This window comes from Lissotriton helveticus, chromosome 7, assembly GCF_964261635.1.
Source record: "Lissotriton helveticus chromosome 7, aLisHel1.1, whole genome shotgun sequence".
NCBI lineage: Eukaryota > Metazoa > Chordata > Amphibia > Caudata > Salamandridae > Lissotriton > Lissotriton helveticus.
This window is the reverse complement of record NC_136068.1, coordinates 1,262,725,603-1,262,935,803: the sequence shown is the minus strand read 5'-3', so window position 1 is coordinate 1,262,935,803 and position 210,201 is coordinate 1,262,725,603. Positions and strand designations below refer to the sequence as shown.

At 45.5% G+C, this 210,201-nt stretch overlaps 1 protein-coding gene across 3 annotated transcripts; it reads left to right on the top strand.

The window, feature by feature from the left end:
- Positions 1–6,153: 6,153 nt before the first annotated feature.
- RSAD1 (radical S-adenosyl methionine domain containing 1) lies at positions 6,154–157,429 on the top strand. Of its 3 annotated transcripts, none has more exons than XM_078654455.1 (9): positions 6,154–6,370; positions 69,019–69,152; positions 78,149–78,353; positions 87,946–88,311; positions 89,306–89,369; positions 110,061–110,208; positions 113,767–113,821; positions 114,448–114,551; positions 156,330–157,429. In XM_078654455.1, the coding sequence occupies exons 1-9, from the start codon at positions 6,215–6,217 to the stop codon at positions 156,436–156,438; spliced, it is 1,341 nt and encodes a 446-aa protein (XP_078510581.1). In that variant the 5' UTR covers positions 6,154–6,214; the 3' UTR covers positions 156,439–157,429. The 3 variants fall into 3 exon arrangements, with proteins under 3 accessions (XP_078510581.1, XP_078510580.1, XP_078510582.1); XM_078654454.1 differs by lacking the exon at positions 156,330–157,429 and adding an exon at positions 148,114–148,251; XM_078654456.1 differs by lacking the exon at positions 69,019–69,152 and having other exon boundaries at positions 6,207–6,370; positions 156,330–156,582.
- The last annotated feature ends 52,772 nt before the right edge of the window (positions 157,430–210,201 follow it).

The following is a 210,201-nucleotide window of genomic DNA, read 5'->3' as shown; positions in this document are numbered from 1 at the left end:
AAGTCAAAAGGAATGGTAGCAAAAGTAAACAAGCTCTCGGCATTGCTGTAGCGGGGGCGGGGCGGGAGCGCATTCCTTTGAAGTCTGATGCCGAGGCTCAGACAAATAAGATTTGCACATCACACGCGATGCTCTGCAGAAAACACTTAAACACTCAGGGTCATTATGATTTTGACCTTCGAGCAGAGCTTAACCACAGCCATCCGTAGCAAGTATTTTACCAGGTAAGCTATTTTCACAATATTATAGCATGATATTTGCTGACTACAAGCTCACTTTGCAGGCTGCTACGTTAGGCCCGCTGCACTACCCTTAAATAGCGGTGTCGTCTGGTTTGGAACGATTAGAAAGAAAAACAGCACAACTTTACTATGACCTTTCTCCTTGATCTCAAACTCTTCGGGAGTAGAGTTTTCTTTAATACTGATATGTAACCTAAAGCTTGGCGCCCGGGAGAGAGAGGGGGCGCACACAGGCTGCAGGCGCCATTGTTAAGCATGCACCGTGCTAATTTAAATAAATAAAAAAGACAACTATGAGGTGCACAACAAAGGAAAGGTGCGAGTGCGCCATTATAAAGTGAAAGCAAAATACTGAAATATTTGGCTGTACTTGTAAGAGCAGCATCTGGGGCGGGAGGGGGCTGCAGGAGGCAGGCGCCATTGTCGAGCGTTCAGTGTTGTTAATTTAAATAGCCTGCAGTGTTGTTAATTTAAATATAAAAAAAACATGTTTGGGTGCCGAGTGCACAACAGAAAGGTGCAAGTGCGCCATAATAAAATGAAAGAACGTAGTGAAAGCAAAAATAAACAAGCACTGACGAGGGACTTTGAAAGTCAAAAGAAATGGTGGCAAAAGTAAACAACCTCTCGGCATTGCTGTGGTGGGGCGGGGGGGGGAGCGTATTCCTTTGAAGTCTGATGCCGAGGCTCAGACAAATAGTGGTGTGCGAGCGGCTTCCTTTCAAGTCTGATGGGGGGGGAAGCAAATGGCAAGTGCGCGCCCGGCGCACATGCACTGTCCATAATCCGCATTCCAAAGCCCTCTTGGTAAGCTTTCCTGGAGCACCTCTATATTTCTCGCATAGCGATGGCTTACGCAATAGTTAGGCGAGACCTAAAAAACATCAAAACAAACTACCAACAGCCACTTAAGCATGTGCATTAAAAATGTAATGTTATTTTGACTAATCACTTCACATGTTCCGCTCTTATCTACTTGCATTTATATCAGAATCCAGCTAGTATGGTAGTTGTAGTTCTATTTGAATTATATATGCATATAACATAGACTGTTTCTGTGGTGAATTGCTTTTGGCAACGCAATTGATATGTAAAAACGTATCATTATAACACATGTTTTCTGCCCGTAGCCCTCACTCTGAAGTAATCCTGAAAGAAACACTGATATGTGCTGTCCAAAGAGAAACCCATCTGGTGGCTAATTGTACACTACGTAGCAGAAGGTCTGGTAGCAGTCACAGCTCCCTTGTTCGACCAAATCGCGTCAACCTGGGCAAGGCTGTGTTTCATGTGTCTTCTTATGTCCCTTGTTACGTGAACTTTCAAAAGCTTGGGATCAGGAAATGTACACGGGTCTAAGAACCTCTGTTTGGATTTAATGGCCTACAATGTTGTGCTACATAGGATGGAAGGCCCGGTTAGTTACCGGTAAACATAATTACTCCGTCTACTACAGGTCTTCCTCGTTTCAGTCCTTACTGCATGAGCAGTCCTCTGTTCCCACAGAAATTGATTACCTTAACCAACTAGAATATTACACCCAATATGGCCACCCTTATCCCAGCATGCCATATAACCGTAAGCCCTACCTAACTCTTAAATCTTAATCCTGTGACATCGGATTCCAATCCTGCATCAAGCGGAGGACCAGAGGAAACACATGTAAACAGCTCCAAGAGATGATTGCCAGATTCAAAGTCATATCCCTCTGACTCTGCAACCAAGTTCTCACAGGAACCAAGTCTTGGGCCAGACGAAACTCCAAATGAGACATCAATCTCCATCTCTGCTCTTCTGACAACCGTACTTGCCCCAGAGCCATCGGAAACACTGCCCCAATGAACTGGAGCCAACGTGAAGGGGACAAATGGGACTTTTCCAAGTTGAGGAGAACCCCATGTTTCTCCAGGACCGCACACATATGCTGAATATTTTCTTGTGCCTTAAAGGAAGAAGGAGAAGCAATGAGCCACAGAGAACAGTGTTAATCCCATAAGTGGTTGATTGCTCCTCAACTGAACCTGTCCAACGAATTTCAAAGCAAATGACAGTGAAAATAGTAAAGCATATTAGACTTAATAATGGAAACTAGACAAGAATTTAAGATGAAACCATAAAGAGTTATTTAAGGATTCAGATCATTACAGAAGACAAATGTTTTGAATCAGTCAATTAAACATTTAAATAAGATCGGATGATGCTCAGAATAAAATGGCGGAAATGAACAAGTAGAACTAGATATAGTTCAGCTCTAAGGAATTAATCAAAGTAAATTTTTTAGAGGTCAGGCCGCGTAGTGTTGACTCTTAAAATCCAAAGGAGCCCACAAACCTCAAGAATGCCCTTCTTTTATAATGCAAAATAAAATAAACACCATACATGAATATGATTACTTTAAAATCACATAAATTGGACCAATCAGGTTAAAGAAAGAACAATGTAGTTTCTGAAATCCCACTATATAGCACTATCCCACAGATTCATATATTGCAATTATCCCAGTTTCCCTTCAAACACCGAAGTACAAATATTGCAATCTGTACATAATTTAAAAGGACAAGAATCACCGTGTTCCCAATAGGCGAGGCCTTGAAACAATTCACTCTCAAAAGTTCACTGTGCTACAGAGTAATAAGGAAAGAATCCGCATTCTGTACCTGGGAAAGTGACCTTAAGTATTTTAAGCAGTGTTTTCAAAGTTGCTCATGCATGAATAGCCTGTGTGACAGAGACTAAAGATAACATGTTAAAAAGGTAGCTGCATGCAGCACCAAGCATTTTGAAATCAAGGCCTACATTTGGAAAACGTTAAAAGTAAATGCAATCACCTTCACACACATTTTATCTATTGTCGTGTTAATACTATTGGATAAAACATACTTGGAATAATAACGACAATAATGTTGCCCCTAGAGCGACATACTTACCGTCTCTAAACATTGTAAATAACAAGGGTTACTAAAAGAGTATGCATGTATTATTTCTGTAATTTAAGAGATGTATTTCAAATGCATTAACATGTAATAATAATTATGATCTTTTATTAAAAGATGACTTAATATTTGTTTACACAAATTAGTATTATTTTGAAACCAGTTCATATCATTATGTGGAGATGGGCTTCTAGGGCTTCTTTCTACAGAATGTTGCGCCTACTTTCAGTTTGAGATAAGCAATGCACAGCTGCATTCATGTTTCTGTAGGTTGACTCTGCGCCGTTCTTTCCATGTCCCTGAGATGTGGCTGCCTGGGAAAGGCCCTGCTCTCCCCCGGGATTCCGAGATGCTCAGTGGCGTGGTACGGTGGACAGAAGAGCATGGATGGGGATGAAAAGAAGAGGCTAGCGCTGAAGCAACATGAGTCTGCAGCCGCATATGTGCACGTGAGTGAGCGAAAGCAGTCAAACAGATAACTTTGTGACTGCGGGAGGGGCATGCGAAGAAGCGGCATGGGCGAAGGGCATGTGCATTTAAGTGTGGAGGGAGTTGTAAATACGGCCTTTTATGAGCCCGGCGCACATGCACTGTCCATAATCCGCATTCCAAAGCCCTCTTGGTAAGCTTTCCTGGAGCACCTCTATATTTCTCGCATAGCGATGGCTTACGCAATAGTTAGGCGAGACCTAAACAACATCAAAACAAACTACCAACAGCCACTTAAGCATGTGCATTAAAAATGTAATGTTATTTTGACTAATCACTTCACATGTTCCGCTCTTATCTACTTGCATTTATATCAGAATCCAGCTAGTATGGTAGTTGTAGTTCTATTTGAATTATATATGCATATAACATAGACTGTTTCTGTGGTGAATTGCTTTTGGCAACGCAATTGATATGTAAAAACGTATCATTATAACACATGTTTTCTGCCCGTAGCCCTCACTCTGAAGTAATCCTGAAAGAAACACTGATATGTGCTGTCCAAAGAGAAACCCATCTGGTGGCTAATTGTACACTACGTAGCAGAAGGTCTGGTAGCAGTCACAGCTCCCTTGTTCGACCAAATCGCGTCAACCTGGGCAAGGCTGTGTTTCATGTGTCTTCTTATGTCCCTTGTTACGTGAACTTTCAAAAGCTTGGGATCAGGATGTGCACGGGTCTAAGAACCTCTGTTTGGATTTAATGGCCTACAATGTTGTGCTACATAGGATGGAAGGCCCGGTTAGTTACCGGTAAACATAATTACTCCGTCTACTACAGGTCTTCCTCGTTTCAGTCCTTACTGCATGAGCAGTCCTCTGTTCCCACAGAAATTGATTACCTTAACCAACTAGAATATTACACCCAATATGGCCACCCTTATCCCAGCATGCCATATAACCGTAAGCCCTACCTAACTCTTAAATCTTAATCCTGTGACATCGGATTCCAATCCTGCATCAAGCGGAGGACCAGAGGAAACACATGTAAACAGCTCCAAGAGATGATTGCCAGATTCAAAGTCATATCCTTCTGACTCTGCAACCAAGTTCTCACAGGAACCAAGTCTTGGGCCAGACGAAACTCCAAATGAGACATCAATCTCCATCTCTGCTCTTCTGACAACCGTACTTGCCCCAGAGCCATCGGAAACACTGCCCCAATGAACTGGAGCCAACGTGAAGGGGACAAATGGGACTTTTCCAAGTTGAGGAGAACCCCATGTTTCTCCAGGACCGCACACATTTGCTGAATATTTTCTTGTGCCTTAAAGGAAGAAGGGGAAGCAATGAGCCACAGAGAACAGTGTTAATCCCATAAGTGGTTGATTGCTCCTCAACTGAACCTGTCCAACGAATTTCAAAGCAAATGACAGTGAAAATAGTAAAGCATATTAGACTTAATAATGGAAACTAGACAAGAATTTAAGATGAAACCATAAAGAGTTATTTAAGGATTCAGATCATTACAGAAGACAAATGTTTTGAATCAGTCAATTAAACATTTAAATAAGATCGGATGATGCTCAGAATAAAATGGCGGAAATGAACAAGTAGAACTAGATATAGTTCAGCTCTAAGGAATTAATCAAAGTAAATTTTTTAGAGGTCAGGCCGCGTAGTGTTGACTCTTAAAATCCAAAGGAGCCCACAAACCTCAAGAATGCCCTTCTTTTATAATGCAAAATAAAATAAACACCATACATGAATATGATTACTTTAAAATCACATAAATTGGACCAATCAGGTTAAAGAAAGAACAATGTAGTTTCTGAAATCCCACTATATAGCACTATGCCACAGATTCATATATTGCAATTATCCCAGTTTCCCTTCAAACACCGAAGTACAAATATTGCAATCTGTACATAATTTAAAAGGACAAGAATCACCGTGTTCCCAATAGGCGAGGCCTTGAAACAATTCACTCTCAAAAGTTCACTGTGCTACAGAGTAATAAGGAAAGAATCCGCATTCTGTACCTGGGAAAGTGACCTTAAGTATTTTAAGCAGTGTTTTCAAAGTTGCTCATGCATGAATAGCCTGTGTGACAGAGACTAAAGATAACATGTTAAAAAGGTAGCTGCATGCAGCACCAAGCATTTTGAAATCAAGGCCTACATTTGGAAAACGTTAAAAGTAAATGCAATCACCTTCACACACATTTTATCTATTGTCGTGTTAATACTATTGGATAAAACATACTTGGAATAATAACGACAATAATGTTGCCCCTAGAGCGACATACTTACCGTCTCTAAACATTGTAAATAACAAGGGTTACTAAAAGAGTATGCATGTATTATTTCTGTAATTTAAGAGATGTATTTCAAATGCATTAACATGTAATAATAATTATGATCTTTTATTAAAAGATGACTTAATATTTGTTTACACAAATTAGTATTATTTTGAAACCAGTTCATATCATTATGTGGAGATGGGCTTCTAGGGCTTCTTTCTACAGAATGTTGCGCCTACTTTCAGTTTGAGATAAGCAATGCACAGCTGCATTCATGTTTCTGTAGGTTGACTCTGCGCCGTTCTTCCCATGTCCCTGAGATGTGGCTGCCTGGGAAAGGCCCTGCTCTCCCCCGGGATTCCGAGATGCTCAGTGGCGTGGTACGGTGGACAGAAGAGCATGGATGGGGATGAAAAGAAGAGGCTAGCGCTGAAGCAACATGAGTCTGCAGCCGCATATGTGCACGTGAGTGAGCGAAAGCAGTCAAACAGATAACTTTGTGACTGCGGGAGGGGCATGCGAAGAAGCGGCATGGGCAAAGGGCATGTGCATTTAAGTGTGGAGGGAGTTGTAAATACGGCCTTTTATGAGCTAGGGTTGTGTGGTGCGCGGGGAGAGGGTACTAACAAGAGAACTATTGCAGAGTCGCATGAGGGGCAAGTAAGTTTAAGGAAGGGAACCTCGTTGTGCCTCGATGGAAGGTATCTTCTAAATAGTGTTTACCTGCACACTTGGGGAGTAGGGAATACCAGCTCAACTTGCAAAGTCGTATAATTGTTCCCTGACACCGAATTGATGGTCCAACTTCGACTTTCTATTTAAATGCATTGCATGAATATTTTGAGCGTTTAATGCGGAAACAGACTATTTTGAGCGAACATGAGTTTAAATCACTACTTTAAATAGGATGAAAATGGTGTGGTGGGCTCTAAAAGGGTCATGGCCAAAGATCAATAACTTAGAATCCTTTCAAAAGGCGTGGCATAAAACGTGAATTAAAATCCTGTGGTTCAAACCGCATGGCTTTTGAAGACTATTTGAGCTCTTGTGAGGTTTCTTTTATCGAATCTAGACCCAACACACAACCAAGCGCAAACCCTTAATTCAAGCCTGACCTATTGACTTTACCAATGCATTTTGGCAGTATAGATAAATTAGTAACAACAATAATTTTGTTTGGAATAATTAGAATTGAAAATGTTTCAACTCTGAGAATATTAGACTGTGAATTAAACATTATTATGCAGTGGCGGCTCCTACGCTAAGACTGGAGATAGTGGAGCACAATGTCCTGACAAGGGTAAAAGTCACAGTTGATCTTAGGTAGAATAGCCAGTGAGAGTGACACATCCAGATTTTCAGGAAGAAATCGAAGATGGGTCTTGTTTAGGGGGCGCCCAGCACATCAATAAGTTAATAAAAAGAAGTGATGCAAGAGAGGTTGGAGGCTGGCCTTCATGACAGATTTGCCTCGGGCATTTTGCTGAACGACAGAAATAGTTTTATACTGTTAGAAAACCTACTATATTGTGTGAAAATCTGATCTCACTAACTCAGAAGTCAGTTCTGTTTTTTATATTTCCTCATTGTGCGGTTTTGTATATTACTCAATCTGGGAGACTTATTCCTACTTAGAAAGGGGACATGAACTAAAAAGGATGTAATAAATTGCTGATGTTTGCTATTGTGTTTGTTGCCCTTCATCTACATGATCTTGGGCATAAAAAACTGTTCAGAGTTGTGATATGCCGCAAATTCCCATTGATGTCTATTGGTTGAGTCAGTAAAAGTGTATTTTGTTGACCATTATTCTTATTCCGTTATTTGATTCAGGGTTTTTAGCAAGGGTTTTCAGAAAGAAATAGTGCTGCTTTCTTCGTGTGGTTGTTATGTAAATAAAAATACTTTTGGACAGTTTCCTTGTAAGTCTGGCTTTAGCCAAGACCCATTTCTTTTCAATATTTGCTTAAATAGAATGGGGATTTGGGGGGGCGGCCGAACAGCGGGAGGCCTGTGCCCCCCCGGGTAGTTTTGGGGCGGTAGGGGGGAGGGGGGTGCTGGGGAACAGCAAAAGGTTCTTTGGGCTGCTTGGGCTGGTGGGAGGTCTGTTGGGCTGCTTTTGGGCTTGGTTTGGGCTGGGTGGGTATTTGACCGGACATTTTGTGTCACTGCCCACCATTTTGGTGTGCAGTGACACAACAGCTGGCTAGGCAGTTGGGGGTACGAGCTTTTTTCCCTCCCTCCCTCCCTATCTTAGTGGGATTTCTTGGGATAGTTGTGGAATTTTGGTTGGTTTGAAGGGGTTTTTGTTGGAAGAGGGTGCACCAGTGGTTTTGTTGGTCAAGGGGGAAGTTTGTTGTGTCGCTGGAACAGGTGCCTGTGCTGGTCTCGTGGTAGCGCTTCTCCTAGTTAAGGGATGGAGGTATTTGCAGGATGCCTGGACTGTTTTGGTAGGTGGTGGGGGGCACTGAGGTCACTTACAGTTGGTAGGTAGGGGGGATGTTACAGATGGGTTGTTGTATGATGTTGCAAGGTTGGGGATCCGCTTTAGGGGTGGGGCCTGGGGGGTTGTCAGGCATTTGTTTATTTTGTGAGGTATATGTTGTATGCCTCCTTACATGCCAGTGTGGTTGTTAAGCTGTTCCCTGCATACGAGATTAAAGTCTATTCCTGATACAAGACATCTGGTGTTTGGACCCTTCATCATTTTTACTACAGTATAGTTTTGTGCGGCACAGGCCAAGGAAGGAAATCTATAGGGTGCACCTGATTCCAATACAGCGGCCTTTATCACACCATTCCTTTGTCTGTGGTCGATGCTTCCCCCCCCCCCCTACTGGTGGGCCCCAATGTACACATGACGTGGGCCTTGGGTCAGACTCCATAAAAATGTTGGCGTCCTGGACAGGACCATTAGTTTGGGACCTTGTCAATCAATTCTTGGATGAGCCCATAGGGGTACTTAAGTATCCTCTTTCGGTTGGCTGTTTCGTTGAATATTTCTCCTTCTGTTAGAATGCATGTTTGTCTATTCTGCATCAGTAAAAAAGGCCAGTTGACGCACGTTCTATATTTTTTCGAAAAACGCAGTCACTCGTCACCTATTCAGTTCTTCAATGGTACTCTCTCCTAACCCCGGCCAATGCTACTGAAAAAAAAAAAAGAAACCGTTTTTGGGCACATGTTAACAGACGTTTTTACATAATAAAACAAGCTTTGCCAAAGCCAGTATGTATTGCACTATCTGCCAGCCTTTTGGCCCTGTCAGTGCTGGTTTTGTTATGTCATTGGTTTTGTTAAACTTAATTGGTGGGGGAGCTGCCGGTCCCCTCACCAACATTAAACAAGCATTGACAAAGCCAGTAGATGTCGACCTTTTGACCTATTGTCTGTGCCAAAGTTTACCAATGCTATGCAGCATTGCCAAAAAGAAATACTTTTTGCCAACATAAGAAAGGAGCAATGGCAAGGTCTTGCCTGTGTGAGAGCTATTGGTTTTTCCAATGTCTTTAAGCCCTGTGGTACAGCAGCATGGCTGAAACTTAGTGGCATCGAGGAGACTGGAGTAGAGTGGTGTGCAGTAGAGTGGTGTGCAGTGGCATTGAGTGGAGTGGGGTTGACTAGAGTAGAGTGGTGTAGAGATGATGGCGTAGAGTGGAGTGCTGTAGAGTGGCATTCTGTGGAGTGTTATAGATTTGACTAGAGTGGCATATGGTATAGAGGCATGAAGAGGAGTGCCATAGAGTGACATAGATTGGGATGCAGTGAAGTGGTGTGAAGTAGAGTGCCATGGAGTGTAATGGCAAGGAAGGGATTTTGTGGAGTCGAGTAGAGTGGCGTACTACGGCATTGAGAGGCATAAAGTATAGTGGGGTGGCGTGGCATAGAGTAGAGCGGTGCACTGTAGAGTGGCATTCTGTGGAGTTATTTAGAGCAGAGTGGCATTATGTGGCGTAGACTGAAATGGCATGGCGCAGAGCAGTGGTGTAGAGTGGAGTGGAGTGGCGTAGAGTGGACTTGTATGGAGTGGACATAGTGCGTTGCAAAAAGGCGGAGAAGAACAAGGACGAGTAAGTACACATACTTGTTTCATGCTTCAGAGAAGAGCTAACACAAGAAAGGAAGGGAAGCCCACAGGAGTTAAGCAATCAAACGATTGGAAATAAATTAATGGTATGCTGTGTTAGGGTTTTAAGCCCACTGGATTTAAAACAATGCCTCTCGCAGCACAGTGTATGTGCTGCATAGACAAGACCTCAAAATGGCACAGTGATGTGTACGTGCATGTACGTATGATGCTATAGCAGTGTGCCTTGATGACATGCGCATGCATACACCGCTACACACACGGCATGAAGCAGCTGACATTTATTTCATATTAGCTATCCAAGGTGGCACATACGACTTGGAGCTGTAAATAAAACATTTTTTAAAACTACTCAAACTTGTGCAGAAGCACATTTCACAAATGAAGCAGCCTGGGATGGGAAGGGTGGGTTTGGGAGAAGCACTGGATAAGGTGAAGAAGGGAGCAACTTGATGTGCACAGGATAGGGGAGGTATTTGATGGAGCATCAGTACACGAAATGGAGAGCAGGACTGCAACCATGAAGTGCTTAAAGAAAAAAAATTCCCTGAATGTGAGCAGTCAATCGGGTCAAACGAATGGAAAAGAAGCTATGCTCTAGAGGACAAACAAACACAGTACGAGAAAGAAAAAACATTGAATAAGAAGCAAGCACTGAGAGAGACGAGAAAATCAGCCAAGGCTAAACTGTTCGCTGGCTATTCAGCTACTGTACGTTTTTAGGTTGAGGCTACCGTCGCACTGCGTAAGTGTGTAGTATGGGGGCCTGAACACGCCCCTCTTCTCCATTGGCTGGCCTCGTAAATGCTGGCCAGCCATTGGAGGAGAGGAGTGTCACTCAGTTCAGGGCCCGCCTTGATGCGATTCGGGGGCGTTTCCGAGTGTTTTTTTAAGTACCGCCCCTTTTAGCGTCATGGCATTCTGTGCCCTCACACCGGGTGACAGCGGCTCTCTCTGCCCAGGGCCCCCTCCTCCTCTGGAGACCTCCCCCCTCCCAGCTTGTTTTCAAAATGAGACTTCCATCTTGAAAAGGTGTCGTAGTGAGTGACATAAACGGCCCATTAGGATAAAACAAACGCCTTATACACCGTGCTGAAATAAAATAGTCTCTAGCCAAGAAGTAAAGAATGCCGCCTACAGCGATTCTACCGACGAACAATTTCCGCCAAATATTTTAAAATGTGATCGATTTCATAGAACATTCAGGAAATGTACAGTAATGGACAGCGCTGGTGACGTCATTCCCCGGGCCGCGCTGTGATTGGCTGCCGGACCGGGACCCTGACTTGTTCAATATTCTATTTTGCTGTTGCGCTCACAGTTTATTTTGTGTTTTGTTTCGGAGATAGAAGGCTGCATGATTTTGCTGCGTCACTGGATATTTTCTTCATACAAAATGCCCGATAGAATTCACTTGTAAACATAGTCGCCAAGTGATCCTATTGTAGGGCCTGTTTATGCTACGGAAGAGACAGCGGGTCATCCTTCTTGGCCAACTCTGCCGGGCCTGAACATCCATTGGTTTAGGCAGAGGGTTTTCCTAAACAAGCACGTTGCACCTTTCCTGCCAAGATTGCGCTGAGCTAGGACTATCGATTTGTTCTAAAGAAAACGCTGAAGATTTCAAATGGATGTCCACTAACTTGTAACGTGTCCCGTGATAGAAATTCAGACACGGTCTAAGTACATGTCAGATGACATCTAATGTGGCAGATAAACGAGGAACTGCAGGGTACCGCAAACCGCTGATCTTGTAAACATGCCGATAGAGTGAATGCTAAGAAATAAGGACCTGTTCACACAAGGGTTCTTCAAGGAACACGAATAGTCGTAACAGAGACCCAAAGGACACCAGCAAGCGATAGCATGTCAGAGTGCGCTTTGGAACACGGTAATTAAAAGAGACGGACTTGGCTTTCGAAAATATGACATCTAATTAGAGTACTAAGGATTGTTCAAACGTTACAAGACAGCCAAAATGCATGAAAAAACGTTAATATAGTGTGCACATTTGCGGACTGTGCTAGTCAATGGGAATGTGTTGTAACGGAACAAAGGGGTGCTAATGTTTCAGGACTGGGTCAAAGGACGCACATTTATTGTAATAACGGGCCCAAGTATTTTACTTGCTATAGAAGGATGTTATGGTGTCACACACTAGCACCTTACCTTACCTTACAACCACTAATTGTCTCCAGCTTTTCGTACAAGAAGGATAACTGGTACCAGTACTAACAGAATTGCCAATGGACGTTAACATATTACAAGAGAATATCAAGTGACTTCAGCTTATTTTCAGAAAGCAGCACGTGCAGCAGTTTTGTCGAAGAGCACTTGCAAGAGAGGAAAAGTGTGTTGCAGGTTAATTATGTGTTAAAAGAAGGGGTCAAGAAAATAGCATTAAGTCACAGGTGAATATAAAATAAATGACTGTTTCCCATTTGTAAAATGAAGCTAAGAAGGCGCCATTTTATGATAAATGAGTGTCATGGCGAGGACATTGAAGACGAACAAAGGGTCCAGCCAGCATTTTTCAAGGGTCTCCCGACAATTCATAAGAGAAAACCAACAGCATGTTACGGTGTCGTAGAAGGGCTACACATGTTTTGTAATTGGGATCAACTGTCATGAAGCTGTGTCATGAAGTCAAAACTGTCATAGAAGAAAGCCAAGGAACCATCACAGTGACAAAGAGTCAAGTTAATAATTTCTGTGTTGCAAAAGTGGCAGATTGGTGTAAGCAAAAGTTAATGCAAGATTGCACAAAAAGTCTGCGATGTACCACTCAAGTGTTTCAACTGGCATCAGTTTCTCGGGAGGGACCCATGTTATGAAGTCCACAATAGGTTGCTGAGCAGAGACGCATGAATATTATTCTGTGCAGGACACCTTAGAAATAAACTTGAGCAAAAGCAGATCCGTTTAAAGAATAATTCAAAAAAGAAAAGCTTGAAGGTACAAACTAAAATGGACCATGCAATTGGAGCTCATTTAGGATGTCCTAAGGAATACATGTAATTGTCAATTATATTCTTTTCTTCTAATGTTCACCTACACTTGAAGAACTGTGTGTTCCTGTTTAGGGGACATAGTTATTTTCTGCAGCCAGCTTTTCTTCCTGACCTTGGCAGCATTTTTTATCCTGGCCATCAGGAGACGCAGACTAGCTGAATTGGAGTATAATTTGGCAACTGAACGTAAACGTAGACGAGGTGAAAGGGTCTTCCGAAACCGTATAACAATTTTTAACATGTCTGAGGAGGACATTGTCAAGCGCTATCACCTGTGTAGTAAAATAATCATAGATCTATTGCAGGAGCTGAAGCCTGATCTGGAACCTGCCACCTCAAGAACACATGCTGTGCCAGTCCATGTGAAATTATTGTGCTCCTTGCATTTCTTAGCCTCTGGGTCGTACCAGAGCACTGTAGCAGCAGCAGGAGGCATTTCACAGCCAACATTTTGCCGTGTTCTGAAGCAGGTTCTTTGTGCTCTGGTAAAAAGAGCAGGGAATGTCATTTATTTCCCCAATACAAAGATGGAGATGAGCAACTTGAAGGCTGACATTTACAAATTGGCATGCTTTCCCAATGTCATCGGTGTGGTGGACTGCACCCACATTGCCATTGCTCCCCCTAGTGAGTCGGAACATATTTTCAGAAACAGTAAAATGTTTCATTCCATTAATGTACAAATCATTTGTGATGCAGACAACATCATCACCAATGCCGTAGTGAAGTACCCTGGATCCACACAAGATGCATTCATATTTCAACAAAATTTGATCTGTTCAAAGCTAAAAGAAAATGTGTTTGGTGATGGATGGCTCTTGGGTGAGTAGTTACTTGTCCTTGCTTATTTTCTCTTAGGAGTTAGTCTGTGCGTTTGTGTAGTTTTAAATATTTCACATCCTTACCAGTACTCTTCAAAATTCTAGTCCTTAACAGGGCCGTACTGGCTACCTGGCAGTTGTGTGTGCTGCTGAGCTAGGGGCTAATTTCTCTGTTGTGGGGGCTTATTTCGTTGATGGGGACCTGCGTGCGATTTGAACATGACACATTCATTTGTAGCAAGCAAGGGGGAAGTAAGTAATTTGGCCGGAATCACAGGGTATTCAGCCTACGCCCAAGGTCTGGAGCCGGCATATCTGGCCGTTAAGCCACATCCTATCTAGATTCAGTAATGCGAGGCAGAGCAGAGAGCACGCCCGCGTCAATTATCAGAAATATTTAAATGTGATCAAAGTGTTTAACTATGAGCACGGGCCCTGATGTAATTTAGTTTCCGCCCTTTCTTACACTTCAAAAGATCTGAGTGTGTTATTTTGCAAAAACATCCTGCGGCCGCGGCATTTATCAGCACAACTTTTTTCATGACACATTCATTTGTAGCAAGCAAGGGGAGGAGTAAGTGATTTGCCCAGAATCACAGGATGTTCAGCCTACGCCCAAGGTCCGGAGCCGGAAAATCTGTCTGTTAAGCCACATCCTATCTTGGTTCTGTAATGCCAGGCAGAGCAGAGAGCACGGCCGCGTCAATTATCAGAAATACTTTAATGTGATCAAAGTGTTTACCTGTGAGCACTGGCACTTATGTCATTTTGCTTCCGCTGTGTCTTACACTTCAAAAGAACTGAAAGTGTGTTATTTTGCATAAACTTCCTGCTGCCGCGACATTTATCAGCACAACTTTTTTCATGACACATTCATTTGTAGCAAGCAAGGGGGGGAGAAAGTTACTTGCCCTGAATCACAGGATGTTCAGCCTACGCCCAAGGTCCGGAGCCGGCAAATCTGGCCGTTAAGCCACATCCTATCTTAGTTCTGTAATGCCAGGCAGAGCAGAGAGCGAGAGAGGGGGCTTGTACCTGGCTTAGATGCTTGCTATGTTGGGCCGGTCAGTGTTTTAGGGTATAACTTACGGAGACACGTCCTTAGCCGTGGGCTGCATGCAGGATGCTGCTAAGCTACCAGCTCCTGTTTAACAGGCGCATGCCCACGCACTAGACCGCTGTTGGTGGTCGGAGGCAGTGTACTAGCTGAAATTAAGATTTTTTTGCTTAAGCATGTGTGGGTCTCTCTGTGTGTGTGTGTGTGTGTGTGTGGCTCTGTGTGTGTGTGTGGCTCTGTGTGTGTGTGTGGCTCTGTGTGTGTGTGTGGCTCTGTGTGTGTGTGTGGCTCTGTGTGTGTGGCTCTGTGTGTGTGTGGCTCTGTGTGGATAGCTTTTTTTGTAGGTAGCTCTGTGTGGGTGGCTCTGTCTGTGTGAGGGTGGCTCTGTGTGTGGGTGGCTCTATATGAATGACTGTGTGGGTGGCTCTCTATGTGTGTGGCTCTGTGTGGGTGTAAATGCAATAGGTCATGCATATGCGAGCGATTAAGCTATTGACATTGTAAATGACAATGCCATTTATTTAACGATTAAGTTATTGGCAATGTAAATGACAATGCTATTTATTTATGATTTAAAAATCAAAAAAATGTCATGAGCAATGCCAATAGCTCTACCTTTAATAATGCCGAGACCATTGCATTGTAAATGCTTGTTTGTTATGGCCACAAGAGAAATACTTTTTTGGTCTCAGAATATACGCCTTTCCATTCTGGTTCCTGCAAGAAACAATTTATTTTTAGTTGTCGTCTCTGAGAAAGAGCAGAATGCTGTCTCTCACAGTGAATATATCCACTTGTTGAAGCAAACTGTCCTTCTGCCCCATGCTGTAGAGGGCGGAACACCCTATGAAAAAAAAATATATATATGATGTGATCAAGGGCACAGCGTGCGTGAAACTCGTCAACAGAGGGAAAGGTTGAAGAAATGAACATCTCCCTGCCTGAACCGCTGGGTCAGTTTCTCTCATTTCGTCAGTGTGGAAGTAGTGAGAGTTTGATATTGAGATATATACATATATATATATATAGATATAGATATAGATATAGATATAGATATAGTCTTAGTGTAGTCTTGCCTCCTGGGAGAATGACTTTACGTGGCAAGTAATTGACACTCTACGTCCACAACACAGATCATCAACAGTTTTGAGTGCAAATGGATTTTCAGTTGCCACTCTATCAATCATGGCTTAAATACTTTGGAAGAATGGCATGCTATCCTTTGTTTTTTTTGCATGCCCTTCAGCATATGGACTTACTTACTGCTACTTAATCATTAGAGCACACTACTCGCTCTTTTCCACCTAATCATATTCCAGCATTTGTTTATTATTTTTTGTGTCTTAATCGTTAATTTATATGATATTATTATCCTCTTTCCAAATGTAAATATTTTGTACATTCGGTAACACATGTTTTTTCGTTTTCAATTCCCCCCTCTCCTTGTCTAATCCTTCTCTGGGCATGGTAGACACTGGCCAGTATTAAGGGAATGTAGACTAGTTAATTACCCCCCTACCTGCCACATTACGCATGTGCACAAATCACGCTGTTTAGTCGTTTTCACTTCTCCAAGCCGGTCCCTTTAACTTCCTGTCTCCACCTTCCTTCAGTAGAGAACCGACTCAACTGGCACGAGACGGAGAGACTGCCTGTCTCTGTGCCCTGACCGACTGATGCGGGCATAATTAAGTAGTACCTTGCAAACTTCAGATATTGACTCTATCTTGGCCCCCGTGCCATCTACCCTGATTCTACTCCCCCCCCCCCTTTTCTCTCTTAGCTCCAATCGCTCACACCAGCTACACTTTGTCTGATATGCAGTAATCGCTGAGACCGCTGCTGCGGCCTGGGCGACTCGGATTCACGAGCCCCCGCTCGCCCTAAGATGCATCAATTATTCGGTTCTTGGAGGCCCATGAAATTATACGAGTGCACCCCAAGAAAGTGCTGTGCAAATTGTCTTTGAACAACACCCTCTTAAGCCCCTTGCCCTACCTACTCACGTTAATTTACTCGACAGGACAGGCTCTCGGGATCACATTCCCTGACTCCCTGCCCCCACAGCAACAATGTGTCCTTTACAGTGCTTCCTCCAGAATGCCTAGTAAGTTGTTGGGCACAATTCAGTTGATCAGGACTATACCGCAGACTCGCGCACGCCTTGCTGAATTCTATTACAGGACCGGAGGCTTCGTATTATGCTTCTCTTTCTTTTATTTGCTACTCACAGCAGCCAATGAAAAACGTTTTGAATGCAAATAAAACTACATTTACCATGATGCTTGTCCCTACATCACATCCTGTACAGCCCTATAATAGCCACTCTGTTCTGTTTCTCTTCCTCTTTCTTTGCTGCTCACGCAGGAAGTTAAGTGCTCGAGAACTATAATATATTGTTTGCCTTCTTTGATTGTTAATTGATGATTATGTCTTTAACTTTGCATATTGCTCTGCTTACACGTAGATGGTGCTACGTTTAAAACTCTTCTGTTTTGCGTTTGTAAGAGCGCCTTGCGCTGTTTGCTAAGTTCTTCTGATTCAGCCACGCTACTACGGCAAGCTTCGGTCGCAGTACTATCCACTAATACTGCCTTTACACTAGCGCAGCTCGCGCTGGGTTTAAACTTTTCTGATGTTGGGCGCATGCATCCCGCTTTCCCGCTGGACGTCTGCTATTTTCAGGCTTGCCGAAATGCTCCAGCCGGAGCGATGATTTAAGGCGGCTCTCGCTGAGAGCGCAACTCAGGCGTCATGCGGGCGGCTTCCCGGGCTCATATTTTTCACCAGTGGAACTGGTATGCGCCGTGTCAGAGGTGCTACCGCTCTTCATTGTTATCTCTTAATGCTTAAAATTCCTTTGATGGCTGTGCCGAATTGCTTGACACGCGAGCGCGCGTTGGCCCTTCTCCCGCCTCCGGCGGGCGCTACGGAGTTTTTCGGACTTCCAGCCTCCGAGCATATTGGACAGCCTCACGTGACGATAGTATTGCGCTGTCTTTGGCGGCAGGTTTCGGTTTCGAGTGTTCCTTGTGTCGACGCCCGCTAGGGGGCTCCGTATTCTCCCACTGCGGCCCACGCGGCCGTCTGTCGGACTTCCGTTGCAAGCACGTGATATAGCGGATAGCGCTGCCTCTTTTGGAATTGGATGTACAGCGCGTCTGGTGTCGAGTCTCTGCTATTCATATTACGGCGCTGGCTCAACCCTATATCCTCTTTGATGCCTTACTCTACTGTTCACATGTATTCAATGTATTATGCCTTTTTCCAACAAAGACCTGACGGATCTCTGTGTTATATATATTCATGTGTATTTCCGCCTGTTATGGTAAGGACCTTGCAGCCTTCTGTGTTATTTACTGCTTCACGCCTCTTAAGCGTTCCCGCCAGGAATTGTTTTCGCCTGCTGGCGAGATAATGGAAATGTTCCCTGACCAGTTGGGTTCTTTAGCAATGTGCGCACCAAGTTGCACTGCCTTTGTAAGTTGCGTTATACGCTTCATGCCTCAAATGCCTAGTGGATGAATGTGTCTTAACACGAAACAGCTAGCCCATTTGGTCACACAGCCTTGTGACGCTCCAGTGGGAGTGGAGATGGCATGCTCTCATCTTGTATGTTGACTCTGCATATATTGACCCAACTGGTTACGGAATCCAGACGCGACCTGAAGAGCAAGGCCCCGCGTGGGGGGGTTCCAGCGTTACTACTATGCCACTTCAGTTAGTGGTCAGGTATCTAACTAATATCAAGCGTTACGTGTTTACTGCAGGTATGTACTAGGTTTATTCCAAATTATAACTTCACAATGTACATCCATGGGTATATCGGGGAGTATTCCTGTCATGGCGCAGTTTCGCGCTTATCCGCCACAGGCCTTCCCTAGTGGTCGAGTGCGGATTAGAGCCGATGGCGCTCCGGGGGGCGTAACCCAATCCGGTTCAATTTATATCAGTTTGGATTACGCCCTTCGCACGCGTTCCCCAATTGCTCCTAATGCCTCAGGTTCCGACAGAGCAATTTTGACTTACGCCTTCCCGGCTGTAACAACAGGAGGGCCCTCGGAGTCAATCAATCAATCATGCCATTTGTATAGCGCACTACTCACCCGGGAGGGTCTCAAGGCGCTTGGGGGGAGGGGTATGCTACTGCTCGAACAGCCAGGTCTTGAGTTGTTTCCTGAAGGCGAGATGGTCCTGGGTCAGCCGAAGGTGGATGGGGAGGGAGTTCCAAGTCTTGGCAGCCAGGTAAGAGAAGGATCTTCCTCCGGCGGTGGCTCTTCGGATGCGTGGTACGGCTGCAAGGGCGAGGCTGGTGGACCGTAGCTGGCGGGTGGGCGTGTAGAAGGTCAGGCGGTCGTTGAGGTACTTGAGGCCCAGGTCGTGGAGAGACTTGTGTGCGTGGGTGAGGAGCCGGAACGTGATCCTCTTGTCGACAGGGAGCCAGTGCAGGTTCCTCAGGTGGCTGGAGATGTGGCTGCGTCGGGGGACATCCAGGATGAGTCGGGCGCAGGCGTTCTGGATGCGCTGGAGTCTTTTCTGTAGCTTGGCTGTGGTTCCGGCGTAGAGGGCGTTTCCGTAGTCCAATCGGCTGGTGACGAGTGCCTGGGTGACTCTTCCTGGTCTCGGTCGGGATCCAGCGGAAGATCATGCGAAGTATACGCAGGGTGTTGAAGCACGATGAGGAGACGGTGTTGTCTTGTCTGGTCATCGAGAGGGAGGGGTCCAGGATGAAGCCCAGGTTGCGTGCGTGGTCGGTTGGCTTGGGTGCGGTGCCCAGGGCTGGGGGCCACCAGGAGTCGTCCCAGGCGGAGGGCGAAGATCCCAGGATGAGGACTTCCGTCTTGTCCGAGTTCAGTTTCAGGCGGCTGTCTTTCATCCACTCGGCGACCTCTTTCATCCCTTCGTGTAGGCAGGTTCTGGCGGTGTCGGGGTCTCTGGTGAGGGAGAGGATCAGCTGGGTGTCGTCGGCGTAAGAGATGATGTTGAGGTTGTGCTGGCGTGCGATGGCTGCGAGAGGTTTCATGTAGATGTTGAAGAGGGTGGGGCTGAGTGAAGATCCTTGTGGGACGCCACAGATGACTTTGGTGGCCTCGGAGCGAAACTGGGGGAGGCGGACTCTTTGTGTTCTTCCGGCGAGGAACAAGATGATCCACTCCAGTGCCTTCTCTTGGATACCGATGTTGCTGAGGCGCTGGACAAGGGTGCGGTGGCAGACCGCGTCGAACGCAGCGGAGAGGTCCAGGAGGGTGAGGGCCACTGTTTCCCCCTTGTCGAGCAGGGTCCGGATGTCGTCGGTGGCTGCGATGAGGGCGGTCTCGGTGCTGTGGTTGGCTCTGAAGCCGGACTGCGAGGGGTCGAGGGATCCGTTCGTCTCGAGGAAGGCGGTCAGCTGTCTGTTGACGATCTTCTCGATGACTTTAGCAGGAAAAGGGAGGAGCGAGATGGGGCGGATGTTTTTGAGATCGGTGGGGTCCGCTGTAGGTTTCTTCAGGAGGGCGCTGATCTTGGCGTGCTTCCAGCTCTCCGGGAAGGTGGGGGTGTTGAAGGAGGCGTTGATGATGTTCCGGAGTTGGGGTGCGATGGTGGAGTCGGCCTTGTTGAAGATGTGGTTTGGGCAGGGGTCGGTCGGTGATCCGGAGTGGATGGTGTTCATCGTGCGGGCTGTGTCTTCGGTGGTCACCGTGGTCCAGGTGCGAAGGGTGGCGGTGGGGAGCGTTGGTTCGACGGTTGGGTGCGTGGGTGGGGCGCCGAAGCTGTTGTGGATGTCGGCGATCTTGCGGTGGAAGAACGAGGCGAGGGAGTCGCAGAGGTCTTGTGACGGAGTGATGTCGTTGGTGCCGGTGCTGGGGTTGGAGAACTCCTTGACGATAGTGAAGAGCTCTTTGCTGTCGTGGGCGTTGTTGTCCAGTCGTTCCTTCAGGGATTTCTTCTTGGTGGTGCGGATGAGCTGGTGGTGCTTGCGGGTAGCGTGTTTGAGGGCGGGCATGTTGTCGGTGGTCCGGTCGAGGAGCCAGGCTTTCTCGAGGGTGCGGCAGGTCTTCTTGGAGTCCTTGAGGTCGTCGGTGAACCAGGATGCCTTCTTGCTTCTGGGTCTGCTGGGAGGGTTCTTTAGTGGCGCGAGGTCGTCGGCGCAGGCGGTCAGCCACTGTGTGAAGTTGCGGGCTGCTTCGTTGGGGTCCGTTGTGTTGGCGGGTGGGCTCTGGCTGAGGGAGGTGGTGAGCTGGTCTGCGGTGATCTTGCTCCAATTCCTGTGAGGTACCTGTTGCGGGTGGTGGTGGGTTGTGGATCTTTTGAAGCTGAAGTGGACGCAGCTGTGGTCGGTCCAGTGGAGTCCGGTGGTGTGGCTGAAGGTGATGTACTTGCTGGAAGAGAAGACGGGATCAAGCGTGTGGCCGGCGTAGTGGGTGGGGGTATTGACCAGTTGCTGAGTCCGAGGTTGGCGAGGTTTTCCAGCAGGGCGGTGGTGTTGCGGTCCTTGTTGTTCTCCAGGTGGAAGTTGAGGTCCCCGAGGAGGATGTAGTCAGTGGAGGGGAGGGCGTGCGGGATGGAGTGCGCACACGCTCCTTATAACTTGACATGGCTCTTACGCCCTGATGGGCTGGAATGATTTGGACTACAGCTTTGCTGAGGAGTCGGATATTTTATTATTTTTCCTTCTAGTGTGCAAAGGGTTGGCTCCCCCTCTTACTCCTCCGTGATTGGTGCTTTGCACTACAATATTGCATTTAGACACACTTGCACAGGCAGGGTGGGATACAAGGAGGGTGCTACGTACATTAAAGGAGCATTTGCCCCAGAATGAACTCGGTGCCAAGGGGGATATTTCCGTCCCAGCGTCGGTCACCAGGGCCCCAGGTATACAGTCCCCAGCACAGGGTAGTATGCCCCATGACCGCCCGTCATTATTATTTTCGCATCCTTTGGGCGTTGTTATTTGTCTTGTTTCTTGTCTTGTTTTCTTTGTCCCTTTTCTTTTTCCTTTTTTCCTTTTTTCCTTTTTTCCTTTTTTTCTAACGTCAAGGTCGGTCTTCTTCCTACCGTTGACATCTACTCCCTCCTGATTCTAGATCTTAATAGGAAGGATTTTTCCAGAACTGTCGTGCTAGATAGCTCAGTCTCTCTGGTGGTTCCGCGGGTTGCAGTGAACGCTATACGTTTTTTCGGGTACATCTTTACCACATCTCCTTCAAGAGTTGTAAATCCTTTTTCGGGAAAATGGCTAATTATCCATGTCAAATGGGTCATTCATCATTAGCTTTGTTGCACGGTATCGAGAGTATATGGGCATGTTTAGCCTTCCCTTAGATTTCCAAGGATACGTCATAATAACAGTCCTTACATTTGTATTTTCTTATGGCCATTTTCGACTAGAATCCCTTATGCTTCAGGGTTTCAGCTTCCGGTCCCCTTTCGGGAATACACAATTTCATGGCCGGTTCTGGTTACACTTCAGTTCCCCTATGCCTCGGGGGGTTCGTCCTCCATATGGTACCTCGTTCTCTGGCACTCGTTGATGGTGCAATCCTTCACATATTCCCTTGAAGCTCAATCTGGAGCTCGCCGTGCAAGAATTCCTTCGGGCACTTAATGGTGTATTGGTTTTTTATTACCTTCGTTCCCATTAGTGTCTCTGACACTTTACGAGATTTTTGTACCGGAGCTATCACCTAATTAGAAGGTTCCTGATCTCCCTACTACTGGAGGGGTCAACTCCTACTCCCTCAGACACCCTTCCAATACCTTATATTGGCAAGGGGTGTGGCGTCGAGGCGACTGACGCTGGAATCTGGGGATCAAGGTTCGATCCTCGGCGCCAGATTAGCCCAGCACCATGTGACTCGGGCGCTAGCTTGCTTGTTCTTCCTGACGTCTCCTACATCTCAAGACCCTTACCAAGTAGCTGTACTCAAGGTAAGTCTTGTACCTTTGGTGGTGCCCACCCTCAGAGGCCAGGCTTCGAATCCTGCCAATACTGTAAAAGTAGCCCCAGGTGGTATTTTACGGGTGATCGTTCGCACTTTACAGATGTGAATTATTATTACTACACTTTCACTGTCAGCAGCACCAGATCCTAGCATTTCTGATGTAGGAAGACCTCTATACCGACTTCAGCACCCATGGCAAGGGTTGTGTCCTGCTCGGGGTGCTTTGTATCCTTTCACAGGACTTCTCGCATGTCCGCCGTCAAGTAAGCAATCACCCTTTTGGGTTCAAGGTTCCCGATAACAACGGAAACTTGCCAGACGCTTAACTGCGTTGCTGGCGCTCCCTTATAACTCCAGGTTCTTCAGCCCATCACACATGACTCTACTGTGAGGTTGATTTTCCCCACAGGACGGACGCTCTTCTACCTATAAATGTGTGCATATTGTTTTTCGCTCGGCCTTACAACGGCCGTTGGACCGTTTTTTCGGCTAGTTTTTTCCGACAGTGGGTGGATGGATGGGCTTGCGCCAATATTTCTCGTCAGATATTCCTTTCATTCCCTCCCAGATCAGAATATTCCTAAGGGGACCCCCCGTTTTTCTCTAGTTTCCCTTATTGATAATGACCTATTCATACGTACTACCCAGAGTTAGATTCCAGTTTATGCGGTGATGTTAGGTCTTCATAACTGTCGCAGTTCCTACAGCGAGTAACACTACACTGGATTTTTACAGGTACGGTAGTCTCTTCAAACAAGGTTTTTTCATTTCGCTTTATACCAGGATCAGAGCTTATCAGGATCTACTACATTCCATACTTTCCAGTTACAAATTATGGGTTACTGTTTTAAAATTTACAAGAGGTCCTAGTTACAACCTCTAACTGCGGTCTCGATAGCCTCTGGCTCAAGTCTGCTATAAAGGCAGCAGGGATACCTACTCAAAATGTTTGGGGCACATTCTGTTCCAGTTACTTCAGTATCCAAGATATAATTCTTTTAACGTGTGCCAGCGACTATACTAACCACATGGTTGAGGGCGATTAGGCCAGGGAATGATTTCATACCAAACGTTCAATCACAGTCTGTTCATGATGCCAGGGTTCGTAATGTTTTTTTTATTTTTATAAAAAGTTCATCACAGTGAGGAGCCCCGCGACTTCCTCATGTAAGAAAACATATTACAGTTACACGTCATCACACGGCCTTTCAGCCCGCAACCCTGAGGTCGGCGGCAAATCTCAGTTCTAGTCAGACGGCACTTTCACAGTAGTCAGTGTACACCGGCAAAACACTCGAAATTTTCTGCTGTTTTCTTTTTTGTTGTCCTCTTTTGGTTTCCAACTTTTAACCCCTAACCCTCCCTCCCCCCCAACTGTACACTTTTAACATACACCCGTGCCTGTGTCCCGGAAGCGGGCAGTTCACACATTTCGGGCTGCAATCGCAGAAGGTAGTCCACATACTTTGGCCTGACAGTACGGAATTTCCCCACCTCACCACCCCCCAACATGCAGCAATATGACACAATACCCGGTCTCCCCACTCTACGCCCGAAACCCTCCATACCCACATTCATGGCTTCGTGTTATCAGCAGTACACTAGTCAAGGCACACTTGCAGTCTCGCTCCTCTCTGCCCCATTTGGAATCTCCTCTTGCATTCCTCCCTCCAGTCCATGGTATTGCCTCCATTTGGCCCACACTCTGCGGAACTATTTGGGACAGCCCCTAGCTTTATAGGTCACCCTTTCGGCAGCCATGTAGAGGTCTAACCCCCTTCTCCATTCCTCAATGTCAGGTGTCTCTGCGGCTCCCCAGTACTTTGCAATATCCCTCTTAGCTACCACCAATGCTAGCACCAAGAAAATGAGCTGTGGTCGTGGTAGGTCCACCTCATTCGTCATGCCCAGGAGGGCCAGCTTAGGATCTAGTGGCAGTTCCGTCTCCAGCACCGCCCCCAGTTCAGTAAAAATGTGCGTCCAGTAGGTGTGTATCTGAGCACAGGCCCAAATAGTGTGAAAGAAGTCCCCCTGTTGCTGGCGGCACCGCAGGCATGCCGGGTCATTTATCTTCCCCATTTTAAGAAGCCGTATTCTATCAAAGTACGTTCTATGAAGCACGTTCAGCTGTATGAGGCGTAGCCTCGATTTTATTGCGACTTCCCGTGGGTGCATGAGGACGATCTCCCAGTCCAGATCTTCCATCGCTCCCACCTCTGCCTCCCATATACCCCTTAACTTGGTCAAGTCACCCAGCATGTTATTGGTGAGGGTTTTATAGGTAAGGGATACCGCCTGGGTACATATCTGCTCCTGGAGGAGTCTGCCTTCCAGTGGCGCGTATTCCGATATCTCTGCAAGCGCGATGTTCTGGGCCTTCCATGCATGTTTGAGCTGTGTGTATTTAAACATCGGTGTGTGGTGCAATCCATACTCAGTCTGAAGTACCTGGAATGTTTTCAGTTCTCCCCGGGAGATCACATCCCCTATGGTAGAAATGCCAATGTCATCCCATCTTTGGAAGCCCCTTAACTTACAAATTTCCGCTAACCATTGGCAATGCCACAACGGCGTCAGTCTAGTGGGTGTGCCCCCCCATCCCATGCGTTTTGTGGCTTTGGACCAGGCCCTCAGTGTGAGTTTTGTTGCTGGCAGTAACGACTTCCTTAGCCCCCCACCGTAGAGGTAGTATAGTATAGTTTTGGGTGACATATTGTGCCGTTCGAGTGCATACGTCGGGTGATCTGCCGGAGCGTGGATCCATTCATTTATAGGGGTCAAGTGTTCCGCCCAGTAATATGCTTCTATGTTGGGTAGCGAAATCCCTCCACTATATTTGTGGCGTTGGAGTGTCTGTAGGGCTATACGTGGCTGCTTTCCCAACCACAGGAAGGAGCGCAGGTCTGCATGTATCTTCGGTATGGTAGCACTCGGGAGCGGGTAGTATTCATTTTGGAGTACATAGAGGAATTTTGGGAGTATGATCATTTTATACATAGCCGCCCGGCCCAGAAGAGTAAGCGGCAATTGTTTCCATCTAGTCATATCCGCCACTGCCTCCCCCATGATCCGTGCTATGTTCCTATTGAATGAGAGCGTCTCATCTAGGGTAATGTAAATGCCCAGGTACTGAAATCCTACCGTGGTTGTCACCAATGTGTCGGGCAGGGTCCCCCACTCCCCCTTCCCATGTGGATCATACAGTACCGACTTATGCCAGTTGATCTTGTGCCCCGCTCTCGCCCCATAACCGTCCAATTCCTCAAATAACACCGGTACCGTAGTGTCAGGTTGGGTGATGTATAGTAGTACGTCGTCCGCATACAGGGATATTTTTTCTTGCACGGCATCCGAGGCTCCCCCAAGGAAGCCATGAATATCCGGGTTCTGCCGTATCTTTGCGGCCAGGATTTCGATCGTTAGTGTAAATAGGAGAGGCGAGAGCGGGCACCCTTGGCGCGTACCCCTTTCAATCCTGAATTCACAAGATAGTCTCCCATTTACCCGTACTCGCAGGGTTCGTAATGTTATATGATTATTTCTGATTGTTCAACCACCTCAAGTCTGAATTTCTGTTTCACCAAGTATTACAGATTTGGTGGGTGATATAAATGTTGTTGTGTATTATAAGCGTTAAACTAGCATAATACAAAGCCTCCGCTCCTGTAATAGAATAAAAAATTAGCTAGCAATCGCGCCAAGAATTTTCAATTCTATTAAGGACACGGAGGCGAGGATTATCCCACCCGGTTTATTACTAAATTGGTAATGATTACCCACCCGCAGATATTTGATATGCTGCTTAAGCAAAAGTTACGGGTTTTTCCTGTCTCATTCCTTTCAGGTTCAAGAAAGAAGATGGAGCTGGTGCGCTTCTGGTTTGAGAGACGTAAACTTCTCAGTCGGATTGTGGTTTTTCCACGTTGGAGGATGGTTGTTGGGATTCCTTCTCCTTGTTTTGGACTACAATTACTAATGTTATTGACTGTTACGGTTCGAGCAAAGAAAGAGGAAGAGAAACAGGATACAGTGGCTCTTATAGGGCTGTACAGGATGTGATGTAGGGACAAGCATCATGGGAAATGTAGTTTTATTTGCATACAAAACGTTCTTCATTGGCTGCTGTGAGTAGCAAATAAGAGAAGCATAATCCTCGCCTCCGTGTCCTTAATAGAATTGAAAATTCTTGGCGCGATAGCTAGCTAATTTTTTATTCCTCTCTATAATCTCGGTTACAGAAAAAACTGTTCATTGTCGGGAGCACAACGCATGAATTTATATTTTTTATTTTTAATTATTCCGGGACAGCTTTTTCAAAATATGTATCGTATATACTTGTTTTATAGATTATTTATGCTCACAGATTTTGTCCTGATGATTATCTCAAATCACTGAGATCGAAACGCCGTTGACCTTTTGTACAACCAAAAACTTCTTCACTGTTTAAAAATTATTGTTAGGAGTTTTTGCCTATGTTGTCAATGCAATGTATGCTTTTAAATGTCACGTTCACTCGCCACAGCACGCTCTTTTTCACATTTTGTGAGTACAGGAACTATATTCTAAAAAGATTTTATATAATACTAATAACTGATAGATTTTTTGTTTGATCTTTTTATTGAGTTTTGTATGATACATAAAACAATCACATACAATATGTACAGGACCAGTAAACATTTACAATGATGAATTTGTTTTCGGGGCCACGAGACTCGCTATCCAAGGAGTCTCGTATGTGGAGCTGCGTGATGGATGAGGACAGGAGTGATGTTTGGGGCTCATGGTAGAGCCTTGGAACGAGCAGTAATTTGAGAGTGCATCCATCCAGGATATATGGACTACATCTCCCACAAGCACAATATGTGTTTTCATACAGGGAGATGGTAGACGTCATGCACTTTACTGCTGGCCCCTGATGAGGAAAATAAATTTCCGAAACGCGTCGGGCCTATTTCAAACACGCAACTGCCCATACCAACTAACGCTTTGGGGAAGGCGCACGCAGGCTCGGGTGCTACCCGCTACTTGGACAACCCCATGGAGCGTTATATATATGTGTATATATATATATATATATATATATCTGTATATATATATATATATATATATCTGTGTATATATATATATATATATGTATATATATATATATATATATATATGTGTATATATATAGATAGATATATATATATATATATATATATATATATATATATATATATATATATATATATATATATATATTCACTGAAAAAACCATAGGTTATACACCATATATAGTTAGGAATTAGCATTTAAAAAACCTTATTTTACTCACACAAAACCATTGAAATTCCATATATAGTTAGTTGCACTAACTATATATCGCGCACCCGCAATCCACTGCTGATCATGTCACATATTACATCATTCATGACATGGTCAGTGACATCACTGATGACATCACTGATGACATCTCAAATGACATCACTGATGAGATCACTGATGACATCTCATTTGACATCAATGACCACATCACTGATGATATCATTCATGTGACAATACAATGCATCTCCTCACGTTTTAATATAACCTCTGTTTCACCCAGTGTTAAATACAGAGTATAATTTTTGAAACCATTGACACACCAATACTAGTTACTACATACGTACTCACTGATTCCTACGTCTACACACACATTCACTCATTCACCCATACAATCATTCATACATACAATCACTCATCTTTACAACACTATCATATGCACTCATACACCTATACAGACACTTACACTCTGCCACTCATCCATGGAGTTACTCACACACCTAGTCAGTCCTGTAAAGAATCAATCACACTTCCATTTTCTTGTCTATACAGTTAAACATAGAGCACCTTACATTTTCAAACATATACTAACACATACTTACTTTCTTATACAATCATTGATACAAGTACACATTGATCTGCACAGAGTCACACACCTCCCAGCCAGCCACACACACACTCAGTCTCCTATACAAATACTTGGACAATCAATCAATAACCCATATAGTTAATCATATAGCTACTGATCAACACATGCAGCAGTTTACAGAACAACAGACATAATGATGCACAAATTAAGACAGTTTAGTCACTAACCCATGCACTCAGTGAGACACATTTAATCACTCACTCATACATTCAGTCATGCACCTACTAAATCCTTCGTCCAGACACTTATACATCTACTCATTCTTCAATATGTAAAACATATTTAAACTTTACAGAAACACACAGTCACTGGATGATGTCATCAGTGATCTCATCAGTGATGTCATTTGAGATGTCATCAGTGATGTCATCAGTGATGTCACTGACCATGTCATGAATGATGTAATATGTGACATGATCAGCAGTGGATTGCGGGTGCGCGATATATAGTTAGTGCAACTAACTATATATGGAATTTCAATGGTTTTGTGTGAGTAAAATAAGGTTTTTTAAATGCTAATTCCTAACTATATATGGTGTATAACCTATGGTTTTTTCAGTGAATTTTCAAGGTTTTGTAAATGCTAATTCCTAACTATATATGGTCTATAACCTATGGTTTTTTCAGTGAATTTCAATGGTTTTTTAATAGCAAATATCATAAGCTGTCGAATGTCAAGTACGTGGTAAGTAAAAACATTTTCGTGTTTATGCACACTGATCTGCTTTGAATGCTGCCCCTCATTTCTATTAGGAATACTCTCTCTTTGCAGATAGTGAAGGGTAGTTAACGCAGCCCTTTGCCCCCTTTGTAATCCGTCGTGCCTGCTTCTCTCTCCATTTGATTGATTGTTCTCTTTGGTTCATTCTCTATTTACAAACAAGCACAGAGTCGCAATACTCTATTTAGTCTTTGCAGATAGCGAAAAATCGTGTAAAAAAACAAAAGGAATCGAGCAAAATCAGTAGGCCACTAATGGGATCTCTTTTTGACCTCGCTAAAATAGAAACATTAGGAACAACCTGTTGAAAATAGCAATGCGTATGTACATAAGCGGCGTTCATTTGTGTTCACAGTACCCCTTGTTGATTGTTTCAATCGAGCATTGAATTGTTCGAAGTTAATTCTCTTAAGGATCTTCTCTACCTGCAAACGAGGAAGAATAGGAATATTCTCTCTCCCTTTGCAGATAGTGAAGGGTAGGTAACGCAAGCCTTTAACACGTCGTACCTATTTCATTCCTCATTGATTGATTGATTGTCCGAACATTGACTGTTTGGGAATTAGTTCTTTTTGGAGGTATTCCCTGTTTGCAAATAAACGTAGGAAAATCTTTGCAAGTAGTGAAAGGGTACGTAATGCGGACCTTTCTCCCCCGTTGTAATCTGTCATGCCTATCTACTCCCCACTGATTGATGCACCTTTTTCACCCGGACCATTTACTAGAGATACGTCATCTGGCCCGACCAGAGAGCACCCCTAGTGAAAAGGACATATGCAATAATAACAAAGTGATCACTGTATCCTGTTAACAGAAACTTTACCATGAAACAACCTGGAAAGAAAAAAATAGGAAAACGAAAATCAGTAGGCCACTGATGAACATGAACTTTTATTAAACAACGAACAAAGAAACGATAACATAACGTAATGATAAAACCTATTAATGTCCTAGAAACAAGAAAACGTAAAAATATGCCAGTGGTGAGAGACCAGAAAAACAGTAAGAGAAACCAAATCACCCCTCGCTGTCCCACCGCCTGCCACGCCAAAAAAATCGATAGACTAGGGAAAATGCAAGTCAGTAGAACATCCGCCCCCACTCTGGAAACTTCCAAGGTGGGGCAGGGTTCCGGCTACGCCCAGCCGGGAGCAGCCCATATAAGGCAGGTCCTGCTGCCACGCCTCGGCCAGGAGATCCTAACGTAGGGTGTAGCCGGAGGAGAGGCCGAGGCCAGCGGGACCCGGCCAGGGGATTGCCTTTACAACGCTGAACAGTTGCAGGGGGGGGGAATGTCTCCTCGACCCTCCCCTCTCTCTCCCAGTCCGGCCGCGGTGGCCCTTGAGAGTTGCAGGTAGTCCCGCCACATGCTCTTCCGGTCCGGCCACCAACGGTCGGGGGGCCGAGGCCGACGGGATCCGGCTGCAGCCGATAAACCAAGAAACCCGTTCATGGGGCCAGAGCCAGGGGCGTCCGGCCGACATCCACCGGAAGCCCGGCCCGAAGACGGACGGGACACTTCTTTCTTTTATAATGGCTGCGACAACACTGGGGGGGGGATGTCTTGCACATGCCTCCGACCCCCCCCCCCCCCCCACCCCCCTCGTCCTCATCGCCTGGTCCGGCCATAACAAATCTCAAGCGAGACGCCGTGGGGTGCACTGGGAGGGAGAGACGGTGCGAACAGGCCTCTCCCGCCTCCCCAGGTGGAGGCTTCCCAGCTGCACCCTCAGCGCTCCAGGCGCCCGGAAAAGGGTTCTTCCACTGTGGCCATGCTGCAACGTCTCGCCCGGCAGGGTGGAGCCCGTCCGCTCATGTGACCCCGCGATCGCCGGTAGCTGCCGAACTCTCAAAATGGCGGTCGACCTGGCAAGAGCGGGCCCAGCATAAAGAAATGGCCCGGTCACTGGTTGACTCCACCACCGTAGTCCTCCACGACCTTGAAGATTCTAGAGGAGCCGCGGGAGTCTCCGACCCCCGATGGGGAATGACTGCCATGATCGCCCGTGGAGTGACGAAACTGTATCCGCGGGACGTCGGCGCTCCCATGCCGGCGCCAGCCTCACTTTGAATTACTAGAATCCTGCAGACCTCACTTCCGGTGAAAGCACAGTGTGACCCGGTAGGAAAAATTATTGCACCCCCTCCCCTTTTTGACTGATAGTTCAAACCACCGATCCTTTCCTTTGCCCTTTTAACGGAACTTTGGACTGCCTCCCCCTCTTTTACATTTTCTAGAGAAAACAAAACATTAACCACTACATTAGCATAGCAGTTGACACCAGAACTGTTTTCAAATTGAAAACCAACAACATCTTCAACAGAATCCTTTTTGTTTCTGCTGTGACCCTGCTACAGCACAGGCATTGTCCCCAGCAGTAATTCTGCAATGCCGGTAAGAATAACTGTGGTGCCTACTGGACTCACTCACCCCCGCGGCGCCCCACGCCGTTTTTTGCTGGGCGGCAACTTACTAGACATCACTTTCGTGCCATCTAGATTTCAGCGCGTTCTGCTGCCTTGGAACTATTCGCACAACAGACCGCTACTGACAAGAATATTTCATTATTGGTGCTGTCAATTTCAATAAATCTATTGGATAATTCAAAAGAAATTGCCACGGTCTCTTCGTTGTTTAAATGTTTTTACTGTTTTTGTTTTCTTGTATATATTTATATGTTATTAAAGTTTTATATTCCTACTACTTTGTTGGAGTGCTATATATTTTTAATGTGACACATAATTGAAAAAACTTTGATGTACAAAGAGTCATTCCTGGAATCTTCCGCTTCAGGCTCGGTCCCCTCCCCAATCACAATACAGGATGGTTTTCAGATAGTAGGAACACGTGTGGTGTGACGGATCTCATCGGGTGTGGGCCTTGATCTACTATAACTCCTTTGAAGAGGGGTGATTCTTTACAGCTGGGGCCATAAACTACATCTGCAGGGCTAGCTGATAGCCTGGACAATCGGACACAGAGAAAGAGGAGTGTCAGAGGGTGCGGTAGTGAATAGGGCGAAAGGGAGGTGTCGGGCGGGCACAGAGTGTGATTCTCAGGGAAGAGCAGCGCAGATGGGGGGAGGTTTATTGCCCATGCATAAGACCGAGAGCGGTGGTGACCAGTGCCTAGGGAAGATGCTTGCGTGGGTGAGGAGCCATGCTACGAATCGACAGCGTGCAGAGAGTGGGTCTGGTCAAGACATCTAAAATGGCTGCCGTGCACGACAAAAGTGTGGCATTTCAAAAAAGGCAAGATGGCGCAGACAATGTTTTTCAACACTTCCTCATTTCCTTCGAATCGAACGTTAACAGACGTTGGGGCATATTACCAAAGTTAAGCGATATTTATCGCTAACGATGCTTACCAACCAATTTTTTACCACTAAGCATCGTCAGAAATTATCGAAGATAAACCTTGCTATTATCAAGGTTTATCGCAAATGCGATAATAAACGGCCGCAATGCATGAATATCGCTAAAAACTCAGCGATATTCATGCATTACCGAGCTAATGCTCTTAGCCATGTTATCCACCTCCCATTGGATAACATGGCTAAGAACTGCTCAGGGCAGGTGTTACTATTTGGAGATATTCGCGCTTAGCGCGAATATCTCCAAAAGTTGGTAATAGGAGATAGATATCTTGCATGTTGTAATGCAAGTTATTGTGGTATATGGAACTCATACCATAATCTCTCAGGAAAGCAGAAACTGATCCTTTTGGGACCGCCTAAAAAGGCCTAGGGGGTGAGGAGTACTCTACTTTGCCCCCTTTTCACGTTCCGAACTATTTTATTTTACTCTCTTCTGTAATTACACAAAATAGCAGCGATAAGATGCATCGGAGACACACAGTGAGAGAAAGGAGGCCGGAGATGAAGAAGAGATGTCAAATACACATTGGAGATAATATAGTGGCAGAAGGGAAGTAAATATGAGTAAACTTACCATGTAACATAAAAAAGTTGCACTCTATACTATAAGTCTCATTTTATACTACAATCACTTCGCTACAACCTCATAAATTAAAAATAAAAATGAATAATGTCTCAAACAATTTTTGATTTCTAAATATAAATTTATTCTTCAGAATTTTCTAAATTTGAAAGAACTAGTAACATGTCCTCATCAGCAATGTCCTCATTAAAAGTCTCCAATGATGATTCTTGTAACTCTATGGTCTCCAAACACTCGATAAATTCGCCATCAAGAGATTGATCAAAAAAATCATTCAAGTCATCTCCTCCTTGTGACAATATTTCATTATTGGTGCTGTCAATTTCAATCAATGTAGTGGAATCATTCAAGTCATCTCCTCGTGACAATATTTCATTATTGGTGCTCTCAATTTCAATCAATGTAGTGGAATCATTCAAGTCATCTCCTCCTTGTGACAATATTTCATTATTGGTGCTGTCCATTTCAATCAATCTAATGGAATCATACAAGTCATGTCCTCCTTGTGACAATATTTCATTATTGGTGCTCTCAATTTCAATCAATGTAGTGGACAATTCAAAAGAAATTGCCACGGTCTCTTCATTGTGAGCCATTTTATTTTGAAATTGCTTGCTGTAAATTGCAGAAAAAAATAATCACTTTCATTTATCGTTTTTAGTAATACATAATATAAAACTAACTTTATCAAGTATTTAGTTTAACAGAAGGACTGCAAATAAATAACAGAAAACATTTTTCAAATTATCTTCAAGTGTACAACATAGTTCCCCTTACAAATTAACAACTCACCTTTTTAAAAGTAGCAGAAGTGTTAGTACTGTGTAAATCAAACACCAGAAATTCACCACCAAAAATTCCTCACAAATGTACCTCAGACAGTAGTATCACAAAATGGCTGTGGTTTCCTCTCATTTGACATATATACATAACCAATTAACTTTCATCACACACAAATACAAAACCAAAGTAACATTTTAATTGGTTCTAAATTTCAACACTTTCAAATGTGTTTTCCCCATGCAATTTTCCATAGGACATTTACATACGTCTACAGCCTGAATGGCTGAACGGAATGACACCAAACTTGACAAAATGGTACATCAAACCTAAGAGGTCAGGAAGGATCTACTATGCCCCCTTATGGTCATTTCCCCCTTCGCTTTGGCCTCCTCTTGTCTCTCAATCCTACCGAGAGACAAGATGGCGGCCGCTACGGACTGTTTGGAATGTTGACAGACGCCGGAGAACCAATCAGCTTCGCAAAGCTCCGTAACGCGAAAAGTACGCGAAGCGGAGCGCTGTTACAGATATATATCTTTTTTTGAACGTTAATTTCTCAAAATCCACTGGAGCACATATATTGAGACCTAGCAAAGGCACATCGGGCTACCAGTCCCTAATATTTTGCCAAGTTTCGTGCAAATCCATTCAGCCGTTCGATTATTATTATTTTGTTTTGTTTTTTGCCCCGCGGGGCCCTTTTAAAACCTCCACATCAAACGTAGGGGGTCAGCGAGGATCTACTATTCCCCCTTATGGTCATTTGCCCCTTCGCTTTGGCCTCCTCTTGTCTCTCGATCCTACCGAGAGACAAGATGGCGGCCGCTACGGACTGTTTGGAATGTTGACAGACGCCGGAGAACCAATCAGCTTCGCTTCACAAAGCTCCGTTGCGCGAAAAGTACGCGTCCTGGAGCGCTGCCCGGTCCGCTGTTACAGATATATATCTTTTTTTAAACGTTAATTTCTCAAAATCCACTGGAGCACATATATTGAGACCTACAAAAGGCACATCGGGCTACCAGTCCCTACAATTTTGCCAAGTTTCGTGCAAATCCATTCAGCCGTTCGGGCTAAAAGTGAGGCCAACCGCCCTATGGAAAACTCAATGTTAAAAACACGTTTTGGGACCCCCCTTTTTTCTCGCCCCCCCCCCTTGACAAACCCCCCCCAAATTTTCAGGGGCTGCTCAGAAACAATATGTTCCATTTTCCTGAAAATTTCAGCCAATTCCGTCCACAAACGCCAAAGTTATTAGACATAGAGTTTTCAAAAATCCCATAGAGAAAAAATCCTAACTATATATACCTACTGGCGACCGCCAGTAGGTAATCTATATCCTATATATATATATATCTATATCCTATATATATTACCTACTGGCGGTCGCCAGTAGGTATATATAGTTAGAATTTTCAAAAATCCCATAGAGAAAAAATCCTAACTATATATACCTACTGGCGACCGCCAGTAGGTAATATATATAGGATATAGATATATATATATAGGATATAGATTACCTACTGGCGGTCGCCAGTAGGTATATATAGTTAGGATTTTTTCTCTATGGGATTTTTGAAAATTCTATGTCTAATAACTTTGGCGTTTGTGGACGGAATTGGCTGAAATTTTCAGGAAAATGGCACATTTTGTTTCTGAGCAGCCCTTGAAAATTTGGGGGGGGGTTCGTCAAGGGGGGGCAGAGAAAAAAGGGGGGTCCCAAAACGTGTTTTTAACATTGAGTTTTCCATAGGGCGGTTGGCCTCACTTTTAGCCCGAACGGCTGAATGGATTTGCACGAAACTTGGCAAAATTGTAGGGACTGGTAGCCCGATGTGCCTTTTGTAGGTCTCAATATATGTGCTCCAGTGGATTTTGAGAAATTAACGTTTAAAAAAAGATATATATCTGTAACAGCGGACCTGGACGCGTACTTTACGCGCAACGGAGTTTTGTGAAGCGAAGCTGATTGGTTCTCCGGCGTCTGTCAACATTCCAAAAAGTCCGTAGCGGCCGCCATCTTGTCTCTCGGTAGGATCGAGAGACAAGAGGAGGTCAAAACCAAGGGGGAAATAACTATAAGGGGGCATAGTAGATCCTTCCTGACCTCTTAGGTTTGATGTACCATTTTGCCAAGTTTGGTGTAATTCCGTTCAGCCATTCAGGCTGTAGACGTATGTAAATGTCCTATGGAAAATTGCATGGGGAAAACACATTTGAAAGTGTTGAAATTTAGAACCAATTAAAATGTTACTTTGGTTTTGTATTTGTGTGTGATGAAAGTTAATTGGTTATGTATATATGTCAAATGAGAGGAAACCACAGCCATTTTGTGATACTACTGTCTGAGGTACATTTGTGAGGAATTTTTGGTGGTGAATTTCTGGTGTTTGATTTACACAGTACTAACACTTCTGCTACTTTTAAAAAGGTGAGTTGTTAATTTGTAAGGGGAACTATGTTGTACACTTGAAGATAATTTGAAAAATGTTTTCTGTTATTTATTTGCAGTCCTTCTGTTATACTAAATACTTGATAAAGTTAGTTTTATATTATGTATTACTAAAAACGATAAATGAAAGTGATTATTTTTTTCTGCAATTTACAGCAAGCAATTTCAAAATAAAATGGCTCACAATGAAGAGACCGTGGCAATTTCTTTTGAATTGTCCAACACATTGATTGAAATTGAGAGCACCAATAATGAAATATTGTCACAAGGAGGACATGACTTGTATGATTCCATTAGATTGATTGAAATGGACAGCACCAAGAATGAAATATTGTCACAAGGAGATGACTTGAATGATTCCACTACATTGATTGAAATTGAGAGCACCAATAATGAAATATTGTCACAAGGAGGAGATGACTTGTATGATTCCATTAGATTGATTGAAATGGACAGCACCAATAATGAAATATTGTCACAAGGAGGAGATTACTTGAATGATTCCACTACATTGATTGAAATTGAGAGCACCAATAATGAAATATTGTCACGAGGAGATGACTTGAATGATTCCACTACATTGATTGAAATTGACAGCACCAATAATGAAATATTGTCACAAGGAGGAGATGACTTGAATGATTTTTTTGATCAATCTCTTGATGGCGAATTTATCGAGTGTTTGGAGACCATAGAGTTACAAGAATCATCATTGGAGACTTTTAATGAGGACATTGCTGATGAGGACATGTTACTAGTTCTTTCAAATTTAGAAAATTCTGAAGAATAAATTTATATTTAGAAATCAAAAATTGTTTGAGACATTATTCATTTTTATTTTTAATTTATGAGGTTGTAGCGAAGTGATTGTAGTATAAAATGAGACTTATAGTATAGAGTGCAACATTTTTATGTTACATGGTAAGTTTACTCATATTTACTTCCCTTCTGCCACTATATTATCTCCAATGTGTATTTGACATCTCTTCTTCATCTCCGGCCTCCTTTCTCTCACTGTGTGTCTCCGATGCATCTTATCGCTGCTATTTTGTGTAATTACAGAAGAGAGTAAAATAAAATAGTTCGGAACGTGAAAAGGGGGCAAAGTAGAGTACTCCTCACCCCCTAGGCCTTTTTAGGCGGTCCCAAAAGGATCAGTTTCTGCTTTCCTGAGAGATTATGGTATGAGTTCCATATACCACAATAACTTGCATTACAACATGCAAGATATCTATCTCCTATTACCAACTTTTGGAGATATTCGCGCTAAGCGCGAATATCTCCAAAAAGTAACACCTGCCCTGAGCAGTTCTTAGCCATGTTATCCAATGGGAGGTGGATAACATGGCTAAGAGCATTAGCGCGGTAATGCATGAATATCGCTGAGTTTTTAGCGATATTCATGCATTGCGGCCGTTTATTATCGCATTTGCGATAAACCTTGATAATAGCAAGGTTTATCTTCGATAATTTCTGACGATGCTTAGTGGTAAAAAATTGGTTGGTAAGCATCGTTAGCGATAAATATCGCTTAACTTTGGTAATATGCCCCAACGTCTGTTAACGTTCGATTCGAAGGAAATGAGGAAGTGTTGAAAAACATTGTCTGCGCCATCTTGCCTTTTTTGAAATGCCACACTTTTGTCGTGCACGGCAGCCATTTTAGATGTGTTGACCAGACCCACTCTCTGCACGCTGTCGATTCGTAGCATGGCTCCTCACCCACGCAAGCATCTTCCCTAGGCACTGGTCACCACCGCTCTCTGTCTTATGCATGGGCAATAAACCTCCCCCCATCTGCGCTGCTCTTCCCTGAGAATCACACTCTGTGCCCGCCCGACACCTCCCTTTCGCCCTATTCACTACCGCACCCTCTGACACTCCTCTTTCTCTGTGTCCGATTGTCCAGGCTATCAGCTAGCCCTGCAGATGTAGTTTATGGCCCCAGCTGTAAAGAATCACCCCTCTTCAAAGGAGTTATAGTAGATCAAGGCCCACACCCGATGAGATCCGTCACACCACACGTGTTCCTACTATCTGAAAACCATCCTGTATTGTGATTGGGGAGGGGACCGAGCCTGAAGCGGAAGATTCCAGGAATGACTCTTTGTACATCAAAGTTTTTACAATTATGTGTCACATTAAAAATATATAGCACTCCAACAAAGTAGTAGGAATATAAAACTTTAATAACATATAAATATATACAAGAAAACAAAAACAGTAAAAACATTTAAACAACGAAGAGACCGTGGCAATTTCTTTTGAATTATCCAATAGATTTATTGAAATTGACAGCACCAATAATGAAATATTCTTGTCAGTAGCGGTCTGTTGTGCGAATAGTTCCAAGGCAGCAGAACGCGCTGAAATCTAGATGGCACGAAAGTGATGTCTAGTAAGTTGCCGCCCAGCAAAAAACGGCGTGGGGCGCCGCGGGGGTGAGTGAGTCCAGTAGGCACCACAGCTATTCTTACCGGCATTGCAGAATTACTGCTGGGGACAATGCCTGTGCTGTAGCAGGGTCACAGCAGAAACAAAAAGGATTCTGTTGAAGATGTTGTTGGTTTTCAATTTGAAAACAGTTCTGGTGTCAACTGCTATGCTAATGTAGTGGTTAATGTTTTGTTTTCTCTAGAAAATGTAAAAGAGGGGGAGGCAGTCCAAAGTTCCGTTAAAAGGGCAAAGGAAAGGATCGGTGGTTTGAACTATCAGTCAAAAAGGGGAGGGGGTGCAATAATTTTTCCTACCGGGTCACACTGTGCTTTCACCGGAAGTGAGGTCTGCAGGATTCTAGTAATTCAAAGTGAGGCTGGCGCCAGCATGGGAGCGCCGACGTCCCGCGGATACAGTTTCGTCACTCCACGGGCGATCATGGCAGTCATTCCCCATCGGGGGTCGGAGACTCCCGCGGCTCCTCTAGAATCTTCAAGGTCGTGGAGGACTACGGTGGTGGAGTCAACCAGTGACCGGGCCATTTCTTTATGCTGGGCCCGCTCTTGCCAGGTCGACCGCCATTTTGAGAGTTCGGCAGCTACCGGCGATCGCGGGGTCACATGAGCGGACGGGCTCCACCCTGCCGGGCGAGACGTTGCAGCATGGCCACAGTGGAAGAACCCTTTTCCGGGCGCCTGGAGCGCTGAGGGTGCAGCTGGGAAGCCTCCACCTGGGGAGGCGGGAGAGGCCTGTTCGCACCGTCTCTCCCTCCCAGTGCACCCCACGGCGTCTCGCTTGAGATTTGTTATGGCCGGACCAGGCGATGAGGACGAGGGGGGGGGGGGGGTCGGAGGCATGTGCAAGACATCCCCCCCCCAGTGTTGTCGCAGCCATTATAAAAGAAAGAAGTGTCCCGTCCGTCTTCGGGCCGGGCTTCCGGTGGATGTCGGCCGGACGCCCCTGGCTCTGGCCCCATGAACGGGTTTCTTGGTTTATCGGCTGCAGCCGGATCCCGTCGGCCTCGGCCCCCCGACCGTTGGTGGTCGGACCGGAAGAGCATGTGGCGGGACTACCTGCAACTCTCAAGGGCCACCGCGGCCGGACTGGGAGAGAGAGGGGAGGGTCGAGGAGACATTCCCCCCCCCTGCAACTGTTCAGCGTTGTAAAGGCAATCCCCTGGCCGGGTCCCGCTGGCCTCGGCCTCTCCTCCGGCTACACCCTACGTTAGGATCTCCTGGCCGAGGCGTGGCAGCAGGACCTGCCTTATATGGGCTGCTCCCGGCTGGGCGTAGCCGGAACCCTGCCCCACCTTGGAAGTTTCCAGAGTGGGGGTGGATGTTCTACTGACTTGCATTTTCCCTAGTCTATCGATTTTTTTGGCGTGGCAGGCGGTGGGACAGCGAGGGGTGATTTGGTTTCTCTTACTGTTTTTCTGGTCTCTCACCACTGGCATATTTTAACGTTTTCTTGTTTCTAGGACATTAATAGGTTTTATCATTACATTATGTTATCGTTTCTTTGTTCGTTGTTTAATAAAAGTTCATGTTCATCAGTGGCCTACTGATTTTCGTTTTCCTATTTTTTTCTTTCCAGGTTGTTTCATGGTAAAGTTTCTGTTAACAGGATACAGTGATCACTTCGTTATTATTGCATATGTCCTTTTCACTAGGGGTGCTCTCTGGTCGGGCCAGATGACGTATCTCTAGTAAATGGTCCGGGTGAAAAAGGTGCATCAATCAGTGGGGAGTAGATAGGCATGACAGATTACAACGGGGGAGAACGGTCCGCATTACGTACCCTTTCACTACTTGCAAAGATGTTCCTACGTTTATTTGCAAACAGGGAATACCTCCAAAAAGAACTAATTCCCAAACAGTCAATGTTCGGACAATCAATCAATCAATGAGGAATGAAATAGGTACGACGTGTTAAAGGCTTGCGTTACCTACCCTTCACTATCTGCAAAGGGAGAGAGAATATTCCTATTCTTCCTCGTTTGCAGGTAGAGAAGATCCTTAAGAGAATTAACTTCGAACAATTCAATGCTCGATTGAAACAATCAACAAGGGGTACTGTGAACACAAATGAACGCCGCTTATATACATACGCATTGCTATTTTCAACAGGTTGTTCCTAATGTTTCTATTTTAGCGAGGTCAAAAAGAGATCCCATTAGTGGCCTACTGATTTTGCTCGATTCCTTTTGTTTTTTTACACGATTTTTCGCTATCTGCAAAGACTAAACAGAGTATTGCGACTCTGTGCTTGTTTGTAAATAGAGAATGAACCAAAGAGAACAATCAATCAAATGGAGAGAGAAGCAGGCACGACGGATTACAAAGGGGGCAAAGGGCTGCGTTAACTACCCTTCACTATCTGCAAAGAGAGAGTATTCCTAATAGAAATGAGGGGCAGCATTCAAAGCAGATCAGTGTGCATAAACACGAAAATGTTTTTACTTACCACGTACTTGACATTCGACAGCTTATGATATTTGCTATTAAAAAACCATTGAAATTCACTGAAAAAACCATAGGTTATAGACCATATATAGTTAGGAATTAGCATTTACAAAACCTTGAAAATTCACTGAAAAAACCATAGGTTATACACCATATATAGTTAGGAATTAGCATTTAAAAAACCTTATTTTACTCACACAAAACCATTGAAATTCCATATATAGTTAGTTGCACTAACTATATATCGCGCACCCGCAATCCACTGCTGATGATGTCACATATTACATCATTCATGACATGGTCAGTGACATCACTGATGACATCACTGATGACATCTCAAATGACATCACTGATGACATCACTGATGACCTCTCATTTGACATCAATGACCACATCACTGATGATATCATTCATGTGACAATACAATGCATCTCCTCACACTTTAATATAACCTCTGTTACACCCAGTGTTAAATACAGAGTATAATTTTTGAAACCATTGACACACCAATACTAGTTACTACATACGCACTCAGTGATTCCTATGTTTACACACACATTCACTCATTTACCCATACAATCATTCATACATACAATCACTCATCTTTACAACACTATCATATGCACTCATACACCTATACAGACTCTCACACTCTGTCACTCATCCATGGAGTTACTCACACACCTAGTCAGTCCTGTAAAGAATCAATCACACTTCCATTTTCTAATCTATACAGTTAAACATAGAGCACCTTACATTTTGAAACATATACTAACACATAATTACTCTCTTATACAATCATTGATACAAGTACACATTGATCTGCACAGAGTCACACACCTCCCAGCCAGCCACACACACACTCAGTCTCCCATACAAATACTTGGGCAATCAATCAATAACCCATATAGTTACTCATATAGCTACTGATCAACACATGCAGCAGTTTACAGAACAACAGACATAATGATGCACAAATTAAGACAGTTTAGTCACTAACCCATGCACTCAGTGAGACACATTTAATCACTCACTCATACAGTCAGTCACGCACCTACTAAATCCTTCATCCAGACACTTCTACATCTACTCATTCTTCAATATGTAAAACATATTTAAACTTTACAGAAACACACAGTCACTGGATGATGTCATCAGTGATGTCATTTGAGATGTCATCAGTGATGTCATCAGTGATGTCACTGACCATGTCATGAATGATGTAATATGTGACATCATCAGCAGTGGATTGCGGGTGCGCGATATATAGTTAGTGCAACTAACTATATATGGAATTTCAATGGTTTTGTGTGAGTAAAATAAGGTTTTTTAAATGCTAATTCCTAACTATATATGGTCTATAACCTATGGTTTTTTCAGTGAATTTTCAAGGTTTTGTAAATGCTAATTCCTAACTATATATGGTCTATAACCTATGGTTTTTTCAGTGAATTTTCAAGGTTTTGTAAATGCTAATTCCTAACTATATATGGTCTATAACCTATGGTTTTTTTCAGTGAATATATATATATATATATATATCCTATATATATATATGGCGGTCGCCAGTAGGTAGTTATAGTTAGGATCGTTTTCCATAGGAAATCCAAAACATTCTATTGGGAATAACTTTGGCGCCGAATGAGGGATCTGCCTGTAATTTTCCTTAACTTTGCCTGGTTGCGCTCCGCTCCTTCCCTGAAAGTTTCGGGGGGATCCGTCAAGCGGGGGCCGAGATAAAAGGGGAGTCCCAAAACGTGTTTTCCCCATGTTAATTTCCATACGGCGGTCTACCAAACTTGGCAAAATTGTAGGGACTGGTACCCCGATGTGCCTTTGCTATGTCTCAAGATATATGCTCCAGTGGTTTTTACGAAAATTAACTTTGAAAAAATATATATTGGGCTACATTGGGCTATATATATATGTTAGAGCCCAAATGTAGCCCAAAGATGGCCACCAGAGACAAAAAAAAACAAATGTTGCCCAAATATCAGCCAGATGTAGCCCAACTATAGCCCAATGACAGAATGTCCCAGAGTGTTCTAAATGGATTGTATCCAGGCTTTGAGTGGTGGGGGATATTCAGCTTTCCATTGCCGCGTGACAAGCCGCTTGGCCATGGCCAGTCCCCAGCCCCCAGCCCAAGAAACCAGAAGATGCCCTATGTTTCTTATCTGTCAGAAATATTCCTACGATACAAGCTTCCATGCGTGTGTAAGTACCCCATCCATGCTTGTGCGCAGCAGCTGAGTCACACCATGCCAGTATCCCCGCAGCCTGGGGCATGACCAATTTGCAGTGTTTACAACAAGTGTCTATTCTGTTATAGTACCTATTAATTTTATCTGGGGTCAAATATGCACTGTGTATTATGTAAAATTGGATCAACCTAAACCATGCGTTTCTGGGAATATTTTTAGGGCTCTCGAGCAGTGTATCTCACTCTTTCTGCATACAATGTCTTGACAAGTCTGCCTCCCATTTATTACGCATTTGTGTTAGATTAATTATGGTATGTTCACGATTTGCTTCTGCGAACCATTTTATAAGGTGTCTCCCCATGCCCATCACATGTATATACTGTATCAAAAGATCTGTCGCGAGCTCTTGTGACATATTACCCCAATGATGCCCCAGCGTGGCCATCCAAGTGGCATCACTCAAACTGTCCCGGTCGAACACCCTCTTCTTCAATCGGAAAGAGAAAGGGCCGTAATGCAGCTCCCTCGTATAAATCTCCTAGCATGCATATGCACTGTGGGCCAAACTGCTGTGGTGTTACACATTACCCTGAAAAGTCTACGAATATTCGGCGTAGTGTTACGGGCCATGACAAAACCATTTTGGTCTTGATAGTTCCAGGTGCGGGGTGAGAGGGGCCAATCGACCTGCTAAAACACCTGCTAACACCTTATAGTCCCAGTTTAACAGTGCCAATGGTCAATAGGCACTTGTATACATGGAGTCTTTGTCCCGTTTTGGAAGCGTGATCAACGTCTCTTCTGACAGGGAAGCCTGGAGAGAAGCACTTTCCAAGGCTTCCATATATACCTTTAGGAGATGGGGCTCAAAAAATCGGCAAATTACTTCTAAAATTCATGGGGGAAGCCATCTCTCGTTGTACCTCCTACTTCTCCCAATGCAATCCGGGTATCCAACTCCCTTCGCTGTTCAGCAGTGAGGGTGGGAAAGGTAAGGCCATCTAAAAAAGAATGTACTACTGTCTCTGGGGCATTCAGGGCCAATTTATAAAGTTTTGTAAAGTGTTGTCAGCTCACTATGAATTTCGTGCTGCGTGTACTTCAGTACACCTTCCGGCGATCGAAGTGCAGTGATGGGACCCTTGGCTCTGTCCTGTTTGGTCATCCAGGCTAGCAAAGGCCCAGATCTATCAGCTTTGGCGTGTGCAGCCGCTGTTTGCACTGCAAAATTCAAGCATCTTTGATGTTTGATAGCTCCGTATGTCTTTTACGCACCTCTAAAAGCTGGGCAGAGTCTAGTACGCCTGCCACTACTTGTTATTCTAACGCCAATAGTTTCCTTTTCAGTCCCACTCATTCCGATTCTCTTTGCTTCTTCAAGCCGCTACCCAATGCCAAACACTTCCCCCGTATTGTGGTTTTCACGACATCCCACTCTACCATAGTGGATGAGGCAGTCCCCTAGTTAAGAGTAAAGTAGTCGCCTATAGCTTCCCCTATGTAGTCCCGAAAAAACGGATCTTCTAACATCACTGGTTGTAATCTCCACATGGGGATAGCAGGCGTCCCGCTCTCCCATGCCAGTGTAATATAGTGTGAGTTGTGGTCAGAATGCGTACAACCCCAGTAGTCCAAGTCTTTCATGTAGGGAAGCAGGGGGGTTGAACCCTGAAACCTGTCTAGTCGTACATGCAACTTATGGGGTGCCAAATACAATGAATACATTCTTCCTGTAGGATTCCGATGCCTCCAGATGTCCACTAGATCCCAACCCTGCACCCAAGTACCCAACACCAAAGAATTGGTTGAGGCATTCGTTCACCTCACGGGGAGAAAAAAATCAATTGAGACTCATGTCTAGAACGCTATTAAAATCCCCTACAATCAGCCAAGGAATATCGCACCATTTTCCCAGCACTACAGATAGCGCGCTAAGAAAATGCCCCTGGTCCATATAAGGGGCATACACATTACCCAACAACACGTAGCGCCCGTCCAGTCGACCTTTCAGAAAAACATATCTGCCGTCCTTGTCGACAAGACCCTCTTCTGCCGCAAAGGGTGTGCCTAGGCTGATCCAGATTAGGGCCCCACGTGCAAACACTGAGTAGTCAGTGGCGTATACCCTCCCTCTCCATTTTCTTTGCAGTCAGGCCGTTTCAACTTTGTTTAAATGTGTGTCCTGTAACAGGGCAATACGTACGGTCTGTCGCTTTAGGTAAGAATAGACCGGATATCTGCGAGATGGTGTACGAAGACCCCTTGAATTCCAAGTAAGTATAGTTTGGTCAGTCATAACAATGCTTTAAGTGAGTACAGAATGTGACCTGGCTCATGGATGCAGCTGAGCGATTAGATTGGCAAAACATATCACTACCGGTCCTCCCTGAAACCTACTATTACAAAAGGAAAATGAATAAGCCTATCCCGCAACCAACCGCATTAGAGCGGGCCACAAAAAAACTGGAGGTACTACCCAAACCCTGACGGAAAACGAACCTTCAGTACAATTAACTGTTTCCCTTTAGTAAGGAAGGTCTGATGGGCTGAGAGGCCACACAGGACAAACCACAGTGAAATCCCCAGTTAGTTCCTGTCCTAGCATCCTACCGCACATTTCCTCAAGGGCGGCCCAAAAATATAGGGGTCGATTATGATGGCGGACGGACCTGCATCCGTCCGCCACCCCCCGAGGTGGAGGGACTGTCCGCAGGGGCATCGGCGTTCCCTCCATTGGAATTAGGATGTGACCACCACCCTGGCGGTCACATCCCGTATATTTAACATTGCGGCGGGTGCTGCTTTAAGCAGCACCCTCCGCAAAGTTAAAAATGCATGCTGTGCATTTGCATGCACAAAGCGGCAGGCACTGCTCGTGCCTGCCCCATTGTGCATGCAACTGCAGGGGGGTACCATAGGTACCCCCCATGTGCACCCCCCCCACCACTCCCTTCACCCTGGGGGCCCGCAACGGGCCCCCAATGCAAGGACCGTATGCCTTTTCGTGGAGGCATTGCCGCCACGGAAAGGCATAACCCCAAGCACATCCTAATATGGCTGGCGATGTCTGATAGACACCGCCACCATATTAGAGCTTTTCTGCCGACGGTCGTCCCATCTGCCACGGTCGCCCCCGCCATTGTAATATGGCGGGGGGGAAATAGGTGGCGGACGGGCAAGGATGGCGGACGGATCGCCACCGCCATGCAGGCGGTGGCGATCCGTCCGCCATCCTAATTGACCCCTTAATTTGGAGATGTACGTGTTTCTGCCATCATACTGCCCCCAAAGTACATTAAACAATACAAGGATATAAAAATGGCATTGGGCTACAGTTCTACATCCAGTTCATGGCAGCAGTTTCAGGACCCCAGCTGTTGTACAATACCATCAGAGGTATGCGGCGTCACATCCGGCATCTGCAGTGACACACCATCCGACAAACCAGACACCGATGGACCATCATCTTCCAATGAGTGAACCGGAGTCCCCTCTTTGCTGTTGGGTACTGCGGTTTCCGCAATTCTCTCTGCTACTCGGACCGCCGCCTGTTGTACCTGCCTAATCAGCTCCAGGTCGGGTGCCACCAACAGAGCCCGTGCCGCTGCCTGGATCCTCGATGGTGACCTCTCATTCCGCCTTCCTTATTCCTGCCACCTGGGATGCCTGTAGGTCTGGATCCCGAGAACCGACCCGTCATCTCCAGCCAGTCCCACTAGTCTAGAGGCGTTTCAAAAAACCTCGGCTTTCCTTCAGTGACCACACGGAGCCATGCTGGGTAGAACAAGGAATAGGTAATGTCTAGTTGTGTGAGTTTCTGTTTACGATGGAAAAAGGATCCTCTTTGATGCTGGACCCTTATAGTGTAGTCATGGAAAAGGACCTTCGCATTTTCGAATTTAATCCCCGGCATATTCCTGGTCTCCCGCAGGATCATGTCCTGATCCTTAAAGTGTAGCAATCTGAATATAAGTGAACGCGCCCCCCTGCCTGGCGCCTGCCTTCGATCTGCTCGCTCTATGGTGAAAAAGGAAGAAAAGGCAGGGGAGGGCAGTAATTATTTAAGCCAGCACTCCAGAAAGGCCACGGCGTGCTGACCCTCCGCTCCATCAGGCAGCCCAATTAGGCAAACATTTTTCCTCCTGGAGCGGCCCTCTGCAACTCCACTCGTTCCTCCAATTGCTTATCCTGGCCTCATGTGCATTTTGCTTTTTTTCCAGAAACTCAGTGGCAGGCTTCAATTATTCTGTAACATCTTGTTCAACAGTAGCAATTCTATCCTTCAACTTCTGATGAGTTGCGTGCAGCAATGTAAGGTCTAACGCAACTTTGTCTATTTTGGATTCTACAGATTCTCTAGAGCGCTCTATGACGGCCTGGATGGCATCAAGACAATTCTTCCGGGGGTCCTGTTGAGGTAGTGGATGTGTTTGATCCATTTCTGTTGGTCCGGTATGCTGCGAGGAGGCCCTCGATCCCGCTCTCCAGGTGCGACCCATCTGTCCTGCGAAAACCTCCATTTCGGTCCAGTTGCCTCAACTCACCAGTAGGGTAGCACCAGGTGTCCAGCAAGGCCAAACTGCTCGCCAAGTGGCACAAGTGCGAGAAGCCCACACCTAACCTCCTGCCTGGGTGCTCAGCGAGAGTGTTCTGGACCTATCATTCAGCTTCCTTATGATCCCAGATCATCAGCCCTTGTTTGTGGCCCAATGCTCCTCTCCTTCAGCTGTAAGCACACCAGGATCACATTCATCTGACTTACTCTCGTGCCGGGCTCAGGTCACAGTAGGTGTCCCACACTGCAGCAGTCATCGACGATCACTGTCCTTTATATACATGTTTCTGCGGTCCCTTGTGGTGACCTTCTCTCCTGTAAGTGTAATCCTATGCCGGGCGGGGTACAGACCACACACCAAATTGCTGCAGTCTCCTCAATGAGCTGCTGGCCCTCTGCCACCAACTCGCCATCATGCATAGGGTCTCTCTTGCTTTTCAGTGCGCTCCTGCTGCGGGCTCTAGTCCTGCCCACGACCTGCTTTCAGCTTATAAGGGCTCGGGGACTCGGACATAAGCCCCTTTTGCAGGCCATACCTCTGCGTTGTCGTAAACAGGGGAGTGCCTCATCAGCCACCTCAGACTCTGCCGTTGGCCTGCCTCCATCTAAATGAGGCTCCGTTATCGTCCTCACAGATGTACGTTCCAGGGCTCTCCCATAGACATCATGCCCCCGGCTTCTCGCAGAACGCACCTCATCAGGCTGCTGCCTCAATCTCCTGTCTAATCGGACCACAAGTGATCCCCAGCAGTAAGCCAAGTGAGTTGCAGTCTTGGTCTGCGGATGAACGCGCTGCCAACACTATCCACGGCGGGCAGACGACGCATATGTTCGTTTCCTTCGTTCCCTGTCCCACTTAGAGCAGGCTGGGCTCCCGCTGATTCTGCAGCAATTCTAGGGCGGGTCTACGTCCAAGCTACCCGCAGGACCTCAGTGACCCTTTTTGAGTGAAGCCACACTCTCCAGTCCTAGCCGGACAGCTCTTTGCACGTCCCCAAGCTCCGTGGCCGCGCGGCGGGGGGGGGGGGGGCAAGCGGGAGCAATTCACTCCTCTGCCCCTGCTCCTAGTCGCTGCCGCGTCCCTGCACCAACTAAGCCGCAGGCCCAAAGTCATACTTGGCCGGGGCTCAACACATGGCAGCAGCTCCCTCACGGCATTAATTTCACCGGTGACAACGCACCGCCAGCGTCTAGGAGGCACACCCTGTGTTCTGCCATAGCATTTCGTTGCTGGTTCTAGGCATGGGCGGAGAACTGTATCGGATTATGGGGATTTGTGGCGGAGCAGTCTCAAAGCACGTGCCCACACTTGCCACGCCCCCTAATAAATGATTTATCATGTCAATGTCCACGTGTGTCCCTTCCTACAATTGGAATTGTCTACTTTTGCTCCCTTTGGCTCTTATTTAATAATATGCCCTATGCCTTTGGCTAAGTGATTAACACTTTATTAAATCAAAAGCCTTGGTTTTTCCAGCACCTTGTTGGCCTTTTGTGAACTATTGTTACCCTACAATATCATGTGTATGAAGAGTGTCAAGTGCAGAACACCAAAATATAAAAACTGGGTCTATTGGCTTTATGAAAGGGTCAGAATATCAACATATACAAAGCACATGTATTGTTTTTATCTGAATATGACTATTAATTATAATGAAATGTATATCATTCATTAACAAAGGCCAATATGTAATAAAACTATCATAAAAAATGTAAGTTTTATTCAATCAAAACCATCAGCCCATCTTGATTCTTTAAATACATTTCAGGTTACAAAGTGCAGCCGCACAACTGACCACAAGGAGGCTCTGCACTGTAGCTGAAAAGCATAAAGCTCCAGCCAGGAGTGCCTTACAAATATGGTAAGCTTTCCTGGGATCATGAATTTAATGACCTAGGAGGCATCCAGTTTTTTTTATGTTGCTGGGCAGGTGCCCCATTCCCTAAAGCCATCCACAACATTAAAAGGAGCCTTTTACAATTGTTCAGTGGCATAACAGGACCAACTGAGAACTTACTGGAAGTCTGCTAGCCTCGCCATTTCCTGTGCCTTCCCCTTGCAGCCGCTGCACTTGGGACCTGTGCGCGGCCGCTGTGCAGGGAAAAACTACACTTCCCAGCATCCTCGGCACCAGGAAGCCGATCGTGACCACGCCCACAACGCGCCTGGTGGCGCTTAAAACTCTGAGTTCTCCCGCGTCGCGGGACGCGCGCAGGCGACGCCTGGCTAGGGCCGGGCCAAGGGCGGGACTGTTTAAGCCCGTTCAAGCACGGACAATGTCGGGACGGGCCACCGCTCTAACATCTGTGTTTTTTTTGGGGTTTGTGTTGTTTTTTTTTTTTTTGTCTAACTGAGCTGGATATCAATATTTTTCTCTACACCGTACTATACTTGCCGCAATCACTATGGCCACTGACCCCTCCACTGGAGGGAATATCGGGAAAAGTACTGGTGGATCTCTAATGGGCACTTTGGATAACTTCCTCATCCGAGTATCAACAGCTTTGGCCAAAGATATTGAACTTACTGAAACAAGACTATCTCTTGACCCCCTGTTTGACAAGAGGTCTTCAATGGGAAGTCTAGCAAAGGCTAGGTCACCCACGGCTAATGAGGTTGACCTCCAGGATTCATTGTCCTCGCTGGGGGGGAATGAGGGATGCACGGAGGGCCCCAGCTCCCCAGGTCCCCTGTGGTCTTGCCGGCCCCTCTCCCAGCACCCATCCCGGATGCCCGAGGGAGCTGGCAATTTTTCGGGTCTTTTTGTTTACATTTTGGGAGGGGGTGTGTGCCTCCCCCTCCAGGCCCCAGGGACCCACCCCCTGGGGCCTAATGTAGGTACCCATTTGGGACACCCACAAGTCACCTTTTGATGGGAAGGCCACGGAGGCCTGTAAAGGCCTTAGGTAGAGCAGGAGCCAGAACTGAAGGTATTTCGCCCACAAATTGAGACCACTCGCTTTCTCATAGCAGAAAAGGCCACTTTATTCAGGATATGTAATTCATAAATTTCCCAACAGATCATCAAACATGTAAATTTGGCATTTGAACCGAAACCATTTCTTTATTTATTTATTTCCTTTCATTATAAATTTAGACTTTATACCGAAACCATCAAATAATCTCTTTTCTTGTATTGAACTCATCATAACTTCCCCAACATTTTCTTTCCATTTTTTCCCCTCCATTGTTCTGTATAATTCCCCCTATCTAACTAATAACTGGAGGAGCCCGCTCTAGACTCCTCCTCCCTGGGGATTTTACGCCAGCCAGGAAAACCAAAGAGTTTTCCTGGCCCCACCCCAAGAAAACAGACCTCTTTTATAATTTTGAACTGCACCAAAGATTCACTTGTAGTTCTTGTGCTAGCATGTCTCTGATTTCAACTAAATAGTAGGCCATGCCTAACTGAGACAAGTGGACTCCGTCATCTCGAAAAAGATGACTCTCGCTACTCGAGATGTTGTCATGCTGTAAAACCCCAATCTTCATCACTTTACAAAATACCCTCATAGCTTTATTTAGTTTCCGCCTGGCCTTCTCCACTGCTGCATGTGACCTGGCCTGTCGCCAAGATTGTCTGTATATGAACTCAGTCCAAAACAAGCGAGTGGTCGACCAATTCGTCCTCAGCACCGTCAAATCAAGTTGCATGCGTTTGATGAGCGCTAGTCCTGACATCCTAACTAAATCATTCTCACCTACATGTGCGATAAGGTGGTCCGGACTACCTCGCATGTGAAACATTTGCGTTAATGTTGGAATTAAATCTTCCCACTGCATGCCTCCTTTACCCTTCCAGACTACTTCGTGCTGCGCACTAGGAATACCCAGTGATCGTCCATAAATCTGCTCTTCTGCGGACAGGGCTGCCCACTTTACAAACGAATGGCCTACTATCCAGGTCTGCCGTTTAAACTTCGAATTTGCACCCTGCACAGTACCTGAAATGAAAGAAAAATTAGACCACGGACCCCCATCCAGATACTCAAACAACAAGCTTATTTGCGCACATAACATTTGTAACTGTTGGACTTCCACCTACCAATGCGTTTTAGCATGTCCAAACCCAATCCCAATCTTCCCGCCTCTGTAGCAGCCCCTATACGAAAAGAGTGTGTGGCAAACGATTTTGGACTTTCCCCCAAGCATGTCAGAGCCCTTCTCAATACTGCTAAAAATTGGGAACTTGTAATTTTCTCACCAGTTTTATGAATGAAAATGTGGCCTGTTGTCATCTGTTCCCTAGAAACAAAACGAACCCACTCCTGCACCGGGCAGCAGTCAGCCATCCCACTACTATTTAGAAAAACCCACGTGCCTCGGCCTAGTTGATCTGTTTTAGACTTCCTCACCCATACCCCCAGCCTATTTTCTCTTAATGCAATCTCTGCACTGGACAGACCTCTATCACTTCCAACACCCAAAACCTCAGAAACCCTAAAAGCCCCAAAAAACATCCAAATCATAGCTAACCTAAAACGCCCAATCTCCCAAAGATCATAACAAAACAAACCTAATTGTCCTAACAACTTCTGCAACAACTCAAACGTAATGGGAGCTCTTGGCCACAGTAAACCAATTGACCCCCTCAAACCAATTGACCCCCTCTGTAAACCCCTCAACATTTTCTTTACCAGCTGATCATCCACCGGGTCAAAACCCCACAACAATTGACCATAAAAGGATAAACCAGACAATTTACCTGCAATTGTGGTGTGCGACAAACCTTTATCTATTAAAGTCAGCACGAAATCTCAAATACCACCTGTAACTTTCCCCACTGACTCAGCTCCTCCCAAACTCTGTTTGTAATGTAAAAACTCCTGCCATGCTTGCACATAACTTCTTCTAGTCGAAGGGGCAATGGACTGCTCGACTAGCTGAACGATCCTCACTCCCCTAGGGCCCAAAGGTTGTGTGGCACTTCTGTTTTGTAGAGATCCGCCCCTGGCGCCAATTCGCGGAACTTCTGCCACTGAAATCGGGAAAGAGCATCAGCAATGCAATTATTAACCCCTGGGACATGTCGAGCTTTGAACATCATGTTGAATCGTAAACTTAAAAGCATGAACATTCTCAGTAATTGTAAAACTCTAACATCTTTCGCTTTCTGGTTGTTAATCAGGTTCACAACTGTCATGTTATCAACATGAAATAACACCGACCTGTTCTGAAATTCTTGGCCCCACACTAGTAATGCTACAATCAGCGGAAAAAGGAAAACACAACCACACTCGTAAATCTTCTTTGATGTTTTTTGTCACACGAACTCTGTGGTATGGGAGATATGCACCAGATAAAGCCATGCCTAGACGTCTACAAAACGTCCTTCCCGCCCTCACCACTCGACAAGCGAAGTTTAAATAACCCAACAAGCGCTGCACCTGTCTCACCTCAATCTTAGTTGTGTTTAAAACTGTGAGGATAAAAGCCTTAATCTCGCGAATCTTATTTTGAGGAAGGCGTGCTGTCATATGCGTGGTGTCTAGTTCAATGCCCCAAAAAGTTATTACTGTGACCGGGCCTTCGGTCTTGTCTGGTGCTAAAGGGACCCCCAGAGCCTCAGCAAGCGTCTGGAAACGCGTCAGCGCTTCTTTACAGTGTCCCGTGTTTGCCTTTCCTATGAAAAGGAAATCATCCAAGTAATGACAACAGACACCCATTGTACACGTCTGAGAGAAAATCCATTGTATGAACGTGCTGAACATTTCAAAAAGCGCACAAGAGGCCGCACAGCCCATTGGCAATACCCTGTCCACAAAATAGTGCCCTTGGAAGAACATCCCCAATAAATCAAAGTCAGTAGGGTGAATTGGCATTAACCGAAAAGCAGACTGAATATCACATTTCGCCTCCTTTTCCCATCTTTGTCACTAGTTCCATTGCCTCATCCACTGTTGTGTAAGATACTGAAGTGTCTAATTCAGATATAAAATCATTTATAGATCCCCCTTCTGGCCAGGATAGATGCTGAATCATACGATATTCACCAGCAGTTTTCTTGGGAATGACCCCAATAGGGGACACGATCAAGTTCGGCAAAGGGCAATACCTGAAAGGGCCCGCTATTCTACCCGCTCCAATTTCCGTGTTCAGTTTTTTACTTACTACCTGCGGCATCTCTTTAGCCGAACGCAGATTGTCAGCCCACCTCTGTTGTCTAGGCCCTTGATACCCTAATTTGAAACCTTCCCGAAACCCCCAGAACAAACGGGATGCTGCCTCAGTATCGTGATATCTATTCAACCAAGGCACTAAGCTATTCAATCTAATGGGAGTAGGCGCCTTTTGGGAAAGGAGGGAAAGGGGCGCCTCTACCTCTCGCTGCCCAACCACTCTGTTCTGGAAACCGCTGTTGGTCACTGCCTCTATGCCCACTGAAACCTCCCGCTGGAGCATTACATTGCGTGAGCGGATGACGCCCCCCGCAATGGGAACAGTCGTGTTTAAAACGGCACAATGGTCTGTTGCACATTCCTCTGTTATAATTCCAACAGGCTCCTGTACCTGATGAAACACCTCTTCCCCATGTACCCGCTCCAGATTGAGCGGGGCGCCATAGAAAGGGCCGGTAGGGAACTGGCAAGCCGCTTGCAGTGTGTGTCGTAGCCGGTGGATGTGATGTGGACATCCATTGAAGCCAAAGCACCGAGTCTACGTCACCCCAAGGCTTCTCTACGCAAATACTAATACGGGCTCGAAACTCCTCATCGTAATTAAGCCAGGAGTATCCCCCAAAGTGTAACTGAGCCTTCCGTACTATGTCCATGTATTTGTAAAGAGCGACGGACCTTTCGGGGTACCGTTCACAATAGATGCTCGCGTAGATCAAGAATGCTGAGGTCCAGTTCTCAATCGTACGAGGCACCCTGGGACGTCGCGCTAACTCCCATTCCTCCTCTTTGGAACCCTCTTTGGCCTGTAAGTGTCATGAATTGAGCGCCAATAGCGCTGACAACGTGAACATTACATTACACTGTGTTATGAACTACAGTAACCAGAATGCTGTGAAGGGCAGGAAGCGTTTTCATCTATATAGGACACCACCAGAGGGGGCGCTGTGTACGTGATTTTGGTTCCAGTGTGCTGGTGATTGAACCTGTGTTTGCCCGCGTTTGGTCGTCTTGCCAAGCGGAGTTCCCTAACGAGGAAAGCGGCGTGAGGCTTCCGCCGTGTGTTTGATTCAGTCTTTCGTGATCCCCCTTCGTTCTCCGTCCCGGCTGGGGCTGGAGTCAGCGTTTCAGAAGCTCTTCACTATCAGAGCGGGTGACGCGGCTGTTCCAGGCGGCTGCCTGGAAAGACTATTATTCCCTCGGCTGAGGGAATACAACTGCAGGGAGCAAAGACTTCCTGACCTGGCGTGCAGCAGCTGTTGCACGCGGTTCATACACCGGCTGGTGTGTGTACACCGAGGATCTCCGTGAGTAAAGTGTCCGCTGTGAGGCGCTTTCAAGTACTTTTCACATTGGATTTTGGGTTCTGTGAACACTATTCGTTTTTTGTCTTCTTTTTGGAATACCGGATTTCTGTGAAAGCCTTACAAGACTTGGTTCTGAATACGCTTACTTTGTTTTGAGATTATTGGATATACCTCTGCTGTTCAAGGGGATTTCTCTAAGGACCTTTAATTTTAGTTGATCCCAGGAAGGCTGGAAGGTACGCATGGAGGGCGTATAATTGGTTGAGTGCAAGAGGTGTGGAGCCGCCTTGTGGATTACTGAATTGTTGTTATCTGTGTTACAGATATGATTTTGTAGAAGGAAGTGATTCCGTTCGCTACCTACCAAGAGGGAGAAGAAGCCTTATAGTTAGCAACTGTGGTAGGTGGTGTTTCTAGCGAGAATTACCGAGAGTAGCCAGCATTGTGTGCATATTAACATCTGTGTGTTCTGCTTTTTCTCTCGTTTCAGCCTCCCTTCCCGTTCCAGTCCCTTCCTGACCCTTTCCCTCGCCTGATTTCCTTTAAGCTCTGTGGGTTTCTATTCAGAGCTTAGGGCAGTCTGGAGGTGGACCCCTTACAGCATCACCCTGATCCCGAGGATACGAATCGTGACAGTAAGTCTCGATGCAGCAATTTGAATATGTCCACAAACTCGTGATTCCATATCCGCTGCTTAGTTTTTTCTGACAAATGCGACCCCAGCGGCATCGCCAAACCCATATAAGGCAGCCGCTGCCTAACATAGAGAACCTGTTCCGATGCTGCATCTCGAGCCTTCCCTCCTGTTATAACGGGCAACTCTTGAGGTAAAACTCCTGCCTGTAATGCTTGCCTCGGAAGCAAAGTACCAGCAACTGCCAAATCACCTGACCCAACCTTCCTCCCGCCTTCCCTTCCCCCAACAACTTGCACCACAGGTAACTCTCGGACAGTCCCCCTGTCATCTCTACCCTCCTCCCACACTGTCCACCACTGATGCTTACCGCATGGTAGCTGTCCTGCCCGCTGCTGCAATTCATTCGGAGACATCCGCTGTTGATAGTCTCGCGGGGCCACATTCGCCACAGAAAAATCCGCACTTGACTTCTGAAACAACAAAGAAGAATTTGTTGCCCCCCCCAACCCTGACTTCTTTACCCACCATACCCCTTACACTCTGTTTAGAATGTATACTCTTTCTGCCCTTCTTTGCGCGTCCCACCTGACCCTCTGTTGATTGACAAAACTCACCCCTCACCTGACACCCACCACTAGAATCTGGGCAAGCTCCATCCCCCACTCCCCCGTCAAAATTCGACCAAAACAGATCAGCGCTCCGCTCCTGAGACCTGTCTGCTCGCAAAAAATCCGCTCTAGATTCGCTGGCGCATACTTTACCAAGCTCCGCAGTATACCGTGACACGGTAGGGGCAGCCGCCTGAACAGATGGCGCATTCCTGACACCAACCATCTGCGCTTCAACCATGTCGCGTGGTACTCGTGAGGTATGAACAACCTCCATGGGAGCCTGAACTCTAGCTGGAATTTCAGTGCACATGGGGCGCTCAACCCAATGCGACTGACTGTCCCCACTTTCAACTTGTCTACTCCTCTCGTGTGGTGCATCATATGGTGAAGGGCGGGCACGCGGAAAGATATATTGAGTGTCCCACCGCCTGCCTTCCTGTTCTGCACGCAATGTTTCCTGTCCTTGCTCCTGTTCGAAGTCCTCGTCCGTGTCCGAACCCACAGAACACTCCTCCTCCACCTCAGACTCACTGACCTCCTGTGTCCCCTGTAACGTTGCGTCATGCTTAAACACTGGAGGACCCACTACTAAAGCCATGGGAAACTTCGAAGTATTCTGAGGTAGCTGTATCTGAATCTTTTGACTATGGGGGGCCTGCGGGGGTTGTGAATCATAAACCACTTCGTCATCCTCACTGTCACTCGAATATGCCACCAACGACCCCGACCCCCCTCTCATAATGAACCTCCGACTTGCGTTATTCTGTCCATTATCAAGCCCCGTTGCCTCACTGACAGGAATACAATTCAAGGGGTGAGGAGATAATGTCAAACACTGCGCCCCCAAACCATCCTGCGTAAGGGCTACCTTCTTTACCGTCTTTTCTTTCCCTTTTCTCTTCAGGGAAACCTGCGCACTACTCATAGCAGCTCTCAAAGGGGGTCCCGCCACCAGCATATTCGCCTCAGGTCCGCTTTTTCTGTTATCTAAGGCACTCACTGTCTTCTGGCGTGTGAGGGACGACGCTCTTCTTGCTGTCACAATCTGACTCCTCTCGCCAGGACGCAAAGCCACCTCCGCCCCAGCACTCAAAGAACGAGCACGCCCTTTTTGTTTCCTGACAGAAGCCGGTTGACAGGCTTCAATGGCGTACCTCACTCCTTTTGCCGCTTGCCTCTGTGGTGGGCGTTTTGGAGGCATCATTTTGTCGAGCGCTGCCTGTGTCAGCATGTCTTCCCTGCCCTCCTGCTGTATCACTCTCAGCGCTGCTATAAGCTGGTCACTCATTTCCATCTCAAAAATACACGTACACTGACTAACTATCCTCCGCTATTATAGCACCAAACTATTAAATTGCCTGATTCTGCTAAGAAAAACTAAACGCCCTCTCTAAACTCCCTGCGCCTAATCTCCTCAGCAAGCTACGCAATGCTAACTTCCCTGACGCTCCCTCTAACGCGCTCCTGGACCCTACCATTATGCGCGAAATCCGCAGGGGGAGACGTCTCGCGCCGCTCACCCCTGCGGAGCCATTGCTATGCTCATACCAGGTGGAAGCAATCTGTTTCGCTGCCCCCAAGAGCGCAAGCAGGGGAAAAAATGTGTGCTAACAACTGGTGGGAGCATTTTTTGTAGCTGGGAGTAGGGGAGTTTACATTTTGTCCCTGACTGCTCTCTTGCTGGTAGGGAAACTTTGCACTGTGTACATCTTGTGAGCCGGCCCCGGGGCATGGAGTCCCTGGTGCCTTTGATGGCCAAGAAGGGGCTGTGCCTCCCCCTGCGCTTTTAGAAATAGCAGCCTTGGGAATAGGGTCTACGGGGGGCCTTTGCAGGCACACGGAGGGGAGCAGCGCGCCCCCTCCCCTATAATTGTGAATCAGGGTATATTTACCTTATCTTTTTTCTACCTTTATTTCAGGACTCTGGACTGAGTCTGTAATTCTAAAATAGCTACTGATACATCGTTGTTGACATGGTGGCAGCCAATCAGATCTCAAGGTTCCGCTGTTGAAATATGTATAAATTGTGAGACCTAATTCCGACTACTGAATGGATTTACTCGAGATAAAATTTTCTAAACCAAGGTTTGCTTTCTGACAAATTTTGTGTAAGCCTGTTCAGCATTGTTCGTGAAATTACGCCAGAGTTATTAGCAAACCAAAAAATGATTTTCCTTTAGAAACCTGGGGCCATATGTATCGAGCACTAATGCGTTCGCAAACGCCAAAATTCGCAGAATTTCGGCATTTGCGAACGCATCAGTGCAAAATGGTATGTATCAGAGAAATCTGCGTGCAAAATAAGGAATCGCAAAATTTGCGATTCCTTATTTTGCGATAGCATTTAAGGAACCGCAAATTTTGCGATTCCTTAAATGCAATGTATGAAGCATAAAAAAAATGCAAATTGGCCTTAAGGAATCGCAAATTACCACCAACTTAAAGTTGGTGGTAATTTGCAAATTCCTTGAAAAATGCAGTTTTTTGCATTTTTTCAAAGTGCAATGTGAGGCACATACATGTGCACCCATGCTGATTTCAGGGGTGCAACGGGGTGTCCTTTGGACACCCCTGCACCCTTGAAATTATTCTCAATTTGCGATTCTCAAATTGCGAATCGCAAATTGAGAATAACTTCCCATTCATTCCTATGGGCCTCCTGGCCCATAGAAATGAAAGGGAAAGTATTCCTTAATTGCGATTCGCAATTTGCGAATCGCAATTAAGGAATACTAAGAAATTGCAAAAAATTGCGATTTTGTACATACATCCCTATTTGCGATTCTCAAATAGCGATTTCTAAAAAATCGCTATTTGAGATTCGCAAATCAGGTTGATGATACATATGGAAAGTCAAAGGACGATCCCTGGACAAGTTAATATAAGAGAATCCTATAACACTCACTAGCAGTATATAATTAAAATAATATCGGGATCACTGATCACAGACTAGTTTGTAACGTTCACAGTTTTTTTATTAAAAAACATATTTATTAAATAAAATTTCAGTATGAAATCAATTATACTGAAAACATAAAATATACAAAAGGAATTCTTTTATATACACCAACACACCACACTATGCAATGAAATTAAAAACAAAAGGACATTATCATGTTAAACTATACAGCACAATAATTGAACAAATACACATTTTCTAAATAGGCAACACACTTTTCATCTTTGAAGAAAAAGATAGATGAAGAAAAGGAGAAAACCCCACATGCAGGAAAAATACCTAATATTTTAACAGATAATTCAATTCAACCGCCTTACAAGTGATCTACTAAGATTTCTGGTATTACAATATGCAAGATATCCAGAATCCCAGAGGCTTGAATTTCATATAAGGAAAAAAGCGTCGACGCGTTTCGGTGTATCAAACCGTAGATATGGTTACACCTTCATCAGGACAGTTTCATTTAGGGTCATCTCATTCAGTCAACAGATATCCTTGCTTAGACTAAGGAAGCTCGTTATATTTGGCAGTGTAGGTCAATTTTTTCACACCGCCTCGAGTGGGATGGGAACAGTTCAACCTTCACTCTGGTCCGATCGTTTTTAAAGAAAGGTTTAGTGGAATATTTCTTCCTTCTCTTATTTGCTCGAACTCTCGGTTCCCTGGTAATGGATTATTTCCTCAATTTTGGTGCAAGCGGGAACCCTTAGATTATCAAAGGTGTCACCTTCCCCGTGGTTCGCTTTGTATTTCAGACTCGTATCTTGCTTCGTGATAAGGATTTGTAGATGTTCACGTATGTCTTTTAGTTCTTCATGGAGCGCTCGCCACGGGTACATCCGTTCTAGTATTTTCCGTTTGGTCCATGATGATACATATGGCCCTGATCCTAAAAATAGCTACCCAGTTGTAACCGCCACTGGGAGATATATATATATATATTTTACAGGGGTGTGTGTGTATACTGGAAAAAACAAAGGTTATGTGGAGTTGTTCGTAGGTATTTTAATTTAAAAAACAAAAGTTCATGAACAAAAACACTGAAATTCACCAGTTACACAGTTACTGACCCATAAATAATCTGCACCGCTAAAGATTTCAGACACCATCAGTGAAGTAAACTGTGAGGTCATAAGCAGTGCTAGGTTTACTTGGGTCATTTACATATAACTGCTGAATTTCCTAGTTTTTTTTCTGTTTTTAAACATTCTTTTTTTTATTATCATTAGATGATCTATGTATCAACTCCATTTATCATATTTTTGTTCCAGTGAATTTCTAAGATTTACTTTTTAACTGAAGTAAAAAATCTTACTACTTTACTCACGTACAACTCCAATTTAACATTTTGTTTTTTTCATTGAATTTCAAGTTTTTTTAAATGTAAAGTAAGATTCTACGTCCATATGTCTAGGGCCAACCAATCCCCCTCCCCCGCAAGCATCCAGCCTCCCTCTCCCATTGCTCATGGCCTTTGTTCGAGCGCAGCGTGTGATTGATCAGAGGGCCTGGCCTGTGGCCACGCCCTAAACCCAACCCCCACTGCCAGCCAACCGGCCACAGAACCCACCATACGTATAGCCCTTTTTAATTTTTTTTCCGATTTCACGCGAGCCCAGGGCTCCCGTGCTGGCTCCTGTTAGTGTCCCGCATGACCACATGGGGCTTTGCTGGGTCTCACAGGACTCGCCGAGGAGCTGTCAAAGACTCCCATAAGAATATCTTGGGGCTGGCACGCCGAAAAAAAAGAATTTGGGGTCCAGGGTGGGTCCCTATGCTACAAAGGCTTTGGGGGTCAGGGTCCCCCTACCCAGCTCTCCTATATATATTTTTTTTAAACTACTCCAGGACGGAGCTTCCGTGTCCTGTAATGGTAGCCACAAACATTTTTTATTCATGATATGACAGCCAGTCAGACAGCTGACGGGGTTAAAAAAAAAAAGGCCCTCCTGACCATACTGATCACTCTGTACCAACCCTCTGGATATGTTTTTTTATTTTTTTATTTTCTCTAAAGCAATGGAATTAATTTACAACTGATCACAGAAAGCATACTTTCTGGGTGCATATCTAGCTTTCTGCCAAATTTGATGAAATGTTGTACAGCCGTTTATTTGTATTGCTTTCTGAAATTCCCTATTTAAATTTCATGGGGACAAACTATTTTAAACTCACTTTTTCTCAGCCCCCACTTGATAGATCACCCTGAAACTTTACCTGTAAGGAGTTGAGGTGGATAAACTTTTTATGTTGGAAAGTTTTGTAAAAATTCATCCTATGATGGCAAAGTTATTAGCAAAACAAAATTATTTTTCCTATGGAAAATGTTATATATATTTTTATGTATATTTTCGCGCCAAGCCAGGAGCGCTTACGGATGGCCCTGCTGACAAGAAGACACGAACGAGACTGGCACCGCGCTGCTTGCAGTGCAGTTTTTTGCTCGAGGGATCGAGATAGTTTGTTGTCCACCAAAGCAACAGGAGAAGGAGTGCAAAAGGTGGTACTTACCCCGGGACGCTGTGTGCTTACACTGCTGTCCTCGCATAGCCAGAATCTCTCTGTGATTTGGTCCAGCAGTCCGAGGGGACTTGAGGAGGAACTTTGGGACACGGAGGTTTCATTTATAAGTCCCACCATACGAGGCTGTAAAGGACATTGGAGCGGACATTGATAGACTGTCTGCACCCACACCACCGGCCCAGCTGCAAGACCATGTTGCATGCTGGGAGTTGAAGTCTCTACATACCCACGTGACTTCCAACAGGTGAGCCAACGCTTAAGGGGAGGAGTACAATGTCGACTGCAGCACTCGCAAAACAGCCTTGATGGAGATATGCGTGACTTTGTGTTGGGGCGTAAGCACTGAGGAAGGCTTGTGTTAAGCCGAAATGCATTTGCTGCTGCCAACTGATACCACCGAGAAATAAAGGGCTTCCACATGACCCCCCTCTGGCCTCCGCGCTTCTCTTTTTAAGGGAAGTGGTTTGTGTATATTTTCGCGCCAAGCCAGGAGCGCTTACGGATGGCCCTGCTGACAAGAAGACACGAACGAGACTGGCACCGCGCTGCTTGCAGTGCAGTTTTTTGCTCGAGGGATCGAGATAGTTTGTTGTCCACCAAAGCAACAGGAGAAGGAGTGCAAAAGGTGGTACTTACCCCGGGACGCTGTGTGCTTACACTGCTGTCCTCGCATAGCCAGAATCTCTCTGTGATTTGGTCCAGCAGTCCGAGGGGACTTGAGGAGGAACTTTGGGACACGGAGGTTTCATTTATAAGTCCCACCATACGAGGCTGTAAAGGACATTGGAGCGGACATTGATAGACTGTCTGCACCCACACCACCGGCCCAGCTGCAAGACCATGTTGCATGCTGGGAGTTGAAGTCTCTACATACCCACGTGACTTCCAACAGGTGAGCCAACGCTTAAGGGGAGGAGTACAATGTCGACTGCAGCACTCGCAAAACAGCCTTGATGGAGATATGCGTGACTTTGTGTTGGGGCGTAAGCACTGAGGAAGGCTTGTGTTAAGCCGAAATGCATTTGCTGCTGCCAACTGATACCACCGAGAAATAAAGGGCTTCCACATGACCCCCCTCTGGCCTCCGCGCTTCTCTTTTTAAGGGAAGTGGTTTGTGTATATTTTCGCGCCAAGCCAGGAGCGCTTACGGATGGCCCTGCTGACAAGAAGACACGAACGAGACTGGCACCGCGCTGCTTGCAGTGCAGTTTTTTGCTCGAGGGATCGAGATAGTTTGTTGTCCACCAAAGCAACAGGAGAAGGAGTGCAAAAGGTGGTACTTACCCCGGGACGCTGTGTGCTTACACTGCTGTCCTCGCATAGCCAGAATCTCTCTGTGATTTGGTCCAGCAGTCCGAGGGGACTTGAGGAGGAACTTTGGGACACGGAGGTTTCATTTATAAGTCCCACCATACGAGGCTGTAAAGGACATTGGAGCGGACATTGATAGACTGTCTGCACCCACACCACCGGCCCAGCTGCAAGACCATGTTGCATGCTGGGAGTTGAAGTCTCTACATACCCACGTGACTTCCAACAGGTGAGCCAACGCTTAAGGGGAGGAGTACAATGTCGACTGCAGCACTCGCAAAACAGCCTTGATGGAGATATGCGTGACTTTGTGTTGGGGCGTAAGCACTGAGGAAGGCTTGTGTTAAGCCGAAATGCATTTGCTGCTGCCAACTGATACCACCGAGAAATAAAGGGCTTCCACATGACCCCCCTCTGGCCTCCGCGCTTCTCTTTTTAAGGGAAGTGGTTTGTGTATATTTTCGCGCCAAGCCAGGAGCGCTTACGGATGGCCCTGCTGACAAGAAGACACGAACGAGACTGGCACCGCGCTGCTTGCAGTGCAGTTTTTTGCTCGAGGGATCGAGATAGTTTGTTGTCCACCAAAGCAACAGGAGAAGGAGTGCAAAAGGTGGTACTTACCCCGGGACGCTGTGTGCTTACACTGCTGTCCTCGCATAGCCAGAATCTCTCTGTGATTTGGTCCAGCAGTCCGAGGGGACTTGAGGAGGAACTTTGGGACACGGAGGTTTCATTTATAAGTCCCACCATACGAGGCTGTAAAGGACATTGGAGCGGACATTGATAGACTGTCTGCACCCACACCACCGGCCCAGCTGCAAGACCATGTTGCATGCTGGGAGTTGAAGTCTCTACATACCCACGTGACTTCCAACAGGTGAGCCAACGCTTAAGGGGAGGAGTACAATGTCGACTGCAGCACTCGCAAAACAGCCTTGATGGAGATATGCGTGACTTTGTGTTGGGGCGTAAGCACTGAGGAAGGCTTGTGTTAAGCCGAAATGCATTTGCTGCCGCCAACTGATACCACCGAGAAATAAAGGGCTTCCACATGACCCCCCTCTGGCCTCCGCGCTTCTCTTTTTAAGGGAAGTGGTTTGTGTATATTTTCGCGCCAAGCCAGGAGCGCTTACGGATGGCCCTGCTGACAAGAAGACACGAACGAGACTGGCACCGCGCTGCTTGCAGTGCAGTTTTTTGCTCGAGGGATCGAGATAGTTTGTTGTCCACCAAAGCAACAGGAGAAGGAGTGCAAAAGGTGGTACTTACCCCGGGACGCTGTGTGCTTACACTGCTGTCCTCGCATAGCCAGAATCTCTCTGTGATTTGGTCCAGCAGTCCGAGGGGACTTGAGGAGGAACTTTGGGACACGGAGGTTTCATTTATAAGTCCCACCATACGAGGCTGTAAAGGACATTGGAGCGGACATTGATAGACTGTCTGCACCCACACCACCGGCCCAGCTGCAAGACCATGTTGCATGCTGGGAGTTGAAGTCTCTACATACCCACGTGACTTCCAACAGGTGAGCCAACGCTTAAGGGGAGGAGTACAATGTCGACTGCAGCACTCGCAAAACAGCCTTGATGGAGATATGCGTGACTTTGTGTTGGGGCGTAAGCACTGAGGAAGGCTTGTGTTAAGCCGAAATGCATTTGCTGCTGCCAACTGATACCACCGAGAAATAAAGGGCTTCCACATGACCCCCCTCTGGCCTCCGCGCTTCTCTTTTTAAGGGAAGTGGTTTGTGTATATTTTCGCGCCAAGCCAGGAGCGCTTACGGATGGCCCTGCTGACAAGAAGACACGAACGAGACTGGCACCGCGCTGCTTGCAGTGCAGTTTTTTGCTCGAGGGATCGAGATAGTTTGTTGTCCACCAAAGCAACAGGAGAAGGAGTGCAAAAGGTGGTACTTACCCCGGGACGCTGTGTGCTTACACTGCTGTCCTCGCATAGCCAGAATCTCTCTGTGATTTGGTCCAGCAGTCCGAGGGGACTTGAGGAGGAACTTTGGGACACGGAGGTTTCATTTATAAGTCCCACCATACGAGGCTGTAAAGGACATTGGAGCGGACATTGATAGACTGTCTGCACCCACACCACCGGCCCAGCTGCAAGACCATGTTGCATGCTGGGAGTTGAAGTCTCTACATACCCACGTGACTTCCAACAGGTGAGCCAACGCTTAAGGGGAGGAGTACAATGTCGACTGCAGCACTCGCAAAACAGCCTTGATGGAGATATGCGTGACTTTGTGTTGGGGCGTAAGCACTGAGGAAGGCTTGTGTTAAGCCGAAATGCATTTGCTGCTGCCAACTGATACCACCGAGAAATAAAGGGCTTCCACATGACCCCCCTCTGGCCTCCGCGCTTCTCTTTTTAAGGGAAGTGGTTTGTGTATATATATATTCAGTCTGTGACTTCACGGGAGGTGAGCATGATTTCAGTTCACCTCACAGCCCGGTTTGGTTTTGCTTTGAGGCTCGGGCGTAGGGGACTGGAGGGAGCCACTTCAACACTTTTAAAAACATCCTTACCTGCTGCTACACGGCTCCTTCTTTGCGAAGCACACTTCAGCAATGATCCAGCTGCCGCATTCACTTGAACAGATGCACACTGGGAACTGTAGGCTCACATTTGACTACAGGATTTTCTCGCAGCTGGGTGACCTGATCTCCCACCAATGGGAGCGCTTGAGGAATTACAAAGGAGGGAGAAGGATAGGATGCAGTAACAGCGGCGTCTGAAGAAGGCGGATACGCCGAAATGCATCATGCCAAGCTGTACTTGTGAATAAAGGTGTCTCCTGAAATGATCCCCGCTGTGTCCTCGCAACTTACTTTCCAGTAAAGTGGTTCTTCTTTCATATATATATATATATATATATATATATATATATATATATATATATATATATATATATATATATATATATATATTTTTTTTTTTTTGCAATGTTGTCTTCCTACAGGATCGCACTCCAGCGGGTGCCGGCGTTGGGCCAGACCAATGGCCAAAAACAATTTTTATGACAAAAGACGCTGCACTCAGCAACTCCAGTTCATAGATTGCTAACACCTGCAGTTTGTGAAGCAGATAAAGCAGCACTTATTTTGTTACAATTTAATTTGTGTTCATCATTAACATGCCTTCTAACTTGCATCTCCCTTATCTTGATTTGACCTTGGTCCATTGTGTCAGCACTTTTGCCAATCCTTTGTTGATTTGTCATCTTTTCTGGTAAGTTTAATATTTTGCTAATTTATGGCCTACTCTGTCATGTTCCTTTTTTCATTCGTATTGGGCGTGCTATTGGCCTAATCCAGTCAATGTCTCTTCGCTAGGAAGATACCTTTTACGACAAACTAATTATTCATTTTATTATCATTTTTCTGTTGGAGAATTCCTAATGGACACTGCCTGATACTAATGTCTGGTTTGTTCCTGTTCCCTGAAGGAGCCCTTCTATTAATGAGCCCCAGAATATTGGGATTGTTGTAAAATTCCATACCCTATGTATAACTGTAGCCAGCCTAGTGACCTCCCTGGGTATATTTGTGCCCTTTTTGGCATCTGCTTCCTTTCTGCATGCCTGGCCGTTCTGCTTTTATCTCCTCCTGGTGATCCAGAATTCCTATTGGCGGCAACTAGGATATAACTTTGGGGGTTAAGGACCACAGGTTTTCATGTTTATTTTGTCCACTGGACATGTAGGCCTAGTCCCCTGCAGCAAAAGCGGTTTGTCTGCTACTAAATCAAGATTTGTAAAATATGGATACATTTTAAAATAAATTATACCTTAACACAAATAGTGATAATCAATATATGAAAAATAGGCCCAAGCCTAAATCCCTGTTGCTTGATCAGCTCTATCCAAGGAGTCCACTCGTACTCCGGTTGTTATGCCTGTTGATGCATGTAGGGTTGAACATCACTGACACTGTATCCATGTGACAATCTGCTCCTTATTTTATCATTCAGTATAACCTGGTAGGTTTGCTTGTGACACACTTCTGCTGCACAATTATTTTACAATGATTTTACGTAGCTCACCAACGGAGTGCTAGATTCTTTTGGTTGAGAGCGAAACACCTCACAGTGATGTTCGTTTGACATGGGATGGCTCCCACCTCCATGATACTGCTTACAGTTGGTGGCAGCTGTTAATTTTGGGACTGACTTTTCCTAGTGTAGTCAAGCCTTCTCTTCACCCATATTGCGTGAAAGGTTGGCTACCCTTGGTCTAGGTGGCCCTGGATATAGGTAGCATCTACTGTTATCCAAGAGATGTACTTGTAGTCCGTGTTGCTGTTTTCTCTTTTGTCGGGAATTCACATCTGTGCTGCTCCTCTGATTCTTCCCTCTTCATTGGGGAAACCGTGTGTATGAGTCTGGCTTCGGGTACACCACGAGTGAATGAAGCCGGGAGGATCTGATGTTACTTTATTAACCTGGGCATAGCCTGTTAAAGCAATTCAGCTTGTGGCCTAATAAGAGCAACACTTGAAGAGTTTCATGTTTTAAACACATTTTTATTCATTAATATGTTTCAATATGGGCGATAACTAGCTTGCACATTCAGTAGCCTCTTTATAGAAATATGTTTGTGGAAGTGGTGCACCCATTATCTCCTAAATATCTCCATTTTAATTGTTAAAAGGGCAATAGCTGAAATTTTACAAAGATGGTAGATAACTCGTAGAAGAAGAAGTAATCAGTAGGCGGATCATCCGAGGAAGTACATTTGGAGGCTGGGTGAATTTGACCCAGTGGTGGAGCTGGTAGGGCAGAGTTCAAGTGGGTGGTGACATGAAAGAGATGAGGCAAGGACAAAGGAGAGGGAGTGCCACCAGCAGAAAATATAGGGCTTAAGGGTGTGGGAAGATTTGGCATGTCAAATTATGGTCACAGATTATGCATGAATATTAGGGAATGGGGCACTTTATGGTGTGTGTGCAGAAGACAGCAGGTGGTAGCTCCATAGTAATGGGAGCATAGTAAAGACAAGGACCAAGATATAGACCTAAGATGAATGCCAGGGGAAGGGACCGATCTCTTGGAGAGCAAGTTAAACCTACATATCAGGTAAGCTTGAGCATCATGGGAGTGGGCTTTACAGGGGCACAAGCTCTAAGAAGGCTGAATGACCGAGGCTTTGACACCTATTTTTTGGGTGAGAAGACTGGCACTGATTGTTTCTTGTGTCACCCTATTTATTTCCTAGTGGCCTTATTGTGAGAAGCGCTGCAGCTACTGTAACTTCAATAAGTACATCCCTCGTGTGGTGGATGAGGCAGCCATGGGGCGTTGTCTCAGGCAAGAGGCAGCATACCTGATACAGCTCAGCCAAGTCCGGAGGTAGGTGACTGTTTACAGTGATCGTAGATTGGGGTTGTCTGCAATTCCATAGTGCTTATCCCAGGAAATTCTGAGAAGACCCTGGCTTCATGGATGCATTCTGATATATATCTGCACTGATGGAGAGACCTAAGCTGTTGGCTTAGTTTGTGGAAGAGTGTAGAGAATCCATACAGTGACAAAATAGACAATTTGGGGAACCTATTGCGAGTAGCCTAAATATGCAACAGTGGCTGCATATGCAGTATAGTATAGCTATTCAGCTTGTGAATTCTCTTAAGAACATAACACTAGTTCTCCAGAGTACGCATTGAACACTAGTGACTGCTAATGTTCATATCAAGGTAGTGTATGCAGATGTATACTTTGTCCAGATTATACTTTGGTGTATGCTGAAGCAACATGTCTTTTTAACATGTCCGTGTCTCCATTCCGAGTCCTTTAGCTTTTAATCTCTCGAGGGAGAAGGTAATAAACTTACTTAGCACTAAGCATCAATAAAAAGAGCTTTGGGGCTCTAGAAGCAGAGCAAATCTGCTAAAGGAGTGTTAAAAGAACAGAAGACGTTAATTTGGGATGACGTGCTGAGATTACTTTCACCGTGGTCACCATGCCTTTGATAGATTTGTTCAAGGGCGAGTTGGTTGATAGGGAAGAGAAACTCGTAGTTGGTGCTGGAAGGAGGATCTATCTTTACAGGTCTTCAGTTTAACAGTCATTTACCAATTCATAATTTGTGAGTCCTTGTATTATACAGATTTACATTGGTCTTGTGGGCTACAGGTCAAATGTGCACCAGGTTGAAACAGTCCAGAGAGGGACCAGAAGAGCTGGACCTTCCATTCTAGTCAACAGCGTGCCAGAGTCCTTGTGGTTGCATGCTGTGCATCCAGAAGAGTTTGAGGATATCTTTGTTTTTATATTTGAGGATGACTTGCTAAAGTCTAATGAGGCCAGCTCAATTTCTATGCTTAAGTCTGAAAGAGTATGGTGTCTAAGACCTTACATCAAGTCCGGGAGTTGAGTAACTACTTCCTTTTCTAACTTTTTGAGAGCCAAGGAAAGTAGTGAAAGATATATGGTTAACCAGAGTAGAGAGGGAGATGCTGGAAGTCCAAGAGAGCTTAAGAGCTAGGAAAACAAACTGATACAAAGATGAATATTAAGAGATGGAAATGGGAAGATTGAGACAGGCAGAGGGAGGAGTGATTGGAGTAAGAAAGTGTCAGTTCCCATTTGGTGGGGAAAACAGGGTATACAGAGCGGGACTATTGGGCCCCAACTCTGGTGGTCGAGGGTGTTTGCCACTGGTGTCCTGGGGCCTGTCCTACTGCGGCTCTGCAGTCTGGTCCAAGAACACTCTTTTTGCAGTTGACTCTTAGGGCAGTGAAGTTGAGCAGCCAAAGAATTCTAAGGGGGGTAGTGAGAAAGGCAAGAGCTCAGAACTCAACAGCCAAACAATCAAAATAATGTCCAGCCCAGTGCTTATCTTAGTAATTAGAAAGTACTTTAAAAACACAACAAAACATTATACCACACAGTTCAAAGTGTCTCCACTGTGGAACTGTAATTCCAGCTACGATTGATAGATGAGTCTTTACACTCTCTATGGCACCCTTTCTCCAATCTAGGTGTTTCTCTAGTGTCTATGGACTCTGACTCAAGCAGAAGTGTTGACTGGTCACAGGTGCAGTTCATTACATTTCCTCTCATGGAACATTTTGTGTCTCTGTTCAGAGGTTTGCACCCAAAATGATATTGTGTATATAAGACCGTGTTCCTGCTGCAGAGCATGGTTTACAAGTCTATCTCAGTCTTTCATTTTTTAGGCCACTATTGTATAAAAATCCACAAGACGATGCATTAAATAATATCTTCTTTATTCCGCACAGGAAACATGTGTGTCTTGTCCAGCAGCAGTAACAGTACTGACTGGAACAAGCGCAGAACATAGAATACTTTACCAACAACATTCTACATTCCCATATATCACTAAACTCTAAGAAGAGCTAAGAATACAACACATCCCCCTCTTTATAATAAAACAAAAAGGATACAATGAACATACTATGTAAAAAATATATAGCAATCTACCACCAGTTACTTACTACACAAAAAAAAGAAGAAGAAGAATCATCCAACAACAAAATCCTTCAACCAAGAAGGTAAATTATTCTTTCTTCCACACCCCCGTCCACTACATTAGTGCATTCCCTATTAACATCACTAGTAACTTCAGGTACAATAATATTTTGGTAATTGGGTTCCCAAATATCAGTAGACCACAGGGGATCTGTAACTGAATCCGTTTTACATTTCACTCCTAATTGACTCTTTTTGCATAACACAACTCTTTTCAAATTCCATACTTTACCGTTCTCTAAACGAACAGCATTCTTTAAAATTTCAATAACTTTTTCTGGCTCATAAAATCTACTGACACCTTTTGCAACCGTTGTTGGTTTTTTGATTCTTACCCAATCACCAACTTTAACACAAACATTTCTAACATTCATATGAAGGTCATAATATTCCTTGCTCTTTGTTTGATTTTCCATTAGTCTTTTTTTAACTATTTCAGGGGACCACCCTAAAACAGAACTTTCATTCAGCCAAACAGGATTAAACTTGCTTCTTGGAGATCTACCGCTCATCATTATGAAAGGTGAAAGTCCTGCTACATCATTTTTATTTTTTCTGCATGCCCACACTGCTTTTTTGACTGCGAATCTCCAATCAGTTCCATCTGAAACGGCACCTTGTATTGTTCCTTTCCACACATAGTGAAACCTCTCAACTGTGCCATTTTCGCTAGGATCATAAAGTGCTGTGGTTTTGTGTTTTAAACCAACCCTAGTGAAATACGTTTTGCCTGCTAAAGAAGTAAATTGTACACCATTATCACTCAAAAGAGTAATAGGAATGCCCTCAGATAAAAAAAACTTGATCTAAAAATTCCAAAACAGTATTAGTGTCTGCTTTACTTATAATATCTATAATTGGACATTTAGTAAATAAATCCATTAAAACAATAATGTATTCATGTGACTCACCAATGGGACCTATAAGCTCAATGGCAACATTTTCCCAAGGTTGATGAGGAATATTAACATCCGCCATAGGGGTCTTAATGTGTGGAAGATTTTATCTGAAGAGGAACAAACAGTACAATCGTTAAAAAATGTTTCAACCACTTTATCAATAGAAGTCCACCAGAAAGATTCCTTAACAACATTTTTCGTCCTTGCAACACCAAAATGTCCTTCATGACATAAACTCAAATTCCAATTCCTCATGCTAGCAGGAGGAATCACCCTACAACCTCTAAAAACAATGTCATTTTCTAAAGACAGCTCAGATCTAACATCCCAGATGGCTTTACACTCCTTTGACAGCACCTCTTTCTTTGGCCACCCTTCTGACATGTACCTGACAATCGCTAGTAAAACTTTGTGTTCTGAATGTTTTTCCATCCAAATTTTATGTTCAATAGCAGAAGAGACTGAATCATGCACAAAAGCAACTTTATAGTCATTCCATGGATCATCCTCCCATTCCGTTTCCCATTTCGAGTCATATTTCTAATTATGTTCAGGTTTCCGCGAACTAACTTTGCATACATATGACCCATCTTTGTCTGGTTGTTGTAGTTCATTTGCACATCTTCCAGACATTTCTGCTTTAACCGCATGCGTGCGGGCGGAATTCCGCTCGCACGCTGAGATTTTTTAAAACGCACTTTACATGACGAGCTGGGCTCGTCATGAGCGTGCGAGGAGGCTACCTCATGACGAGCCCAGCTCGTCATGAGCGTGGAAGGGGTTAAGTACAATGTTGACCACTTCAACTAAGGGGTGAATCTCCATTAATCCATAACCGTTCCTGAATAGTATTATTGTTGCTATGCATGACTAATTGATCTCTTAAGAAATCACCATGGTTGACACCAAACTTGCAATTGATAGCTAACTTCTTAAGTTCAGCAACATAGTCATCAACAGCTTCACCTTAGAGTTGTTTGCGTTGAAAGAATGTATACCTTGTAATTCCAATACAAACTTTTGGTGTGAAGTATTTATCTAAATCCTGTAAGGATGCTAAAAAGGCATTTGCCTCTCCACTAACCACACTTTTAGGCATTCTATTATACGTTTTTGACCCAACTGGACCTAAAGATAGTAAAATAATTATTTTTTCTGTTCTGCTGACATATTTTTATTTTCATCAATTGCTGCAATGTAATTGTCAAAATACTCTTTCCACTCAGAACACCTTATAGTGGGTTCACGACCAGTTACCCAAAAACTATGGGGAGGATTAATTTTTTGTTGAGCCAACTCTTTCTTTTAATTCAATTATATCCTAAATGAATTTTGCAGCAAAGTACTTTTCCTTTTCCTGTCACTCAATTTGTATATTATACTTCAAAGGCAAACCATGTAAATTCATAAAACTCCCACCTATTTCTGTGTTTTCGTTAATAATACTTGTAATTTTATCTCTTAATCGGGAGCTCTTTGTGTCACGTTGTTATAGAAACTGATATCCACGTAGATGTGAAACAAAATGGCCCCTCTCTCGGGTCACGTTGCGTGACCCCGACGTAATCACACCTCACGTTGCGTTGTAATTATGCTTCACGTTGCGTACACTCCAACTGGAACACTCTGTGTTCAGCGCACGGTCAGTCGTGGGTCATTGCATTGTCGAGCTTCGAATGCAAGACCCAAGAGTCATTTCAAACGTCGCGCTTCTCCGTTTGAAAGATGCGATGTCTTAGAAGCGTTTCCAAACTGCAACACGATTGTGTAAACAAAACGGACCAATTGTCCCATGCTGTGTTCATGGTAAAAATAAAATTCCCATTTAGATAAAAATATCATTTAGAACGAGTGCTCCTCCAATTGTTTGTAATCCGTATAAAATCCTTGTTACCAATGTGGATCAAAAATCAATAAAACATTGCTCCAGATGGAAAAAGAAAATAGACTTGAAATGAATAAAAGGTTCATCCGCCAGCTCATCTCCAATAAATTGTTGTATAAAAATCCACAAGAAGATGCATTAAATAATATCTTCTTTATTCTTCACAGGAAACAGGTGTGTCTTGTCTAGCAGCCATAACAGTACTGACTGAAACAAGCACAGAACATAGAATACTTTACCAACAACATTCTACATTCCAATACATCACTAAACTCTAAGAAGAGATATGAATACAACAGCCACGTTACTTGCTCACATTGCAGTTGTCCAGGCAGGTGGGCATTCTCTTTGCCTGCACTTTCTGTCATGACTCATCTGACACAGAACTATGTCAGCAGGTGGGCAGCACAGCAGACCTGCTTGGCATGTGCCTGTCCTGGCAGATGTAGCCTCTGGGCTGTTATGCTCATTGTGGGCAGTTGCAGCTTCTGGGTCCAGATCACACAGGATACTCATCCAGCAGATGCGGCCTCCAGGCTGTGATCAAGTTTCTGCTTCAGCAGTGACCCATGATACTACTCCTTCTTTGGTTGGAATCAGTCTGTGGCAGCACCCGGGCCTTGAGTGTTGTTGGGCTACTGGACAGCATGTGGTAAGAATCCACTACTGAAAACGTGATGGAGACCCTGCACCACACGGATCGACTCTGGCTATGCTCCCAAGGGCAGTCCGCAACTTCCGGGATTTCTTCATACCTGGAACAGACCGGCTCTCTTCGCTAACACTCTTTCCCCCTGCTAACTCGACCGGCCTCCTTCCCTCTGGGTAGCCAGGGAAGGTTCTAGGCACTGGGAAACCTTAATCTTCGCCAGCAGAAAGTGTAGACTGCAGGTTAAGGTCCCTCACCTCTCAGAGATTACCTGTCCTACAGACCCAAGCAGTAGTTACACAGAAACTCTTTGAGTACTCTTCTGAGTCCTTGATCAACAAGAACTATGAACTGGAAACACTGGTGGCGATTTGGACCCCACTTATATACACATATGCCCCACTGGGTATATGGAGCCATGATCTAGGACTTCAGAACTGGTTTGGGTTCGTTCTGTTTCAAATGTCATTTTCTGGTTCTTGCTCAGACACAGCCTTTGAGCTAGCTAATGACTTTCACAGCAGATAGCAGTGGGGCTGGCTCCAAGCAACAATATCCGTAACAAGGGTGCAATATAGTTGTGCAATCAATCAATCTTTATTGTGTGATTACTTAAAACCATTGCAACTATAAAACATCATATCAAATTATTTCATGTAAAAAACATTTTAAAATAGGCTTTGATAAGACGATGATAGCTGAGTTATTCGAATTTCAAGCCCTTTTTTGTGTGGGAACAAGTTCTGTCCCATGAGTCTTAGCTTTTACAAGCAATCTGTTAAAAAAGGATCATTTGAAAATGTTAAAAGAGTTTTGCGTTGTGGAGGTACAGGTAATCCTGCGGCTTTTCCATTTTTCCTCCTACATCAACAATTCGGGCGCCGCATAGCTCCAGGTAGCTGAGACGAGTAGGTACTGATTCTGTTGGGCGCTCGTATTGCGGTAGATGAGTCTTAAGTACATTGTCGGCTGGCCCAACCAGTTGTCTGCAGGTTGGAGTTTGGCATTTTTTCTTGTCTAAAAATTGGGACCAGGCAGAAGACTAGTCGAAGATCCCCACCTTCCAAGCATGCCTTAACTGCCTGCCTGCATGTTCTTATTCCCATTTATTTCAATGCAGATTTTAATATGTATCTTCATTCCTTATCTACTCTCCTGCATATGCATAGTAGATGTATCATATCCCCTTTTAAATCTCTGCATAGTCGGCAGCTAGTTGTTGTTTGTAGGGGTTTCCACGGGGCAGATGAAACAATGATGGGAGAATGTCCAACCGTAGATGAAGGTATTTCTCGTTTGTTGACTGCGTGAAGACTGTGCCTAAGTAGGTTTGTCCTCCACTAGAGATTATAATGTTTACTGTTTTATTTACCAGCCCTTTGAAGTTTTTATGGGATCCAGCGCTCTCCCAGAGGTTTCGTAGTGCCAGGCTGTCTATTGAATTTTGTTGATAGGTCATTGCTGTGTACCTTTTCTTTTATTCAAGCTCATTCCAGAGGTGGGTGTTCAGGGTCACAAGACCCGCTCCCTTTATTTTGTGCCATCATTTGACATAAGCACCCTTCCGCGCTATTTGTTGATTTTGTAAGCCCAATTCCAGTCTTATTTGTGCCAGGGATGTATATGTAGGAGGATTGAATATAATTCTCATTGCCCTAGCTACTGTGCTGTCCAAGATCTGCGCAGCACCTCCTCGGAGACACTCTCCTCTGTAGGTGATGGTGGGTATGAGTTTCGCTTGGATCAACTGTAGCAAAGGGGTGACACTTGGTCCCACCGTTTTGAGTTTGAAGAATGCAGTTGTGACTTCTCTGCACTTTATAGATATCAGCCTCTCAGAAGCAGCAATCAGGATTAGACAAAAAGGCAGGCCCGCCCTAGAAACTTCCTAACCTTGAAGAACAGAAATTGTTGATCAACACATTACCCCAACCATTTGCCAAATGAAAGTGCTCTGGAAGAACTAATCAGCAGCACTTTGCTAACACTGTCCTCATTAAACTTCTAGGGAATCCCTTGCTCCATCATATTTCACTTCAGTGTCTGGGTCTCCTCCCCACAGCCACCGGAATGCAGAATTTGACTTGACTGGAGAAAGTTTCCTCATCCTCCATCTTGTGCCACACTAAACTAAGGGGCATCCAAAATGGATCCCACAGACTCATACTACTCATCAATTCCTACTGCTGTACATGTTCTACACACTCACTACTCATACACACACTCAACATGCATGAGGAATGTAATCACAAGTTTCTCGAGGGTGGGGGTCATATAATAGCGGAACTTTATAAGAAATGGGTCAGCATCCCGCACTCTGTCTGACTCTGAGAAAAAGGTCGGGCTATCCTAAAGTTTCACAAAGCACGTTACGCTGAAACCACCACTTTACCTGTCTATGCCGGAAATGGACAGTAGTCCTATGACCACCACTTTCTGTGCTTCACAAGGTGGCAGAACAGGTTCTGGACCTTGCGTTGCTATTGATAGGCCTAGGCCTCTGCACAAACACTAGATTAATGTGAAGCTGGGGACAACCAAAAAGTCAGTGTACTAGTTTCATATCTAGTCGGGCACTGGGGCTGGAGTTCACGGCCATAACAGGTGACCTTTCCGTCCCAACAGAAAGAATTAGAGGGAACACATTATTATGACTGCACTTTGAGCAGAAAGTGGCAGCGTGTTGAGGACAAGGGTAGAAAGACAGACATTAAAGAAACAGACACAGGAAGACAGAAGGAGAAAAGACGGGACAGAAACAGGTACAGAGGGACAGACCGAGACACACACACACAGAGATACCAGTATAGAAGTACTGTTTGACTGCGACAGACCAAGATTGGGCAGTGGAAAGCAAAGAGACAGGATGTGGCGTACTGACCGCGTGGAACAGAATAGAGGGAAAGAGAGATGAAAATAGCCTTAGACGGAGTGAAGGGGCATAGATACAGAGAATGACAAAGAGTGTTATAATATAAAAGTATATCATTGAAGGAGTATATGCTGAATAGTGAGTTTTTTTAAAAAGCATGTCCCCATAATATCCTCTGTGTACCAATGTGATTATTCGGCTCTGAGCTTTATCAACTGCATGTAAGCGTTTTGGTGAACACCTTTATTTTGGAGCGTTCTCCTATCTATCATATTTTATTGAAATTGATTTCCTCATTCACACATCATGGTTAATAGAAAAAATTGCTCTATTCTAAATGTGGGTGCTGTGAGTAATTTGTAGTGTTCCAGTTGTAATTCTGTTACACCATTCCAATTTGTCATTAATGAAGTTCGGGTGATGTTTTGAATAATTATCCATCTTGGTTATTTCCTTACGTTTTAAAATCCATTGTTCTCCCTTTTCTGTCCCCTCCATTTGTCTCACGCCTTGCAGTTCAAATTATGCTTTTCTCTTGTGCCTCTGCAGGATCTCCTCTGTGTTCTTTGGTGGTGGCACCCCTAGCCTGGCCAGCGCTTCTACCATTGCATCTGTCCTGGAAGCCATCTCTGCCAATGCTGAGCTGCCAGTTAATGCTGAAATTACTTTGGAAGCAAACCCAATGTCAGTGGGTGCCTCCCGCCTGGCTGAATTCCAGGCAGCTGGTGTGAACCGCATGTCCATTGGCGTTCAGGTAAGGCATGTTACCAGGCATATCCTGCTTCTTCACATCTCTTATTCTCCCCAGTTCATGCCCATGTCTATCGATACAGCTCACAGCTCCTCCCTAATACTCCACATCGCAAATGACCCAACCGATCTCATGTGGCAGCATGTATGTCTGATGCCTCCAACCAACCAAATCTGTCATGACCCACCACAGTTGTCCATCTTCCTGACATTCCCTCATAAGTCTCCTGCCCATTCTCATTCACTTCTCATGTTCTTTCTCTCTCTGTCTCTTCAATAAACCCACTCCTCTTACCTCCAGTTGCATCGTTCCTAACTCTCCCCTTGCTCATCTTTTCTGTGGGAGTTGTCGCTAGCCGTGCAATTCTTGTTTATGTACTGGAGGTGGCACATTCTCTCTGATCTGGGAAGGTATTTCTTTCTTTCCGCAGTTTTTTCCTGCATACAAGAACTGCTTAAATGCTGTCCCACTCTCCCATTAATTGCTAGCTAATAACCTCCCACTCTTTCTTACAAGCCTTCCTACTTTGTCTCTAGCATTCTTGTGACATTGAAATGATTGATGAAAACACCGCTACATCTCTAACTGTCTAAAAGCAATACCCATGGAAATCGACGAGAGACCATGCAAAGCTCACAATACTGGATCTCTATTTTTCAGCTTCTACATTGCAATGACCTTCCTTGATATGTGATATCTTCACTGTACCGCTAGTATTATTAGGGCCTGCTTGATGCACTGATAGTGATAGAGCGCGTACTCCCTACACTCACTGGCTTGAGATTGTCATGCTTGTACATGGAATCTGGGACATGCACTGTTCGAGGCATGTGGGCTGCTGAATTCACATCTATGCATAGATCGCCGCCTAGTGTTGGGTCCGGATGATTGCACATTGTTGTCCTGGAAGAGTCTTCGAAGTATCACGAGATAGGTGACTCCTCCCCTGGACTACAGTGCGCATGGGCATCGACTCCATCCTCAGATTGTTTTTTTCCGCCATTGGGTTCGGATGTATATTTGCTTACTCAAGTTCGGAATCGATAGAAACTTTCTTTGGCCAAAAGGCCTATAGGTATCGTCGGTATTGTCTTGCGATCGGTGCCCAGTACTCGACGTTCAAAATGGAACGGAGCCCGTTCAAAAGATGTCCAGTCTGCAACTCCAAGTACCCTCATACGGTCCATCTGGTGTGCAACAAGTGCCTGTCTCCGGATCACGATGAGGCCAGCTGTATGGCCTGTTCTCGGTTCCGGTCCAAGAAAACACTTCGCCTTCGACACGCGGCGCGACAGGAGGCCCAGCACACAACGCCTGACCCGGTCAACATCTTCGACGCTGAAGACGACGAAGGGGTCGAGCATGAAGTTCAGGAGCACCAGTCGGATCCTGCGTCGGAGGTTGACTCCAACTATGACGCAGTAAATGAAGAATTGGTCCAGGATATCGAAGTAGTCGACGAGGTAGGAGACGGCGATGAGCCCTATGGGCCGTAGACGATAGCTCCAGTGAAGAGCTAGGCCCGACCGCTGGTTCGGAGGCCTGCGACGAGACACTCGATAAGGCTCAGGTCGAGGGATCGCCTCAAGGCCTTACCCAAGATCAAACAAGTAGTTCTACAGCCTCGCTTCAAAGCCCGGCTACAGACATTTCTAAAGAGCCGTCTGTTGATTGACCAAAATCGAAACCAACAACATCAGTGTCCACAAAACCGAAAGCACCGGAAACAAAATCGAAAGTGCAAGTAACTTTCCTCGTATCGAAGGCTTCTGAGCCGCCTGCTTCGACGACGCCACAGGGTGCGATCGGGCCGGATAAGCCACCCAAAAGGGTCGAGCCGAAATCCGGGGCGCCGAAGAAAAAGGTCGTGGACATCGACCCAAAGACGTCGGCGCCGAAAACCGTTGCTGCCGCTAAAGGAGCCAAAGCGCAGGACGCTATTGATCCGAAGCGTCGACTCGACAATCCTAAAGTCGGCAAGGACATCGGTCGCACAAAACAACGTGGCTCTAAAGATCCCGTCGAGTCAATACGGCCATCCGCCTCTTTTTCGAAGCAAGTGTCGGACTCGCTGCAGCGTATAAAGGATAAAGCCCTGGTTGTCGGACCAAAGGCCGCTCCACCCCCAAAATCGGTCGTCACCGCTCCAAAGGCGTCGGCGCCGATAAAGTTTATACTGCCGCCACCGGTGCCACCTAAAGCGTTCGCGCCACTTACGGGCGTCGAGCCAGCAAAGAAGGTGTCCATGGGGAAAAAGTCTACAACAACTGAAGTGGCCACAAAGCATCGACCGCCTCTCCAGGAAGACCAGCCGAGGCAATTAATCGACGCTGAAACTGGTAGACTTTCCATTCACAAGCGGAAATTCGTCCCAGAACAGCCAATGGAGTCCTACAAGATTCCATTAAAGAAAAAGAGGGATTCAGCAACTTCACCTCTTCTGTCAGAACCTCTGCACCCATGTGGCCAAGAACAAGAATTTACTTCGCCCACACATTCAGATGCAGATGCGGAGGAGGCTTACAATTTGGAGTACAATTATCCTATAGACTCTGATCCAGACGAACACAATGAACCCTGGGTGGACGCTGTTGACCCAGAGGAACCACGTCCTAACACTGACAGCAATGTCTATACTGTTAAAACATCACCAACAGTAGACACAGCTGCGTTCAATGCACTTATTGAGAGGGCGGCAAAAAATCACGATGTCCAACTCCATACTGACCCTATTGAGGAGGATTTCTTGTTTAACACCTTCTCCACTTCTGAGAGAACTGTCAAAATTCTGCCTATGCTAAAAGGTGTCCTGAGACACGCTGGAGACCTTTTTAAGGACACCACGAGGGCCAGAGTAATAAACCCCAGGATTGAGAAAAAATACAAACCTGCAACTGGCGACCCTACATATATCAAGGGACAGTTACCACTGGACTCTATCGTTGTTTCCAATGCTCGTAAACGAGCAAATTCACAAGCCACGGGTGATGTTCCTCCCCCTGACAAGGACTCAAAAGTGCTCGAAGCCTCAGGAAAAAGGGTGGCAGCTCAAGCGGCCAATGTCTGGCGAATCTCCAACACACAGGCGTTCCTAGCCAGATGGGACAGGGCTCACTATGATACACTTGAAACCCTGTTACAACACTTGCCAGATGAGTACAAAGAGGCAGCTGAAATGCTAATTCAGGAAGGAAAACTTATTTCTAATGCGTCCATTAAGTGTGCACTGGACGCAGCTGACACTGCAGCCAGGGCAATTAACACCAGCGTTATGTTACGTAGGCACGCCTGGCTGAGAATCTCTGGTTTCAAGTCTGAAATACAAACCACCATTCTCAATCAACCAGTTAACCCTGATCACTTATTTGGCCCGGAAGTGGACACCACCTTAGAGAAAATCAAAACGGACACTGAGACTGCAAAGTCTATGGGAGCACTTCAGTCCCAGCAATTCAGAGGTGGTTCTTTTCGTCGCTCCAACAATAGAGGAGCTTCCAGAGGACAGGTGTCCCAGCAGGCACAATACAATAAAGGGGCCACGCAAACCACCTACGGCAAAGGCAATAGGGGGCGGCTATCGTGGAAACAGCGCCAAAGGCAGAGGTCGTGGAAACAACAGCTCCCGATCCTCCGCCACAAACAAACAGTGACGTTTTGTCGTTGCCCCCCGACCACATAACACCGGTCGGGGGGAGACTACAATAGTTCCTGCCAGTCTGGAAATCCATCACCACAGACAGGTGGGTAAGACAGCTTATCCAGCACGGTTATTGTCTGGAGTTAACATCCACTCCACCCAACATACCCCCAAAACACCGTCCTATGTCCGCAGAGCATATGCAATTATTGCAGCAGGAGGTTGTCAGCATGCTGCAAAAAGGAGCCATAGAGCTCGTACCTGTGGAACAAATAGGTACAGAGGTGTACTCGCTGTACTTCTTAATCCCAAAAAAGGACGGGTCCCTCAGGCCCATATTAGACCTCAGGCCCCTAAACATGTACATCCTTTCAGAACACTTCCATATGCTCATGTTACAGCAGGTCCTACCGTTGCTCAGTCAGGGAGATTTCCTCGCAACACTAGATCTCAAGGATGCATATTTCCATATACCGGTACACCCGTCACACAGAAAATACCTCAGATTTACCATTCAAAATCAACATTATCAGTTCAAAGTTCTCCCCTTCGGAGTCACGACAGCACCCAGGGTGTTTACCAAATGCCTAGCGACAGTGGCTGCACACCTGCGGAGACAAAGTGCCCACGTCTACCCTTACCTGGACGACTGGCTTGTCCAAGCAAAGTCGGCCCAGCAATGTCCCACCCACATGTCCCACACCATTCACCTACTTCACTGCCTGGGATTTTCACTAAATTATCCAAAGTCCCACCTTCAGCCCGCACACGTACGGCAGTACTTGGGCGCTACAATAAACACTCTGGCAGCCAAAGCACAGCCGAATTCAGTGAGAGTCAACAGCATTCAATTGCTGATACAAAAATTCAGACCCCAACACTCGCTTCCAGCACGAGTGTTCATGCAGTTGATAGGCATGATGGCCTCCTGCATCTTCATAGTCCCGCACGCGAGACTACATATGTGTCCGCTTCAGGAGTGCTTAGCACGTCAGTGGAACCAGGCTCACGGACAGTTGAAAGACCTAGTGTTGGTGACCGGTCGTGCGTACAACTCTCTGCATTGGTGGAATCCACAAAACCTTTGCAAGGGCCGACCGTTCCAAGAGCCTGTGCCACAGATTATTCTGACAACGGACGCATCTTCCAGGGATGGGGAGCTCATGTACTCCACTACACACTGCAGGGACTATGGTCGGTACAGCAAAGGAAGATGCACATCAACCTTCTGGAACTGATGGCAATCTCCTGGCAATGAAGGCTTTCAAGGTACACTTGTGCAACAAAGTGGTGTTGATCAGAACGGACAACATGACGGCCATGTACTACATACAGAAGCAGGGAGGTACACACTCTCCACAGTTGTCTCATCTAGCTCGGAGCATGTGGAAGTGGGCCATTCAGAGAAACATCTTCCTCATGGCAGAACACCTCCCAAGCAAGGACAATCGGATGGCGGACCTGCTCAGCAGGCACAGCCACCAGATGCACGAGTGGGAGATACATCCATCGGTACTCCACCCGTACTTCCAGCAGTGGGGTCATCCAGAGATAGACCTATTCGCCACAAAGGAAAACGCAAAATGCCAAAGCTTTGCCGCCAGGTTCCCACATCCACAGTCGCAGAGAAATGCGATATGGATGAACTGGTCAGGCAAACTTGCGTACGCTTTTCCACCAGCACCTCTAATACCGCTGGTGGCACGCAAACTGAGGCAACACTCGATGACTCTCATCCTGGTTGCTCCAACGTGGGCACGCCAACCATGGTACACCACGTTTCTAGAACTCTCCGTGGTACCGCATCAAAGACTGCGCCTCTCACCCACACTCTTGACGCAGAGCCATGGCGACATTCAGCATCCAGATCCGCTACAGCTCAACCTGGCGATCTGGCTCCTGAAGTCTTAGAATTTGGCTACCTCAACCTGCCTCCTGACTGTATGGATATCATAAAGGAGGCACGGAGGCCCACAACTAGAGCATGCTATGCAGCCAAGTGGAAGCGTTTCGTCATTTATTGTGCCAATAATGACATTAATCCGCTAGATGCATCTACTCAAAACATCATCTGTTATCTATTGCATCTATACAAGTGCAATCTAGCCTACGCTTCCATTCGTGTACATTTATCCGCAATGGCAGCTTATCTCCAAAATAGGCGGCATCTCTCGCTTTTCAGAGTGCCTGCCATCAAAGCCTTCCTGGAAGGACTCAAATGAGTTATTCCGCCCAGGCACCCACCAGCACCTGTATGGAACCTAAATTTAGTCCTTACCAGACTGATGGGTCCACCTTTTGAGCCTCTCCACTCATGCGAGATACAATTCTTAACGTGGAAAGTAGCTTTCCTTATAGCAATCACATCGCTAAGACGTGTTTGTGAACTTCAAGCACTAACTATCCAGGAGCCTTTCCTCCAAATTCACTCCAACAGGGTAGTACTACGCACTAACCCTAAGTTTCTGCCCAAGGTGGTTTCACAGTTCCATATGAATCAAACAATAGAACTACCAGTGTTCTTCCAAAACCCAGATTCAGTGGCAGAGAGAATGCTTCACACACTAGATGTGAAAAGAGCTCTCATGTACTACATTGATAGAACAAAAGACTTCAGAAAAACCAAACAACGGTTTGTTGCCTTCTCACCGCAACACAAAGGCAACCCCATTTCTAAAGCAGGTATAGCCAGATGGATCGTTCAGTGCATCCAAATTTGCTATCAAAAGGCTAAGCGCACTTTAACGATTCCCTCAAGGGCCCACTCCACACGGAAGTTAGGGGCATCCATGGCTTTCCTAGGGAGCATTCCCTTATAAGAAATATGTAAAGCAGCCACATGGTCTACCGTACACACATTTACTAAACACTACTGCGTAGATGTGCACTCCAAACAGCAAGCAGCTGTAGGCCAGGCTGTTCTCAAAACATTTTTTCAGACTGCTGCAGCTGGCACAGGCAGCCGCCGCTGATGGAGGGACTGCTATGTATTATATGCATAGACGTGAATTCAGCAGCCCACATGCCTCGAACCGAATATGCTACTTACCAGTATGCATCTGTTCTTGGCATGTAGGGCTGCTGACATTCACATCGCCCGCCCTCCTCCCCGGCGCCTGTCGCGGCTGCAGCACTCGGAATTACTCTTAGCATGGTCATCACTTACTGTAATACATTCCATCTCTGACACAATGGCGAAAAACAATCTGAGGATGGAGTCGATGCCCATGCGCACTGTAGTCCAGGGGAGGAGCCACCTATCTCGTGATACTTCGAAGACTCTTCCAGGACAACAATGTGCAATCATCTGGACCCAACACTAGGCGGCGATCTATGCATAGATGTGAATGTCAGCAGCCCTACATGCCAAGAACAGATGCATACTGGTAAGTAGCATATTCGTTTCACGTTTTTCATTTCCTTAATTTACTTCCTACAGGACAAAACTGCAGTATCATGTCCTTGATATGCGAGTTCACTTGGAGCACTGACCCGCACATGGCCTCCTCCTCATATTGCACTACACGTGTTGTGGATCACCTCACAGTGCCTACTGCCCTTACTGTGCTGCTCATGGGGTTGGGTCCCGCACTGCACTGTGCTGAAGTGGAATGCTTTCACTGCAGTGTCTGTTTCAGCTAGAAAGTCTCAAAGATGCTTGCCTTTTGTCAGACAGAAAGTACACAACTCTAATGGTGCTTTATCATCCTGTCCTGCTTGGATTGAGGGGTTATAATACCCCAGATCCAGTGAAGCTCTAGAAGCAACATATACATATCAACCTCCTATGCATCATGTATTTATCATTATTTCTAAGTGACATGATCTTTTACTCAAATACTCAAAGATTGACCGTCGTATGTACAAATGTAAATGGTAGTGAAGAGATCTGTGGACACCCTTCTTCATATGGCCAGTTGCTTTACAGGGGACCACCTTGACTTAAATGATAAAAGTCGCCTCTTGCCTGACTCTTCCTTTCAGAATCAGTAGGTGTGGCAAGGCCAAAAGGCACTTTAAACACATTCCCACATAACACGCAAGTGTAATATAGCAAAATACTTTTGTATTCAAATGAATAGTCATCTGAATGGTGTGTCCTAGCATTAGGCTGTAAAACGTTCTTAAATATATTCAAACTATTGCACTTTGTAGGTGGCAATCCCTGAGTTGTAGATGAGGATTTTTAAGTCTGAAATAACGGCAGCTTTAGTGTCAACAGTCACATACATATATATCCATATACATACCATCCAGAACACAGCTGCAGGACTCCTACCCAACCTCCCATGCCACACCCACATCACACCTCACCTCAGGAAGCTTCACTAGCTCCTTATTCACAAGCGCAGCCAAGTCAAACTTCTCACACACACATACAAAGCCCTGCACAACACAGGACCAAAATACATGAACACCCCCATACAGTTTCATCAACCCACCAGACACCTATGCTCTGACTCACTCACACAATTTTCCTACGTCGCACCCAAGACTTTGGACGACCTCCCTCAACACATCAGAGCCTCCTTCTCACTTCTTGAGTTACGTAAGAAGCTGAAGACCTGGCTCTTCGTATAAGCATCTTGAGAACCAACAAACCTACACACCTGCCCAAGCGCCTCGATACCCTCATGTGTGATTAGTGTGATGTACAAATCAATGTAACATATGTTTCACACACAGACATACTCTGGGTTGCCCTCTTTATCCACTGGTCTGTTCATCTATCATTCACATTTTCCTTCTACCCTCCACGGCACACTGCAGGGGGCAGAGGGTCATCCAGTTGCAGGCTTTGGCTCTTTTTTCACCGTGAATGACAACATTTTGCATGATAAGAAACGCACATCACTTCTGTGCAGGGGCTGGTGACCAATAATTTACTTTGCCTAGGGTTTTCCCCCATTGTTTTACTTTTGTTTTTTGTCTCTCTTGTGTGTTCAAGCTATATTTAAGTTTGCAGTAATGAAAGCTGATAGTATTCTTTCTTTGCTCTAACAAGAATAATAATTTCCTCTGATGTGCTTTAGACATATAAGGTTTTTTATACCTGTTTAAAGAACGTCTGTCTGCTAAGAAGCACCCATAATGTTCTATTAAAATGATTTCTAATGGTTAAATAAAAACTTTTTAAATTACAAACATCTGACAACCATGTTTGTGTAGGCGTGTTTTCTTTTTCATGTTTTTTCATATTTGTAGCATATATTTGAGAGAGAAAAAGCGAATGAACTATCAAACCAGTTTGCCTGGGCCAGCAGACCTATTGGCTATGCCTGTATTAGTTTCTCAGCATGCAGGTCGAATTGGGATACGTTAAGACTGTTCACGAAGGGGAAGAGGGAGAAGGGTTCTCCATGCATGGTGTTTTGGCCACCTCCATCTACATGCTGTGGGGATCAATTACAGTCAGCTTTTACAATGCTCCTCATTGTAGCTTGGCTGGGTGCTTTGCTCCTAGGTTCTGGGCCGTCTTGCAGACCTATAATTCAATAAAAAAGCAAACTATTGTTTACTGTACCTCTATGCCACTGGCAAAGGTCACCCATGCTTTAATATATATCGTCGATAGAGATTCTTGTTGTCTTCGCTGTTCAGCACTGTCTGATGATAGTTATACAGTATGGGCCATTGTGCACATGCTGGTACTGCTCCTTGCCTAGATAAAATCATGGATGGCCATGTGACATGCACAGAATGTCTGTTTGCTGGATAGAACCTTATCAACAAGGATCTCAAGCTTTAAAACTGTGTTTAATGGACAGTTTCTGGGTAATACTGATTCAAGTCTGTTACTCCATATTTCTTGGACAGCCTCTGGGTGATACCGAACAGTAGTCATAGTTTGTATTTGCTGCACAGACTCTAGACAATAAAGACGCATGGCTCTTAAACTGTGGTATTTGGGCATTATTTGAGCAATATTACTTGAGGCTCTAAATTGTTTTTGTACAGTCCCTGGATGACACCCACCTGAAAGTCCTGGGGCGGACCCACACAGCTGACCAGGCGCTGAAGACTCTGCAGGAAGCAAAGCTGCTTTTCCCTGGTAGGACTTCAGTGGACCTTATCTTTGGACTGCCCGGACAGACTGTTACTTCATGGATGCAGAGCCTGAAGGACTTCTTGGCACTGTCCGATGACCATGTTTCCCTCTACCAGTTGACTCTGGAGAGGGGCACGTTGCTCTTCCGTCAGGTTCAAGACGGGTTCCTGAAGATGCCTGAGCCAGAGGAGACTGCTGATATGTATGAGGTTGCACGATGCATACTAAAAGATGCTGGGTTCCGGCACTACGAAGTGTCCAACTTTGCCAGGAATGTAAGTCTGCAGGCGCCTCTCCTATGTTTCCCCCCTTGCCCTCCCCCCCCCCCTCCCCTCCCCCCTTTGACACTCATTATCTTCGCTCACTGCATTCTCTTCCACCAATCGCCCTTGGAAATCTTCCTGCCCTGTGCTTTGGTTTTGGGTATGCCACAGGCCTGCAACTTTTTCTCTGTGACTGTTATGATTGATATTATTTGGTTCGGTTTTCAATTGTGCGGAGAGTAATGATACTGTATGAGCAGTGACTCTTGGGTGGCTTCTATTGAGGGATCTGGATTTTAACTTTGCTTTCTTTCCCTAAGATAATAGCGCCTCTGATGGTTATTGATGCTTTCCTCATATGATACTCAAACCTATCAGTGGATCGCTGCCTTCACCATAATGTAAAGTCACAATCATCCTAAAAGTGAAGGGCTCCCCCTTTCACGTTCTTTAATCTAAGGAGATAGTGACCGCGAGTCCCCATTATCCAAGGAGATCATAGAAGGCTGTGCTCTCCCCCCTTCAATCTGAACTTCTAAACTATTGGTGTTGAAAGAAGTGCATTGTTATCAAAGGTGATGGTAATCAAAGTAGTTCAGCACTTCCCCCTCCACATTAGGTGATGGCTGTGAAAGGATTGCAGTGTCGTCTCTTCAATGATAGTGATCAAAGGCAGGAGGGGGGCATAAAGCACAGCCCTCCTCGCTACCCCTTTGCTGAGGTTTTGATGGTCAGAGGAGAGCAGCAAAGACCCACCTATTTTGAGATGATTATGATTACATTAGTGCATGACTGTCCCCTTAATATGAAATTATCACAGGGAAGGAGACTGCCCCCTTTTTTCGAGGTGATTCAGATTGTAATAAAATAATGCAGTGCTGCTCCACAACTCCAATCGCTACCACCGTTTCCTCTGCTGCCCGGACCCGCTCCTCTATACAAGGGTCCACCTGTGACTGTTGATTCATGACTGTCTTTCTGATTGTGTTTTTTCTCTCACCTGCAGGGAGCACTGAGCACCCACAATTTGGCATACTGGCTGGGGAGGCAATACATCGGGATTGGACCAGGTGAGATCTTAAATTGGTAGAGAGTGGATACCTGCACATTAGACACCTGTTCTAGTCTTGTTCGCGCTCATGAACATGGCCTATGCAAAAACAACAGTTGATGGACAGAATGCAGAACAATGTCAGACATTCTTACCAATACAGAGATCCGGGCCTAAATATATCGTTTTATTGCTCACCATGCCATTCCAGTTTGAACCCCACCATATGCAAATCAGTCTTGACCCTGGGCCTCATGGGAACAGTCCAGCCGAACTGCCAATCCTGGTCCTCAATGTAATGGAAACAAGCATCCTAGGACCGGTTTCAGGATTTCACCCCTCTTCAGCCTGTATAGCTTGATTCCAGTGGCCTGGAGAGCATGAACAAGGCCTGGCACACTTGGAACTACATACAGAGCAAGACACTCGCATTACTGGGGTCAAAGAACTAAGGATCCCAAACCCATGCTAGGTAACATCAGTGTCTCCACCTGACACTCCATGCCCAGAAAACATAAATACCACGCAAACAGTGGAATATTTGCAGCAATTAATGGCTCTTGCTAACTGGTATTAGAGGATTTCACTTCAGTGTCCCCCCAAAAATTCTCATATTTTCCTACATTTGCAATTGGTAAACCGTGATGCTGATACTGGTTTGTCCAATGTTCAGGGTAAGGCACGCTATCTGGACACAGATGTGGGGCCACACCTATGCACGCTCACACTTCCCTTGGTTTGTGGTCATGAGTTGGTTACCTGCCCTGTGCCACATCCTTACAGCCTCACTGTAGAGCAGTAGATCTGGGTTCTGGTTGGTATCTCTTCCTCTCCTGCTTCTTCCTATGATGCAGAAATGGAGATCAGACGGAACCTCCACACCCCTCCCATGGTTTCCACATGCCTAGAACCGCCCTGTCCAGCCATTGGGAGGCTTGAGGGTTGTGTCTGGGCGTATGGGTCAGGAGGATGCCTTTTTGGGCTCAGCTGAACCGCACCAATAGGTTCCACCTTCTCGGGTTGTTTGCTTCTGGACAGTATCTCCAATGGAGCAAGACCTCTGACCTTCTGGCCGGAGTCACTGCCCTCCCCCTAACAGTTTCACCTTTGTGGGACTGCCCTTAGCGCTGCTCGAGCTCCTTGCCAGGTAGGTGTACGAGGCCCTCCTCCACTTGCAGGCTCCTGCCTGTGCCTCATCCCTGGTGGTCTAGTGGAAGAGCTTGCTCTTCTGCTAGTCCGCTCTGTGTGTGTGTCTTCTTTTCTCTGTTTTCTTACAGTTACCTCCTTTTTTTTTTTTTTCTGTTTTGCCTCTTTTTTTCTGTTTGCCTTTCTTGTTTTCTTTTCCTCTGCTTCTCCTCTTCTTTTTTCCTTCCCTTTCCGTTGCCTCCTTTATCCTTGCACTCCCTGCCGCTGCTGCCCCCTCGGCCCCTCAATCCCCAGCGTGCCGCTCCTGCTTCCCAGCTGCTCACCATCCCCTGACCCCTACTTAATGGCGGATGTACCCAAAACGCGCACCAAAGGCAATCCTGTCTATGCCTTTCCGTGACCAGCGCCTGGGACCCTGGTATCGCTACCCCCGCCAGTATGACACCAGCACTCTCCATGCACTCAACCCCGGACGCAACAACAACTGCCAGCTCTCAACGCCCAGCAACACTGTCGCGGGGCCGCCTCCATGCAGGATTCAATGAAATTAAAGGGGACAGAGTCGGAGGAGACTCACCTATTGAAACCCTTTATGTCTCCGCAGCCCGAAGAATCACCGTGCTTCAGACGGAGTGAGCAGGAAGACACGGTATATTTTGAACAGGGCCCCTTTAACTGGAAGGAGGAATCCGGAAGGGAAGAACGTCAGGATGACGTCGGTGAATGCTGGCCAATAGAAGGACGCTTAGAGGAGGAAGACGCGGGACCAGGAAGCATAGACGGAAGCTGGAACTGCGAGAGGCCGAAGGAGCAGAGGAGCCCGATATGGAGCGATCGAACCTCCGTACAAGCACTGTGCGCGAAAGTGGCACCGGCAAGAGAGGCAGGAGGCCTCGAGGAAGGTGCTGCGCCCAGCCACGCTCCAGGAGGAGCGTGGCTACTTCAGGTACGGATGCTCGTTGCGGGGTGGGTCGGGAGGAAGCCTGCAGTGTAGAACTCTCCCAATATCCCAAATAAAACCCAGAGACCCTGCACTAACACCTCTCTTAGAGAGTGTGTGTATTAGCACCAGTGGTCCCACACTCCTTGCCCTAAAGACCTGATTGAATATCAAAATCCTCACAAACGCCATATTTTGTTTGTTTCTTTTAATTTTTTTACCGACCCGAGTATCAAGACCTTCAAGCGCTATCAACCAGACCCACGAGAACGAAACCGAAGACCAAAAGGGGTTCCTGAAGACAAAATGAAGAAAGAGCATAAAGGAAGAAGCTAACCCCTAGCAAAGACTCACTACCCTACCAGAACCGAAATAAAACAAAAACAAAGAAGTAATACCATTGCCTTACAAATCACCCTAAGATATAAAGGGAAATCTCTTAGTATAATAAAGTTCCCCTTTGAATAACCTACTGTCTACTCCGCTCATTACCCGCTTTTTTACATCTTGGTGGAGAATGCGGGCACACCTCCATTGAAAGAATAATGGAGAACCTTATCCAGCATATTATAGCAGGACAAGAGAAATTAGGATGGGCCATAGAACAGCAAATGAAGTCGGCCCAGGACGACCGAGACACCTTTAGAGAGAGTATGGCCGCACAATTAGATGAACTAAAGAAGCTAGCAGCCGAGCACTCTTCACAAAGATCCCAGGAGGCGAGACCTCTAACCAACCCCAACCTATCGGGAGTGGCATTACAGAAGTACATACCGGGGCAAGACCCGCATGCGTTTGTGCTTAATTTCGAGAGGGTATCCAAGGCCTGTGCATGGCCTGTGGAGAAGTGGCCCTTCTTTTTAGCACCACTGTTAACCGGAGAGGCGCAGGCAGCCTTTGAGGTTGCCAACAGTGATGGGAATACGCCATATGAAGAAATAAAAACAATAATCCTAGACCATTTAGATCTAGATGCAGAGGCATTCTGAATACGTTTCAGGAAAGAGAGAGGCCGCCCGGGAGAAACCCAAAAACTCTCTTCTTTCGGTTGAAATCCGCTGATAAATGGTTAAAACCCCATGAAAGCAGTAAAGAAGAGATTATGGTTCGTATTTATTTGGAACAATTCTTAGAGGCACTCCAGTACAATACCCAGACGTGGCTTAAACAGCACTCACACCTGACAACCGCACAGGCAGTAGATATGGCGGTCACCTTCTCGCGGGCACAGCCAAGGGTGTTGTCTTCAGAACCAGAGAAACAACAGCGTCTTTCATTTCACAAAACAGAGAAAAGTCACCATAAACTTCACCCAGAACACGTAAAACCTAGCCCTACAAAACCCGAAGCCTTGTCTTTCAAAAGACCACAATGTTTTGAATGCGGAGAGTGGGTACATATCGCTCGGGTATGCCCCAGGAAAAAGCCACAAGAAGAGCCCATGGAAGTCTGATATATCCCACAATCCATCCTGTTTTCTGCCGAAATGGGAACAGCCTTCTATGTAAGTGTTAAAGTAGAAGGGAGGATGGTGAAGGCATTGTTGGATTCGGGCTGCAGGCAGTCCGTGATCCAGCAAGGTCTCATAAATCAAGCCCATGTGAGGAAAGGTAGTTTAGCATATATACGATATGTACATGGAGACACAAAGCCTTACCCTATAGCGGTAATCACCATCACGCCACAAGGGTGTGTTCCGTACCAAATCAGGGTGGGGGTTTTACCGGAATTACCAGAAGAACTTGTAATTGGTACTGACAACCCAGACTTTCTCTATGTTTCTCTCAACAGTGCAACAAACCAATAGCGGAGTAACTAGGGATAGAACCCCAGAGATCCAATATCCATCCCTTATAACATCAGAACCCTGGATCGTGGACAGGAAATTCAAATTCACTCAAGCGAACGATCCCACTCTTCAGGAAGCTTGGAAAGCCGCCCAGACAACAAACAGGAGTACCCCAATTTCTGATAAGAAATTAACTACTGTATAGGAAAGCAGATAAAGAGAAGGAACCACAACTACTTGTTCCCTGTGCTTTTAGAGAGCAAATTCTATTCTTTTCTCATACACATCTCACTGCCGGACACGTCGGAGTAGAAAAGGTGACTCAAAACGTGCTATGGTATTTCTATTGGCCAGGAGTCTAGGCTGACATAAAACGCTATTGATAAGAATGTGAGACATGTCAAAAGCACACCTCCTATCGCCCTCGTCCCATACCATTACAGCCTTTACCCATCCTGGGAACCCCTTTGAGCGAGTTGGCATGGATCTCATTGGCCCCTTACCCAAAACTCGAAGAGGGCATCTCTACGCTCTAGTTCTCGTAGACTATACTACGAGATACCCTGAAGCTTTCCCCCTAAGGGCCCCCACCACTACTAATATTGCAGAGAAATTAGTTTCTCTAGAGTAGGGTTTCCACGAGAAATATTAACTGACCAGGGAACCCCGTTTACCTCACGCCTTATGAAAGAGGTCTGTAGGACACTTAATATCAAACATACTAGGACCTCGGTATACCATCCCCAGACTGACTGTGTGGTGGAGCGGTATATTGGAACTCTAAAACAAACATTGAAGATGTTGAGTAGTGATGGACCAGAATGGGACCGTTTACTACCCCTAGCCTTGTATGTGATCAGGGGGCAAGTACAGAGCAGCTTAGGCTGCTCATCGTTTGAAATTCTCTACTGGAGACAACCCCGATCTCTCCAGAAAATGACACAGGAGGCATGGGAGAAGGAGGAAGCAGATGAGGGAAGGGGTTTTCTGGAATACACCTCCGCTCTAAAAACCCAGATAGGGAAGCTGAGACCTTGCCCATTCCCACCTAAAACTGAAACAACAAAAACAGAAATCAGTATGATAAAGGGAAGAAATGGAGGAGCTTGTCTGAGGGCGATTGGGTACTTGTTTTATTACCCTCTTCCTCGAACAAGTTCAAAGCAGAATGGTAGGGCCCCTATAAAGTAGTTGCTAAGGTGGGGAAAACCAGCTATAAGATACACGTGAGTCCATCACGAATACAAACATACCATATTAACCTTTTAAAAAGATGGCTTGGCCCTCCTCCACGAATCACCAACGTTGTAATACCCCTCCCTAATAAAGACACCTCTTGTACACTAGAACAGTTACCCATAAACAACGAATTAGCCGGTCCTGAGAAACAAGCACTGAAGGAGTTGTTATTCTCCTTCTCAGAACTCTTCTCCGATAGCCCAGGAAAGACCTCACTCATATCCACTCGATAACAACCCTCCCAGGAAAAATAGTAAAACAACGACCTTATCGTATCCCAGCTGCCCGGAGGGAGGCGGTTAGACAAGAAATTAGGAACATGTTAGAAATGGGTGTCATACACCCCTCCAACAGTGAATGGGCATCCCCCCTATAGTGTTAGTCCCAAAGCCTGACGGATCCATACGCTTTTATATGGATTTCAGAAATCTAAATACAATTTCGAGATTCGATTCCTATCCGATACCCAGAATTGATGAGTTGGTGGAGAAGATAGGGACTTCTCAGTATATCACCACAATTGATCTAACTAAAGAATATGGGCAAGTTCCGCTTCAAGAGAAAGACAAAGAGAAGTCCGCTTTTTCAACTCCGGACGGGTTGTATGAATTCAATGTTCTCCCCTTTGGACTACATGGAGCACCCGCAACTTTCCAACGCCTGATGAACACAGTGCTCCGGGAACATCAGACCTTTTCATCTGCATATTTGGATGATATTGTGGAGTTCAGTCCAACCTGGGAAGAACATTTGAGGCATCTCCAATTAGTTCTACAGTCCCTCCGGGACCCAGGACTCCATATCAATTCCAAAAAGTCCAGGGTGGGGTTCCATTTCGTTAACTATCTTGGGTACGTCTTAGGAGAAGGGATGATAGCTCCCCAAAAAGAAAAAGTAAAAGCCATATGTGACGCTCTATTTCCCAAAACAAAAAAAGAAGTAAAGGCCTTCCTCGGGCTCCTAGGATATTACCCACGGTTCATTCTTACAATAGTCTGAGATAGCGACCCCACTTACAAATGCGCTACGGAAAAACGTAAGGTCTCGGAACCTAACATAACCCTCAAAGGAAATGGTACAGGCATTTACCCGACTAAAAGAAGCCATCACCACCGGTCCTGTTTTGGCATCTCCTGACTTTAGTAAACCCTTTATCCTACACACAGCTGCATCAGAGGTGGGGATAGGAGCAGTTTTATCCCAATTAACATCCTCCGGTATGGAACATCCTCTTCTCTTTATCAGTAGAAGGCTGTTTCCTCGGGAAGAAAAATACCCCACCATAGAAAAAGAATGTTTAGCAGTAAATTGGGCGATTGATAAACTCAAATATTATCTGGACGGTGCCCCCTTCACGCTCTATACAGACCATGCCCCGCTCCAACGGATGAGCCAGAACAAAGGCAATAATCCCTGCATCCTACGCTGGTTCCTATCCCTCCAACCATACATCTTTGAGGTAAAACATCAAAGGGGTTTTGTTAATGGAAATGCAGACTTCTTATCCAGAATATTGCCTCTCCCCAAACGGGAGAAGCCTGGGGAGAGGGTGTGTCGCGGGGCCGCCTCCATGCACGATTCAATAAAATTAAAGGGGGCAGAGTCGGAGGAGACTCACCTATTGAAACCCTTTATGTCTCCGCAGCCCGAAGAATCACCATTCTTCAGATGGAGTCAGCAGGAAGACACAGTAGATTTTGAACAGGGCCCCTTTAACTGGAAGGAGGAATCCAGAAGGGAAGAACTTCAGGATGACGTCTGGGAACGCCGGGCAATAGAAGGACGCTTAGAGGAGGAAGACGTGGGACCAGGAAGCATAGGCGGAAGCCGGAGCTGCGAGAGGCCGAAGGAGCAGAGGAGCCCGATACGGAGCGATTGAACCTCCGTACTGTGCACGAAAGCGGTACCGGCGAGAGAGGCAGGAGGCCTCAAGGAAGGTGCTGCGCCCAGCCACGCTCCAGGAGGAGTGTGGCTACTTCAGGTATGGAAGCGTGTTGCGGGGTGGGTCGGGAGGAAGCCTGCAGCGTAGAACTCTCCCAATATCCCGAATAAAACCCCAGAGACCCTGCACCAACACCTCCCTTAGAGAGTGTGTGTATTAGCACCGGTAGTCCCTCACTCCTTGTCCTAAAGACCTGATTGAATATCAAAATCCTCACGGACGCCATATTTTGTTTCTTTTAATTTTTTTACCGGCCCGAGTATCAAGACCTTCAAGCGCTATCAACCAGACCCAAGAGAACGAAACCGAAGACCAAAAGGGGTTCCTGAAGACGACATAAAGAAAGAGCATAAAGGAAGAAGCTAACCCCTAGCAAAGACTCACTCCCCTACCAGACTCGAAATTAAACAAGAACAAGAATTAATACCATTGCCTTACAAATCACCCTAAGATATAAAGGGAAATCTCTTAGTATAATAAAGTTCCCCTTTGAATAACCTCCTGTCTCCTCAGCTCATTACCTGCTTTTTTACAAACACCCAAGGTCCAATCTCCTGCAACCGCACCTTCGCCCACCTCTAGACCCAGGCAGCTACCCCTAACGCACCGGACGCCACTGCACACAAGCCACTGTGCTACATCCTCCTCGACGTACGCTCCCTGCACAGACACACCTTAGAAATCTTGGACCTCCTCAACACTCATGAGCTTGATGTTGCCTTCCTCACAGAGACGTGGACAATGCCAACTCTGCACCCGACATCGCAACTGTCATCCCTGACAGATACAAGATCTTGAGGAAAGACCACCCAGGAGGAGGCCTTGCCATCATCCACAAGAGCTCCCTCCGACTCAGAACCACCAATTCAGACGAAACTTTGCTCCCCCCATGGAACACATCCGCTTCCACTTCCAGATCCAGCCCAAACCCAGAACGAAGCTCTGTGGAAAACTCAACTACAGACCTCCTGGAACCCGCAACCCCTTTACCAACGTCATCTCAGACCACATCGCAACCCACTCCCTCGCCTTGATGGCCTACATACTTCTTGGAGAACTGAACTTCCACCTGGACAACCACAGCGATCCCAACACCACTGCCTTCCTAGAAATCCTCACCAACATAGGATTGAAGCATTTTGTCTCTACTCCCACCCACACAGCAGGCGCACACTCGACCCCATCTTCGCTGGTGGAATTCGCTTCAGCCACACCACAGAACTGCTCTGGACAGACCACCACTGCATTCGCTTCTCCTTCATGAAACCAACCGCTCACAAGCGCACGCTCTGCCCTCCACACAAAAGCTGAAACACAGTCTTTGAAGAACACCTCACCTCTGCCCTCAACTGCACTCCCCAATACCCCCCTACAACGACAAACGTCAACACAGCAGCAAGCAACCTCCACCAATGGATCACCAACTGCGCCAACATCCCCGCCCATCTTCAGAACACTACGAGACAACACAACAAGAAAGCCAGCTGGCTCACCACAGGTCTCTGCGAATCAAAGCGCTCTTGCTGACAACTGGAGAAGTGGAAAAACAGCAAAACCACGGAAGCACACACCGACTACAAAGCGGCCATCACAGCACATGACCAACTCATCAAATCAACAAAGAAAAACTTCATCCAATACAGAATCCTCTCTAGTTCCCACAACTCCAAGGAACTCTTCGCCATCATACAGTAATTTGCAAAACAACCAACGTCCCTCGAGACCGCCACATTCCTCGACGACTGGAAACACGCTCAAGTCACCCCCTCCTAAAGTACCCCTCCGCATACCCGACTGGTCTTCAGAACTTCAGGCCCATCTCTGTGCTCCCCTTCACTGACCAAGTCATTGAAAAGGCAGTCAACACCAAGCTAGCACACTTCATAGAAACCAACAGCATCCTAGACACCTCTCAATCCGATTTCCACAGCACCGAGACCACTCATCTCCACCACCGACAGCATCCGCGCCTTCCTTGACCAAGGCCACACGGCATCCCTCATCCTTCTGGACCTATCAGCAGCCTTCGACACTGCCTACCACCACACACTAGCCACCAGGCACCACAACACCGACATCCGAGGAATAGCATTAGACTAGATACGATCTTTCCTCTGAGGCAGAACATAGAGAATAAGACTCCAACCCTTGCTCTCAGAACCGACAGAGATCAGATGCGGAGTACCCAAAGGATCCTCCCTCAGCCCCACACTCTATAACTTCTACATGGCCCCCTCGCCACCATCGTCAGAAACCATGGACTCAACATAGTCTCCTACGCCAATGACACCCAGCTCATTTTCTCCCTCACCAAAGAACCCGACATCACCAGGCGCAATTTCCAAGAAGAGATGAAAGCCATGGCTACCTGGTTGTACCACAGCTGCCTCAAGCTCAATGCGGACAAAACGGAAGTCCTCATACTTGGCTCCAACCCCTCCGCATGGGACAACACCTGGTGGCCCCCGCCTTTGGAAACCCACCCACCCCAACGAATAACCCACGCAACCTCTGAATCCTACTCGACTCCTCACTCTCAATGAATCACCAGATCAAGCCTTATCCTCCGCATGCTTCAACACCCTCCGCATACTTCGCAAGACGTTTAAGTGGACCCCCCTTCCCAACCCCAGGAAAACCGTCACCCATGCACTCATCGTCCGCAGACTGGAATGGACTATGGAAACACTCTCTATGCCAGAGTAAAAAAAAACTCCTCCACAAACTCCAGACCTTCCAGAACGCTACAGCCAGACTCATCTTCGACATCCCATTACATGACCAAATCACCCAACACCTCCGCGACCTCATCTGGCTCCCTGTCGAAAGAAGAGTAACCTTCAAACTGCTCACACATGCCTACAAAGCACTTGACAACACCGGACCCCAAAAGAATCATCCTGTCAGCCGATTTCGCCTTAGCCACATCTTTCTTTTGTAGAGGACCAGAGCAGGTGGAAGATCCTTCTCCTACCTCGCAGCCAAGACCTGGAACGAACTCCCCCCTTCACCTCTGATGAAGCCCGACACTGCGCCAATTCATAAAGGACCTCAAGTCCTGGCTCTTTGGATGACCCCTACAGAGCAGCTCACATCCTCCTCCAGCTATCTTGAGACCCTCACAGCTCTACAAAATCCTGATTGAATGTGGTATGTCTATGGCTTTTGTGTTTAGTGTTTTCCAAAATAATGTGGGTGTCAGTGGTTCCTGGGTTAACCTTGTGCTTCCTGTGTTTTTGTGTGTGTATACATCATTATTTCACATTTCTCAAGGTTTCCGATTACCTTTTGCCTGTCAATCCATCATCTCCTTAGTCTTTAATTTTGTGTCTGACTTTTGATTATTTTTCTTCTTACCTCGGGTCTCTTTGTGGGTCTTAGGATCCCCAGCTACCTTTGTAGCTCGGATTGGTGTGCAAGTTTATGGCTGGTGTTCCCTCTGCTACTCCTCTCCATCTAGGAATGTAAGGAGGCATTTTCTATGCCTTTTGTGCTTTTTGCTGAAGGGGGATCTTTTTGTTGGAGACACTCCCTGACTTCGACTGTTTTCTGCTGGCTGGTGAAGTGATCAATAGATGAGACCGGGCTTTGCACCCTGTCATTGAGAGGAATGGGGTTTGGCAGGAGGAACCATGCTTTAATTTTCCCCTCTCTTCATTTTCCCAAATATTTAACATCTTCTAAGCTCTAGTCCAAATGTTATGCCAGCCTTCATGGATCTCAATTCTAGCCACTAAAAACAAAGCAAGAAATTAATCTTTATTGCTGGAAGTGCTACCATCTAACTCCATGATCCCACAAACTCTTGCACCTGCTTCTCTTCTTAGAACATCATGTCAGCTGGCCTCCTTCAAATGGCCTAAGAACTCTACACTGGCTACCGGTCAGGGACAGGGTAAAGTTTAAGGCTCTATGCATCGCCCACCAGACTCTCTGGAAAATGGGCCCAGAAATCAACTGTGCCCTGATCTCTCCCTACGTACCCACAAGGCACTCTGTTCCTCAACTGCCTCACTAGCCAAAATCCCCAGAATCCTTAGAGCCAGAGCAGGAGGACGCTCTTTCTCGTATAATGTTTCCAAACTTTGGAACACCCTCCCTCGACAGATGCGAGAAAACCCCAATCTAACCAGCTTCCGGAAACAACTTAAAACTTTCCTCTTTAGCAAACAGTAACCTCTTGAGGGTACCTTCTGTTTCAGTGTTAGCGCCTGGACGCCTCAGGGCAACTGATGCGCTTTATAAATATTATTTTCATTTCATTTCATTTCATTATTTCTCCTGCATACTAGAGGTTTTCTTACTAGTTGGGGCACTTTCTCCACCCTTCATCATGTTTAGAATGTGGAGAGACCACTTATGGATGTCAACCATAGCCTCACTGCCGGCTGAGTGCTTGGGAGGGGAACATGGTGGCAGCAGGCTAGCTGCCGCGGTACTCCGCTCTGAGCCCTAGCGGAGCGTTATGCTTCTGACTACCATGAGAGAACGAGGACTCCGGCGTGAGAATTCTGAGTAACTCCGCCACTCCGCTTACTCCGTTTGGCTCCGTCCTGCTGTTTCGGGAGTTTCAGAAAAATTACTGAAGCTTGTTTATCACGGACCAGACCGCGACCGCGGTCTTTTTTCCCTATCTATGTGTTTGGAGAGGGGCGTGATCCAGCTTGGTTGGGCGACCCTCCGAATCCCGGCAATTCAGGTGCTTTGTTCGACAGAGCCGACATTGCCGCTGCCGTCAGGTCTGAGGCCGTGGCATCAGGCCGCCCTGGAGCTCCGCCGAGGGAGACGCCTGCGGTGTCTCCGTAGAGACCTTCGGCCCAGTGTGCTCGTGAGCAAGGAGGGGCCGCTGGCTGAGACTGAGGTGGCCGACACAGCAGCAGTTGCCCCCGCCTCTACAGCAGCCATAGCAGCAGATTCTGCGACATCTGTGACTTCAACAAAGGAGGTGAAGGGGAAGCTAGGAGGGGGGGTCAGCTGATAGCAAGCTGTTCGAGACGCCTGTAGAGGGGCTGATTGACTCAGGACCGGGTTCCAGCGCAGAGCAGGGGGGGTGTAGTATATTAATCACCCCACGAGCAACCACCCTCAGAAGCTCCAGCCTTTATCCAATTGAAATCCCCTCTAACCTACAGCCGGTGATAGCTAGCAGGGGTCGTAGAGGCAATAGAGGCAGCAAAAATCAAAGCAAGGGGGGTAAATCCAGTAAGAAGGAGGACAGGAGTGGACCCCCCGGTTTGGGAGTACAGACACTACTTAGGCTGGAGTCTGGGGAAACGACCCAGGGCAGTGCTGAAGGGGTTTACGAGCTGACCAAAGCGACAAATACCACTAAAACGCCCTCTAAAACACTTTCTAAGTCACCCCTTAAAACTTCTTCATATCTTTCTACTGAAGTGAAAGCTAAACGCGCAAAAAAGACTATAAAATTAGCTAAGTCAGCTAAGTCGATCCTTGATTCCAGCTCTAGGATAACGCCATCTCTGCGCTCTTATTTCAAGGTTATTCCTCAGGTGTTGGATTTGGTTCAGAGCTATCCCCCTTCAGTGTCTGCCTATCCACGATTACGGTTCAGTCTGGCTGTTTGGACTCGGTTGATTCTACATCTGTTAAAATGGGGAGGCTTGCAACGAACTTCAACCTGGGGCGGGGCGTACATCCACTAGCCCTCCTCCGATAAATGTCAATTCTACCTTGAATATTACTTCACCTACTAAACCATTTATAGAATCAAGTGTCGATATTAATATCAGTGTTAGTGGTTCGCCTGCGGCATCTCCTTCGGAGTTTAGTACGGCAACAAGGGGTGAGGCAGCAATTTCTGGCACACCAAGCAGTTCCGTTGAAGTAGAGGAGCGCAGTCATCTGGGTGAGCATGTATGCCATGAAGAAGACACGGACCCTGAGCCAGACGATTTGGGATGTCAGTCAAAGTCTAGAGGGGCACTCAAATGTAAATCTAAATATCCCGCAGCAAACTGTTTCCAATTCCTCTTCCACCTGCGATACCTCTTCTACCCCCTCTGCCTCCACCGCTAGCATGCCTCCAGATCTCTGTCTCTTCATTATTGCTTTTGTTCTCCAATTTGTCAGCTGACCTTAAACGGGGGTTTGAAGAGTCAACGATAATCCAGAGAGAGAGATCAGATCTTATTGTGAGTCTTTAGACAGTAAGATAGACGGTCTTTTTTTCCTATTTCCAAAAACTTTATTCGACAATTAAGTCATAAAAGCATCACAATACATAGTTTTGAAATAAAACATTTTTTTTTAAAACCATTACAATAAATATTTAAAAAACTTAAGAATTAATTAAACTAGACAAGACTAATGTTGAATATTTAAAATTAGGAAATATAAGATACATTTACAATGGATATTAGTATCATATTTTTCCCTAGTCATTTACTCAATACAAACTCAATCGGTCTTTTTTCAATAACTGGAGTGCTGGAAGAAACAGTTGCGGGGATGTCTCTTGAATTGGATAATGCTAAGGAGGAAATTGTCAAATTAAAAAGGGAAGACACTGCTCTGGCGGACAGAATGAAGATCTTGGAAAACAATGCGAGGAGAAAGAATATTCGCATTTTGAACGTGCCAGAAGGCAGTGAAGGTTCAGACATCAAGGCTTACATCATTCAGCTTCTAAAGAAGTCTCTCAATTTAGATCACTCTGAAGAGGATTTAGCTATTGACATCCAGCGGATACATAGGGACCCCTTTAGGCGGAGCCCACAGAGGACTAAGCTACGAAAGATCCTAGTGAACTTTCACACCTATTCATTAAAGGACCACATCCTTAACCTAGCTCTCAAGCAAAAATCCCTATCAGGAGTAGGCTTCACTTTTCAAATAAGATCTGATCTATCAAGGGCTACTTTAGATAGGCAATGGGAATTGGGCAGGAGGATGGAGGCTTTTAGGAAACTAGGTGCGACAGTGCAGCTGAGTTTTCCTGCAGCTCTGAAGATTATGTTTAACAATAAAATATTTAACATTCGCTCAGTTCAGGCTGCAGACGAGCTACTGATGACCTTTGGTGGGGCCGAGGGGGGGTTCTGGCTGAGAGCATGAGAGCATGAATTTTTTTTACGGTAAAGAGGTTAGGGTTCTACAATCTTTGACTTTCCCAGTTGCTCCGTCTCCTTCCTCCTTCCTGTCCTTTCCCTTTCTTCTTTCATATGGTGATATGTAAAATGTTTAAATAAAAAAAAAGGTAAAAAAAAACGAATAATAAAAAAAAAACGTAACAAACGTGTATATATATAAAAAAAAATTAAGCAGATGAATAATAAAACAAACAAGTAAGAGGGAAGGAGCTTCTCGCAAAAAAATAAATAAATAAATAAAGGGGAGGGTGAATATCCGAAGGAAAAAAAAATAGAGGTGAAGATCACAATGGTAGCTACCTTGTAGATCGAGGGATCTGATCAGATTTCGTGTGGGGTTACAGCAGATAAAACTATAATGGTAATATTATCTAGTTCTCAACTTTATAGTTAAAACGCTTTGTAGGGGCTCAGAATGGGTCAGGGGTACCACAAACCGGACATGTTCCGGTTAGATAGTACAAGGGTTCCTCAAGGGTGGGGGGGCGGGGTTCTCTGAAAAAAAGCATAAAATGTTCCTCATTTCCGATCTGGTTGATGACTATCTTATTTCCATTTCTAAAGTTTGGACAAGGATCGTATTTCAGATAGTGGTTAAGGGCTGCATGCCTTCAGTATCCAGCCGTACCAGTCATACTAGCCATGAGTAATCTTAGGATTCTCTCCTGGAATATTAATGGCCTGCGCACCAAACCTAGAGCAAATAGGATTTTACAATACTTACGGGATTCTGATGCGCAGGTCATTATACTTCAGGAGACACATCTAGTTGAGGCTGAGCTGCTTGATCTGGTAAAAAAAAAAACAGATGGATAGATCTGTCTGTTTCTACCTCCCAATCAATCACTACTAGGGGAGTGACTATTCTTTTTAAAAAAAAACAATCACCACAAGACTCATTACGCAGAAGGTAGACTCCGCAGGCAGGTGGGCAATTGCCACCGTGGTTATAGGTGGCTCACGTTTAACTATAGCTGGATATTATGGGCCTAATCGGGAAGATCCCTCTGCCTTAGAATCACTATTTTCCGAACTTTTGCACTTCTCAGAACCAGTCATAATAGCAGGGGATTTTAACATCGTGCTTGACCCCTTGCTAGATAAGACTCCGTCTAGTCGACAATAAACGTTGTCTAAGTCCAGAGCTTTCCTACTTAAATGTATGTGTCGATACGGATTTATAGACATCTGGAGAGTAAGAGCGGGTCAGAAAACCGTTTTTTCTTTCCGGAATTAAGTATCACCACCGATCCAGGATTGATTTTTTTCGAATAAGTAGAGCTTTGCTCGATTCGGTAAAAAATGTCACTTACTTGCCATCGCACCTGTCGGACCACTCCGCAGCTTCTTTAGATCTTGTCGGTTTGATCCAATCCCCGGCCAGGTCATGGTCTTTTGATCGGTCCCTTCTTACATCGTCGGATGATCTCTTATGTATTAGATCAGAAGCACAAGAATTTTTGCGAATCAATATCGGCTCTGCGGGTTCTAGTACTGTATGGGACGCCTTTAAGTGTTCCCTGCGAGGGGTCATCAAGAATAAAACTGTATTCTGCAGGAGGCAGTACACTCAATTCGGCGTGGGTGGGGCTCCTATACCATAATCCATCCGCATCTGTCTTGGTTAACGGGGGTCTGTCCGAACAATTTACTATTACAAGGGGTACACGGCAGGGTTTCCCTTTATCCCCTCTGCTTTTCGATCTTTATATAGAGCCGTTTGCTCAAAAAATTCGGGAGGACAACAACATCAAGCCTTTTAAATACAGAGATTGGGAAAAAAGGGTGTCCCTGTATGCAGACGACATCATGATCATGACGTCAGAGATCAGCACCGCGTTCCCGACAGCTATAAACCTAGCCCTGGAATTTGGGAAAATCTCAGGGTACGAGGTAAATGCCTCCAAAACTGAAATTATGGCATGGAATAGCGATGTAACCGGTTTTAACGAGCAACTAAGTAGGAATTTGAGATATCTTGGTTGAAGAATCGTTAAAGATATCAACCTGATTGCTCCCACCAACTTTGCTATAGTTGCTAAAGATTGCCGGAAGTTAATGGGGTCTTGGGGACATCTCCCTCTGACAGTTCTGGGTCGTGCAAAATTAGTGAAAATGTCCATTCTACCTAAGTTGACTTTTATTTTTAATACCATACCACTTTATTTTGACACATCACTGATGGCGAAGTTGCAGAGTGACATCTCTTCATTCATTTGGAAAAACAAAAGCGTAAGAATAGCTTTGAAGAAAATAAGGCGGCGTAGGGAGAAAGGCGGTTTGGCTGGTCCTGACCTTCAGATATATGTGTGGGCTTTTCAGATGACACACGCACGATTGTTGCTAAAAATCCCATCAGACCAAGGCATAGGGACGATGTTTTCGGCTTTACTACAGGGTGAAGGAGTTGGGCAGTCGGGTTTTCTTTTCAAGTTTGGTGACCCTAAATTTTTCAAAAAGGTTACATTGAAGGTGCTGCAGGGCCTAGCAAGAACTTGGTTCAATCTCAGAGCTGCAACCAAACTAGGATACTACTCGAATAGATCTCCTATATGGGATCTCCCTGCTGCTCCTGGTTGGGTAAACGATGTACTGGTAATCCCACTAAAAGACGCCGGAATTTCAACATGGGGTGACCTGTTTGTGGAAGGGACTATGCTTTCTTGGGAACATCTAGCGAGCAAGGTGGGCCCTAACTTCTCCAGATTGAAGTATCTACAAATATCAAGTTGGGCTCAATCATAGTCAGCTAGAACCCCCCGTTGTTATAACACGCCTCTAGGAGGAGGCAGCCAACTGGAATCTTTTTTGCTTGATAAACCATCAGTATCTAAGGAAGTTTCCCTATGGTACAGCCTAATCTTGGAAGAGATCGATGGGGAATTCCATCTCCCAGACTTACTGTGGGGTTCCTTGTTGCCTTCCCTGAATTTGAACGATCTATGGCTAATGTCCTGTAATGTCTTGTGGGATCTAGTCAAACCAGCCTGGCTCCGTAGGAACCACCTTTTTACCCTCCACAGGGCTTACTACTCTCCTCAGAGGTTGTCTAAATTTTCAACAGGGGACCCGGTGGCATGCGCCCGGTGTGGTCTAGTGGCGGCCTCTGATGCGCACATGTTCTACGATTGTCCACACCTGACATCTTTCTGGGATTTAATTAGCAACAAACTTACATCTTCCATTGGCTTTACAGTGGTTATAGACCTTCGGCTAGTAATCTTCGGTGTAATGGATCAGAAGTGAAGTCCTGCCAAAAACCTATTGTTTTACTCTATCTTGGTGGCCCGTAGAGAAATCTGCAAGCGATGGAAAGAGGCTTCTCCTCCTTTACATGACTGGTGTAGATCTCGCAAGGGCTGCGAAACCAGATAAAAGAGCTTTTTGGCATCTACTTGATTGGTCCCACTAGTCGTACTGGGTTTTTTTTTCCCCCAGGTCCGATGATTACGAAGCCATGATATATTCTCCCTGCTAAACAATTTCGCCTTTTTCTCTTGGCATACCGGTGGATATAAGCAATGGTGTGGTAATTGGCTTATGGTTAGTATCTGTCTAATAAGTAACAAGGTGTCAGGATCGGCATGGCGAATGACATAGCTGTAGGGTCATGGCAGCTCCATTCACCGTTTGTACCCTTACCAGTCTTTAACTGAGTCAGCATGCCAGCACCACGATATGCCTTCCTTCCTTGTTCAGAGGTTTAGCAGATTACAACCATGGTGGAGATGAGGACCAAAAGCAAAAAGAAAAAAAAACATAGCCTCACTGCCTTGTCCTCATCATCAAGTTGGTCTATCCCGTCAACCTCATACCTCAAAGATGTGAGGCTGCATTTGCAAAAAAACTCCTGATCTTATTGCTGTTTGACTTTCCTCTCACTGGAATTTCCTCAGTGCTGCTATCCTGGAATCTTTGTAAACTTCATCATCTGATCGGTGAAGAAAAGAGTTAAGTAGACACTTGTTTTCTATAGACATCTTCCTCCTCCTCCTCAGCTTATTAGGTTGAAAAACACATACACACCCCACCTAACTATACTCGCCCAAAAATGTTATACTCTTCTTATTGAATGCAAAAATTGCAGGCAAAATTGTCAAAGCCACAAACTGGCTAAATGTACTCACTAGAATAGTAGCAAAACTGAAAAGCCCTAGAAATGTGTTCAGATTTGGGGTAGTTGGAATATGCATAGGGCACAGGTGTGTGCCCCAGTGACCCAGAGATATAGAATGACCTTTGGGAGGACCATAAGAGAGGGAAGTACTGAAGGCCTGTAATGACGTGCTTTACTGAATAACCCATGAATGCGAATGCAAAATATAAACTGTGTGTTGTATTGCTGTGTCATTATTTGCTGTCATCACCTGACTGTGTATTTGACTAATACAAATAAAAAAGAGATTTAAAACAAAACTGAAAAAGCCCTTCATGCCTCTCCAGTCCCATCACACCTTCTAAAATATATAATATATGGTATTGAACTACATATCTTTTTTGTTGGAAATATTGTTAAGATTATGACTTTTATCCCTACAGGACACGGCTTTCCCCTACAGGAAATGTATCCTCCCCATTTTGTTGTTGCCTCTATCCCCCCAGTTACTTTCTAATAAGAGTAAAAAAAAAAACACAAAGTACTTTTCAATTACTTTAAGTTGGAAGAAGCAGGCTGAAGTTACAATATTGATATGAGATTGCATCGAATGATTGGGACTCAAAAATAGACACCCATTGGTTTGACCTTAACCACATGGACTTTAAACAGAACCTTAAACAAAAAACTAAAGAAAGTCAGGGTGTTTGTTGTATGTAGTTCAAAATGTTCATCCATGGCTAGTGTGGATAGCATGCGTCTTACCTGGTTGTAGTTGGCTTTCTTAGGTAGTTCTGAGAGGTTTGCATCTCATGAACATTGAATTGCTCAGTGTACTCTGAGTCTTAGGCAGATAAAAGTGTTCAGGTAGATAAAAGTGTTCATTATCATATGCTGGTCAGAGGGCTCTTCACACTGGGTTAGCATGACAATTGTTGCCTCCTGTCCGTTTCCTTATTCTTATGCAGGTTAGAGAAACCTATTTATTGCTGAAAAAAATATATATTCAGGTACTCCATGAAGTTTGTACATTTATGGATTACTACTTAAAAACTCCCATGCAAAAATGTGCTTGGCAAAGCTGTATCTTGTCTTATCATTTAAGAGGGTTTTGTGGATGGTTTCGAGAGTCCCTCTCACACTTGGGAGTGGATTACTAAATGCAATGCAAGATGGAATTTTCCACTCCGCAACTTCCAAATGTTGCCAGTGGTCCTGTTTGTTTATTTATTTATTTATTTATTTTTTACATTTATAGAGCGCTCTGTTACCCGGAGGTGTCCTGGCGCTATCATAATTGAACCAGTGTAAGTGAGTGGCTATGGGATTAATGAGTAAAGAGCCAGGTCTTGAGCTCTTTCCTAAAGGCCATCAGGTCCGAGGATTGTCTGAGGTAGAGTGGCAGTTTGTTCCAAGCCTCTGCTGCCCCGAGGGAGAAGCTTCTGCCACCCCAGAGTGCTCTTTTAACTCTGGGGACCGTGACCAGTGCCTGTTCCCCAGATCTCAGGGTTCTTGCTGGTTTATGCCAGCGGAAGAGTAGTTTCATGTATCTAGGACCCATGTCATGTAGGGCCTTAAAGACCATGCATAGCGCTTTAAAAGCAATTCTCTTGCGGATTGGCAACCAGTGAAGGTTCACCAAGTCCTGAGCCACCGATGCAAATTTGGGAGTGTCGGTGATCAGGCGGGCAGCTGCATTTTGCAGTAACTGGAGTTTATTAAGAACGCTCTGCTGGGCGTTTAACATCAGGCTGTTACAATTGTCCAAGCGTGAAAGGACTAGCCCAGTAACGACAGTTTTCCTGTGCTCTTTCTCTAAATAGGGAAGGACTTTCCTAATAGTTTTGAGGGTGTAGTGCATGGAGGAGGATAGTGCATTAATCTGGGGTTTGAAGGACAGGGTCCTGTACCACTGAGACGCTTCTGCTCGCTTAATACACACACTACTACTCTTCTATGCCATGGGGCTTTGATGGGAGGAAGCTTAGATGGGTATTCTGACATACTTGGAGGAATCCGGTAGCACATTGACAGAGTAAGGATGGGTAGACGTTTTCAACACATTCCCCATGGGACTCCTGTAGTATTGGAAAGACACGGCTTGGAGGTGACTTGAGCTTGAGGGGTGCTGTATCACAAACTGGACACAAAAGGGGGAAACTTATCTCTGGAATCTTTCAACCTAGGCCAATGATGGGAAGAAACCAAATTTACTGGGGTCTTGTAATGTAGAAAGTGTACTCATTGTAGTAACTCATACTGCTGAATGTAGCTTGTGGGAGAAGGCGCGATAGGGTGGATGCTCACACTAAGCATCCCCCGATTTCTTTTTTTTCTTTTTCATCCAGAAGAGCAGCGCTTGGAGAGATGTCTTTGGGAGAGTGTAGGTTGAATTCTCTTTCGTGTGGGTTTTAATACATAAAGAAGTAAGGGTTTTTTTTTCTTTTAGGGGCACATGGCAGATTTGTTCCCCGAGGTGATGGGAAAATGCATCGTGAAGCCCGTATACAGACGTTGGAGCCTGAACCATGGATGAAGGAGGTGTTGAGTCGTGGACATGGCACCAGGAAGAGTGTGGAGCAGACCCAGCTTGAAGTGTAAGTACCTCATGCACTGTTGTCTCTGAACTGATAGTGTGGATAGAGTCACATGTGTCCCAAATGTACCAGTGACCTAGGTACTTATAAAACTGAGGGCTGACTACCTTATCTCCTCCTCGTGAATCGTTTATCTCTATCCTCGGTATGAGCAAGTACAAGGTGCCAGAGATCCTAGTATCATTGAAATAGTGGGGCGAGTACCACTGTTCAACTTTCCTCTGAAGTAATGGAGATGTAAGTATGCAGGAAAGGTCCCTCACAGTGTCTCTAAACTGGCGGTGGGAAGACTCCAGGTGTGCTTGTGATCCTAGTATCTCTAGGCAGCTGCTGTGAAAACTCCACTTCTGTAGCATTTCTATTATTAATGACTGTTCCTAAACTTCAGTTTCAGGTCTCTGTTCTTTCACAGTGTGCCCCATCAGTTCCTAAGACCTTTTCCTCGGAATCCTGTTCTTGTTTCTTGTACCCCACCCCTCTTAAACATCTCATCTTCTGTGATACACACCACACCTCCTTAACACCTTAGCTTCAAGTACATCATTAATTCTTTTGTAGTCTCAGGTCCTTCAACACACTCTCACCCCTCTGATTTGTGAACTCGGGTGACCCTGCATCAATCCTATATTTAAACCCTCCGCTCACATGACACCTGCCGCTCTGCCTCTTTGACACCATAAGCTTCGGTAGCGCTGCTTGCCCCGGTGAGACCTCAACTGTGACCATTTCTCCTGCCGGTTCCTGTGATCTTTACCTCTACTTCCTGTATTATGTTCTTTGACACCCCCTTAGACCTCTCAGTTCCTGTGGCACACCAAGCCTACCAGTTGAAATCCTTGGCTTCTAGAAATCGCTTCTGTCATCCACTTGATTATTCTTTTATCAGAACCTGTGGCGTTGAGCCCTCAGCTGCTGTGACATTGCCATCATTGCCCCCTTCACTGAATCCATGAGTACACTACCATAAAGACTGTTTTTGTAGCTGCTGAACTGACTGATTTAGCTTTGAAAAAGGAGGGAGGCTTTTATTAGCCTCTTGGTGGCAACAAGTGTATTTGTTGGAAGGAGTTCAAATAGCCCTTGCATGGAGAATGATCTTCCGACCTTTACATTTTAAATGAATGACAAGTCAGATCCTATCTTAGGGCAGGTTGATGTCCTTTTGTTTAGACTGAATGATATTCACTAAACGAACGGTTGCGTGAATATTAAGGCACTTTAATGTTAGTCTAGCTTTTGTACAACAATTCTGTCTGATTGCCTAGGAAGTGATCTATAGGCTGTGTGTCATGGTCACTTTTTCTAAACTAAAATCAGCTGGACATCTTTTGCAGTTTTCTGTTGTCGCTGTCTAATAAATAAGCATATAAGATGTAAAGAGTAGGGAAGGTGGTTTTGATGACAGGCCCACAGTGCAACATGAGAAGTGCATCGTTTAACCTGATTAACTAGGTTTGTTAAAGCAACTTTCCACCATAAACCTATTTTAAGAAATTAGAGAGGAATCCGAGTGAAAGTAGGATACCAGGGGCTGGGTTGTGCCCTGGGAGGTGCAGCAGGCTTTACTCCAGCTGTTCTCTTGCTGTTGCACCTCTGGGGTCTTTCGTATTATGAAAGGAAGTGCAGATAGATGCTTTCACTGCTTCTTTGGATATACCGATCATTTTAGTGCACCTTTTGCTGCTGCTTGATCTCAAGGGTGTGCCAGTGTGTGCCCAATATAATCTCGATGATGTCACAGGAGATAACAGGCGGTCAAGAATCAAACAGTACACAAACCAGTTACGAAGTAGCGCACAGTTAGTGCCCCTTGAGCATGCTGTATGGCAAAGGTACAGGAGTACCAATGAGCACCTAGGTATTCCAATCTTAAAACCTCTAAGAGCTCCCTAGGCATTGAAAGTTGGACCAGCGGTTTTAAGTCTTTTAATGCTCTGTGCCGCCAGTGCAGGCTCAAGTTGTAGACAAATGTGTGCCTGCAATCGGGATAACAATTTTTTTGTAATAAGGTGGACAGTCCCTATCTTTGCCTGGTATATCCAATGAGGGTGCACCTTACCAGACTGTGACATGCTCTTGTACTGTAATACGCTCCAAGGTATATTTCCCTTTTAATCGTCTGGCATGTGTGGAGCACATATGTCAAGGTGACAATAACAAATATTCCTTTTTTAGAAAAATGTAACTCCATCCTGGAGTTGTTAAGTTGAAGATAAGCCATATCTAAGCTTGAAATTTCAGTGATGTGAAATGCGGGGTATTTACTCATCCATACAGTTATGAAAAGGCAGCATTATATAAACTTTAAAAGAGGACAAGCAACAGTGGGGAGCCCTGTGTGACTATACAAGTAAGTATGGCTTCATCAAACAGTCAAATCCTGAAACCTGTGGCCAGTAGTTAGTGAAAGATTGTGCTGTGAGGCTGTGATTTACTGCTCCCAGTCGCTTCAGTAATACATAGTTGTGCACCTTGTGGAAAGCAAACAGATTTAATAACCCGTAAGACAGTCGGAGAGGTTTCAGTGTGTTTTAATTGAGTTGAGAATGTTTTTTTTGTTGTTTTTTTTGTATTGTGAGCACTAGTTGCGTTACAAATGAACACAATGGTTGAGTGAAAGTTATTGATGGCTATTGAGGAACCCTAGTAGCTGGGACACTAATAATCTTCAATTGAATTTTGGCCATTGCTAGCAGGTTCTAACACATTATAGGTTCTCTGCTTCTCCTTCTCTGGCATGTTTCACGTCTAGTTTGCTACAACAGCATTTACTGCATTTACCCCTTTGCTCCTTGAATTGAGTAGTTTTCCATTTTGACCACAACTTTTGCTGTGATTTCACCCCCTTTCCTTGCCCCTTTGATACATTTTGCTATTCTGCTCTCTCACAGCCCTTGAATCTCATGATCTTTGATTCCATTGGCTTCTGTGACTACCTTCCCTTACCTGTTTGCTTTTTTAATTCTGGTTTGACTCTACCACCTCCTGCCACTTTGATGCCATCCACGCATCTAACTTCACCATCGTTGTCCCGCAACTCCTGTGTCTTAATCCCCATCACCAATTTGAACTTCTTGGCTACTATCTCTCCTTCTCTTTTCTCCTATTTCATCTCTTGTCAATTGTGACTCCATGCTAGTACCCCATCATTCCTCTGTAATCTGGAACTCCATCTTCCTTAACTATGGATATTGAAAGGCACAGACTTTTTGATAAGAGAGACCTGAGAGCAACAGACATGTGAGAACGAAGACTAGATTCCACCCGGAATCCAACGTGCACCCCACACTATAATGCATGCTTCTGAATGCCAACAGCTCAATAACGCTTTAGCAATTGCAAAATGGAGTTTTCAAAGCGACTGAAGCGGATATGCCCCTGTTCTACCCACAGACTCGTTTTAAGTCTTGGCTTGTGTAGTGCTTTTTCTGTGTTTCTCCAGTGATCACTATGGTTTCTCTATATCTACTTGCCACTCATGATCCACGCTTGTCCACTGGGTGCATCACATTCCCTGCTGTTGTCATCTTTGTGTGTAATGGCTTTCTTTCTCCATAGGCTGGAAGAGGCTTTGGTTTTAGGGCTGCGTTTGGACACTGGAATCACACATGAGGTGAGTTTTCAATGATTGCACTTAACTTAAAAGCATTCCATATGATTTTTGGTGATTAAGCTGGCTTTAGCGACAGAAATTTGTAATAATATTGCCATTGATACTGATAGAGTGGGACGATATTTACCAAGAGATTGACATCACCTTCTGATGCTGTTCTTGCTTGGATTGCCCCACTTTTGCGAAGGTTCTGTCCAACTTGCCTCAAGTAGATGTTTTTGTGCTTCGTGTACTGCCCCATGTGGGTTGCTTTGTAGGGTTTTTTGCATGATACATCCAGAAGGGTTCCCCGTGTTTACTCCTTAAGGACCTGTCTGTTCTGGTCTGTGGAGTGTTCTCTATGGACGCTTGTATGTGCCACTTCATGATATGGTTGTGGGCGAGGGAGTTCCACATGTTTTTTGCAGATGTCTGTGTTACTGCTTGCTGTGATGTCTTGCTATTCTCTTTGCTCCACCATTCAGTTGTGTTCTTCATGATGCCTGATTCCCTATGCTTTAAAAAAAAAAATTCTGTGAAATATTTACTTTTTTGCCCAGTTGCTTACTTTTCTGTCTGCCTCATTCTCCTATGGTTTTTTATCTTCATATTTGTTTAAGTTATGCGTCACCCTTTCTTTCTGTTAGCACTGGCAGGAGCTTGAACCTCCCCTGAGTCTGCATGATGTATTTGATGCCTCTGAACCTGTGACAACTATGATTCAGCAGGGCCTGCTTCAACTGGATGTCAGGTACAGTAGTCACGTAAGGGAGGTGGTACACCTAGTAGATCTTACATTAATTTGAAATGTTTATATTAAGGCTATTATGGGAGTGTATTTTATTAAGCTTTATTGTTCAATTACTTAAAATCGTTACAATATACCATCATTATTAAAAAGAAAAGAGTTAAAATCGCACGCATGTTACTACAAACTGGTAGGGCGTAAAACCATAAAACTAATATCAAAACTGGTTATGAAGTGCAAATGCATTAGACTGAGGAGGGAGGTTTGTCCGAGTCGCTCTTGCTTTCTAGCCGACTGGTTTCTTTTTGTAACTCTATGTTCGAGGCATGTGGGATGCTGAATTAATATCTTAGCATAGATCGCCGCCTAATGTTGGGTCCGGATGTTTGCACCTTGTTGTCCTGAAAGAGTCTTCGAAGTATCACGAGATAGGTGACTCCTCCCCTGGACTACAGTGCGCATGGGCATCCTCTCCATCTTCAGATTGGTTTTTCCGCCATTGGGTTCGCATGCTATTCCTCAACTCCAACTTCGGAACAGAAACTTTTCAACTTTCTAAGGCCAAAAGGCCTTCTACCTCGACGGTATTGTTCTCATTCGGTACGCCCTGACTCGATAATACTTTCCATCTTGATCCGGTCGTCGACGCGGGCTGTTGGGCCTTTTCGATGCCACGTGGGCCTGCTGCCGATTGAAAGGACCCCGTTTACAAAGTGCCCACAATGTCACTCCAAGTTCCCACATACTGATAAACATACAGTATGCAATAAGTGCCTATCACCCGAGCACATCGAGGAAAACGGTTGAGCTTGTGCTCGGTTCCGGTCGAAGAAAACTATCCGGAACCGAAGGGCCGCTAGACAAGAGATGCAGCGGCAGGCACCGGAACCGGAGAACATTTTCGATGACGAACATGACCTCCCAGAAGCGACGGACTCCGACCTAGAAATTGTCACCGTAGAGGACCAGTCGGACTCCGATGACCAGATCACACCGGGGCAAACCGTGAGTACCAAGCCCCCAACCCCGCTTCCATCTCAAGACAAGGCTCCGGTCAAAGCATAGCCTAAAGGCCTTAGCCGAGAATGACAGACTCCTTCAGAGGCCCCGCCTTCCGGCTCGGCTCCGAAGACCAAACCCAAGCCTTCTGATACCCCAGGAACGAGCAAAACTCTTCCCAAAAAGGCCGTCAAACCTAAAAGGGATGTTGAGCCGAAGAAGCTCGTTGATACAAAAAAGGGCGTTGAAACAAAAAGGGTCGTCGATCACAAAAAAACAGTTCACCCGAAAAAGGCAGTTGAGCCGAAAAAGAGTGTCGATCCACAAAACCAGAACACACTAAAAAGCCTGTCGACCCGAAGATGACCGTCGAGTCTACAAAAATCCTCGAGCCGAAAGGGGTCATCGAGCCCAAAAAACACGGTGAACCGAAAAAAGTTATTGAAGCGAAAAAAACGGTCGATCCGAAAGAGGTCGTCGAACCAAAGAAGGTCGCCGAACCAAAAAAGGCAGTACAGACAACAAAAGACGTCGAACAAAAAAGAGTCGTCGAACCGAAAAAGGTCACCGACTCGAAAACAACAGTCGAGCCGAAAAAAGCTCCACAGCCGAAGAACTTTCCCATCCTGATCCAGTGAGCGCAGAACAACCTAAACTGTATATAGACCCTGAAACAGGACACGTAACAGTTTACCAGAGGAAGACAAGACCATTGGACACTGACACTACTTCCCCTGTTCCTCCAAAGAAAAAAGACTTTGGAACATCTCCTTCAAGGCCTTTTACTCCTCCTCCTTTCTTTTCTAACATGCCTTTTGTCACTTACTCTCCTACACATTCAGGTTATGATGAGACCGAAAACATGGGGGAAGATCCTCAGGATGATTTTGTAGAACTGTAAAATTATGAATAATAGTCCATTCGTTGTTGGTATCTTCAAGTGAATTTATTAAAGATAGAAGTTATAGGAATTTAAGTATATAAGTAAGGAACCCCACCAGGAGCAGTCTGTATCTCGCTCAGCCCATAGATCAACTGACTCTGAGCTCACTAACATTCTAATTCATAACATTCTAACAGACACATAAGTAGGCTGAGCATTACATTACATTATCTCTCTTTTTATCATGATAAAAGGAGAAATTGAGATAGGAAGATAAATTAGTGAATGGAGGAAACAATGAAGAAGACTGGAAAATTAATTAAGAGGTGCTGAAGGCACTAAAGACAACTCAATGAGAAGATAATGTAGTGAATATTTTTATAATGATAAAAGGAGAAACTGAGATGAAAAGATAGAATAGTGAATGGAGGAAATAATGAAGAAGACTGGAAAAATAATTAAGAGGGACTGAAGGCACTAAAGACAACTCAATCACCCATCTCCCTTTTTCTAAAAACAAACAACCAAAGTACTCCCACAACACGAACAGGAAGCGACTCAGGTACAAAGATCATGAAAGCTGGCCGGGCTAACATGAAATAATACAAGAGTACAATCTGAAAAGAAAACATGACACCGTATAAACACCACATAAGTAGAAGTGGGGACACACCATGAAACAATATACACACAAAATGTTAAACGCATTAAATAGATGAGGACACGCCAAATATGTAGATGTGACACACCATAAAACAGTATGAAAAATTAGGTGGGGACACACCACTCAGATGAGGACACACCACATAAGTAGATGTGGGGATACACCATGATGTGGGGAACACACCATAAAAACAATATAACACACAAAGAAACGTGTGTATCAGTATGAATGTGTGTTAAACTTTTTAAATAGATGGGGACACATCACACATAAGTAGATGTGGGGACGTACCATTAAAACAGTACAATATGTGTATAAATTGCAATACATGAAATGTACCTGAGGAGCTTAGAAGCTTGTACCAGTGGAGCTTAAAAGCTTGGTGTGGTTAAGAGTATAAAGACGAATGCATTTGCATTTCTAAATGACCACACTTAATAAATACCATCAACTTAAAGAAAAGTGTACAGTCAAATACATTTGAATTTTAAACAACCTGAGGAGCTTAAAAGCTTGTACCTGTGGAGCTTAAAAGTTTGGTGAGGTTAATAGTACACAGACGAATGCATTTGCATTTCTAAAGAACCACATGTAATAAATACTATCAATTTAAAGAACAGTGCGTAGTCGAATGCATATGCATTTGCATTTCAAAAAACTTGAGGAGCTTAAAAGCTTGTATCAGTGGAGCTTAAAAGCTTGGTGTGGTTAACAGTACACAGACGAATGCATTTGTATTTCTAAAGGACCACACGTAATAAATACTATCAATTTAAAGAACAGTGCACACTTAATCAATATCATCAATTTAAAGAACAGTGCACAGTTAAATGCATTTGCATTTTTAAGGGACTACAAGTAATAACCTATAAGCTTTAAGAACAGTGCTGGATGAATGTATTTGCATTAGTGCGAAGGAGAATGCATTTGCATTTCTAGAAACCACAACTAATAAACCATAAATGTTAAGAAAAGTGCACAGACGAATGCATTTGCATTGGTGTGGTGAAAATCACAGAAGAGAATGCATTTGCATTTTTCCCTTTTTTTATTTTATTTAACAGTAAAACAGTAGTACAACATTGTTGTATTTTAACTTTTTAAACGCCGTAAAAGTTAAATCATTGAAAACTTATTATTAATGTAACTGTAAATAAATAATAGTAGAAATATTATAGCAGAGAAAAGTGATATCATCTGCATACTATAAAACTTCTTGGTAAAGGTAACACTCTACGGAACTTTCGACGTCTGCATTATCAATCTCTAATTCACATAAGCATATAAATTCATCATTGAAGTGCAATGATGGAAAATAACCATTAGGTGGCAGTGTTGTGTCAAATAAAAGTACTGTACTTTCATAAACAGCAGATCGACGTGATGAGTTTCCAAAGAAAACGACTTCAGTACCTGTGGAAGATCTGCGCTCCAATTTTTGTGAGGACACATGCCGAGAATGTGTGGAATGCAAGTCTGGAGCAACAGTGACAGTGTGCCTATAGCTGCGATGAAAATGCTTAACTGCATTGGAAAAGACTAAAACAAAGCGTGCCTATCGCTGTAGTGAATGCTGACAGGCAATAGGCAAATTAATAACAAAGCGTGCCCATCGCTGTAAAGAAAACTGAAATTTCAGTTTGGCAGATGGACTGTAGACCATGGGTACTCACAAACTTTCTCTCGGGGACCAAATTTACAGTGTGGTTTGTGGCCGAGGGCCGCACCGGTGGGGGCGGGGTCAGTGGGGGAAGGGGCGGGGCTAGAGCAACAAAAAAAACCTGTGACCATGAGGTTGAACGCATGCCCATGCAGCGGACGCCTATGCCACTGAGCCAACAGACCCTGCATACACACATCCCTCGCTCTCTCTCCCTCCCTCTCTCTCCCTCCCTCTCTCTATCTCCCTCCCTCTCTCTCTCTCTCCCTCCCTCTCTCTCTCCCCCTCCCTCTCTCTGTCTATCTCCCTCACTCTCTCTGTCTCTCTCTCTCCCTCCCTCCCTCTCTCGCTGTCTCCCCCGTCTCACTCACTCTGTCTCCCTCTCTTTCTCTCTGTCTCCCTCTCTTTCTCTGCCTCCCTCTCTTTCTCTCTGTCTCCCTCTTTCTCTGTCTCCCTCTCTTTCTCTGTCTCCCTCTCTCTCTCTCTCTCTCTCTCTCTCTATCACTGTCTGTCTCTGCCTCAAACTGTTTCTCTCTGCCCCAGTCTCTATCTGCCCCTGTCTCTATCTGTCTCTGCCTCTATCTGTCTCTGTCTCTATCTGTCTCACCTCACCTGGCTCTCACTCCCTTCTGCCCTATGTCACCTCAACCCCCCTTAGTCCCTGCTGTCCTCTGTCACCCTCTGCCATCTCACCCAGCCCTCACTCCCTGATGCCCTTCGTCACCTCCCCCCTCTCCCCCCCTCAGTCCCTGCTGTCCTCTGTCACCCTCTGCCATCTCACCTGGCTCTCACTCCCTGCTGCCCTTCGTCACCCGCACCACAATATCCGATTATTTTAGCATCTTTTTAGCAGTTAAAGTGGCAATGCAGGGAATAGGATTTATTGTCTTTAATTCTGGCAGGCAGCAATTTGCATTCAGCACTCATACATATAGAAAGAAGCTGAGGAAAAAAGGGCAGAAAAGGCAGACCAATTTGAAGGAATGGAATAAAGGTTAGTAAGTTCACCATTCGAAAGAAGCAATGCTATTTAAATTGTAGCAATATTATGTAAAATGTTGTCATGCCACAGACGCGATTTCTCAGATGTCAATATTTGAAAGATTAACCAGTCCCGGGGATACATTAAGCCACTGTAGGCAGCTGCCTGGCCGCTTGAAACTGCAAGTTGGCGCCAGATTGCATGGCAAAGGGAGTACCCAAACGCAAAATCTTATTTTGCCCGTGCTTCGAAAAAATTCCTGCTGTGAAGTTGAGATTAATTAACTATAAAAGCCATCAGTAAAAGTTCCGTGCAAAGGCACCGAGCATAGTCACAATTTCTTTATGCTAATGTCAATATGTTTAGCAAAAGGGGCACAGACCACCCCAACCCCCCCCTCCCCCCTCAGTACCTGCTGTCCTCTGTCACCTCACTGCGCGTCAGCCCGGGATGAGACAGCTTCCCCTGCACGAACACAGCCGCACCCAGTACTTAACAGGTCTTTAAAAGACCATTTACATGTTAATGAGGCTTTGTCCACCTCTTCTTAGTGCCCCTGCAGATGCCCTCTGAATATCGCTCGAATCGCCTGGCCCGTCTCTCCGAGTCCGTGCTGTTGCAATCAGTGGTGTTTGCTGGCACTTTCAAAAATAAAAATAACACAGGTATGCTGTCTGTAAGGTCCGCGGGCCGCCAAGGAAGGCTTGCCGGGCCGCTGCCGGCCCGCGGGCCGTACTTTGAGTACCCGTGCTGTAGACTGTACATGAGACGATGAGTCGATCATAATGATGGCACGTCGACGTCAACGTGGGAGATACCGGGAGGCTCTCGTCAACAGCGTGCTCTCCAATGACACAAACAGCAGACTGACGTCATAGAGGAGGATGACGGTGACACTGGAAGCAGGTGAGGTGGCATGCGCTGAGTGCGTGCGCTCAGTAAGAAGCTCGAGCGGGATTTGAATGTGGCAAGGCGGTTAAACAGTCAAGTGGTAGGCCACAATGAAAGGTTGTTGAAAATGACCAAAAATCAAAGCAAAATGTCACTGCAATGTGCCGCGCCAGCACGGGTGCGAAAACAAACAAAAGAGAGCACTGAAATAAACGCTTCAAACACGATGGGCTCACCTGCGGTGCGGTACATACAGGAACTGTACCCCACCTTCAAGTCCAATACAAGACTTGTGGACTGTAGGCTGTCAGGAAAGAGTAAAATGTAAGTTTTAAAATTAAGAAAATGCTCACAGTAAACGCCGGATACACTGCTGCTGAGGTAACTGTAAATCTCCCTTCTCCACGAGACAGAGCAGGTCACTGAGAGCACATGTATGTGTAGATCAGTCGAGGAGAAAGCGGAAAACAAACTCTTGTCCTCCTGTCACTCGTTTAAAATTTCCTTCCCCGATCTGGGTTCTGTGTAATCTGCTCTGCAACAGGAACTCGTCCTCATACTCCGTTCAAGTAATGAAACGCTTGTTTCAGCAGGGATTCATAAGGTGGCAGGACAAGTAGAAGGAAAACCGAGCAGAGACTGGCACATCTGATGTGAAGGGCGACCGGTGGGAGGTCACTAGTGGGGTTCTCAGTGCCAATCGTTTGAGTTGCTTAGAAGGTTTTCTTTGTTTCAAAGTTTCTTGTCTTTTATTTTTTTTAATCATAGCTTCTTTCCATTCTGTTTCGTTTTTCTTTTTAAAGTCTCTTGTAATTGACACGGAGGTTCGTTTAAAAACGTCGCCACATGTAAAATCGTCGCCAGATGTAAAATTATGAATAATAGTCCATTCGTTGTTGGTATCTTCAAGTGAATTTATTAAAGATAGAAGTTATAGGAATTTAAGTATATAAGTAAGGAACCCCACCAGGAGCAGTCTGTATCTCGCTCAGCCCGTAGATCAACTGACTCTGAGCTCACTAACATTCTAATTCATAACATTCTAACAGACACATAAGTAGGCTGAGCATTACATTACAAGAACCCAAGGATCAGGTTGTACAGGATAACACATGGGATGACCAGAACGATCCTTATGATACATACGAGCCACAACCCATCCCTGACACCTCTACATATCCTACAAAGCCGTCGCCTACTGACGACACCATTGTTTTTAACCAACTAGTGGATAGGGCAGCTAAATATCATGGTGTAGACATGCACACTGACCCAATAGAAGAGGATTTCCTATTTGACACTTTTCCAACTTCAGAAAAAAGTGTACGTACACTTCCTATGTTAAAAGGGGTACTAAAACAAACACCAGACATATTTAAAGACCCAGCCAGAGCGCGTGTCCTAAATGCCAGAATTGAGAAAAAGTATAAATCAGACCCTACAGGCCCTGCTTATATTAAGTCACAGTTGCCATTAGACCCACTAGTTGTATCAAACGCTTGAAAGCGAGCTAATTCACAAACGACAGGAGATGCTCCCCCTCCTGACAAGGAGTCAAAGATATTAGAAGCCTCAGGCAAAAGAGTGGCCTCCCAGGCAGCAAATACCTGGAGAATTGCCAACACACAAGCTCTATTAGCACGCTACGATAGAGCACATTATTACCAACTGGAGGGTTTATTACAACACCTGCCAGAACCTTTTAAAGCTAACGACCTAATACAGGAAGGCAAATTTATCACAAACGCTTCCATTAAATGTGCACTTGACGCAGCTGACACAGCAGCCAGGTCCATCAACACTAGCGTATTACTACGCCGGCATGCGTGGCTACGCATTTCCAGCTTTAAGAATGAAGTGCAATCAACCATCCTCAACCAGCCAGTTAACCAAGATTTCTTGTTTGGCCCTGCAGTAGATATGATCTTAGAAAAGATGAAAAAAGATACTGATACTGCTAAGTCTATGGGCGCACTTCAGTTTCAACAATCCAGAAGTTCCTTTCGTCGCTCCTCCTTCAGAGGCTCAGGGAGAGGCAACATATCCCAAACTTCCTCTACATTCAAAAGTAATACCCAGAGCACTTTTAATAAAGGCACTAACAGAGGAGGTTATAGGGGCAATAATAACAAGGGCAGAGGACAGGGGCGGCAACAACACCAGAGCCTCCACTAAACAGTGACTTGTTCACACTCCCTCCAGACCACTCAACACCAGTCGGAGGCAGACTAACTCAATTCCTACCAGTCTGGAACGCCATTACCAGAGACAGGTGGATGAGACAAATTATCCAGTATGGTTACTGCCTGTAACTCACTTTTACTCCACCCAACATGCCACCCAAACACCGTCCAATGTCCAAAGAACACATCACGCTGTTACAAGAGGTCACATCCATGCCAGAAAAGGGAGCCATAGAGCCAGTCCCTTTTCAACATCAGGGAACAGGAGTATACTCTCTATACTTCCTAATTCCCAAAAAAGACTGATCCCTCAGACCGATACTGTACCTCAGACCTCTGAACCAATACATACTCTCAGAGCATTTCCATATGATCACTCTACAACAAGTACTCCCGTTACTCCAGCAAGGCGACTTCCTTGCTACATTAGACCTCAAAGATGTATATTTTCACATACCTATACATCCAGCTCACAGGAAATATCTCAGGTTCACAATAGGTCACCATGACCAATTCAAAGTTCTCCCCTTCGGGGTAACCACAGCACCAAGGGTTTTTACAAAGTGCCTAGCAGTAGTAGCAGCACACCTCAGAAGGCAACGTGTTTCCATACCTGGACGATTGGCTCATAAAAGCCAAATCATACGCACAGTGTGCAAACCATACGTCTCAGAAAATCCAGCTGCTGCACAGTCTGGGATTTTCCATGAATTACCCAAAATCACATCTGCAGCCATCCCACATACAACAATATCTGGGAGCAACAATAGTGGCAAAGGCATATCCAAATCCAGCCAGGATAGCCAACATACAGACTCTCATTCAAAGATTTCGGCCACAACACTCCTTGCCAGCTCGAGTGTTCATGCAGCTTATAGGCATGATGGCCTCCTGCATATTCATCATCCCTCATACCCGACTTCAAATGCGTCCATTGCAGGAATGCCTAGCACGGCAGTGGAACCAAGCTCAAGGACAACTAAAAGACCTAGTGTTGGTAGACAGTCGCACTTACAACTCCCTGCAGTGGTGAAACCCACAAAACCTTTCCAAGGGGCGGACGCATCATTGACAGGTTGGGGAGCCCACCTACTTCAATACACAGTCCAAGGGCTCTGGACAGTCAAGCAAAAGACACTGCATATAAACCACTTAGAGTTGCTAGCAGTATTTCTAGCAATGATTGCCTTCCAGAAATACTTGTACAACAAGGCTGTGTTAATCCGGACGGACAACATGACAGCCATGTACTACATCCAGAAACAAGGAGGGACACACTCTCCGCAGCTGTCTCACCTAGCACAGAGCATATGGAGGTGGGCAATTCCCAAAAATATTTTTCTCCTCGCAGAACACCTACCAGGGAAAGACAATCAAATAGCAGATCTACTAAGCAGACACAGCCAACAGATACACGAATGGGAGATTCACCCTCAAGTTCTCCAACCATTCTTCCAAAAATGGGGGCATCCAGAGACAGATCTGTTTGCCAGAAAAGAAAACTCAAAATGCCAGTCCTTTGCCACCAGGTTCCCACACCCGTTGTCACAAGGCAATGAGATATGGATGAACTGGTCTGGCAGATTTGCGTACGCTTTTCCACCAACCCCACTGATTCCATTAGTGGCACGCAAACTAAGGCAACAGTCACTCACAATGATCCTGGTTGCTCCCACATGGGCAAGAGAGCCATGGTACACGACGCTCCTAGAACTCTCAGTAGTTCCCTATCAAAGACTGCGCTTGTCGCCACAGCTATTAACTCAGAACCATGGAGAAATCAGGCACCCAGATCCCAATCAGATGAACCTAGCGATCTGGCTCCTGAAGTCTTAGAGTTCGGATATCTTAACTTGCCTCCAGACTGTATGAACATTATCAAGGAAGCAAGGCGCCCAACTACTAGAGCATGCTACGCAGCTAAATGGAAAAGATTTGTAATTTATTGCAATAATAACCAAATCCATCCAAAACCTAATCTGTTACTTGTTAAATCTTCAAAGATGCAATCTGGCATACTCTTCCATAAGGCTACACCTTGCTGCTATAGCAGCATATCTCCAAAACAGACAACATGTGTCCCTGTTCAGAATACCACCTATCAAAGCTTTTATGGAAGGACTTAAAAGAATTATCCCTCCAAAACATCCACCTTCGCCAATTTGGAAATTAAACGTAGTACTTACCAGACTTATGGGGCCACCTTCCGAACCACTCCATTCATGTGAATTACAATTCTTAACACAACATGGAAGGTGGCATTTTTGATTGCCATTACCTCCCTCAGGCGAGTGAGTGATCTACAGGCACTAACCATTCAGGAACCTTTCATGCAAATACACCGCAATAAGGTAGTGCTTCGTACTAACCCTAAGTTTATGCCAAAAGTTATATCCACCTTCTATATCAATCAGTCAATAGAATTGCCAGTTTTCTTCCAAAACCCGCAGTCAGTGGCTAAAAGAGCCCTACACACACTAGATGTAAGAAGGGCTCTGCTATATTACGTTGACCGAACTAAACCATTCAGGAAGACAAAGCAACTTTTTTTTGCTTTTTCTCCACAACATAAGGGTAATCCCATTTCAAAAACAGGAATAGCCAGATGGTTAGTTAAATGCATTCAAATATGCTATCAAAAGGCTAAGCGCACTCTAACAGTCCCCCCAAAAGCCCACTCAACGCGCAAAATGGGGGCATCCATGGCTTTCCTAGGAAATATTCCCCAAGAAGACATATGTAGGGCGGCTACATGGTCTACCATACACACTTTCACTAAACACTGCTGTGTGGACGTGCAAGCAAAGCAGCAAGCTTCTGTAGGCCGGGCTGTCCTTAAAACTCTTTTTCAAACTGCTGCAGCTGGTACAGATGACCACCGCTAGAGGTGATACTGCTATACAGTCTATACTAAGTTATGAATTCAGCAGCCCACATGCCTCGAACGGAAAATGCTACTTACCAGTATGCATCTGTTCTTGGCATGTGGGGCTGCTGACATTCATATTGCCCACCCTCCTCCATGGTGCCCGTCACAGCTGCAGTAATCTTTTCTACATACATTTACATGTTCATCTCTTACTTTTCTATACTCCATCTTTGCCACAATGGCGAAAAACAATCTGAAGATGGAGAGGATGCCCATGCGCACTGTAGTCCAGGGGAGGAGTCACCTATCTCGTGATACTTCGAAGACTCTTCCAGGACAACAAGGTGCAAACATCCGGACCCAACACTAGGCGGCGATCGATGCTAAGATATGAATGTCAGCAGCCCTACATACCAAGAACAGATGCATACTGGTAAGTAGCATTTTCCTTTCAGTGTACTGCGGGAGTGGTATCTTGAAGAGTGGGAACGATAGTGGATGTTTAGGTGTTGGACTAAGATGGGTGGCTTGTTTGATTTATTTGGAATCCTTGTTGGTAAGGAGTTGTTCCTAGTGTGATCACGTCCCTTGTGTTCTGCTGCAATATGTTCCTGCAGCATCCTGTCACTATTTTTTCCAATGTCATGGTGTGTTTGTGTTTATCGTTAGGTGCTCTGCAGTATTCCTGCATGGATAACATTCTATGTGGCATATTGTGAATAAAACATTGTACAAATCTTGACATGTCTTGGCCCAAAAGCAGTAGGTGACAACATCAGGATGCTGCTGCACCTAAGACACACCATGTAGTAGTAGTGCATGTGAAAGCCATTTGCTATGTGGATGCCTTTCTGATTTCAGTAACCTCGGTCTAGCTTTAACTGCCTACCCAGGATCTCAGGATCTGTAGTGCCTTGCATCTTAATGGTGCTCTGAGGTTTTGCAATGTAGTGTGTGTATATAAGGTGTGCCTCAAGATGGAGACGAAGGCCTGAAAAAGAGGCATCCATGTCTCTTCCTATGCAGCTACAAAAAAGTAGTCTTAAAGAGTGTCACTTTGTTCTTCTTTTGTAGGATGGTCAGGATACTGTAAAGTCATTTGTATGTTGTACTTGTCTGAACTATGCACAGATGTAATTTGTGTGTCTTTAATCTTTGCTTTCTATTTACTGTGTGGCCATGAATATACCTGTGCTATTTAGCTAAGAATGGGAGTGGATTGTCTCTAGACAGAAGCAAAGCCACTGCACACATGCACTCAACCCAACTTTGTGCCTCAGGCACCTGGGGAAGGAAGAGACTGTGCAAGACATTGCTATATTGGATTACTACTACAAGGGAGCAGCACGTTGTTTGATGACTAGAGAACATCAGTTTATTGACATTCCAAATAAAGTATGTAACATAGGCAGATCTGTACATTCTCATGTAAAATAAGCCTCAGTACAGTCCTTAAGCCTCAGTACAGTCCTTTCTGTTGCATCCTCTAGTCTTGTGCACTCAGGAGGTTTGTGTCCTACAGTTTGCAAAACCTGTGTTCACTGTTCTGGTGTGTCTGGAGGTCCCTTTCCAAGTCCTTATGTAAGAATTTGAGACCAGTTGCCACATGGCATGTTAGCTGACTATATAACGTATGATCTAAAAGGCACAAGAAGGAACAACAGTAGTTGGCCTGTGTGCACGAAGGACATTCTTGCACAACACACATGCCTGACTTTTACGGTTTTTGACATGGAAACAAGGTGGGTGCACAGTATAAGTGAACTGATAAATGGGTTTTTAGACACAGAAGTCTGACACCACCTAAAGTATATGGTAAAGAACAGTTTGCTGCCAACCCTTATTTACTGTTAACCTTACTGCACATCTGGGGAGGAGTATAACATCTACCAAGAGGACTTCATTGCTGGACTGCCTATAGCCTTTTTTAGATTACACATAGTATGATAGGTGCAGGGTACTTTGCACTCCTCTCTAGCCAGTGACATTGCTGGCATTTACAACTCAAGAGTTGTTGTGTGCATATATCTATTGGCTTTTGGCAAATAACAGGGTATGTATTGCAAAGCCGATGAGAGCGGACGCGAGCTGAGGAGCTCTGACCGCTTCTTCCCCGTAATTAAATATCCTGAGCCCCGAATAGCCCTGGGAAGGTGGATTCCTAGACTGGGGGACTCCCGATATTCTTAAGGCGTGGCAGTGAGTCCTGTTTGTCCACATGGCTGCTGAACGAGAAGAAGAAACCGGAGTTTGCTGGCTGATGTGGAGCGGCGGCAAGATGGTGCCCATGCTGTGAATGGCAGAGCACAGCGATCACGACTCGCCGACGGAGCAGTAAAGCTCACTTGCGAGACCCATCCCGCCGAGCCGTGAGCTTTGAGGACTTGGCGGTGTGAGAGCGCCGCAGTCCTGAGTATCTCTGCACGACTGCAGAGTGGCGAATACGAGCTATCGGGAGTGACCGCAAAATGGCACACGCACCTCCAGTCCTCCAATGGTATGAAAAGCCTGATGTAGTTGTGAGGTGCCCCTCCTTCCCTGCGGAGCTCCGGAACTCAGCGGCTAGTGGTGAGTGCCTGGAGATTGCAACGCCGTTTGTGCAGTGCTAGAGCTGCCTGCAACAGCCCGCCTGCGCTTGGTGGCTGTGGTTGGGAGACCTTGCGGGGACGTCACCGGCTAGAGAGGAGCTCACGCGGGGGCAGCTGAGCGCTGCTAGACCAGGATGTCAGTGGGAGCGACCAGAGACAGGGAGCCTTTCTTTGCCAGCATCGCTGATGTGGGAACACTGCAGGGAGAACTAACCCGTAAAACTGCAAGGAGGCAATCACGGTCCAGCAGCACCGATCGCAAAATGGCGGCCACGCCATAGATGACTTGATGAGGCTGCCACGGCAGAGAGACGCCCCTGCTTCCCCAGGGGCCCACGGAGCACGACAAGCAGAGACAGGAGCGTTGGGAGCACAGCGCTTGGTAAGAGGCACCAGAGTTATCAGTGCAGACCCGCCTGACCCTGGTAACTGTAGCTGGGAGAACCCGGGGTGTGAGGCCGGACTAGCACCCGCACAGGAGGGAGCTTGGGTATACCGAACCAGGCCCCTGATGAACAGTGATAGGGAGCCTTCAACTGCCTCAGTCGTCGACGTCAGCATCGTAAATGGAGATTGCGCGCCTGCAGGAGTAGATCGCAGATGGGCTCCCATGCGGTGAACGGCATTAAATAACTACTGCAACTAGCTGCCAACAAAGCATGCCCCAGAAGAGAACCCCATTCCACCCAACAGGCATCCAGACTCCCAAGCACAAGGGGGAAAATCACAACTCCCATTGCGGGGATCAGGAATGAGCCTGCAGCTGGCGGCGGAGCACTGCAGGGCTTACTGAGCAAAGGAGGGTGCCTATAGAAGACCTGAATAACAATAAAGGTTAAAGGAGAAGCTAACTGACCCACCCCGTTTTATAACTTAAGCCTCTCAAACAGAATACCGACACAGTGACACAACACCACAGAGAACCACCAAGCTGCCAAAAAGCCGTAGGAGAAGCCCACCGAGAAAGCCAGAGAGGTGCAGGGCCAACCTCAACGCTAGTCAACAAAGACAATAGAGCACATCCGCACTCGAAATCACTCTGGGGGAAAGTAATCCAGGTACCCTACCCTCACTCACCCGCAAGAGATACCAAAATGGCTGAAAGGGAAATGCGGACCCAACTAAAGAAGAGCAAGAACGAACCTGGGCCTGCTGACTCGCCGAGCTATGGGGGAGATTAACTTTGGGCTCCCTCCTTTGACTATCACCTACCCAGCTTGACTTCGGGCTAACGCGCCCGCGTCTCTCCTGACCGTACCTTTCCCCTCCCCCTTCCCCCAACCCTCCCCCTCTCCGCTCCTACTCTTTCCAGCTTCTGTCCTCTGCCCTCACATGCCCTTGCCCTTTGTCCCCACCCTGTTTTTCTGTGAACCTCTTCTCTCGCCAGTTGAGACTGATCTATTTTGTCTGATGCCCGATGGAGCTACCTGGTTTAGCTATAGGGGAGACGGGCTGTGGATTCCCTCCTTGGTCGTCACCTACCCAGTCTGTCTTTAGACAGACTTCCTTTCGTCTCCACAGTTGTCTCTTCCCTTATCCTTACTCTCTCTCCTCCCCTACTCCCCACTACTTTCTCTCTCCTCCCCTACTCCCCACTACTTTCTCTCTCCTTTCTCTCCTCCCCTAATGTATTGCTGACTGTTTGATTTAATGTTTACTTGTTGTTCTTTTTCGGGTATATTGTTGAACCACATTGTTGCACTTCCTTTAGTCTCTCCTGTCGTCTCCTCCCACATCCTCCCTCTATTTATGTCTCTCCTTCCCTCCTCTCTCAATGTATTGAGACCGAACTATTTTGTCTGATGCCCGATGGAGCTACCTGGTTTAGCTATAGGGGAGATGGGCCGTGGATTCCCTCCTTGGTCGTCACCTAGCCAGTCTGTCTTTAGACAGACTTCCTTTCGTCTCTTCAGTTGTCTCTTCCCTTATCCTCACTTTCCCTCCTCCCCTACGCCCCACTACTTTCGCTCTCCTTTCTCTCCTCCCCTAAATGTATTGCTGATTGATTTAATGTTTACTTGTTGTTCTTTTTCTGGTATATTGTTGAACCACATTGTTGCACTTCCTTTCGTCTCTTCTGTCGTCTCCTACCGCATCCTCCCTCTATTTCTCTCTCCCTCCCTCCTCTCTCAATGTTTTGAGACTGAACTATTTTGTCTGATGCCCGATGGAGCTACTTGGTTTAGCTATAGGGGAGATGGGCCGTGGATTCCCTCCTTGGTCATCACCTACCCAGTCGGTCTTTAGGCAGACTTCTTTTTGTCTCGCCTTATTGTCTCTTCCCTAGCTCCTATCCTCTCTCCCCTGAATCTCTCCCCTTGCCTGCTACTCTGCCTATGCCCCTGTCCTTTGCGCCCTTTGACTAAGCACCCCTTCTCGGGGAAAGATCCAATATTTATACTCGGGAGTCTCAGCGAACCCGCTGAGTGAGTCCACTGCGCCAAGGGAGCCACTCACAATTGAGGTATGGTACGGCACCCCTTGCCAAAGCACTCCCTCTCCCCTTTTTGGGGAAGGATCCAGTATGTAGGCCTTGGAGTCTGAGACCCCTCTGAGAGAGTCCACTGCGTAAAGGGAGCCTCTCGCTATAGAGATAGGGAAGGGATACCACTTCCCCTGGGATCACAGCTTACTGGACTTACTGGACTTTGGACGTTGCCTTGACTTGTCTACCGGTTTGTGTCCCCGTCACCCTTCCCCTCCTCTCCCCATGCTGTGTCTCTCACCCTCCCCTCCTCTTTCCCGCCTTCATTATCTGTCTACTTCCCCTGTTCTAAGGAGCGCTGTACCCCCATCGAGCTCTGTACCCCCCTACGTCACGGGGGGTGCAGTTTTCGATAGGTTCGGCCTATCTGCCGCTGTTTCCCCATCGAGCTTTGTACACCCCTACACACACCATGATAGTGGCTGCCCGCCCACCCACCCAACAAACGGGAGGAGCCCCTTCTTCGCTCGCAGGAACCCCCGCCCCCCCATCCTACGGCGGCGGGGGAGGCGCGTGAGGCCCCGCACAGTAGCCCTTCACCATCCTCAGAAGTGTGGGGAGGCGAGTAGTGTGCCGCCCGGGTGGGGCCCCCATCCTAGGCACTGTCTAAGAGCCGAGGGGGTACCCCACATAGATCCTTTAAGGGTGGGGGAGGACCGGGCTGAGTGCCTCCCCATCCTCCGCCCTGGCAGGGGTGTACTGTAGACCCCCATCCTCGGACATGTGTGGGGGCGCCCCCAGAGTAGCCTTTCACCGTCCGTCAGAGGTGGTGTGAGGGACCGGGCAGGGGTGCACAGCAGGGAGGGTGCACAGTAGCACCCCCACCCCACCCTTCCTCGGGCGTGTGTGCGGGCGCCCCCACAGTAGCCTGCGGGAGTGCTGGGGTTCCCTCCCATGGGCTCCCCGTCCTGCAGCACTCTCTCCTGCGGGCGCCCTCTCTCGCCTCTGCAGAACAGCAGCGCAGCAGCAGCACCCGCAGCGCACAATGCCAGGGCATGTTTTGAATAGAGCATGCGCAAATGCGAAACTTTAGGGGGTACACGGAATGATGGTGAGCGACCACTGCGCCTCTACCGGCCTGGTCGCCCCCACGCTCCTCCTGCCTCCCGCTCCTGCACCTACCTGCTCCTGTGCCTGCCGCCGCAGCCGCCGACGCCACCCGCTCCCTCCTCCAGCGCCCCAGCTGCCGCAGGGCCGCCCACACTCGATTTTCCCGCCGCTGCCAGTCCGCGGCCCCGCCCCCCCGCCAGCCGATTGGCTAACCCGCTCCCGCCTCCCCGCAGACCCTCCCTACCGGCTCCCTTCTTATGACGCCCCCAGAGCGACCGCGCAGCAGGAGCACCGAATGAGCGCCAAAGGTAAGCCCGTCTGCGCCCGTCCGCGCCTGGACCGCGCCCTGTCCCCCGCAGTCACTAACCCTCCCGCCGGACCTACGCCGCCACCGACCTCTACGCTCTCAACGCCGGCAGACTCCCGGGCTGCTACCGAGCCACCCCGAGACGCACCCACGGACCCTTCTGCTGCAACGCCTGCAAGTTCACCTGCATCCGGACCTGCACCACTCCAGCAGTGCCCAAGACCTCGACGAGCATCAGCAACAGCCACCTGAAGTGCATCCTGCTCAACACCCGCTCCGTCCACAGACACGCCGTCGAGCTCTGGAACCTGCTCGACACCACAACCCCAGATGTCGCCTTCTTATGGAAACCTGGATGAACGCCTCCTCAGCGTCCGACATCGCCATCGCCATCCCGGACGGCTACAAGATCATCCGGAGAGACCGCATCAACCAGACAGGAGGAGGCATCGCCATCATCCACAGGAACTCCATCCGCATCACGACCAACACCGACGACACCCTCGCACCCGCACTTCCAGATCCACATCAACCCCAGGACCACCCTCAGAGGCACCCTCATCTGCAGACCCCCGGGACCACGCACACAATTCAGCGAGGACATCGCCGACTTCGTCAGCCCGCATGCCCTCCCCTCCGCTGACTACATCCTCCTCGGGGACCTCAACTTCCACCTGGAGAACAACAACGACCGCAACACCACCACCCTGCTGGACAACCTCGCCAACCTCGGACTCAAGCAACTGGTGACCACCCCCACCCACTACGCCGGACACACTCTCGACCCCGTCTTCTCCTCCAGCAAGGACATCGCCTTCAGTCACGCCACCGGACTCCACTGGACGGACCACAGCTGCGTCCACTTCAGCTTCAAAAGGACCACGATCCACCACCACCAGCAACAGGTTGCACGCAGAAGCTGGAACAAGATCACAGCCGATCAACTCGCAACTGAGCAAGAACCCACCCACCAGCGCAGCCAACCCAAGCCAAGCGGCCACCAACCTCACGATGTGGATCAGCGACTGCGCAGACAACCTTACCCCTCTGAGGACCCCGCCTAACAGACCCGGCAGCAAGAAAGCCCCATGGTTCACCGACGAACTCAAGAACTCGAAGAAGAACTGCAGAGCCCTTGAGAAAGCCTGGCGCAGAGACCCAACACCGGACAACATGACTACCCTCAAGCTCGTCACCCGAAAACACCACCAACTGATCCACGCCACCAAGAAAACTGCATTCAAGGAACGACTGGACAACAACGCACACAACAGCAAGGAACTCTTCAACATCGTCAAAGAGCTCTCCAACCCCAACGCCGGAAACAACGACATCACCCCTTCGCAAGACCTCTGCAACTCCCTCGCCTCCTACTTCCACGACAAGATCACGGACATACACAACAGCTTCAGCACTCAACCGACGCACGCCACGACCGAACCACCGCCCCCCACCACAACCCTCCGCGCCTGGACCCCGATCAGCACCGAAGACACCATCCGCACGATGAACACCATCCACTCCGGATCTCCGACCGACCCTTGCCCTCACCACGTCTTCAACAAGGCCGACGCTGTCATCGCACCCCACCTGCGGGACATCATCAACACCTCCTTCGACACCGCTACATTCCCGGAGAGCTGGAAGCACGCCGAACTCAGCGCCCTACTAAAGAAGCCATCAGCCGACCCCTCCGACCTCAAGAACTACCGACCCATCTCGCTGCTCCCGTTCCCCGCAAAAGTCATCGAGAAGACCGTCAACAAGCAGCTGGCCGCCTTCCTCGAGACGAACGGATCCCTCGACCTCTCGCAGTCTGGCTTCAGGGCCAACCACAGCACCGAGACCGCCCTGATCGCAGCCACCGATGACATCCGAGCTCTGCTCGACAACGAAGAAACAGCGGCTCTCATCCTCCTAGACCTCTCCGCGGCCTTCGACACCGTCTGCCACCGTACCCTAGTACAGCGCCTCAGCAATGTCGGAATCCGGGAGAAGGCGCTGCAGTGGACCATCTCCTTCCTCGCCGGAAGGACACAGAGAGTCCGCCTCCCCCCGTTCAGATCAGAAGCCACCGAAGTCATCTGCGGCGTCCCTCAAGGCTCCTCGCTCAGCCCAACCCTCTTCAACGTCTACATGAGTCCCCTCGCAGCCATCGCACGACAGCACAACCTCAACATCATCTCCTACGCCGACGACACCCAGCTGATCCTCTCCCTCACCAACGACACCGCCACCGCCAGAGCCAACCTACACAAAGGGATGAAGGAGGTAGCCGAATGGATGAAGAACAGTCGCCTGAAACTGAACTCGGACAAATAGGAAGTCCTCATCCTGGGATCCTCACCCTCCGCCTAGGACGACTCCTGGTGGCCGCCCGCCCTGGGCAGCGCACCCAAACCAACAGACCACGCACGCAACCTGGGCTTCATCCTGGACTCATCCCTCTCCATGACCAGACAAGTCAACGCCGTCTCCTCGTCGTGCTTCAACATCCTACGCATGCTACGCAAGATCTTCCGGTGGATCCCCACCGAGACCAGGAAGACGGTCACCCAGGCCCTCGTCACCAGCCGACTGGACTACGGCAACGCCCTCTACGCCGGAACCACCGCCAAACTCCAGAAGAGACTTCAGCGGATCGAGAACGCCTCAGCAAGGCTCATCCTGGACATCCCCCGCCGCAACCACATCTCTGGACACCTGCGAGACCTGCACTGGCTCCCGGTCAACAAGAGAATCACCTTCCGTCTCCTCACCCACGCACACAAAGCCCTGCATCACCAAGGACCAGGATACCTCAACAGCCGCCTCAATTTCTACGCTCCCAAACGCCAGCTTCGATCGACCGGCCACGCCCTCGCCGCCGTCCCCCGCATCCGAAGAGTCACCACCGGGGGAAGGTCCTTCTCCTACCTCGCCGCCAAGACCTGGAACTCCCTCCCGACCCACCTCCGCCTGACCCAGGACCACCTAGCCTTCAGGAAGCAGCTCAAGACCTGGCTGTTCGAGCAGTAGTGGACCCCCCTCCCCAAGCGATTGATTGATTGATTGTAATGTGTGCATGCGCACCATTCTTGCCCATGCGCAAAACTGGGGGGGGGAGGTACAGCGCTCTATAGCACACCCCTACTCCAACCCCCCTCCCCTGAATCTCTCACCTTGCCTCCTTTTCCCCTTACTTATTTGTGCTTATTGCTTATCTCGACCTTACAAGTAACTATGTTGCCATGCTCTAAGAACTGTGTAACCTTTGTAACGATGTATCCTGTAACTATAATCTGATGCTCATGTAAAGCGCTCTGATACCTCCGGGTCTAGCCAACGCTATATAAAACTTTTAAAATAAATAAAATAAACAAAGGGGATGATTTAGGACTTAAGCCCCTGTCACTGTTATTCTTCTTGCACACTTGCAGGTCCTTCTTCGCGTATCCTTTGATAGTGGCTCTCTTCCACCTGCCTGCTTTGATGGAACAGCACTCTGTAGCCACAGGGAATCGAACATTGACCTAAACCTTCACAGTCTCATCACTAATGGTTGTTGTAGACTTAAATGATTGCAGTGTGCGATACGCTAATACACAGTTGGCTTTTTGTTATAGGCAGAGCTTTTGTGAGTCTTATGCCACATTTGTTTACTGTCCTATGCGCAGTACTTCATAGATGTGTGCTTGCCATTGATGCAAGTGCTTAGAGACTGGGTTTTTTCCTTGGTTAAATATAAAATATTTATGAGTTTATGGACCTCTATGGCTTAGAGATGTGCAGAAACCTGTTATTTTGTGATCAATAATTGATTATTGTAGATATGTTAGGTCAGATTTGTAGGAAATAAGTTCTGTTAAAAATCTTTCATGAGCACTCATCCCTGACATCGGGCTAATGTTTGATAATTTCACACTAGTTCTTATTTTTGTTCCCAGGGGCTTTGTATCTAATGTCCAAGAGAAGATATATCTCATGTGTTTTTAGCTCCTTTTGCAAACACTGAGGGAAGCATCCCCGCTCATACTACAGTATGGATGCTGCCCACCACAGTCCATGCTACAAACAACAGGGTTAAACCCAATAGAGTCACTGGGACCTGGGTAGTTAATGATATGGACAGAGGGGTCCCGGACTGGAAAGAATAATTTATATACAATATAGAAATTTATATAGACACTTAAACAAGGAAACAAATAGGGTTACGATGTTTTAATTCACAAAGCACCTACATTAACCACTCAGTTTTTGAAAAAATTATTATTTTTTGGTTCATCAAGTTACTAGTGCCCACATAGGAAAGGAAGGGGAGTGCTGTGAAGGATTTAGGTGAACAAAAGTGAAATGCAAAAACAGTAATCAATTTTTTACACCATTGGTCAGTAATCATATATACATTCTAAACTGGTCTCCCTAATTCGGAGCCACATCAGAAATTAATTTGTCACTGTTTTTTTTACAAAACAATATCTCCTTCTTTGGCTGTATGATTCCTGAATGACCATAGGAGTAAGAACATGAGGATAGTCTACGTTTCGAACCTATGAGGGTGTATGGTAGTTCGCCCTTACAAAACGGGTCTTCATCAGGACAGGGGGCGGTGGGCAAGCCTCCTAGGGTAAGAAACAAAATAGGGAAGAGCTCAGAAAGGGTAATTAAAATCCCAAAATACCTAGGCGGGATTACCGCTTGGTCAGAACATTGGGAATACACTGTCAGAGGGACTATCATGATCATTAACATATTTACCTTTAAAGAGGAGGACCGATAGATTAGCCATCCAGTCGTATCCAAATCGCCTCGATAAATATCTGATTGCGAAAAGGACTGTAATTAGGACAAAAATGCCGAATGGGCTGAAAGGTTGCCACATAACAGTTGATTTTAGAAGACGTAAATTGTGTAAGATTTAACTCCGGTCCCGGTTTAGGTACGTCGGGATCGGTATCTACAGATCGTATCTAGGGAAAAACAAACAAAGGGCGCGGCCTCATGAGTACTTGATCTAGAAGGATTCTGGATCGTGTTAAGTACTACTCGATTCCTGCACTACCCATATGGCGGGCTTACCTTCTCCAAGAAATTATTTCTGCATAAGCGAGGTCTCGAGGCTGTCAGTTGAAGCGGCTCTCGTAACCAGGAAGTCAGAGCCTGGGGCGTGGTTACGTATATATTAGGAGATGCTGACACTAAAAATGGACTACTTTCACAGTTGCCGGAAAACCAAGGACGCTATAGAAAGGGTTCCTTGGACATCAGAAAATGCGTGAAAGACCCTGGTTAAATGGCCAGAAAACTATATTACTAGTAATGTGGATTCTCTTTAAAAGGAGGCAGTAGAAAGACAGATAAATCAGAGACATTACACAGTGAAACGCCATTATACATTCTTGGTGTACCTGACAGGCACGTTGTTATAACAAAAATAACCAGCATAGGGATTACTCGTACTTAACCATCATGTTAGTAAGATCGCATATATGCATGTACCTACCGTACAAGGTGGTAAAATGCATACCTCATTATCATAGTGTGATTCATTTAGCAAACTGACAAGATGGATAAGAGATATATTTAAAACAGTAAAAGGAATGTTTATAGAGATGTCAAATAAAAGTTTCAAAGAACAGCTAGTTGTGCAAAACTGCTCTCAGACTCGTTCAAGCCATTCTGTACCGAATCAAATAACTGTATCCATTTCAGTTCCCTGACATTGAGAATCGGGGCGATGTTACCTCCTCTGGGACCAAGTTTCACTTGTTCGAGTACAATCCATCTTAGGGTATCCGGAGGGTGGTTCTCTTTTATACAGTGTTCGACTAATGGTGCACCAGCCACTTTGCACCTGACACGGCTGCAATGTTGTAGGAAACACATTTTTATGCGTTGTTGCGTATGACCAACATAAATCAGGTCGCAGGGACAGATAATGCAGTAGATTACGTCTGCAGTGTTGGTTGGTGTGAGTTTTCATTTTTATGCGGTGATGTTTGAAAATGAATTCCTTGGTTTGGATGGCAGATGGGCATGCCTTACAACTTCCACATTTGAAATGACCCAGAATCGGAGGAAGGTTCCAGAGTGAAGTGATAGTGGATGTCGACATATTGTCCAAAAATGAGCACACTACATGGTCACGTATGTTCTTGGCCTTCTTGAAGGGAATGCAAGGGTGGGCACTCACACCCCACATCTTCCGATATCATTGTCCAATGCTTATTCATAGCTTTTTTAATCTCATTGCTCTTTGTCGAGAATGTAGTTATGCATATTAGACACTGAACTTCATTATTGATGCGTTCATTAGGTTGGAGTAATGTCTCTCGGGGATTGAACCACGCTCTCTTACGAGCCTTCTTAGTCAGGCGTTTAGGGTATCCACGTTCAATGAGGCGGTCCATCAAGTTCTCTGACTGTTCCATGTAATCCTCCTTTTTACTGCAATTTCGTCTAATCCTTAAAAATTGTCCGAAGGGCAAATTATCCCTCAGACTTCTCGGATGGTGGCTAGAGTACTGAAGTAGAGAGTTGCGTTCTGCAGATTTTCTAAAAAGGGTCGTATGCAGAGCTCCATCTTCAGCAATGATTGATAGATCCAGGAAGTCAATTTTGGTTTTATCAAATTGGATAGTGAACTGGATATCCTGGGATTTATTGTTGAGCAAAGTGAAGAAATTTGTGATTTCAGTATCTGTGCCGGCCCAGACAAAGAGGATATCGTCAATGTACCGCCTCCATATTAATATGTTTGACCTGAATGGGTTTGAGTCATTAAGAATGAAGGTGGTTTCAAAAGTGGACATAAAAATTATTGCTAGTTCTGGGGCATAGGCAGCCTCCATTGCCACTCCCTTTGTCTGTAGGTAGAAACAATTCTGGAATATGAAGAAATTCCGCATCATTGCGATTTTTAACAGCAGGATGATGAATGCAGTAGGAACACGTGTCAGTGCTTTACGTCTGTCCAAAGCCATAGTAGCCACCACCAGTGCTTCTTCCTGGGGGATGCTAGTGTAGAGTGACACAATATCGCAAGTGGCCAGGAGTTGTTCATCAGAATTAAATGGACGTCCGTCCATTATGTTGATTGACTGGGACCGGAGGTAAATCTTACACAATTTACGTCTTCTAAAATCAACTGTTATGTGGCAACCTTTCAGCCCATTTGGCATTTTTGTCCTAATTACAGTCCTTTTCGCAATCAGATATTTATCGAGGCGATTTGGATACGACCGGAAGGCTAATCTATCGATCCTCCTCTTTCAAGGTAAATATGTTAATGATCATGATAGTCCCTCTGACAGTGTATTCCCAATGTTCTGACCAAGCGGTAATCCCGCCTAGGTATTTTGGGATTTTAATTACCCTTTCTGAGCTCTTCCCTATTTTGTTTCTTACCCTGGGAGTCTTGCCCACCGCCCCCCTGTCCTGATGAAGACACGTATTGTAAGGGCGAACTACCCTACACCCTCATAGGGTCGAAACGTAGACTATCCTCCTGTTCTTACTCCTATGGTCATTCAAGATTCATACAGCCAAAGAAGGAGATATTGTTTTGTAAAAAAACAGTGACTAATTAATTTCTGATGTGGCTCCGAATTAGGGAGACCAGTTTAGAATGTATATATGATTACTAACCAATGGTGTAAAAAATTGATTACTGTTTTTGCATTTCTCTTTAGTTCACCTAAATCCTTCACAGCACTCCCCTTCCTTTCCTATGTGGGCACTAGTAACTTGATGAACCAAAAAATAATAATTTTTTCAAAAACTGAGTAACCATGAAATGGTTAATGTAGGTGCTTTGTGAATTAAAACATCGTAACCCTATTCGTTTCCTTGTTTAAGTGTCTATATAAATTTCTATATTGTATATAAATTATTCTTTCCAGTCCGGGACCCCTCTGTCCATATCACCACAGTCCATGGGCAGCAGAAAGGTAGAAAGTAGTTGATTGCTCTCTCTTGGGGGATCTCCATTAACAGTCATATTAATGGAGTGTGTGATCTCTGTGCTGTGACTTCCCAATACACGCTACTTTGACCATTTGTTGCTTCTCCCTTCATTGAAGAAAGTTTGACGAAAATAATTGTGAAGATGCTCTCTGCATTGCTTGTCAAGGAACTTTAAATTGAAAGGGGCACACCATGTGATTAGTGCCACCAATTTCCTATAAGTTGTTGGCCTGCTCCAGCCTGGACATCCATCAATCTCCAGTGCCTCTAAAGCATGTTCATGAAAAGATCCTCCTGTCCCTGACTCGCAGCCGTACTCAAGACAGAGAGACTTGCCCCCGATTTACGAGTCCTTAATAGCGATTATTAAGGAATCGCTATTAAGGACTTGAAAATCTGGATTCATGTAGAAATCGCAAAATAAATTGCGATTCCTACAGCCTCCTTATTAAGGAATAACTCCCCATTCATTCCTATGGGCCTAAAGGCCCATAGGAATGAATGGGGAGTCAATCCTTATTTGCGATTAGCAATTTGCTAATCGCAAATAAGGATGCGATTTCAAGGCTGCAGGGGTGTCCAAAGGACACCCTGTTGCACCCCTGAAATGACATTGGACGCTGGTGTTACACACACACATGTCCCAAGGACGTGTGTGTGTGTAACATACAACTTAGAAAAATGCACTTAAGTGCATTTTTCTAAGTTTCCGCTATTTACCACGAGGTTTGACTTCGCGGTAAATAGCGGCCGGAGATTGCGAATTCGCAAATTTTAAAAGTTTCATGAATTGCATTTAAGGAATCTCAAATAAAGATTCCTTAAATGCTATTTCTCGCTAAAATGCAAATTCTGTATTAGCGATTTTTGCATTTGGGATGATGAATCCCAAATGCAAAACTTGCGCTCGCAAAGGGCCAGATTCTGAGAAGCTGGCCCTTTGCGAGCGCAATTTCCCTTTGATGAATCTGGCTGTTAGTGCGCAAGTCAGAGAGAAAATGGCACAGGAGTTACACTCCTGCTCAGTTAGTAACCTTTGGATTCACACTCACACTCAAACACTTTAAAGACTGCATGTACCAGATAAAGAGTGCCTACCATGAGAAAAAGATCCTTAAAGTTTCTACTTCTCTCGCACTCTCTTTAAAATGGTCAGATAAATAATTACCCTCAGTGCTTAGTCAAAGAGCTGCATCCCTCTAAAGGTATGTAACAAATTGGTGTCAGACACAAAAAGTGCAAGCATTATATGACCGCATAAAAAAGGACTTCACCCCACTGAAAGAGCACTCTGTTTTGGTGTCATTTTTTATGTGATCCTTAGCATTCATAAGAATGTGACCCATCAGCTACTTTTGTGCATCAATTCGGGGTTGCCAAGCGGCATCTGTCCCATAAAAGTCTTGCATGAAATGGTGGCCTTGGTCTCCCCTGCCATGCTCATTCTGAAACAGACTTTCTTTACTGGCATCCTCCCTATGGCCTAGAAAGAAAGTGTAGCTCAACCTTAATGGAAAAAAAATCATCGGAACCCTACATCAGAGGCCAACTACAGACCTATCTCCCGTTTATCATGCATAACTAAAAAAATTACTTAGCACAGTGGCTTGTAAAAGATCTGGAGACTTACTATCCACTGGATGCTGCCCATTCTGACTTCAGATCAGCAATTGCCTCATGGGCACACTTGGTCTCAGTCTTGACTGACATTGGAAACAGTTATGATGAAGGCCGCCTGCGGGTGTCATCCTGCTTAACTTGTTGGCTGCCTTCAACGTGGTTGAGCACTCTGACTGGTTGTCGGAGGTCAATAAATGTACAAAAACAATGATTACTTCAGAGTAAGGAATAGACCTAACCTCCCTAGACTAGTAAGGTAAAATATTTTTGCTACAGTATGCAGACATCATTTGATGTCTAATTATTATATCTGTATAACAAACCCATAATTTATGATTCAAAATATAGGTGCTCTGAAAACATGGCGCTGTGAATAGTAAACTAAGTGAGTAAAGTGCGCACCGTCACAAGATCAGTGAAAATCTGCCCTGGCAGTGTTTGGCCAGAGTTCTGAATAATTGAAATTAAATTAAATGAAATGAAAATAAGATTTGTAAAGCGCTGCAGCTGCCCTCAGGCGTCCAGGCGCTATGACTAAAAAAAAAGGTGCCATCAGACAGAAACAAAGGGCTCTAATTACTGGGACCTTACCTTTTGCGAAGTGGTCACGCCGTGAGGGCAACGGCTCGTGCGGCTCCTGCACAGTCCTGCCGCTTTCTCTGCCAGCAAGCCCCGAGCGCCGTGAGGGCAACGGCCGGGCTAAACTACAACACCCAGCTGCCCCTGTTACCGGCGCGGGAGTGAGATCATCAGCGCGCCTGGAGGCGCCTTAAACAGAGGGAACACCTCCCGCACCGCGGGACGCGCGCGGGCTAAGCCCGGGCAAAGGGCGGGCCCTCTTAGGCCCTCAGAGGTCGAGGAGGCCGGGCCGGGCGCACTCCCCTAACATCACCTTTGTATGCCTTTTGAGGTATGTGCCCCTTATATTTCCTGCTTGACTTGGATTGACCCTCAGACTATTACATCTTCAATCGCCAAGTAGTCTCATATATACCACCCTGCACCTGTTGACTTAATAGTCCCCATTGTATGGTATATTGCTTTTTGCTTTGCTTGCTTTACCACCCGATCGACTATACCCACTGCTTACATTGTATTTTGCATCAGCACCCTGCATCGTGATTAGCGCGCCGCTGGGTTTGCCCAGATACATCCCCCCTACAATAGTCACCCTATAGGGGTTTCTTTTACCATTATTGCTTTCCAGCAAGGAGAGCGTGAGGGCCCAAGTCTAGCATAATATCTTCTGTTTTGGAATTGAACCACATTCTATCTGTGATAAATACAAGCGTATCCAAAACTATCATTATGACTACTAGGGGCACCAGGAGCAAAACAGCAGCTGGGGGGGCCCCAGTGACAGGCCCAATAGACAATTTCATAACAAGGGCCAATGACGGCATGAACCAGGGCATCACACTTCTGGAGCGTAGGGTTTCGCAAGATCTAGCTTCAGCCAGACGATCATCTCTTGGCCTCATTGCATCAGCAAGAACACAAGCCCAGGCCAGAAATACCAACGCTGGTCCTACAACTGCTATTCGTGCTGACATTCATAGTATACCAAATGAAGTCAATTTATCTGCATCAAACCCCCTAATAGACTCTGTCCTAGATTCTACTACGGACCTGGAAAGGACCCCGGACCTACCTATTGACCCCACACTAGTCGCTGTAGATGGCATAAGGCAATTAAGGGGCAATCGGGAAGGCGCACTACAAAAACAGACTAAACATACAATACAGCTCAGCAGGTCAAAAGCTAGAAAGTACAGCGCGCCAAAGCAAAAGGCCAGGAAAGTCGCTAACTTACACACAAATGTAGATGGAATGAGTGGAATGAGTGCAGCAATAGAAATAGAAAATTAAGTGTCCCATGGGGCGCCGCAGGGCATAGGGGACAAATCTGATGTAGATGCTGTAAATGACCACCTGTTGGAAAGAATGGGTGAACTTTTTAGCATCTACTTGTCCCCAATAGAATCTAGACTCATACGGATTGAAAAACAACTAGCCGAGCTAAGCGCACCCACTAAAAACACTCCTAGTGACGGTGCTCCAAACCGTATGGGATCTAGATCTAAGAATAATACAGCCCCCATCACGGTTGTAAAGCCTAAAACACCACAAGCCCCATGTAAGGGAACTGCTGCTAAACAACCAGCAGCAAACACTATCACTACTGATAATCCCACTGCCAATTCCCATAAGACTATGGTAGCCACACAGCCAGGGAAGGGGCCAGACACCGCACAAAGTAAGGAAATCCAAACTAGTCAAACTAACAATTCCCCCCAAAATCCCCTAAGGGTCTACCCCGCTCAAAACATGGCAACTAATGCGAGGCAGATTCCTCCACACATTAGTCTGCCGCCCGAATGCGGGGCCTACGTGCTGGTCCTAGTTAATGTTTCTAAACTTAGGAAGGATCAGGAAGAAACTTCGATATCCCTCAAAAATAAGACCCTACACTGGTTAATTGCAAATTGCAATTTCCCAATGGAAGGGGCAAGGGAGATTATTCACACCCAGAGAGTGGGATGGGTAGGCCCGCTGAGGAAAAAGTTTGAGGGGGATTGCATTATTGTAAATTTTAAAAACCCTCAATGGGCGGAAAAAACCTTGGCTAGTGCACCATTACCCTCACCATGGGAATTCAATGCCACCCTGCTCCCATTGGGCTATTTTTATAGACATTTGATTCCTCCTAAGCCAAATATGGCAAATAACTCTGTTGTGCCCTCCCGGGACTTAAATTTTGGTGCTGGGAATAGGTCCCCACCCTTTCGCCAGAACCTGGACGTTAATTCCCTGAAGGGCCCTCTATTGCGCCACCAGGCCCCAATGTTAGCACATCAGCTGCACTATACCCACTCTCCCATAATGCCCCAGTATGACCACAGGGATAGATTTTATCCTACAATTATCCCCAACCAGTCCATGTATCAAAATGAATTAAGGCCACTATTTAATATCCCAACCTATAATAGGTTTGAACAGGCCTTCTCAAACTTAGATGACCTGGATTGACTGGTTACTGGGGCAGGTGACAATACTGGAAGTACTGCTACAAGCAATGATTACAAGGGGTGCCATCTAATAGAGGAAGAAATTATAACCCAGGGAAAATTACTTGGTGCCACGGATACCAATAGTGGTCTCACAGCAGTTGGCAACAGCAACGAGGAATGTTTATTCGCATTACCAGGCAATGCTGACCCGGGAATATCATCGCCTGATCTGGATGTGAATATACTGAGGAATCTTAGGACCAAGCCCACTAGACACCGCGGCCATTGCGGCCTGAAAATCCTTAGCTGGAATGTAGCTGGATTAGAAGCAAGGCTTTCAGACCCTGAATGGGTTAGGACAATTGATGACATTGACATTGTTATGTTTCAGGAGACTTGGGCTGTTGAAAACCCTTACATCGAGGGATACCACTGTTTTAGTGTAACAGCGCCTAAACCCAGCCTTGGCCGAGCAGTGGGTGGTTTGTTTATAGGGATTAAGACACTGGCTGGTGGCACAATCAGAGACTTGTCAAGAGGGAATCTGAACATTCAAATTTTGGAATATAAAACAAAGACCAGGATTTATTTAATCAATTTTTACAATAATGATTTTAATTGTGTACCAAACAAAAACTTTGAGGCTCTTTCAAAGACCTTACATAATTTGGAATCTAGCCTACAACTAGATGTTGGGACAGGGATCTTGATTGGGGGTGACTTCAATGCAAAGATACCTATAGAATCTGGGACTAAGGACAGGACCTATTCAGATCAAGCAGAACGAAGGGGCACTGAATTAGGGAATATTTTATCTGAGTTCAACCTTGGTGATGCCATGGAAATAGGCCATAATTCAAGTGCTCCCCATGCTCCTACATTCAGAGGCAGGGACCTCAGTTCCACCATTGATTACATCTTTATGACGCCCCATCTAATTGATTGTGTAGTCAAATCTAGAGTGATGGAGACATCGTTTGGGGATCACAACCCATTAATAGCCACCCTAGATGTAGCCCCTAGTTCTGTTTACTCAAATATAAATGGCGCAAGAGATATTACACCCTCGGCTGATGGCCTGAGATTAAAATGGAGGGGGATTGATAGTGGGGCAATTTTGAATACTACACAAGTTAATCATCCCCACCTGATTAGCTCCTGTTTACTCATGGACGGCAATCATCATAGGATAATTGCCGACTTTGGCAAACTATGTTCAGCCATAAAAACTCTTCTGTCAGTCCCTCTACCAAGGGTAGAGACAGAACCAAGATGGTTCGACTCTGCCTGTTCACTGGCAAATAGGGACTTAAGAAGGGCACTCTCCACTAACCCCAGGTGTACTATGGCTGTCCAAACAGCCAGGAAACAGTATAAACTCACAATAACAGGTAGAAAGGCCGCACTGCTTTCAGAACAGTGGGATTCACTGGTCGCCAGCGCCAATCTGGGGAGCAGTGGGCCCTTCTGGTCGGCAGTTATGAAAACTAGAGAAATGGGTAAATAGCTAACACCAATTAGCTGCAACATAACTAGCAGTGTTTGGGAGGCCCATTTTTCAAAAATGTATGCTGCCCCACCTGAGGAGGCGATGACTTACAGCCTAGGACAGCTGAGTGGCCTACAGATTGATGCCCATGAAGTTGAAACAGCTATAAAAGAGAGTCTTGGAAACAAGGCTCCAGGCCCGATGGTCTGCCCATCGATATTAAGTATAGCCCAGATTTAGGGGCACCAATCCTAGTCAATGTCTTTAACAGTCTGCCAACAGTGCCCATGCCCACCACCTGGGCAACCAGCACCATCGTCCCAATTTTTAAAAAGGGAGATAGGTCGGACCCAGTTAATTACCGTCCAATCTCCCTTCTGGATAACACCCTAAAGATCTTGGGACGAGTAATCTATAACAGGGTGCTTGAATTGGCTGAAAACACAGAGTTATTAGACCCGTGTCAGATGGGATTCAGGAGCGGGGTGGGGACAGTAGAGCAATGTTTGAATTTAAAATTGATAATTGATAAGTATAACATCCCTCGATCGTCTCCCATTTACCTTGCTTTTATGGATCTCTCTTCCGCTTTCGATCTAGTGAATAGATCTAAACTCTGGACTATCTTATTGAATTATGGCCTAGATGAGACCCTTGTTAATTTCCTGGCTTATCTACACACTGATCTAAAAGCACAGGTCCGGATTGGAATGGGCGGAGAGGTCTCTGGAGCCATTTATATTGGTAGGGGGGTGAGACGGGTGCGTTTTAGCACCCCTGCTGTTTATCATCTATATTAATGGCCTATCTGGAACCCTCAAACAAGTCACCAGCGATGTACCGATAATTATGGGGAAACTTCTTTCAGTTTTATTATACGCAGATGACGCGGTGCTTATGGCCCGCACACCAAATGCCCTCAGTTTACTTGTTCAAAGTTTTGTCAAACGTATGGAGGGACTAGATCTGCGTGTAAATTTTAAAAAGTCTTTTATCATGTCATGTGGCCCTGGGAAGCGGAAGCTCAATACTATACACATAGGGACAGACAAACTCGAATCTGTCCCTACGTTTCCTTATTTAGGGTTGGTTTTCGCTGCGAACGGCTCGTGGAGTGGGCACTTGGCCCACGCCACGAGCAAGTTCTCGAAAGCCACCAATTCTATTCTGAGCTTGCCTCGCCCGAAGAAAATAGGTGCCACAAGAGCTATTTTAAAAATATTTAGATTACAGAGCTTACCAGTAGCTTCATATGGAGCAGAGGTTTGGGGGTTGGGAGACAGCGCATGCATTAGGCGGGAAGAAAGCCATTTTTGCAGAAAAATACTGGGCGCCCCAATCTCATCCTCTGATTTTATTTGTCATAATGAACTAAACCTCCCCTATGTATGTGATTTTATCAGGGCTAGACCAGCATTATTTTGGGTTAAGGTCTGGAGGAATAATTCAGCCACTCTCACACAAAATATTATAAAAGATTGCTTAAATTGTGACCGTGGCATGAAGATCCCATGGCTCTTAGGAGTTTTTAAATCACTAAGTGCCGTGGGCAAAGGTGATCTTTTCTCCGACCCCTCCAAGATTGAGCTCAAGGATAAAACAGAGGTTAAACATGCACTGTATGCACTTTTTGAATCTGAAAGGATGGGAAGAGAATCAATAAAATCAACTGTTGCAAAATATATGGGAAACAAATTGTGCAGATACCCACTCCCGCCCTACCTCACTCTACCTATGACCAACTGGGAGAGATCACTTTTGTTTCGTTTAAGAGCGGGTTCAGTGAAATTTTTGTTGTCCTTCCCTCTGGGCTATCGACATAGCACTGACTTCAACCCATGCCCGTGTGATGGTGTCGGCACACAGAATGATTTGCACTTCCTATTCTTCTGTAAATTTTATTTAAGATATATTAATTGGTTTTTAACTCCATATTTTAGGAAACATCGACCCCTCTCGCTGGAAAAGTCTTATTTGATGTTGGTTTCCTTGGACTCAGATTAACTAATTTTTCGCACTAGCACTTTACTGAGACTGTTAACGCGAGTGCGCAAAATGATGGAAAATCCTTGAAATTTGCCTCACTAGAACTGTATCATATTGTATTATATATTTTTAATCTTGATAATCTTGTAATAATGTGTTTTGCAAATGAATTGTTGTTTTTTTATGTGGTACTTTTATGAATTTTATGAAATTCGAATAAAGGTCTTTTGAACTTGTACTGGAACAGAAAAGTTTTAAGCTGGCCGGTTTTCACTGATCACATGACTGTATCTTCATATCAATTGCTTGGTGTCTTTCTTTATTTTTTATGGTGTCCAGTTATTCTTGTGCATCATCAATACTTAAATCCAGCCATTGCACTAATTGGGTTGCTACCACGCTGGCCCTGATGATGACCCTGTAACATTTGCTTTAAGGTTGAAAAGTCAACTATATCAGTAGTGGTCTGATATACATGGAAATAATGTAAAAATTTACTCTAACTTTAAGTCTTGTTGTTAAAGTTGTATCAAGTAGCAGTGCATATATTGTAAATAGGACATGCACACTTTACTCACTTATGTTGCTGTGCTGTTTTTGTTGTGGCACCTATATTTTGAATCAAATTATGGGTTTGCTAAACTGATGCAAAGATTACACAATAAATGGTGTCTGCACATTCTACTAAAACAATGTTTGTACATACCTTACTAGCCTAGGTAAGTTAAGCCTATTCCTCCCTCTGAGGAAATCCTTGTTTTTTTACATTTATCAACTGCCCAGGATCGCCCCATATTGTATTGCGATTGTCTGATGTCCCCATTAGGGAGATGGTGCTTACTTGGGTTTCCTCTTTTTTGACAGGCGGCAACCAATCCTCATCCCTTGCGCCTTTCAGGTTGAAATCATGTGCCGTTCATTGTTGGAGTCCCTCTCGGCTCCCCTGTGCCCCCTGTTTAGATTAATAATTACACCGAGCCCTTATCAATATCATTCATTCTTTTGGAATAGACTGTATGTCATATTCCAACAACACACACAGCTTTCCTTTAAGTTCGATTGCCCCATCTTGCATGTTGTTAGTAAGTAATTCAAGCCTGGATGAACAGTAGTATGCCCATATTAAATGTTGCTAATTCTGAGGTTCTGATCTTTTATTTCACCTCCTGATGGAAAGCCGGTTTGTGGCTCTGGGTACTAGTAGCAGGTCCGATCGCGGTGAAAAACGTGGGATTCAAGTTTGATAAAGATCTCCCTTTAGAATCCCAAGTTAATGTGATGGAATCAGTTTGTTTTCACCAACTGAAGCATTTAAAGAAAAGTCTAAAAGTAATTCCACTAGAAATCTGGTCCTGCATATCTCACCACGAGAATAGACTATTTAGGGATCTTTTCGAGACTGTTAACCAGACTGCAGCTATTCCGGAACATGGTGGTCAGTTTGGTGTCTAAGTTATGCATATTTGGCCATATTACAGAAGACAGGAGGAAGCTGCTCTACCAGCCTGTAGAGCACAGAATTAGCTTTGAAACATTATGCCCAGTCCACAAAGCACCACATGGGGTATGGCACCTGCATTCCCCTATTCAAACCTTGCGACTGTTACCCTACTAGTGCATAGATGTATTTTAGGTGAGCAACACCCTTTTAAATACTTGGCTCATTAGTTCATTCCAAATGAAGCTATGCAGCACCAGATCCCACAGAAAGGACTCTTTCAGGCTGATGCTACTGCTAGGAAGCAGACTTGTCAGAATGGAGCAAAGCTGCTCTGACCAAGAAATACAGAACAAGGGACCAACTATATAGATTTGCAGTTTTGGGTGATCTGTATAAAAAAGGAGGGTGTGGCCACTCGCATGAAAAATGGCAAACGTATGATCTTGATCTCTAGCTGTGCCTAGATTTACCTGTCATTGTGACAGGGGGAACCCCGCCGAACCTCCCAATTGTGAAATAATGACATTGGGGACATGAAGCACGTGCCAGATCTATGGGTTTAAAGACCCACTAATGGCTGCTGTAGGTCTCAGGAGCCTTCAATAAGGCAGCTGTCCAGCAGTGAGAAAAGATTAAGCCGACTGCAATGGGGCTTTAAAAAGAGTTGTACAGTTCCACTGCTTGCCCTAAACGTCACTTTCAAAAGGAGATAGTTAAGCGGGGCTGGTTGCCATCTTGGGATAATTCCCAGGTGAGTGAGCTCACAATGGGCCTGTAGGCATGGAGGCGGTGGCCACCATTACCAGCAGTTCTGGGATCCCTGCAGTGGCATACCTGGAAGCCCTGTACCTGAAACCCACTCACACTGCATATAACAATTGGGCCCACGTGGTCTCTAAGATGGGGATGGCTCGACAGTGAGCTGCTGAACCCAAGTCACACATGCAAGGCCCCCGAGGGCCGACAAGGGATGGCAGGAAAAGAGCAGCACAGCCCGAGGTTTACCTCCGAGTACCCCCTGGTGCATGAAGCTGGCAAGGAGAAGGTGGGCGTAGGAGGATGATGCAGTGGTAGGCCTGAGAGCAGGAAGGTGGCCCCTGTGGCCATGAGATCGCTTAAACAGTGTGCCCATTCACCCCCAGTGATCACAGCATGAGGGGGTTTGTGCTACATTAGCAACAGGATTGAAAGTAAAGGGTGGTGTTAAGCTGGATGGCGGTCCCTCTACCAGTGAACCCAACAAGAACAATAAATCCTATGTTAATGTGGAAATGTTGATCCTCAGCACACGATGGAGTAAGTGCAGGAAGGTCTGACAAACCTGGATTAGGGACAAATACATTTGCTTGACTGGTGAGGGAGTATGAGGATTGAGCCTGGGTGGCCATGTTGGAGCTTTCCTAGAGTCATCCCTGAGTTACCCAAAATATTTCTACAGAACACTGAGAAACTGTAAGCCCCATTTGAAACATTTTGCAAGATATGGTGTGCCCCTGTCTCGGGTCCCCTGTTAACCAACAGGTTGGCCTTTGGTGATCACATTTCCGGGTGGTTTGCTTGGTGACCCATTCTCTGGAACCAGTGAATGGCATTGTGAAAGCTGCCTCTATAACTGTCTGATATTGTAGGCCTGCTGAAAACTTGAAGAAAGGTGGACCCGAAGTGGTGAGAGAGAATTACCCACTTGCCTTCTTTGGAGACTCTGCCGTTAATCACCATTCTTGGAGACTGAAAAGACTCCAACACTTAAGGAGATGTTTCATTTGGGAGCCTCTTGCAGACATGAGGGCATAAATGTGACAGAGCTAGATCACCACCAAGAATAAGGCCCCAGACAACTTAGCCAAGAATCAGAGTGGTCAGAAATCCTGATAATTGGCCCGGCCTGCTATAATGATGGTATATTGGTGAACACTCGTACTTTGAAATGGGGAACCCCTCACCCATTGTAATCTAAATTGTATATAGTTGACCAAGGCGAGTTCACTAAAACATTTTATAAGAATTGTTTTATAATTAATCAAAAGATTCTATGTGATGCTTTATAATTATTCATTTATTTAACCACGATCCTATGGTCATGGATGATTCTTGGTGTCAGAAACATCTGTGTTCGACTTATTGATGGTAACACAGCCAACACGTTTTGCCCCCTACGACATGCAAGCCTGGGTCTTTTTCAAGGCTGATAAGAAAACGAAAACACGAAAGACAACATATACATTTTTCAAGCCATAAATAATAATACTTACAGGAATTAGAAATAAATGCAAACCCATTATGTAATCATTGCATAATAACCATGTTGGAAATATGAAAGGGGATAATAGTGTGTGGGAAATAGGGGTATGGTGCTTGCCAGAACCGAGTGTCATTGAACACACGTGTCCACATTATGCAATATTTTCCAATTTGGACCGGGCATTATTGGTTGTGGCACAGTTTAGAACATTGCAATATATAGAGTCATAGCAAAGTACAAAAGTACAAAGTACAAAAATGTCATGTCACAATCATTTATGAAGTGTTCAATCAGATTCATGTTATAGAAGGCAATTCGAATTAAGGAAACGAAATTCCAAATTAAGGAAACGAAATTCCAACTCTTAAGTAGGCGCCCAGTGTGACGAAGGGAACCCGTTATCCACATGGGGTAGGTAAACAGTATTAATGGCAAAAAAATCAGTTGAATACATACGTCCAATTATTTATGAACTACTACCTCTATTAATGGAGGTCTTCAAGGGTTTTCGAGTCACATGGGAAGTCTCCCCAGCCATGTAAAAGGCAACAATAACAAGTTGCCAGTGATTTTGAAGCTGTGCAAAGACAGCATCTTGTGTACCTCATACCTCCCAATATACCTATTAAAGGCAGAATTGAAGTTATTTACAAATATATGGGCCACTAGTTTGGAAGACCTTCTACAGTCTTTTATTTACCCTAGTCAAACTGGCTTCATTAAAGGGCAAGGCACGAGCGATAGTACCTAGACGGCCTTTCACCTGACAGATCTCACCAGTCAAATGGCGAGAGAGGCTATGCTGCTTTCTCTTGATGCTGATAAAGCATTTATTGGGTGGACTGGGAATAAATGACTAGTGTGTTAAGGTTTATGGGATTTGGCCCATACTTAACATGGTGTATATTGGCTAGTTACCAACACCAAATAAAAGCATGACTTTTTCTGAATGGGAGACGGCAGGCAAAGGATGATATCTAGAAAAGGACTAGGGAAAAGTGCCCCCCACCCCCCATCTTAACTTTTTGCTCAGGTTATAGAGCCCTACTTGCAGAGGATTAGGAAACATCTCAACATCTGAGCTATTGGGATGGGACAGAAGACTTTTAAAGTGACGGTATTCACAGTCTATGTCCAACTTAACCTCGCTGAACCAGTACGATCCATGAGATCAGTTATTAGACAATTGGAGAAATTCCAAGAGGAATCAGGGTTCTGAATGAACATTCACAAATAAGAGGGATTGATAGTGGCCAATGCTCCATACTCTATAGGCTCATACACTGTTTCGAAATCCTGCACGTGAGCACTAGACTGATGACAACCCTATTTTATGTGCAACCGATAGTTTTCCCATCTTTTTCTGTTCCACTAAGCATCTATGGGTGCCTGGAAGAACCATTCGCTATTTTGAGTAAGCATGAATATGCCCTTCAAGTTGGAAATTTTGTCCAAAAATACTATATGCCTTTCCCGTTTTTTAGTGCTTTTAGCATAAGGACATTACTCACTTACAAGACCTCTGGACATCGTATATCAAGGGAGGGAAGAGTTTTAAACTGATGCAATCCACAGTGCACCGACTAAGGGAGGGCTAGGGTGTCACCCATTCGTTACATTATAAAGCCTTCCATATTCTATAATTAGTTTTAATGGTGGCATGGAGAAACAGATAAGCTATGTTTTTTATCGATCGAAATCTCACATCTCTTCCTCCTGGTTGCCCAGACTCCTTGTGACTGAATCAGCATCTCCCATCGGACAGCTTTTACAGTCCTGACAATCCATTATTGGATGCCTCGGCTTTGTTGACTAGAAATGATTTTCCGCCAGGGTTCACCTTGAGCTGTGATGGTCTCCTAAAGTACATGACCCCCCAACTCCTCCCTCCCCCTCCAAAACCGATAAACTGCTTATGGGGTTGCTGCAGACCCTTTTGTTTTATCCATCAGCTCTGAAATCTAGAAACCATAATATACGACTGTCTTCCATCTGCAAGTCTGCCTTTTGGTTAGCTGCTTTCCTTCCTGAGGATGGGCTGACTAAAAACTACTACGATTATGACTCCCCCTCTCTTTTAGAACCAGAGCTTGGAGCCCTACGTGGAAGCATGTAAACTCTCGTCACCATTATGTGACAAGGGCAGTTGGGCAGGGACGATCGATTCATATCTTCCGATTCACTGTCCCAGAATTGAATCAAGCATTGCCATGCTTGAAGATCCGCAGTCCTTTAATCTACTCATCTGTGTGCCCCACACATCCATCTGCAATTCAGGTGTGTGACGGCCTTGCCATCTAAATCTAAAACCCAACCATATCCAGATAACAATAACAAATATTTTCAATTTCTCCAGTTTGTTGCCACGTTCCTTCAGTTTAGTAATTGTACGTCTCTGGCCTTTAATATGTACATCTGGGGCTGCCAAGTGTACATGGTCGTAGGAAACAGGACGCACTTCTCACACTAGCCACATCCTGGTCCCAGATGTGTCACTCACTCTTGCCATTTTGTCTAATCTCCGACTGAAGAAACCGAAGTCGCTCATGCGATTACAAACACCAGTGTGAAGTTACCTATTATCTCTCCACCGATTAGGGTTCTTCCTCAATACGGCCTATTAACAATTGTGAATCCTGCAGCCGATACTCCTAGCTGCGATTCAGAAGTAAGTTGCAGGACGCCCAGGAAAAACGATCATTGAAAATGCCTCCGCCCCCTCAACGGTTTTTTATTTGGTGTCTTTAGTTTGTGTCATACTGTTTTTTTTCTCTTTTCCAAGCCCTCATTGTGTCCTAGAGAAACCTCTGACTGATTGACCACTGTAATCTTGGACATTCAATATCTAAATAGGAATGCTTGGCTTCGGTAGTAAATGACTTGCTCATCAGAAAGATGTCCAATAGCTATTCATGAGCTAGAAAAGTGCCAGAACCATTCTCTTCAAGAGTGCAGTTGATCACCATTTTTGATGTATTTTATTACCACCACGGGACCTAGAAAAGGATCCTACCGATCCTAAGCTGTATGATCGATAGCCTCACAGGCATATCGATTTGTGATTATTTGAAAAAGGTAAATTGGTGCAGCTTTTGAGAGAAATGGAAGGAGGTTTTTGGGAGCTTCGTGGTGTTTGCTGAAAGTGATTGGTACTTCACTGAGGTGGAATGTGCTACAGATAATGGTGTACTTTCATACAAGTAGTTGAGACGTTCATTATGAGGGTGGCTGAAGGTTGAGAATGGCTGCACTAACTATGGACAGCAGAGAAAGGGAATGCATTTGGGGCTGATGAAGGATGGTCTGTCTGTCTTCCTCATGCATAGAATAATTAACTTGGCTTATGAAAACCCCTTTTAAATGCATCAACACAGAGTAATAGTGGTAGGGAACGGGAATGTTGAGGCTGCTGTCAAGGATTAGGTAGTGTGCTCAGCAAATGCTAAGGTGTGCAAGACCTGGGTACGTTGCTAACCTCACATCCTGGATGAGCAGCAGTTGCCTGAAGCTCAACTCGGAGAAGACAGAAGTCCTCATCCTTGGACCCACCCCCTCAGCATGGGACAATAATACTTGGTGGCCCACTGCCCTTGGCAACCCCCACTCCCGTGGACCACGCCCGGAACCTCAGAATCATACTCGACTCCTCCCTCACCATGACCTGACAGGGCAATGCTGTCTCCTCACAAGCTTCAACACCCTCTGCATCCTTCACTAGGCCTTAAAATGAACCCCCCCCCCCCCCCAATCCAGAAAGACCGTGACCCACGCACTCATAATAAGCAGACTGGACTATGGAAATGCCTTCTACGCTGAAATCAACAAATCCCTCCTCCAAAAACTCTAGATCTTCCAGAACACCGCTCTCAAATTCGTCCTCGGCATCCCACGACATGACCCCATCACCCAGCATCTATGTGGCCTCCACTGACACCCCGATCAACAGTGACGATTAATTTTAGAGAACTCTTTAAAAGGAAGTAATCTGATGCATTTTACCAAGGGTTTTCTGTATATTTGGAAATTAATGAGATTAAAAAGGTTAGTAAGAGTTAAGATGGGTCCTATTGGAACCAGAGGGTATGTTTGAATGATGTTAAGAAGGGAAACTGAGATCAGTGGTGTGAATCCTGGTGGTGTAGTTGGCTCTAAAACCTTCTCTGATGCCATCTGAGTAAAAAGTGTTTCTGTGATATTTGTAACGGTATGTGGAGCGTTATAGTTATTAATTTTTTTTTGATGATTGTTTTTCCATTGTGTGTGATGCAGGAGGGAAATATAGGCGTCACTAGACATGCGACAGGCCCCCAGAGTGAGAGTGCGGTGTTTCTAAAGCACACCAAAGACATGCATTTGCGTTTAGGGACTGATGTTTTGATGTAGTTTGGTGTAGAGGGTGCACTATGTCAGTTGGCAGAGTTTGTGATGCAAGTGATGTAGGTTGTTCAAGCATTTAGTGACTTCCAGTTCTTTCTGTCACTCCCCAGGGGTCTGCGCTGCACATGGCAAGGCTTGGCTGTACTGGATGGACTCCTGCCTCCACTTCTGACCCAGCTGCAGCACTCATGGAGGATTCCAGCTTATACATGTACTTGACATCTTCATGCAGCCCACAGCATCCGTTCTTGAGCTATAACATGGTTAACAAACTGGAAATTGTTACCAACCTTCTAAACATGGTCATTTTATGTAGTTAGAAGAGCTGCCTGTGACAGACAACAGATTAGCAAAGCATTCTTTCTATTTCATGTTCGATCACTCTGTCTGCTCTCAATTATCGCAGCTACTATCCATCATTTGCTTGTCAGTTTCAATCATATGAAGGGAATCCTTAAAATGTTCTTATGCTTTAGGAAGATTTGATGCGGACATGTACGTGGGCAGCGAGGAGCAGTATCCTGGATAGACTCCATTTAGACCCTCAGTCTTCGAACAGAACCACATCATTCTCTTGGCTTTTCTAGGTTTAGTTCCGGAAACAGTTCCAGTTGAAGGATGTGTTGTATGGTGCAATGGAGCCAGAGAAACCTCACATAGACTCCTTCCTTTCCCAGGGCAGGATATGCATCTCTAGGATAGGTGGGTCCCGGTACAGAACCTTTTGGGTCTTGCTCATCATTCCCAAAGAAGATGTTGAACACCGGTCCTAGAGCTGCCACTCACAGGATAGGATCCTTTGCATTTTATTAATTTATTGAGCTGTGTGTATAGTACACTTGATTGCTGAGGGACATCCCCAAATTACTTCTAGTAATGAGGTGCAAGAGATTCTTATTCAGGCACATTTGTATAGGCAGTCTATAGTATTCTCATGTCATGGTATTTCTTATATGTTACTCTTTCCCTAGCTGCTCAGCCTGTGTGTGTGTGTTCTGGGTAGAATGTTGGTGTGTGGCCCTTGTGTAGAATGCCTGGGTGACTGGATGAAGAATGACAGTTGGTGAGAGGGGCTGAGCAGCTCGCAGGCTGCTCCTGGTGGGGCTGTGCTTTACCACCTACAGGACTTATATATCTGTTTTGATTACTTGATGAAGACTTTTTACTACCCGTTAACCAACCTGTGAATAAACCTACTTGGTTTACATCATACCAGCGTGGCGTGTTTACTACATTATTTTTGGCGACGAATTGGAGACCTCCCCATGCACGAAAAGTGGTAAAAGTAGCCTGAAGAAACCTGAAGATGTCTTCCACAACAGGTGGGGAAAAGGCTACAACAGAGAGAAAACGACTGGCGCAGATAACAGGAACAAGACACAACAAGCACGCCAAGAAGCCCCACCAGTGTCCATCACACCGGACAGCCCCCAGACAAGCGTGCTGTACTCTACCTCTAGAGTTAACTTCAACAAGAAGCTCCATGGATGCTGCGCAGAGACACTCTTCATGTACAGGAAGCTTTTTCAGCTACTACAGTGATGCTGCACAGAGTGACCTTTCACAAACAGTAAGCTTTTTCTGTTACTTCAAGGTCGTTGCGCAGAATGTCACCTACATGTACAGTTTGATTAGAGAAAGACTGTCAGATTTTGCGTGTGTGTGTCTAAGACTTGTAGGCACTGTACAAACTATTTCAACCTACAGGAACTTGCACAGAGTCATTCCTGAAAGTGCCAAAACACATTTACATGTAAAGCTTTGGAATCTCAAACTGCTGGGTGTTTCTACATTACCAGTGGTTGACAGAAAAGCAAGATGTGAGTGGATGTCTTTAGGGGCACACAGGAACAAATTTAGTGACTTTGGGAGAAATGTGAGCTGAGATGTGCTGTTATTCAACCACTGTTCTTGTTTAAATGCTGCCATCTAAATCATAAAGGAGCAAAGTAACGTAGCACAAGTCTATATCGTTTTGGTGTCTGTTCTCTAAACAAGTACATTGGCAATTAGCATTTATACCACGTTTGTTGTACTGGCATTGGACCATGGAGTATGTGGGAGGTGAGCCAATTTTCGTTTTTCTGTGTTTTTAATGTATTTGCCATCACGCAGCCTGTGTTAGTTCAACTGATTTTCTTGTTTAAAAAAAAACGGAGACTCGTGTCACATTTCACGAGCACACCTACCTGCGTCCTGTTATCCTAGAATGCTGCCATTGTTATTCTACCATTATTCTATTCTAGGCAGCATAGATGTCGGTTTCCTAACGTTAGGAAGCAACTGCGTGCAGTAAGCCACCCGGTATTACGCCTATGACGTGCCGCCATTTTGAAGGTGGGCGTCAAGGAGGATAATTGCATTGAACGTCGTAAGAAGATTCTTTGCCTGCAACGCATTTTGGTTTCACAAGGTACTTTTTGTCCTTTCGTGTCAACATGGACAGACTCATTTTTATTTTTTCAGGGTGGCACATATCTTCGTGTTTCTCAAGGTTTATTGTTCCACGTTCTATTGATGTTATATATATATATATATATGTATATCAGCAACTCGCACAATCCTTATTTAGAAACTGCCACTTCAAGACATTTCTTTCTAGTATTGGCAAAACATATTTGGAAAGGTCATCGGAGTACTTTTCTCCTCGAGTTTAATGCAGAATCATTAAATCGAAATCTAGTTATCATCCATGTATTCAGTATACACTGTGCTGTACAATGCTGCCATCTAGTGGCTATTTTTCACATTTTCTTTTGGATGTTGCTGTGTTTAAGTAAAATGTTTACTTTGGAGTATGTATGAAGAATATTTAATGTATTTCAAGTACAGTGTTAATATAATACAGATTTGTTTTTTCAAGTACAGTTTTACATATTAATTTGTCCTTCACATTAGGGACATGTAGTTTTCTTTGCAGGATTTAACTACACTTCACATGGCCTCTACACAGGGGTGAACCCTTACATGGGGTGAGTGTTCCTTTACAAGACGGTTGGCCCTATGTCAGGGTAAGTTTGGGGATTTTTATGTCCAATTTTACGCTCTATATTACATTTTTACCCATACGTGAGGGTGGTCTTTTTGACAGGTTGCAGGGGTGGGTCCCTGTGTGCGTAAGACACCTTGTGCCGCACGGAAGATTTTGATGCAGGGTTATATTCCCTATGTGCCTCCCCACATGGAGAGTACTTTACATTTTTGTTGTCCCTTAGTGAATAATTTGGGGCAGGACGTTGGGTTTAAGTCCCTTCTGTCCCCATTACTTGTCTTCCTACATGGGAGGACACATATTTTTACATTGGTGTCCCTTATTTTAGTTTGGGGCAGGACACTGGGTTTTTAGTCCCTTTTGTTCACGTGACTTGTTTCTACATGGAGAGCACATACGTTTTTATGGTTGTCCTTTGTTAAAGATGGGGGCAGGACATTGGGTTTTTAGTCCCTCTTGTCGACATAACTTGATTCTCCTCGCAGAGAGCATATACAGTTGTCCCTTGTTAATGGTGAGGGCAGGATTTTGGGTTTCAGTCCCTTTATTCCACATTACATTTTTATCTATATTTATTTTCTGTATTTGAGGAGGGGGATGGTTATATTGTATTGAGTATCCATCTTTCCTTCTTGTCTTGGGTTCCTTTCCCTCTCGTGGTGCGGTGTTCCAGTCATCCCTGTGTCTGGACTTTTGACTCTGTTTTTAATAGTTAATTTCCTCTTCATGATGTTCTCTTCATTTTTGGTTTATGGACTATTTACGTATGATGTACTTTTATGTTTATAGTTTTATGCATTTGTTCATTCTTCTGTTCATTAGGGAAGAGGTATGTAGTATTCTCATGTCATGGTATTTCTTATATGTTACTCTTTCCCTAGCTGCTCAGCCTGTGTGTGTGTGTTCTGGGTAGAATGTTGGTGTGTGGGCCTTGTGTAGAATGCCTGGGTGACTGGATGAAGAATGGCAGTTGGTGAGAGGGGCTGAGCAGCTAGCAGGCTGCTCCTGGTGGGGCTGTGCTTTACCACCTAAAGGACTTGTATATCAGTTTTGATTACTTGATGAAGACTTTTACTACCTGTTAACCAACCTGTGAATAAACCTACTTGGTTTACATCATACCAGCGTGGCGTGTTTACTACACAGTCATTGACTTTGCACATTTAACTATTGATCTCGATTTATTGTCTGATTCTCTAAATGTTGCAGTGTTGTAGTGCTAGACTTTTTTACATGCACATATGGTAAATAAAGATTACTATATTTTTATATGAAACTGCAGTGTTTGGTGTTGTGATTAGAAATGTAGTAATCGTTCCAGAACAAGTAAGGAAACTTGGGGTATGCACCACAAGGCTCTGTGGGGTTGGATGTTGCATAAAATATTTGGATCACTTGCCACTGACCTATTATGCCTCACAATGGTGTATTTCTAAGCTGTTCCCAGAAAATGGCTCTTACCACAAAGTCAGGGGCCAGTTAGTTGGGGCATGGTTGAAAGGACTCAGAGGTTGACTTCCCAAATTGAAAAACTCCTAGCACAGGTTAACCGTACTCTCTTCAGTGGAGACTGGAAATTCCAGGACTTCTGCAGCTCCCTGAACCCCAACCTCAAAAGAGGCTCTTTCCTCCCTACGGGGCCCCAAAGGCGAATCCAAGGTAAGCCCCCTCTGGTCTTTACAAGGGTCACATCTTTGGCTGTGGCACATCTTCGTGGGTCCATGATACACATTCCTATATCTCGATAACTAACTCCTGCAAGCAGGTTCGCCACAGCTGGTTTCGGACCACCTACAGACAATGCTGTCTTTCTTACCGCTGGTGGTGGGTTCTCCATCAGTGACCTGCAACCTTATCTTCAGCCAGTATAGAGGGTACTCTTTGAAGGGCCCTTCCGGACACAGTTGCCTTGAGACATTCCTGCCTTCACAACTAGTCCAAGACATTTGGAAATGATTAGGAAGCTGTTTGGGCTATTGGCATCCAGCTGTTAGCCCCACATCCTTTGGTATATGTGGACTCTTCTTTGGAACCTGTGGCTGCAGTGTGCCCAGCACTACTGATGCCTTTTGGCCTGAATCTGCATTCTTAATGAGGCAGCTTGAGATGTTCAGTAGTGGATGGTGTATGTCAACGTGATGTGCGCAAGCAGGTTCTTTTCCTGCTCCAGAGATTGAATTAGTAACAGCTGCATAATCTGTGGGCTGGAGAGGGAATCTGAATGAGATTCAGATCCAAGGTTTCTGGTTTAAGATGGACCAGTACCACCATATAAATCTGTGGAGCTAAGCGCCATCCAGCTAGCCTTTAAGCCTCTGCCTCCTTTCATGGTAATCCAAGTGCGATGGACAACATGACCACCATGTATTAATAAGCAGAGCAGGGTGGGGTCTAGTGCCCTCTTTCTTGAGGTCCTAAAGTTTTGGTAATAGCGAATAGTTATCTCTTTGCAGGGTATCCTAGCAAGATCCCTGAACAGCGGTGCAAAGTAACATATGAGGCATCACAAGTGGTGTCTGCCCAAGAGGTGCCACAGGGTATTTTTGCCCAGTAGGGTACGTGCTTGGTACATATAGTCACTGCCTCCGAAAATACTCACTGTCCATGCTTATGGGATTAGAATTTCCTCCTAAAGGGCTTGTAGGACACTCTTTCCGCTTACAGGTTCACTGCGATCTCCTACACACATTTCCACTTCTGTCGTGGATCCTGCAGGTCTCATCATAATTAAGGCTCGACTGAGAACAGTGGTTTCTGATGGCCCCAGATTGGGCTGGGAGGATCTGGTACTCTAAATTGCTAACCCTGAGCATCTGCCCTCCACTTCGTCTTCAGGAAGACCTGCTGTCCCAGCAGCAATGCAGGTTGGCAATCAAACTGAGAGCAGCCAACCGAGGGGCTTTTGTCTACTATCTAAGGTGGTTGATGTCATGTTAGAAGCCAAATGCCCTTCACCAAATCATTAGGTCTCGGCTTAGAGACGCGCAAAGCGCGTTCTCGCCAGAGAACCTATAGTAATCGTTTCAGCTGCCAAAGGGAGACAAGAGCTGGCCACGCGCCCAGCATTGAGAATGGGAGAGGGCGCGACAAGAGCTGGCCACGCGTGCATGGGGTTTGGTCGCGCGCGTGAGTCAGTCTCCAATTTAGTGTCTGAGCTGCCGATGTGCACGCTCATGGCGACGGCGTCTCTGCCGCGCGCCACAGCCAAGACAGAAACTGAAACTTAGAGAAACTAGAGACCAAAAAACGGGTAAAATGCTTAAAAAGTTAATTTGGCCATGTGTAATCATGTAACTTGTGCTCATGTGAAGTTCCTCTGCCCCCATGCTTACTGAGCCGGCCCTGCCCGGCGTGAGACTGTATACCGGAGAGGACAGGCTCTCTCGCCGGACCGCGGTCTCCCGACTGCATGATGCAGCAGGACCCTCCCCCTCACTCAGGGACCCAGTGCCTTCAAGTTCGCCGGCCCGCTCTGAAATAAAATTGCCGGCGGGCGGTATTGGCATATTAGTTCCTAGTTTTTCAGTCCGGCCGTGATGTATAAGAGACGTAAACTACACCCCAGTGATCATGGGCCAGTTATTGTCAAGGCTGCACCTCTGCTGAGCCCAAAATCCGGACTCCGAGCCTCATTCTCGCCACAGTGATACGCTGCTTCGCAGCGCTCTTCTTTTTTCATGTATCCACTCCACACGATGAAACCCAGAGTTTGCATTCAGGCCGCGGGGTACCACTGTAGGGACATAACCAACTGTGTTACCTTATCAGCTGCATCTGTGGAGTAAATGTTTCCGCTGGCAAGACGAATCTACGGGTTAATGCACCTGCTGTTGGAGAACCGCAGCCTTAAGGCCCGGCGGCGCAGGGTACGCCTAAAATCCCCTGGATTCACCTGCCTTGTCAAATACAGAGACACGGACTCTTCATCTGGCATAGAAGATGGTTTTTATTAACTGCAGCTAGTACAGTGGTCTTAGAAGTAGTCGGTAAAACGAGGTTCAAAAGAGACTGCCACTTAACTCCGTGGCGCACAGGTTTATATACCGTATAATACAATGCAAAATACAATCACACAAGAGCATGCAACATAGGCAAATGTTATAAACAATGCTTTAAGTCTAAAGCAACTCAAGTTTGCCGGTTAGGTTTGTCACTCGACCCCTTGAGTAAATTACAAATGAATCCACACAATCCAATTTACAAGTAAAGAAAACACAGCTGCATGTTGTAGAAGGACAATCGTGAAACAAGAGAATGCATGAGACATGTAGCGAAGGACAGCAGATAAGATAATCTGGAGGAAAGAATGGTGTGAACCAACAAATAGTCCGGACGGGGATTAATCAGCTCAGACAGGAATTAGTGTACTCGGCCAGACAATGACACTTGTTAGTAAACATAGGCAAGAAGCCACCTGACACGTAAATGCAGAAACGACAAAAACATCGCATTCGCCCCGCTGCCTGAGTGAGGGCAACACAAAATGGTGGCGATTACAAAATGGAGGCTGAGCACGAACAAATTCGTAATTTACAGAACCTCAGACCCTCCTTTTGCCATTACTCAGGCAAAAAACAAACCAACTCATGCTAATCTGAGTCGGAATCAGCATCGATGTTCATAAAATCCTCAAGCTGCTGCTGCACCATCATCCTAATATTCTCTGTCTTCTGAGTTGCAGGTTGTGAAACACATAAAGTAGCCAGTAGGCCACACACTGCGGGACCACATTGAACACACAGACAACAAGAGAATACAATGGCCAAAATTGCTCCAAGGAACGTTAAGATCTTCCATGCCCAAGTTGACAATATTCCCCAAAACCATCCCATAAAAGACCAATCCCATTCGTCCTGATGAATCGACTCTGAGATGGTATGCAATTTGGAAATGGCTTGGTATACTGCCGGAGCATCGTCTGGAATATAAATGCAGCAGCTAGATCCGATCAATTTACAGACACCTCCTCGGTCTGCTAAGATCACATCTAGCGCAATTCGATTTTACAACGTCATAAGACGATCAGCCTGAAGCTCTGCTGTAATGTTACCTATCGCACCTGCAGTAACATTAATAGTGGTCTCAACCACACGAACCAATTGCCTGATGTTTCTGCTGTTAACCATTGGGCCCCAAAAGGGAAGGAATCCTTTAAGGAAGTCTCCTCCCTCTTGTGCTGCCGTGTCCTTGGCAACGAATATACCTCGACTATATCTAATTCTGTGGTGGTCTGACGGAACCGAATATGTAGGGGAAGAAGGAAAGCTATATAACATGTTCCAGAAAAGTTGGAAGGGAGCCAGGTGTAGGCTCTATCTTTACAAACAAAATATGTTCCTCGAGACGGAACCAGCGGAGGGAAATCAGGGGACGAGAAAATGTAGGTATACAAACAACTCTGCTTGCTGTCAGCTGTCTTGCTGTTGACTTGGAGACAAAAATTACCTTGATGGGGTACAGTCCATACAAGAGAAGACTCACCCTTTCTAGGTTTGTCACCAAGGCTAGAAACATAATGGGTAACATTCCATCCTTCAAAGGCTTTCTTCTCATCTAACTGAATCTTGCTCTTCTCTACAATCTTAGCCATCACCACTATACCTTTTATCAAAGAGCTGTGGCTGAAATCCAACCCATTCCCAGAAGTCTTTACAGGGCTTCGAAGTCTGTTGTGGTATGCGGCCGAAAACATAGTCAGATAGGCCCAAGCTGAACCTCCATATGAGAAGGGGAGAACCAAATATGGCATTCCCTTTCGTGTATTGTGTGGCATAAGACCGCACACCCAACAATCAGTCATATTAATTGCCAACTGGTGTTGGTGTAACAACTGGATAAACGTATTATTCATATTTTCAGCTCTCCTTATCTGTTCATGAGGGGGTAGAGCATGCATCTTATGTGAAAAGACAGAAAGACGAGAAGGCAAGGAAGTTGTAGAGTTAGCAACATTTCTCGGGTGTAGAACATGGACAATCCAACCTATGCAGGCTAATAAAATACACAAAAACATAAAAATACACAAAGTTACGCCAAATCGACTACGCAATAATTTACAATATTTCAATCTCATTTCCTGCTTCCTATTTTCCCTACCTATAGTTGTTGTACCATCCATCTTTATCTGGAAAAAAATGTCGCTCACGGCAATCTTCCTCAATCACTCAGCTATGTACTTCTGTATATCCTGAGGCACTAGCCGCTTACTAAAAGAACAAAAACCAGGTTACAGTCCGAGTCTCCTACCGTGACCCTGCGACGGAGACGGATGGCATATCTAATACTAAATATCACACAAAAAACAAGAAGGAAAGAAAGACCAAACAAAAAAAATGTGCTTGAGTAATAAGGAAAAAGTGTTCAAAAGTGTTCAGTTCCTCTGGTCAGCTCTCGGCCTCAGGTGGTAGCGTGTTTCGCTCGGCACGGTCTGGTCCTTAAACAGAGTTTTCATATTCGTAGTGTCTATTCGAAGGTGCGCAGGCACAGCGGCTTGAAGAATATCGTCATCTGCTTTCTCATACTGAGTTCCATAAATTTGAGCATCACCGAAAGGCACAAAACAAGGAACCGCTGCAGTATCCGATTCCCTTACACCACTGCAAATCCACTGGTCGAAGGGTAATGGCAATGGCACTTTCTTACAGTGCACGCCATGCACCCAGTTTCGCTTGCCGACCACCTTCACAGCTGTGCGGGTGACGAGCAAAACTTGCGTAGGCGTGGACCAACGAGGCTCCAGATTCTTAGTCCGTTGAAATTTTTTTGACGCAGACCCAGTCACCGGGCAAAATGGTGTGACCTGGGTCTGTGGAGGCCTGTGGCAAAGCACTTTGTACCTGTTGACGAATAACACTTAATTTAGTAGTCAAATCATATAAATAATCAATTAACAAAGGATATGGTATGTCAGAGTATTTCTTGGGACGAGGGACACCCCAAACATTAGCTAGGCGTCCGAATACCACTTCATATGGGCTAAGTCCCATACGAGAGTGCACAGTAGTTCTGGTTGACAAGAGAGCTATGGGCAAGGCGTCTGGCCAAGCAAGACCCGTACTGGCTTGAATCTTAGCTAGTTTAAGCTTGAGTGTACCATTATAACACTCAACCAAACCTGCTGACTGTGGATGGTTTGCCGCATGGAACTTTTGTCTAATACCAAGACCAGAACACACTTTCTGCATAATTTGACCCACAAATTCACTTCCATTGTCACTCCAGACAATTCGCGGCAAACGAAACCTGGGGAAGAACCCTTTAAGCAACAATTTAGCAGTTGACAGAGCAGTGTTATCTTTCATGGGGTAGGCCTCTATCCAGCGGGAGAAGGCACATACCACTACCAGAACATACTTGAGGTTGTTGCATCGATCCATATGAATGTAATCGATCTGCAACACCTCAAAAGGATATGACGGGGGAGAAAAATGACCTGCCGGAGTTGGGGTACCCTTCCCTGGGTTATGCATTAGACAAACAATACAATGCTTAACCACATTCTCTGCACATTTTGGAATTTCTTCATTCTGCCACACGGGAGCCAAAAGCTTACAAATGCCCTTCACACTAATGTGAGCTGGACCATGAGCCATAGTCGCAACCGGCAACACATAAGCGTCCGGTAATAACCATCGCTGATGTTCCGACAATTCTGTCCAACAACCCATCGAGTCTAACATTCCCGTACTTTCTTTCCACGTACTCAATTCTTTCTCAGTAGCCTCTCCCTGAATCGTTTTCACACTCTCAATCGTGTCTTCACACATTCCAATTTCCCTAACCCAGTTTGCAGGACCTGCTACATACATTCGGCTAGTGGTGTCTCTAGCTCTAGTTTTTGCTACTTCGTCTGCAAACGCATTTCCACGACCCACATCATCTGTGACTTTCTTATGTGCGCTGCACTTTATGATCGCTATCTGTGCAGGTAAGGTAAGTGACTCAAGAAGGTCAGTCACTAACTGACCATGCTGGATCTTTGTCCCGTGAGAGGTAAAGAATCCTCTCTCCCTCCATAACCTACCAAAACTATGTGCAACGCCAAAAGCATATTGACTATCTGTGTACACATTCACTCTCTTTCCTTTCGACAACACACATGCTCTAGTCAAGGCTATCAATTCAGCTGCTTGGGCTGAATTATGTCCGATACGTGCCATCTCAACAATTGTGCATAAGGTGGTAACAGCATAAGCAGAAGTAGTCTCCCCATTTGGAAGCTTGAAACAAGAACCGTCCACCCATAGGATCCCATCTGGGTCCTTGAGCGGAGTGTCCTTTAAATCAATCCTACCCTTCGTTTCTTCCTCCGTTCGAAGAAAACAATCATGTTTTTCCTGAACGTCTTTTTCATCTGGGAGTGGCAACAGTGTAGCTGATTTAACGTGTTACATCTTTTGATATGTATATGACTCGCTAAAAGTGTTAGCTCATATCCAGACAAACGAGCACTCGTAAGGTGCTGTGTTCTTGTCCTATTCAACAAGGTATCCACTGCATGTGGAACCATAACAATGAGTGTGTTATCCAACACTAATCCGGCAGATTGTCTAATAGAAATAGCCGCAGCTGCCGAAGCTCTAAGACAACTGGGCAAAGCTTTAGCCACTGGGTCTAGTGTAGCGGAGAAATAGGCACATGACCTCTGCTTATCTCCAAATTGCTGTGTCAAAACTGACAATGCGCAACCCTCTCTCTCGTGAACGTACAGTGTAAAGGACTTGCTATAATCTGGGGTACCTAACACTGGAGCAGAACACAAAGCAGTGCGTAGGTCAATAAAGCTTTTCTGACATTCATCCGTCCAAGGGAGCGGATGTGGCGTATCTTTCAGCGTTAGTACCAACAGTGGTTTAGCCAAAAGTGAAAAATTGGGAATCCATTGTCTACAGTAGGAAGTGATACCCAAAAAGGCACGCACTTCTCTCTGCGTGGTAGGTACAGACATCTGTGAAATCGCATGAATACGTTCTGGGGTCAATCGCCTTCCCTCCTTCGACAAGAGATGACCTAAATAGGTAACCTCTCTCTTGGCGGGCATATTGCAGCTTTGAGGGAGACACCTTATGTTGTTGGGCAGACAAATGATGCAAAAACACAACAGTCACATTCTTACACACATCTTCCGTATCAGCAGCCACCAGCAAATCATCCACATACTGAATAAGCGTAGCACCTGGAGGCAAAGAAAAAGCGTCAAGTTGTGACTTAAGAGCCTTGCTATAGATAGAGGGACTTTCGCAATAGCCTTGAGGTGCTCTTTTAAATCTAAAACTTCGGCCACCTAGAGAGAAACCAAAGATATCCCTACTTTCTTCAGCAATAGGAATACTAAAGAAAGCATTCTTAAGATCTATGACCGAAAACCAAGCTGCCGAAGCAGGAATCATCGTCAACAAAGCTGTGATGTCCGGAACGACAGGAAACTGTGGCACAACAATTTTATTGACTTCTCTAAGGTCAATAACAAATCGATAAACAGGAGGCTGTGAAGGATCAGTTCTTTTAAGAATCGGAAGAACAGGGCTGTTACAAACATTGCCTCTCGTTTTTTCAACCACGCCCTTCTGAATGAAATCATCGACAATAGCCAAAAGTGCTCTCTCTCCATCACTAGAAATACGGTACTGGGGAATGCGTGGCATGCTCACATTCTCTTTAACCGTGATAACATACGGTGGGATCGCAAGACAACCCACGTCATTCGGGCCTGTAGCCCAAAGACTTTCAGGAAGAGAAAGCAACTCAGGTGGAAACTGGTCTCGAGACAAATACATAGAAGACGTCACGTTCTTCCCCAACGTAAGATGCACAACAGAAGGGGAACAATACAATTTTGCATATAGTCTCTTCAACAAATCCATACCCAGCAAGTTTTCACCGCAACCGGTCGTCAAAATAAGTGGAGCATTCAAATCATAGGGACCAATCGAGACAGGCAAGGGACAAGAAACCGGATTACAAACTGGGGCGCCAGAAAATCCAACAGAAGTATTTATTAAGCCAGACAAAGGTGCCCCAGGGAGTTTAGCATGCATAATAGAACTTCTCATCGCACCAGTATCCAAAAGAAACGGTTCTGAAACGCCCATAGTATTTATAGTGACATATGGCCCATTTTGATCTACTGGAATCGACACAACTCCCTCACTTCGTCCATGGCTGTCCTATTCAATCTGAAAATCGTCAGCCCTTTCTTCACAATAATCGTCATTATAATACTGCGTAGACTGAACTCTCTGCTGATCAAAGTAATTTGTAGTAGATGAAGGAAAAGAACGCTGCTCCTGAGAGGACACACCTCGTCCTCTACCTCTAGATCCTGACTGAGAATTACCACGGCCCCGTGGAGCAGACATCCCATTGTTACGCTATAATAAAACCTGACCACTATTCTTGAAATGTCCCTCTTCTCTACAATACGCACATTGATTAGGACCCAATGGAACACGTGGTGTGAAGTACTCAGGTTTCTGGAACACTTTCTGGAATTGTGGGGGTTGAGAAAACTGAGGCTGTGCAGAACGCGGAGGATAAGCTTGCTGTAAAAGAACCTTAGTTTTCAAATCTTTATTTTTCTTGTCTTGTTTCTCCTTCTCCTTTTTATCTCTATTCTCATAATACTGTGCAGTAGCCAATATTTTAGCAGGGGAAGAGACAGCCCATGCACTTTCAGAACTCTTTAATTTATTTGACAATTCAGGAAGCAAGTTATATACAAACTTATCCACAAACAACCGCTGACCACCCTCTACACTCAAATCCTGACCACCATGATCAATAAACGTCTCTTCAAAACGAGTGAAGAAATCCGAGACGCTTTCGTCTTTCTTTTGCTTGCATGCGGCTAACTTATCCCAATTAACTCGTACTGCGGGCATCATAGTTTTCATCAATTCAATTATTCTGCCTGGTAGGGCCGTAATTAGATCATCGGGTTTCGCACCACCCACTTGACCTGCATCGGCGGCTCTAATAGCAACCCAATCACCACCTAATTCACCAACATGATTTTCCCTACGAATCCGTGCCCACAATTCTTGCGGAACGACATTTCCAAACAACATATCAATATCGGCCAAATTCATAATACAGGCCTCAACTGTTTGAGACAATTCCTTGTAATATCCAGCCGGATTTTTACGAGGGTCCGGAAGAGTTTGTTTAAGTGCCAATACTTCAGACCTTTTCCAGGGTTCGTGGACCCATATACGCTGGAAATGAGCAGGGACAGCAGGCGGACCAATTATTGTGTCCCTCCACACGGGAGGAACTTCACGCATCGGATAATTCTTAATGCCTTTGTTTTTGGCGTGATCAGCCTCGAAAAGAGATAAGGACAAAAACATGGTTCGGAACACAACAAGTTTATTCACCGCCTCTTCAACTTGTGGTCCTACGATAAAACCTTTATCAAAATCAGCTTGCAATTTCAATAACTCCGAAGGGACTATATTCAACCCCATGTCTTCCCAACCTTTGATAAGAGTCTGACACATAACATTAAAAACATATCTCTGCGTGGGCTCTACCCATTGATTAAAGGAACTCCTAATGTCTTCTGTGCTATATTCTAGTCCATTCTCAATCCATTTACGAGCGAGGGAACCCAAAACGACTTTCTCATCCGTGAGAGGAAGTTGACAACGAGATTGTCGTCGAGAGAAAGCTGGAGACAAATTCAAAGATCCAAGAAGAGGAGAAAAGAAATTCGAGACAGCATCTGCTAGTCTCCTGTGTGAGGTAGGGGAATCCCTTGAGTGAATAGGAGGCATTACAGATGCAGAAGGCAACGGAGACTGAGATGTAACCGACTGAGGAACAAGAGCGGGGGATTGTAGAGGAGGTGGGGGCTGAATTACAAGCTGTAAAGACGGAGCAGAGCAGGCAGGAAAGCATTAGTAGGCTGAGCCGGTTGCTGAACAATATGCAATTGAGCAACCACTGGTTGAGCAATAGGAGGGGGTAACAAAGGTGCATTAGGATTTTGGGCATAAGGCAGAGGTGAATTCAATAAACAAGACATTAGGGAATCTTCTTCTAATTCCTTACTTTTATCTGGAGGGGAAGTAGGCAGCATCGGATAGCATCTATCTATCGCCATGCGATGTTGTCTCTCCAGTATCTCATTCGCACCATCTACTTCATTATTTTTAAACTGCTGAGCAGCCTCTATAATTGGCATGTTCTGCGCTTTCTTATCCTTTTTTGCTTGTTTAATTTCTTTCTGTTTGGCTTCCTTACGCCAAAGGCGAAAAGAGTCAAACATTGCTGGCCGGGCTTTTCTTCTAAACCGAATAATTTCCAAATTATCTAATATGGCGGGGTCAAAACTACCATTTTGGGGCCATCTCAAAACTCCACTATTCTTCGTGTATCGGACCATGTTTCGGTAAAGGTAATGGGACCAATACCATGTTTAGAATAGAGCTCATAAGTGGGAGTTCCAACTGGAGGAATCGGACACGAATCCTCCAACTGGGAATCCCTCGTACAGCCTAAGCAACAAATTCTTTTGAACTAACTCAGTCCAGGCATTGTTACTTCTCTAGACTGCTCACAAACAACAAGGGGTATACATCAATGAAACAGTACAAACGTACTTACCCCTTGGCTTCGGTTCTTGCAATACCTGAATAAAAACCCCAAAACAAGACAAAACAAAGGTTTGTGGGAGCGACCCACCAAATACTTAACTAAGGATTGTCCTACACCAGCGAAGGTCTGTCTATCGTCTCGCTTTACCAATCATCATCAGAAGGGTCCAAGGCAGGGCGACAGTCAGGGCAGCAGTCGTCAGCAGCCGTCGGAAAGGAGTAGCCGCGCTGTCAAAGACCTTCGGTCCACTTTCGACATACAGGGGTCGATCACGTGGTGCGCCTCCTCCGGAATTTTATTGCGGGGCTCCTCACGACCCTCGGGCTTAACCGCTACCACTGAAGTCGCCCCACGTTGGGCGCCAGTTGGAGAACCGCAGCCTTAAGGCCCGGCGGCGCAGGGTACGCCTAAAATCCCCTGGATTCACCTGCCTTGTCAAATACAGAGACGCGGACTCTTCATCTGGCGTAGAAGATGGTTTTTATTAGCTGCAGCTAGTACAGTGGTCTTAGAAGTCGTCGGTAAAACGAGATTCAAAAGAGACTGCCACTTAACTCCGTGGCGCACAGGTTTATATACGGTACAATGCAAAATACAATCACACAAGAGCATGCAACATAGGCAAATGTTATAAACAATGCTTTCAGTCTAAAGCAACTCAAGTTTCCCGGTTATGTTTGTCACTCGACCCCTTGAGTAAATTACAAATGAATCCACACAATCCGGTTTACAAGTAAAGAAAACACAGCTGCATGTTGTAGAAGGACAATCGTGAAACAAGAGAATGCATGAGACATGTAGCGAAGGACAGCAGATAAGATAACCTGGAGGAAAAAATGGTGTGAACCAACAAATAGTCCGGACGGGGATTAATCAGCTCAGACAGGAATTAGTGTACTCGGCCAGACCCTGACACTTGTTAGTAAACATAGGCAAGAAGCCACCTGACACGTAAATGCAGAAACGACAAAAACATCGCATTCGCCGCGCTGCCTGAGTGAGGGCAACACAAAATGGCGGCGATTACAAAATGGAGGCTGAGCACGAACGAATTCGTAATTTACAGAACCTCACTTTAGCGGTCAATGAATAGCCAATCAGCGATCAGGATATGATAATGTAGCTCAGGTGGTTACTGCACCTGCAACAGGCGTGGGTGCATCAGCGGCTCATAGGTTTGAATCATCATAACATAAGTTAGATCGTCCATGCCTGTGTTGAAGATCACTGCACTCGGGGGCGCAACAGCCACTGGGTAAAAGGGGTTTCACTTTCACCCCCCTCGCAACAACCCCCCGTCTCCCCCTGACTCCCTCACGCCTCCCCGTCAGCTTCCGTGCGCTGTGCCGTCAGGCTGGCTACCAGCCTTCTTTGCTTCAATTGTTCCGACCTCCGGTCCGCTCGAGTCAATCCAAGTGGGGTAAAACTGCGTTTATTTGTCTCTGCTTTCTGTGCCCCTTGAAGCTGCTTCCTTGGTTTGATCCCTCTCCTTGCTTGGTAAGCATATGCAAGAAACAGCAGGAGAGATGAAAGACAGGGAAACACACCGTGGTGAGACCGGAACAAGTGGAGAACAAGTTTGCTTTTCTAAGTTACATTTTTTTTGCAAAAATGTTAAAAGTTTATTTTATGTACAAGGCACTTTGAAAACATTCATAACACAAGGCATGAAATGGCGAATTCTGGCAACAAATTCTATTCTAATTAGTGCACGTCACGTGTCTGTGCGTATACACTTTAATTTGTATGGGAGTTTTGTGCCAACTGCTGCAATCTGTGTGTTACCTTGCGGAGTGGGTCAGAATCCCAGGATAGACATCTCACCCTTTGCTCCTGATTTTTTTTTAAAAAAAAGGTATCTTGGAGTTCATTGAAATTTGTTATTTTAGCACTAAAAAGTGATAACCTTTGCCCCAGCAAGTGGTCCATAAAACTCGTCATAATATTTTTGCTACATAAAGATGAAGATTACAGCACCGAGACCACAACACCCAGATACGGTAGCCCAGAGGGCAAATGTATCACCTCTAGGGATCTGTATTTAAGGTCACATTCACAGGTTCGAATCCCATTGAACCACTCAGCCTTTCATCCTTCTGAGGATGACAAAATTAGTACTATTGACTTTGAAAACAATTTCAGTTGTTTCTCAGACGTCCTCAGGGTGATGGGTACCCCACAAATATGCCTGCCATGTCTGTTAACTCATAAAAAAATGGGTCTCCAGAACTTAAACAGGAGCTTCTGCCAGAAATAGGCGCTACACCCTCTGCAAAGAATTCACTCGGTGTTCTAACTTGGGCGAACCCTGAATTCCTCTCCATGTGATTTTTTTTCTGTATTAAAGTTGATAATTAACTACATGTGCAATGGTCTCCTTTCTCACCCTCTCCGCTGCACCCAATGCACACTTGCGCTTACCACACCTTGCTTTCATCATCTCCTTCAAACCTCACACCCCTCACTCAACCTATCCAAATAGTGCAAACTTCGAAAAAATATCTTTCTGGCACTTGCACAACTTAAAATGTGGTGCAAAATGTACGAAGCGCAAGGGAAATGGTAGCACCGCAGTGACTTAAAAAGGAAGGACTTGGTGGATTGAATTTCATTCCAACTGACAGATGACTGGCCATCCCTCACCTTCAGGCTTTACACATCCTGGGAACCTGAAGTGCAGAATGATGAGAGGATCCCAGGATCTTTGTGTATACCATTGCTTTATATTAGTCTGAAGGGGTGTTTTTGTGGTAGATTTTAAGAGTAAGGCAACCTTAACGCGATCATTTGCTCCAAGGGCTGTCCGTGAAGGCTATGCCTTACCGCTGTCATATGATTATATGATTTTAGTTTCCAGACCCGTCTTAATCATTAATATGATATGATTATTATTATCCTCTGCTCTCTCTAAATGTGTAAAGTGCTCTGATACCCGCAAGGATCATGTTCGCACCAAGTGTCTGCACACACATGAAGTGCCCTAAAAGTGATGGGGACAGGTGGCCACCATAGGTGTACAAAGTCCCAGAGACATAAAATAAACCATAGCCCTGGCCCGGGTTGTTTGGACCGATGACCCAAGGCTGGGTGCCCAGGGCTGGCTTATACGAGGGCAGGGGGCCAAGTGCAAAAGAGGTAGCGGGCCCCTCAACCACCCTTTCCTCTCACACACACTGTTCTGTGTCTCTTCTTCCTCACAGCATGTCCCTTCCTCAAACCACGGGCCCCCGTTCCTCACAGCACATGTTTTTACTTTATTCCCTTTTTACAGGAGCTGCGTCGTGGAGCTTTTCACAGAACGGCGTCCCTTCCTCACACTACATGCACGTCACCTCTCCCCTTTACGCGATGCGCCTCTCCTTCACACATCCCACACTCACACCACATGTGCATCTTTCCCTCTCACTCACCTTGCCTCCATCCTAGAAACAAGAAAAAATGAGAAAGAAACAAGGGAAAGAAGCATTTGCAATGCAATAGGTCTCGCATTTACGCAAGTTTAAGCTATTGGCATTGTAAATGACAATGCCTTTTATTTATGTTTTAAAAACAAAAATAAAAGGCATTGTCATTTGTAATGTCAATAGCTCAAACTCGTAAATGCGAGACCTATTGCATTGCAAATGCTTGTTTTTTTTAGGCCACTGGTTAAGTTTATTAACTAGTGCAACAAGAAGCAGGTTGACCTACAGGCTAGATTATCTGATATACTTTTGTTTGGGTTATCATTGGCCTGGTAAGGCTCTGCTATGGCCACTTTTTAAGAATTGCATATTGGCCCTTTCAACTTCCTCCTTTTGGCGGAATAGCCCTCCTTTTTCAAAGAGCCCCTTGTGATTCATTTTTTTAAAAAAGGGCTTTAATATGTTTCCCCAGTCCCCTTCATTATGTCACTGTAATACCTTAATGTGGACTTCATCTTTCTGATGTGTGAAGTTGAAAGGGGCTTGATTTTAATGGTACAATGAATGGCATTAGGGCCAACATTTTTCATAACTCCACTAAACATCAAATATTGCTATATTTTACTACTAAACATGCAGTCACAAGTGCAGTTATCTAGCAAGCACTAGGGTCATTATATCAATACTGCTGCAGGCGCAGTGGCACCTGGACAAAAGGTTGTCAGAACTACTCTAAACACCTAATATTGCTATATTTTGCAACTAAACAGGCAGTCATAAGTACAGTTATCTAACGAGGACTAGGGTCATGATTTCGATAGTTCAGCAGGAGCAGTGGCACCAGGACCAAAAGCTCCAGGCTCCCCATTAAACAACTAATATTGCTACATTTGATTCCTAAACAGACAACCTAAAGTGCAGTTACCTTCAGACAACAGGGTCATAATTTGAATGATGAAGCAGGTGCAAGTGGGTCCAAAAGTTGTCAGAACCCCCTAAACACATATTATTGCTATATTTGAGTTCTAAGCCGGCAGTCACAATTGCAGTTACCTTTCAGTTCAAAGTGGCTTCATTCAAAGGGTACAGCTGGTGCATTGGCACTGGGGCCAAACACTCTAGGTACCCCACTAAATGCAGAATATTGCTAAAATTTACTACTAAACAGACACTCACAAGTGCAGTTATCTAGCAGGCACTAGAGCTATGATTTGGTTGGTGCTGCAGGTGAAATGAAATGAAAAGAATCTTATAACGCGCAACTAAGCCCGTAGGCATCAAGGCGCCTAACAGCAAATCCATAAAAACAAATAAACAGTAACTACGGGTATGCACTTGCAAACAACCATGTTTTCAGTGCCTTCCGAAACAGCAAAACGGAAGACTGAGATTTAATTTCACAGCGAAGGGAATTCCATAGCTTAGGGTCAATTACTGAGAAGGCCCTATCGCCCCATTTACTCCTACGGAAGCGAGGTACCACCAGCAAGCTCCTTGAAGAGGAGCCTAAGTCTCTGCCCGGTACGTAGGGTAGCAACAGTTTCTTGACCCCCTCCGCACCCTTACCGGAGAGTGCACCGTAAGTCAGGCAGAGCGTTTTAAAGATGATCCTCAATTCAATAGGAAGCCAGTGTAAGGCGTTTCTGGCTGCCGTTGCTGACGCTAATCTAGGAGCGTCCAGAACAAATTTAGCTGCCGCATTTTGGGCAGTCTGAAGACGCTGTATCAGGCTCTTATTCATACCGGTGTACAAGGCATTACAATAATCAAGTCGCGAAGCGACAAGTGCTACCACAACTTGCTTCCGCGCCTGAGGAGACAGATAATGTTTTATTTTTGGAAGTATTTTAATGATACCCCAGCAGGTAGCAACAGTTCTGTTCACCTGCGAGGTCATGGAGAGGGCGGGGTCAATCAATACTCCCAGGTTCCGTGCCTACTCCGTAGGAGTAGGGCAGGACCCCAGCGAAGGCGGCCACCATTCCGGTGACCAGATGTTATTGTTTGGGCCAAACACCAAGATCTCAGTCTTCTCACCATTCAACTTTAGTGAGTTGTAAATCATCCACTGGGACACTGCTTCCATGCAGTTCCTAAAGTTGAATGGTGACGAGTTACCCAAATGGGAGAGGGACACCAGGATTTGTGTGTCATCAGCATAGGAGACTACCTCCATCCCGAAAGATCTAACCAGCCCGGCAAGCGGGGTCACATAGATGTTGAACAGGGTCGGACTTAGTGCCGAACCCTGTGGGACCCCACATTTCACGGGCAGGGATGGAGATAGGAAATCTCCCAGCTTAACCCTCTGTTCCCTCTGATCCACAAAGGAGGCCAGCAGACTCAAAGCCGCCCCTTCCACCCCTATCTCCCTCAGGCGAGATGTTAAAACCGAAGGGGATAGGGTGTCGAAGGCAGCTGTCAGGTCCAAAAGGACCAGGACGGCGGTATGTCCCTGGTCTACCTCCATGCGGATGTTGTTCAGAACGACCGTAAGGGCTGACTCTGTACTATGGTGCCTCCTGAAGCCGTGTTGAGATTGATCTAAAAGACCCGAGGAGTCAAGAAATGCCGCCAGATGTTGATTAAGATGAGTCTCCAGCATCTTCGCCGGAGCTAGAAGCAAAGAGATGGGGCGAAAATTCTTAAGCACCTCTGGATCTAGTGTAGGCTACTTTAGGAGGGGTTTGACCGCCGCACCATTGGGATGGAAAAATACCCTCTCTCATAGCCCTATTCATGATGTCCAGCAGTAAGGGCAGTAAGGAGTCTCTGCACTCCTTCAGGACTTTAAGGGGGCAAGGATCCAGTGGGGACCCCGACCGTGTCTTATTTAAGAGCATGTCAAGCTCCTGATAGGATAGAGGCGGAAACTCTGACAAATTCATAGAGGTGGTGGGAAAAACCTCCTCAGAAGGCGAGCAAGAGGGGACGGGCGGAGGAGGGGTAATGGACCTTTGTAATTCAAGGTTCGAATAGATGTCCGCAATCTTCGAATGGAAGAATCCTGCAATTTTATCGCAGAATTCCTGGGAGCTTACTATAGGGTCCAGCATCTGTAACGTGCAGAGCGAGTCCACTATTTTAAAAAGATCCCTGGGGGAGGAAAGAGCCATTGTCAAGTTGGCAAAGTAATCTTGCTTCACTCTAATGACCTCCACCTTGTACTCCTTCAGGAGTTTCTTGTGTTTATTCCTCTCCTTCAAGTTCCAACTCGCCAAAGCCTTTCTTGCTTCCGGCACCCCTGCCTCATGAGCCTAAGAGGCTCCGAAAACCAGGGTGCAGAAGGTTTCTTTCTCGCAGAGTAGCAGGGCAAAGGGGGAGCCAGCACATCTACTGCTGCCCTAATGGCTATGGAGAGATCAGAAGCGGCTAGGTTAACATCCTCAAAAAGATCCGCTTTATGATTTTGCATCAGAGGGGCCAATGAGGCGCTCGTAATATTCCTGAGGTTCCTCCTCGATTTGATTTGGCTAGGGACCCCAATCTTCGCATGCATAGGGGCGACCCGGAGCTCCAGGGGAACGGCAAGGTGATCGGACCAAACCAGAGGGATGGGATCGTCTATTTTGAGCCTATCATTAGAAAAAACCACGTCCAGAATGTGACCCGCCTGATGAGTAGGGTGTTTGACCAGTTGAAAAAGGTCACATGCAGACAGTGAATCCAGAAGGGCCAAAGAATCTTTAGATTCAGGATTGTCCAAGTGAAAATTTAGATCACCCAGGACTGTCAGATTGGCAGATCCGAAATAGGGCTCTAGAATGTTAAGAAGAGACTGACTAAAATCTGTCCTGGGCCCAGGTGGTCTGTACACTAGGATACCCACAAAAGGGGCGGCATAAGGAGATTTTATGAGAAAATAAAGGGCTTGGAAAGGATCGGAGGGCTTGGAGAGTTGAATGGTATGACAGGTATGAGAAGACCTATAAAGGATTCCAAGGCCACCTCCTCTACGCCCCAATCTATCCAATCTAGCTAAAGAGTACCCATCCGGCACAGCCTCTACCAAGTCAGGTCCCGAAGACTCCGAGGCCCAGGTTTCGGTAAGGAACACCCAAGTGGGCTTTCTTGCTGTGACGAATTCACTAAAGGCGATGTTATTTTTCACTAGAGATCTGGTGTTAATAAGAAAGCCCGTTTCCTTCAGGGAAGTAAGCGTAGGGGAGGTGACAAGAAAGGGAGGGGGGGCTAACAGTACGAGTTGACGGTAGCTTACCACAAGTGGTCCAGCAGTTACAAGAAAAGGCATTTCGTAAGGTGTCCGGAGAACAAGAAAAATGGCATGGAAGCCATACAGGTCTCAAACGGTTGAGATCCTGGTAAGAGTACAAAGTACATGCCAAAGATGACATATCGAGTCCACCCGGGATCCGGAGTCTCCCGCCCTTTAGCCCGTCCTTAGCGCGGACGGGCGCAGACGGGCTGGACTCTGGCATGACTCCGGCGTCACTACGGCTCAAACGCTGCGCTCGAACGCTGCGCGTAAAAAGGGCAGCTTTATATGCAGGTCTGCGTGTCCTTATGACAGCTGGTCTGCTAACAAAAATGGCGCCGCCAGGCGTCCAAGTCTCCCCCCAAGATGGCGCAAAAAGCGTGAGGTGAATCAGGGGACCCGCCAAAAGCGCGGTGCTGTGAACAATTATAGTGCAGGTTGAGGGACTGAGCAAAGCCTATTAAAAACAGGGTAGAATACAAATACATTTTAAACAATATAGCAAAAGGAATTCTTTTAAAAACGCTATCGCATTAGCAAATAGTCCGCCCTGCAGCGCGCTGTCTGCCCAAGCGTACGCGGAGATACTAACAAGAGCGCCCGCCTAAAATGCCCACCTTATATGCAGGTCAGCGTGTCCTTATGACAGCTGGTCTGCTAACAAAAATGGCGCCGCCAGGCGTCCAAGTCTCCCCCCAAGATGGCGCAAAAAGCGTGAGGTGAATCAGGGGACCCGCCAAAAGCGCGTTGCTGTGAACAATTATAGTGCAGGTTGAGGGACTGAGCAAAGCCTATTAAAACAGGGTGGAATACAAATACATTTTAAACAATATAGCAAAAGGAATTATTTTAAAAACGCTATCGCGTTAGCAAATAGTCCGCCCTGCAGCGCGCTGTCTGCTGTCTGCCCAAGCGTACGCGGAGATACTAACAAGAGCGCCCGCCTAAAATGTCCACCTTATATGCAGGTCAGCGTGTCCTTATGACAGCTGGTCTGCTAACAAAAATGGCGCCGCCAGGCGTCCAAGTCTCCCCCCAAGATGGCGCAAAAAGTGTGAGGTGAATCAGGGGACCCGCCAAAAGCGCGGTGCTGTGAACAATTATAGTGCAGGTTGAGGGACTGAGCAAAGCCTATTAAAAACAGGGTAGAATACAAATAAATTTTAAACAATATAGCAAAAGGAATTATTTTAAAAATGCTATCGCGTTAGCAAATAGTCCGCCCTGCAGCGCGCTGTCTGCTGTCTGCCCAAGCGTAGGCGGAGATACTAACAAGAGCGCCCGCCTAAAATGCCCACCTTATATGCAGATCAGCGTGTCCTTATGACAGCTGGTCTGCTAACAAAAATGGCGCCGCCAGGCGTCCAAGTCTCCCCCCAAGATGGCGCAAAAAGCGTGAGGTGAATCAGGGGACCCGCCAAAAGCGCGGTGCTGTGAACAATTATAGTGCAGGTTGAGGGACTGAGCAAAGCCTATTAAAACAGGGTAGAATACAAATACATTTTAAACAATACAGCAAAAGGAATTATTTTAAAAACGCTATCGCGTTAGCAATGGTGCAGTGGCACCAAGGCCAAAAGATGCCATAACTCCTCTAAACACCAAATATTGCTGTATTTAACTGCTAAATAAGCAGTCACAAGTGCAGTTACCTTGCAGGCACCAGGCTCATGATTTCAATGGGGCAGCAGTTACAATGACACCAGGCTCTAGGAACCCCTCTAGTAGTAAATTATAGCAATATTTGGTGATTAAACAGGCAGCTCCGTTCAGTCGAAAAGCTTGGTCTTTAGCGTCTTCCTGAAGAAGTTCAGGGAGAGGGCGCGTCTGATGTTGAGCCGGAGCTCATTCCAGGTCTTGGTTGCCATGTAGGCGAAGCTTTTTCCACCTGTTCTGGCTCTGCGGATGCACAGGTTTTCAGCGAGGTCGGCAGATCGGAGGTTTCTCTTGGGTCCGTGGAAGGAGATTCTCTCGTTGATGTATTGGGGTCTGGTGTTGTGGAGGCATTTGTAGGCGTGGATGAGTATCTTGAAAGTGACTCTTCTCAAAGGTAGCCGGTGGAGGTTCCATAGGTGTTGGGTGGTGTGTTTGTGTCGAGGAATGTCGAGGACGAGTCTGGCTGAGGTGTTCTGTATGGTCTGGAGCTTGCGGAGCAGAGACTTGTTGATCCCGGCATAGAGGGCGTTTCCGTAGTATTGTCTGCTGGTTATGAGCTCGTGGATGACGGCCTTCCTTGATTCATGGGGGATCCACTTGAAGGAGGATTCGGAGGGTGTTGAAACAGCTTGAGGCGACGGCGTTAACCTGTCGAGTCATGGAGAGGGAGAAGTGGAGTACGATGCAAGGGTTTCTGCGTGGTTTGTGGGTGTATGCCGAGGGCGGTAGGCCACCAGGTGTTGTCCCATGCCAAGGGTGAGGGTCCGAGGACGAGGACTTCCGCCTTCTACGAGTTGAGCTTCTGACAGTTTCTGCTCATCCAGGATGCAATGTCCTACATTCCTTCCTGGAAGTTGAGTCTGGTGGTGATTGGGTCCTTGGTGAGGGAGAGGATGATCTGGGTGTTGTCGGCGTAGGATACTATGCTGAGTCCAGCTGTCTGCCGATGGCGGCGAGCGGGACCATGTAGATGGTGAAGAGCGTGGAGCTAAGCGATGATCCTTGGGGTACTCCGCAGTTGATTTCTGTGGGATCGGAGAGGAAAGGTGGTAGTCTGATTCTTTGGAGTCTGCCGGTAAGGAACAAGCGGATTTAGTCAAGGATGGTTCCTTGTATGCCGGCGTTTTGGAGAGTGGCGGTGAGTGTGCAGTGGGAGACAGTGTCGAACACTACAGAGAGGTCGAGTAGGATCAAGGCCGCGGTGTGTCCTTGGTCGAGGAAGGTGCGGATGTCTCCTATGGCGGCGAGAAGAGCGGTTTTGGTGCTGTGGTTGTTGTGGAATCTAGATTTGGGGGGTCGAGGATGGAGTTTTCTTCGATTAATTTGGTTAGTTGTGCATTGACGGTCTTCTCTGTGACTTTGGCCGCGAAAAGGAGGAGGGAGATGGGTCGGTAGTTCTTGAGGTCGGTGGGGTCTGCTGAGGGCTTCTTGAGCAGAGGTCTGACTTCTGCGCATTTCCAGTCGTCAGGAAAGATGCCGATCTTGAAGGTGGTGTTGATGGTGCGGCGGCGGCTCTGTGGAAAATGTGCGGAGGCAGGGATCGGTGGGGGCCCAGAGTGGTTGCCTTTCATGGTCGAAGTGGTGTCTTCGGTGGTGACTGGGGTCCAGGAGGAGAGGTGCTGGATGGCGTTGCTGGAACAGGAAGTGGTTTAGGAGTTTGGGTGTCTGGTCATTGAAGTTGTTGTAGAGTGCCTTGATATTTAGATAGAAGTAGGATCCGAGCGGAGTGAGGCGGGGTACGTGGCAGGGGTGCCCCCTCTCCTCACTATTGTTTGCTCTGGCGATGGAGCCGTTAGCAGCACAGGCCAGATCGGGGCGGGCATACCGAGGGCTCGACGTAAATGGACAGGTCCATCATATTGCATTATATGCTGACAACCTTTTTGTTTTTACTCGCTGACTCAGGAGCGGAACTCTTGGGGGCGAAAAACCTGCTCCACGCTCTCAGCAGAGTGGCAGGCTTAAAAGTGAGCTGGTCAAAATCTTGCCTGTTTCCTGCGCGTGGGAACAGAATAGGTCTGCAGCACACAGAGGGAGTGGCCTGGAAAGACAGATGCCTACCCTACCTGGGCACACATATCTACCACAAACTGAAGGACATTCTTGAGGGTAATATTGAAAAGGCCATCAGAGGGGCAAAATCTAACTTCGAATTCTGGGGTTCCTTGCCGTTGTCAGTAGTGGGCCGTGTAGCCCTACTTAAAATGGTAACCCTCCCGAGGCGCTTACATTACTTTGAGAACTTACCGATTTGGATCCCAGCAAAGTACTTCAAGCAGCTCCGTTCAATGCTCACAGCCATTGCTATGGGGCACGGGTAGACGCCGGGTGGCGCTCAGTACACTCATGCGACCAAGAGCGGAGGGCGGCCTAGCGGTCCCAGACTATGAGACCTATTACTTGGCAGCACAATTTCAATGGCTCACACAATGGGTGGCGAGGGCCTCTAGGGGGGAGAAAGAGCGCAGGGAGGACTTTGGTCCTATATTGTTGTCCCGCATTATCCTGCGGCTCCCGGTCAACACCACAACCCTCACCCTGGAACTTAACACGGCACGAAAATGCTGGAACAGATATTTGGGAAGAGCCTCTATTAAGTGCCCCTACACGCTGGAAATACCATTGATAATGTGCAGGGCCCTGCCACACGTTGGCAACTGGCAGAGATTGGAAACTTGGGCGGAACAAGGGCTGACTACCATGGGGGGACCTCTATGAGGAGGGAGCCATGATCCTGTTTAATGATCTACAAACCCGCTTTGACTTACCCGGGGTGATTTCCTACAGTGCACGGCCCTTACCGCAGCTATCAGGAAGCACTGGATGGGGACTTACAGAACCACCAACTTCCCTGGGCTGCTAATACGTGGTGATGGCACCCGGCACTTTTAAAGCAGTGATGTGCCTCTGTAGACGCATGACGCTAGAATCCTTACTCCCCCTGTCTGCCCTGAAGCTCAAATGGGAAGCAGATATAGGGGATGCCACCCGGATAAGGCAAGGGGAGAGCTAGTGGAGAGATCCTGGAAGAGCACTAGGAATGCATGGTTTCAGTTAGTGCACTTTTATATTTTACATAGAGCATACGTTACCCCGGTAAAACTATACAAATATGTACCTGCCCAATCAGCGGCCTGCCCGAGATGTAATGCAGAAAGCGCAGATTTTAAGCACATGTTATGGGAATGCCCGTTCCTCAACAGTTATTGGATTATTTAACAACAATACTGTCAGACATCACTGACAGAGAGCTGGCTTACTTTACACTGGTCCCCCACACGTCAAAGAACAAAATTACTAGTACATTTTTAGATTTGGGTCTGCTCCTGGCCAAGAGAAACATCACCACACACTGGAAGATGAGACAGGGCCCGAGCATAGCAAAGTGGAAAGCACAATTCCTAAAATGAGCTGAGTGTGAAGGAGTGATTAGGTTACGAATAGCGATATGAACGAGGAGTGAAAAGGCCCTGGATAGGGCGAGAGCTTGGGAAGCGATCATTGTAGCACTCAAATCCCCCGAAGAGGATGCAGATGATGCATCTGTAGGTGACCCAGCGGAGGCCATGGTCTAACACATAAGTAGCTCTAAGAATACCACGAACTGTAGCCTCACGTTCAGCAGTGGCGCTAGACAAGCAAGCCAGATAACACTCCGCTGCAGCTGCCTCCCATTCAAATACGTCGCCTCACTGAGATAACAGTTCTACTGACCTCTTGCAGCCCGCACCTAAGTGACACGCCTGAGGGGTGGTGGGGGGATAGTTGGGGAAAGGAATTTACAATGTTGAAAATACCTATTGTGATGATTGTATGTTGTGCCCGAAAAGTTGGTATGGTTCCTCAACTGTGCCTCAAATAACCTGATTTAAACTGTGACTTTGTTAACTGTATCGGGTATGTAACCGGAACCCCCTTTTTGGATGTACGGAAAATCAATAAAAATTTGTTTTAAAATAAATCGGTGTCCACAGTGCGAACCAAACTAGACCTAGAGCCTTGTTGCAGGGCATGTTGTACATGTAAGAACAGTCTCGTATCTGATTCTTTGTGGTTAAAGGCTGGCATTGATAGGTTACTGCTCTGACCAGAATCCCGTTGCTATATGTTGTCACTACTTCCTTGCCAGAGTGGAACTCACTGCTCTCGATCTTCTCGCCCAGTAACGTGAACAATTCCTGTTTGTTATCTGCAATTAAAATTGACAAAGTAAGAAACTATATATGTGTGCAAATTGCCACACTTGTAAAGATAAATTAGAATTCACATTCAATAGGAATCAAATAGGTCTCATAGAAAGAAAAGAAAAAAAAACGAAATTGTGTGTTTTACAATAACTAGGACTAAAATACAAAATGTTAAAGCATTCTCCTTAGATACCTTGTATTAGAAATTAAAAGGCATTCACATCATCTAGGTGAATTGGTTGTTGCTGAAATAAACACGACATTACAAAACAATAGATTTGGACTGGCTTGAAATGCCTGACTTTTAAATAGACTGTGACTGTGCTTAGAAATAAAGCTTTCAAACAGCTGTGTTTAAGCTGCCTCACTGAGAAGAAGCTGTCTGACACAACAAACGGAGTTTAAACTTTGTCAGGACATTACAATACAGAAAAAAAGGTGGGTTTTTTTCTCCTGAGAGAGTCGTGGAAATTGACACCTGCTGGTCAAGAGCACAGCTGAGTCAATAATACATGGCTATTCTTCGTCCCAAGGCACAAGGAAACTGCTGGGTCAACTAGATTTTAAGTTTGTTCAAACACGGTATATAGGCGTGCATTACAGACTGCTGATTTTAAAAGTTAGAAAGACAGGTTCATTATTTTGGATAACGGATACAAAGATTAAAAGTAGGGATTTCCTTTCTTAATGCATTTTTACAGTACATCTGTGGTTCTGATGTTAAATAATTACTGTTCTTTAAAAGTGGCGCAGACTTTTCACATTTCAAGTAAAGTTTCTGTGCTTAGTGTTATAAATGAATGCATTTAACGGTGATTGGAAAGGAATGAGGCTTGCTTTTCATATGTGGAACCATCAAAAGGGTAGGTGATCATTATTTAAAAAAGAAAAAGGGGAATTTTGACTATGAAAAAAAATGTTTATTACAAATAAGTGCACGAAAATAGTTCTTTGATCTCTGTAATGCCTGTGAACTCCTAGCATCAAAGTTGAATTTAAGCAGCGCTTTACTGCAATGGGGGGGACTAAAATGTGAAATGTCACTTTACCCAGGCGTACAAAACTTATTTTTTAAGGGTGTACCTTATACATTGCTGATCCCCCATTCGTGGGATATCTGGGGGACACTACAGGGGGCCCTAATATGCCAAAACATTGTAGGTTAGCCATTTTTAAGTGCCCCTAGCACTAAAGTCGAATTTGGGCAAAATTTACTTTTTAAAAGCAGTTCTGCCACTAACAGCAGTTTTCAAATTGATCTCAGGCTTCAGTAATGCACACATGCAAGTATAGAACAAACAGCTGACCTCTATACTGCTAGAAAAGCACACTGCACACAAATGAAAATAAGTATAAAAAACCAGCAGAAGTTATTATCCTACCTCTAAATTACTGGTAAACAGGAACGGAACAGGACTGCTTTTCAGCTGTGAGTCTCCATAAGTTGCTTTGAATTGGAAAAGCTTTGCACAAAATAGGACAGCTGGTAAGGGTTAGAGGTTGAGTTCTGCATTTAGCAGCCTAGCAGGGCTACGGGCAAGGTTTGCTTTGACACTTCAGCCCCTGAAAAATTCTGAAAGACGAGATGACAGCGCAGGGAGAGAAAGAGAAGCTTTGCTTACTAGTTTTGGCACAAGCAAGTTTTTGTGCAGGCAGATGAACAGAAGGAAAGATAGTGGTATATATGGACTCTAAGTAGAGCATAGCTCTGCCATGTATATACAAATAATGGTTTTAGCTTAAAGATTACTGTGCAAGCGCTGAGATAAGGAGGCAATGGGATTTAGTTTGCATTCATTCGCCCTCATGTTACACTAGTACTATTGCTAAAGGAAATGGTAGTTGGTTATTAATGTTTTCTAGCTAGCTCAAAGTGCTATTTACCCCCTACAAGTTTGTTTGTGCCAAGCTGCCACAAATATCGGTAGATAGTGTCGACAAAAGGTATACCTGTTTTCAGGTTTCCTACTGTCGAAATAGGGGAAGGAGATTAGCTCCTCTGCAAATTAAGGGTAGGCACATTTATGTTTTCTCTCTCTTTTTCTCACTCTCTTATGAGCCTGTCTAAGCTGTCTAGGAAATGGCCATGAGACATTTAATTGGCTATTCAGTAATACAGTTTTGAAAAAATTGTTAGCATTAATAAAAATGAATAAATAAATATGCTATGTTACTGCCCATCCTGTCTAATGAAATTGTGAAAAGATGAGTAGTCTAGATTGCTGTTCCCTTATTTGACCTTTAAGGGGAACTAGATGTGGTTAGTTTTTGTTCTAAAAATCTTAGGTGACTACACCATTATTGTTTGTTATTCTCATGCTACATACAGTTTTGTAAGGGCATTGCTAGTCTTTTATTAGCTAGTCTGTGTAAATAAGCTGACAGTCCTTATTAGAGCTGATGTTGCATAGTCTAGATCGTGAAAAGTAGAATGCAGGAAAGACGCCCATGTGATCCTCAGCAAACATTTTTGAAAAGCAAATATTGTTTTATAGGAGTTTATTTGTCACAACATGTTCTGCTGGAGAAATTTATGTACCCACTATGTTGACGTTTTTTTAAAGTTCTTTATTATAGCCTTATAGCCCGCCGTAGAGGGCTATACCGGCTATTAAAGGCCCTCTCCAGCGTTAAAAGCCCCGAGCTGAAGGCGAGGGCCTTCAACAAGGGAGAGGTACTTTAATAGCGGTATAGCCCATCTTCGAAGGGCTATAAGGCTATTAGAACATTCTGTCACTATGTTATGTTATTTCCATTTTTAAAGCGCGCAGCTGCCCCAGCAAAGGGGCGTCCCGGCGCCGTATCAGGAGAAGAGACACAACTCAGACAGGGCAAGAGAAGAAATCAGATGATGAAACCCTAAGATCCAGTGGGAAAGATAAAAGTCTTAACAGCTCTCCGAAATAGCAGTAAATCATCCATGGCGCGGATATGGGCAGGAAGAGAGTTCCACAGTTTGGGTGCCAGTACTCTAAAAGAGCGACCACCTGCTCTGCTTCTCTTAAAACGTGGGACAACAGCCAAGTGTTGCCCCAAGGACCTCAACTGCCGATAAGGAACATAAGGAGAGATGATATGCTCCAAAATCTGAGGCGAAGATTGTTTCAAACATTTAAAAGATAGACATGAAGTCTTGAATTTGATCCTCTAAATCAGGGGTAGCCAGTGAAGCTTACGAATAGTTTCTTTGGCCGAGCAAATTCTAGGAAGACCTACCAGAGCCCTGGCAGCCGCGTTCTGAACGCACTGCAATCTGGTAACTTCCGCCAGGTTAGCTCCACTAGAGGACAGAATGTTCTAACAAAAAAACAAAGCCTTTTGGGAGCGTGAGGGGATTGGAATCCCCTCAGGTTCCCTGAAGCCTTGTGAACAAAGTAGCATTGGAATGTTGGTGCTCCAGGCTTATACCAGCCATTATAAGCCCAGAGCACTCCATTGTTTTCAATGGAGCTCCCAACATTCCAATGTTCTAATTAATAATAATCCCTGTTAAATTAGCAGTTTTAGATGTTCCTGCTGCGCCTATAAAATGAAAGCATGGTCCTAAGCGCACAATGTAGGTGTCCTGATGAAAGAGAACTAATTTTAGAAGTGTCTGCAGTCCTGTACAAGTAGTGAAAGGTTATGATATATGAAACACAAGCTTATTGCTTGTTCTAAGAATTTCCCTTTCTTGAGGGTTCATCAGATGAATAATATAGGAATACACAAATGTAAGGATTTAGAGTATGTCTGTGTTGTTTTTCTCTTTTCCTCAGAATTTAGTAAATGAACACAGACTTCCTTAGCTGCTTCAAATAGTGTAATAGGTCCAGTTTTTTTAACTCTCCGATAGATGAAGTGGTTCTTAGGTGCCTTGCTAATATATGGGGTGCTCCAAGACTTACGAAGTATTCTGAGACTATCTTCTCTGTTGATAGATTATTTCTGTGCCTTGTCTAAAGAGCTTTTGTTCTGTCCACCAATAGATATTTGCTGCCACAACCATTGCCAAAGGGGCCCGGACAACAGATCCAGCCTGGGGAGTCAGCACCAGCCCAGTTTGAAGCCAAGGTGAAGGTAACCAGCATAGGCGTTGCTGGCAACTAGGACCTCAGTGAAGGTTGTACCCAAGCCACAATCTTGGGCGAAAGACGGGGTCACAAATCAGAAGGGAGAAGTCGTGGATCAAGTTTTTTTGATGCCCAGCTGGGAGAGTCACAGACCAAAAAGGACAGCAAGGTAGATTTTGCTTGAGGTGACCCCCATTGAACCAAGGGTTGCTTCAGGCCTCTGAATCCTGGTCCCAAAGTGAATGAAAGTCTGCACCTTTGTTTGTTGATCAAGAGATACCTGGGCACACTGGATACAATTTGTGTCCCCAACAAAAGAGCAGTGCGCCAGTAGAGCAATACAGGAGTTAGGGAAGGACTCGAGTTTAGGGTACAGGTGTTGTGTCTCTGGTGCCTTCTAGATTAAAGTGAAGAAAACTGGTGCACTGACTGAGACACTGGACAGGATCGCTAAGGGTATTTGCCCCAAAAGGTGATTACCCTATCCTGAAAGAAAGACTTTTTCTTTTCAAACAGGGCCTTGACTGTTTTTCTTGAGTTGTGAGTTGTGCAGCTCCACAGTGGGAACAACAAGAGCCTGCCTGTGAGGCTCAAACAGACACAGAGAGAAGACTCCCCTCTGGCTAGTTGTACAGCAGCTTCAGTTTCCCAAGGACTTCTTTTTGTTAGCAATGTACCCTTTCGGTCGTCCCATTTTTGAGGAGGAGCAGCCCTTTGCGGCTCCTCGTCCTAATTCTCATGGCCCTGTGTGGTCCTCCTGGTACCCCGGAGCCAGGATTTTTTTTGAATAATATGTTTGACTGCTTTAATATTTGCATTAGGAATAATGTTTATTCTGCGAGAGAAAAGTTCATCTCAGCAGTTAACAAATGTTACTTTGCCCTTTCCTTGAGTATATTAATTGATAAAAGGAACACTGGAAAAGTCCATTGAAAATATTTTTACATAGAATTGGACTAGATGGTTCTAGGATTTGCTTTCTGCTTGTGGTTGAAAATTATTGATGGTTCTGTTTGTAATAATGGCCATTACTCTCTCCAGCTATCTGTATGTTAATTATGACCTAATGCTCTGTTCCCTTTGTACTCCTGCTTATACCTTATATATACCCGCTTAATGAAATGTTTAGAATGTAAATGTCCACCTAGCAATGGATGAGGATATAGATGAATTTATGAGAATAAATGTGCAAAATATTTTCTATGTTCATTCTAGATCATAGGAATGTCTTTAGCTCATGCTAAAAAGACTATCTGTTAAATATTGCAGGAAACGCTGTTAGCATGAGCGGAAAGCCATTTTGTTCTTGGCAGCCATTTTAGTTAGCCGTGTGCTCGCCATGTGCTTTCTCCCTCTTTCAGAGCCTTGCACATGCTCAGAAAGGCCAAGCTGGTAGAATGTACCTGCTCCTAGTATAGAACTGTCAGGCTATGCTAACTGATGTGTTCAGTTTAGTCTCCCCTCCAACTTTGCGGAGCAAGCACATTTTGTATACCCATATTAGTCAATAAGCATACTTGTATGTGCCAGTACCTCCCCTTGCTTTTATGCTGACTACGTAAACAAATGCATATATAAGGCCCCTGTTCTCTGTACTCCTTAGACTGTCTCCTACAGTGGTCCGAGGGTACCTTATGATACAATCTCCCTTTGTTTTTATATTACAGCTTCCGTGCCAATTTCTTCTGTGTTGGTTTAAAGGACCAAGTGTATCAGTGAACCTCTTAGAAGGTTTTTATTTCTTCAAGTAGACTAATGTTTCACTGTGTTTAAAATAATCGTCACTGCTTCAAATCCCAGTGGATCCAGTCAGCCTTTCATCCTTCTATAAAATAAGTACCCTATAGTTCAACAATAAACATCTGTTATTCACCACAGAGATAGTCTTGGGTGAATGTGCGTTTGCAAGTACACTTTGTTACCATATCCTTTTAAGCATGAGAAAATACAAGTTTTTTTTACATTTCTTAATCTGCAGAGTGGTATTTAAAGCACCAAGACACAATCCAGGTGTGCCATTCACAGTAAAAGTAAGGTTAAGGAAAGTAATATCCCTGCCATGAAGTTTTATTTTTAACAAATTATTGCGTTTATGTGCGTAAGTTCATCTGAAGAGAACAAAGACTAAAAGTCCTACAGTGCGTATAGTTGTTAAGCGAATGCCAGGGGTTAGAGCAGTATGTCATCGATGGCATTAAATTATCTTGTAACCTTGTATATCAAGCCCCAGGGAGTTGTGTTAATTTTACTGGCAGCAAAAAGGTAACAAAACCACTATTCATTTGTCAAGTCACTCTACTTTTAACTGTCTTTTTTTTTAAATCTGAACTCACCCCCATAGTACCCTGAAGTGAAACAGCCGAGACATAGCAGGAAACTTGAAGGTAGGTGCTTTATTGTGCGCTGTCTGTTAATAACCTGATCCGATCATGGCTAGTGGTCAACTGACCAAAATTGAATCCACAATTCAATCACAAAGGCATGTGGAATTTGATGTCCGTCATTTTCCACATGTGGCACACGACAAGCACAAGCAAATTATAACACATCTCCTGCAAAGAGAGTGAAAAGTTATGACTGAAATGAGGTACGAGAACAAGATGTGATGGGAGAAGTAGGAAAGAAGAGTGGCAGAAAGAAGAGAAAGAAAGCAGGGAGAAAAGCCCATAGCAAAAATAAAATAATTACCAAACATTGTCATTTAAAAACCTAGGAGCCTTGCTCTCTCTAGAACCTTTACCTTCACCAGAACCACAGGTGCCAGATCTCTGACTCTCAGGAACCACAGAATCAATAATGGCTCTTTGAGGATTCACTCCTTCTCCCTGGTCTTGACTGCTAGAAGGGCCACCACTAAAGTCACAATCCCCCATAAACCATGCACAACCTCATCTCCATCACTCCTAGAACAAACTCCACCCTTCTGATATAAAGCAATCCTCCATTTGTTCCAATTCTCACCATTTTCGAAGACAACATAAAAGTCAAAAGACTGCTTAATCTTGAAAGGACCTCTAAACTTGGATAACCCTCTTGCCCCAATGCTCTTCTCCTTCTTCACAATTTCCACTACAGTTGCACCTTGGTCCAAGATTCCATCTTGGAACCAACCTGTGCCCAGGAATCTGTCCTCTCATTACTTCAAAAGGGAGTTTACCTAAAGAGTCCTGCAGAGTGGCACAATACGCCTAAACCATCTCATTAACCGCATCCTTGACCTCCAGATAAGAAACACAAGCCACTTGAATTACCCCCTTGACCAATCTATTCACCCTCTCCACTATGCCATTTTCTTGGGGATTATACAAAGAAGTACGCTGGTGTCTGATTTCATTGCACAAGAATTCCTCCATGTCCCTAGAAGTGAGCTGTGTACCATTATCCGTCACCAGGACGGAGGGAACACCATCTTCAAACAATACTTCCCTCAAAGCTCGAATAGTAGCATTAGTGGTAATCTCCCCCATGAACTTTACACGCAACCACTTAGAGTAAGAATCCACACAAACCATGGCAAACATGAGACCACTGTGAACCTCAGACATAGGGCCAATGAAATCTAAGCACACCCTGCAAGGCAACCCCGGGTTGACAATGTGAAGAATGCCAGACTCGCTCCCAAGCTTAAGATGCTTTTCAATTAATTTGCAAGCACTACACCTGACCACCCAATCCACCACCTGAGCATTCATACCTGTAGTGAATGAGCCACTTTAGTGGTCTGATGATCTGTGATGACCCTCGATCACCACCATTGTGTACTGATTTTAGTGTGCTATGTTACTTTAGCCTTAATGTAGGATGGTCTTGCATTAGAATAATCTTGCCAAAGAATAGAAGGTATGGGATGTCGAGGTGCAGAGTTGTTGGTGATGGTGCACACATGTGCTCCATAGTGGATACTGAGAGATTAAGGGCATAGTGTTATTTGAGTTAGGTGAATTATGACTTTAGCCTATTGCTTTGACGTGGTCTAATATCATTCTGTTTTCCAAGTAGTAGAGGCCTATGCTTGATCAACTCCATAGGCAGCTATCTTCTGAGCCTCTGTAGGTGAGAGGTGATATTTGAGATTACATGTGTTGTTCACCGGCAGTGAACCAGAGCAGACCAGTTCTTATCAGGAGGAATGTGCCTTCTTCGCATTGGCGCCATAACAAAACGCTTGGCCAGCTGCTGTTGGGTGCCTGGTGTGGAAGGGTACAGGAATCTTGTGAGAAAGGTAGGTGGGTTCTTCCAGAAGCTTCGATAGAGGATAGAGTTCTATATTAGAGAAAGGGGGTCCGAGAGAGAGGGTGAGTTTCGGAGAGGCTGAGAGATTCTGAGATGCAGAGATGCTGAAGAGATGCTGAGCTGAGATGCTGGTCTGGTGTTTTGGCGGTCTGATGATACATCACGGTGCAGACGTGCCGTCGTGTTTGTGCAACAGAGAGTCCTGACCCAACCAGAGAGGCAAAGAGAGACGGACCCTTCTTCAGATGACAAGACGCCTAAGATTATGGTGAGGTGTTCCAGGTGTACTTATTGTATCTAACTATGCTTTTATTTTCAGGTTCTATGTATATGTATGTGTTGATGATTGCTTCTAATGTTTACTGTGATGTTTAGTTATTTCTTTCTTTTGTCATCCTATTATCATGTAATAAAGAAACCCTAGAGCATATCATTTGTTTGTATTCCTTGTGAGGGAAAGTCGGGACCCTTTTTTACCAAGTACTTACAGAGGGATGGGCGATTCCCTTCTAATGGGTAATTGTTGATATGGGAGGGAAATCGGCTCCCATCAGGGATGTCTAAATTACATTGCTAGGAGGAGCATGCGCTGCGTACTCTCTCGGATGGGGAGGTGTTGTGACTTGTTGTTCTTTGCGAGCTCCTCTGCAATGGTCTTATATGTTGTCAGTGTTTATTCCTTTCTTGGGTAAGTATTGTGAAATGTGGTGTCTTTCTGAACCTGAGAAAGGATGTGGTAAGTAATGACCCGGTGACTGACAGAAGCACCAAAACATACAGAGAAGTAGGTCATTACAATACCTGGCCACCAAAATTGAGCTTTAAGGAGCTTATGGGAGAGACTCTGACCTAAATGTCCAGTATGTGCCACTGCTACAAGCTTTTGCCTAAGATCAACAGGTGGCTCAAACCTTTCACCTCTCATCAAAATATGACCACCACCAGTTGACATTTCATCCAACACCTTGACAAAAGGACGCACCGAACTAGCAACACAACTCTCCCACCGTTTGCCTGAAACAACCAAGCACATGACCTCTTTAAGGGTGAGATCCACATTCATGGCTTGGCACCAATCTTCTTTAGAGAAACACCTGCACGCCCCAACACAACATCTTTCACTGAAGCAACTGAAACTTCAACCTCAGGCTCCTCCGCAGCAGGACCTTCTACCATTTGCCACTTCAAAGGTAAGTGAGACAGGCAATCTGCTTGTACATTACTCCAACCATGAATATGCTCCAACACATAGTGAAACTCTTGGAGTCTGGCAGCAAATCGTGCCAATCTTGCTGAACACTTACCAGCACCGCCAGGGAGAAGGATTTTAATCAGAGGCTCATGGTCAGATCTCAAGGTAAAGTGAGTACCCCACAAATATGTACTAAAGTACTCGACCCCCCAATGCAGTGGCCAAAACTTCCTTTTCGATTACTCAATAGTTCCTTTCAGTATTGGTTAGGGTGCGAGATGCAAAAGCCACAGTTCTTTCCCCATTCTTATGTCTTTGGGACAGTATAGCGTCCATTCCTGTTGCGCTTGCATCATTGTCAAAACTGACTTAAGTTTAATATCCAAAGGCACTAAAATACCAGCCTCACAAATTTCTTTCTTAATGTTCAATAAACACTCCTCTTGCACACATGACCATTCAAAACTTTCTTTTCTTTAAGAGGGCCCTCAAGGTCTCTGTCTTGTCTGAAAATGTGCATACAAATTTTGAATTGTATTCAATAAGTCTGATGAAAGACCTAAGCTGGTCTTTGTCTTGAGGGGCAAGAGTCAAGCGTATAGCTTTCAACAAGTCTTTTTTCGGACTGACACTACCAGCTGACAAAGTGTAACCCAGATATTCAATTTGTTCCTTTAAAAACAACACTTCTTCCTCAAGGTGAGCCCCACATCAGCAATTCTCTTTAAGGCCAGTTTTAACACCACATTGTGTTCCTGGATCGGTTTCCCAAAAATGAGTATGTCGTGCTGGAAGTAAATGACATTTACCACCCCTTTAAAAACATCAGAGATCATCCTTTGAAATACACTTGCTGCAGATGAAAGACCGAAGGGCATTCTAGTAAATTGGTAAGTTCCCTCCATGGTGATAAATGCGGTAAGTGCTTTAGAGTCTCCGTGGAGCTTTATCTGGTGAAAAGCACTCTTCAAGTCCAGCTTGGAAAAGTACCTTCCTCCCTTGAGCAACAAAATAATTTCTTTAATGTTTGGTAAAGGACATGTATCTGCCACAATGTTTTGGTTGAGTGACCTCAAGTCCACATAGAATCTGAGATGGCCATCAGACTTGCATGTGATGACCACTGGAAAGACCCAACTGGACACCCCCACAGGTTCTATAACACCTTGTTGCAACATCTCCTGAATTAACCCCTTCACGTACCATCACAGGAACCCTCCTTGGTTTCTGTTGAACAGGGACAACACCTTCCTTCAAAATGATCTTGTGTGCATAGCCCTTCAACAAACCCAAGTCTTCTTTGAAAACCCTCCCATTTGCAGGCAGAATGTCCTCAATAGACTCCTGATCGACAATCATCACCTGTGAAGGTGCCCTGGGATTAACTATGATGTGCAAATCATATTGAATAAGCCACCTGAAAATTGATGGTCCATTCTCAGCAACATACACTTTACCCTTAGTACATCATCCCTCAAACTCAATTTTAGCATCAGTAAATCCCAAATTATCAATAGACTCCCCATGGGGCAATGAAACCAATGGGAAATATGGCGGCGGCTAACGGCAGTCGCGGGAGCTCCTGGGCAGAGAGGCATGAGGAGGAGGCAAAACGGATGACGAATGGATTATGTAGAGTTTTTAGCGAAGATTTACAGAAATGAAACTCTTACCTTAACTTTGAAACGCGCGTGTGAAACAAGTATTATAAGTCTGTCAGCTTCCATGAGTCAAGCACCAGAGTCCGGTAACAGAGCTTGGCGGCGTGCAGCCAGGCTGCTGCATAAGTCCAGAGCTGTGTTTTTGGAGATTAGCTTCCGGGTCGATAGAGGCAGCTTTGCTCGACTTCGATCTCGGTGTGAGTGGATGCAGGAGAAAGATGCTGAGGACAATAGATTAAGTGGATTTAGGAGATAAAGCTAAGTTCATTTTTTTTTTACAAAATCTATTGAGTGTGCCCTCTTGATGGTGGCAGGAGGGGTGTATGGGGAAGAAGACAGAAAGTATACAGGTACCGGAGGGGCATGAAAAGGATGAGGTCGATGGAAGAGTTGCCCTCTAGTGCTTCTGAATTTGACTGAGATTTTGGACGTAGGGGAGGCGCTTCTGCTTTTCCCTACGATAGTGGAAAAAACATTGGTGAAAGAAAAAAATCACCATTAATAGCCCACTCAGATGAGCAGAGTCCAGGGCAAGGGCCAGGGCCATTGGAGAAAGTAACCGGCACTACGCCATCAACGTCAATGCCAAAGACTCAAGGGAGAAAACCATATTAGTTAGGATTGTTCCCGGGCGAGAAAAAAAATAAAAGTGGGAAAGGAGAGGTTGCTCGGGATCAGCCCATTGGGGAGGTTATGGTTGTCACTCCAGTTTCGACTAAGAAGAAAGGTTCAAAGGGTATTGGAAAACCTCTGCGGTGTGGGCAAAAGGAGGTGCGTGGACCAATGAAACCACCTCCTTCTCTCAAGTCATACTTCAAAATTATGGAGCATGTTGCAAGTTCTCAAATTAAGGGGAAGAAAGCCCCAACGCATATGATCTCCGCTCCTCTCCCGGTGGAAAATAGATTCTCTGCTTTAGCCAAGAATCCAACTAGTGAGCACAGCTTTGGCCCCAGTATAAGCCAGAGCCTCAAAGTTAGCTCTAGCTCTAATCTGGGTCCTAGTCTTAGGCCCAGCCCTCCCATTATGGCTCAAATAAGATCAGAATCTCTTCATGGAGGGATGGATAGCTCAAAACAGGGAGAGAATCATGAAGGCTTGACAGACCGAAGTGGTGGAGATGAAAAAAAGTCTATGGAAAGACTACTTAATTTAAGGCAAGATATTCTGGAGAAATTCGAGATATCGGAGTCCAATCAAAAGGGATTCATGATCAATGTGAAGCTCTTGAGGAGAAATTTGACAAAATTGTGCAACGTACCTGTACTTTGGAAGGAGAGGTTAAATCATTGTCAGCAACTGTTTCAGAGAACTCGAAGGATATTGAAGGGTTAAGGAAACAACAGGATATTACAAGATCTAGAAAGACTAGAAACACAATCTCGTCATAATAACTTGAGGTTCCTAAAAATCCCAGAGGGGGTGGAGAAAGGAGACATTAAGACCTTTATTTGTGGGTGCTCGATTCTATGGGATCTAGCGGACCCGGTGCCGATGCTGCAGTGCTTTCTACATCCTGTTTTCTTTGCTTCGTGCTGGACGGCCCAGATACTGTGCTTGACCACGTGGATCTTTGAGGAACTTTTGCATTCTGACTGTTGCCGAGTTCTCCTGGTTGCTTCTAGTTTGCCGGGACGTTGTTTTGCGGAGATCCCACCGGCTTTTTCTGACTGGTATGGACCCACTGTGTTCTGCTGTTTTTTGGCTGTGGCGGGGTTGGGAAGCTCGACTCTTCATAAAAGTGGACAGGGGTGATCGTGCCCGGATGACTGTGGGACCCTTTTTACATGGCATCTCCGGGCCTCGTTATTCTGGATGGTTCCTGTTTACATCCTGGTGTAGGCTTTTCTTGACTCTCCTTTTCGACCTCGATTAGTGAATTATTGTTGCGGGGGGGGTAGTGTTTTATGTCTCGATCGCTGGCTCCTCTCCTCTCTCTTTCTTCCCTTTTCCTCTCCTTCTTTTTCTTATTCCCCTCTCTTTCTTTGTTATAATTCCCTTTCTCTTTTTCTATATTTCGGGTGACTCTGGGCGACAGGCACGCTGTTTAGTGGGGTAGGCCGTAGCCATTACAGTGATGTAGGGTGGGGGGGGTGTTTGTTATTTTAGTTTGTTTTATTCTATGGTCCCTTTTTTGCCTTTTCCAGGGGGTGGGCTATGTCCCTTGGTGTTTACTCCTCTGTTTCGCTAGCGTCTGCACTTTCTCCTGTTTCGGGGCGGGTGGGCTGTACGTGTGGCGCCCGCTTTATTTGTATGCTGGTATTCTTCCTCTATTCTGCACCTGGTATGGGCGTGTGAGGTCTTTGGGCTTTGCCCTACTGTGGTCGTCTGCTTGCGTGGGGGGCTATTTCCCTCCCGCCCCCCCCCCCTTCTTTTCTGTATATGTTGCATGACGCGCGGGTAGATATGGTTGCTGCCTCCTTTATATAATGTAAAATGAAACCTCTTTTATCCTGGCGCTGGCGATGTAACGACTTTATTTGCATCCATCCTGTATTTACCCTATCGTATACATTGCTTTGTTATTTTGATTCTCCTGACTTTGCGGCCGACCCCTGTGGTTGTAGGCCAGCGCTTGTACTTCTACGTGTCTTTCAATAAAGGTTTTAAAAAAAAAAAAAAAAGACCTTTATTTGTATTCTTTTAAGAGAAATCCTGACTGATAGATTGGGCATTGGATGGGAGAGCGAGATTCAGAGGGCACATGGAAACCCCTTTAGGCTAAACCCTGAGAGGAAGACTCCAAGAAAAATCTTGGTCAACTTTTTGAATTTTACTCTGAAAGAGTTGGTTTTGGGGAAGGCACTAAAAGAGGGGTCTTTAAGGCATGAGGATTGTACGTACCAGATAACATCGGATTTGAGTAAGAGGACAGCTCAGAGACAGTGGGAGCTGGGTACAAGGATGAGTGAGCTCAGAGGTAAGGGTGCACAGGTGCAATTAAAATTTCCGGCCATGCTAAAAATTATGTGACGGAATAAGATGCACAATATCAGTGACCCCGAGGAAGTTGATAAGTTCATACAACAGATGGATAAATGAGATATGGTTATATAACAGATAGATACATGAGATATGGTTATATAACCGATAGATAAATGAAATAGTGTTACATAACAGTTAAATGAGATATGTTTATATAACAGATGGATAAATAAGAAGCCACATGTCTAAAAATATAAAGAAGGTGGAAAGGAAAAAGTAGGGAAAGAAAAAAAAACAACAAAAGGGAAAGGGGGAAAAAAAATCAAAAACAATCTATATAAAGAATAGTTTGTAGTGAGGCCTAGTGCGTTTTTTGTTACTTTCTTTTTTATCATTTTGAGGTTGCCTCCTCTGTCTCGGGCCTCTCGAGATGGGGGCTCTCGAAGGGTGGATTGTATCACCCAAAAGGTAGAAGGGGGTTTCCTGGGAGGGAGTTGGGGAGGGTCACTGGGTGTGGGGTGCAGTGGAAAAAAAAAAAAAAAAAATCCTCATTAACGCAGTTTTTCTCCTTTGGGAGAACTTGACGGGGCAGATGTTATATCGGGGATTCAGGACCCTCTCTATTTGATGAGATGAGTATAGACCAAGCTAAAACAATTAATATATTAACGTGGAATGTAAATGGATTAAGATCTAGGAAAAAAGTGGCACGTGTTGCTGAATTTTGTAAGGATAGTGCGGCACAAATACTATTGTTGCCAGAAACCCAATTTAGAAAGGATAGAATGTAATCAATGCTTTCGGAGAATTTAGATGGGTACAGGAGGTAGTATGCTCTGACCAGAGGGGGAGTACTAGAGGAGTGGCCATAATCGTTAAGGCTAATCATGAAATAAGATTACTCAAATACGAATCAGACGTTTCAGGAATATGGTTGGTGGTGTAGTGTAGTTCCTATATTCCCAACAGGCTCTGCGCATTGGAATAATATATCCTATGGATTAGACAAAGGATTGAGGTCAACTAGGTCTCTATTGAATATACTAAACTTAATTGAGTGTGTGCCAGCTAACTCAGAGGTCACTAGAAACTTTCTCGAATACACAAGAAGGGATTCGTTTCTGACAACTGCATAAAGATGACAACTTTGTTTCCCAAGAATAAGAAATATTTCACTCAGTCAATTGTGCATGCTTCGTTTCTACAGAGTTGCAGAGAAATAGAGAGACGGGCGTTTTCAATAAAAAGGTTTATTGAACAGTCTTCTTTCGTTATGCAGACTGCAAAGTATAATGCGTACAGCGAGAACAACATTATAAAATAACACTGTAAGAGCATTGTTTGGTTTCTAAGCCATATAAAAATACATACATAAATACATAGACTAAAATACTCAACTGGTGCTTCTAAAATACGCCTACCCCAATGTACCTAACCCAAGTCTAGTACGAGGGAAGAAGTAAGTATTGTCTAGCATAGGTTTAGTTTTCTTTGCCAAGAATATATCCAAGATTTCTCTCGGTTCTAATCAGCTCCATACCTTAGTCAGAATGAAAGAGGTCTGGTATCTCAGTCTCGGGACTCGATTTCCCAACACCCCGCAAGGGGAGCTTGGAAACACTGGAGCTGGATTCTCGGCAGGAGAAGGGACAGCTTCCTGATCAGTGCGTCAGCTGGAGAGTCGGCCTCCTTCGGCACTTGCTGTAACGAGCTGCGTCGGGCAAGTAGGTCTACAGACTGCTCCTGAACCACCGTAGTTTGCTATAGCAAGTGAAGGTATATTTATACCTTGAAGGTGTCTAGGAATGCCATAGTTTGACGTAAAGTCTGGCATAATAACGTCAGAAAAGAACTCCTAGGGAATAGTTGTTATTTGCAAAGTATATGAGTTCTTGGACAAGTCAATTTTCAAGCAAGGGGAAGTTCCTTAACTGCTTAAGCCAATTTTCCCAAAAAAATCGTTGTGACGTTTGGTACGGGTGGAAGTAGCCATCCCTGTATTTGACTTGCACGGGCTATGTCTAAATAAGGGCTTGATTTCTATGCCTATATAAGGGCAATGTGAATTGTACCTATATAAGGGCATGAATCTGGAAAATTCACTCGGAGCCTAAAACGCCACACAACACCCACTCTACTTTATTATGTACGACATTACTAAGTTCTAAACACATAAAACATATCTAAACATGATGTGTTAAAAACCCACCCAAAATACATAAAAATGCATTGGTACTGGTTGTACACGAAAAGAGCATTTGTGCTGTACGCATTTAAAAGCAACGTTTCATTCAAACACATATAGTATGACATTTGAAATGCTATCCGAATGAATCACGAAAATACATTTATGAAATGGCTCTTTAAATAAAAAAAAAAAGGCAAGACCATTCCATGGCAGAATATATAAACTGTTTGAGTGCGGACAAGGTCAAATATTGCCTCTTGGAAGTTTTTCAAAGAATTCTAGTTCTCTATGAATAGTTCTACTTTAAGAAGATTACTTGGTGCCAAAAAAATATAAATTGGGAAAAACAAAAGTTTGATCATAGAAAAAATAGAGTTCCAAAGTTAAAACTTGTTTTGAAAAATGAAGGTCAAATTCAGAGTCTCTCAGAACAGTGTGTGCCAATTTCAAAAGTCAGTGTTATTGGTCGGAGATAACATCAAATCTTCTAAGTCTGTTAAGAATTTGTCTACCATCGTAGGTGAAAGTTGGATTACCTCGTTAAGAAGATTAACTGACCAGAGATGTGAATCATCGCCGTTAGAGTTGGTCGCATTAGCAATGTTCGAAGTAGATGGTACCTGTGTGCCTGTTGCTCCACGTTACGGCTGTGAGATCTCAACGAATGCCGTCATCAGAATTGGTAGCCGCTGGGGACAACACAGTCCATGAGCCGTTACTGGTCCAAGCAAAGTATCAACTTCCGTTGGCAGGACTGATGGGATTGTCAGACAGATGTCTAGCACGCATTCTTCTCCACATAGTAGGCATCATAGAACAGGTAAAATGCAATCTTGCCAGATTGGTCTGAGTGACATGAACCATGTGGTGTTCAATTCTCTTAAATGGGTTAATCCCAAAAGTTGGATTATGCGCTCACGACACTTCATTGCCAGAAAAGTGTTCTGCAAGGTGAACTTGGTGTCGTTGGTGAGTTGGCTTGCCATATCGGAGCAGAAGGAGCAAAAATAGTATCCCTGCTGCGAGTCCCAAAACGAGAGGCATTCCGCCAAATACAGAGTGCACAAAGTTTGGAAATATGCCTAGGACTGCTTGAAAAGGTGCTAACAGTCCCGAAAAAACGGTCTTCAATACATGTACAATATCACTCGTATGAGACATGTTTTTTAAGATACAACCTAACATTTCAGAGAAAGGGCAATTTGTGGTTAAAAGGGCATGTAGCTCTGCAGAAGTCCTTGCAACTTGCAGATCATACATCTCTTTGGCTGAGGCCAGTGGCAACGTTTTTTGTAAAAGAATGGCTTTCATTCTGCTTAAAGTATCAATTCGTATATAGAAGAGCTGTTCAGTGAAGGCCATAACGGCGACTGTCTTGGTTTTAGGAAACAATACTTGCATAAAGCAAGTGACCCTGGCTGACACAGATACGAGATAGGGTATTCCTGGCAACATGCCACAGCAGCTGTGATCATTCAACATAATGTAATTTCCATTAGAAAGTTGCCCAAAAAGTGGATCAATCACTGCAGCTGGTGAACCTTGCAGGTGGCAGGATAAGTTGTTTGAGGAACCATCGCAGGCCCCATGTAAATTAATACCCTGACAAAGTAGACAACCGCTTAGTGCGTTTTCACAATTTGTACCACTAAGAAACAATTCTTTTCACCCACTCAAACATCTGTGTGTGTATAAGGTAAATCCCAGGATGTCTTGATGTATTCTTCACCCAACCTTTCATATACGCCTGCTGGTATATGTTTTAAGCAATACTGAAAATGGAAAATTGTAACAGGCAGAGTGATTGTACCGTGTATTATCCATTCTGTTGCTGGTTTCTCAGAAACAGTTGATGGCAATCGTTCCAGGTTTGCAATGCTCAGCACCGTATATTCTGCTCCCCTCTGTGCCAGTGTGATTTGTTTATCTGTGAGATTGAATTCAGAAAACAATGACGTGGTGTTGATTAGACCAAGGCACATAGCCTGAACATAGGTTTTGTAACGTCCAGCCCATTAGCATTATAGAAGGCAATTGCGACTGACTGACTTGACAGGTGTTTGTGTCTGTGGGCCAGATTAACCATTTTTAGGTCGAGCCTATCCCATTCCATAGGAATGGATAGGGGAGAATTTTAGTGGCCAAAATAGGTTCTCAAACCAACCGCCGGATTTCCAACAGTTCACGTGAAGACAAGCACGCGCATTTCCCCACATCAAAGCAATCAGCCTCCCTCCCACAGGCTTCCCCAGCGTGCGCAGTGCGCGCTGGCCTCACTTCTCCTACCCCCTAATTGCTTTTTTTCACGGCCGCCAGGCCATGAGCTACATCAAAGGGTTCCAATCCCCGCCCCCTGCTTCACGGACGTTTTGTCTCTCCACATTGCGTCCTTCACTCAATCGATTTTGTTACTCTCCCGTCCATTTCTATTCTCCCTTCCCTTTGTCATTGTGTCCCTGGATGAGATTTGTTCACAGTAACGTTTTCAAAACTAATGGAGTTGTCCAAAAAAAATTCTTTTTGATCCTATGGGTTGTTATGCATCTCTTTTTTATTTCCGTTCAGTGGCGAATGTGAACCCCCTCACGCTTTTTAAGTTGACAAGGTGCTGACAGGCACGCGGGCTTGTTTGGCTGTTGCTGGATATTCTTAGTCCGTCTCTAGTCATTGCCTGCACTCTCTCTCTGCATTTATATGCCCTCACCCCTTCCATCTGCCTGTGTTTCCTTATGTGTCTCCTCGCCTTCTGATGCCTCTTTCTTTCATTATTAATATATTATCGTATCCTCTTCACGTTTTAGTAAACTTCCCTTCCAGCACTCGTGCTTTCAAACGCCTCTTTTCAACATCGGAAATAAAGCATTTTTGAAAGGTGCCCTCTCCATTTGCAGCATTCGGATACACCTGAAAGCCACTGGATTAGTAAACTTCCCTTCCAGCACTCGTGCTTTCAAACACCTCTTTTTGCTTCGGATTTACTGCCTGGGTTGTAGATGGCAGGAATTGAAAGTCCGTCACTCACTTTCATGAACTTTGGTCTCAGCTGTTCACAGTCCCTCATCTCCGTCCTGCCCATGTTGTGCATTCTTACATTTCACAAGCTTTACTTCATTTAGTTTTTAAGAGCAGCCTGCTCCGCACGGACAGGCTGCAATGCGGAGTTCATTATCCCCCCCCTGTCCTTTCATAAATGTGCAGCCGTCTGCTGTTGTTTGGATCAGCAGACCAGGGGGCAGCTGTCCTCTCGCCCCCCCGCCCCGCTTGTCTTGCCTTCTGCTCCCCTGATTGCACTCGTTTTTTTCTTGCCTTCTGCTCCCCTATATCGCCCGGCCTCAGGCATTTCTCCTCCCCTAATTATTCACTGCCCACAGCCGGCTTCACTTTCACAGCCGCCAGGCCGTGTCTCGCATTTCTCCTCCCCACAGCAATGCCAAGAGCTTGTTTCTCCTTATTCTTCGCTTCATTCCCTTGTTCGTCTCTAGTCATTGCCTGCACTCTCTCTCTCCATTTATATGCCCTTACCCCTTCCATCTGCCTGTGTTTCCTTATGTGTCTCCTCGCCTTCTGATGCCTCTTTCTTTCATTATTAATATATTATCGTATCCTCTTCACGTTTTAGTAAACTTCCCTACCAGCACTCATGCTTTCAAACGCCTCTTTTCAACATCGGAAATAACGCATTCTTGAAAGCTGCCCTCTCCATTTGCAGCATTCGGATACACCTGAAAGCCACTGGATTAGTAAACTTCCCTTCCAGCACTCGTGCTTTCAAACGCCTCTTTTTGCTTCGGATTTACTGCCTGGGTTGTAGATTGCAAGAAATGAAAGTCCGTCACTCACTTTCACGAACTTTGGTCTCAGCTGTTCACAGTCCCTCATCTCCGTCCTGCCCATGTTGTGCATTTTTACATTTCACAAGCTTTACTTCATTTTTTTTAAGAGCAGCCCGCTCCGCTCGGACAGGCTGCAATGCGGAGTTCATTATCTCCCCCCCCTGTCCTTTCATAAATGTGCAGCCGTCTGCTGTTGTTTGGATCACCAGACCAGGGGGCAGCTGTCCTCTCCCCCCCGCCCCGCTTGTCTTGCCTTCTGCTTCCCTGATTGCCCTCGTTTTCTTGCCTTCTGCTTCCTGATTGTACTCGTTTTTTCTTGCCTTCGGCTCCCCCACTCCATCCATCCATCCCCCGACTCCATCCATGCATCCCCCCTCCATACATCCTTCCCCCCTCCATCCATCCTTCCCCCCACATCCACCTTCCCCCCACCACCACCTCCATCCACTTCACCATCCATCCCACTCCATCCATCCACCCACCACCATCCATCCCCCCCACTCCATCCATCCCCCCACTCCATCCATCCATCCCCCCACTCCACCATCCATCACACCCACTCCATCCATCCATCCCACTCCATCCACCCACCCACCCATCCATCCCACACCATCCAACCCCACCACCACCCCCACACCATCCACCCCCACACCATCCATCCCCCACTCCATCCACCCCCCCACTCCATCCATCCACCCCCCCACATCCATCCACCACCCCCCACACCATCCACCACTCAATCCATCCCCCCACTCCATCCAACCCCCCACTCCATCCATCCCCACTCCATCCATCCCCCACTCCATCCATCCCCCACTCCATCCATCCCCCACTCCATCCATCCCCCACTCCATCCATCCCCCACTCCATCCATCCCCCACTCCATCCATCATCCCCCACTCCATCCATCCATCCCCCACTCCATCCATCCATCCCCCACTCCATCCATCCACCCCACTCCATCCATCCACCCCACTCCATCCATCCACCCCACTCCATCCATCCACCCCACTCCATCCATCCACCCCACTCCATCCATCCACCCCACTCCATCCATCCACCCCACTCCATCCATCCATCCATCCACCCCACTCCATCCATCCACCCCACTCCATCCATCCATCCCCCCACTCCATCCATCCATCCATCCCCCCACTCCATCCATCCATCCCCCACTCCATCCATCCCCCACTCCATCCATCCCACTCCATCCATCCCACTCCATCCATCCCACTCCATCCATCCATCCCACTCCATCCATCCATCCCACTCCATCCATCCATCCCACTCCATCCATCCATCCCCACTCCATCCATCCCCCCTACTCCATCCATCCATCCATCCCCCCACTCCATCCATCCATCCCCCCACTCCATCCATCCATCCATCCCACTCCATCCATCCATCCCACTCCATCCATCCATCCCACTCCATCCATCCATCAAACTCCATCCATCCATCCCCCCACTCCATCCATCCATCCCCCCACTCCATCCATCCATCCCCCACTCCATCCATCCATCCATCCCCCACTCCATCCATCCATCCATCCCCCACTCCATCCATCCATCCCCCCACTCCATCCATCCATCCCCCTACTCATCCATCCATCCATCCCCCTACTCATCCATCCATCCATCCCCCTACTCATCCATCCATCCATCCCACTCACTCCATCCATCCATCCCCCCACTCCATCCATCCATCCCCTCCATCCATCCATCCCTCCCCTCCATCCATCCATCCATCCATCCGCCCACTCCATCCATCCGCCCACTCCATCCATCCATCCGCCTACTCCATCCATCCCACTCCATCCATCCGCCCACTCCATCCATCCGCCCACTCCATCCTTCCATCCCACTCCATCCTTCCATCCCACTCCATCCATCCCCCCACTCCATCCATCCATCCCACTCCATCCATCATCCCACTCCATCCATCCCCACTCCATCCATCCATCCCCCACTCCATCCATCCATCCCCCACTCCATCCATCCATCCCCCACTCCATCCATCCATCCCCCACTCCATCCATCCCCCACTCCATCCATCCATACCCCACTCCATCCATCCATCCCCCACTCCATCCATCCATCCCCCACTCCATCCATCCCCCCACTCAATCCATCCATCCCCGCACTCAATCCATCCCCGCACTCCATCCATCCATTCCCCGACTCCATCCATCCCCCCGCCCCACACTCCATCCCTCCCCGCCCCACACTCCATCCCTCCCCGCCCCACACTCCATCCCTCCCCGCCCCACACTCCATCCCTCCCCCGCCCCACACTCCATCCCTCCCCCGCCCCACACTCCATCCCTCCCCGCCCCACACTCCATCCCTCCCCGCCCCACACTCCATCCCTCCCCGCCCCACACTCCATCCCTCCCCGCCCCACACTCCATCCCTCCCCGCCCCACACTCCATCCCTCGCCCCACACTCCATCCCTCGCCCCACACTCCATCCCTCGCCCCACACTCCATTCCTCGCCCTCTTGCCCTGCCTCTATCTCTCACCCTGCCTCTATCTCTCGCCCTCCCTCTATCTATCTTTCGCCCTCCCTCTATCTATCTATCGCCCTCACTATCCATCGCATCACCACAGCATCACTGAGGGGCACCACAACATCACTATGTGCTACCACAGCATCACTGAACGCCACAGCATCATCCGGCGCCGCCACATCATCATCCAGAGCCACCACAGCATCAATCTGGGCAACCATTCAACAACAACTGATTCAAATATGTTCTCTCAATGTTTCAAACTTTATTACAAATGTCACAATTTTTTTTAAATATTTCACTTCTGTTCTTTTATTTTCATCACAATAAAATACACTAAACATAATCTTCCAGAAAGTTATTTGCAAAAGTTTAAGCTATTGACATTATAAATTACAATAACTTTTATTTAAGTATTAATTATTGAAAAAATACAACCCATTGTTATTTTTAATATTAATACATCTAAGTCATGTAAATACAACACATATTGCATTACAAATGCTATAGGTGTCACGTTTGCAAAAGTTAACACTATTGGCATTGTAAATGACAAAGTTATTAATTTCGCTATTTTCAAAACAAAAACATAACAAAAAAATTTGTCATTTACAAAACTAATACCTCTAACTTTACTAATGCGAGACCTATTGCATTGCAAATGCTTGTTTCCAATTAGGATCTGTTCTGTTTTGAAGAAAAATAGTATGTATGTCGACCACCCCCTCTGTAGTGTTTTTACTAGCAGGTGTAGGTGTAGTTATGGACGGTTTGTTTAACTCCTTGATCTTAGCTAAGCCAAGACAAGATGTCTGTTGGACAGTGTCATTCAAAAACATTATTTGTTCAGGGATGATGCAGGCTCTAAATAGTGCTTCCAATCCCTGCACCTGCCAGTCTTTTGTGCCCCAGACAGTTTTCGTCTCAATGTTGTCTTTCCAAAAGTCAAAACCTAATGTAGACAGCTGAGCATAAAAGGCAGCAGAATAAATTTGCTTGGTATTTGTCTACATACTTTTCATTCCTGTTCTATTAACTTTTTTAAAGTAAAATGATTCTGGATTTGAAACATTGAAACCTGAAAAGTATGGAAATTTGTCATAACATGTTTTTGAACTACCCTTTGGTGGCGTTGGACAATGTTCCCATTGATTATAAGTATAAAAATGTCTAGGATTTGCAGATATGTGCAAAAAATGATGACCACAGTGATTATAACAGTACATTTGTTCATAATCTGATGAACCTTCTAAGTATTCATGATTTGTAAATTTTGCCGACATTTCTAAGTCTGTCATCATAATATTAACAATCTCAAAGTCCCAATCATCAGAAAAGGTACTAGATGAAACAAAGTCACACAAGGAAACCTTGAATTGGTGTGGAATCTTCAGCAGCTCTGCAGGACCAAAGATGTCATAATCAGTTCTGTCCCAAGCTACACCACCAGGTATAGGAACGGCTGTGATGTTCACTGATGACAAGTCTCTTTGTTCACGATGAGATGATTTGTGTGGCTTGAGGAGTAAGTTGATGTGTTCTTTTTAACATATCTTCCATTTATCAGCATTCCCAAGGAAAATACAAGAGTCAACCAAAGTAGAAGAAAAAGTATACCCAACACAATCCGAAGTTCAATCCATGGTGAAACCAGATAAGTCTTTTCCAGTTGATGAAAAAGTTCTGTTGCTTGTTCTTTGAAAGTTCTTTATGCTGGCGTCGTTTCAGGTTCACTGGGATCCTCTGAAAACGTATCAAAGTTTATGAAATAGCCAGAGGCAGTTCTGTCAATTGTAGGAATTGTATCAGGATTCGTTGAAATCGCTGGAACCACTTGATCACTTGTTACATTTGTATAGTCAGTTGCTATTTCATTGTAGACAGGCGTTTCTTGACGAACTGTTATTTGGGTTTCAAGAGGTACAAGTTCCATGGCTTTGTTGCATAGTCCTTCATATCGCACTGCAGATTCTTCAAAGGTGATGAGTCTCTCAGTTTGAACCTCTTGGATAGTAGCCAGATTTGGGCGTCTGCTACATCTTTGGAGTCCAGTTGGCCTACTACTTATGGTGGGCCACATGATGTGGTTTGACCAGGTCGATGTTTAGAAAAGAAAGCAAAGCACCGGGTTTTGTGCATACATTTAAAAACTACCCATACGTTGAACACTTCTAATTAAAACATAGAAACTTTCTATGAAAAAATATTCTCTTTATTAATCTTTATATAAATTTATTTTCTTCCTTTCTTTTTTTTCCTTTTTCTTTTAAAATGATTATTTTGTACAGTTTATTATCTTGTCATTTAACAATCTCATAAATGTTGATGGATTTGCA

What these genes read in the sequence shown, in the direction of transcription:
- RSAD1 (XM_078654455.1), top strand. Translation starts at nt 6,215, where the DNA reads ATGTCCCTGAGATGTGGCTGCCTGGGAAAGGCCCTGCTCTCCCCCGGG. An exon ending in CTGCAGCCGCATATGTGCAC is followed by an intron (nt 6,371 to 69,018) that starts GTGAGTGAGCGA and finishes TTTATTTCCTAG; the next exon opens with TGGCCTTATTGTGAGAAGCG. An exon ending in GCATGTCCATTGGCGTTCAG is followed by an intron (nt 78,354 to 87,945) that starts GTAAGGCATGTT and finishes GTTTTTGTACAG; the next exon opens with TCCCTGGATGACACCCACCT.